The following is a 262,222-nucleotide window of genomic DNA, read 5'->3' as shown; positions in this document are numbered from 1 at the left end:
AGAGGGAGAGAGACATACAAAAAGAGGCAATCTTTGTTTCACCGAAAACAGTTTTCAGACATCTTCGGTAAATACAAATATGAGAAATAATGAGCAATTTCAGTGAGGCACGTTCCAAAAAAACACTTAGAATGTCACAACAAATAATTGGAAATAGGACAGTTTGGGAAGATGACTTTACACTGGACTTGGTGTGAAGCAACAGCACCACAGTGAGGATGGAAAGAGTTTAAAAATGCGGTCAACCTGTGGCTCTGTATTGACTTAGATATTGACCGGTACAATACATCCACCTCAGATTTGCTCACTTTTCACATCTCATCACCTCTTCAAGTTCACATGTCCCTACCTAAGTTAGAAGTAAAAGCTGATGGTAGTGTATCAGCAAAACTCTGGTCCCCATGTAAGAGCTGATTCCACCGCTCTGTGTCAGAGCCAAAGTCCTTGCTCAAGCATTTCTGTCACTCTACTCTATACTCCTGTCAGTCATTCCAGTCACTTATGAACAAAATGAGTGGAAGGAGGCTGCCAGCAAAAATAAGGCATTTACTATACAGGGAGGTTTTGCCTACATACCAATGTTCAGTCTTCCCTCTTCTTTAATATTTTCTTGTTATTTTCTTGTCATTTTCTCAAAAGGTTGAACCATTCCTTGGTTAAACATTTGTTCATGCATGGTTCAGCATTTTGAGAAATAAATGTATTTAGTTTCTTTTCAAGCTAGATGAATATTAATTAAAGCCACTCTCATACTGTACCATATCTGAAGTCATGCGAGCCTAGCTTGGGGTCATCACTATGTTCCCCGGGTCCTATGTTCCCTCCTTTCCCCGGGTCCTATGTTCCCCGAGGGAACATGCTCCCCCTAGCTTAGCATGAAGAATGCATTCAGGGGAAACAGCTAGCCTAGCTCTCATCAAAAATCTACAAGCACCTCTAATGCTTACTTAGCTAAGTCAAAAATTTAGCTAAGAATTTATTTCAGAAGTTATTTTCTCTAGCAGTGTATTTTGTGTATCACAGAGTCACATGTGAGACTACGAGAGTTTTAACCAAATAGTTTTATGACAAATGCATTCCTGGATGTGATGTGTTAGGCAAGCTTAGCAAAAAATGGAATACACTTAGCAAAAAGACCCCTATTTATATCATATTTAGTATCTTTACTATGATGACACTTCTAGAAGCTTTACAGTCCACTGCACCCAGCTGTTGTTTGCCAGGAAATACTTAAAGCACGTAATTCCCTCTATAACCACAACCATTTTTACATAATTTCTCAGGTAGAGGATAAACAAATGAGATATAATGTGTGAATTAGTCAGCTTTAGAGATGAAGGTATAGGTTTATTTTCTTCAATCAGTTTGGACAGAGCCAGGTTAGCTTTTCTCTCTTTAGCTTTTATGCTAAGCTGGGCTAACAACATTCTGACTCTAGTTCCATGTGTAAAGGGGCCGTAAGTTGTTTCGGTGTGAATTGCCCAGTGTTGGAGATATCGACCAGAGAGATGTCTAACTTCTGTCAAATATAATAGAACTAGAAGGCACTTGACTTCGCAAATCTCAACAGTAATATCACTTTCAATAAATCATGGCCATTTCACTCAAAATATTCTACAGCTCTCTCTGGTTTCGAGCCGTTTTATGTAGGATCTATTTTCTTTCAATCAAACTACACCCATCAGTGTGAATGGCATCCTCCTCAGCTGAGCTGTAATGCTAACTAGTGAGCTAGCAGTGTTTGTTAGTAATGAACTAATATTCACATGCTAGCAATGTTGGACCACAAGTCTGTTGTCCATGAGTGTGCTTTCTTCTGCACGGTGTAGTTTAGTAGGAAGAAAATAGTTCCAACATGAACTGCTCGCAAAAAGTCTGTGGATTATCTTGAGTAACCGGATCATAATTTCTGGATAGACACTTTGCTGTTGAGGGTTTTTTTGTTTGTTTGTTCGTTTTAGTGCTTTGAGCACTACAAGCGGAGTGCCATCTAGCAAAAGCTTACTTTGTTACCTTCCTTTTTGTATTAATCATAACTTATTTGCTAGGAAAAAGAACAAAAATCAAAGATACAGAGACAACAATGGGAACACATTCATTTTCAATTTTAGTCAGAACTATTTTGATCTTCACTTCTTTCTGAATCCCTCTCTACCTCTCTTTGTACTCTTTTCAGCTTTAAGTTTGTCTCTGTGTTTCTCTCTCCCAGCCTACATTGAGGACTTGGCTCGTAGCGTGGAGCAGAGCAGACGTTTGATTATCATTTTGACTCCAGAGTTTGTCGCCAAAAGAGGGTGGAGCATCTTCCAAATAGAGACGCGCCTCCACTCCATGCTGGTTACCGGGGAGATCAAGGTATGATGGTGGAAGTCAACAAGAAATACAAAAATCTGCGGAAAAGGCTTTGATTTTATTATTACATGTTGGAGGAAGTTGTGAAGTACTTTTAAGAGTTGCTCTGTTCTCCCTTTTTAAACACCTCTACTTCTGTGTCCAGGTGATCATGATCGAATGTGCAGACCTGAAGAATGTCATTAACTACCAAGAGGTGGAAGCACTCAAACATACAATCAAGGTATACAAACACATTCGAACTGGAGAAGACAAAAAAGGCAGGACAGCCGAAGAAGAATACAGAGAGAGGGATGAATAGAGGGAGGGAGGGAAGAATTTTGTGGTCCAAAGCATGCCATTAGAGACTAGAATCAATAAGCCAACTAAATAATCTCTTCTGCTCTACTCAGGTTTTATCCATCATCAAGTGGAGGGGATGTAAGAGCAATGAGCTGTCATCTAAGTTTTGGAAACAAGTGGTCTACGAGATGCCTGCTAAACGCAGAGAGACGTTGTCCAGGCGCCAGGTATACCGCCATTAATAACAGAATTATTTTTTTCACAATCATGTACACCCTGGTATAGTTTCTATGAGTAAAACTACAAAACCTTGACATTGGCTACCACATATTATACAAAAATGTAATATTACTTATTTTGCCAAACCCTGTAAACTGTGTCCATAAGTATAAAGAAGTTTGGGGAAAAAACAGTTGCACATCTTAAAGAATATGTACTGAAACCCTTCTTCTTCTACATGTAGTGTATAACTACAGGTGCAGAAAAGCACTGCAAACCATTGTTTTGCCATTGCATGTCCAGGAATCTAGAAAAAAAGTGGAAATGTAGTCTACACATTTACTTATGCTCCCCTGAGGCACATACACTCGCAACAAACAGATGGCCTTTGAAACGCTTGCTTAATACAGGTAATGTATGAAAATTGGAATCACAGTGGGGAAAAATGTGTACATGTTTAGCATGTGTGAACACCTCAGGTGGTGTATGCCCTGATTAGCAGAGATGTTCTCCTGCTGCTTGACACTGGAGAGTAATAACTGAGGAACAAATATAGAGTGGACTACAGTATATAAGTGGAACAGATGGGATAGTATCATTTTATTGTCCTTCAGTCAAAGGTTTAATGTTTACTAGTTTTTATCATAGGACAGCTGAGAACAGTGCCACTGTAACGTCCATAGATCCAAAAACCATCACACATAAAACAACCCCAACTTTCAGCTTTATGACTTTAAGTGGATAGACATTGGCATCTCATTATCTTCAGAGAATGTGGTATAACAAAATGTAGCCAAGAAAAGCAAAAGTGCTTATTCAATTTAAAGGCCAAGGAACAAATTTCGTAACTTGGATAACTAAGAAATGGGAGACCACAGTAAAGGATTTGAGCCATCCATCATGCTAGGCTACATACACCGAATGGCAATCAGCTGTTTTGAACACTAACCAACATCAAAACCTTGGAGAATGACATTTGATGGACTCCATGAATCCATGTGTCTTTTACCTGTCCTAGTTCACTTGAACTTGGACAACTAAACACATAAATTCCGCAAATGGAACTTTAGCCAAATATTTTCAGACCAAAGGAAACAAACAGGCTACAATTTCATCGTTTTTTGTTTTTTTTGTATATTCTAAACCTTAGGTTTTAAGGTCTAATTCCAGCGCAAGATCATCCCATGGTCTTTTTCGACACTTACATACATCAAATAAGCCATTGAGACCGGAGAAATCCGGTAGAGTCGCTAACAGCCGGACATGGCTAACACTGATTAGCTCAGGGCATTATGGTGAAGGCACCATAATGGCATTAAAGGCATTAAAACGTCTTTTTTAACCACTAATAATGCTCAAAATAACACCAAACCTCTGCAGCAGCATGAGAAGAATCCCTGCACATAAAACGAAGCACCAACATCATTGGTTCATTAAAAGAGTATTTTGTAAGATTTACCAACTGGCCCCTGTACCAGCTCCTCTTGTAGTAAAGTTCATTCAAGTCGATTACCAAATGCAATCCAAAATAAAGGAACCAATTGATGCTTTGCTTTATGTGTAGGGAAACTCATGTTACTGCAAACATTTGGTGTTATTTTGAGCAGTATTAGTGGTTAAAAAAGACGTTTTAATGCCTTGACCGTACTGCCCCGAGCTAATCAGTGTTAGCCACGTCCGGCTGTTAGCGACTCTCCGAGATTTCTCGGTTAACAGTTGTTACACCATGAAAAACCGTCTCAATGGCTTATTTGATGTATATAAGTGCCGGAAAAGACCATGGCATGATTTTATGCCAGAATTACACATTAATCAGTAATCATATAACTCTCAACATGATTTTCTATACACATGTGCTTTACATTATATGACCTGTACTGACATGAGGTGTACCATGATACATGTGGCAACTGTTGTTTCAAGAAACACTATACATTGCTATAAAATCCTAAAAAAAAACCTACCCCAAATAAACTTCTTCTACAGACTACATTTTTTATTGTCAGCAAATCCCAAAGGGAAAATGTGCCAGTCTGTCTCTTAATGGTTTCTGACATATTATAAGGCCCCAAGCCTTCACACCTACTTAAAAATATAAATCTTTATAAATGTAGTCCAAATAATTTCCTTAAACTTCCAGGCACTGTATTTTTTAGCAAATTATACTCATATAAGAGTAAACAGTTTTTTTGTCAGGAACTATTTCCAGCTGCAGATTAAGTGGATTAATGTGTGTTTAATGGTTTCAGAGGAATAACATGTATCAGATTTTAGTTACAAAGATAGCACTTAATGCTGATTAATTCATTGTTGGTTTTGGCCTTTTCATGGGGTTTGTTGTTATTGAGGAAAGTCTTATCTTTTAACATAACCCATGTATCTATCCCTGTGGTAATGTCTCCATTAAGATCAAATCTCCTTGACTACTCAATCATCAATTGTATAAATCTGAACAGCAAAAGCTATACCACTGTGTTTCTATGGTAACAGGTGATGGATTCCGGTGAACAGGGCCTCTTTGGTGACCTACAGACCACCGTCTCCACCATTGCCATGACAACCACCTCCGCCTCCTTAGCACCCCCTAATGACAGTCGTCATGGACATCATCAGGTAAGCTGTTGCATGTGCATAAGCTTGAACTGATGTTGTTACGTAAGCTTGGCGCTTCTAAAACGTACGTATGAGATGCGCACACAGCCATGCAAACACACACACACACACAAACACACAGCGATCTTAGATTTTTTAGGTCAGACTTCAACAGAAACATTCAAAAACAAAGGAATTCAAGACTTATGTACATAATTAATTGTAATATTAGAGCCCGACCCCCCACCCCACCCACCAAAAAGGTGTACTGACCTACTGTATACAAAATAAAAAGAAAAAATTCATATTGGACTGTGGAGTTTAACCAGTGGTTAAAGCTACCCTAATTATCCTGGACTGGATTCAACAATGAGTTTTTCTCACTTTAGATCATTGCTGAAAAAGAGGCAAAGAACCATCTTCATTTATTTTACCAGAACACAGAGTTCATGTTTTTATCATTGCTTGTTCTCACAGTTAATCCAGAAATGAAAGTGTTGGCATTAAGAAGGTCGAATTGCTTCTTGGAAAATACTTTAATTGATAAAAGTTAACAGAAAGTCAATTTATCTTACTACAGGTTGCCTTGGCGACAGAGATCCCTGACTACAACCAGATGACTTTGCCGCTGGGAGGTGGTCACACTGCAGCCCAGATGAGGCATTTCTGCCGCAGCTACGAGTTTCAGCTTCCTCCACAGCCTTCCTCCATGTCGCCTCCCCTCCCACCTCCGTCCACCGTGCAGTTCTCCACTCTGGGCCCTGGAGGGCGCCACGTCTATTGCAACATCCCTATGACACTGCTAAATGGACAGGTGGGAGAAGCACTAGATAGTTTCTAGCATCCAACATCTACACAGTGTATCCTTTCCTTGAATGTCCATACTGTTATTTATGTGCATGAACCCAGAGTTTTATCACATTAAAAATAAAACCCCTCTTTTCTCCCCAGGGGTTCAGAGCAGTTCACTGGGGAACAAGAGGTCTGTTTGGATAAAATAAAATGTAGAAAGAAAATTGTATCTTCATATAATCCAGCCTAAAATATGTATTAATTTTAGGAATAGAATAGACTGGGAAATAGCTGTCATATAGATAGAGTCTTTGAGACATGGTGCAATGCAGGCATGCAATAGTACTGTATACACTGTAGAATGCAGCCCCTGTTTTCTCTTTTTCAATGTATTGATGTTTTTTTTTGCTTGGAGTTTTGGGGGAAATTCCCGCTGATCACTGTTGTGCTGTGTTTTTCCCAGGTGCCTCAGAGCAGTACGCTTGGGAAGAAGCCAGAACTCCACCTGAACAGCACCTTTGTACCGCTCACCAGCAGAGAACTAAGCTCTGACATCTGGTAGAGGGACTGCTCAACGGGTACTGGAGTACAGTTCAGTTTCCTGCTTTTACACTGGCTTTGGAAATGGGGTAGACTGGTTGGTTGACTGGTTTTCAATGGGTGTACAGCCTTGGTTTGCGGGGGGGACTGCTTGTAGACTGCCTGAAGACTAGTTTTGGGCATTTTCATCCCACGCTGTGAACAAAGGACTGCTTACAGACCGTATAAGCCTTGGATTCACAATAGTTGGAAATACTGGCTGCAGACAGCTAACAGATGGATTCAGATTATAAAACTGACTATTTTGGACATACAAACTGGGACCAGACTGATACAAACTGGTATGTTTGCTGTGTAGCCATGACCATTGGAAAGGAGCACTATTATACAACAGGACTGGTTATACACATTTTATCAAGAGTGTGCACACAGGTACGGACATGTGGATGTAATGAACTGGAAAAGTCGAGGAAAATGTCCAGTATACTCAAATAATGAGTAGTATCATGTTAGTATCCACTAACAGGAGTGCTACCAAGTTGGACCCCAGAGCACAAAAGAAGGAAGTATCTAGAATTGTCGTCTGCTCACACACAAGCTATGTACCTGAAAAACAAGCTTGGAACTATCAGTTGACTTAAAAAAAAAGGAGAGTTACTTCGGAATGCCAGTCGACCTTCCACCTGGTTGGGTTTTCAGTATATCCATCTACCTGCTGATTAGGTGGCTTGTCAGTGAACGAGGCAGACTTCAGGCAATGATTTTGGAATACCAGTCCACCTTAAAACAACAAGTCAACCTCTTGAAATACAATTCCCGGCTGACTGGCTAGCTAGCTGTTTTGGTTCTTAGAAGCTAAAATGGTTGACTAAAAGGGAATGGATTCCAGCAAGAATATCAAGATAACAAGTGATGTGTAAAGCAGTTGTTCAACTTACTTCCGAGAGAGCACAATGAGCTGGTGTACATGGAAACATAGCTAGGTGTTAAGAAGAGCTGACTAAAAGGCTAGTTACTTCTTGAGCTAAAAGGCACCAAGAGCCTGCAAACCAGCCAGATCACCTTGTTGCCCAGCGATCAGCAACTAGTCAACTCCTCAAGAGGTGAACTGGCCAAGAGGTGACCTACCAACTTACCACCAAGCTAAAAGCATAAAGGACATGGCTTTTTCTATTTGCATGACCACCCATTTAGATTAAAAAAAACAACAAAAAAAATTGAATAAATCTATCTAAAAGAGTAAATGACGCAATCATTTATCGCTGCCTCTTTTAATATGGCGGAGAATAAAACGTCTTTTGTTGATACGTTATTTGTTTTCTGTCTGGCCATAAGGTAATGATAAGAACTGCTGATGGAAAAAAGGAGGTGGCCCTCCAAAAACATTTTTATTTTCTGTAGCTTTATTTAAGAATGTTATGCTTTGAGAAGCTTGGTGAGCATTTTAATCAGTCTTTGTTTTAATGTTTGTTACAATAATCTCTGTGTACAGTCTCCATAACTTATGCATAGACCTAATACATGACAGTGAGTTGGTTCCTACAATTTCTGTTGACTCATTGTGTGTGAGACCCAGAGCCTTTCTTTGCTTTCATGCTGTTCCTCTTTTCAGCAGTGGATGGATGGATGGATAGACAGATGGATGGATGGATGGATGGATGGATGGATGGATTCTCACAGCAGTACAACCCTGCTAACGGACTGACGTGTTGAACCTGTCACTCTGGAATCAAGACCATTACCAGTCAGCCAAAGGGGGCTTCACTGCATACAGAGCCGGACTCCAAGCTGAACAAGACCACATTCTTCTTTGTGAGCTTTAAGAAAACAAGATGATTACCATAATATTTAAGCAAAGTGAATAATGTTCTGAATCTACACAAAAGTACTGTCATTGTCTTATTAGAACCAATGAATTCTGGATATTTGAGATTGTTTGATACAATTATTCATTATTTGAGTTGTTATATTCGATGGCAATATACATTACAGTATAGTAGTTGTCTTTTGATTTCTGCTCATTTCTTTGACTATTCTTTGGATATATTGGTTGAAATAATTTAACTGAGAGCAAATAAAAATGATGAGTTGTTTTCTATATCTTGGATGCCTGTTGTCTGACACAAGTGTTCTTTCTTCTACTTCTTACCCACATTTTTCCCTTGTTATCATATAGCCTTTTTTGTTTGTTGCTTAAGCACACTCTCTGCAAGCTGTTTTCTCATTCTCAGTCTTGCTCCTCCCACACTTCTCTTTAGCATTTACTCTCAGCCCACTTTCCACAGTCATTTTGATTTATTAATAAACCTGCTTGTCATATTAATGACTCGGGGAAATAGACTCAGGCTCTTAGACACTACAACCAGTTTCCCACTCTGTCAGGCTAATCTGGGCTGAACTGAACTGAGATACAATGGAAGGAATAGGATATCTCAACAACTATTGTGTGGATTGCCCTGAAAATTTGTACAGACATTCATGTTTCCCAGTAGAGGATTCATACTGATTTAAGTGATGCTGCGACTTTTCCACTAGCTCGAGGTTTCTTTTATCCTCTGAAATATTTCAACAAAATGGATGTGGTTAAAAATTTGGTACAGACCATAAACGATACCAGTAACTCCTCTGACTTTCTCTCAACGGCTGTCATAAGGTGGACATTTGTGTAAAAAGAGAACAAAAGACAACCTTTAGATTGACAGCCATGGAATTTGGTACACAATCATGTCTGACAGTGAAAAAAAAAATGCCTGGCAGAACAACATATTAAGAACAGAAGCAATTGTTGCCTTATTTTTCTTTTATCCACCTTTTAAAGCAACACCAGGTTTTATGTTGAAGCTGATAGGTCATTCCTTTTGGCATTGGGCAAACTTCTATGATACTATGATTTCAAATGTTTATTTCAATGTTCACAGGAGGTGTTAATGCAAAAACATATTCTGCAAAACCTGCTTACTTGTCATTAGTTGAGCTAGGATGGTACATCATTTTTGGTAAATAAAAATGTTTGGAGTTATTTATTTCTGAAATATTTGTTCTGGATTTAATTTACTGTATACCTTATACAATTGTGGCCTTATGTACGTTAGCCCTGAAGTGCAAACCACAAAAGCAATTCATCACAGCACAACAGCATTGGTGAGACTGAAACAGTATGCGCATATTGGACACTGATCCTTGTCATTTACAATGCTTAACATAAAGTTTGGCAGTTTATCCATCTGCAGTCAAGGGGAAAGGCAGGCTTAAGGAAGTAAAACTGTGATTAAATTTTGAAATTAAAAGGCTAATATCTAGCACTGAATATTTGTGCATTGGAAATATGTATCTGAATGTTTTGAAGTAAAATACAATGTATAAAATAATATGTCATAAAGTAAAGTGAGTGAAAAAAATCAAAGTTAAACAATCTAACCGGAAACATTTAGCCGCAAAATTCAGTGTATAAAAAAATAGTGTTGACATTCGGGGAACCAAGGAAGAGCAATCAATTCCAGATACTACTTATCTATGATTCACCATGCTTTCATGCAGCAGATTGTGTTATTGGCTCTGACTCATCAGCGGGACCGAATTTAACAATTCATTTTTTAACCTTAAATTTATGAACATTGAAAAAAAGAGTTAAATTCAGAGTCAAAACATTCAGATACATATTCTCAATGCATACAGTTTAAGTGCTAGAAAATCAATAGCTTTTTGATTTCAAAATCACATGACAAAGATTTACTTCCATGGAGGCTACTGTGCAAAAAGAAACGTAAAACATACAGGCTTCAATATGTATTGTCCTCACTGCGGCAAGGAGTTATGTTCAAAATTATGGCCGAGATTTTGCAGTGGCTGTGGCAAGGGGTTCGGGGATATGCACATTCAGGTAAGGTCAAGTTGTTTACAATATCAACTTTTCTTTTCTATGTAATGCATTTTTATACCTTTATGATTGTGATAGCCACGCCGTTAAGGCCTTCTAGAGGTTGAGGATGGAGTTCTGTGTCCCGCATGTGTTAAGTTGCATCAAAGCCACACTATCGAGTAAGAATGACCCAAAATATGAGCTGGTAAAACCATTTCATTAAAAGATCTGCAGAAATAAAGTTACAATGAGGATGCAAATTTCGGCAGAGTTGTTGTTTACCCAATGTGGATCCACAAAACCCAACTTTTTAGCAATATCATCAGAAAAAGGCAGAATTTGGGGGAATGGGTTAAAAAAAAAAAAAAAAAAAGGAATGAACAGGTGAGTTAGGCCTTGTTTTGTGTCTCATTTAATTTTAAATCAAGTTCTTTTACTGTCTTTTACGTTTCTCTTTGCAGAGTAGCCTACTTCACCCCTACAAACTCCAAACTTTATAAGCATTGTAAATGACAGACAGTGCAACCAAAATGTGTATGTACCCTTTCCGTTTCAGTCGCATCATTGCTGTTGTGTTGTGATGAATTGCTGTTGCATTGTGATCAAGCCCCCACCACAGCAACTTCCTGGTTGAGCCAATACGGAAGTGCCAAAAACTGCAGTTCTCTGAGTGTCCACTACGAGTTTTCACAGCATAATTAAACCTGTTTAAGGCCTGGAACAAAAAAACATTTTAGTCTGTATGTTTAGCTCATATCTCCATGACAACACTGAGGGAGTGATTTTTTTTTTTATACCATTCTAGTTTTTTATTTTATTGCAGGTTAAAGTTTATTAATAATTAGGGGCGCAGCCTCTTGAGTGACAGCTAGCTGCTTGCCCTCACTTCTCCTCGGAGGCTAGTTGTCAGGATTAGCATGCTAACTCCGACATCTCGACCTGGAGTGTGGTGGTGTTACCATAAGTGACAAGATGGTTTGCTCTTCGATCGACTGTACCAACAGATGGTTTAGGAACACAACATGTTAGCTCTGTTATGCTAATTACGTAGCCACACTTTCACAATGACTTGCAATACAGCCTACTATCTATGACACATGCACTAGATGCTAGTCTGGAGCATCGGGAGGATTTGGGACATGAGGGTCTGTGCTTTACAGTCTATGAGCATGGTGCTATGTTGAATATCAGTTTAAATCATAGATCATTAATTTCGGGCTGCCTGTACGTGATTCCCAGAGCCGGTGTGTTTCCCACTAGACTGACACAGCAGTGCCTGCACTTGACTCTCAGAGTCGTGTGTAATATCCGCTACAGACAGGGGAAATTTTTAAAAAAAGACTCCCGTTCCCTCCCACATTTAAAATATGGACCAAAAGCAAATTTTGCCCTCAAACAACACAACTTGCACACAAGTGCATAAGCGCTCATTAGACAAGGGGCATCAAAATACAAAATTCATCTCTCAATGTGAATCAGTGCTGCATTACTGGTCAGCAGCTTACATATCAGTGCCAATTTGCTTTCTTGCAAAACATAGATCCAGAATCATATACAATGATTTTTCAAATTTTATTGAATGCAGTATCCATTTTTTTTTTTTGAGATTGTGGCTAAGAAATGAAATATTCCGACAGAAACCACATATATAGTATAAAAATCCATCACTGTGTAAGACATAAGGAAAATAAAAATAAAAATTCTGTACAATAAAGAAAAAAATCTCTTCTAGTCAATTCTCTCTTGACGAATGGGCCACATGGCCTCATCTACATCGCACTCAATATTTTCTCTTGCGATGCACCTAGGGAAAAATCTTCTTGCATGCCTGATCCAGCCTTGGCATGCCTCTGCATCTATATCTTGGGCAGCGGCGGTCATTGCATCGATCAAGGGCATCTGGTCATAGGGGCGATGATCGTAAACCTTCCATCTCCATGCACTGAAAAATTCCTCTATAGGATTTAAAAATGGAGAGTATGGAGGAAGCCTGCAGACTGATTGCAAATGGAAAGGTTTTTTGAAGCAGTGTCAAACAGGTGCTTCAGTGATTTCATACTCGTCAAGAAGTGTCAAAGAGATTGGAAAATATATGTTCTGTTTGGTTGCCACAGCTAAAGCAGTGGAGTTTGGACTGCTTGAATGACATCTGCGTTAACTGATTTGCAAAAGTCTGCGGGAAGTGTGTCAAAACAATGACAATGGATTAACTCATTTGCAAGAGGTGTCTTTTGCTCTGCTGAGAGTGTGATGATGAAGCCTGAGAGGTTACCAGTTTCTTCAACCAGGTCAAAGCAATCAAAAAAACTGTAAGTATATATCAGGTATACGTCAGCCAGATTGACGTATCTCCCTCCCCCCAACATCACATCAATGCCTTTTTTTGGTAAGAGGAAATGAGGCAGAGTCAAAGTCTGACAAGTTGGCCACTCCCAGAGGCGAATATGATTGGATAAAATTGAGAGAACGGACCTCGACGGAGGGGCTACGTCCATTTATCATACAGTCTTTGGTTGTGATGGATTGCTGTTGCGTTGTGATGAATTGCTGTTGTGTTATGTGATTTGCTGTTGTGATGATTTATTGTTGTGTTGTGTGATTTGCTGTTGTGATAATTTGTTGTTGCGTTGAGATGAATTGCTGTTGTGTTGTGTGATTTGCTGTTGTGTTGTGTGATTTGCTGTTGTGTTGTGTGATTTGCTGTTGAATTTTGATAAATTGCTGTTGCATTTTGATAAATTGCTGTTGCATTTTGATAAATTGCTGTTGTGGTGTGTGATTTGCTGTTGTGATGATTTGCTGTTGTGTTTGGTGATTTGCTGTTGTGTTGTGTGATTTGCTGTTGTGATGATTTGCTGCTGTGTGATATGCTGTTGTGTTGTGTGATTTGCTGTTGTGTTGTGATAAATTGCTGTTGCGTTTTGATTAATTGCTGTTGTGGTGTGCGATTTGCTGTTGTGTTGTGATGAATGCTGTTGTTTTGTGATGAATTGCTGTTGTGCTGTTTGAATTGCTGTTGTGTTGTTTGAATTGCTGTTGTGCTGTTTGAATTGCTGTTGTACTGTGTGATTTGCTGTTGTGATTATATGCTGTTGTGTGTTATGCTGTTGTGTTGTGTGATCTGTGGTTGTGTTATACATTGCTGTTGCGTTTTGATGAATTGCTTTTGTGGTGTGTGATTTGCTGTTGTGTTGTGATGAATTGCTGTTTTGTTGCGCTGAATAGCTGTTGTGCTGTTTGAATTGCTGTTGTGCTGTTTGAATTGCTGTTGTACTGTGTGATTTGCTGTTGTGATTATATGCTGTTGTGTGTTATGCTGTTGTGTTGTGTGATCTGTGGTTGTGTTATACATTGCTGTTGCGTTTTGATGAATTGCTTTTGTGGTGTGTGATTTGCTGTTGTGTTGTGATGAATTGCTGTTTTGTTGCGCTGAATAGCTGTTGTGCTGTTTGAATTGCTGTGGAATTTTGTGAATTACTGTTGTGGTTTTGCACTTTAGGGTTACTGTACCTGTCCCAATGAATTAAGTAGATTGAGTAGGTATATCATACTGAATCATATGTAATAAAAAATAAAAAATCATGTCTTTCCAAATTACTATAGAACTCAGCAAGAAAATGGTTGCTATTCAAATCTAACTAATGAGAAAGAAATGTATGTTGAAAAATCTAATTTCTAGCAGTGGGTGTTGTATTTCTGGACAACATATGTCATACGCTTGTCATACAAAAGCATTTTCAGGAAGTAACACCTTTACTCAACTCATCAGAGTTCAAAAGTTCATGCTGGCTGCTGACATACGTGGTGATTATAGCGTACATTCCCACATATGCTTGTAAATGTATCTTGTAGTTGATCGCTTTCCATTCTGCTTAATTTTCAAAGCCCATTAGCAGTTTCGGTTTGTATTCATACACATACACAAACGTATACTTCCAAAATAAGAACCACATTAAATACACAGTGCAATGATAAAACTATGTTCTCACTTAGAGTATTGAAGGCTGAATTGTATTTTGTGTAATACTCATCTCATGGAATATTTTACATACTGCCAACACGGTAATACAATATATATAGAGAGATGTATAATATATCTGTTTATCCTGCAGACCACACAACTTATCAATATTTTATTTTGTAATGCTGTGTTTATTGCTAAAAACAAACCCCACATTTCCTTTGTCTGTTTCACAATAAAAGCCTTCCGCCTGTTCAGGTGAAAAAAATCCCTTGCTTTTATTGTGAAACAATTGCAAGAAGTACGAAACATTGGTGTGCTGGCTAAATTAAAGTCGTTGGAATACTGAATACTGAATTTGCCATGTGACTTAATATTGAGGTGTTAGTGTTAATTACTGTTTAATCAGCTTTCAATTTAACCTGCAGTGCCTTTAGTCTCCCCCCTCTGGCTTCGAGAGTAATTACACAAACACTGTCATCACTTGCTTATGCACACAAATGCCTTCCACGCTCTCTTCAAGTCCCGTGCAAATAGGAGCAGAGGCAAAGAAAAGACCAAGTGATGGAGTCGTAAGATGAGATCATTATCGCGTCATCATTACTGAGTCCTCCGGTATGTTTCATCATTTGCGTGACATAAATTTCATCAGCTGAGGGGGGCCTAGCATTGGACGCTGTACTTGACTTCGTAAAAAGATCCCTTACAATCTGCATCTCTACAGTTCATCTTTAAAACAATACAAAGACAATTAATTGTGCAGCAATTAATAAACAACGAGTGGTGTACACGACCACTCAAGTTTCTTTTTCATATAGAGCAACCACTCTCCACTCTTTGATGCTTCTTAGGGTTTCCTGTCACAACTTCTGCCCCCCACTTCCTGTCCCCTTTAGCTCTGGCTGGTTGATGTGAAACACATCACCTCCAGTGCGCCTGTGCGAGAAAGTCGCCACAGACAAGAAACAGACAACAGACAACTCCGATATACTTTGTAGCTGTATCGTAGCTGCTATTGCCACTACTCATCATTGATCATGTTTGCCACCATAATTATTATCATTTTCATATTCTGTCACCTTAGCTGTGCTTGTTTCTACTATTCTGTTGTATTAACTGTCTTAACACATACCTTATATTCACATTACTATAAATATTATAGTTACTGTTAAGCTTTGCTTGCATCTCTGGAAGTGTGTCTGTCTGTCCCTCTCTGTCCATCTGTCTGTCTTTTCTCTCTTTCTCTCTCCTTTTCTTCCTCCCCAATCGGTGCAGACAGATGTCCGTCCTCCACAGAGCTGGGTCTGTCTGACGTTCCTGCCTGTTAAAGGGAAGGTTTTCGTTGCCGCCGTACTCTACAGAGGAATTGTTGGGTCTATGTAAATCATAAATAAGTCATTGAGTGTGGTCTTTACCTACTCTGTAAAGTGTCCTGAGATAACTTTTGTTATGATTAGACACTATAAATAAAATTGAATTGAATTAAATTAAATATACAAAGAGCTTTCCCTGGGGGCCATTAGGCTTAATCAGAATTGTGTGAACTCATTTGGAAAGGGCTTGAGTGTAAGTCCCACACTACAGCTTAAAGAGGTTTTGATTCCAAGTAAAAGTAAGGTAAAAGTTTGGAAATAGATTTTAATTTAAAATGTCTTTCAATACAGAAAACGTTTCAGTTGAGCTACATTTAATGCAACAGTAGAAAAATTGAGGTGACCATTTAAGAACCTTGTTGTTAACACAGAAAGAGTTTAAACAGGATAAAATGAGGGAGTGTTGTCATGCTTTCTGGTAAATGTAATGATGTCGCAACAACAACTCAATGTCATTAAGAAGCCTGTTGAGTCATGTTAACTGTCCTTCCACTTAAAACTGTTTGTGTTCAATTTAGTTGTCATGTATTTTTCCATAGTTGTGTGCTTTGTGCCTGCTCAGATAAGGCCCTGTGTGCTTGTCTGACACACACCATCACAAACCACAATGCTTCTGTACAGTTACACATCCACAGCAACATCCTCATTCGTACCGGCTGTCTGTCTGGTAGCGTGCTGTAGCTCTCACAACAGTCGGAAACCATTCTCTGCCTTTTCGAAAATGCTGGAGAGCTCTGTTTCCAAAGGGTAAGTCCAGATTTCTTAGTTGATTCAAAAGGTATTGAATTTAAAGGATCTCACAGTCAAGTCTGAGGCTTAATGTGCTTCTTAAATATGAAGGCTTTTAAAAGAAATCTTGTCTGGCTATTATAAAAAAAGAATCAGTCCAATTGATTGCAGCAGAGGCTACACTCCCCTCAAACATTAGAGCTAATGTCCAATGTACATCATTTATGACTCTGTGGATGTAAAGTTTTATCGAAATGTGAATCTAATTTTGTAACTGATAATATATATACCAACAAAATCATATTTGTCCTGGTTTCCAAGGCAGAGAAAAAACACATAAAACAACAAAAAGAGGTGTCCATACAGTACCATATCTGGATTTCTGAAGTGAATAAGATTGAAACTACAGGTATTTTTTATGAACATCCACTCTAGGGAAATGCACATAATTAAAGTTAAAAAAAGAGAGAGCTATATACGCCTTTCACTTATAGATAAGCGCATGATGGAAAACTGTACCATAAGTGTCATGTTAACATTGTGTGTAGCACTGTACAATAAAAATACAAAAACATATTACAATTATTGCACAGGATACAAGCAGGACATTGAACGGATAGAACAGATAGAAGTTGTTTTTTGTTTTTCTTGATTTTGTAACATTCATTCTTTCCTTTTTTTCAAGTGAAAATGCATTCCTACTCTAAAACTTTTTCCCCAGTTAAATTTGTATAATCATATGCCTTAGCAAACATGAACACATAGTTACAGGAAGTAATTTCCCCTAAATATGTGATAAAAGCATCTTTGGTATTTTCACAGTGACCTAAGCCTGATGTAAGACACTCGTGCAGCATGAGAACCCTTAGACAACAAATAAGAAAAAAAACATCCCTACATGAGAGACATGTAGACACAACCGTGAATATGGAATATGGAATATCTATATCCATATATGGGATGCAAACACATGGGGATTTTTTTACCAGTATATTTGAGCAAATTGTATTCATATTCATTCACATTTGCATGATGTATGCCTCAAAAATCTGTGTAAGATTTAACACTTCAACCTTTGATTAATGTGGAAGAGGAATGACTCTGCTGTTTGTATACTACAGACTATGTAAACCTGACTCTTGTATGTGCTGTTGAAAGACTCACCACTAATTTAGATAACCAACTAGAGTCATGTGACAGGAAATTAAGCATCCACGCTGGAGTGTTAATGACTATATTACTATCTTAAATATAATTACAATAATACACACACAACAGCCAACATGCCTGAACCAGCTATGAAAACAAACAGAGAAACTCTTCTTACAACACACAGAGAGGGAGAGTGATTTAATTATTTCCTCAGGACGCCATTATTCCATTATATCTTTACAAAGAAAATATTTGTTTGCTACTATATTAATGCTCTGAATGTTGAGTACAGCTCCTTTAGAGATGGACATTCATACCAATGTCAATACATGAAGACAGAGATGTGTAAACATTTTAAAACACAGGTTTGGCCGAGGTTTGTATCTTTCTTTTTAAAGGGTTTTGAGTATGATTACAGTATGTTTCCATCTGGAGCTAAATGCTGAGGGCTGTCAGGGTTTCACATTCAACTTGTCGGAAATGTGGTTTTGGAGCTTTCTGATTCTGTTGATTAAGTGATGTATGTTTCATGAAGACTACGTAGTATGTCCGTAGTCTATAGGGAAGCTTGTAAAGCATGTTCACACATCAATATGTGCGTGTACGTGTTAACATATATCTTACTCTTCTCAACAAATGTTGTTGTGCTTGCAGTAAGCCCATTACAGCTTGTGGTTGTGGTTTCTGATGGATGCAGATTTTAATTGAGACTCCTTCCTTTGCTCTAAACAGTTGCACATAATTCACAGCTAATGAGGAACGCCTACATCACTGGTCAAGCAAGAGACAATATTAGCAATATAAGTGCTTCCTTATTCAACTCCGGTAATGGATAGTAAAGGGCTTCTGATGTGCATTAAAAAGGCATTAAAGATATCAATTTTTTTGTCTTTTTGTCTTGGCAGTGAAAAGACTCCATGGACAAGAGCCAGAAGACAGTTGTGTTGTTTGATGCTAATACTCATCACAGGGACGTTAATGTTAACTTTCTACAATGCAAGCCCCAAAGCGTCATGGCCTTTGATCTTCTGGACGACAAGCTCATGGTCGAGCCAATCTCCCAACAATACGACCACTTCAGTTGACAGTGTAGGTATATTTAGTCATCTTGAAACAAATGCAGTTGACAAAATGACCAAGGCCAAATAAAAGTCATACACATGTTTTCTTCTGATCTGATAATAGGAAATGTCATTTAGATAAGTTATCAGCAGCAGGACCGCACATGCTGCTTTTTTATTTTTTGTTAGTGTCTTTTTCATCATACTTTTTAATCAACCCATCCTTAATGGTAGAGTAGAGTGATTGCCAATGACTCAAAAAATTGCATATGACCTTTGTATCTAGCGCTGTGATGGTTTTAAACATGTGACTGTGGTGTGACCGTTGTTTTTAACATTGTGAAATTAAACTACTTATGTTAAGGCAACAAAAGGCTTAAAAAATGTTCTATTAAAAATAGATTATGGATTTGCTATGAGTCGTAGACATACCTTTGTCATAGACAGAAGTTGTTTAACTTAAAAATTGTCACCACGTGTAAGTGCTTGTTTGACCCATCCATCACACCAACCTTACTCTTAATGTGGAGTTTGACTTTTATAACTACATCACCTGACTTTTTTCCCCCGCAATAATAACTACAGCCACTAGACGCTGCCGCCTAAAAAACGTAAATATGGGTCATTTGCCTATAGGTAGAGATGTCCCTACTAATTTTTCCTTCCCCTTACCAATTCTGATACCTTACTGTAACTTGCATATCAGCAAATATCGAGTACTGATCCAATATCAGTGCATTTAAAAAAAATAACATATATGGTATACTATTATTTTTTACTGCTATCATTGTAGTATGGCCTGGCTCAGGTTACACATAGAATGAAAGCTACAGAACTTTCTTTAATTATCTAGTTTAACAAGTCCATCGTAATGGAAAATTAACATGAATAAACTAATTTAAAGCAGTAGCAGAAAAATGGTGTCAAATTGGTGCATAGACTTGCATACTCACCGATACCAATACCAGTGTGTTCATGCAGAACGCAGAATGAATATAACAGCGCAATGGCATACAAGGTCAATGGAAAGACACAACTGGGTACAAATAGACATGATTTTGCGCTAGGATATGTGATTCGAACTTCTGAGACACGCACAGACACACTCCACACACGTGTATTGCTAGCTAGCTAAAGCTAAAATCTGTACAGTTGGTACATTGGCTGTTTTAGTCCACTAATAAAGGAAGGCAAGCATTAACTTTGCATCTTGCATCTTATCTTTTACACATTTTAATCGCTCTGTATTTTGTCTGTGTTAATATGAGGCTATAGTGTAGACAAGTTAGCAGGAAAAAATAAATAAATAAATTCTGTACTTTTGTGGTGCAACACTCAAAAAAACCCAACCTCCTCTGCTGGCACAGGTATTACCAGATGACCCTTCAGCATACTTTGTAGCATACCCACATCAGTACAGTTTCATACTGGACGAACCCCATAGGTGTCAGAAGGAAAGCCCATTCTTGGTTCTTATGGTCCCAGTCGCACCGCACAACAAAGAGGCCCGTAACACAATCCGCAACACATGGGGCAAAGAAACTACAGTGCTGGGCCGAGTGATCAGCCACTACTTCCTGCTGGGACTGTCCAAAGAAGAAGATGGAACAGAAACCCTCAAGGAGCAAGTGAGTTGATTCATTACAAGTTACTGAATTCTCTTTCTCTATCCCTTTCAACCTTCAAAAACATGACGTTATAACAAGAGAGGGGAAAAATATCCCAGGGGTTCATTCGGGGGAAATCCAAGCACGTTTCTGTTCTTGCTGTTTGCAAAATGAATAGTCAAACATGAATGAGCTACAGCAGATGCTTCAGAGAAAGTAAAACTCACGAGGTAATCAGAGCAGAAGGAAAGAAACTCAAGATAGCTGCAGCCAAACAAAATGAACCACAGAGTGCTACCAGGTTGAGTAAGATTTAGAGCTTGTTAAACTGTTTTTTGTTTATGCTGTGGCATGAGGACAATAAATTAGAGTTTGTTAAACTGCTTTCTGCACTCTCTTAAAGAAGCAGTGTGTGGGATTTAGTGGGGTCTAGCACAGAATGTATGATAAAAATGGATGTAGCTTCCAGGTCTGAAAATTAAAGTCTAATGTCCAGCAGGGGGCAACACCCTTGATCGCAAAAATAAGTCAGTTTGTATAGAAGTCAATGGGAACGACCCTACTTACACTTGATTTTTGTGTGGCTACTGTGTGATTGACAGGTCACTGTGCTAGTTACAGGGTAGAGGTTTAGACATACTTATCCAAAGCACTGTACACATTAAAATAGCTGTGAAATAATTGTGTTTTTCCTTCATCAGAGTTCATTGGAACATTGTGGTTGCATTAAAACGTCTTGAAATGTTTGGTTCTACCTTGCTGACAAAGCTAACGTTAGTTAGCTAGATTGCCAAGCATTAACTGGTAACTTAAGTGAAACTGAAGTTTTTCAACCAGCTCTGTGTCACGGCAGCAAGCAGCACCAGTCAATGGAGCTCCCATTTTATCCACCAGATGGATCACGTTAACCAGTTGAAAAGCCGGCAGTTTCCCTCTTTAGCATTTAGTTTAGCTTAGAGTCATTGAAATGACAGCCGAGCAAAGCCTGATGCTGCTTAGCGCTCCTCCCCAGCATTGCCTTCATGTCCAAATATGATCGTGTCTGGTTTCAAAAACCCAAGATGGCGCTGGCCAAAATGGCCAATACCTGCTCAACACCGAATGGCAGACACACAAGGTTACCGACTAGCTGTTGAATGTAGTGCAGCATTTAATGCTAATTTGCTAAGTTAGTTGAGACCAGACTAGAAGACCAAATTAAAATGAAAATTTGACTTACATTCACCAGGTCAACAGAAACATGACTTCAAATGAATACTAATGTTACTCTGTATCTGCTGGACATATAAATAAGCAACTGACTGCTAGCTAACAGCCTATTCACTACAGCTTTAAACTCACTCTCCTATCCTCCCCCCTCCTCAGGTGTTACAGGAAAGCCAGAGATATCATGATATTCTCCAGAGTGACTTCTTGGATAGCTACAATAACCTCACAATTAAAACCATGGTCATGTTTGAATGGCTCAGCTCCCACTGCCCCAACACCTCCTATGCGATGAAGGTCGACTCGGACATGTTCCTAAATGTTCACAAGCTTGTTGACATGCTCTTGAAAGCCCCCCAGAATCACTACATGACAGGAATGGTGGCAAGGGGTGCTCCTGTTCTTAGAGACCATAACTCAAAGTGGTGTCTGCCTGCTTCTGCCTTTCCTGAGTCAAGGTACCCACCGTATGCCCTGGGAATGGGCTATGTGTTCTCACTGGATTTACCCAAGAAGATACTGGAGGGGTCTGCACATGTTAAAGCTGTTTACATAGAAGATGTGTACGTGGGGCTGTGCATGAGGCACTTGGGAATAGCACTGACAGATCCTCCACGGGGTGATTGGTTTAGGACATTGATGCCTCACGAGACAAGCAACTGTTACTGGACCTCTGTCATTACAACGATACTGCAGAACTCCAACCAGCTTTCAGATGTGTGGGGAGAATATCAAACTCAAGCACAAAGTGATTGTTAACAATTCTGCCCATTCCTTAAAAAAACTAAGACAGTTACACCCTTTAACTGCATAGCTCTCACATCACAGTGGTTACCACACCACTCTCTTAATATCATCATAATATCAATAGGTACTGCCATGATGATATTTTTATCTTTAAAGTATGGACTTTTGATACCTAAACAACAGAAAGTGTGAGACACATGTGCATTTTGAGACTGAGCAAAATGTGTTTATATCTCAGGTGTTTGCAAAGATTGCACAAATGATTGTAACTATGTCAATGTCATGATTTCAGGATGGATATTTCTATTTATCTTTATTTTTAATTGCGCTTGTGTTCATGCAGCTTACATGTCCAACAGGAAGTTAGCAGGCTCAGTAGTTACCACACTGTCAAATGATAGATTTGTCTACACAAGAAGCCCCTACACATAGAATATTATTTGAATACTCTATTTACAAAGTAACTTTAATGCTATGAAGGAAAATTATGATTTATCAACCTCGATATGAATAGCATAAAATGAATCATGCATATTATTGCATGACTAACTTTCACCACAGAAACTTCACTTAAAAGAGGAAGAGACTACTAAGTGCATTGAAATGCACACAACCGCACACTTATGACATGTCACAGCAGACATCACAAAGTCTGCTGTGAAACAGTATTGTAGCTGTTACTACAACGCTGTGTACTGACAGGAATAGCAGAATATTCACCAGCAAAATAACTTATGTCATACATACTGTATGGTGGAACCCTCAGCTGTAAACCCAAGAACATGATAGCATCACTGAATATGATATGAGCAAGCATAATCTCATTCTTTTATTATTTGTTTTATTTTTCTCACATGGTGTGCAATAAAACCCTTTGGTTGTTCATTAAAGTTTCAGCTGTAGGCCTATGTATTTGTATAACTGTGGGAACTGCTAACTGTGTGCAGTATTTCTTTTTGATAATGCAGCAAAGAAGCAGTAGAGCAGTGGTGCAAGGAAGTAATACAATACATTTCAGATTTTTACACAGTTGTCCAGTATACGCAAATATATTATACTGAGGTTCATACAACAGAAGCTCTGAGAGGCATGTAAGAAAAAAACCCACTGGTAATCCATTTTCTAAGTCTCATCAAAACATTTTCTCTCCTGTATTTATGACTTAAGGACTTAAAAAAAGGTTCTGCGAGGATAATCTTTGTAAAAAGGAAAAATCTGTGAATCAGGTGGAGGAGGAAAATGCTCAGTGAAAAAAACATGTTTGCAGGGATCGTTTTTCTAGTCTTGGCTGTTTTGCTTTTGTAATACTCATTTTGGACACAAGAGGCTGAAGTGCACTTACCCCACATTCTAAATAGGATTAAACATTTTGCGCCAAAAGAAAGACACAAGAGTAATGTTACATAACTTGCTAACACAGCATACATGTACCTAATTAAAACTCACCTGGAATAAAGCATGAAAACCTTTAGTTATATTTAGAACAAGGAGGAGTGTTGCACTTCAGTCTCTTGTGGGTGAAATTATTATTACAACAAACACTTATATTCACAATGTCTGCGTTAATTCACTAGAGTTTGATTGCTTCAGTTGAAATTTTGCACGGATACGCAAATGACGGGAATTTTGTGTGTTCGTATCGCATCAGTGCGTTTACATGCACAGCAGTAACCGGAGTATGATCATACCAGTTAAGTGAAAAACCAAGTTATTGCAGTTCTCCTCATATACATGAACGGGGAAGAATGGGTAGAACATCGAGACTAACTCTACCTCCTTAGGTTGTAACTGCTCCTCTGCCAACGTAGAACTGGTGGTAATTCTTTTTTTCCCCTGGTTGACCTATGTCAAAATCACAAGAACTTGGAAAGAGGGTTGAAAATGGACAACTTTTCGACAGATTTACGACCGAAATGGGTCTTCTTGGAAGTCCTCAATCAGTTTAAAGGTATAGCTTGTGTTGTTGCTGGGGTTTTTTCCTCACCTTGTCAGCGCCATCCTGATCTATTCAATTTCCCAAAAACCACTGCAGCGGGGTGGAGTTGTTTATATGCATAAATACTCGGGTAACTGAAGGACTTATCTAGGTCTGCACTCTGGGGTTTAACGGCGTTTTAAGGCGTTTGTGAAACCGGAGTAGTGCCATAACCTGAATATAATCTGATTTTTAAACTGCATGTTTACGTACTGTAAAAGTGTTTTTCACCTGTTTTCATGGGGAAAAACATTTTTTTTAGAAAAATGATCCTGGCAAAATCTTTTTTCACCTGTGTTTTATTCACTTGACTCTCAATGCTGTCGATGTTGGTATTGTTTGTGCCTTGATGTGCTCAGGCAGAATCTCTTTAGCGTTGGTGTGTGTGTGTGTGTGTGTGTGTGTGTGTGTGTGTGTGTGTGTGTGTGTGTGTGTGTGTGTGTGTGTGTGTGTGTGTGTGTGTGTCTGTGTGTGTGTCATCATGGCAAAATATGGACGTGGAGACACCTACTGTAGCGGCGAGCAGCTACCACCGAGGACAGTTTGAATATTTTGCCAATGTCTGTCTGTCTGTCTGTGGACAGATGTTGTTGGCGCAATAGCATGCTAACAATGCAAGACACAGTCATAAAACTTTACTTGAGTAGTTGAGATAAACACACTTCACATTCATTCATTCATTTATTTATCTTCAACCGCTTGTCCCTATCGGGGTCGCAGGGGGTGCTGGAGCTGATCTCAGCTGACATTGGGCGTGAGGCAGGGTACACCCTGGACAGGACCCCAGTTTATCATTGGGCACATGGAGACAAACAGAGACAAACAACCATTCACACTCACATTCACACCTACAGGCAATTTAGGGTCATCAATCAACCTAAAACCCGCATGTCTGGACTGTGGGAGTCCCCGGAGAAAACCCATCAGACACAGGGAGAACATGCAAACTCCACACCGAAGGGCCCCAGCTGGGATTCGAACCTGGAACCCTCTTGCTGTGAGGCGACAGTGCTAACCACCGCAGGCCCGTGCCGCCCCCTCACACTTCACACCCCTGGCCCAAATACTGTGGACGATACTGTTGTGGTAATTTGGGATATTTGTAATTCATAATCATAGTTTTTGTTTGGCCTAAAGACATCACCCAACCAAGGCTATTCGTGTCCTGTCCCTCTCCCTAAAAGACTGTGCGATATTTGGCACATCGTCATTCCTACTAGACTCTAACTTTGTGAGGATGTAGGGATGAACGTATTTTTGTCTGCAGAGGAAAATGCTTTGGCAAAATAAACCACGGAGAAAAAGCTGATCCTGTTTGTTGATCTTTATTGAAGAATATATTTCCACAACAATTGGGCATCCCTGGGTGGGCACCCGGAGTGAGAGGCACAGGCTGGACAGGACTGAGGGTGAAACCTGTGCACAGTGGAGTGAAGCTCCAACCTCAACCTCGCCACAAATTCAGCTGAGAAGTGGGGGCCTAACGTCCAACAGCAGGCGTGTCCTCTCACTGCTGGTGCCTACTGAACTCGGTGGAGGATCTCTTCAATAATCTCCGGTGAGTTTCTTTTTGTTGTTGACATCTGGAGGACAGGGGCCTGTTTCACAAAGCAGGTTTAGTGAAAACTCTGAGTCTGTTAACCCTGAAATCCAACATTAACAACCAGTAATGCTCTCATATCACAGCAGATATTGTGTGTTGCGCTGCGTTTTTTTGCAAATGGGAGTTTTTTATACAACATATACAACAGCCACTTACAGTAATATTTACTTTACCATGTAAAACATGCTCAAAATGAGGCGTCACCATGAGATTGTGCCGATGTTTTACCTGTTTGAACAATGTTTTTATGTTTCATCTTAAGCTGCTGCCAAGTGCGCTTCTCCCCCGCGGGGTTGCACTTAAATGAAATAAACTAATAGACTACCACTCAAGCAGTTCCCCCTGTGATATTACTGTGATTGCAACAGGACTACATTTAAACTTACGCACCGACCCGAGCCGCAATGTCCTCCCGCACCGTCTCCCTCTCTTTTGCTGCTGCAGCGGTGTAAACCTTCTAAAACTCACTGTATGAGCGCATTAATATTTCCATTTCCAGTTGTAGCGTAGCCCTTCGCTTCCCTGTTGACATGGTGACTCGTCGAATCAGGGCTCCATTGATGCTGTCTTTTTTTACTTGTGGTGCACGCGCTTAACTCCAGGTCAAACTACTCTGAGTTGATCAACCTAACGCAAATCTGCTGTTCTGGAACCGAAAACTCAGAGTTTCCTATCTCAGAGTAGATCAACTCAGAGTTCAGGGTTAGACTCAGAGTTTTTTGAACCTGCTTTGTGAAACAGGCCACTGGGTGCAAGTCCCTGCTCCGCAAATAGTTCGAGTCCATTTGTTTGTTTGTTGACATCTAGAGGACGTCTGGAGGACGAGGGTGCCACTCCCTCTTCGCAAATGGTTCGAGTCCATTTGTTTGTTTGTTGACGTCCAGAGGACGTCTGGAGGACAAGGGTGCGAGTCCCTCTTCCGCAAATGGTTCGAGTCCATTTGTTTGTTTGTTGACGTCCAGAGGACGAGGGTGCCAGTCCCTCTTCTGCAAATGGTCCGGGTCCATTTGTGTGTTTGTTGACGTCCACTAGGGCCCTAGAAGACGAGTGTGCGGGACCCTCCTCTGCAGGAAGTTCGAGTCTTTCTGTTTTTTGACGTACAGTGAGAGTCTGTGCGAGGGCCGGCCAGCAGTTTGATCAGCTGCTCTCTTTTCAGTTCGAGTCTGATTAGTAGTACTGGTTAGTGAAAACGTTGTCCCACAGTTCGAGTCTGTTTGAGGTGAATTACAGCAACGTTTCTGGTTAGCTCATGAGCAAAGTAAGAGGTTATTCTGGATAGTATGGTAGATAGTTTGTTGTAAGTCTATATGTGCCTTGTTCCCATGTGCGTCTCTTTTTTCTCTTTCCCTCTCTACCCCATCTTTGTGTGTGTGCATGCATGTTTGACAGCTGTGGAAAGAGGAGAGTGTGTAAAGGCTTTGTTTTAGCTCAAGGTCACATCAACAGTACTATCCTCCCTTTCCTACGCGCTGAGGGAAGAGGGAGCATAAGATAATATAGGGAGAGATTGTTTTTAACAGCAATAAATAACTAGAAACAAAATAAAGTAATTCAGTCAGTAGGGTGAAAACTCCGCTTGTGAAAACTCCCACAGGAATATATATATATATATATATAATATATATACTCATAGAAACACTGCATGTACGATATGTAAAGCAACAACTAATAAGGTAACGTTACTGTCGAAAATAAATAAATATATAGATCTGTAAAAACCTATCTATAACCCATAAATATATATGTAGATCCATAAACTGGATTCTAGAAAATCTTTGAACAGGTAAAAACGGGTAAATCACTGACTGACCCACTTTTATCAAGGATGTTTGCATTGGAATGAATGTTGCGGGCCTGTGTGTGCGTGTGTGTGTGCGTATGTGTGTGCGTGCGTGTGAGACATGTTTTGACTGACCAGATGACCAGTTGAGATAATGTATGTGCCTTGGCAAATGCTATCAGCATGTTGAGCAGCTGGCTTTTATGGTTCTGAGTAAAAAAGGTTAATATGACTCTGCTGTGATCCAAATTGAAAAAAAAAAAGCAAAATAGAATTGTTACATACATGCTGTGAATCAAACAAATGACGTTATCATTTTGAAGGTTGAAATTCAAAAGTTGGGTGTGGCTATAAAGGTGAATCGCCATTTTGGAACAGTGGCGCAGAAGTAAATCGGAAGTAGGTGTGGTGGTGCTATCAATCGCCATTTTGTAGTTGGGGCGCAGTTGAAATTTAGGTATTGGGCGTGGCTTGGAGACCTGCCATTTTAGAACCTGGTCGGCATTTTGAATCAAACGTTGTGCAGTTTAAATTCTTGGTACACGTCACTTTTGCCAGGAGTGGTTTGGCAGACCGCCAGACAGTAGGGGGGTGCAACAGATAGCACCAGCTGATAGGGACGAGCAGTTAGCTATAGGCCCTAGTAGTATAGCTACCAGAAAGGCTAAGCTAAGTGTTAGCATTTACGATTGATTGCACCTATTACCATAGACTAGTTTAGCATAACTAGCATAGCTAATGCTAAGCTAATTAGCATTGAGCAAAAAAAAACCTAGCATATCAATTTAGACTTTGGGTTTTACCATAGACTAGCTTAGCATAACTAACATAGCTAATGCTAAGGTAATTAGCATTGAGGAAAATAGCATATCAAAATTAGACTGTGGGTATTGCCATAACCTAAGTTAGCATTACCAATATAGCTAAAGCTAAACTAGCTAGCATTAAAGCTAAAGAGTTAATGGTTCAATTGATTTCAATATCACTAAAGACAAGCTTAGCATAACCAAGGTAAGCTAGGCCCAAACTTACTACCAGTGAAACATAGAAATAGCATCCTCAGAGGAACAATGGAGCACATAATTGACACGCCAGTGCCACTCTAGACAGACCTAAACTAAGCGAGATGGGGCCAACTCAAAGCAAACGCAACGAAGGCGTAGCCCTAAGCCCAAATCTCCAGTACATGAACAAAACTACAATGAATCTTGCGTTGACCAATTAAAGTTTTGGGCCACTGTGTGCGGTTTTCCTAATACAGGCAGTTTTAGTCTCAGACAATTGGATTCTCAAAAGTAACCTTAGGCAGAAGGAGAAAGATGACAGGGAAAAGCAAAAGAGCAGGAGGGGCAGAAGAAAGGAGTCTTTCAAAGTTGATTGGGCCGATGAGATAGCTGGCTACAGGAAGCCAGGCTGAGAGACAGAAGGCAGCAGACAGGCAGGGAAAGGGTAACCTCTCCTCCCCCTCCTTCTTCTCTGTGTCTTAAACTAGATGGGACCCTCGACCTCGACTCGGCTCCTCCGACCAGGCTGGCTCCCCAACCAGCCAACCAGCAGCAGGCTCAGCAGGCTCAGCCCCAGATCCAAGAGGCTGCCCAGCCTGCACCACAACAGCACCAACCACTCTACCCCCTCGACGACCTGGCTGCACTGGGGAGGGGGAGAGGTGGCCAGCCGGCCACCACGACAGGCAGATCCAGAGGAAGAGGCAGAGGACTCGGCCCCCGGCGATCCCGATCATCTACACAACCCCCCCACCTACGTGCACGAGCTGGCTCCCACTACACCAGGAGCAAAAACCTGAACGGCGTGACGAAAATGAAAGGAATGCCGCCCTGTTCCCCAAGCTCAAGGATGGAGGACAGAAATATGCAGCGGAGCTCCTGACTTTTTGTCAGCATTTCCGACCTACCACGAAGAGACAATCACCACAGAGGTCGTGAAAAAGGCAGAGGGCGTGGCCGAGGGCCAAGGGGGCGAGAAGACAGCTGTTTCATCATGGAAAGCATGGACACTGCCGAAACGACTGCACAGAGCGTGAACAATGGTAGACCAACCGCCAGGGATTCCGACACAGGGGCGATTGACTGGCCGAAGGGCTGGGGAGAGTGAGGGGCGCATCTGGACCGGACACAGGCCATCCGAACGGAACATGTGAATACACCAACACATCCACACTCTCTCCACGATACAGTTTAAATTCCGTACTGCAGGCTATTGAATGCTTAGAAAACACACACACATCACAAAACTTGCAGGAATGTATGCTTCACTAAACTCTGCTGCCTATAAGAATCTACCCACACTAACACTCACTGTTGCAGACGTACCCCTCACATTCCTGGTAGATTCCGGAGCGACAGGATCTGTAATACAACACACCGATTTCAAACACCCAAAATGAGCAGGAGATGTGTTAGAGATCTTATGTTTGTGTTAGGCATAAACATTAACTCAGGTCCTAAAGGCCTAACCATAATTAAAAATGATTCATACACTAAAGTACATACACCTTTCTGACTTCTCTTGATAATGCGGCTACTTACCACTATCTATGGCTCCTCCCCCATTCGAGCCTCACTGCTGCGACAGCCACAAACACACACCCTGGTATTTTGTGTCACACTGACCTGCATTGTGCTGCACACATCTGCGTAGGGAAAGATATGTTATTTGAACAAACATGGTTTAAACAAAATACTCTGTGTGACAGTTTAGAACTGCAATGCCTGTATTGGGATAACACACGCTGTGCAATCTCTGTGTGCCTGCCTAATGTTTCTTTCCAAGTGCCCCAGTTCCCGTATGTTTCCCTGATAAAAACACAGGAGCCGCAAAATCTGGAACCTTGGTTGACAAAATGCATCAAGGCGACCGGATGGAATCAAACGACCGACCGACGCAACTGAGCATCATGAAGGTTTAAAGGTGCATCGAGTAACAATTCAAAAGGCAGTTGCTGCTCTTGTGAACGGTCGAGATTTAAACTTCAAAACCCAGAGGTATACTCTACATCACACTTTACTGCACCACACGGAAAGATAATGATTAATAATGTCCCTGACGTACCAGAACTGAAAGGAGTGCCACCGCAAGTGTGGGCACAACACCGGCACAATGTAGGTTTGCTTAAAAAATAAAAAAAACCTGTTGTAATCACCCCAAAATCCTTATAGGCCCTGCCAGCAATAGCATCCATTATGAAAAGAGGCTGTGGAGGGCATCAAATCGGTGGTTGAGGCCCTCCCCAGGGCAGGCATCATCGTCCCCTGTGAGAACTCACCAGTCCGCACGCCAATATGTCCGGTGAAAAAAAAAAAACGGCCTCCACATACGCCAGACGAGTGACGGGTTTGTCCAGGACTTGCAGGCGGTAAATGCAGCAATCCATGCACGTGCCCCTACAGTACCAAATCCTCATACAATTCTTTCACAAGTTCCACCTGAAAGTAAGTGGCTTTCTGTTATAGATTTGGCTAACGCTTTCTTGAGCGTACATACACATTCTGCTCGAACTGCCCAATATCACTGTACGCCGCTGCACCGTACTCAATATTGCCACGTTGCTCCCTACTTCTGAGAAACAGAAGCCCCATGACTGTGTGGCTATTATTAATGAAAACTGTTCCCCCAGACCTGATCTTCACGAAACACCACTCACCAACTCCGACATGGAGCTTTTTGTGGGCGGCTCAGCATCAAGGGACCCGGGAACAGGCCTTAACCAATCAGGTTTTGCAGTCACCATACACAAAACACTTTTGGCAGAACTTCTGCCGTCTAACTATTCAGCACAAGCCGCTGAGCTTGTGGCCATGACTGAAGCATGCAAATTGACTAGAGGTAAGACTGTCACTATTTCCACAGATAGCAGATATGCATGGGGGGGTTTGCCACTCGTTTGGACAAATTTGGGCAAATCGAGATTTTCTCACTGCATCTGGCAAACCCATCGCCCATCACAACTTGGTCGCTTCCCTCCTTGATGCTTTGCTGTTGCCACATCTTTTCCAGCCCGCTGTAACACCCTACGCAGACTTAAAAGAGCTGCAGAACAGAGCCACACCTAAATAGAAATGGGCGTGGAAGCAGGCTGGCAGTGTGATGAAACAAAACGTTTGGTATGGGCTTAATGACAAGCCCTGTTTGCCGGATTATTTGTTTCAGCATTACGCTAAATTGACGCATGGTCGAGACCATGCGTCAAAAGGGGGGATGACACGTGATATCCAAAGACATTGGATGACACGTGATATTTAAAGAAATTGGTTCACAAAAGGGTTTCTCACTATACAAAAAATGTGTGATCTCTGCAACAAACAATGCAGGCAGAGGCATTAGGGTCAAACAGAGTGCCCATCCCCCAGCAGCGAGACCTTTTTATCACTTACAAATGGACTTCATAGAACTAACACCAAGTGAAGGAAAGGAATTTTGCCTCGTCATGGTCGACAGGTTCTCAAAGTATGTAGAGGCTTTTCCCACTTCAAAGCAAGATGCATCAACAGTGGCAAACGCCTTACTAACACGGATACTTCCCAGATGGGGAGTCCCCTTACGAATATCAAGCGACAATGGGACCCCTTTTGTAAACGCCGCACTTCCGCGCAAATTCCCTGACACAGGGTGTTGTGAAGATGAGATGCTGCGATATTGTACACATCTAACCTCTGTTCTCTCTGATATTCACAAGCAGGTGAATAGCTGGATCCAGGTGACTGGGTAGCGGTTCAAGATCTGAGAAGGAAATCTTGGCGATCAAGAAGGTGGAACGGGCCCTACCAGGTGCTGCTCATCACAGAAACCGCAGTAATGGACGCAGAGAGGGCCACCTGGATCCACGCCTGCCACTGCAAAAGAGTCACGGAGCCATCAGACGACGCCCTCGTACAGACAGATCCGAAGGAACCAGATGGCATCGATCTTCCAAGGCCAGTCACTCCAGGGGGGTTGAGACGCCACCTGGACCTGTTGTCGGCTCAACACCTACTACTCCTGCTGCTGAACGAGTCCTACTCCAGCCTCGCAGATCGAAACGGACAGGAACTACACATCGTGGACATCGCCCAGGTCACCCGACCGGAGCAGAATGCCTGGTAACGAGCTGTGGCTCTAACCGCCAGGCTGATGACGAATGACAGTTGTTATGTCTGTGCCCAACATCCTCACGGTGTGGGCATGGCACTGCCTGCGGCCTCGCTCCCTGGTTGGGGGTTCTGAACATCAGTGTCGTCAACTACGAGGGATCGAAAGTCAGATTCAGAAACGTCACAACTACACTGAGTCAGGTGCATCATTCAGTGATGACGACAAACCCCACACGGTCTGTGCTGGACATCACTTGACCAAAATCTAGGCACGTCCTTTTGCAACTAGACAGTGCAACAGCGCATGGAACGTTGCCTACACCAACCCTGAGTGCAAGAATGCGGGCCCTTACCTGTGCAGACTGAACCTCACACACACCCACAGCCTGGCCTGGGGGGTGTGTGCCACATTATCGGGACAAAATGCTGCACCCATGTGCTTGCATTAGGTGTCAATTTGACTCATGTTGTCGCCCACTTGAATGAACTGTTGAGAGAAAGGCAAAACTCAGAAGCCCATGACGGCTGGGACCTTGGTCCTGGCTCACAATGGGGGGATGGAAAATCCACCGCTGTCAGATTACTACTCCCTGTGTTGATCGTGGTGGTGATAATGTTGTTGGTCATTTGTTGCGTGCTGCCTTGCTGAAGAGCTCTCGTGGTTTCCTTAGTGAGCTGGTGGTAGTACCCATGAATCACCATGACCCCAGATGAAGATCTGTGGTTACCACCGTTTTTGGATCCAGATATTGAGTCAAACTGATGTAAACACAAAATGTGAATGTTAGAGTGTGATTACACTACAACCACATGCGTGATGACAACAATAAAATTCTCACCCTTTTGTGCAAACCATGACATGTAATTTTGTGCAAACTGTCTCACTCAGGTCTGCCTGCTTGCCTGTCCGACCTTAGCTCCTTTACCCTCTACAGCTACTCTACAAAGGGGGGGGGGTGGGGATTGTTTAGATATCGTCTCAACCTGGTGAAGAGTGACAACAGACTTTGTCAAGGGGGCTGTAGAAATTAGAAAGTTGCTGAGCAGTGACGGTGAGTGGGGGCCCTGTGGTTAGAAGTTTGGCCAAATACATGTATGCTGTATCCACACCTTCTTTTTAATCATATTTTATCATTTTTCCCCTTCAGGGTGGATGTTTCAAGCCATCAGGTCAATTTCTGGCCTGTGGTAGTGAAAGAAAGAAAGGGGTTTATCTGTATTATGCTATTCATCGTTTGTTCCTTTTCCCCTCACTCATTTATTACATGATAATTACCTTTGTGACTATTTTTTAACCAAATTACCTTTATTCATCTATAATATAAAAAGCTTATTCTCCAGTTTTGCTGCATGCTATTTAAAACATTGCTAAAAATTGAAATATAGATAAATTACAAATTTCCTTTTGTAGTGAACATAAAATGTTCAAAGGGGGGACTGTTGTGGGAATTTTGGATATTTGTAATTCATAATCATAGTTTTGTCATGGATAATGCAAATAACTAACTCATGATGATATATTGGCATATTTGTGCATCTGTACCCTGTGTTAGAGACCTTGTGATGAGAGAGGTTCAGAATGTTCAGAATTGTAATGTCTAAGGCATGTTTTTGTTTGGTCTAAAGACGTCACCCAACCAAGGCTATTCGCGTCCTGTCCCTCTAACTAAAAGACTGTGCGAGATTTGGCACATTGTCATTGCTGCTAGACTCTAACTTTGTGAGGATGTAGGGATGAACGTATTTTTGTTGGCAAAATAAAGCACGGAGAAAAGGCTGATCCTGTTTGTTGATCTTTATTGAAGAATCTATTTCCATAACAATACAATCATGAAATACAGGTGTGCAATGGAAATCAAAAGGTCAAGTTCAAAGATGAGTGTGTTCTGAGCAAGCACACCAATAGATTTTTCCTCCTTTTAAAAATACAGTGTTGAGTACCTAAGAGTTCGAATGGATTTAGGTAAGCAGCGGGGGAGTACACTGCTGGATCTTTCCTGCTTTCCCACTTTTCTTGCACAAGAATCATTGTGTTCTATTTTACATGAACTCCCGTTAGTTGTTAAATGAGCCTCTTTTATGTGAAATGATAATAATCACGGCCAAATTCTTGTTACGGTAGATTTATAAGTTATTAAGTCGCCTCCTCCTTTTAAGTCTTTCTGCAGTGAGAATTTCAAATGTGTTGTCAATGTTCACAATGTGGTCCTTCTCATCTTTCTCAGTCATGACTCGAGCAGCACTGTGGCTGACTGACTACACCATGTCAGTTTATCGTTCAGATTCTGTCTCAGCAGACAGAATTATATGTGAATTCAGGGTCTCGTATCAGGTTACCAGGAGACGATCAAATATGGTGCTTGGAGAATTAAAAATCAAATTTCAATTCTTCAAATCTCTCCTCATCATAAAAGATACAGGATGCCATGTTCAGTCAGTCAGACTGAAGCATGAAGAGGAAGAAAAAACAAAGACTCAGCACCCAAAAAAGTTTCTCTAAAAGCCACTTCCTGATATGTCTGACTTCACAGAGATTTTAAAACCGCCCTGTCTTACACCTCTGGTGTGTTTGTCTCACATACATACAAATGTTATGTCAGACGTCATTTAGGTGACATGCAAACATGAGCAACAGTACTGAGGAAACAGGGGGGGGAAAAAAGAAAGTCTATGGTGTGGTATGAACAAGAGATTGTGAGTGAAACATTTTAAATACTGGCCGTCCAATAAAGAGTGTGGTTACAAAGTTTTAATAACTGTTAACAAAGAGTTTGGATCTTCTTTAATGCATCCACACGTTGACGTGTTCTTACTAAAAATGACTTAATGGTGCTAAATAGACAAATCAAGGGGATTTATCTGCTGGGGATCCATAAAGGTGTATCTTATCTGTGTGAAAGTTCATTCAGGAAGACTTTTATGCTTCTCGTACATTCTCTCTCTTTGTTTTACAATTTAAGCAGCTGACTATGGGCATTAACTCCTTCAGTTAAAGCAGATTTTTGCCAAAATTTTCGTGAGCCAATCAAATCAGCGCTGTTCAACTTTCAAACCGCTCTTCTCTCTGCTGGTGTCAGTTGTCATGTCATTGCAAAGTTGACCCTCTTCCGCCCCATTCACCACCTGTGTTCTCCGGGTCCTATGTATGTGACTGTGGAACATAGGACCCTTTTTAAAAAAAATAGTTCCAGGCTTTTCACAGAAAGGGTCCTATGTTCTGCTCTGTTATTTTTTCCACAATCAGTGCCGAATTCCATTGCAAATAGGCCTATGTAGACCCTAACCGTAAAATCAGAAAAGGCAGAGGCTTATGTGACAGGGGAACATAGGGATGACCCCTTTGGCACAAGTTCTCAACACATCCAGCGCCAAAGGGGTTTCAGTGTTTCATATTGTGTACCTATTCTTAAGCTGTGTGGAAAAGCTAAATGCTCTTCATGGTATGAGGGAGGTCAGGACCAGCACTGAGGATATAAATGTGTTATGAGCCCCCTGAACGGTTATATCGACTTCATTTGGGGAGCGGGTTATCTTTCATATTCTTTAAGGGGGACAAATCTACGTCTACTAAATATTATTTAATAAAGTTATTGGTGACACTTTAGGGTAATAAGTCACTTAAGCTTTAAGTTAATGCACATATTGACAAACATTTCTACATATCTGTAAATTAAGTACTTTCACATATTACTCTGTTCTAAGTCATAAGCATTTGATAAAATGTGTCATATATAAGCATTTCTAAATGCTTTGTTTACTCATGGTCTGACAAATGTGTTATAATTAATCCTTTAATAAAACGCCATAAGTCATTTATAAACCTTTAGCTAATAATGAACTAATCATCAAAACATGTAAGTAGTGAATGCATAGACATGTCGGTGCACAATCCACCTAAAGCTCTATTTTCTTTCCGGTGTAAGAGTCTGCACTAGATAATGCTTTCATTCAAATGTATTATCAGAATGAAAAGTAAAAGTAGGTTTTAATTATGCAGGAAGATGACGGTTGCGAGTCATGACTGACACTTAACTATACTTTTTATTATTGCGTTTTACTGTTGTAGCGCGTTCATAGCTGGAGATAGTCAGCGGAGATAACATCCTCCAAAGGGTTCATAATAAATCTGTAGGGTTATCAAATCAAGTCAAATCAACCTTTATTTATATGGCGCTTTTCCTACAGAAAAGTATCGCAAAGTGCCCTACAGAGATGTACAGAAAAAGAGAAACATCAAATAAAATCAGGAGAAGGAAGTTAAAAGAACCCAACCCTCCCACAGTAATGCACGGAGACATACACAAATATATACGTTCATACACACATTCACACAGCCACACACAGCCACGCTAACACACAGACACACACACTCACACCTACGCAAACACTAGCTGTCACTACAGAGACATGGCCGGGCAGCGAGACCTGAGGTACAGAGGAGTCTAGAGGAAGCTACCTTTGGGGGGCCAACCACACTGGGAGAGGTCCCAGTCTAAGGTCACAGGGAGCACCGCCACAGAGACCACCCCAACCCGAGCAGACAGGAGCCTCCGCACCAGAGTGCAGAGCCCTCTAGCCGCCCGGGCCGGAACCGTCCACGGGACAGCACCCCCCGCGGCCAGACCAGAGACAACTCCCAAACTGGCAGGCCCCCTGAGGAAACACTGGAGATTAAAAACGGTTGCCTAAAACATTAAAGGGTTAAAATATGGAGGCTAAAAACACGAGGGACTAAAACATAAAAGCATAAAACATAAAAGCATAAAAACATAGAGGCTAAAACATGAAATAGAAGAGCATACGACATGAGGCCATAAAAATAAATCAAAGCATGAAGGCTAAAACACAGAGATTAAAACAGTAAAAAAGGATAAAAAAGTGCTCTGATTAGCACTGCCTAAAAGAAATGAATTAACTAAAAGCCTGGTTAAAAAGAGTTATGTGATGTTTATGCCATAATCCCTACGGAAGGAAAGACGAAAAGTTCTGCTTCACACACATTTCTTTTTATTTTCTTTAAATATTTTTAAATCTTACTTGGGAATAAACTTTGACAGCCGCCCGCTCAGCGCGACCCGGGGTGCACAAAAATCCTACACTTTGACTGCGGCTCTTGAACGCAGCTCCGATCCAAAGTCAGCGCTGTGAACTTTGGACTAGTCACTCCACTGAAGCTCAGAAGTGAAGCCATGGCCGGGCCTCCTGTTGTCATATGGGAGCATGAAGTTGCGCGTCTGCTGCTTTACAGAGAGCTGCTGCCCCGTCTGGAGGAAGCTCTGGGGAAATTCTCCAGCCGAGACAGCGTAGAGGTGGTCCAGCCCTTGCGCAGCATACTGCCCCTGCAGAAACACAACGGGTAAGCCTGCTGCACTTTAGACCATATTTAAAGCAACATGTGGGAACTTTGGGATATTTACTTTTCATGTAGAAATATATTTTCAGTGTTAAATGCTCAATATTAAAGGTTGAATATGGACAATGAGCAGAACACCGCCATCTAGTTTCTCAAGATCGTAGTTGCAACAACAAAAGATAATTTCACCTCTCCGGTTGCCAGGTTGGTCAGACCCGGTCCAGTAGCCTACAGGAGACAGGAGTCTGTGTGAGTCAGTTTGAACCCATCCCCTCCGGCAAATCGCAGCATAAAAACAAGTGTTGTAGAGGAGTTCGACTGTTACCGTTGAAACATGAAAGTGGTCTTACCGATCAAGGAGAAACATTTCCATTTATATTGACTCTGGTTTTTGCCCGTCTCCGCTCACTCAGCTGCTGGGACAAATAAGCAGCTGCAGGATTGGCAAACTCCATTTCACCCAGTGCCAGCCTACAGTAGCTGCACCCAACAACAGACAACCCTGGCAACCAGCAACGGCCAACGCTATTGGCTGCTACAATGTAAACCTAACGTGACAGTAAGTCATTGTCAAATCCGTAAAAATTATTTAAATATTAATTCAGACTAAATATATATTTTTATGGAAAAGCAACACTTTCATTCTGTAACCCTCAAAACGTCCCGTGGGTGTATTTCTGTTGGTATATAGCTTTTAATTAAGATTCTACATATTCATCCTTTAAATCTAAATGCTAAATGTTAGTGGGACGAGGAGAAACACCAGTGTGGGGAAAAATAACACATTAGAATCGCTACATCAAGCTTTTATTTTGGTTCTACCGCTGACTTTCATTCATCTTCAACGGCTTGTCCCTGTCAGGGTCGCAGGGGCTGAAGCCGATCCCAGCTGACATCGGGCGTGAGGCAGGGTACACCCTGAACAGGACGCCAGTCTATCACAGGGCACATAGAGACGAACAGAGACAGACAACCATTCACACCTACAGGCAACTTAGAGTCATCAATTAAAATAACACATGCATGTCTTTGGACTGTGGGAGGAAGAACCCAGAGAAAACCCACGCAGACACAGGAAGAACATGCAAACTCCACACAGAAGGGCCCCAGCCGGGATTCGAACCAGGAACCCTCTCGCTGTCAGGCGACAGTGCTAACAAACCAGGAACCCTCTCGCTGTGAGGCGACAGTGCTAACCACCATACTACCGTGTTGTTGTTTCATTCGGGACATTTAGCATTTATCATTTAGTATTTCGATTTGATATTTAGATTTAACCTGATATTAAGATTTAACATTTAATATTTAGCATTTGAATTTAGATTTAATAGTTAGATTTAACATTGACATTATATTTCCACAAGAAAAGTAAATATTACAAAGTTCACAAATATTGCTGTAAATCTGGTCAAAAGTGGCTTAAGAAATTTGCATCACTTTTTTTTAACGTTGTGGCGGAAGGTTGCTGTTTTTATCAGCGTGTGCCACTTTACAATCAGCGTGCCAAATGCTTTAGACTATGGTGGTAGGCATATCAAAAACATTAACAAACTGTTGCGGGCTGACACTTCTCTTCCTTTATAGCTTCATGGGATTGATGCCTACATACATGGAGAATGATGGAGTCCTGTGCACAAAGTTATTGTGTTTCTACAAGAGGGGGGAGGATTCAACTTTGCCAGCTGTGCAAGCCACAGTGGTGCTGCTGGACCCAGAGTGTGGGAATGTAAAGGCTGTGAGTAACATAAATTCATGTATAAATGACTCTGATGCAAGAAGACACTGCAATACGCTAGCTTCAGTAGCGCTTCATAAAAACAACCAGCTGGCCTTATGGGTTTAAAGGGGTGATTCAGTATTTTTGAGGTGGAGTTGTATCAGGTTCTTATCCATATCAGTGTGTTACCTACAGTACATGGTAGCCAGTCCGCCCCCAGTTTGGAAAAAAATCTGAACTGTAGCTTATCAGGCTCATACAGTCCGGGCAGTCATAGCATGTTTCCAACCTGCAGGTCATTGATGGAGAGGTGATCACATGCATGAGGACAGCTGCAGTCTCTGCCATCTCTGCTAAGGTATTCCCACTTTTTTTTTAAATCCAGTCGTGCCTGTCCTCTAATCTCACACTGTTGTTCTAACTTTGGGTCTGTCCTGCTGTGCTTTTGTCACTGCAGCTGCTGATGCGTCCTGAGGCAGAGGTGTTGGCCATCTTGGGGACTGGCAAACAGGCCTTGAGTCATTACAATGTCTTCACAGAAGTGTTTTCATTTAAAGAGGTAGAATTACGACTGGATCTTGTACGTGTATGAATAGCAAGTCTGAACAGAAGTTTAGGGAAATAAATGTTTGATAAGTGGGATGCTAGTCCCAGCACAACATGTCATTGTTAGGAACGTAATTGATCTTTACTATATGCACATAGATGTATTTCTGCACTATTGATATTTTAATGTAAAACATGGTGTCCAGATTTATTTGCATGGGAAAGAAGGAAGTAAAGAAAAAAAAAGCCCAAAACACTTCCACAGTTAGAATAATAATTGTCTGGTAGGATTATTTTATATACATACACAGATAGTGGTATAAAAGTGCATTTCTAGCAATAAATCCTTAAACAGGACATTTAACTTCCATTTATTAGCAATAATATTGACAACTAACTCATAACTGTTGAAATTAGTTTGGTGATTTAGTAAAATATATGTACATAATGTTTGTTTTTTCGCAAACCGTCACACTTCGCTGGATCTTCACCCCAGGTACGTGTGTGGAGCCGCACACGACAGGGAACGGAGAGGTTTTGCCGCTCTGTCAGCGGTCCAGTGACGGTATGCGCCTCAGTGGAGGAGGCGGTGAGGGGAGCAGACGCCATAGTGACGGTAACCAGATGCACAGAGCCGGTGCTCCTTGGTCAGTGGGTCAAACCAGGAGCCCATGTGGCAGGTGAGGAGAAGTAATTAACACACAAACAAAATGAAAGAGTAAATACATGATGTATTTGAGTATTTCCCTCTGTTTCTCGTCTGTTGCTGAGCAGCGGTGGGAGCCTGCAGGCCAGACTGGAGGGAGCTGGACGACGTGTTGATGAAGGAGGCGGTGGTGTACGTTGACAGCAGGGACGGAGCAATGGCTGAGTCTGGTGACGTCATCCTCTCTGGGGTCAGTCTGCCATTTTGCTCGCCTCCATAACAGAACTGAAGTGTGTATCATTGGCTGCCTTTGTAGAATATGTGTAGAATCAAATCTGGTTGTGGATATCTTGTTTTAGGCTGAGGTGTTTGCGGAGCTCGGAGATGTTATTAATGGCATGAAACCCGCCCACAGAGAGAAGACAACTGTGTTCAAATCCCTTGGTAAGCAACACTTGATGTGTGCCATATTACGTAGAAAGTAGCCTATTTCATTTTTCCAATTCAACACACTAAAGACTTGTTTTGTTCTTTACAATAACAGGGATGGGGGTCCAAGATGCAGTTTCTGCTCAGCTGGTATTTGACCAATGGAAAGCTAAAGCCAGCCAACCATGAAGTGGACATGTTTCAATCCTGACCTCCCTGTTTGACCTTTATGGAACACAAGCTGCTCCATATCGAGGCAGTGTTACATTAAAATTACAACGTGTCAGTCCAAATAGATTTGAACCTACTTCAGTTTATTCATCCTGGAAAAAAAGCCACTGCACATATAACCTGATCAACCTTTTAAAATATTTAGCAATACAGATATTGCCATAGAGCTGTGTATTAAATGCAAAAATTGATTCATATAATTTATCACCAGAAATTTTAACTCTGAGTTTTAAGTCTGACAGAGGCATGGAAATAGGAAATTGAATTTAGCATGCTAATACTAAGCTGGTATACTATACCTATACAATGTTCACCATGCTATTTAAGCGTGTTAGCATGGTAACATTTACTTATTAGCCTAGGCAATACATTATGCAGTATATGTGGCATTGGTTCATGCTAATGTATGACTCTTGCATATTCAGGCCTATCTCTGTGACGTGTTCGTATTTCTTTAAACCAATCACAATCATCTTGGGCGGTGCTAAACAAACCCAATACCTGACATCTGGCCACGTGCTGGACTATACATCGAGTGTGTCAGACAGTTGCTACATAAAATACAAATAAACATTAAATAAAGACAATCATTTTCACATTTAAGAGTTGCCTTTTATTTGTGACCATCCTAAGGCGCAGCTGTGCAATAATCATGTTCGGTCTAATCAGCATCTTGACATGCCGCACCTGCCAAGTGGATGGATTATCTCAGCAAAGGAGAAGTGCTTGCAGATTATAGAATTTGTGAACATAGAATGAGAGGAATAGGCATTTTGTGTACATAGAAAAAAAAATTGTGTCGCGTTTATATATATATTTTTTTTATATATTTCAATGAATTTATTTGCTTAAAAACAAAAAATCAGCATACTACTATGTGAAAATGAAACCACATTCAGCAACAAAGTAAATCCAATCCTGTTGTGACAAAAAAAACCTGGAAAAACGGGGAAGAAAAATTCCAGATGGAAAATAATGACCGGCCCATTGAGTTAAAACTCTTCAGAATCAAGCATGTTCATGTGAAATCTCTAGGGAGTACAACCACTATATTTAACACTTGTTGTGTCTCTACATCTCACTCATGGTTGCTACAGTGTCACACTCACTCTCATTAATCCAGCCTACTGATTTTGTTTAGCCTCCTATCTTCATCTTATTATTTTGATTCAGTCGTTACATAACTTTCATGACCACAAATATAAAATGGCCAACGATTGAATTTGTTTTTTTGTTCATAAATTAATGTAGAATGGTCGAAGCAAAGCCTTATGGGAAATGGGAACTGCGTATCGCTCCAATGATCGCTCCGCGCTTGTCCAATGAACGAATGGGGATGAATGAGCGGCCATCAGACAGAGAGAAAGAGGCCAAGGTTGGAGTAGAGGATTTTCTTACAGAAAAGGAATCGGATTTGTGTGTTTGATTTGCTCAGTTACACCTGATGGAGGGCAAGAAGAGAAAGGAGAAGGAGGGGCTGAAAAGGCCAGAATGAAGAAGCAGATGCTGGAGGACAGTGCATCAAAATGGTCAAAAGTCAGGGATTTCTTCCGAAACAACCAGGCGTCAACTAGTGCTGCAGGTGAGTTGACAGGAAAACACTTAGCTCAAGCTTTGCCATTGTTGAGAATTAGCAAAACATTTGAGCTGAGTTCTTCATAGTTCCTCCTCACACACACACACACACACACAGAGACACCCCCCTGTCCTGGTGGAGGGGATGGGTTGGGCCCGTTGTGGGCCGGTGCAGTCAGAATTGTCCCAGTGGAATTTTGTGTCCCACTCCGCCCCAACCAAAGGGGGTCCTCCACCATCAGAAGCCCTGCTCCACATCACATCCATCCAGATCTTTAGGATTTACCCTTCATTTCTTCAACACCACCTTTGTCCAGACATCACGTTGGGCTCTAATCACTAATGACTTTTCCCATTTCTAAATTGTATTGTGCACTACCTTAACACATTTATTTTACTTTCAAGGGAGAACTGCACACTTAAATGTGTTTTCTTTTGAAAATATGATATGACTGTAGCTGTGATTAAATAGATCAATGTTGGTTTTAATATAGACATTTCCGGGGCGCCCCATGGCTCAGTTGTTAAAGCAGATGCCCCGAATTCAGAGGCTTAAAGTCCTCGCCGCAGCGGCCCGGTTTCGACGTGTGGCCCTTTATTGCATGTCACCCCCTCTTTCTCTCCCATTTCCTGTCAACCTCCAGCTGCTCAATCTAAATAAAGGCATGAAATGCCAAAAATTTAAATATTATGTTTTTTTCATCAAATTTATATAAATCAGCATTTCATGGGTTAAAAAAGGGCTCAACACGCCACCTACTGTCTTAAATCAGCCCTAACATTGCAAGGCCAATGCTGATGTAGAGTCGACCCGTTGGGGCGTCTTTATGTCATTTAGGTATTTACCTAAAACACCAACATCTGTGTTCAGGTTCAGGTCATGACCATTGTGCCTCATCCATGAAAAACAAACAGATAAAGAGACACTCAGAGGGAGGGAGAGAGAGAGAGACAAAGAGATGTGCTCAGCCAGAATCTCTTAAGCGTGTGTGTGTGTGTGTGTGTGTGTGTGTGTGTGTGTGTGTGTGTGTGTAGTGTGTGTGTGTGTGTGTGTGTGTGTGTGTGATTATTTTATACTTACAAGGGCTAAATATTGTCTTGTGGTTTATGAGTGACCTCATCCAATCTAAAAATGCCTGCCACAAGCTAGCCACTCTGTTACCCGCATGTCTCTGACAATTTCTGCTACTACTCTCTTCAAAAATACCATCCAAGACAGATTGGTCTGCTCTGAGATGGAAAACATTGTGGGCCGGGTTCTTTAGTCTGAGAATAAATGTAAGTTAGCCATGCCACGGCCAACTTTGTCTGAGTGTTACCATTCACAATCGAACTGTTGATTGTATCATTCATCATAAGTCTGGCAGCAGTCAAGCTACACAGTGTGCTGTGGCGCCAAGCCATTTAGGATAGAGTCTCTACGTCTCACCTCCACTTTCAGGCGGTCCCACAGAAGTTGCTCAGGTAGTGCAGCTCATCCAGGATGGCACATCAATGCGTGCTGTGGCAAGAAGGTTTGCTGTGTCTCCCAGCACAGTGTCAAGAGCATGGAGGAGTCAGGCCAGTACACCAGGACACATGGAGGAGGCGCAACCAAGCAGCAGGACCGCTATCTGCTCCTTTGTGCACGGAGGAATAGGAGGAGCACTGTCAGAGCCCTACAGAAGGACCTCCGGCAGGCTACTGGTGTGCATGTTTCTGCTCAAACGGTCAGAAACAGACTTAATGAGGGTGGGATGAGGGCCCAATGTCATCAAGTGGGGTCTGTGCTCACAGCCCAACACCGCTGGGCAATTAGCGGGATTGGCAGATTCGCCATTGGCGCCCTGTCCTCTTCACAGATGATAGCAGATTCACATTGAGCACATGTGACAGATGTGTAGAGAACGTTCTGCTGCCTGTAACATCTTCTAGCATGACCGGTTTGGCGGGGAGTCAGCGATGGTGTGGGGCGGCATACCTTGGAGGGATGCACAGACCTCCTCGTGCTAGCCAGAGGTACCCTGATTGCCATTAGGTACTGGGATGAGATCCTCAGACCCATTGTCAGACCATATGGACAAATGACTACTGCATGACAATGCTCTGCCCCATGTGGCTGGAGTGTGTCAGCAGTTCCTGCATGAAGAAGGCATTGATGCTACAGACTGGCCTCCCCTTTCCCCAGACCTGAATCCAACCGAGCACCTCTGGAACATCATCATGTCTTGTTCCATCCAGCGATGACACGTCGCACCACAGACTGTCCAGTAGTTGAGTTATGCCCTGGTCCAGGTCTGGGAGGAGATCCCTCATGAGAACATCTGTCCTCAACATTGTAGGTAGCGCATACAGGCTTGTGGAGAGCACACACACACTACTCCTGATCCTCATTTTGAATTGTCTTTAATTTTGTCTTTGAATTTGCTCAGAAGGGCATCAGCTTGTAATCGGATTTTTCCACTTTTATTTTGAGTATTATTCTGAATCAAGACCTCCATGAGTTAATGATTTTGATTGATCATTCTTTGTTCTCAACGCATCCCACTATGTAATGCATAAAAGAATTTCAACTGCAATATGTCATTCATTCTTGTTTAAGTGTTCCCTTTTGAGTGTTCCCTTTATTTATTTTTACCAGTGTATTTCAGTGAGTATTATTTAAGGTAACTATTTAAGTTAGGATACAGTTAGATGAATTAATAGAGTACAGTTTGCCTTGCCTAGCATAATAAGAACTGCCTTCTCTGTGTTTCTGAAGAACTGACACTGGTATCTTATCAATACTGTATACAGGTTTGTTCATGAATTCACATGTGTGTGTGTGTGTGTGTGTGTGTGTGTGTGTGTGTGTGTGTGTGTGTGTGTGTGTGTGTGTGTGTGTGTGTGTGTGTGTGTGTGTGTGTGTGTGTGTGTGTGTGTGTGTGTGTGTGTGTGTGTGTGTGTGTGTGTGTGTGTGTGTGTGTGTGCATGCATGAGGCAAAGAAAAGGTTTAGATGAGTGAAATGTCTACTCCCTCTGAATGCCTTATATTTACACACACACACACACACACACACACACACACACAGACACACAGAAATAAATGATGGTGAGAGACAGACAGACAGACTCTATCACGCTGGAATTTTCTTATTCAATTGTTTCTCAGAATGTTGTCTTGTTTAGGTTGGAAAGGAGTCCAGAAATGAGAGAGAGAGAGAGAGAGAGAGAGAGTATGTGTGTGTGTGTATGTGTGTTTGTGTGTGTGTGCATGTGTGTGTGTGTGTGTGTGTGTGTGTGTGTGTGTGTGTGTGTGTGTGTAGGCAGCTGACCCTGGTGTGAACAGGGCCACTGTGTGAGACCACAGAGAGACCATTCTTCCCTGCGACACAAACACACTCTCACACACACTCACAACCATCCTCTCTCCCCCCTCTCTCACTCTCAGTTCGTCACATTCACTTACACACACTAACACACATACAGAGGGTGCAAGAGAGTCACTTGCTATCGTTCTCTAATTCTCCTACACTCACACTGACACAGACAACTCTATAGTCTCCCTCTTTCTCTTTCTCTCCGACACACACACACACACACACACACACACACACACACACACACACACACACACACACACACACACACACACACACACAAACACACACACACACACACACGCTGTCCCACCACATAATGACCCTTATTTCACCATGCTGACTGTGACTCACTGGTTCGGTCAGGAGACTGGATTGTCAAGCTCCAACTCTTCAATATATTTTACACATCAAATTATAAGCACATAGGTAAAGATAAATATATAGTGTAAAGTAACAGGGAGATGGTGCGAATATACTGTAGGTAGGTATTTGAGCTGTGTTACAGGGACGCTGAAATATCTCAAATATTACACCTCCATGTCCACCTTTTATATCTCTTTCCTACGAGCATGTTTAAAAATGTATGGGTCAGCTTGGGAAAAGAGCTAACGTGTGTGCAGAGGTACGAGTAGAAATGGTATTTACTTTTTTAGTAACATATTTTTGCTTTCAAATCTGTGACTTTTTTTCTATGATGGAGGCTAAATATAAAGTGTTCTACACTAAGTTGTTAACTTAAATCTGTCACTCGGAAGTTTACATCACATCAGAAACAGACGTGTATTGTGAATATTAACCATTGTTTTCTCACATTAAATGTCATATTTACGGTCCATCCCAATTTTTCACAGCAGCATAGGAGCACACATCAGTCAAGGCTGGTTTATTATGATGCTGATCCTGTCTTAATCCTTATGCATCCCTTTAAAACATTGTTCTGATGTCCTCAGAAGACAAAAATGTGCTTCACAAACTGCCCTAAATTCATATTATTTCCCATTTTTACTGAGTTAAAACCTTTAAACAATGACATATTCTTTCATTTTTGAAAAGAAAGATTTTTACCATTTACATACCAGTTTGTTTATATAATGCGTTATTGTTATGAAAAAACAATTCTGTATACTAAATTCTAGAGCATTGTCTGGGACAGGCTATGCCAAAGATTTGCAGAAACATTTTTTGTGAGGTATTTTTATTTTCTGAGTTGAGTTTGAACCTCTAAAATAAAATAAAAAAATCAGAAAAAAACTCACACCCTTGCCAAAATCCATGCCATGTGCATTTACACAACCAAAATGTCCTAAGTAATGCACAAGAGTTAAGTAACAACATCAACCAACTAAAAGTGGTGTTAACTAGCTCTTGAAAGCAACTACAAAACCCCAATCTCAAAACCAAACTGTAGCAGAAGAACCTTTGTTTTTTGTCACACAGTATAACACAGTATAATGCTGTGTTCCAGTGCCGTGGGAGGGCAGAATTTTCGGACCTCCAACTCGGAAAAGTGCACTGAAATACTTGTTGAAGTGGAACCTCAAACTCTCGAACTCGGGGGAGCTCAACCAACCCCGACCTTACCAAGATAAGTCGGAGAACAATGGCAGCGCCCGTAGAGACACAATTTGTGAGCGATAAAACATCAAAGAATAGGCTATAAACGTTACTTCCCTGCGTGTAGTGTTATATTAGATACTGCAATCTTAACACAACTTGTGTTGAATATTCTGGCATGAAAATATGAGTTATAATCTCTTTGCATATATATATATATATATATATATATATATATATATATATATATATTATAGGCTACATTAGTTTGCAGACTCTTATGATTTACTATTACAGTATATCTTTTCTATACACATTAATGTTCCATTTTGATGAAATAAAAATCTCAATCTCAAGTGTCACAGCAAAACTGAAGGCCCTTTGTAATATTGTACCCAGTTCCATTTCATAGCGATATGCAGAGCTTTTACATATACGTCTCCAGATGAGCTAGAATATCGCTCTAATGTCAACCAATGTTACCCACTGCTGGACAATATGTTTTTAACGTATTTGATGGCGGTTGTCCATATTTTCTGTTTACGTTCGACTTAAGCGGTCTAAAATGCTTTGAAGTCAGAGCTTGTAAACTCCATGTAGGATAAGTCCCATGTTCCAGTGCTTAGGAATGCAGCATTAGACCATTAGTTAGGGATAGATAAATAAATAAACAGAAGAAATGGTGTAAATCATGGAGGTTGTGGTATCTTCACTTGAACTAACAGGGCAGGGTAATTAGCTCACTTAGCTAACGGCACTGGCGCACTGGTGATGAGCACTGTGTCAATCAATGTTTCCAACAGATTCGTCATGCAAAAACATGGCTGTTAGTGACAGTTGGTGGGGAAAGTGGCCGGCACAAGGCCACTCAAATAGAACACACGTGGTGTGAGCTAGGCTAGTACCCATCCCGCCTTTTTTAGCTAAACCCTGCTAGAAAGTCCTACCTCCACCTGCATGAAGTCTGGAAAAGCCTGGCACACCAAGCTGGGCCTGCACCAGGGCACTGCAGAAAGATGGGACACAGCAGGGGCTCTTATATTTAGCCAGAAGACTTCACACTTTTACTACATTGCAAGACACTCGACTTCCATGTCAACTTCCATCTCACTGGGGGTGGCAATAGCTCCGTCCGGAGGGTCGCCGGTTCAAGTCCCTGTGTGGACCATGAATGGAGCGTGGACTGGTGGCTGGAAAGGTGCCAGTTCATCTCCTGGGCACTGCCGAGGTGCTGTTGAGCAAGGCACAGAACCCCCAACTGCTCGGGTGCTGAGCCATTGGCAGCCCCCTCGCTCTGACATTTCTCCATTAATTGCATGTATAAAGGTCCTGTTTGTGCATGTGTGTATTTCGGGCCTGTGTGTGTGTAACATGAATAATAATAATAACAGAGTGAAAAAATTGAATTTCCCTTGCGGGATAAATAAAAGGAATTCTTCTTCTTTCTCTGATTTCTGTGCTCTGCTTGGCAAAACCAACACCGTCAGTCATTAATTTGTACTGTGATTACAATGGGAAAATCCCAGGTGTAATTAATAGCACGGTCGAAACTATGGCCCTGGGAGTGGGACACATAAACTGAATCCAGCAATAGTTTGTGCTATGTATTAGCATGTGAAAAAGTTCTATTACTACAGCTTGAAGCTACCTAACTGGGTGAACCTTGATGTTTTCAAAGCTTATGTTGAAAAGGTTCAAGAATAAGATAAAATAAAGAAAATAGACTCCCTCCAAACGAGATGAAAACAGTCAATAAGAAGTAAAATGTTGTACAACTTTAAAGGGATACTGGAACAGCAACGAGACAAGCACATGCAAAATACCCAGAAGGGCTGAATGTAGATGTGTACACTCCCTGTTCATTCACAATGAATGTGTGTGTGTGTGTGTTTGTGTGGCTGAGAGAGAGAGCTAGAGAGAGAGAGAGAGAGAGAGAGAGAGAGAGAGAGAGAGAGAGAGAGAGAGAGAAAGAGAGAGAGAGAGCATACATCTCTACATGAAGTCTTTCAGTTAGAATTATTTAAGGTAACTATTTAAGTGAGAATACAGTCAGAGTAAATAATAAAGTAATAAAGTTTGCCCTGCCTAGCATAATGACAACCGCATTATCTGTGTTCCTGAGGAATTTAATTGATTTTTTATTTAACTTTAGGACTAAATAATCATTTATTCATTTACCTTAGTGATTCATTCACTTGTCATTACAAGTGGCAAATTGTAAATCTCTGAGAATAACGTGAGGACTGTGAACTATACAAACACGCGCGCACGAGCACGGGCACACGGAGATACACGTGGAGATGTTGTGTAACGTTACTACATTTGTTAAACTGTTTTGAGTCAGCTGCACAGTTTACTTTATAAAAAGGTTGTCTCTAAAGCAGAAGGTTACGGTTTTTACAGTTTGCTCACGGCGTGACAAGTTCTCCGAGTCGCTTTAACAAACGTAAAGAAATCAGGAAAACTCAGTGGCGTCAAGTCAGACGACGTGAATGCAGCCACAGACAGGATGGGGCTAATTTCACAATTAAGCACTAATGTCATTGTAAGAAGTGGGTCCGAGGCAGGGTTAAAACTAGTCGTGTATTTGCATAAACAGTAACTTTAGGTTGTATGCATGTTGTGAAAAGGTAAGTGCAACTTCCATAAATTTAGATTTTTTTTCTACTTACATTACAGCCATCAAGCCTGTTCTGATAAACGTACTGGATATGTAATAAGTATGTAATATTCAGTAATATAATATAATATGTAACGACTTTGTATTATAGTTCCGATGTTATATATCATGTTTCACCTCGTCTTTTCGTTAAAGTAGACACGCATCGAGTATAAGCTCTGCTAGGGAGGACAATTATTTTGAAAGGTGTGTCCGGAAGTGGTGTGTGCGCGCGTGTGTGTGTGTGACGCCGCTGGTTAAACTTCAGAATGAATCCGAGCAGAGGAGGAAAACCCGTTATTTTGTTTTAGGAGAAACCGTAACCGTCCATGTCTTGAACACAAGTACCAACCCGCTGACAAAAGCCCCTGACAGCGATGTCGAGAGAAAACACCACACGAAGTTTGGACAGTATAGACCTCGCTTCTTTGAGAGTAAGTTTGAAAGTGTTGTCTTGCTTTTTTTAAATGAAATGTTTGAGTAAACACTGGAGGATGCGGTGGGTGTTGCTTGAAACCCAAACTGAGTACTCAAGGATTTTGTTTCCCCTCGCCTAACGGTCGACTCTCGCTTTTTATGTACTTTTACAGAAGCGCAAGTCGGTTTGTAAGTTAATGTGTAGACATGTTTAACCCTTTAACATTAGCATGATGCTGTCTGCTCTGTGTCCTGTTACAGCAAATAACTTTACAAGCTACTGTTTACACTCGGGGTGTTTATTTTGCTGCCAAGTGAGAAAGTCGACATGCAACAAGTGAAATTAACCTTTGTGTAATTGTTGACTAAAACTAGAGACGTGCAACTTTGTAGTAATTGCTTTAACACAATACACATCGTTATAAAACTTAATAGCTATTGTTTTTATGCAAGTTTATGGAAAAGTCTTTGTCTTCTTTCGTTGGTCAGTACTACAAGATTTGGGTGATAGTATTGGTTTCCCTGTATGGGATGACAGTGTGCATGTATGACTGTTGAGTATGTTTATTGTCATGTAATGTGATCTAATATATCTTCAAGTGATATTATTACTATAGTCACTGAAGCCGAGACACATTAGATGAAATATTCAGTGATTTTCAAGCAGCTTTCCTTCCTTCTCACAATATTATCCACATTTGCAGGCCAACTTTCTCAGTCTCCATCCCGGGATAACACTGCATTGCTCTTCTCCACTTAAAAAAAGCTGTTTGTCACAGTAGTTTTGTTTGGCATTTAAACCTGCTGCGTTAGGACTCTGCTGAAATGTAGCCTACCCCTTTCTATACTGTTAGTGCACTGTTATGTTTACCTGTAGTGCTGTCTGCTCAATGTATTTGTCTCGGCCCTGCTACTCAATGCTTAACATGATTCATTTTTTCTTTCTTTCTAGGATCCAGCAGGTATCTTTGAGTTGGTGGAGGTGGTTGGCAATGGAACTTACGGTCAGGTGTACAAGGTGAGTACTCCTGTGATGCTTTTCTGTTCATCTTTGCCATTATATGGGTGTTTGTTGCATGCATGGAAGAACATAAACACTGCTGCAAACTTTGATACTGACACAAACACGTACGTCATGTCCTGTTTCCATTTAAACATTGTTCACATGTCTGTAACTAAGACTATAAAGGATTGCTTGTTAAAATAAACACGCCTCACAAGCTGTCCCACAGTAAGCCTCCAGGAGCCGTGACCCATGCAGACACACAGTATATCTCAGTATCTGACATGTCACTTCTGGTAAACTTACTACTAGCTACTTCCAGTTAGTTAGGAGGAAAGCGAAGAAATTCTCAGCTGACTGAAATATCCTGTAGCTCTAGCGCACACGCACACACACACAAACACACACACACACACACAGCATCTGCAGCATCTTTTAAAGGGCCTGGGTGGGGCTCACTTCCTTATCGCAATATCTGTTTGTGTATGAGTGGTTTGTGGTTACAGGAGGTGTTTAGCCTTATTTAGGTCTGTGCAGATGGTTGTGCGAGGCATGTTTACGTGCTTCTGCAACACCACAAACCCTGTGTTACTATACGTATGTGAGATGCTTTTAGTTTTGAGCATTAAAAACTAGATTCGGACAAATGATGATTGTGCAAAGGAAGGTTCATATCCTTTGTGAGTGGTCCATTTTAGACGTTTGTTACAGTTTTAATCAGCTGAAAATACTACAATTGTTTGTACTGTCATCAGAGATTTAATACTTGGTGACTTTTGGGCTGCCATAGTAAGATGTACCCGCCTAGCTGCCATATTGCAAAGAAAATACATGTTTATAGGCTTAAGAAGATGATGTCAAATTGATTTAATCCAAAATGAATTATGCAAGAGGAATAATGTTGTATAGGGAGACATGTAGGAGCAAATTCAGGCCAGGTTAAGGTCAGCTTTAAACACACATTGCTTTGTGGCTGATCAGTATGTAATAGACAGAAGGTGTGTGTGTGTGTGTGTGTGTGTGTGTGTGTGTGTGTGTGTGTGTGTGTGTGTGTGTGTGTGTGTGTGTGTGTGTGTGTGTGTGTGTGTGTGTGTGTGTGTGTGTGTGTGTGTGTGTGTGTGTGTGTGTGTGTGTGTGTGTGTGTGTGTGTGTGTGTGTGTGTGTGTGTGTGTGTGTGTGTGTGTGTGTGTGTGTGTGTGTGTGTGTGTGTGTGTGTGTGCCATGATTGCCACTTGATTTCCTGAAAGAGGAAATGTTGCAAGAGATGCACAGGACAGTGAGGCCTCTGTTGGCTTTTACACAGGGTGATTTTACAGAGGAGTAAGGGGGCGAACACTGATTCTAATCGCCTTCGTGTGGGACATACCCAAAAACATATATCACACTTGATACATGTAGCCTATCATTTTAAAGAGGAATTTGTAAATATGAAAGGCCGTTGTATTTACGAATCAAGACTCAATAGTCTAACAAGTGCTGACAAAATAAAATCTAAATTAAATTGAATTAGCTGATGTGTTTCTTCATGTCCACATAGAGAAACTTTCTAAGTGTGTTTGTTTTCAGCCATACAGTGAGTCCCACCATGGAAACACAGGACATCTATAGGGTCTTTAGAACAGTAACACACACACACACACACACACACACACACACACACACACACACACACACACACATACACACACACACACACACACACACACACACACACACACACACACACACACACACACACACACACACACACACACAGAGAGAGAGAACTCACAGTCCCTTAAGAAAACACTTAGTCTTGGATTGATGTGAGTGCAGAAGATGCTGACAAAGCATCTGGGCTTTTCTTCAGTTTATTTATTTATTTTTTTGCATTTTTATTACATTGCATTTTTAGCATTTAGCATGTAACATAAACAGGAAATCCAGCAACAGCTGCTCAGATCTTAATTCAGAGTGTAAACCTCTGTATTACCGTTATGTATCAAGTTACACAATAAGCAAAGAAAGAAAATGTATTTATTTTAAGGTTGTCACTCACGATTACAGAATTTTATACTATGTATCACACAAAACTAGTTAAAAAAAATACTCAATAATACCTAAAAAATACCCTTAACTTATAGCCTACATATAAGGTATGTCTGTGGTGGATGATTGCACTAATACAGGATAACATCTATACAACCAATGTTATAATTATTAGAGCAGAATTTTCGTCTTGATTTTGCTGTCACTGTGCACCAGATCAATGCATTTAATTTGTACAAAATCATCTTCAGGGTGGAAATTCATATGTTTATAAATAAAGTATATTTCTGTGTGTAATGCTGCTGTTTCAGGAAAAAAAATTGCCATGACAGGTTTTTCCAATATTGTGCAGCCCTTGACACACAACAGATGATGTTTTTTTCTTTAAATAAAAACAAAACATCCTTCCCACAGTGCTGGACTTGTAGAAAAAGTCACTGAACACATACCAACATACAGTTGACTTATTCCCCCGTCGTTTCCTCTGTAATCTGTTCGTAAATCTGCTTTTTTTTATATAGCTTCAGGACTCTCGGTACTCTCAATACCATCAAATGTGGATATCGTATCATTGTTATCGCATTGCTACTTCCGATTACGTCTGAGTATTAAGTGAGACAATAACTTGCAGAGCAGCATCAGTTCAACTGAAAACTGACCAATAGGTTGCCGATTGGTGATCAGATTATATACTGACTATTAAAGTGAAGATCCATGCTTGTTTTTCGTTAATCTGCACGAGTGACTCTGCTGTCTCTGCTGTCTCTTTTCCATGGATCTGACACTAAGGATCTCTGTTCTCCATGTGTCGTTGCTCTGCGCTCCATAAGAATAGAAAATAGTATGGATATGATTGGGATATTAAAGATAAAATTATAATGTTATCACACGATGCTGCGATATTGTCGCACCAAACACAGATACGGAGATACACATACTTTTAAAAGAGAGCTGTTGTTTGAATAGAGGATTTATAAAATAGAAGTTCAAATATTTTCAATAAATGATTCACATTTTTACAAACGTTTATTGATGTAACTAACTGTATTGCTTGCAACAACCTTAAATTTGATTATTTCAAAGCTCTATCAGAGGCTGAGCAACGACACCCGCCTCCTGTCGATCAGATCACCTATTGGCGATTGGATGACATTAAAATAGAAATGATGGCCCAACCCTAAGCCCTACTATACTGTGATTAGATGGTCAAAAGACTACAAATCCCAAAGACGGTGCTACATAAAATACACATAGTATAGTGTGTATTTGTTCTTTCGTGTTGTATGAATGCTGGCAACAGTAAGCAAGAACAGTCTTGCAGTTAACAACAGGCAGGGTTAGGTAAGGTCAGCCATGTCGCGCAAACAAATCTGATAGGGCAGGCAGCAAAGGCAAAAGGCTCAGGTAAGAAGGAATAGCTGCAACACCATGGCATCGTAGCAGCTTTGATCCTCTGGAAAAGTTGTAGGAAAAAGCTGTCCTCTATGTATTCTATTAATTCAAAACAAGCAGGAAGGTGAACTGTAAGGGGGCGAAACTAAGTAAAGACAGAGGGCAGGGGAACCATGACAGCATGTGGAAAATTAAAAAAGAAAACACAGTAGGAAAGAGAGAGTTTAAGGATGAAGAGACAGAGGAGGGAGATGGAGCAAGATGTTTGTTGTAGTCTCTGTTGTAAACCGCACTGTTCCTCTGTCTGTTGTTTGGTGAAATGGTTTGTAGTTCAGCCTAAAGTCATGTTGCCAATTAGTTCTGCTCTAAATTGAAGCCTTCCAGCTGACCTGCGTCTAGAATCAGGAGTTGATTGTAGTGATCGATACATTTTACCATGACTCACGTTTGATCCACTAATTGCCAGTTAGTAGTCAGATATTATGTCAACCAAACCCCGGTGTCAGCAGGAATGACCCTGGAGGAAAGTGAGCCCCATTAACCTCATTTTAATCCAGCAGAACGGCCTCCTGGTCAGCCGACTGGATTTTCTGTCATGCTAAGTCAGGCACAATTAGAAGTCGTAGAGTGTCAGATGGAGAGTAGAGGCGGATGGTGAAAACAGTCAGGCCTTTTCAGCCAAGCAGCCCCAGAAACTGAAAAATCAGAAACCGAATGAACCTTCAGACCACTTGTCTTGGCGTTTCCAATGCATCTTAAAAAGCCATAACAGATTTAAAAGCCAACGTGTAGATTGAGACATGAAACAAGACAACACAACACAGAGTCATCACTGTGGCATGTGAATGATGTCTGAATAGAAAAGTGCAGGGAGGTTTGAAGAAGAAACGCAAGATCCAAAGGGGAGAGGATATAATCAGAGTTTTGTTCCAGTTATTTGTGTGCTATAGTATCAGTAATGAAACTTGTGTTTGCCCTGTCCGTGACATTTAGTGCTACAAACTCCACACGTATAGTTTTAGCAGGCTGGAGAGCAGTACCGTGGTAGCAGGGAGGTTTTAAGGACAACAACTAAAACTGGATTCAAGACTTTGCAGTATTGTATTTTATGAAATTTGTTTTACATTTGAAGCTTCTATTGAGCCTTTTGAATCAAGCCTCGAATGTACTGTATGTTGTCATATTTTATGATGTCATCACCCTTAAAAATGCAAACGAACCACGAAGCCTACCTGTCAGCTGTGTATTTTTATATTGTGATATTAACTGGAAATTACACACAATATAGCCCAGAGCAAGTAGGTTGTTTTTAGCGACGGTGATTTGCCTTGATTACCATAAACGATCTCCCTGCAGCCAGCTGACACCTTATGTAGGCTTCTGTAGTGAAATGAGGTGTTGTATAAGTAACTCATCATTTCAATTTCGAGAATCAGGCGATCCTCGTCCATTACCAAGCGAGCAAAAGTATGCATAGAAACAGTATTTCCGATAAAAGTTCAGCTCAGGCCAACAGAAAGCAGGCAGTTAATGCATTCAGTTAGGACATGTAGGTAGGCTCATGGCATTATTATGCTTGATCTGCGTCTGCGCAGAAACACCATGTTTAAACTGTAATTGTAATTCAGTATATACGAGTGTCCCAACCCTGCAAAATGACTAGTGTTAATAGAATTTGTTTCATTCGGTCTGATAACATTTGCAGGGTCCGCACGGGTGCTTGAAATCCTTGAAAATGCTTGAATTTTGGATAAAGTGCTTGAAAATGCTTGATATTGTATCTCTATTGCATTTCTTCTTTCACAACAAATAGTTATAGAATAGGAATTTAATTAAATCTCTCATCCTTCTGGTATTACAAAACACCATTTTAGTATTTTATAGCATATCATTCTTAGACATATGTAATTTATCACAGTCCTAAGGTGCTGGAAAAACTTGAAAATGGACCTTAAAAGTGCTTGAAAGTGCTTGAGTCTGACCTTGGAAAAGGTGTACGAACCCTGCATTTAGCAAGTTTAAATAACTGCATCCCCATTCCAGTTAGCCAGAGCACTGCGGGAGGCGGCCTTCTTGTAGTCTGTAGTGCGCCTGCTCTACCATAATGGCATGGAATAAACAGGGCCCTGCCTCGAATACTGTATCCAGTTCTGTTTATACATCCATGGCTTAAACAGAATGAACAAACCTGCACAGCATTCAAATGTTGATTTAGAAATTGGTTGCCAATGTTATGAATGAAGCTTTGAACTATTTGGCATAGCCCTTCTGTAAATGCAGGAAAAGTTCCCTAGTCCTTTAAAAAGTTCCCATGGTCAAATAGGAAGTGGTCTGGCCTCGACAAGACATACACAGTCACCGTTTTCCTCCTCTGATCTCTACTCTTCTCCACTTTTATAACATTACTACCACTAACTCGGTCCTCAGTCTCCTCTCTCCTGTATTGTTTGTCTTTTGCTTTCCTTTGAACGTCTGTATCATGCACAGATTTCACTTCATGTTAACTTCCAACTTTCTGGTGTCCTTAACATGTGCACACAAGGACAAAATAATTTGTGTCCAACCGATGCAGAACACACACACACACACACACACACACACATACACACATGCACATTAAAGGGTGTATTATGTGCAGTAGAAGTCACATGGGAGGAGTACTCCTGCAAGAGTTTTGTGGCCCCACGACAAAGAAATCACTGACAATCAGTCTCGTGGCTTTTTTTAGGGGAAAGCGAGTAAATAACTTCACAGGAATGTATTTGTTTTTTTTTTGTTCTGTCATGAATTATTGATAGTTTACTCTGCCCACATTTAAAAAAGGCGCTTATGTTTCTTTTGAACTGAACAGTAAAGAGTGGCTTTTGGGGACTGACAGTAGTAATTTTAGCTGTTAAACGTTTCAAAGAAACATAAAGCCATTGAGTGAGTTTCTTTATTGGACATTCTCAGAACTGCATCAATCACCATGAGACGTACACTGTGCATGCTCCGCTCACTCACCATATAGTCATCACACAGACACACACACAGGGCGTTTCCCTGTTTGCAGAAGGAACTTCCCTTCCCTGTAAGCCATTGCTGTAGAGTCGTGTGTGTGTGTGTGTGTGTGTGTGTGTGTGTGTGTGTGTGTGTGTGTGTGTGATGCAACACTGGGCTGCTCTGAGTTAAGCTGAAGTGACTGGTTTCAGAACAAAATTGTCTAAAAGGTCACTATGAATGAATTCAACTAAACTTGAAGCGTTTTGACCGTGCACAGTGTTCATGTTCATAGCATGTAGGAAGCATATCAAAACATATCTGTAACGTTATTGTGTTGGTGAAAGGTAAACCCTGGTGACACCATGTCGAAACATCGTGGACTGTGGTGCACGGCCATAAAACAGCTGGCTGCAATACCATTCCCAGAGTGAATCACTTACACTTCCTCAAATCTTTCTGGTTTCAGTAGCGTCACTTCTCTTCTGTGACCCACATATCATAATTCATGTCTTACTCATGTTCACTGATCTGCTGACCAAAGTGTAAAAAATGTCCAAGTGTAGATTTAAAGCCAAACTCCCCCGCTCCCACTGGATGGGTTGTATTTTTTAAAAACACTTGCCCAACCTTACATAAACTAGACGGTTTCTTTGTGTTAAAAAATATTCTGTTTCTTCTCATTTGTGCAAAGTACTATATTATTACAAATCATTAAAAACCTGATACCTTGAGATGAATAATATCTTCTTTTGAAATAAAAGTCTTTGTTCCAAAGCTAAGCAATGTTGTGCGTGGGTTTGAGCCAAGGGAGAAAGATGAGACACAGGAAACATCCTCCAACATACTGAAGAGATGTAGAGCTGTGTTTGTGCTGGAGGTGAAAGAAAAAGCAAGTGGGAGAGAGACAAAAAGGGGGGCGGGGGGTGAGAGAGGAAAGTGAGAGAGGGCAAAAGGAAGGAAGGCAGAGGTGAAAGGCAGAGGGACAGAAAGGAGGGGAGGAAGGAAGAGGGAGAGAGTCCGATGAAAATGAGAGAGGGAAGAGGAAAGTAGTCCCCCATGAGGTTTGGAGCTATGCTTTGTGCTGATTACCCGTGTGTGTTTTTCTGTGTGACCCAGAGCAGTGAGAATATAAGTCTACTACTTAGGATATTCTCAGAAGTGATTTCCCTTCTTACTGTATACTTTCTAAATGTCAAAACTATAATTAAAAGTATGCCAGAGATTCAGTATTGCTCTAACATGAAGTTGGGGGAACTGAAGAACTCCGATGAAAGAACAGAATGATCAAAAATCAGTGCAGCAGAGGCTAAGTTTTCAAGACTGTTAAGGCCGTTGTACACCACGTCCATCATTAAAGTTTCTGGAACAGTTTCAGTTGTTTACGATTTTTTGCATCCGTCAAAAGTCGTTTGGCCATTCAGAGACACAGCACATAAAAAGCTCAACGAAGATATGCAGAATTTTAAGTATAATCTCGTTGCAAAATGCAAGATGCGGGCCGAGAGCGGTGACGGCCGGGTTCCTCCAGGGGAGAGGCGCAAGGGAGGAAATGATAAAGAAGAGACAGATCGACAGCATTTTTTCTTGTATTGCAAATTTTTTATGGATTTTAAGAAACACATATGAAAAATCAGGACTTTATGTGCACAGGCCTTTACTCCCTGGTATGGGTGAAGTTATGAAATTGCTGAATCCAAGAATTAACATAATGCCAATCCCATTCCTACCGGCCTCCTCGATGCCCTTCCTTGTCTTTCAAACTCCACACTCCAAGTTTGTAGTGCAGGAGTGAAAAGCTGCACTCATTTATATTTTTATGTTAACAATGAACACAGGCCACAGCAGACATTATGGTGACATTGATAACATTAACAATGTCTCACTTTCAAGGCCTAGAATCATTAATGTTCCTTTTCCTACTATCACATGTTATAATGTCTGCTGTGAGAAAGGTCTATAGAATAGATGTAGATGACTATTCGTAATGTGAAATGTCCATTGCGAGGAGCCCAATAAAAATCCTGACTAAATTTATACTATGTCATTTCGAAATTATTGTTCATTTTATTCTGGCTGCTATCTGAATATTCAGGCATTTTCTTTACAAACACATGAGCACATTTGAAAAACTACCTTACTGCTCTTTTGTAAACAAACAAATTCAAGTTCTTTTCTGCCAACAAATCCACTGAAACTAGTATATCTACATAAGCTAATATTAGCCGAAATATAACATTTTTGTGACTCGTGCAAAAATAATGTTCACAGACGAGTTACTTTATTAAAGTTTAGTAACGTGAGCTAACGTAGCATTAGCTTGCTTACTTATAATTAGATGAGTCGGCTACCCATACAGCTAACAGTGGTGGCTGGCATTAGCCGCTTGGCAAAGTAGGACATTGTGATAAAATAGTGACAGTTACAAGGCAAAAAGAAGCAAAAATACGATACGTTGGAGGGATTATGTCCAAATCAAGTACTTGAGTCCTCACTTCATTACGCACTTCATTTTCTCAATTCTTTTCATATGGCAGTTCGACAGTTTAGTTGTCACTGAGCTCATAGCAGCATCATACTTAATATAATAAAACCGATCCAGCTCTTTCGACCCCGTAGTGCCAGCCAGGGAAGGTTCCATGTGAATGGGATGGGAAAAATTTGTTGTTTCCCTAGCAAAATGCACACATGCAAACGCACACACACACACACACACACACACACACACACACACACACACACACAGATATGAAGCCTTTAAATGGCACCATTTCTCCAAGCGGTTACGAGAGGAGGGCTGATCAGTCATGCAGTCCATCCAAGCACAAAGTACACATACTGTATGTAGGCCCTAAATACAGTAACAGATTGTTCTGTAGGGGACAGATAAAGACACAGGAGAGGGAGTTGGAACAGGGAGACAGAAAGATGGAGGATGCTACACAGAGAGAGGGGTGAGACAGAACGATGGAGGATGCTACACAGAGAGAGGGGTGAGACAGAACGATGGAGGATGCTACACAGAGAGAGGGGTGAGACAGAAAGAGAGATACAATAACAGCGTGTCTCTCATTTGTCCCCTTGCTGCCTGCATTATAAATGTCTCTTGTATCTAATAAGCATATGCATGGATATATGATAGTAACCTTTATACTGACAATATTTGTGGTGCTCACTTAATTTCCGGCTGTGTATGTCTGTGTGTGTGTGTCAGGGAACAAGCGACAGACAGAAATGGGGAGGGCCTTTGTATCAGGATTTATTTGTGTATGCGTTTCCATTCCTGGCACTTCACATTGTATAATGTGTGTGTACATGAGCCTGTGCGTGTGTGTGTGTGTGTGATTCATTGGACCTCAATATCAAAAAGTGCTCAAGCTTTCTCCAATTAACTCTGGCAGAGAGCAGACAGCCTTGTGTACGTGTGTTGTGTCAGAGCTGCATATTGTTAATAAGAAGCTCAGTTGAGAGTGGAACATTTCACATTTGTAGGCAGCGGTGGCAGCACAGCCAGCAGACACCATCGAGTCTGAAGGGACAGGAAGACCATTTCCTTATTTATCACAGTCAGGCCAGTGGCTGCTGCTTGAATGCCACAATTCTTTGCAATTATGGAGACAATGTCTTCTGCTTGGGGACAGAATCAAGCCCAGAATGAAGGGAGGTCAGTGAGCCTGACACAGTACATCTCACATCCAATAAAAAAGCGTAATAAACATGAGAATAATATCAGCTAGATTGTTATCTGACAAGGAGTCTCTTTCACGACTGCTGGATCAGCAACATTTTCAATAAACTTTATTGTTACGCATGTCAAAACATTCCGCTGGTTTTATTAAATGTGCTCTCCTCACATTTTATTTTCAAATGAACGTAAATGCATGTTGAGTCCACGATCTACGGTGGCTAAGAGCCGCCTGCTATGATCCAGTGGTGCAGCGACAGGGTACGGGTGCTGTTCATCTGCATTTACTCTGCACCTTCTGGTGAAAGCCTGCGCTCTAAAATGGTCAAAACGGTGGTGGCAGCGACTATAACAACCGCGTATTGAGGAAGTGAATCATCTAGCTGTTGTGCCAATTCATTCTGAGAGAGCAACGATCAATGGGGAAACTCCGATTTGACCAATAAATGGATGTCATCACTCACTCACTCACTCACTCACTCACTCACTCACTCACTCACTCACTCACTCACTCACTCACTCACTAACTCAGTGAGTTTTGCGTTTAAGGCCCTGGTAAAACCAAAAATAGTAATTAGTACAGAAAGGTGCTGTTTTTAAATTTGATATGAGGCAAGATTAAAATGCATGTATTCTAATCTCTACCATGTGCCAATGTGAGTAAAGAAAAAGCATACTATTGCTATTATCGATGCATTTATATGTAACAGAGTGTATTTTAGTGAGAGAAATGGAAACTAAACAAAGTGAATGAAAATCAAATGGGATTAGGATATTGGCCTACACTGGTAAATATGAATCTTTTGTTTGTTTTTCAAAATCCCAGGGGCAGTTTCTGCCCCTCGATCACATAGGTCCATTCTGAGATAACTATATTGATTAGTTAACTTAGTTAGCATAACCTTGCTGGCTAAATGCTTAAGCCTATATTTTCAAGAGTTTACACAGGGTTCTGAAACCGTATGCAGTGTAGTATAGAGAGCAATGCTTATGACATCTAGTCAGCTCACTCCAGTGTCAGTCAGACTTACTGTGAAAGTTGACCACATCACACAGTGCTACATCAGGATAATAACAATAACACATAGAGACAAACACATGTGTCTGAAGTGCTGACTTTAATTCATGGAAAGTCCTGAAGACTTCTCTGATGCAGCCATACTCAACACCCTGCTATCCTCCATGGCCTACTTTATAATGCAGAAAATGGTCCTGTGTCTGAGTTATAGTTATTCCCAAGAGAAGTTAAGCCAATATTCCATGCTAACATGCGATTTAGTAGGCTAAAACAGTATGCAAGACTTTTAAGTTTGTACCAATATTATCCTATTGTATTATAATTGCATACTATTTTCAGTGAAGTATTACAGTATACAAAAACCAAGCTGGCATAAATATCCCACAATGCAATGAGGTTGACTGCAACGTTCATAACAGACAGAGAGCGACCCCAGCAGCTCTGTAAAGCTTCAATTTACATTCAGTCTGCATAAAAATCAGTGATTTTGTCCCCTTTTCCAGTCATTTAAGCATTATGTGGTGATGCCAGTAGAGCTGAAGTTGGCACAGGTTGCCTCTCAGGAAGTGATGGGGAAATTACATTTAAGATACATAATTAAAAAAAGTATGTTAGACAATAGTATACTTGTTTAGTATGTTGCGCATAGTATGGGATTTTGTTCACATCCATAGAGAGAGTGTCTTAGAATCAACTGCAAAAAAAGCAAAACACAAATAGGCAAATGTAGTTTTTGTTTTCTCCATCCATCTTTGTTTCACAGTTTTCTCTGATTCTCTGTTTTCTCTGTACCTGGATATTAGCTGACTGATTGAGTATAGTGGGATTTGTCATGCCCTCTGGTCTGTTTCATACACGCACACACTCAGAGCCCTGTCAAACATCACAGCTTAAAGGCTTATAAAGTAGCTACTATAGTATCTTGTCAGGTTTCTGACTCATGACAAGGTTTTCAATTTTCCTCTTTTCATCTGACTGCACTTTACAGCTCCGGCTCCCTGTTCTGGGCTGCCCCCTCTCATCTTGACTCCTGTCGTGTTGTTCTGCCTCTCATGAGAAAATGAAATTATGTAGACATAGCCGTGTCCAAATGATATCATAATCCCAGTATTCACCCAGAAGAGGTGTTGTTATGTGTGTGGTGTGCATGTGTACAGTACAGCTGTGATTTTAAAATCAACAATCGGACCAAGTTTGACCAAAAGTGAGTTTGGAACACCAAAGTTAGGTGTTTCTAAATAATAATATTTTACATTTTCACCTGCCCTTTCACTTTTTTCACTCTTGTTTTGATCACTTTTATCAATACTTATTACCATGTTTGATTTGTATAATCAGGAACCAGGAACATTTGTATGTAATGTCGTTCATTGAAGCCTGCTTCAGTACAGAACCACAGGTCAGTTCCTTCTGCAGAGTTTAGTCCACAATTTTGACCAAATCGGCGTTTTTCTCCTCTGTTCTTTTTTTGTTTGTGTGTAATTTGCCGTTTGCATGCAAAATGCAACATAAACTCATTTATTAAAATGCCTTTGGTAGATGAAAATGCGGGGGTGTTGCTTACTGACACGACTCTTATCTCAGTACACAGCACTGAACCGTGTTATTCATCAAATAGTTATTTTTTCTTCTACATGTTTTTGATCTGCTGGGATCTAAACTTTTCCCTCATGTATTTCACCAGGGTCGTCATGTCAAGACAGGCCAACTGGCAGCTATCAAAGTCATGGAAGTCACAGAGGTAAAAGAGCATTGCATTCTATTACACACTCATTTTTTTCTCTCTATCTCTACCCACCATTTCTTCCTTCTGCTTCTCCTCCTCCTCTTTCTAATTGAATGTGAATATGTAAATGTAAATGTCTAACACCAAGTGTAATTGATCTCAATGTCAATGGTACACAACACCTTTTTTACACATGGGATCCACATAGGGGAATATTAGACCTGGTTTTATTTAATGTACGAGAAAAAACACATATCCTTGTACAAAGGTTTTTCCTACGGGTTTTAACCTTCAAACAGAGCATCCATGGGTCCTCAAATGTCTAAAAAAAGGTATTCCACTGATTTTACACATAAAGGACAGTTAATTCATCATGAAGGGAACAGCTGAGCCCAGTCTGTGGCTCTGGAGATAGCGTCCCGAAGTCTGAAAAATATAATCCTGATGATGTTATCTAGAACTGTGCTTGAGGCTCACAATACAGTATATAATAGTATGTAAGAAAACTGAAGCTGTTGCATTGAATAATGGAAACGGTAGTGTCATGTGTTTTTTGAGTTTGACCAATTGAAGGGACTAAAAGTCAAGCTATTTCAGCCTCTGCTGCAATCGATTTTGACCCTTCTTTTTAACCGTCCCTTAAAAGTCCTTTAAGGAAGTTCAATACCAAATAGAATAGTCCTTTAAATCTGTCGTTACTCTTAATCACTTCTCCTGTATCCTCTCTTTGCTGGAAAATACAATCAACCAAAAAGGACCAATTAGTACTATATCTTTTGGCCTTTGTCGGCATCTTCTCAACATGTTGTTTGTTACCTATCTGTGAAGGAGACAGACAAATCAAGCATACCAGCTGATGTCGTTTGGTTTTAAGGGCGCACTCACACTGCCCTTCCGCACCGTGCCCCGTGCTTTTGGGTTCTTGTCCCCCCTCCCTCTTCCCCCGCGCCCCAGGCCCGTTTGTACTCACACTGCCTGGGCCTCGCAAAAAATGCATCTTGCTGTCTATACGTCATCACGCCGTAACATGTCACACGTCACACGTCACACGCATTGATTGACGTCATCGCGATGCGTCGCTTTGTTTACAAATCTTTCCATGGACCTCAGAGTTTTTGTGCGTCTTGTCGACTGTTTTTGAATATTTTCATCCGACCAAAATCTTCAGTAAACACTCCACCTCCGCATCACACCACCGTGAACCTTTCGCCACCATTGTTGTTGTTGTTAAATGTCCGCGCATGGTCCGTCGTTCTAATTTCTATGTCCAAACAGGTGCACATGAAGCACGTCAGAACCGCCGTAGGCCTCGTGCTCGTGCTCGTACACGGGCTCTACAAAAGCCCAACTCTCTCAGGCGGGCCGTGGACGGCCCACTGTCCGCAGTTATGCGCGGAGCGGGTGCACTCACACTGCTCAAACGCACTAGGCTTTAGCTGAAAAAACGGTTTTGGCCCGGCGCGGAAGGACAGTGTGAGTACGCCCTAAGATTAGGATAGGTTTGAGGAAGTAGTAATTCCAAAACCAATGAATCTACAGTTCTTTTATAATCTTTCACATTACCTCAATTATGTTTTCCTTTGCTGGCTCAGTGTTGCAGTATGCATGTAGCAAAAATGAAGGGAGGGGAATCCATAAAATATCAGGTGAAATGAGTGGGAGGAGAGAGAGAGAGAGAGAGAGAGAGAGAGAGAGCGAGATTGTTAAGAACTGTCTTTAACAGAGCTGTTTAAAAGCTTCCTTTCTATGTCTCTTTCTGTTTTTTTTCTGCCAGATGACATTACCCCCAAAAAAAGGACCGAACAAAAGAAGTTATTTGATATCAAATAATTTGCCTTCGTAACAAATGAAACAATATCATTGCATTTGCAGGTGGTGAACTAAAAAAACAAAACATTATTAGACTAAAACAAGACGTTTTTTGCAGTGTCTCTCTTTTGTCTTTTCCCAATTCAATTATCTCTCCACTCATGCAGGTAATTGAAGTGATGGAACTTTTACAATCCATTTGACAACCTCTCCTCCCCAAAGAGCAGACAGAGACGAGGATCCAACATAAATCCTCCTTTAATATACCGCTAGCCTGGCCAAATTCAATTACATGAAACAGTCTCTTCTTTCTTACAAATACCTGAGTCCTACCAATATTTCTGTTTTGACACAGAAGTAGTTTTTTATTAGATTCTTGGGGAATGTCCTTGATATTAATGTTATGTTAACTTTTGAAACCACAACCTCGGATAGTTCTGTTGATTAATGATAATGAAAACAAATTATACGATGAATCAATATGAGATGAAATAATCTCTAACGATGTTGCCACTAATTCCAGCGATGGGTCCGCCTTACAGTTATATATGGATTATGGATTACACCTTTAACTCTTGGTGTGGATCTAGTTGAGAGAGTTGACTCTGTGTTCTGCCTTGTGGTCTTACAGCTGTACAAGGGGACAAACAGAAGAGGTGTGGAGGTTTCGTTAAATATTATTAGTGGCTTACAGATGTAGCTGTTGAGCATCAGTGCCAGAAGAATGGGGCTACATGTGGGCTAAAGAAAGCATGTTGCAGCAAGTTGTAAGGTATGCTGGTCATAGTGTCGCAAAGCAGTGTTTGACCATATGGTTTCTAGTGTGGCCAGTTCTGTGTAAGAGGAATGTGCTTACAGATGTAGTAAAGCTTTCTCCTTTTGCGTAAATTGCAGAGGTATATCCGTTTGTTGATTAAGTGACTACTTGATTGGTAGAAAATAATTATTTCTTTCATTCAACTAACAATTTTGTCAATGGATTAATCTTTTCAGTTTTAGGGAACTCTTTTGGCATGTTTCTAGGATAGGCAATGTTGGGCTGACAGCCGTGGGTTGCTCAATCCACCACTTATAGTCCACACTGAAATTCCTCGCAAGAATAGGATGAATATCTGTGAAATTCTGTACAGCCATTCATGGTTCTTCTAGCCACCAGCATGTTAAAGTTTTCTTGATCCTGTGAAATATCTCAACATCCATGGTTCCAAAACAAATTGAATTGTAATAACTTAGTTTGACCCCATAGGGCTAGATAAAGAGTTATGGAGTCACCATCCTATCTAGCATTATCCGGTCAAACTTTTAACTCGTCCAAATCTTTGGTTTATGACTTAATATCTGCAAAATGAATGATATTCCAACAACCTCAGCTATTATTTTGCAAACGAAGATACATTAGCATGCTAATGTGGTACGCTTAAATGGTGACCATTATAAACATTATACCTGCTAAACATGAGCATGTTAGCAGTGTCATTGGGAGGATGTTAGCTTGCTGATGTTAGCTTTTAGCTCAAGTTCAGCCTCACAGAGGAGCTAGCTTCACTGTAGACTCTTTTGTTGCTGTTGTGCCAAACACTGCCACTGCTTTTCAGTTGGTAAGATGTTCCACTTTTATTTGTTTTATGTGATAAGAAACAAAATATCTTTGAGTTTTGGACTGCTGTGGACAAAGCAAGCAATTTAAAGATGGCATGTTGAGCATTTAAGAAGTTGAGATGGTCTTTTTTCGCAATTTCTTAAATTTTAAAGATTAATGTAATTCATTGATTAAACAACACCAGTTTAAATACATTCTGTGCTATTGTGTGAGGAAACAGGTATTACATACGGGTCCGACTTTATGCTTCTTTTCCACTTTATACTTCTGACTACAAATCTGCTTATTGCAGAACTGGGCACACTGGTTTCTTTCCTGTTGATGGGGTTTTTGGGTCTTCTGTGTTTCAGAAAAACTTTTTAGCAGGAAATGCTTGGCTAGTATCTCTCTTACACACACACACACACACACACACACACACACACACACACACACACACGCACACGCACACACTGCAGACACAGGCACAGGCAGGAGGCTTTGTGTTTCGGATGGAGGTGAAAGTTCACTCTCCCCCCTGTCTTGTGGAGATTGGAAGGAGGTCAGTGACTGAGAGAAGCTCTCTGTTGTTTCCTCTTTTCTGATTAGCAGCTACATCCAGCTATTCCAGCTCCACTCTCCTTTCTCTACCTCTCCTCTTCTCCTCCACTTCTCCTCCAGTTGGTGTAGATTTAGGGGTTCAGTGAATTGGAAAAGTCACAAGTAATTTCCATAATTCATCACGAGAAAACAAGAACTGACGCACTCTGTTTCCTTTCCTCTGCTCGCTTTTTTTGACTATTGCGTCTCTTAACACTTACCACTATTTACCACTTTTGCTGATAAACAGCAGTAATTTAATTAATATCAAACTGCTGGGTGAAAGGTAACTCAAAGGTTACACAACAGTCTGATTGGAGAAGCTATCTGTCTAGATGTGTGTGTCTTTGTGTTGTATGAACTCTATGGAAATAGAAATAAAAAGGGAAAGGTTAACAAAGTGCCTTTTAACATTTCATATTTCTAGTTGATAGGGGTGTTAATGTTCTTAATCGATAATCGATCGAAATAAGCTTTCAATTGCAATCAACAAAATGAAAAGCAGGATCAGCGATTCTCTCTCCTCCACCGCTTACTAGTGCACATCCATAGAAAAAAAAAATAACAACACACATAGACGCCACAGCGTAGTTTACCAGCCGGTAGCATGCAGCGAAAGACACAGCTTAAAGTTAGCTAGTAGCCTGCAGCTGCACTATTCCAGACACCATGGCCACTGCCAGAGTCAGAGATGACAGAGAAAACGCCTTCTTCCCTGAAGTCACCGGTATGGAAACATTTTTGCTTTCCCTGTGAGTTCTGTAAACAAATCGACGGTACAGCATATGGGCTCCGACGGAACTCCATGGAGCATTCAGGTGCCCCTTGTAGACTCTGAGAAACTCAAACTGTTGTTGTAATACTCTTCTGTCATCCAGGGCCTCTTATTAGTGGCATAGCCGACAGTGCTGAAAAAAAAGATTCGATCAAATTGAATGGTGAGCTTAAAATTGTAAGACAAATCTAACCGTGGAAGAAAAAGCAGGAAGTGATAGAGTTACTCTCAAAGCAGAAGTATGACAGTTAGTACTAATCTATCTAGAACTATCAAAATCATGTATATGGTGTACTGTGTGATATACTCGGGTATATTTAAGCTGTTTATAGGAGTTATAGAGTTATCCAAACAGAGAAACATATCTTCCTTCTGCCAAGCATAACTACTTTAAATGCCCATGTTTCAATCACCCACATATCCTGTCGATTGATTTCTCCTGTATCTGTTGTTTAGGAGGAAGAAGAAGAGATAAAACTGGAGATCAACATGCTGAAGAGTTATTCCCACCATAGAAACATTGCTACTTATTATGGAGCTTTTATTAGGAAAGGTCCTGCTGGACAGGACCACCAACTCTGGGTTTGTAATCTTTTATTGCCATTGAATTGTATTGAATAATGGCTGCGACCCTTCTGGGTTTATTCTGAAATGACGATCTGTTTTTGTCTTATGTGTATTCTTTTATGATCATTCTCACAGTGATCAAAGTTGTTTTGGCTGTTGTGCCTTACATTTCTGTATGTGTCCATCTAGTTGGTGATGGAGTACTGTGGAGCCGGCTCTGTGACAGACTTGGTGAAGAAGACGAAGGGGAACTGTCTGAAGGAGGATTGGATAGCTTACATCTGCCGAGAGGTGCTCAGGGTAAGGAAAAACATACAGTACATACAGTACATACAAACTATACGGCTGTACTCGTATAACAGACCCAACAAGGGAACTTTGTTTCTGAGGTGTTGTTATGGTTCAGGCCCTTTTCAGTGCTGGTTAAAACACAGGTAGTAATTTGCGTGTGGATGCAAACTAAAGGCTGAATGAGTTAAGGCTGTTGTATAAGAAACATGAAGCTACTTTAAGTGTTGGATTCCTTTCCCAAACATCAAAAGGAGGAAGTCAAACTGACAGCGATACTTCTTTATGTTCAGGGATCAGTATCTCATGTTTTTCCCACTGTGAGTCGGAAAGAATAATGTATTTATTATTTCATTCATATACTTCAACTGCCACACTTCTGTGAGATGTTATGGTTATCATTATGCGAGATCACAAGGTCCTGAGAAAGAATGTTTGCACTGCTTTCTGCGTTGTGTATTTGTGGCTCGAGCAACAAACCTATACATACACAAACAGTACGCCAATTTGTCTCAACTCCAACACAGAAAGTGAGATGATATTTTTATAGTAAAGAACTTGAGAGACAAAGGGCTCTGGACTGCCGCCAGTGTTTTCCCTGCTGCTGTCAGCCATGCTGTCTCTTCTTTGTTCCAACTACACACACACACAGACACTCGGAAGAGCATGGTGAAGTCATTGTCTGAAAAAAGACTCACTTCCTCTGTTTATTTAACCTCTTTTGAAGAAGCGAGAGTGCAAACACACACACAAACACACATATTTCTAACTGTGCCACTGATTAGTAGCCTGTGCTACCGGGATACTCCGCTACCTAAAGCAAAGGTTATTTAGGATTTTCCTGTAAGGAAAAAAGCAGGGAAACAAACTTGAAATAAATTCTGCTCGTTGTTCAGCATTCCTTCAAATTAACACATAATGCTTCTACTCTTTAAAGGCAGTGTTTGCGACTATATATTTATAGTGGTAGTGGTCATCTGACTGCCTGTATCTGTGTGTTATGTGTATGTATTTGTCTTTCAGGGTCTTTCCCATCTTCACTCCCATCATGTGATTCACAGAGACATTAAGGGACAAAATGTTTTGCTCACGGAGAATGCTGAAGTCAAACTGGGTATGAGACATCGACACATGCACTGTGGTTTTCTCAAGCACATCTGCATGCCTCCAGACAAAACTGTGGAACAATCACGCAGTCAGACATTCATATATACATAAACCAACCAACCGCAAAAACACATCATAAAGAAGCAACAGCCGTGGCTGTTTTGATAAGTGAAATTTACCCACATTTTTATGTTTCAGTTGACTTTGGAGTGTCTGCACAGCTGGATAAGACGATCGGTCGAAGGAACACCTTCATCGGTACTCCCTATTGGATGGCTCCGGAAGTCATTGCCTGTGACGAGAACCCTGAGGCCACATATGACTACAGGGTACTAAATTACACAGGAATACTTGTGCTTCCAATCAACTTCAAGCACTTTTTCATCATCATCTTCTTTTTCATGAATGTATGAGTAAGGTATCCAACGGGAAAATGGAACATTCAAAAGTGAAAGTTTTTGTTTATTTCCTACTGTGGATGTTGTCTGAAGCTGAAAACTGAGAAATATGGATGGTAATATATTCACCAACCGCGACAGCAATGCTAGAACGGAGTGTGTGAGAGTGTCATCGTGGCAAATGTGGTCCTGGATTTGAGTTTGAGTATTTTGCCAGGTATTTATATTTGTCTGTGGACAGATTTTGTCAAAGCAATAGCATCCCAACCATGCAAGATACAGTCAGGAAAGGTTGCAGGTATGTAGTTTAGCTCAAAATGAAGGTCAAGTTTGAAAATCAGTGTGATCGGAGCGAGGGTGCCAGAAATAGTGAAGGGTCCTTGGTCCCCCCACTAAACACCACTGGCCTAATAACTATACAAGTCACAAAACTAGGGGTATAGGAAGTAGTGAAGTGGACATTTGCCCAAATAAAAAGCTATATTACAGAATTTCTGCATATATTCTGTAAAAAAGTTTTTTTTCATATTTTCATATATCAAACAGCATGTACAGCAATATCAATATATACTGAAATGTGTGACAGGACACTATCGGCCGATACCATGGGCCGCCCAATATGTATCAGAAGACTAGCAGCAGGTGTAAGACAGAGTCATAAAGTGTCATTCTGGTGCAAAATCATCCCATGGTCTTTTGGCACTTACATACAACAAATAAGCCGTTGAGACAGTTTCTTTTGTGAATGAACAATTAACGGAAAAATTCCAGCTCCCTCTATTAGGATTGCCTTTGGTAATCGACTTGAATGGACTTAAGTACGAGAGGAGCTGGTACCTGGGCCAGTCTTTTAATAAACTCCGGGTTCACTAATTACTTTGTTGGTGATTTGTTTTCTGTGTAGGGACTCTTATCATGCTACTGCAGAGGTTTGGTGTAATTTTGAGCAGTATTAGTGGTTAAAAAAGCCGTTTTAATGTGTTCACCGGCTCCCCCGAGCTAATCAGTGTTAGCCACGCCCGGCTGTAAGCGACATGCCCGGATATCTCCGTTTATCGTTTATATATGAAATACCTGTCTCTATGGATTATTTGATGTATGCAAGTGCTGAAAAAGACCCTGGGATGATTTTACGCTGGTGTTACACTTTATTTACAATTTTATACTCTGATTAAACTCAGATGTGACTGAAAACACTTCAGTAGCCTCGGTCTTGACGCAGGTTATGCTCAAGATGCGTTCAGGCACAGTGCGGCGTGTACTGTAAGTCACCAGCCTTTTGGCTTTGCTCAGAGCCCGCTGTATGGGTGCACTTGAAACTGAAGAACATAGACTACCTAAAAAAACAACTGCAAAATTGAAAGACAATGAAGAAGAGAGCCAAAGTGAGCACACGGGCCGGCTATTAGCCTGGAAGTTCCCAGGTAAACTACATCAGCTGACCACTCTCCCATGTCAGCCAGTTTCCTGCTGAGGTTTGCTGGCCTCTGAGACAGCAGCAGGGACATCACACGTCCTGTGCAGACGAGATGTTAGCTACATACATGCAATCACAAACCCGATTGCAATCCCTCTTGGTTTTCCAGGCTATATGCAAATGAGGTTGGTCCGACTCTAGTCTAAAGAGTTGTGGTAATGCACCTAAAGCTGTTTGAAAAAAAGCCAGAGGAAGAAAGATGCACGCACTGCAGCAGTGTAGTTACAGCAGTAACAGTTTATCACTAGCTTGCGTACTATCCACAAACACGAGTCATGTGCAAGTGAAAGAAAGGTCTTGCTCGTCTTTCTTCCTGTTGTTTTAATGACAGGAAGAGAATGTCGGCTGGTTTAAGTATAACTTTAGTTGACATTAGGACAGACACTACAGTGGCTGCACAGAGCGCTTACCCACACAGTTACATGTGGGAGGAGGAGAGATTACGTCTGTAATTAGATTTCGCTCCATCTCAAATGCTTCTTGGACGCATTTACGTTTACTTTGTAAAAAAAAATCTCTCTTAGCTCTCTGCCCTGTTCAAGATGCATTACGTGTTAATGGGCCTCTACATCACATAGTAATAAACATCAAAGTGTCCTTTACTTTTCAAAACACTATTTCATTATTGACAAAAGTCTTTTAAGCAAGCCCACATCTCTTTTATGATGGTGGGGAAACATTTTGGTTTTCATTCACACTTACTGATTAGATACACAGTAGTTTACAGAGAGATCCTTAAATGCCCCTCAGCTTTTTTATGCGCGTTCCTGGAAGTGATTAGGTATTGCTGTTTGAAATCCAGTACATCATTTAAGGGAATCCACTGATTCTTTGATTATTTTGTTAAATGCCAGAAGTTTGGCCCAGAGTCTTGGAAATTTTTTCTGGAATTCTTGGATCTGTGCTTTCACACTATACACAGAGTAATTTACTGTGTGAATTTACTGAGTGAATTTAAAGAGGAAGTCCAGAGTTTACAGGAAATGAACAGAGCTCGAGTGAAGCTCTCTGTATTTGTACCAGCCTTAACCTTTTCCTGTCTCTCTCGTTCTCAGAGTGACCTCTGGTCTTTAGGTATCACTGCTTTAGAGATGGCTGAAGGAGCCCCTCGTAAGTTAGAAATGCACACACACACACACACACACACACACACACACACACACACATTGTTTATCGCTGAACAGTGTGTCTGTATGTATAGATCCACTCCATTCATTTTCCCCTCCCTTTCTTGTCCCCATCTGGTAATTTCTCTGTCTCTCTTTCTCTCTCTCTCTCTCTCTCTCTCTCTCTCTTTCTCTCTCTATCTTTCCCCCTCCCTTACTCTCTATCTTTGTTTGTAGCTCTGTGTGACATGCATCCAATGAGAGCGCTGTTTTTGATTCCACGAAACCCTCCACCCAAACTTAAATCAAAGAAATGGTAAGCCTGTGAAAACACGCTCACACACACAAGCATACATACACACAGCAGGAAGTAGAGGGCAGTGTTTTGGTTTTCTCCTCTGAAAACAGGGCTTGAAAGTGGTCTTTGTTGTGGGTTTCATGCATCAGACAAAAGTTATCCCAACACTTTCTTCTCCAAGATGAAACTGAAAGCTCAAAGTCACTGGCATCTTTAGCAGGCAACGCGATCTGTAATACATTTGGCTGACTTTATTAGAATGGACAAAATGTTGTTATTGCCATTTCTAATCTCAATCAATTCACTTTCCTCTCTTCTCTTCTCCTCTCCTGTCATCCTGTCTCTGCCATATATAATGAATAATCTCTTCAGATTGAACTGGTGGTTGAACTCATGCTGTCTTTCATTCAGTATTAATGTCATCAGAAACTCTAGTTCATAGGACAGCTTTTAATAGCTCAGTCTGGGCTACGCAGTCAGTGTTCTCCAGTACTTTCACCTCAGGGCCTCCTGAAGGCAACAACAAAGACTAAGCAGCAACACTTATGCCTTCCTTTTTTGTATGTTCAGAAAACGGGAAACACACAACAGGACGACAGTGTTTCAGAATGCAGATATTACCTAAGTAAAAGTTTTTTGACAGGATTTTCCTTGATAGCATTTCAACAACTAGCTTGCATACTGTAGGTGAGTTTAAGCAAATCTGAAAGAACTAAGCTGCATGTTTTAGAGGCTGTGATTGATTATTATACATGTGACTAACACACATATTGGTGTGGTACATTTCACTGTCTTTGCATGCTATTTTGACTGCATATTGATTTACACGTTATCTTAGTTTGCTCCATTTAGATTTTTTTACAAAGAGCATGTACATTATATACAACAAGCATAAAGAGGAGCATGATTTAAAAACAACAATCATGCTCCTTTTTATGCTTGTTGTATGTAATGTACATGCTCTTTGTATTATTGTTCATCTGTCCGGGGACTGGGACTTAAAAATGTTCCCCTAATAAAGACACTATTTAACTGAAAGGGACCGATCTTCTTAAATAAATGTTTAAGAACAAGGTATAATTTTTCAACAATCTCATGATACGGACTCTAGTCAAATAAAAATGCATCAACCTATTTATTGTAGCACATGTATGGGTATCATATCATACTTGTATCATACTTGCCAACACAAGTTTATTTATCTACTTATTTATCTACTTATTTTAAAGCTTATTTTTTGGCTTTTTATACCTTTATTTGAGAGTAAAGCTGAAGATTAAGAGGAAATAGGGAAAAGAGAGAGAGGGCGCAACATGCAGCAAAAGACAGCAGTTCGGAGTCAAACCAGGACTTAGCCTCAGTTTATGGGGCGCCCACTCTACCAGGTGAGTGACTGGGCACCCTCATGTTTATTTATAGATTTCTTTAAGCAGGCCATTTTACCAGAGTGCAGTTACAGATGGCATTTAGCAAAAAGACCTGAACAAACATGATAATAAAATATTAGTAAAAAATGAAAATGCAAACTGCAGCTTAAAGTTAAGCACTGGCAGTTAAGAATACTTCAGATTTAAGGACTGAGACCAATTTTTTTCTATTTTCATGCTAACATTTTTATTTCCCCTTCCCTTCACCCTCTTTCTTTGGCTGCCTCTCTTTCTTTCATTCTTTCACAGGTCAAAGCGTTTCTTGTCGTTTGCTGATAGCTGTTTGGTGAAGAACCATCTGCATCGGCCCACCACTGACACCCTGCTGAGACACGCTTTCATCCGAGATCTGGCTAATGAAAGACAAGTTCGCATCATGCTCAAAGATCACCTGGACAGAACCAGGAAGAAAAGAGAGAAAGGTGAGGAGAACCAGACATACTTTTAACAGATGTGTGAAAGGCTAAAGTATGGAAGGAAACCTGTGTCATCAGATTTTTAAATTAAAAGGCGAATTATTTTCTAGCACTGAATATTTATACATTCAAATTATTTATCTGAATGTTTTGAATTTAACTCTTTATTTTTCATTGTTCAACGTTAAAGAATTCAAGGTTAAAAAGTTCGAGGCTAAAAAATTCCATGTTAAAAAATGTCAATATACAAAACTCAAATGCAAAATATAATGTATACAATTCAAAGTTTAAAATTTAACAGGCCAAATTCAGCTGCAAAAATTAAATGTCAAAAATTCAGCATTGACATCTGGGTATGTCAATGCTACTACTCAGAGAGCTGTGACCAGAGTGGCTGCTATTTGGCTAAATCCATCACATACTATGGATATATAAACAGAATAATGTATGATCCACCACGCTCAACCACATAAACCTGAACCACTATTTAGAAGCGATTGCTCTGCCTTGGTTCCCCGGGTGTCAACACTGAATTTTATACATTGAATTTTGCAGCTGAATTTGGCCTGTTGAATTTCTTAACGTTGAATATTTCATGTTGAATTAAATAACTTTGAATTTTTAACATTTAATTGTATACATTGTATTTTGCATCTGAATTTGGTATTTTTAAAAATATTTTAACACTCAATTTTTGAACATTGAATTCTTAAATGTTTAATTCGTGAACATTCAAGACGACAGGGTGTATTCAGAGTCATCAGAATCATTTCAATGCATAAATATTCAGTGCTAGAAATTCAATGGCTTTTTACTAAAGACATGACGTAGAGATGGATGGAAGGATGGCTAGAGGGACTAACGGTACAGTAGACGGATCAATGCACTGAATATTAACTGCTTTATAGCTGCTGTTTTAGTTTAATGTGGTCCAAAACCTGAACTGGGGCCAGAAGTTCTGAAAACTTCACAGCAGCAAAACTCACACACTTAAATTGATTTCAGTGAGTCAGTAATAATTCATTTCTTGTACTTAAAGCTGAATTATTCAGCTCATGTACTTATATGGGATGACTTACAGTGATGATGATGGAGTCCATGTGCTAGTGTCCTGATAGAGAACTTAAGCTGATATTATTTTATTTATTTCATGCTGTCGTTCAAATTATTTAGTGTTTGAGAGCTGATTCTCAGACAGTCACAGTCATGGAATTTGATACATTCTTTAGAGAACCAATGCATTTTCAGAGCGTTTTACAATAAGGCCTCTTCACAGAATAGGTTTCCATGATGTCTCACTAATTCACGGCATTAAGGTGGGTTTCAGGCCGCTTGTCGTGGAATAAGCGCTAACACAATTAAGCTGAGAGAGTTCACCAGCTGCATCAAGGGCACAGCAGCTGCTTCTCTCAGGCTGTTAGAAACACTGCATTTCTGCTCATTTATAGCATACTGTTTATGGAAATTTTTCATTAGGTTGCTAGTGTTACCCACAATTTACACAAGTTTGTTTGCATGTATTTATACTTTGTTCATTTTGCTGAGGTTAACCCAGCTTACACCTAAACCCGTCCACCATTAATGCAATGCAGTGAAAACAAAAGATAAATGTTGATATATGCATATGACTACACCTCTAAAAATGCACATCATACATTTCTAATGGCTGGACAACAGGTTTGTGCCAATTTGAACTGTCCCAGATATGCCAGATATTTTAATTGAGTTAAATACAGAGGAGTGGCGACAGAGAGATGGCATGACAAAATGAGCGAGAGAGCAAAAGAGGGATGTTGGGTCGGGCCAAAACAAAAAGGCTGTGCATGGCTGACCTTTCCTTTCCCTTGAGAACATGTTTTACAGACGCAGACATGGAGAAGGAGGAAGAAGAGAGAAAGAAGGAGGGATGTAGAGACAAAGAAACAAGAGGCGCAAGGAATATGGGGAGGGAGGGGGAGGAGAATTTTATCCCCATCCTGTTCTAAAAATGAATTACACTTTGGATGAGTTGCATGGGCTGAATATGTGATGGCAGTCAAACTGTGAGAAAACGAGTTAGGGGAGGGGCAGAAAAGACAGATATTTACGACTCTGCTCCTCTTTGGTTTCCACGTTGATATTCAAGCAGCATAAAAAATGCTTGTATTGCCCATTAGGTTTTATTCATCTTCATATGGGAAACTATAAGACAGGCAGGGCAAAGGGACGAGGGACAGAAAGAGACAGTGATAACTACAGTGAGAAAGAGAGAGAGACACAAAGAAACAGAGCAGAGAGAGAGAAGCTGAGAGGGGAAGGAAGGAGGAAACAGAATGGCCATCTGGTTCCAATCTTCTGTTAGCTTATAAAAACACACTAATGACTGGTAGACTTTCTGCATGTGTGTGTGTGTCTGTGTGTGCGTGTGTGTGTGTTTGTGTGTGTGTGCGTGTGTGTGCCCCTATGCCCCTCCAGAGTAATGAAATGCTGGTAGTCAAAGCGTGTATGGGAAAAAGTCACTGCTGCAGAAGAAAAAAAAAAATCAATACTCCGGACATGATTTAAAAACATGTTGTGTCATTTTCAACATACGCAAGAGAGTAGTTTGGGCAAAGATGGTTTGTGTTTTAGAAGATGAATCACTTATGAAGAAAAAGAGGCCACTTCTCAGTGAGCATAAGTGGCATTAACCCTTAAATTTCTCTCCTCTCTCGACCTGAGCCAGAACCTTCAGACATGACATCACAACAACAGACCAGAGATTTCCTCTGTCCATTGCAAAAGCAAAATGTCAGTCCACCTCTTTCTTTCTTTCTTTCTCTCTTTCTGGCTTCAACAAACACACCTTTCAGTGCGTTAACGGCAACATATGGCATGTCAAGTAAATGTTCGAAGTTAACCGGAGCTACTTTCACACCATATGTTGGCCAAATGTTGTTATGCTAAGCTGGCTGGCCCATCTTTCCTGGCCTTTGGACAATAAGGCCCCTGGGACAGTGTTGGCCTGTGCAGTGATTTTGATGTAGAAAGAATGTCAGAAACACTTTATAATTTTCCAATCCATGCTATAAGGTTGAATATACATTTAAAAAGCAGTTGTACTGAAACGATACTTCCATAACAATGACGTGTGTGGGCAGGGAAAGACGCTAATTCACATGGTCCCGTGGTAGGAGGGGCATGTAAAATAAGCAGTAGGAGATGATTCAGCAGTACTGTTTTGAAGCCACGCTGTACAGTAACAACTCTGTCCCATATGCCTTCAACTAAACAAGACTCTCATTTACTTTCTTGTTGCCCAAGATTGCCCACACTGTACTTTTGTGTGGCTTTGATAATGACAAAATTGCTACTGGCAGTAGACGATGAAGGAATGAGACAGCGGCCATGGAGGAATTTTTAATGAAACAGTGGCTGGTTCACAAAGCCAGAGACGCAGTACTGTACGCCAGAAAATAATACCCACACCAGTGAAAACACATCAGAGGCCTTCATTCCAAGCACCACCCATGACCATACCTTATTTCTGACAAACACTGAACGCATCATTTTACAGTAGAGAACCTGACATGAGGCTGTTGTTGATAGAGGCACCGCATCAAGTTATGTTCAATATTATATTAATGTTCAAATGGTATTTTATGGATGAGTATTTAGAGAGTATAGTAGGCTATCATGTTTTAGAAACGCTGTAAACTTACTTTTTTTTAATTATATTATTCTATGATCCGTTTGTAATACTTTCTAAGTGTGTAAGAGATGATTTCATAGATAAGATAGCTATAGACTGCACATCTTCAAAATGATTTCTAGAAAAGAGTGAGAAAAAAACAGCTAAGAAAAGCAGAAAATCCTCATATTTTCTACGCTGCGAGCAGAGGATGCAGAGAATGGATGGTGCTTTTGTTTGAAAAAACTAGTGCAGTGCCCGTTAAAAATGTGTGTTTGGAACAGGCTGATTGCTCGGCCTCCAGCATTGCTGCTCGCAGCTTTCTCTTGAACCGCTCATCCAAGCAACTTCAATACTCCACACTGTGCTTCCTTGAGCAATACATCGGCCATGACATAGCTGCATCCCCTAGCAATTGTAAAACTGTAGTATATGACTTAGACTTAGACTTCTCTTTATTGATCCTTTGGGATGAACTCCCGCAAGGAAAATGAGATTCCAGCAGCTTACAAAAAACACAAGGGAGGTATAAAAAAAATACAGGATAAGATAACCAATAAACTCTTATTTATATATGCGTCATTTGCTAACTGCTAACTATTTGGGACCATGCTTGAAATGTTTGAGTTTGCTACAGTGTAGATCTCAGGAGCTCACACTCAACACTGCACTTCCTTGGGTCTTCAGCAACACACACACCAAGTGTGAATTTGATCAGATGAACGGTTGTCGGGAAAATCAAAAGACAGACAGACAGTGGTCTCTATAAACACATTCTGCATAGGAATGTAGGATCTGATTTATTTCTGTTTATAGAGATGGGTCTCTCATCTCCAATTCAATTCTTGTGTCTCAAGTTGCTAATCGTATCGTAAACAATGACTTCAGCTCAGAAGAGGAAGTGTTTGCCCGGATATCCACTGGCTACACGGGAAAGTCTGAAATACTTGCCATTGCCCCAGAGGCTAAATTGTTGACAGACAAATACCTGATGGGACAGAGACTCCACTTCAGCTAGATGACCTAAATGATTAATTATAATACAATGCCATGAAAAAGTATTGGCCCCCTTACAGATTTCTTCTGTTCCTAGGATTTGTCACACTTACATGTTTCAGATCATCAAACAAATTTTAATATCAAACAAAGATAACTTGTATAATAAAAAATATAAAATGCAATTTTTAAATGATGATTTAATTTCTCATGGGGAAAAGGCTTTCCAAACCTACCTGGCCGTATGTAAAAATGTAAATCATGAATTAACTGTGGTAAACAAAGTAATCTAGTCTGGAAAGGGTTACAACGCCATTTCTAAGGCCATGGGACTCCAGAGAACCACAGTGAGAGCCTTTATCCACAAATGGAGAAAACATGGAACAGTGGTGAACCTTCCCAGAAGTGGCCGGCCAACCAAAATTTCTCCAAGAGTGCAATGACAACTCATCCAGAAGTCACAAAAGAACCTAGAACAACATCTAAAGCACTGCAGCTCTCACTTGCCTCGTTTAAGGTCAAAAATGGCTGGAGAGCTCCAAGGCGAAAACCACTGCTGACCAAAAAGAACACAACGGCCGTCTCACATTTGCCAAAAAACATCTTAATGATCCCCAAGACTTTTGGGAAAATATTCAAAAGTGGTACTATTACATCTGGCGTAAAACTAACGCAGCATTTCAGAAAGAGAACATCATACCAGCTGTCAAACATGGTAGTGTGATGCTCCTGGGCTGCTTTGCTGCTTCAGGACCTGGACGACTTGCCGTAATTGATGGAACCATGAATTCTGCTCTCTACCAGAAAATCCTGAAGGAGAATCTCCAGATATCAGTTTGTGAGCTTAAGCTCAAGCGCACTCCACAGGGATGTGAAAGACTCATTGCCAGTTATTGCAAACGCTTGATTGCAGTTGTTGCCACCAAGGGTGGCCCAACCAATCATTAGGTTTAGGGGGCATTTACTTTTTCACATAGGGCCAGGTTGGTTTGGATAGCTTGTTATCCTTAATAGAGGAAATTCTTATTTAAAAATTGCATTTTATATTTACTCAGGTTATCTTTGTCTGATATTAAACATCTGAAAAAAAGCAAGAACAGAAGAAATCTGTAAGGGGGTAATACTTTTTCACAGCACAGTATATTAATCATTAATCATGATTAATCATTTTAGCTGTAATAGTTAGTTCAATAATATAAGTAAATTATTAAATTTCCTTCTACATTGATCTCTGCACGGACACATTGTTTTTTTGTTTGTTTTAATGACATTAACCAATACAGTTATAATATTCTCTCTCTCTCTCTCTCTCTCTCTCTCTCTCTCTCTCTCTCTCTCTACCTCTCTCAGAGGGTCCAGAGTATGAGTACAGTGGCAGTGAAGAAGAGGATGATGAGGTGACAGAGGAGGAAGGAGAACCCAGGTAAAAAGCCTTTTCACGCCAGTCATGAACATTGTTGACGATAGTGATCGGGGGTTATTTGTGATGAAAGACTGCACACTTGTGCAGCAAAGAGAATATTTAGCTGCTGCACATTTCCACACGTGGAAATGATACAGTATCAACCACACACAGTCAACAGATGGTGGTAAATATGCAAACAATGTCTCAAAGATTTGTGAAATCATTACCAGTGATTATTGGTTGATTAACACTCGTGTCATTATGAACTCTCCCTCTGCTTAAGTGCTCCTCACATACACAGCTTGCGTGTGTGTGTGTGTGTGTGTGTGTGTGTGTGTGTGTGTGTGTGTGTGTGTGTGTGTGTGTGTGTGTGTGTGTGTGTGTGTGTGTGTGTGTGTGTGTGTGTGTGTGTGTGTGTGTGTGTGTGTGTGTGTGTGTGTGTGTGTGTGTGTGTGTGTGTGTGTGTGTGTGTGTGTGTGTGTGTGTGTGTGTGTGTGTACAGATGCACTAGCTTCTCTGTGCCTGTCCCTTGATGTCAAACGGCAGATGGCACTAGGAGCTGAGCACTCTCTCCTAGGATGAGTTTTAAGTGTGTATGTGTGTAACTGTGCCGGAACCATCTCATTGGTTAATTAGCATTGAGTTTATTTCTCTTCATCCCCAAGTGCACTTCAGTCAGCCTCTTACACTGTTCTGCTCCCTGTCTCTCAGCTCCATAGTGAATGTTCCTGGTGAATGGACGTTAAGACGGGAGTTTCTTCGTTTACAGACAGAGGATCGTGACGGGGGCAGAGAGGGAGGCCACGGGGGAGGTGGGGGTCAACAAAGACAACAGGTAGGTGTTGAGTTCATGAGCAACCTTTCCGATACAGATTGCAGTAATCCAACTACAAGGAAAGGATTCCGTGTCTGTCTGTCTGTCTGTCTCTCCGTCCGTCCGTCCTTCAATTTTCTGACATGAAGTGCAGTGTGGAATGTGAGCTCCTGAGATCTACATATTTATTAGTCATGCGTTATGTGCACACTGTGTTGTGTATTGAGAGGGGACACCTATTAACTGTTATACCACCAAACAGCATGCTAGGTACGGTTTGCTTTCCATTGTACACTCACTATGGTAGATGCAGAGAAGTTTTAGAAGCGAGACAGTTCAGCCAACTGACATTTGCGAACGCCTCAGATAACTACTTTTTGTGATGCTACATATAGTTGTGTAAATATCTAATGTTAGCCAAAGAAAATTTAAATAATATATGCAAATTTTCATCCGTCCCCATGAACTTCACTACACTTTCAAACGAGGCCGCCCCCACTTAGGAGACAGGAAGTGTATAACATTTAATTCCGGTAGTGCAGCTTGAAATGAGAATCTTTGGTACGCTCAAGAAGGGGTGAAGAAAGTATCTACCAAATTATGCATATACTCTAACATTGCAAGGGGACCCAGCTATGTCATGACTGGTGTATTTCTGCACAGTGTGGAGTGTGAAGTTGAACGAGTGCTTCTCAAGGACAAGAAATCGTCCCATTCCGAACAGACACGTTATCAACAGGCGCTGCACTAGTATACAGTAAATTACAATGATGCCATCAGTGCTCATTTAAAACTGAATTTAGCACATTGAATTTAGTCAAGTGTCTTTATCTGTGTTTTTAGCATAACTGATCAATCATTTTTCAATTGCAAGGATTTACTACTAGTAAATATTTAAATCAAATACAACTGATGAATGTAACTAAATTAGACAATAATTGGCAGATTGAGCAATAATGATCATAAAAATTCGCAACCGCAGCCCTGATTATTACTGTTGGTTGAAGCAATGGAGTAATGCTGTAATAGTTACATGATGTGCTTTCAGTACAGCAAGTCTAAGTTCACTTATTTCCTTCACTTATTTCAGCCTTTTATCACAAGAGACATTTACAAATCAACTCAAATGGAAAAAGTCTTCATAATAGTTAGAAAAGCAGAGTTGAATCTCAGCTCTAATCCTATTTCACACTCAGGAATTAACCCTTTATGTTGTTCAGATCTGTTGTTTTTTGTATATTGTTTTTATTGTGTTTAGTTTAGACTGTGCCTGTTGTTTGTTTGTCTTTCTGTACGAGCAATGATGTGAGAGGTATTACCTCAATTTTATTTTGTTGTACCTTTGAAATAACAAATAAAGATATTCTCCTTTTATTCTGATTCTTCATGCTTTAGTTCATATCACAGTTCATTTGACCCTGAATCAATGTCAAAACATTCAGTTTTGGGTCTAATAGTGCAGAGTCAAGTAACTTGATTTATCTCTCCTTTAAATCAAACCATACTGTATATTTTTGTCCTACGTTTATTTGAACCATGATCATGTAATAATTCCTGTTCAGGCATTACAGCAGCACAGGCAGCAGTTGGCGGAGCAGGAACGATACAAGCAGCAGTTATTGGCTGACAGACAGAAGAGGATCCAACAGCAACATGAGCAGCGGCAAAAGTTAGAGGATGTAAGTACTGCTCTGCTTATTCAACTCTTTCTTCTGTATTCACTCAGCATTTTTAGGTCAGTATAACATTTGGTAGGAAGAGAAGATTAGTTGGAATCCACCAGCTTTTATCAACCGCATCTTTACAAGAAGCATTTTAGTGTCACCTTCCACCTGCTGAGTCACATCCTTCTTCTGCCCACTCACTGCGAACGCCTCTGACCTCGGAAGCTTTTATATGTGTATCATGGGACCCCACAATAACTGCAACTATTGCAACTGTGTGTCATGCTGATGATCTGACAGCTGTTTTACTGTAGGTTGTATTACTTAAGAATGTCAGCTGAATACTATGCTATTATTAGAAAATCCATACATTGCAACCAAGTTAACAAAAAACAAAACCGTTCACACTTGCCATTTTTATTTAATATTCGAAAATAATTTAGGCTTGACTGTTTACCGACTGTTTACCGATTACCGTACCGTTGCTGTTTCCAGCAGCAGAGGCGGCAGCTGGCAGACTGCGCCTTTCAGTGGGCGGAGCTTCAAGAGGTCTTCCTTGGAGAGGAGTCTGATCTCCATGACAACAGAATCCGATTGGACGAGAGAAACAGAAGAAGTGATGGGAGACAGGTAAAGATGAACTTCTAGTTTTGTACTCGTCAGTAGAGACTTCAGTGTGATGAATTAGAAGTGTAGTACCTGTTACTTTGTTGATCTGTGCTAGTTTTTAAAAAGGCGGTAGTTTATGAGTGGTGGTTGGTTTCCTCCCATTTGGGACCTGTACCTTGCATTGCTCAAGCTGCCATCCTGAGAGTTTTGAATTAAATTAGCTAAATTAAATTACAAAAAAAAAAAAAAACAGCGTGAGGGTTGGGTACCAAGCTCTGTATACTTTTAAGTGTACAGTGCCAACCAAATTAAACCGATACCACCCAGTACTGACTCATGTTAACTCAGGCACAAGCTTCTCTGTCTTCCCCGCTGCATGTTTGACAGAGAGCTGGGATCAGCTTCGACACAAGCGGAGTGAGTCAGGGCAATGGCGGGCAGAACGCAGTCCCACTCGAAACTCCACTGCTGCAATATAGCATAATATGATAACAAGATAAAAGTGGTTACATGTTGTGGTTACACTTTGCTGATCGCTGACATTTCACTGCTACCATCAGTCACTCAGAATCTCCAGTTGTTTAGTATTTTAGGTCATTAGGATACTGGAAATAGGTAGCATGCTAAACATAATGTAAAAGTGCCCCAAAAAAATCTTTTGTTTGCGTTTTTTCACATAAAAAGAATTACTGATTGTTAGGTAAACCGTGGCTATTTTTAAAGCAATAATGTGTCTTTGTCTTCGCGTAAACCTTAATTGATTTTTGGACCACTTGGGGACAGTGAAACACATTCACTACTGTCTCTGTAGCTGCTAAATGCTCCACTACGTTCACCAGCTCGCCGCTAACTTTGTCTGTCTGCTATTCGGAAACACCAATGAGAGCAGTAAGAATGATCCACACCTCTACAGTTGCGGGTTGTAAAACCAACACAGTCATAATAGTTATTTTGTCCATTGTTCAAATAAAAATATTTCTTAGTGCAGCTTTAACGCATTACATTACATCTCTATGACATTTCTGTGTTGCATGTCCTTAATCTCGGTTCCTTAGACCCTATAAAAGATTTCATAAGAATTAAAACAGTATGTCAAGTATGACTGATAGGAAGGCGGTCTGAATGTGTAAAGGGCTAAATTTGACCTTTGTGCCACAACTGGCCTGTCCACAAATGGATACGATTTAATAAAACAATTTTCAATGGTTTAGGATGAGGAGTTGAAGACTAACATTACATAACGTCTGTTTCTACTAAATAAAAATAAGTTAACTGTTAAATACCTTGTGGCAGGTGAGTGTGTGAAACACTTGGGCTGCATGGGTCTTTGTATGTTTTAGGCTCTATGTATATTTGATGAACATATGAATTTGTTTTGCTCAGAAACTCCGTAACTGTAAGCTCGAGGTGTGTTTGATGCCCGGTGCACTAATGCAGCTGTTGTACCCGTCAGCTTTTGTCACCCAGGTGATAAAAATATATTTTCCTTGACGCAGCGAGCCAGAAGAGAGTTTTTAAGGGCAGATTTTGTCATATTATAATATAATAATTATGAACTGTGGAAGACAAAGGTTTATGAGATTCAGCGGTTTTCATGTGTTTCCAATCCACTGTAGCGGGTTGCCTGAATGTTCTTTTCTTAGCATGCCAGTCGGTGTTTAATCAGACAATTTAATGGTTAGGTTTGTATTGAAAGGTCAATCTCCACATGGATAAATTAATCAGTGTTAAAAGATGTTGAAAATCACCAGACAGATGGATCACAATTATACAGCATTAATCAGAGCCACAATGCAAACTCAGTTTAAATCAGTGTATTGCACAATGAGCTTCACTCAGCATCAGAAAATGTATTTTAAATAATTGTCCAAAGGGTCCAAATAATGTTACTCAACAGAAACAGTCCAAAGCTAAATCAAAAATCACTTTTCAGTTTCAAGCACAACAAAATAAAGAAATAATTTCAGTTGTTGATTTCTGTTTTAGTTTTTTTTTTTTTTTGTAGGAGTGAATCATCTTCTCAAACTAAATAATAAAGTCTGATAAGTTTCAGTTTCGTTCTTCACGTTTTTCCCTCTTCCCAAACCATTTAACTTACAATTTATTTAAATACAATTAAATTAAATTAACTTGACGTTCAAGGGGGATTGGAAGTGACCTTTTGGACACATTTCACATCAACTTTAATGCAGGAAACAGGAGCTTTCTTCTGTCTTCACAGGGCAGTATGCAGGTGCTGCTTAAATTAAATCTTAAGGAGTTAAAGTTTTACTTTCATCTATTTAAGTGTCTTTTAAGTTACTGTCTATCAAAGAGTGAGTTAAAACAGCGGCGCTTGATCATATGACCCAGTAATGATGCACTTCTACTTGCATTTTTGCTGAGTATTGTAGCCTAGATGTAAATACGCCACCATATTAGTGAAGCTGCTGACAGCGGTTGGTCTCCTAGCCCAGATCGTCACCAACGGTCATGCTGCTTTCACTTGTAATCAGGAACTTCTAACTTCTGAGTCGGGCTTGTAGTAAGGACAGAAGTGTAATAGGAACGTGTGTCAAACAGTCAACACACATAGTGACCGTGAACATGTCAAGATGGAGGCTCTGAAAGAACAGGCTCGCCTGCAATTACATCCTACCACCAAAGAGGCCGCTAGAAACAAGGTATCTCAAATCTTATGGAGTACAACTTTAAATATAGAGTATAGATAAAGGGGGTCCAAATATAGTAATAATTAAATACATTTTGTTTCTTCTGTTCTGCAGTTTCCTGTTTAAAGAAGGTGTTTCACTTCTATAATAATGTATTTTACCTTGTGATAACTTAATTTATGTCACACAAAAATGTGGGGAATGAAAAATCCCCTTTACTTTGAGAAACTTTGCCTCTGTGTCTCTGCCAATTCCCGTCATTTTAAAGAAGGACATAGCTCTCTCTACTATACCAGAGATTCATCTTTTAGTCATTAATTTTAACACGTGCGTAATGAATCCATCCCACACACCAGTGACTTTCAATAGGTGTACATTAACACCAAGGAGCAGCTTAGAAACTGTGACTACTTCATGTAGAAGACACTGTATTCTAATGCTATTAATGTCTGTCTAGTTGTATTATATGTCTATTTGGTGTGCTTATGTGTGTGTGGCAAAGAGCTATCTGTACGTGTTAGATTCTGATTACACAGATTGCCTCCAAGTCATTAAGTTCAGCATGTTTAATGGATCTATCTGATGCTTCATTAAGTTTTAATGCATCTGCATTTAATTATGTGACAGGTTCAGTGAGTGTGTGATGTGATGTCTGGTGTTTTGTCAGATAAAGAACTTGTCTTGGCGCAGCGGTTCCAATCACTTCATACATTGATTGATTTGGCGAGCAATACAAATTGTATTTAAGTGGTGTGCTTGCGGCTTAAAGGTGAGAAAAGTGTCCAGGTGTCAACTGTGTTGAAAAACAAAAACCCAGCTCCCTCAACACTTGAACCTGCAGTGCTGTCAAACCAACTTTTCCCACAAACTTTTTTACCTTCCTGTTGCAGAGAGGGTTGTGTGACATCTTTGATTATTGTTTGTTTGTTGCATACAAGCTGGCATGCATTTAGTGGTTTGTAGAAAAACTGTTGCTAGATTGAACTTCTGTGTGCATGCTGACCTTGGATTATACACTCACCGGCCACTTTATAAGGTGCACCTTGTGCTTAATAAAGTGTCAGTGTGGTCTTCTGCTGATGTTCCCTCTCTGTAGAAAGTAGGTGGTGTTGTGTGTTCACAGATGCTCTCCTGCATTCCTCTGTTGGAACCAGTGGATATTTGAGTTACTGTTGCATTTCTATGTGCTCCAACCAGTCTGGCCATTCTCTTCTGACCTCTGGCTAAAACAAGGCATTTGCACCCACAGAACTGCCGCTCACTGTATCTTTTCTCTTTTTGGGACCATTCTCTGTAAACCCTAGAGATGGTTGTGCGTGAAAATCCCAGTAGATCAGCAGTTTGTGAAATACTCAGACCAGCACCAACAACCACGCCACGTTCAAAGTCACTTCAATCACCTTTCTTCCCTGTTCTGATGCTCGCTTTGAACTGCAGCACATCGTCTTCACCAAGTCTACATGCCTAAATGCATGTGGTTGCTGCCATGTGATTTGCTGATTAGAAATTTGCGTTAAGGAGCAGTTGGACAGGTGCACCTAATAAAGTGGCCGGTGAGTGCAGCTCGCATGTTATTATCATTATTTTGTACAAAGTTCACCATTGGAAGTTTTGTCCTCCAGGTGAGCTGCCGTTTCAGTTTAAGCTCTGTTGAATGTGACCCTTCAGATTCGAACCAGATAAACACAATATAAAGGCATTGGTGCAGCCAATGCAAATATTTAAAGTAGATTAAACATGGTTGAACCAGTCGGGAGTAATTGGACATACAAGGATTTTCCAGAAGAAATTTAAAAAACGGTCGTAATGAAATATTTAGACTTGAGGGGGCTTTTGCTAAAAGCTCCATGCCATCTTGCACACTCTGAATATTTTATTTCCCACCTTTTAGAATTCTGCTCAAGACCTTAGCATACCCTAATTAATGTGTGTGTGTGTGTGTGTGCGTGCGTGCGTGCGTGCGTGCGTGCGTGCGTGCGTGTGTGCGTGTGTGTGTGCGTGCGTGTTGTGCTATAAGTGTGAGGGCCTTGCAATTATTTGCTACTAATGCGTAATAAGAAGGTTTTAGAATTTGAATTACGGTCAAAATAAGTTATTAGGGCTCATCAAAAAGTACTCAAAGTCATGGAACATACTGGCAAATATCTGAAGTCAACCATGTGGTTATCTGTGCGTGTGTGCGTGTGCGTATGTGTGTGTGTGTTTGTGTGTGTGTGTGTGTGTGTGTGTGTGTGTGTGTGTGTGTGTGTGTGTGTGTATGTATGTGTGTTCAACAGGACCAGGCAGGCAGACAGCGAAGTGCCGATGTGTCAGTAAGGCCTTTGGACTCCACCGCAGAGCAGGTAAAAAAAACCTTCACTATATCTTTGACTTTCTACATTATATTTTTTCATTTTTCATATGAGTGAGGGCAGGTGGATTTTTTTTAATAACTATTCTGAATGTGGGCTGATTCTTAATGCTGCTGATGGTTTTGGTCAGTATTGCACATCGCGCGGGAGTCTACAGTGTGAACTCTTGTGTGCAAACCCTTCAGGTGCACGTCATTTCTTTTTACGTTTCATGGAAGGTTTCTGTCTCATGTGATTGTCTCATTTTTGGTTTATTTTATTTTCATGTCTTCCAACATTTGTGCTTTTCATATTTGCCCTGATTCCCTACTAGTTGCATGCTTTACCTGTTAATACGGACTTAACAAGGAACAGTGTGTGCTTGTGTGTAGAGAACGATGTAATGCTATTGCCGCAAACGATGTGATAATAATTATTTAAACGATTCATTAGTTAAACAATAGATAAGTCCATCGACAGAAAATGTATCTGCAACAATTTCATAATTATTTAATCGTTTAAGGCGTTTCCAAGCAAAAATGCCAAACATTCTCTTGTTCTACCTTCTTAATTGTGAGAATTAGCTGCTTTTCTTTTGCTTTTGTGATGATAAATTCAATATTATGGGGGTTTTGGACTGTGGGTCAGACAAAACAAGACTAGTTTGACATTTATCATGACATTTTTACATCATTGGCAGCTGTATCGATGAAAAAAGAGGTGTTGTCTTCTGAAGGAGTGCTACTCTCACTTTGATAATATGAGATATAATACATAGTATTTAATAATATTTTAAAGGTGAAAAGAGAATATGATTTGATCCAAAGACTAAAATCTAAGAGGAATTGTTTGTGTAAGCAAGAGAAAGGGAGATAGATGGAGACTACTTTACAGCTGGTTGTGTTACTGAACCCTAGAAAGGATTGAACGAGTGAGGACTGGATGATACGGCCAAAATCTTCTATCCCAATAAAGGTCATTTCATGTCTCAATAACGATACATATCAAGTTATAGCATATTCTCTGGTAATGTGATAAATAAATAGATAGTCTATATGAAATAACCACATGGGGAAGCCTATTTTTGTATACGTCTGTGTGAATTAAATACACGACAAATGAAAAAGACTGTAGTGCTTTAGTGCAAAATGAAAATAACGTGCAAAAATCTGAATGTAAATTATCATCCCATGATGTAAATATTGCCATAATGCAGTTCAGCCGCTGTTTTTTTGACAACTTCACAGAAACTGCACAGAAAAATATGTATGATAGGCATTTCTATATAATTTTGATGATATAAATCACGTTCCATATATCAGGAAATCTGGGTTATGTTATGTAAAGTTGGATTTTAACACTAAAACTGCAATTTTCAAATAATATTCCCTCAGGTATTTCACATAACATTTTCTGAGATGCTTGAGTAAATGTGCTTGTTATTGTCAGTTTAGGTAACGTTATTGTGTATCACGAAATCTGAATTCGATTTTTTTCACCATATGGGTGGATATGGATGTTGAACTATCGCCCAGCCCTAGAGTGAGGTTAGACCAAGAGGAAAGGATTATAACACATTGCAATGATGCAGGGAAGATAACACAAAAGGGGCAAAGCCAAATAAGTTGTCTCTGAGTGTCTCTATACTCCACGTGTTAACAGAGAAAGGCGGTGTGTTTGAGTCATGCTCTGGATGCCTGACTTCCCTGGTGGGGCTGGAAACGTTCATCATTTTAAAGTTGTCATTCACAGAGGCAGTTAAGAATTTTGGTTTTTAATTCTCAATGTGTCTGGAATTCAGAGAGACAACAGTGACACACGCTTTACTGTACCAGCAGCGACAGATCTTGACGAGGTTCTAAGCCAGTGCTCATCACAGCATGCCATCACTTTTATTTCAAAGCCTTCCCTCTCAGTCTACGTCTCTCTCCCTCTCTCTCTCTCTCTCTCTGTGTGTTGATCCCAGCATGCGTTCTCTCTCCTTTCCTCACTTGTTCCTTCTTTCATCTCTCCCTCCATTCACAGCGTGTAACCCCTTTCATATCTAGCATCTCTTTCTCGGCTCATTTTGTCTTCCAAAATGCGACTTATCGCAGTTGGAGTTTCAGAATTACAAATCCACCAAACATGCCTCTTTTGTTTCTCAAACACTTTCTCACATCCCCAAGTCTGTCATCTTTCTGTTCTTCTCTTCTGTCTGACCTGTGGTGCCCTGATGTTGTTATGATTGTGTGGTATAATAAGAGTTGTTTGATTATTACTCATTCATAACATTGAAGAAATAGTATATCATCAACTCACTAAGTGGTGAAGGAAGATTTATTTGATGGCGTCCGCCCTCTGCAACCTTTTACAGATGGATACATGGATATATTATGTTGCTGTTGCAAACAAACTGTCAGGGATTTATTTTAAACATCTTTTCATTCGGTTGAATTTATATCTCTAATAGGAAATAGTTCTTGTCAACTTCTGTAACTTATAGATGCTGTTTCTCCTTAATGTGTTAATGTCTTTTTTCATACTTACCACCCTTATTCACAGAGAGTTAATATACCTTGGTGAGATAGGCTTACAGCAAAAGACACAAGCAACTTTTTCTTTTCTTAAAGGGATTCGACTAATGACTACTTTCATTGCCGATTAATCTGCCAGTTATTTTCTCTATGAATTGTTTGGTCTTTAAAACATCAGGAAATTAGTGATAGACCGATACATCGGCCGATATTATCGACACTGCAGTTCCCTTGCAGACCACGCATAGCCCCAGTTTAAGTTAGCTGAAATATTGCCATACACTTTGAAAGTGGAAACACGGATGCCAAATGCTTGAGCAAAAGTTTGTGGGTCCAAATGGTAAAAGAGAATGCCCAATGCCTCGTCTGTAGAACTGCTTGCCATTGTGGCTATATGTATTCATACGGTAGCTGTTACGGACACTGGTTATAGGATTGGGTAATGCCGATGTTGTTCCACGGTGCTGTAGGAGTTTTGTTTAGCAATCACCTGGCTGGAAGTTTGGACGTGTGTGTGTTTCTCTCCTACTTGGAGCAGGGTGGAGTTCCATTTCCATCGCTGTGATATTATCGTCCAACTCCCCCTCAAGAAGATCTTTAATGATGAGAGATCATTTTTATATGTAGTTGAATACTTATTAATAATTAACATTTATCATGTACCAGATAATATAGGCTCAAGATATTAGGCTAAGGCTAGGGCTGATGAAAGAAAATCGGCATCTGCCCTAAAAAATCCATATCGGTTTATCCTCACAGGAAATACTGAAAAATGTCCATCCCAGTCTCTCGCAGTCCAAGGTTACGTCTTTAAATGTCTGGTTTTGTCAGTCCAAAGCACAAATACATTCAATTCAATATGATATAAAACAGAGAGAAGCAGGAATATTCATATTTAACAGGCTGCAAACAGCCCTGTGCATATCTTATGTGCGGTGGCACGTGTGTTTCTTTCCTTTCTAGTGGTTTCAGAGGAACTGTATGGCTTGTTAAAGTACTTTTCAGGTTTACTGTAGCAGAAGTGATGAACTTGAACTTGTATATGCTTCTCTATGAACTTCCTGGATGAGTGTATAAATGCTATTTATATATATAGTGTACACTACTATATACTGTATATATATATATATATATATATATATATATATATATGTAGTAGTGTACACACTCAACACTCCTTCAAAGACTTTGCCTCTGTTGCTCTGTAGAAAACACTGAGATACAGTGCCTTGCATTTATACATTTTAATTTTCATGTGGCTGGCCTCAGTACAAATCAAAACAAAAGGACTCCTGTGTAACTTAACATTTGCTGGGTTGTTTGGAGCTCAATCTCTGTGCTGATTCACGCAAACATACAATCATTTTATGACCAATATATATAAATGCAACGTCTATGAAAAATCTGTCAGCCTTTATTTTTTTTAATGGATATTGGTTCTGTAGCTGTAACCCCAAGACAGTCAGAGCTGTGAAATGTAGATGACAGTAGTGGTTCTTTATTTGTGCTTTTATTGCGTTTCCTCTGGGAGAAAGTTGTGCTTGCAAATCAGATTCTCCAGCCAGAGAACCAGCTGCTGCTGTGTGTCCAAACTGCATTGCCGGTGCTTCACTGATTGCTATTTTATGAGTGTTTTCTGTTGGTCTATGTTTTACAAGTCTTACCTCTCATCCTTGAAAGTGACACAACAAGCTTTGTGATACTGTATGTTTTACGACGTTGTCTTGTTGTTTCTACTGAACCTGGGAGTGTTCATTGCACCTAACACCATTCAATTGATTTGCACTAAACTTATGAATAGTTTTGTGTTCATTCATTAACGTATTTGAAGAGTAAGCCATACATCAACCGCCAAAATATCATTCCTCCAATCTGCATATTCACCATAGAAGTATTAGCTCTTATTGTAGTTAGTTAGAACATCTTGACTCTGGAAGCTGAAACGCCATAATATTCTTATTGTTTCTTGTGATTTGTATCTAAAGTGATTATTTTTCCTTCTGAAGTAAATTTGAGTACACCAATCTACCTCTATCAGTTTGTGTACTGTTTGAGAATATTGTCATTCTCACTCGGGATTTATGACCTGTATTGTTATAAAAGAGTTGTCGACGGGTGCTGAAATCCTTGAAAACAATTGAATTTAAATGCGGTGTTTTGCAAGATTTGAAAAGTTCTTGGATATTGAATAAAGTGTTTGAAATGTAGGTTATGAAACACGCCAAGTAAAATTCTAAACAGATGACACATTTTGAAACACAAAACTTTGCTGTGTTTTCATTTGACACCTCACAATACAGTAGACATGTACTGTCTGTTATTTCGCATAGACACTCCCAGGCTCTGTCAGTTTCTATGTGTGCTTTTCATGTTTGCTACATAGAGAGCCGTGGCTCCAAACCAGCTGCTTCAGCATAAGGCCCAGCTCTCCCAGCCTCAGCTACAGCCGCAAGCCAAGCCCCAGCCTCTGGCTCAGCATCAGCAGCCCTCAGCGGGCAGGAGATCCCACCGCACCCTGCCCAAGGACCAAACCCAGCTCCTGTCGCTGCAGCACGACCACAGACACAGGGAGAGAGAGAGGCAGAGGCAGAGAGAAAAGCCTGTGGCGGCTGTCCAGAAGCTAACAGCTAATAGTGGGAGCACAGCTGCTGCTGCTGCTGCTGTTGCTGCTGCTTCCTCGCCCAGCCGCCCTGAAAACAGCCAGCGCTCAGTGGTAAAACTCTGCCTTCCTCAGCTTTCTAGCACCCTTTATCCCCTCTATACCCCACATGTCTCACACTATGTCTCTGTCCCTCACTTTCATTGAGTTTGATGATTTATTTCCTCATTTTGTTTTGCTTTGTTTTATTGTGTTTGGTCTCTCCTCCCAATACTTTTCTTCTGCCTTTGGTTTATCACATCATCCTGATCCTAGTTGACAGGCCACGTTCACCCAGAGGTCTCAAAGGTGTGGCAAATGTTAGCCGAGTGTTCAAATGTGGTTACGTTAGGTAGACAAAGTTCAGACCAAGACCCTGTTGCTGGTGCTCGTCCTTGTGACCATGAAGCCAGAATGCAGCCGATGTTATAGCTCCAAGAGCTTAGTTGAAAGCATTCATTTTTTGCAATGAAGCTACAATTTTATCAACCTCGCATATGTATATGCACGGTGGCACTTGCAGACTGTTGGTGTAGGGAGATGACATGTGGTTCATACCCTCTATTCTTAGCAGACTAACTAAACCACACATGTTGCTACAGGAAAAGAGACCAAAGGTGTCATTTCTAAAAGAAGGTTTTGTAAACAGCAGTGAAAAAGTCTTTTTTAAATAAGGTTTTATTCATTTATTACTTAAGCCAGAACTCTGTCAGGGCTGTGGCTACTCTTCCATCCTAAGCTCTCAGATAATCAGCAACAAAGTAAAATGGCGAGGAGGATGTTGATGATTGATTTTGCATCAAATCTAGAATCAGAGTGCATCTAGAATCTGGAACTTCTAAGAAAAACTCAGCACTGTAATATTTGATATGTAAGAACAATAAGTGGTACTCTTTTCATGTCAGGGCCAGTTTGTATAAAACTTTTTGGAAGTGGTCTTTAGAACCCTCCTAAACTTCGACCTGCAGAAGTCAAAACATTGCAGTAAAAGTAAGCATGAGAAGCTTCATATGAAGTAGTTGAAAATAACTTTAACACAGTTAAGGTGTAAGTCTAAAGTGCTGACTGCAGTGTTTTGAAATACAGACATGTGTACCCACAATGCCCTCCTTAAAGCACTGAATCTGCATCACATCAGTGATCTCAGTGTGACTCCCTGATGAAATCTTTATATGATTCTCTACACATGTTTTAGATGGACTTCCAAGATTCAAACCTAGCCAGGCTGCTTTTGGCTGCTGGTCTTCCCAGCCAGATGCACTCTAGGCTGGGCTCTGGGAGCAGCTCTAGCCCTTGTACTCCAGCCATGCAGAGAGCTCACCTCAACCAGGTATACACGATTATATTACATAAGACGTTTAATGTATTGTCCTGCTCTCCTCTTTCATTTATACTATTACCACTCAAACTACTACAGGTGTATCTCTATTTTTGGCTTAACAATTTACAGTACCAAATGACCATGGGTGTACATTTTGTTTTCCCAGAATGCCAATCTGCGCTCTAGTCGCGACGCCCCTCACAGCTGCTCTATGTCAGATATGGCCATCTTCCCGTTGTCCCCATTTTCTCCCCTGCCCCCAACTGATGATGTCTTCTGGGACTCTGGGATGCCACCTAAGGTGAGCAACGACCGTCCTGTTAGCTGCTGGATGACACATTAGGTCACATACCAGCAGGTTAGATGACCTACATAAACAAGGCATACAAGTGATCGAAAGAGGAAGCTGTTAAAGTCATGCCAGGCGCAGGATGTAGCCTCTGTCACATGAGGTTGTTAGTGCGTGTTAATCATTCTGTATTCTGGTCATACCAAGCTAAGGAAGTGGTGCACACAGCACAAGGTTGGCACAGTGTGAGTGTGTGTTTGTTTTGGGGAAAATGTGTGTTACCCTATGGGGGGACGGTTGTGTCTTAAAGGTCACATAATGTAATTGATGTTTCCGTGTTTTTTTGTTTTTTTTCTATTGAGCAGGTCAATGTGCTGTATAAATACTGTGAAAGTATTAAAATGCTCAACACACAGAGAAATGCACACAGCCTGTATTCAGAAACTGTCTTTAAATGGGCCGTCAGGACTTCTGTACTATATAGAGTTAGAAAGTGCTGTTACTGTCATTCCCTGGCTGCAATGATGGTGCAGAAATGCAGAGAGAGCAGATGCGGAAGACCTGGAGATGCTGACCAATCAGAGCAGACTGGGCTTTTTCAGGTTGGGGTTTTAAAGAGACAGGCGGTAAAACAGAGCGTTTCAGACAGAAGGGTGAATACAGGTATATTCAGACACACAGGATGAGAAAAATAATGTGTTTTTGAACATTAAAGCATGAAAACATGTATTTTGGGTTTCTACTATAATAAGTATGAACCTGAAAATAAGAAGAATTGGTGGCCTTTAAGTCTTGTTATGAAGTGCCTTTAAGGGCGCACTCACACTGTCCGCCCGTACCGTGCCCCGGGCTTTAGGGTACTTGTCCCCCCCTCCCTCTCCCCCCGCTGGCCAGCCCGTTTGTACTCATACTGCCTGGGCCTCGCGCAAATGCTTCTTGCCAGTCCATACGTCATCACTTGTAACACTTCACACGCATTGATTATCGACATCGCGATGTGTCGCCTGGTTTACAAATCTTCAGCGTCTTGTCGACTGTTTTTGAATATTTTCATCTGCCCAAATCTGCAGTAAACACTCCACCTCCGCATCATACCAACGTGAACCTTTCGCCGCCATTGTTGTTGTTAAATGTTCGCGCATGGTCTGTGTTTTTTTTTTTTTGTATGTCCAAACAGGCGCACATAAAATGACGTCAGAGCCGCAGTAGGCCTCCTGCTTGTGCTCTACTCGTACACGTGCGCACGCTCGTGCTCGTATATGTGCAAACACGCTCTACAAAAGCCCACCTCTCTCAAACGGGCCGTGGACGGCCAGCTGGCCGCAGCTAGGCACGGAGTGGTTGCACTCACACTGGTCAAACAAACTAGGCTTTACCCGAAAAACCTGTTTGGGCACGGTACGGAAGGACAGTGTGAGTGCCCCCTAATTAAAAGCATCTCTGTAATAAACACACCTTGCTTACTAACAAACACAACTCTCTCTATCTCTATCTCTCTCTCTCTCTCTCTCTCTCCATTGCTTTCTGTCAAATATCACTGCTCCCCCGCTAGGTGTTTTACAAACAGAATATGCTGTTAGGTGTATTTACTAACAGAACACCATATGGAGTTGATAGAACAACTAATAACTCCTACAGAGAGAGGAGGAGAGCCTAATAAAGCTGTCTGTTTGCTTTGTTATGTTGTTGAGCTAACAGGCAGCCATATGGACTCTTTAGAGCAGTTAATAACTGTGCTCTATTCAGTGACTGCGGTGTGGTGGCTGGAGCTAAAAAGTTGCAATACTAGTGCTTGTACAGGTACCCTTAAAGTAATACTGATACCAATAACGTACACACACATTTAATTGAAGAACACTTGCAAAGCCAGTCCTTCAGTGATGTTTTACAACTGTCTGAATTTCAAATAATCTTAAAAAAATAACATAAGCTTAAATATTCTAAAACCCATGCTGCAGTTGATGCTGTTTGATGATTCAGACTAAAGGGTTTGTACTGCTCAATAAGATCTAATGTGTGTGCCACTGTGGTAGACAGGAAACAGACACCGAGTTTGAAGAGTGTGTGTGTGTGTGTGTGTGTGTGTGTGTGTGTGTGTGTGTGTGTGTGTGTGTGTGTGTGTGTGTGTGTGTGTGTGTGTGTGTGTGTGTGTGTGTGTGTGTGTGTGTGTGTGTGTGTGTGTGTGTGTGTGTGTGTGTGTGTGTGTGTGTGTGTGTGTGTGTGTGTGTGTGTGTGTGTGTGTGTGTGTGTGTGTGTGGAAAGTGAGGACAATTTGGATCGTTTCAAAGGCCTGTTTCGGAGTTAAGACTTTTTAAGGTTCAAGTTTGAATAAGATTCAGGTTTGGGTAAGGGTCGGGGTTAGTCATTTAGTTGTCGTGGTTAAGGTTAGGGTATTATGTCATTATTATTATTATTATTATTATTATTATGCATTTTGTGTCCTCTCAAAGATAGATGTGCAAGAATTTGTGTGCGGTGGTTCAGAGGAGCCAGATGCAGGATGCGGGCAACTTGTCAGAAAGATGATTGGTATTCCCACAGTTCACTTCCTGCTCTGCTGGGTGTGTCTTCCTCTTTGTAACTAGGCCATGCGACTCAGGAGACGAGAGGTCAAAAAGTCACCAGCTGGTTGGTGCGACTGAGAGTTTGAGAAGAATGACATGTTGAAAGATCCCGTTTAAAACAAAGGGCTTGTAACACTTGATTTGGTATTGACTTCACAGTGCTGTTCTTGTCATATCGAGAATGCAACACTATTGAAAAAGGTGAAGAAATATCCCTGAGTCAGATAATATTGCCACACCACATGTGAGATTTGGACACGGCTTTGGGGAGTTTAAAGGAGCAACATTGAAATGTTAAGAAATAGCAAAGCCAAATGGTCTCATTATATTCTCCCTAATAAATATCTCCCAGTGGGTTATTAAAGATTTTATTGCACTCTGCTCTAAACCCTTTCAGGGACTTTGGAGGTTGTTGTATATAAAGGTTCCATAACTGCAGAAACCTTTCTATAATTAGCTGAAATCCTGCTTGGCTAGACATGAGATCCTTGTAAAGAGCCCTCTCAAACTTATGAGAAGTGAAACAAGCAATCAGGACCACCAGGAGACTGCCATCTTTGCGTATTCACTAACTTTATGTTCTGTGAAGTCAGTTCAATTGATTCTTTCTTTGTTCTCTGTATTGTTTAAATCTCAGGTCCCAGAACGCACTACCTCAAAGTTCTACTGTCGAGAGCTGGTGATGGGACACAAGAGGGCCGCTTCAAGGTAGTCTCCACTGCATGCACTATAATCCAAATCAATGACTTTATGTCACTTTTTGTCATGAGCTTTGAAGTCAAAAAATCAATATTTTATATTGACAATGGATCAAAGTGAATTTTCACCCGGCTGTTGCATCTTGTGATTTTGGTTCATTCTCAGTGCTCACATCAGCTGTTTCTTAGAAAAAAACTCTAAAAACTGGGGCTGTACAATAAATCTTGGTTTATCATCAACAATAAAACTCAGTGGAAACAGTGACACGTTGCGAAAGACACTCACACTTTTTTGAGTTGGTCGAAAGTCAGTAGAAAACTCCACTTAAATATGTAACTGTCATTACTTTTTAATGGTGTCTTTTGTGCTCAGAATAAAAAAAATGTTGGAAATCATGGCCTTTCAGTTTTTGTAACTCAACAAGCAATTTGTTTTAATCTAGCAGGAAACTGAAAGCAGCAGATTGTATATTTTCCTCATATCACTGTGAAGATTTTAGTAGCTAAAGAGCCATATATTTGCCTCAGGAGTTGGAGCGCAAAACAGAGCAAAAAGCAAAGTGATGCGACATTTGTAAGGTGGTCAGAAACGCCGACAACCGTCAAATGACGCCATTCAGTGATTTCACTAACCACATTCTACATATTGGGCACCTTAGACACGTGCGTTTTTGCTGTTTTAAATTAACTGTAAATGGACAGAATCAATCTAGCTCAATTTAAATCATGACAAATGAATGAATGACAAAATTAGTCAGTTTCAGACGAACTACTTAGTTTTACTTACAAAAATGTTGAACATTGAGATAACAATTTGAATGAAAAGGCCACACTGTACTCTTACATCCCACCTTGTATGTTATTAAGGCAGTGCGTCCACTGGCTTATATTATATACTTATAATAGTGAGGTGTATCTTGACTTGAAGTACCATCTAAGCTGGTTGCCTTAAGCAGCAAATATATGGGCATTGCTTAGCAGCATAAAGATACAATGCCTGTCTGTCATTGAACTGGAAAACAAGAGAAGCCCAAATAACATTACTCTTAAATTGATTGTGATTAAACATTCTTTATTTGTAATCTTTGGTATTTTAGCCATGCTATGAGCAGGGTAGCTCTGAACCACAAACTTATTATTTCAGCTAGAGGAAACTTTATTTATTTTGACGGTTCATATCACACTACAATTCACTGGCATACATGATTAGAGAGCAATCGGTCACGGGTACCTCACATTAGTTTAGCTCGGATGATTATCTTCGATTAGATGAAACTAATGGTGAGGAAATCGGGTCATTGCAGTAGCAGCGTGAAGGATATACTCAGGATTAAAACATAAAGAAGTGTGTAATGTTGATCACAAGTCTCTCTCCATCTGTGTCACTGCATGTGTCTCTTTCTCCATCTAGTGGTAGTCCAGTGTCTGTAGCAGATAAGAGTGGACGGTGTGGGCCTCATGGAGTCTCCTCTAACAGCAGCAACCACCCAGGTCTGTGCCACCTTACCTCAATCATTCAAGGGTTCATCAACTCTGGTCATAGATATAAAATGGGTGGTTCTGTCACCTCTGGCAGTGTCTGAAAGTACGTAGTTTGTTTTAATGAAAATGATTCCTTTATCTGGGCTCCTAAATATGGACAGTGTCAGGGGAAGCATGTCCAGAGATAGTCCGGAGTTTCTCTTTCACACAAGCAGCACACAACCGGAGATTCTCAGTGTCAGACGTGTTCTCACTTACTGGAATTGTTTGGTGAGGGCGAGGGGAGGTGCCTCAGTAGAACGTGCAAAGGGGAGGACATCGCGCATATTTCAGCGTACTGACAGAGCCGCTTTGTCATTTGCACTCTTGCCGCTCTTTGAATCTGTCTGATGATTTTGAAGTCGATCCTTACTGACAGATGCTCCTAAATCTACTGTAGTCGTCTCTCCAGTTAGCCATTTTGTTGACATCTATGTGTAAGTCACCCTACTTCTTCACCATATGAGGACTGTAAACGTCAAAGTGACACCCCATTTGACTCCATGGATACACAGGCGAAAAAAGAGCTGTATTCACACATTGCCGCACTTGGAGAATACTCGGTCTTTGTACTAGGGAGCTGGCAGCCTAAGCTCTGTTTGATTTCCAGTCTAACTGAATCAGATATTTGTGTTCAAACAAACAGCCCCGTCGATTAATGCCTAGATAATTTCAGGTTTGCTGTGCGTGTCCAAGTGGCTTTAGAGACTACATTGTTTTGACTTCAGAATTATACTCTTAAAGGTCCTATAGTACACTCATTTGTTACTTTTATTTTAGGGTTTCTACTAGAACATGCTTTCATGGATTGAGTGTTTTGCAGTTTCACAGAATTTATATAGCACCTCAACCAGCTACAGTTTTATCTAAGCTTAGCGTTGCTGTCACACAGATGTGGCAGTGAACTAATGCTGGGCTCGTCTGTGTGCAACACTAAGTCCCATTTTCTCAGCTAAGCCCACGCCGCCAAAACACACATATGCCAAGCCAGTTCACATGCACATGCCCACCCTAAACAATACCCTCATAAACAGACACACCAAGCCCACCACAGAAAGTACAAACACTTACTATAGAGCAGCGAGAGAGCACAACACGGAGTTATGAGTTCAAAGCTTGCCCTCTCTGCAGTACCTGTGTGTCTAGACCGAAAGAACAAAGAAAGAAACAACTCATGTCTTTCAAAGCTCTGCTCTCTGTATCATGGCATCAAGGAAACTCTAGTTGTGACTGTAAGAGGTAGAAAGAAGAGAGGAAGATGGGGAGAATATGTTTCGTATCTTTCAAAGTTACCCTCTGTGTGTAGTTGGGAGCGAACAGCCTCCCACTCAGTTTGGCTGCGGGCTTCATCCTTCTTTGTTTGGAGCCACAGATCAGAGACTCATACAGTTTTAGTGTGGTAACAAACTTTTTATCTGCTGATGATGTAACAGAGAAAAAGCTGTTTTTAAACTCTGCTGTTGTTGGAATGGGTATTTGTTGCATTGGTATATATCATTTACAACTTAATTACGACACCTTGATTTGATGCCAAAAAAACAGTGATAATGCAGTTGGTAGAGGGACAAGGAATTGAAAGGTTGTTTGCGAAAATGAAGACTGTAATTCCCATGAACCTCTTTGATTTATGAAACCAGGGAAGCTGTTGCTTCTTTTCATTATTGTCCAGAAACTCTTGCTATGTAGTGGAAGGACAGTGGCCATCATGTTTGTGCGGCAAAGACCGTACTTCTGTACCATTTAGTGGTTGACTAGCATTTACAGCAAGAAGGTCCTGTGTTCGATCCCCGGTCAGGGCGGGGCCTTTCTGTATGGAAAGCTGAACATGACAGTTTTTGGATAATGCTATGTTTTGGAAGTTAGGTTCAATTAGAGTGTTCCTGCTCCAACAAAGTGCCATAATTCCAGTGTTTTTCTGTAAAGCTATCCAGCATTGTGTTATACAATGTAAGGTCCCATGAAGAGGCCAGAAAAGGCAGCCATGTTTTTTGACAATGGCCTCATTTGTCTCATGGTAATTACACCTTTCACCACCCTGCTGCTATTTTCACTTTTCACACTGCATAACTGCTACTAATGTAATGTGTGTGTGTGTGTGTGTGTGTGTGTGTGTGTGTGTGTGCGTGTGTGCGTGTGTGCGTGTGTGTGTGTGTGTGTGTGTGTGCGGTAGGCTACTTCAAGCTGGAGAGTCCTCTTCTACAGCAGCACAGGAGGACACAAGAAAACGTAACCAGTGGACATACACAAGTAAATTAAGGGCTACAGCTATGACCAAATTGTTCTGTTCTGCCACACATTGTACACATACACACCTGCTTACTCTCACGTGTGTGAGCTGACATGACAAAATCAGCATAGCTACATTGATCTTGATTCACAAAGGGGAGCATGACATCCCAAAAAACACACAAAATTCCCCTTCTGTATTACATTTAAAATGAAAAGTCCCTCTCCTCTAGATATAGAAGTAGTTGTGTGTAATCCTCTTTATCTGTACAACATGATATGTCTTCTCCCTCTGCTCTTGATCTCTGAACTCACTTGAACCTTGTTTACTCATATTGTTTCTCGCCTCCACCGTGCAGGGTGTAAGAGCTGCTCTGGGTCGGCTCAACAAGGCCACTGAATACTCCTCTTCCAGTGACGAGGTGGGCAGCAGTGATGAGGAAGAGAGGAGCAGGTGAGATCGGCATCATCAGTATAGATGATATAATTGTATTCTGCTTATTATATTTTTAGACGTTCCTGGTTTAAGTGCACCGTGTATTTCAGACCGTCTTTTCTATATATCCAAAAGAAAATGAAAATATGATTGGCAGGGTCTGCCAAATGTGACAAAGAATTGAGTCAGTGTGTTTCCAAACAACACAATTATGAAACACGACCTGTTGCAAAATGTAATGTACCATTGCGAAACCAATGTTAAGAATCAGATCCATCAGTTTGAGAAAGAAGAGGCGATGTTTCCTCAGAACTCTGCTGCATCTACAGAGAAATGTGGAAATGTTTCTGCTGACTGTCGAGGCGCAGTTTAACACCAAACACTCATTTAAGGCACAACAGGTGAATAGGGTACACATTTTAACTAAAAGATATCCGCACGAAACTTCGCAAAGTTGATCACTTACATTAAGACATTTTTTTTTTTGTTACAAGTTTTCTGAACTTTAGGTTTAAATATGCAAATGAGGTATTATCTAATTAAATATTTGCTCATCTGCATATAACAGAAATATAAACGTTCAGTAAAGCAAATTCTCATTTTGTTGACGTATTGAACACAAAGTTTTTCATAGAGGTTATCTTGGATATCTCTTTTTTATCTTCCCAAAAATCTGAATAAGATGTCATATTTATCAGCCTTTGAATTATATATTACCAAACCCTGCAGGATAAAGATAGGAATAAAACTGGACGGACCCTTAGGACACAAAGAAAGAAATAGTTTTAAAATAAACACCTAAATGGTGTCTGGTTGTTTTCTTTTCACAGGTATGAAAGAAGATGTTGTGGAGGCAAAAAAGCCCCGAATCTCAAAATTTTCTAGTGCACAAAAAAAACAATGTTTTTGTAGTTTCACGCCTTAAATGACAAATTTAAAATACTTTACACATTCAAATGCAGGACCGGGATCCTATCTCTTCCCACAAATGTGCCATTAAAGTGAACTGTATTGTTAATGGGAAAAAAATGTATGTTTGTTTATGGTAAGAGGAAATATATTAGTGTTTATTATTTTATACGTGAATTATTTCTCTTCTGGTTTCACTTTTGATCCCTGGAAATTCATGAGCCTGGTTTTCGTTGCTATTGATCTTGAGGATATTGATCATGTTTCTGTAATCTCGACCTGTCTGTGTGTATATTTCAAGGTCTGACCTGTCCAATGGAAAGGGGAAATACTTCAGAGGAATACCCGATGGCATTGTACTGCAACCTCACCGCAATCTTAACCAGGTCCCCCTACACATACACTCAAAAACTGGTGGAATGATAAACTCGACATTCAGTATACTCCACTGACTGACTTTCACAGCCCACTTAATTCACACTTTGTCTCCTACTGTGTCCTACAGATTTCTCGGATAGGTTCAGATGATACTTACATGCTACCAGATCTTCTGCAGAAAACCTCGTCCTCCAGCCCTACCCACAATGCACCAGGCCAGCAGCAGCGAACACGTGAACTCAACTACTCGCAGTCACCCACAGCCACTCGATCCCCCACGCACCCGGACCTACATGTGAGTTTATCTGGAGGAATGTGACAGAATCAGACAGAGTCACAGGTAGACAAACATATTATAGTTAATCAGCACATCCAAAAGGTCCAATACCATCGAGTATTGTTTTGACAAAGGTTCAAACAGTAGAAGCAAATCTCTCTGTGAAATGATCAGGAATCTTGTTTGAGAACGCCTCTCTTAAAAAAATACAGAATAAAGAAATAGAATACGATAACATTAGGAGTGCTGCTCCTGATAAATGGAAAAGCATTACAAAGAGAAAAACTTTGTAGTCGACAACACACGTTCAAAGTAAATTAAATAAGTCCAAGGAAGAGTGTGTATTGCATATTACTATAAGTAAACACTTCACAGGTATGAACGTAGTTTTTGCACTGAAATAAATGAAAATACTCTTGTCTTCACATTATCAAGACATAAAATATTGATTATAACAGACAGTATAACCTAAACAGAGTAGAGAAAACCCTTAATGTATGTTTACAGGCATTGTTTATGAGCTTTTGAAAAGCATATCCAAGGGTGATTTACTAAGGAAATACTGTATGTGACTAGTTGCAGCAGTTACATTTGTCCACCAGAGAGAGGTGTTTAGTTGCACAGGTATGAGCAGTGAAACATTCTGTCCTAATAGTCCTGTAGAAGTAGGATAGATCTTCAGCTAACATATGTGCTTACTTGGCCAACCATGCAATTCATATTTCCTTATGTAAACTTCGAAACAAGATTGCATTTGTATTAATAATGTTTAGAGAGAGAAAGGACACCCAAGAGTTAGTGGGGATGTTGCAGAGTTGTTGTCACTGATCTACAACGGTGTTAAAATAATAAAACTTAATAACAAAAATCGTAATGGTGTGGAATAATGTTTTTTTTCTGCGGTACATTATTAGGCCGTCAGCAGTCCAACTGGTAAAAACACCTCCTCATCTTCCTCTTCCTCATTCCTGTCCTTCATCGATCCAAGACTGATCCCCATATCATCGCCACCACAGAGCCCTAGTGAGTACCTTTACACACATATATACACTCACACATACAATACACTAACATACAGTACTGCATGCATACTTACATAATTATCTCTGAGTTAAGGTACTCGTGTGCAATTAATTAATTATTCTCTGCTCCACTTTATTTTGTATTTATTTAAGTATTTTAAGTGAGAGAACACAGCTTCCTACACCCTGCATTGTTAACATTGTGTATTTGTCCGCATGTAGTTGGCATTAAGGGTGAGCCAATCAAGAGAGAGAACCACAGGAAGGGCTCTGTGGTGAATGTGAACCCAACCAACATTCGACCGCAGAGCGATACTCCAGAGATCCGCAAGTACAAAAAGAAATTCAACACTGAGGTTCTCTGCGCTGGACTATGGGGTTTGTAGTTTGATATTGTATGTTTTTTTACTTTAAAATATAGTGTGTGTGTGTGTGTGTGTGTGTGTGTGTGTGTGTGTGTGTGTGTGTGTGTGTGTGTGTGTGTGTGTGTGTGTGTGTGTGTGTGTGTGTGTGTGTGTGTGTGTGTGTTTAGGCAATACTCTCTATTATTAATTATTTTTATTTATTTAAGTGTACTATTTAAACAATTTAAAGTGCTGCATACAATTCTACTACTCAAACAGGTTTCAAAGATAAATACATTTATTTAGAAAATGAATGAATGATAGATATTATCAGGAAAAGCGACTCGCTCTCTTCCAGTTCACTGTAACAACAAGCAACGTACAGAACGCCACTGACACATTTCCTCAAACAAAACTATAAAGACTGATCAGGTAGGTGACGTTATGTTTAACATTCATGAAAAACTAAACATAGAGGCATTCACGAGGACAGCTTAGCATTCTCTTCCTGTTTTTAACAACTGCAGTCACTACGGCAACCACAGACACACCCGCCAGTTAACGGGTCACTCGTGGCGGCAGCGCTCTGTGAAGTGAAACAACGGGGTGCTTTCGGCTCAGATGCTGAATCATCAAGGACATTGTTGGCTTCTTTTTAGGTGTGAAATGATCAGAAACTTTGGACATTATCTGCCTTTTTCGGGCTGTTTCTTCACCCTCCGTTACTGCGGCAACTGAAATCCGGATCTAGTGGTGTGCATCTGCAAAAACGGTCCGTGTGGAACAATGATCCCTGCTCTGAGCATGTCTCGCAATGTGCAAGATAGGAATTAAACAAATCCTCGAGGCAGAGATGTTGCCTCGAGAATTTTTTGTAATCGAGTAACTCGAGTTAGGTGTAAGGTTGGTGTCTGTTGTGTTCTGCAGGTGTGAATCTGTTGGTGGGGACAGAGAATGGTCTGTGGCTGCTGGATCGAAGTGGTCAGGGGAAAGTCTACTCCCTCATCAGCAGACGAAGGTTTCAGCAGATGGATGTGTTGGAAGGACTCAATGTACTGATCACTATATCAGGTACATGTACTGTGCTTTATGTTTCTTTCAGGTTTGACGCCCTTAATTCACTGGCTTTGCTAAGGCTAATGTTTGCTGAACCGGCAGAATGTCATCTTAGATTCTTAATGTTGAGCTAGCAGTTGACAAATTCAACTTCAGCGGCATAAGTGCATACTGTCAGCCCCAACCCAGGGGTGGATCTACACAAGACGCTGAAGATAGATAGATAGATAGATAGATAGATAGATAGATAGATAGATAGATAGATAGATAGATAGATAGATAGATAGATAGATAGTTAACTTTATTTATACCTGAGGGGAAATTAGTTCATCGTAGCAGCGGTACAATACAATCAGAAATGCAAAATAGCACCGTCAGTTGATGTTATGATACTGAATGGAACTGGATGGATGGGGAGAAGGACATGTTCGGCATGTTTACTGTGAAGTTTCATCTAAACAGACTTCACCTTCACCCTCTCTCCATCTCTCTCCGTGCGTCTGTAGGTAAGAAGAACAAGCTCCGTCTGTACTACCTGTCCTGGTTAAGGAATAAAATTCTTCACAACGACCCAGAGGTTGAGAAGAGACAGGGTTGGACCTCAGTAGGTGACCTGGAAGGCTGTGTCCACTATAAAGTGGGTAAGTACACACAGCAAAGGGCACATTCAATGGTACAATTTTACCAATTAACGTATTGTTTCAATAGACGTTTTTGAGCGCCACGCGTACAGAGTAATAGGGTATCTACTTCTAAAGGTCTCTTTGTCCATCTTGTTTTTCAGTGCGCTATGATAAGATCAAGTTCTTAGTGATTGCTTTGAAGAATGCTGTGGAGGTGTACGCCTGGGCCCCCAAACCCTACCACAAATTCATGGCCTTCAAGGTTGGTAATATCCCGGTAAAATGGAAAATGTGTCTTTTGTGTTGTCAATGTGAAAGAAGAGTTAGGACCACCAATGAATGACACATATGCTATTTAAGCCCTGCAGTTAACTTCCACCGTAGTATTCACAGTATGTCATTTTCTGCCACTAATAAAATTCTTATGAAGCATCTGGAGTTACTTACAAAAATAGTATCCTAATTCCTTCAGTTTCATCCTTGAGTAGTTAAATGTCCTTACCAGATTTTACACATTTAGGACAAAACATTTACAGACATGAAGCAAAAAAAAAATCTGATAGTCACTTGCACAGCCAGACACCTGCACATACACATAGACATTACACATCCAGGCTATGAGAGTCATGCACACAGATTCTCAGCAGAGCTGTGTCCCATTTCTTTGCATCCTTCGTGGCCTGAGCTACTTTTTCTGTGATGTCGTTTAACCCTCTGTACTAAAGGACAGAAATATACCACCTTGTGGAAGTAATAGCATGAATATCTGTCTTATCTGTACTAAACTTATCTACAACTTATCTTTAAATAGTCACTTGCTGATTACTTATTTATGCAGCAGTTGTAAAATGTATCATTAAAGGTAATGAGTGAAGTGTGCAGATTATCCCTCCTAAGTTGTTTTGTGTGTTTGTTTGTTTGTTTGTATGTATGTGTTTCTCTCCAGTCGTTCAGGTCTCTGCCTCAGAGACCGCTGTCTGTTGACCTGACAGTGGAGGAGGGTCAGAGGTTAAAGGTCATATACGGCTCCTTGTCTGGTTTCCACGCAATTGACGTCGACTCTGGAACACCTTATGACCTCTACTTGCCTACACATGTAAGAGTCCCCGTAATATTCCTTATGCTTCATACTTGTTTGTTGGTCTGACAAATAGGTTTCTAGGTTATTTTTAAAAAGGTCAAAGTTCTCGTACTTTCTTGTTTTCAAAAGGCTAATAATATATTGGCGACACTTCACCAACAGAACTATTACATTAAGAAATCTACAGCATAGAGTACATGATATAGATACTATTCTCACTGTAGCTGTAGGTTTTTATTACACCTGACTTTCGCTTTATCTTTCTATCATCAGCTGTTAGCTCTCTATTCACATCACCTCCCCCCTCTCAGTCTCTCGGGATGCACTTCTCCTCCTCTTCCACCCACTCAGTCTGTAGATGTCAGTCACTGCACTACTTTATTTCTCCTGTTTTCCTCTTTCCACTCTCCTCCCACTCAGGCCATAGCTGTCAAACACTTTTCTCTTCCTCTTTCATTCTTCTCTTATATCCCTCCCACTCTGTCAGCCAATGTGCCATTGCTCATTTTCTCCTCATTTTTATCTTCTCTTTCGCTTCATTTACCAAACTATCATCGCTCTCTCTCCCCCTCTCTCTCTCTCTCTCTCTGTCCGTAGGTAGGTAAGCTGACGACAGGATGTTGTGACTCATGTTCACATTTCCATTCAGGCATTGGCTTTTTTTACCCCAAATGTAACGTTTGAATTTTCTGTTAAAACTGTAGAGATTTATCAAGGGAAGCCTGGGTCCAACGATGCTTTTGTGTGCATTATGGTCGTCAGGAGATATTGATCATCGTAGGTTAAGTATATCTTGATTTTGAATATGATGTGATGTTGGACTAGTTACTGTAATCAACATGTGTGAGTGACACAACACATTCTTAAGACTTACTTCGTATTGACTTTCTGTAGACAAGCACATCAAACTTAACAATAACACAAAGACATAATGTTGTTTGTTTATATTCTTAGCCACTTTAGCGATTGTAATGTCGGTTGGTCGTTCCACCACTTCTTTCCAGATTAAAATATCTCAGAAACCGCTGGCTGGATTGCCATTGAACTTGCCGTGGGACTTCCCGAGACTTTTTAAGACCTTATGACTTTGGTGACATTTCCTTTAGCGCCATCATCAAATAAAATGTTTAGCATGTCCAGTACTTTGGTTTATGACTAAATACTTGCAAAAAGGAATGACATTCTTTCAGCTTCTGTTGTACTTACACTGTACACTAAGATGGTTAGATGGTAAAACAGCATGTTAGCATAGTCATTATGAGCATGTTAGTATGCTAACTTGAGCATGCAAATGTCTGAATGCGATGTACAGCTTAAAGGTGTTTTCAAACCAAACACGAAGCAAACTTGTGCGAATACAGAGCAACTTGTGAGTATTTTGCCCTTACGTTGGTTACCGTACGACGTCAGGGCTAGCTTGATTCGTAGTGAAGTACAACCGATACCTAGAATCAAGTAACAAATATATATTTTTAGAACGTACCATGAAGTCCAATGGCTTCACTTACTTTTCTCCTCTCCTTTTTTGCTCCGTCTCTGAAGTTGAGTTGTAGAGCTCCAGGTGCCCACGGACGGCAACACTAAGTTTTCAGGAGAATCGCAATGCTTTCATGTCATGAGCATTTAACGCTCAGGTATTTGGGTCAATTTGTGTCAATTTGCACTTATTCACGTCTTTGCATTGACTACGCAAAAAATTGCTTTGCGTTTGGCTAGTGTGTCTGTACACTCTCTCCTGTTCATTTCAGCATTTCTGAATCAGTTTGGCATGGCAGTTCATAGTTACAGCCAATTAAAATCATCAAAAGCAGCGTACTGTCCGATGTCACATATAGTTTTAAGATGCAGAGGAGACTCCAGGCAGACATCTAAATATTATATGAAGTCCAGAGTTGTGAAAAATGAACATGCAGCAGCCTAATATGAATTACAGACCATATACTAGTCTGAGATTTTTCATCCATCATTATAGCTGCAGTATCTTTCACAGGGATGCACAGTAAATACCAATGTGCTTCATACAAGAGCTGGCAACATCAGTCTATAATTATATTTTAATTTATTGGTACTCATTTCGGTATATCTTTTCAATTTCTAGTTGATCCTCAGAAATAATAAGCAAGTTCTTGGTTGCATTTGTTGGCCAGCATTTCCGCAGCCTTACGATATGTGTTGAGTGTCTTGAGTTTTAATGACTTATATGAGTCAGTGCAGCCTTTTCCATCTCCAGAGCGGTTGATGCAAATTAATTTGTGTCTTTAAATGTGAGACAATCGCCCACTGCTGCTACAAGAGCAGGTCTTTTTTTTCACTCCCCTTCTGTATGTGGGCATATGATTCTGCTGTAGCCGCTTATGAGTCACATTCTGACAAGTCTGCTTAAATATGTTTTCGAAAAGAAATGTTCAGGATATAACAACTTAAGATTCGAAACACTTTACTTTAGCCTTTTGCGTTCAGTATAAAGTGTCTTCAGCATTTCCAAGGTTGTCAGTGATGAAAATACCGGTTCTTTTAAAGATCCCATATTGTTCTCATTTTCAGGTTCATACTTGTATTTAGTTTCTACTAGAACATGTTTAGACACCTCCTATGTCAGCTGGGATCGGCTCCAGCCCCCCCGCAACCCCGATAGGGACAAGCGGATGAAGATGGATGGATGCATGGATAGAACATATTTTCATGTTTCAATGTTCAAAACACATTAATTTTCTCATACTGCCTGTCTGAATATACCTGTATTCACCCTTTGTCTGAAACGCTCTGTTTAAGACCTGTTAAGCTCTGTCTCTTTAAGACCCCTTCCTGAACAAGCCCATTCTGCTCTGATTGGTTCGTGTTATCAGGGTCTTCCACATACGGCTGGTAAGTCCTGCCCCTTTAATACGGCTTCCGGTAGACCCCATTGGACCTCAGCTTCCGAAAAATGTACATTGGTGTCTATTGAAATGAAACAATTATCACTGGTCCCAGTCATTATCTGTCCTGGATTACACATATGATATTTGCGGAATTCAATGATCGTCCTGACGGATGCAGTTTCTGAGTACAGGCTTCTTCTCTGTGTACTTAGCCTTTTGATACTTTGATATTTTACCAGTATTTATATAGCATCTCCAACTGCTTTATAATCAAAAAAGACATGAATATTTCTCTTTTTACAAAATATGACCTTTAAGTACCCCGTATTGTTCACCCGCCACTCGCCATCCGACTTATGAGCGACTCTTTTGATTCCTCTACAGAGTCTGAATGAGAGTCAGCAGAAATTATTCTGGCTGTTATGCACGACTGCCTATAACTTATTACTGTTGAAGAGGCATCCAAAAAGATTGATTCGTTCAAGTTTTGACATCACTAGAAGTTGTCAGTTATTTGTTGTGTTGGTCCGTATACTGTCTGTGCCCTACACCAGATAGTGTTGTGCATACATATGGGATGAGTGGGTGGCATCAGCAGGGAACACGGTTCCTCTGGTTTCTATGGTTTTTATAAGATTTTTCCTCATCTTTTAGTCTTTTTCTGATCATGTGTCGATCTCATATTTTTTTTTACCTTTACCATATTTCACAAATGCAGTACATAGACCACAGAACTAGGAAATGTTTCTCCAGCTTTCAGTCGTTTTTGCTTTGTGTAAGGGTTCCAGCCAGAGTTGTACTGCCCTCTCTGTCTCCCATTCATATTCTCAAACCCTTTCCCTCACTCATTCTCTCTCTCTCTCTCTCTCTCTCTCTTTCACACACACACACACTGCCCCAGCCACCCTGGCTGTGTGCTACTTTCTATAAGCATGTGGAATTGGAGCAAGGAGAGGCAGAGCGAGGGACATACAAAAAGAGAGTTAGGTTCTAAAAATACATCCTTTCTGTCCTCCTTCTCTCACGATCATTAACTGTGTATCCTGACATGTTTTTGCTCCTGTTGAGTTATTTTTTTCCTCACTGCTCCTCTGGTATATTAAGCCAGTGAGCCCACAGCTCCTTACTACACTGGTGCCTTATACCGCTGCTGCTGCTGCTGCTGCTGCTGCTGCTGCTGCGATAGCATTTCAGCTCTCCAGCCTTGCTTCTTCTCTCTTTTTTACTTTTTTCTCTTACGTATAGAGTCAAGCTTTCAACACTCTTTCTTACACACACACATACACACACACACTCCGCTACAGAGCGCTTTAAACCCACTCACATACACTCAGACATCCTCAGAGTTCACTTTCTGTGAGGACCCTTGAGGACTCTTCACACTCCCGGAGCTGTCTTTGCGGCTGTTTATCCGTACTCTGAGACACACACACACACACACACACACACACACACACACCTCTTATATGTGCATCTTTCCACACACACACACACCTGCACAAACATTAAAACGTATTCTCAGCACTGATTTCTTCTTCTTTATCACTGCTAAAAGCGATTCACAAACACAAGCCTGAGCCACACATATTCACTTACACACAATGCACCACTCACCTTCTTAAAGAAACACACACACACACACACACAGGCATCGTCCATTGTTGCTTACAAACTATGTAACAATGTTGATTCCAAGGCAGAGGATTAAGATTGCGTTGCGTCTGTGGATGCCAGTTCTGATGCTCAGGATTGTGGTGGCTCAGACTCTGGTAATGTATGGAGCACGCTGGCATGAACTTTATTTGCTAACTTTATTCTTATTTTTCCTGGAGGAGTGTTGTTGCTGCAGTGATCCATTGTTTGTTGTTGATAGAGAAATGTTTCTCTTGTTAGAGAAATTTCAGCTTGGTGGTTTCTGGATGGTAGATGTTAGATTAGTGTTGCAGAAGCGTTAACCTCACTATTTGGTTCTGCAGCTGAAAGAGACTGTCGGATAAACTTCTGAATAACATAAGAGATAAAGTCAACTCTCACACAGCTGACAGGAGGCTGTTGTATGTCAAAGTTGATTTTTTATAGTTGCCTTCATGTCTCCACAAAGTGTCCAATCATTGAAAGACACTCAACTGTTTGTGTTTGTATTCATTTGAGTCCTGTTGTTTGTTACCTTTTAAATGAACCCTGTTAAATGTGTGTGTTGGTTTCGTAGATCCAGGGCTCCATACGCCCCCATGCCATCATCATTTTGCCAAACAGCGCTGGAACAGAGGTTCTGGTTTGCTATGAAGACGAGGGCGTCTACATCGACACCTACGGACGCATCACCAAGGATACGGTGCTGCAGTGGGGGGAGATGCCTGCGTCCGTCGGTAAGTTACTGATTCTAGATCAGCAGCTTTATTGCACTGAAAACTGACCCTGAACCAGATTCTGAAGAGACAGATTCGGGACAGGGTGAGCTAAAATAAGGTGGTTGTGTGTCTGTGTGTGTGTGTGTGTGTGTGTGCGTATGCGTGTGCGTGTTCGTGTTCGTGTGTGTGTGTTACAATGAAGTTACAATTCAATATATTGCAATATATCTCAGATATATATCTATATATACTCTATATATAGATATATATATTTATATACCCCCCCCCCTCCCCCCATCTAATTTTAGGATAGCTGTCATATTTTCAAGAACACATTACCATATGCACCATGGCTATACACCAAACACACCATTTAAAATAAGCAATAAAACTGCATTTTTTAATGAGCTTTTTATGGGCGTGTGTGCAAAGGTGGGAGTCGTGGGTACCCATAGAAGCTATTTTCATTCAGATATCTTGATGTCAGAGGGTAAAGCACCAATTTGAAAATGGTCATACCAGTTCTTCCCTCGCCAAAATTTTGCCGTAACTTTAAACTTTAAAATCAAACCTGCTACAGCCTCTTCAAGACGATAATGTCGGCCATGGTAGCAAGCGCCCCCTGCTGGTCTCAGAGGGTTCATTAAAAATCAATAGTGTTTTTGAAATTTGATACAGTATGAAAAAACATGATATTGCTATACTGAAGTGTATCCATATTTGCTTATCCCTCTTATTGGTCCAGTAGCCTTCATTATAGCAGGTAGGGGATATATTAACTCATAAACACACACAATTCTCCTATTTCCTTGAGTTTGTTATAGCTGTCTTTCTTTTGTTTCTGTCGCCTCATATCCCCGCATCTCTTTGTCTCCAGCCTACCTTCAGTCCAACCAGGTGATGGGTTGGGGAGAAAAGGCCATAGAGCTGAGGTCAGCCAACACAGGGAACCTGGAGGGAGTTTTCATGCACAAAAAGGCCCAGAAACTCAAGTTCCTCTGCGAAAGGAATGACAAGGTAGGACTTAAGTCTATTTAGATCCACTTTTAAGTATCTGGTTGAACGTGCAACAAAGTAAGATGTATTTGTGAAGATATTGTTAACTTGTAATATAATTCCTAAGTCTGTGTCTCTCTCCTTGCAGGTCTTCTTTGCCTCGGTGCAGTCAGGAGGCAGTAGTCAGATTTACTTCATGACTCTTGGACAGAACTCGCTGTTCAACTGGTAAACTACTGGACCTTTTTCTCTGGGATCAACTGGTGGCGTCTGCCTTCATTATTCTGGGTTTTGCCTGGTGATGCCTCTTTGGATTTGTGCCAACTGATGTTCATCTCCATGGATAGATCAACTAAATATTCCTGGAGCCATCACTCTGTCTTGTCTAGTGTTCATGTCAGTTCACATGGGTCCACAGCTCAATCGGTCATAACACCGGCTGTAGCAGAAATAAAACTGCTTGAATCCATCACTCCACCCTTGAATGCCAGAATCAGCCCTCCTTCAGCTGCAGCCAGACAAACATCTAGACCTGAAATACAGTGAAAAGGCGCTTTAGTTCACTGCCAACTCACCCATCCACGGGAGTGCCAAAAGGTACAATGAGCAGTGTCAGCATCTATAACGTGAAGAGCAGTCAGAGCATGCTCTCATGTCTGAACTCCACAGTAACCCGGAGTCTATCTCAGGCCGCAAACCATCACTGCACCAGTGTGGCAGAAACCAAGACTCCTTTTGTGTCCATTAATATTTTTTGCATAACTGATGTCGATGGTGTTACGACGTCTAACACCAGATCATCAGCGAACATCTGGCCTCAAGATCCCGTCCCTCCTCAGGGGTCAGCAGTTGTTCCACGTTCAGCTCATCTCTCCTGGATCACTTAACGCTTTTTGTTGTTTCTCTAAAGAACTCCTTCGTATCAGTTACTCAGCTAGTTATGTGTTTATCAGTTATTCACTCGTACTTGCTTTGACAACGCCCGACTGTGGTGTGTTACTGGATAAACCTGATGAAGTCAAGTCTTGGGTAATTATTCTCCTTCTCTGTTGTTCAGCTGTTGTCTGCTTTGTCTTCATGCAAGCAGAATGCGTTAAGGGTAGTGCAACTAGAAGAACAGAAGTCCTTCATTCACTCCGTGGACATCATCAGGATATTTCAAAGAGCAAAATGTGGACTAAGTAGGACAACTATTGTATGCCATTCCACATTTTGTCCTCACTGCCTGCCATTTTCCCCCTGATGATTTCCTTTAATCAATGTCCAGATCCATGAAGCACATGTGTGTCCAACACCTGAGCAGTGTTATTTATGAAGTTCTTCAGTAGTGTTTTCTTCTTCACTGCTATAAGGAGGACCCAAACAAATCAGTCAGTTACTGTACTGAATCCTCATTCTGTTCATTCTGTATTATTAGGCAGTGTTGTATTATGCACTATCAAATTTCTCACTGAAAAATGAGTTTCCTTTTCTCTTGTCTGAAGTGACAGTAAGTCAGTATACTGTGGCATCCAACACAGCATAGATCCAATCAGTTCTGTTTAACTGTATCGTTAGCTGTAAATATACTGTCCATGCGAACAATTATAATGAGGCAAATTGTCAAAATTGATTTTCTGGCGTGGAGACATAGTTCAGTGAGTTACTATTCATTAGGTTATTCCTTATTATCAGCTTTAAGTCCAATTTGCTCTCTTTCTAGCCTGAAATCAGTTGCCAATTAAGTAAAGATTGTCTCTTGTGATACTTGCTGCATTGCACACTTTGCATAAAAATGATTTAAGTATGGTTTTTTTCCTGACACGGTCATTATACGGTACCACTCTTGTCCTCTTAGTTTCGAGTTTGCATTCCCTCCACCACAGATCTGGACCATATCATTTTAGTCTTATTATTCCGTCATTGTAAACAACAACTCCACAGTAACAGGCTTAGAATTAACTGCATCTGTTTTGTACAGCTTAGGATGTACATATTCTTGTAAGACGCACTGTTTTCTAAATATTTTGTAATTGAAAAGCCATCTTTATGTATGTGTACAGAATTATAGGCTCGTGAATGTGAAATTCAATCCCAGAACAGAGTTCACATACATTTGATTGTTTCCATGATCCTCGAAAGTCAGTGTTTGGGAAAATGAGCTACCAACAGTGAACCTGAAGGCTCCCGGTCAAAGCGTTAAAATCAAATAATGTATCAGGTGAATTCTGTTTTGTGGTTGATTTTCTACTAACCTGTAGAAGTCAGGCTCTTTGCACAATGGCCACCTTGTACATGTTTCCTGTAATATATCCTCTTTTGAATTGTTTCAAAGCGGAACCGTTTAAGCCATTCAGTAGTCAGTGTATTGAAGTTATAAGTGATAGCCTTTGGCTTTGGATCAGTATTTCTTACACTAGCCAACATGTTTTTTGAAGGGTCACTTTTTTGTTGAGCCTGGATGCGATGAGATGCAATGAGCTGGGCCTGTCGTTACTGTATTTGCTCTGTTTTTCATGATACTTTCACAATGATCTTCAAAGCAAGAAACCAAAGAGTAATGCTTTGATATATTGGCTTCATTGTATTTAGATGTGTAAAAGAATTAACATCACGACTGACATTTGATTTGGAAAGATCATGTATATTTTCAAAACATAGATGTTGAACATATTATACACTGTAAAAAGATGCCACCTTGACCAACCCATTAGACACCTGAAAATGATCCCAGGAATAATGCATCTTGCAACAAAATATATGCAATTTAATGTTGCAAGTGTTCATTTTAATATCTTACATGTATGCTTCAGACAGAGCTGCAGGGAGGAAAGCATTAGTTTTACCTTCAAATGTGAATTTTCAATTTGTCCATTTTCATTAGTTCTAGCCTACCATCATGTCCTTCATCAGATTCTGTGTTATATAATCCTCTGCACAGTAGGTCTATTACTATTGAATGTTGAGGCTGTCAAAATTTGTGCCAAATGTTTTATATTCAGTGATACATTGAGTTTTTATTATGGACTTGATATAAAGATTGCAGCTGGTTCTGTGAGAATGTGTTAAACTGGAAAATGAACTTTCTGATAATGACTGTTGTTGTTACCAAATTTCTTACAGCGTTTGTTTCAGTGGGAAACTAAGATAGCAGACAATACAGGGCATGGAAGAACTAATCTTTACAGGCTAATAAACGCAGACTTGCTAGCTAGGAAAAGCGTTTTTAAACATTTTTAGCTAACGGGCTACAGTGAATTTCTGAACAAAGGGAGCTAGCTTATTTTCTAGCTTACATAGCTAGCTAACATATGGCTAAAATAGTACAGAGGTTTGGCTAGCAGCAACAAAATATGTCACTTTTTCTCATGGTACACAGTTGCTTAGCTGTGTACAGTTTCCACATAAAATAAAAAAACAATGGCACAACTATATTTCACACACTGTAATTCAGAATATGTTGTCAAAAGACATTAATTCAAAAGATAAAGACACCGGAAACACATTCATTCCTGTGCCGCTGACAACAACTGCAAAATAATGTGAAAAACACATTTTTGGCACTCAATAGACACGTTGAATGAATGTCAAAAAAGACACAAATGTTGAGTTTTGTTTTTATTTTCAAAACCTGACATGACTTCAGATGTCCAGTCTATGTGGTACATGTCATAGCTAGAATCAGACACTGTGCTAGCTTGTGGTCAGCTGTGGTCAGTGGTTAAATGTTTGGCCAAGTTCCTGACCAAGATCCTGGCCATTAGAGTCCAGAGGAGTGAGGAGACCAGACCAAAACTAGCCCTAAACTACTACAGTGGTTCCATCGTGTGTTCAGCTCCACCTTACATTTACACAGACGATGCACAGTAACAACGCCTGTATGTGCTGCACTCCACTATCCAACATGCAACAGTACATGTGATGCTACTGTAGTGAGCACAGGTTACCAAATGAATCCCCCCATTAATCAGCCCTGTAATTTAACTCTTTAATTCTTTGTGAGAATGTCGTGACAGTTTGATTTCGTTCACGTCCCAACTTTTTAAAGCAATAATGTAAATGTTTGAGCACCAGTGGTTTATCGTTGTCATGTCATGGGGGACAGTGATACATGGAAGGATCTCCGCTTTGTCGTTTGATGTGGCAAAGCGTTTTTTATCTGTTTGTTCTTCATCCTGCTTTGAGAAGCAACATAGGAGTCAATTCTGCTACAAGCTATCCAGAGCCAGAGTCACACCCAATCATATATATGGGTTAATCCATTTGCTATCTAAAGCCACACATTAAAGACAAGACAAGACAAGACAGTCTTCTCCTGCACTGTCTTCCTTTGCTGAACATTTGAGTCTAGCTCCACTAATGAGAGAGAGAGATCAGTGCATTTCTGCCTACACCTTCCACTGGTTAAGATGATAGATTCTGTTTCAAGCCTGTGGTGACTCACATCTCTAACTCTCCCACTAACTCTTTTCCTCTCTTCTTTATCAACGCTGCCTTCTATTCCTTCCGCGTCTTGTGCTCAACTCTCTCCTTTACCATCTCTCTCCTGATGTCTTAGTCCTTCTGTAGCTTTCATTGTCTCTCTTTCTCGTGTCAAGTGTCACTACCAGAGTCTTGATAATTGGCCCAACCCTTGTTTTTGGTGAAGTGGGATGAAACACGATGCAGAAAAACGTTAATACAAAGCAACTCAAATGTGTTTAACAATGTTTGCTATGATCTGTTAAAGCATAACTTTGTACATTTTGCTGGCTACAAGACAACCTGTTGTCATCCCAACGCTTCACACATAGTACGCCCGCTTTGTCAGGACCCCTTGGTGTCACTTCTGTCAACTCACTGGGTAGCCCTGTGCGTCAAAATGTGATGTGCCACTGCGGTGGCTGGTTTAAACATGGGGATTGAGCGGAAATTTGAACATTAACTAGCAATTTGGCTGGGGGACAAAAAAGTTAATATTTCCCTCTGCGTGGTTAACGCAACAAATCACACCTGACCCAACCATCACCTTGACCTTGTTCTTACTTCGGGAGAACCTGCTCTGGGTCCAATATTGACGCAGATGGGTTTACAGCTGCGTTTCCTACAGACGCTTAAGGGTGCCTTGTGCACCCGTATCCAATGTAGAGGGTCTTGACAAAATGGCGGTATTTGACACCCTGGGGATGAGAATAAGCTGGACAAACCTAGCGTAACAGTACAAGTAGAAAAGACTTATGAAGTCAATGACCTGACTGTAATGTCAGTTACACAGCAATATAAATCTAAAGTTTCCAGTATCCACCGTAAGCCGTAGAGACGAAACACCTGAGGATATTGAAGGGATCAAGGCTGCGTATTATTGATTATTAATTAGAGGAAGAGTGTGTTATTTCTGATTTCAAAGATGGCACTGTTTTTGGGCTACAGCTGATATTTTGCAGCCTGTGTATGAGCAAAATTCTGTATGAGCTGTGCAGTTCTAAAGAAAGTGTGTATTTGTGTGGGAGGGTGTGATGTAGATGGGAACAGGTGTTCAGTAAGTCAGTCTGCAATGGTAGAACGGGTAGAGTTAGAGGAGATGGTTGGAGGCTTGAGTCAGGTGTCGGCTACTAGAAGGAATATGGATGGATTTTTTTTTGCAGTAGCCTACAATGATCCTTAAGAAAATGGTGGAAATAAGTAGTTTAAAGAAAAGAAAGTTATTTAACATGCTAATGGGGTCAACATTTCAACAGAGGGGGCCAAACTGCACATATGGATTGATTTATAGATACTAATGGTTATAATGAGGAGACGGAAGAAGAGGAAGTCAGGATGTGAAGGAGAGAGACGGTGATTCTAAACTGTTCAGGCGTAGATTTCTACCTTTCTTTAATGATATAAATGCTAGACTTATAACTGGTAAAGTTAAGATTTAACCATGAGATTATAATTACTGACAGCATAATGTGGATGCACTTACAAAGTTACCCAACTCTCAAAAAAAAGAACCTGCTTTCTTGCAATATGTGTTTTCTTATACGTTGTAAATTCTAAAGATACCAAATATTATATAGATATATATTTAAGAATCTATATTCCCTTAACCAATTCATTTCTTTCCCATTATAAAGTTGATACTATGTTGTATTCTTTGCACTGGACCTATGTTTGATGCATCATATACTGTAACGCTCCTGCTTCCAGATGAACACGCACCAACTTGTTTTCATGTAAAAAGGTAAAAGACAGTGAGACAACAATAAAAATTTTAAGTGGCGTGTTGTTGTTTACTGTTGTTTATCCGCCTACTGCTGCATTTCAACAATGACTCATCAGAAACTTCACTTGGACAACACTGACTCACAGTTCTGTCTGCTGAACCCACTGCATCTGTCATTGTGACAAAAGACTGTCCTTGTTGGTACAACACCGTCAGCAGGAGTATTTGCTTTTTATTTCCTTATGAATCTACAGCTGATGCTTTTGTCTTTTAAGGTCAAATGATCTATTCAAAGCCATGGTTATCATTCTAGCAGTACAAATAATTACGGCATTACCCACCACCCAACTTGACCGGATTTTATGCTCTCAGACAGCTTTTGGAGCTCCCTGACAAAAGCCTAACGTCGGAGGCAAATCGGGGTTGGCCCCCAGACACACTCCAGATATCTAACAGGCTGAAGAACATCTAACAGCCAATGAGAGCACAAGACAGGGCTGAGGGGAAACCAGGGGAGTGGGCTCCTGCTGCAATTGCAACTTCAATATATGTGCAGCCGCAGACAGACTCTGAGACACTATAGATCAGGCGTCTCCAATCCTGCTCCTGGAGGGCCGCTGCCTTGCATGTTTTAGGTCTCTCTCTGCAGAAACACACCGGAGTCTAATGATTTTCAAACCTGTGATGAGCTTCAACTGTTTGATAATGAACATGAGAATTAGATTCAGGCGTGTTGGTGCAGGGAGCAACCTAAAACACGCAGGGCAGCGGCCCTCCAGGAGCAGGGTTGGAGATGCCTGCTTTAAAAAAGGTAGATAGATATATGTTAGATAGATAGATAAATAGATATATGTTAGATAGATAGATGTTAGATAGATAAATAGATATATGTTAGATAGATAAATAGATATATGTTAGATAGATAGATGTTAGATAGATAGATATATTTATGTTAGATAGATAGTTAAATAGATATATGTTAGATAGATAGATACATATATATATGTTAGATAGATAGATGTTAGATAGATAGTTAAATAGATATATGTTAGATAGATAGATGTTAGATAGATGTTAGATAGATAGTTAAATATATATATGTTAGATAGATAGATGTTAGATAGATAGTTAAATAGATAGATGTTAGATAGATAGATGTTAGATAGATAGCACAAGGCACCCTTGAAGATTGAATTCAAACACATTGAGTTTTCAACTGTATTAAAAAATCCAGTTTGGAGACTAGACACACATTGGGGATTCCTCCTGGTGAAAGATCTCGCCATCAGTGCTAGTAGTGTGAAAAAAACACAAAACCCTCAATACTTCAGACACAAGACAGAAAGTTGTGCAGTTAGACCAGCGCACTTAAGTCTTGTAGTGGGAACTTAGCATTAGAAAAACTACATATCATTCAGCTATTCCTCTTGGTGTTAATACCCTTTTGCATTTGTATGTAGGGAATTGTAGTTTTTTTCAATGTCTTTGGTCAGAGATGGCCATCCAGTGGAAGGTCAGACTTTGTATCTAGTCAGTCATTTGGCAGCCATCACCTCCAAACTGGTGGCTGACTAGTGACGGCTTCTCCGATGGTTCTGTGTAACAAACTGTTAGAAAAACTTGTGACTTGAGGACCAGTTTGGAACCAGAATCAAGTTATAATAAAAACTACCGTATTGTTTGGATTATAAGTCGCAGTTTTTTTCAGTTTGGCCGGGGGTGCGACTTATACTCTGGAGCGACTTATGTGTGAAATTATTAACACATTACCGTAAAATATCAAATAATAGCCCGGGCTATTATTTATCTCAGTCACGTAAGAGACTAGGCGTATATCAGCAATCGTCACACACATACGTCAACCAATCAAAATTCGGCGGGGGCGGGTCATGGCAGAAGTGCATTGTGAAAAAAAAGATGCTACCTGCTAATGCTTGAGTCTACCTTTGGAGTTGGCGGAGTTGTTCAGAAGTGACAGCGAGGAAGAAGAGTTCATTAGATGTAGTGATTAGGAGTGACAGATTGTTTGGTAAACGTAGAGCATGTTCTATACGTTATAGTTATTTGAATGACTCTTACCGTAATATGTTACCTTAACATACCAGGCACGTTCTCAGTTCGTTGTTTATGCGTCATATAACGTACACTTATTCGGCCTGTTGTTCTCTATTCTATTTTTATTTTAAATTGCCTTTCAAGATGAAATGTCCTTTCTTGGTGTTGGATTTTATCAAATAAATTTCCCCAAAAAATGCGACTTATACTCGAGTGCGACTTATATATTTTTTTTTCCTTCTTTATTCTGCATTTTCGGCTGGTGAGACTTATACTCCGGAGAGATACGGTACATTTATTCTTGTACAAGAGAGCATAGAGTACACTTAACACCAGTGTCTCGACATGCTCTGAGGGAAGTCGAGCCAAGTCATTTAAACATGCAGTTGAACAGTTACAGTGGTCATGGTGATGTATTTAGAAAACACAGTAAGTCATTTCGGCTCTTCCCATAGCATTCACCGACTCTCCTGCCTACTCCTCAACACGCTCTGTTTACACAGTGAAACACAAAACAATGAATAGAGCCAGAGTTCTCACATAGAACTAATAATAACATGGCAACATTTTTCCATCACAAACAATCTGACGAGTCAGGTTAGACAGAGTAAGTGGATTGGAGTAAGAGCTCCACGAAGATACCAACAACGTGTCTTTTCATCATCAACCATGGCGGGAATAACCAGTTAGCTGCTTTGTACCTTTTAATCCCAGGTACGATAGAAATCCAGGTTCACGATATCAGCGGGATGTGCACAGAGCTCTGTGAATAACACTAACCGCAGATGTTTCCCTCACATTCAGCAATAAATATGGTGATAGGCTTTCAAATGGAGAGAATTTTGCCAATCATTCGCATCACCCGACGCAAATGTGTGTCTATTAGCGCCTTTACGCCGGATGTGATCGCACCGCGCTTCTAATTATTTCCGCATTTAACGTGAACATGGAGTGAGGCGTCTGCAACTTCTTTTCAGGAAATGCATTTTCAAGTTGTGTCTTCAATTTTGTCATGCGTGTTCTACAGGAATGCACAAGTGTGTGAATTGATTACACTGCGGCTGCGTTCAGCACTAACTAAATTAGTTTCTGTCCTAATTGGGGTTAGGTTAAGGTGTGGGTCAGGGGAAGGCATGCAGCAGTTAAGAGAAGGACGTAGTGCTCAATAACTTGCTAGCTAATCACTTGATAAGACTGAATATGCTATCAACACTACTACTTTCCACTGCATGCTCATAGTTCTGTTTGTGTGGTTGTCTGTGTTTAAGTTTGGATTTTAAAGAAAGTCTCTTTCAGTCTCTCTCTCTCTCTCTCTGCCTCTCTCATTTCCAGAGCTCTCATCTCATGTGTCCCCTGAAGACTCACTGGCACCAGTCACAGGTTTCCTGGCTCCTGTCTCTTGGACACTCTTTGTGATTCCTAAAGGATTGCCACGTGCAATAGTGATCTCTCGAACAGCTACACTTACCCCCGGTTGGTTTAGATTGGCGTTAGCTGCTAATGTTACCTGACAAAGAGACGAATGAAGCCCCTGTTTGACCAGATTTGAGCTTCACTGTTGCCTTTGACCTGGAGCTCTGCCCTGCAATGAGTCTGTCACTGTTGACGAACACTATACTCCGCTCTAAATTTGCCCCTTTAGTACCTCTCCAGCTGAACCCCTCCTGCCCTCCTCTCATCCCCCTCACCAGCCTCAGATTCCCTCCTAACCTCATTCCACCACCACAACCCCCCTCAACACACACACACAAGCCCCAGTCTGTGTGTTTGTGTGTAAAAGTGTGTGTCAGCTCGCCCAGAGTAGGGAGCGTCCAGCGACCAAGCCATGACTGGCAGCCACACAGTCACATAGCAGTTTAGGATTTGGATCATTCAAACTTCCTGTTGGATCAATACATGTGTTGTTCTATATAGTCTGCTGGGAAAAGGCCAGGCAGGTAAGGAAGGGAATATTTTGGTTTAAGTTTTCTACAGTTGGGATAAAGCTGTGTGTTGAGGGTGCAGCTGGGCCTGTTCGGCATGTGCATGGTTGGATCAACACTAGAATTGCAACATAACTATGAGATACTGTCACACCGAGATCCTTTCACTGCAGGGCGGAGGCACACATCTGATTCAGCTCACACACCAGATATTGAGCATTTTCTTGCACATATCTGGAGTACACACTCCAAATTCTGACAGGAGTGAAAAATAGGTAAAGGAACGTTCTGTGTCACGGTTCCTACATAGCTCTCTGCTCTGGTAATCAGATAATCAAATGTTGTAATTCACTTGGTCAAGAGCCATAAGGTTCCTGATACTGCATGTTATTAATACTGCAGGCAGCCGATGTGGTGTTGAATGTGGTGAATGAGTTTGCAGTCAGAAAGAAGAAAACAGGTGGGATGATCTGTCTGGAGCTAAATTTATATGCTGTGTCATGTGTCAATATGCCTGACTATATATCTATGATGGGCATTTTAAGTCATTTCCATACTTGCATTCAATTATTATACTGTAGAGTACTCACAAAGTGTCCAAAATGAGTTCTTCCTGACGTCTTGAAGTAACCAGGGGTCATGGGAGATGTTGTCTTTGTTCAACAATAATCATCACAAATGAAAATCTGATGTGACTCAGGCTGAAAGGATGTTTAAGGATGAGTTAATGTACATAATTAAAGTATAATTCACAACACTTATAGTCACTTTTATTCATAGTATATCATTTCATTTAAATGGAATGGCTGCATGTAAAGTTAGCGTTAGACATAATGTTAACTATCAAGAATGGGCATTCTAAGTAATTTCCATACTGGCATTAAGTTATTTTAGAGTGCAGAACGGACCAGTTAATGTATTTAAGTTTAATTTACAGTACTTAAGGCACATCTATTCACATTCTGTCATTTTAATGTTTCATGTTAGCTTACATTAAAATGACACAAAATTGAATTAGTTAACTTGCTAACTTCCCATTAGATGAGTCGACTACCTGTACAGCTAACATACTGTGTGGCTAATTCAGTTGGGTAGCCCGGCGCTGTTATCTTGTTCAAAATGATCATAGTAAAAATAACTTTGGCCTACTAAGTGTGTTGAACTTTGTAAGGTTATAACGATACTGTATGCATTAGCTTGGTGACTGACTTATCATCTATCTATCTATCTATCTATCTATCTATCTATCTATCTATCTATCTATCTATCTATCTATCTATCTATCTATCTATCTATCTATCTATCTATCTATCTATCTATCTATCGAGGATGGGCATTTTAAAGAGGTCTTATTATAGGCTACTCTTTTTCAGTTTCCTAAATGTATTTTGCGTTTTTACTAGAATATACAGTATTTACATGCTTTAATGTTCTGCCGATAAGCACTTCCTGGACTCCTCCCCCGCTGTTCCATATTACTACATATTGCATGTAGCTAGTGTCGTTAGCATGGGCTGTTGGCAGATACAGCACTGATTCCTACCGTCAGAATCACAATTAACGCTTTAAAAACCAAACACAACACAACCGGACATCCAGCCACGTGCTCTCATTTAGGGAGTAATAAACAACGCAAGCAACAAATATTACAGCTTTCTTCGCTGCTAGCGTGCAGCCTCATATAAAAAATAACAGCAAGTTGTACCGGCACTGTGTGTAGCTGTACTTCGTGGTCGTGGCCGGCATGCCATGACTGGAACAGATAACCTTATTTGAAAATCCTTCAGAAAAAACAGTTTGAATGACGGTGTTGACAGCAGTCTAAGCACATTTGCCCATTAAATGGTTACCCATAAATACGTTTACCTCGTTATTCAAAACTTTGGTCATGTTTAGCATGAACATCCAACATTATAACAAGATATATGACAGAAACTAAGGAAAAGCATAATAGGTCCACGTTAAGTAATTTCCATACTCACAGTACTTTAGTTTAGTCACGTTTATTCACAGTATGTTATCTTATTTTAATGCAATAGCTGCAAGTAATGTTACCTAACGTAACGTCAACTTGCTAACTTACCATTAGACGAGTTGATTACTCATACAGCTAACATACTGTAGCTAACGTTATGTAGCTAATTCAATTGAATAGGGCCATCTGTGTTTAAACTATCATAGCAAATATAACATAGGCCTACTGAGTGTGTTGAACGTTGTATGATTGTAACTTCACTGTGCGCATTAGCTTGGTGTATGTCTATCTATCTATCTATCTATCTATATATCTATCTATCTATCTATCTATCTATCTATCTATCTGTCAATCTGTTACATCCGTTTGGGAGTTTGAAGGGTAGAAGTGAAAAAGTGTCAGTTATACAGCCAGCAGGGTGAGGCAACACAAGGCATACCAGCCAAAGCTGAGTGGGTGTCAGAGTGGGGTTTCAGTGCAAGCCTGGCATGCTTATGTGACGCAGTGTTGAGCCTCTGAGCCGCGGTTGGAGGATAGAAGGATCAGGTGATCCAGTCCGGGCTAAATTGGTCCCCCAACAGGCAAGTAGAGGAGAGGAGAATCAGAGAGATGAACATGGAGGGTGAAGAGCTTATTCAGGATGATGCAACTCTTGAATTCTCCTCTTTACTTCCTAGTATACCTTTGAAATCACATTACAACCAAAAAATGAAGGCTGCAGTAGGCAATATTCTTAGGGGGTCATACAGAAATTTGAATCCTAAAGTGGGGCCAGTACAGTGAGGGTTGAAGTTTAGTGTCGGTATGCACAGAAAATCTATCCAAAGATCAGATTAAAGTTACCAACTGGAACTGATGTTTTCCTATTCTCCTCTTTTCAGCCATGCTAGTTGGTCTGTCTGAAAGTCAGTTCATCACTTTGGTCCAGACTAAAGCATCTCATCAACTATTGAATGGATTGCCCTTTGTAGAGGCATGCATAGTACCCAGAGTAGGAACCCCCAAAAAAACGATAATCCCCTGATTTTTCATCTAGCATCACCAACAGGTTGGCATTTTTGCTTTTTTAGTGACATACTGTTATAAAAATCAGATGGATTTCCATGTAATCTGGTACACATATCCTTTGTACTGAGTGTCAGTCTTCGTGAGTTTGGCGATTCCCTATCTTTTCTTGTGGAGCCACCACCAGGTCAAAGTTTTCACATATCAAATAAAGTAGCTCAACATCTACCCAATCAATTGGCACACACTCTTGTAAAGACCTTCATGGTTCCCAGACAATGAATCCGAATGACTTTGGTGATCCCATGGCTTCACCCTCTCATCAGGTAAAACTTGTAATCCGTCCAATAGTTTGTTTCTCAGATGTGTGCTATTATTGTTGACATCAGCTTGTTAGCATTTTCATTGCCCTCTACGGTAGCATAGCTGAAGGAGTATTATAGTTTGTTATTTCTGTCAATCCTGAATAATGAAGCACTTAAATGAAGTTCTCATCTCCCACTGCTACTTGGAAGAGCCAGTGTGCAAAGCTGCCTTTTATAACTAACTTTAACAGTACATACTATACAGACCCGTCATAAAGCTTACGTTCTAACACAACGTTACTGCATTTTAAACAAGGGAAATTTATTTCCTCCTGGATTATGTTGGTTTTTGATGTATCACAGATGTGTTTCCAAGTGAAGTTCTTGCAGGGAGGAGGTTGGGGTGGATGGATGGGTCAAACAAACATGTGGGACTTTATCCTAGGAGGCTGCTATCCACGGCCTCTGTTAAACCAGATTAACACTGAGTCATTTCAACTAAGCTACTTAAGTTTTAAATTGTTTTGGTCCGCAATTTTGAAATTATGAAATAAGAGACGTTTCAATTAATGCTCTTCAAATTAATTTGTTACAACTATTCCAATTAAGTGTAACCCAGAGATTTACATAGTGAGTGAACAGCAGGTCGTCTGACAAAATAAATGAATAAATATTACTTTTCTTTGAAGGAAATTCCTATTTTAACTGGTACTAAATTGAATAATTCTTTCCGGGAAACTAAAATGATTATTATATGAGCTATATTAAATAAAGAACTGCATAATAAAAAAAGTGTATATGCACAATAAGCTGAAGAATGTGATCTGTTTGCATTTGATTTTCTTCCCCATCATTCACTCATACCAGGCTCATTGTTGTGGTTCTGCTACAGCTGTGTTTCTCTTATGATTCACAGTTATATGCACGCATGCAGGGTGTCCAGTTTCACACTGTGCATGTGTATAAATATTTCTTTTGGTTGTTGTTTGGCCACTAGATGTAAGCCTCCTGTATTGTCTGATTTTATTGTTTCATAGATTCCGATGTCCTGTCGATCAAAGAAGACTTATGTAATGCTTGCTCACTGGTACATTTCAACACTCATCCAGCTCTGCTGCTGGACTAAATCTGTCCATTGCTGAGAGCCGCTGGGCGTTGGAGGATGCATGGTGTTGGATGAAGTACTAGAATTACACAGTTGGTGGTTTGTTTAAATTTAACAAGGTGGATTGTGGGTAGGTGTTGGTTTCCTCCTCTTTTCTCCTGGAAGCTCGACTTCTTCAACCAGGATCAAAATCTGTCAGTAGAATTCAGGACAGTCCATTTTCTTAAATGAATAATAACACTACATCTGACTGTCTTAATATACTCTATACACTGTATGCTGTTACGTAATGTATGGTATTGATTATACAAGCCAAAGTTATGCACGCAAGAGGAAATTTCTATGGCAACAGCTGACACATAAATCACCTTGCAGTAGTTTCGGTACTGCCGGATTCTGAACACTTTACAGTGTGTATCGGAAACTGCATGACCAAGGTCCCCAACATGACTCATCCTGAATGTCGAACTCTCTCGTCTGGTGAGAACAGGTGTCTCTGTCCTCAGAAACACAGTAATACACAACTCTGACTGTCAGAGAAAGTGCAACCACCTGCAGCAGAACAGGTGGGGCATCCCAGGACGATACGCAGTGTTCAAAATACCAGCCATTATTCTTCATTGACACATAAACTCCAGGGTTGTGTGCCATAGGTCAAAACACTCCACTGCAATAGCAGAACATCTGCTTGTTGTGTTATGTTGTGTATTTGCAGATAGGTATGTTGGGAGCTATTTGTGGTGTGAATTTGTTTGTACAATATGTTTCTTAAATTTTAGATTAAGAGCCAAAAGCAGCTTCACACATGACTCAAGGACACCGGTTGAGTTTATTAGGTCAGTCAGGGACTACAGTACACTCACAATGGGTCCCACAGGAGCAGAGTGGGCGTGGATCGATGCATTTATATGTGGATATATAATAATACTGGTGTTATCAGACTGTGAGATCTGGTTCAGCTAATATCCACCGCTTAACATTATTTCTATGGTAACGTTGCATTAGATTCCACACATGCATGAGATCATGTGAAAGAGGTTGTGTTGGATTTTGTCATAAACATCATCAGAACTGTGTATGTTTAATATAGGGTATGTGTCGGGAGCCCCTCGCATTGCTACAAAATGATGGATATTGTAAGTACATCACCAAACTGAAATTTCAGCATCAATAGCTGCTATCAAATTTTATTAATTTAAACCCATAGATTGTTTTTTTTAAAGCTGTTTTGATGGAGAAGCTTTTTGTGGGGTCCTTTCCTAAGTTTAAAGAAAATAGCCCTGATGATGTCATCATGATGTCATCTGGTATGTCTCGGCTAAGAACCATGGACCGTATAAAACATGGACGTAGTCTCATTGATGTCACCCATAGGTTTCTGAAGAGTGCCTGACGCCGCTAACACCTATCACCTAACACCCAGCTATCCAAAAGTGGGTGGAGCAGCCAGCCTTTAATCATGCTTAACTTTATGCGTTAACATAATTTAAACGGGTGACTTATATAAACATTCGCCCTTGTACAGTTTTCATGAACAGAGAAATTAATTAGCTGTAACCATGTTTGGTTGGGGTAAAGTTGGGGCTCTAAGGTGAATGACTCGCTTCTGGAGTCGGCCTCAAGTGTTCGTTGGAGGAACTGCATTTTTTCGGCACTTTTGCGTCGGCTTCATCTTTCAACCTTGAAGGTTGCAGCTTGGACAGAATGACTGTGTTAGAACACATGTAAAACACATGGGTGTTTATCAGGTAGGGAGGGTCTATTGAAAGGCACTTTCAAGTTACATTATGGGAAATGTAAGATCCAGTGTTTTTTCATACAAAAGTTTGAGTAACTCCGTAACTGGAGCACATACAATGCTTGTTTGAACTTGTCAACCACTTCCTGCATGTCTCTATCCATCTAGTGCTTGCAAGGCAACAGATTAGAGGTGATGTTTGAATGCAGATTGTTGCCGCTGCTATAAATCCTTTGGTTATGTAACCGACAGGAGGGGTTCAGCAGCAGCTGTTGTTTTATCAACAGGAGGCTTTAACCAAAGTACACACAGACACACAAACACCCCGGCTGTGATTATGTGAGGGGAAACTGGGCATACACACGGGTGTTGTGTGCTGCGGAAAGACCGACGGATAGAAAGGAGAAACTAAACTGAAGGGGTTTTAAAGGAAGAGCAGGGGCAAATATCTAGTGTGGAGGAGACTTTTACCCTCGTTACCAGAGGCACAGAGATTTATCTCAGGTCAGAGAGTCTCTGCTGTGCTCAGGAGGTGGCAGAGTTTAATTTAGCCTGGAAACCTGAACCTCAGCCTCCCCTGTCAACTCCTTCTCTGGGTCCAGGTTGGGCAGCGAGCTGGGATCGGTGGCGGTCTTTTTTGGATGTAAAATAACTGATCAGCTGTAATACCCCATACTATTGCTAAACAAAATGAGACCATGATGGAAACAGTTAGTTATCTGGTACATGGGAAGCGATGCATTTGTTGGCCTGCCAGTGAAAGTACTAAATGACTCTCACCAGGCAGTACAGTTTCAGTTTCATAGACAGGATCTGTTAGGTTGTCTGACAGACTTGCAGATTGTAGATTAAGATTGGTATGTTCCCTTTCTGACCTGGAAGTTGCACCCGTTTCTATTATGACTCCATTGATTGGTTTGTTATCAGTGGTTATCAGCCTCATAGATATGGATGAGCAGGGGCATGCTACACCTACCAGGACGTTCAGCGGGTCGTGACCTATTTGCAGGGTAAAGATCGCCGCTAACTTGGTCAGGATCACTTGGCGTCACTTTTTAATGCTCTTGGATTCTCGTTGTGCGTTCAAACAAAACAAGCGTTACTTGATTAGGTTTGGGTTAAAATACTAATGTTAGTTAAGAACGTGGCAGAAGGAAGGTTACATAAGAAAGCTAACTTACGTGCATAACTAAGAAAAACTGACTGACTTTTGGTTTCACTCAGGACACAAGCATAAGTCTCCTTATGTAGAGTCCTTTATTTGTTTCTTTGATCCATCCACTACCCAAACCTTCCTTGATACGTCTTTATACTACTCCCTAATATGGACGTGTTACCAACAGTGGTGTAGTGTCTGACGGTTTAGAATGTACCCTAGCCTGGAAACCAGACAAATCTGCTCAATTACTCTGGCAGGTCAGGCTGTCTTCGTTTACAATTCGTACACATAACTATGGAAAGTAATGCCCTGTAGTTTATATGTTATTCACATATTTATTACTGTACAAATTAGGTCCGGATCAAAGATGGAAAGGTGACAGGTGACAGCGTGTCAACATCCACATTGGACAGGGCGGCTGATGAGTCCCAAAACACAGGCCTTTCACCCTTGGTGACTGAACTTTACATAAACTTAATCAGTTACTTAACTGCAATTTTGTTGCCAAAATTTAACCGTCACGTGACCCTCTAGCAGCCATTTAAAGATATAAACCGTAAGATTTTCATCTATTTAGTTGTCTGTTTAGTTACTACCTTTATCTATCAAAGAGTGAGTTAAACGATTGAACATATGACCCACTAATGAAAGCACTTGTTGCCTATTTGTTGAGTATTTAAATCTCTGTGTCAGTGGAGACACCCACTCCATAGATGTTAATGCGCCGCCATGTTAGTGATGCTAACTCAGTCAACAGCGGTTGGTCTGCCCAGGAGGTGCTCGTCACTGCCGGTTATGCTGCGTTCACTTGTAATCGGAAATTGGGAACTTCCAACTTCAGGCCTGTAGTAAAGGCAGAAGTGTAATAGGAATGTGTGTGTGTGTGCGTGTGCATCTGTGTGTGTGTGTGCGTATGGATTTAAGAGGATAACATGTAGGGGGAATACTGGAAGTAGAGAGGTGAATGTGTTTCAATAAAGTTTACAAAGGAGAAAAAAAAAGTCAACACACATAGCGACCGCAAATGTGCCAAGATGGAGGCTCACTGGAATTATGTCTTGCTGCCAAGGAGGGCGCTGGAAACGACCTATCTCAAATCTTACTCCTGTTTCACATAGTTATATAAACTGTAGAACGTCCACTGTAAGATATACAAACCCATTGATGAGAATACGTTGGGCAGCTGTCAATCAGCACTACAAAGTTTCATTGCTCTGATTGGTTGGAGGTCTATCCAACTGCAATTACCCACCTATTAAAACGCCATTGGAATATAGGAGAGTATACCCAAGGAAATGTTTTTAGCACTGAATATATTTTTGTTTGCTCAATAATAATTCATGTGCTTTCAAAAGATCCTGTTCTGTGCGTTACAAATCTAAATCTGTAGATGTAGACACCTAGTAACCTTAGCAACCAAATACAGCCGTCCTGCAATAAATTAGACCTTTTTGAATTTTTACTTGTTGATGATTCAACTCGATGGCCCTTTTCAAGGCTGTGATGTGGTGGTGTTATACTGGACTGCTTCACTACTGCAGAGTTCTTCCCATGCAGCTCATGTATGCTCTTTTACAGGGTCTACATGAAGCTATAGCTGTTGGCAGTTACACACGGGTTTCCATGACACTGTGATAACAACATGTCTGACACTCTGCTTCTGTCTTTGTAGAGAGTAAAACAACCTCGGTCACTGCCTCCTGGAGCGCCGGAAACATGGCTCAGTAAGTTAGACCTGCACACACACACACACACACACACACACACACACACACACACACGCATACGTGTTTTTATTACCTCGTGGGGACGTGAAAAACCTCCTGCCTGGGAGGCTGCCCATGGGGACGCAAATTTTGTAATGGAATAAAGGCAAAATTTTATGCCACAGTTATTTGTTGATTTTTTTTATCCCCAAAAATCTACTTTAATATTAAAAATTCTCAAATTTAGAAAGTTAAAATTTGTCTGATTTTTCTATTCTGGTGGGGACGCTCCTATAGTGTGTTACCAAAGACCACCACCAGGTGACACTATTACGCATTTTCCATAGACAGTATTTTTATATACACTTACAAGACTGTATTTGGAAAGGAATATAAGTTTTATAGAACAAATTAAGATCTTTTGAAAGAATGTTTGAATATAATTGTTAGTTATTTTTTATTGCATCTCTATAGACACTATTAATACTTGTATCTGTATATTGACTAACAAATTGGATTCCACTCATCAGAAATGTTTGAGGAGGTTAAGTTACAAAAAGAGTTATTTTTCATGTATAATATTATATGTATATACAGTATGTGTTTAAAAAAAACATACTCGGTGGTGAACTGTCAATATGCTCATTTACTCTCTGCATGTTATAAGTCAGTTAACAACAATAACAGGTATGAACCCATCAAACTTAAAAGAAAGACAGGTGGTGCGACATTGGCCATGTTAAAAGCACAGGATATGAAAGAATTTAACTTCCTTGACATATGCATCAGTGAAATAGCAGTAAAATTAATCAAAATACAAAACGACAGAAAAATAGACCCAAAACAGCTAAAAATAAGTGCAAAAATTACAATAAATAGATGCAAATGACTACAAAAAATAGACGCAAAACAGCTAAAACAAGTGCAAAATCACAAAACATAGATGTAAAACCACTGAAGTAGATGCAAACCACTGAGGTAGATGTAAAACTACTGAGGTAGATGTAAAACCACTGAGGTAGATGTAAAACCACTGAGGTAGATGCTAAACCACTGAGGTAGATGTAAAACCACTGAAGTAGATGTAAAAACCACTGAAGTAGATGTAAAAACCACTGAGGTAGATGTAAAACCACTGAGGTAGATGTAAAACCACTGAAGTAGATGCAAACCACTGAAGTAGATGCAAAACCACTGAAGTAGATGCAAACCACTGAAGTAGATGCAAACCACTGAAGTAGATGCAAAACTACAGAAGTAGATGCAAAACTACAGAAGTAGATGCAAACCACTGAAGTAGATGCAAACCACTGAAGTAGATGCAAACCACTGAAGTAGATGCAAACCACTGAAGTAGATGCAAACCACTGAAGTAGATGCAAACCACTGAAGTAGATGCAAACCACTGAAGTAGATGCAAAACTACTGAAGTAGATGCAAAACCACTAAAGTAGATGCAAAACCACTGAAGTAGATGCAAACCACTGAAGTAGATGCAAAACCACTAAAGTAGATGCAAACCACTGAAGTAGATGCAAAACTACAGAAGTAGATACAAACCACTGAAGTAGATGCAAACCACTGAAGTAGATGCAAACCACTGAAGTAGATGCAAAACTACAGAAGTAGATACAAACCACTGAAGTAGATGCAAACCACTGAAGTAGATGCAAAACTACAGAAGTAGATGCAAAACTACAGAAGTAGATGCAAAACTACAGAAGTAGATGCAAACTACTGAAGTAGATGCAAAACAACTGAAGTAGATGCAAAACTACAGAAGTAGATGCAAACCACAGAAGTAGATGCAAACCACTGAAGTAGATGCAAACCACTGAAGTAGATGCAAACCACTGAAGTAGATGCAAACCACTGAAGTAGATGCAAACCACTGAAGTAGATGCAAACCTACTGAAGTAGATGCAAAACTACAGAAGTAGATACAAACCACTGAAGTAGATGCAAAACTACAGAAGTAGATACAAACCAATGAAGTAGATGCAAAACTACAGAAGTAGATACAAACCAATGAAGTAGATGCAAAACCACTGAAGTAGATGCAAACCACTGAAGTAGATGCAAACCACAGAAGTAGATGCAAACCACAGAAGTAGATGCAAAACCACAGAAGTAGATGCAAAACCACAGAAGTAGATGCAAACCACTGAAGTAGATGCTAAACCAATGAAGTAGATGTAAACCAATGAAGTAGATGCAAACCAATGAAGTAGATGCAGAACCACTAAACATATTTTTGAACCACTACTGCTGCTGGAAATAACAGCTAACCTCTGCAGCAGCATGATGAGTCCATACACACAAAACAAAGAAGATCACACAAAAATACAGGTTTGAGCTTCTCCGCTGCAGATACTGTTGAACCATCTGCTATCTGACTGCACAACTCAGCACAAATCAGTCAACGCTTACCTTTTACGCTTAGACGCATCTATACGGTTTTTGACATAAAATTTTACTGCCTCCCAACTCCTGTCTCTAAGGTCTTTTGGTGACGTCTCAATGCATTTCAAACATTGGGCTTTCCCAGGAACCTTTGCAGAGTTGATGTTGTCCATGAGTGTTTTCTCTACAGCATGGATTTCTTTTTTGGCCCACTTTCGTCTCTTGGTTTGCGATGACCCTGAAGAAAAAGTGACAGTAACTTAATAGTCTTCAAAAAGGAGTAACAAAGTTTTCATGTGGTAAGACATGACAACTCAACACAGAATAAGTGCAAACAATAATAAAAGTTCTAGTGGAACAACTTGTAGAAGCACTAGCACAAGTATTTGTTATACTAAAATGAAATATGGGTGGTAGACTAGTATCAGTTTTCAGATTTAATAGCAGTACTTGTAATAAGCAACCACCTTGAACATCTATGACCCAGTTTCCATTTAGCAGCAACATCCGATCTGAGTGATCCAAACACAGCAGAGTGGACAGCTCTAACTTCAAGGAAAAACACTCAGGATGCCAAAAACCATACAACATTTTAGCCTGTAGCTGAGTATTTTAGCGCTTTTTTCTTTTAAGTGCTGGTGCTAACCTTAGCCAACTATGTTTGTGAACTTTCTTCCATGTTTTTGTCAGTGTGTCTCATTCTTGGGACTATTTTTGCCGACCACGTCTTCAGCGGGGGGTCCATTGTTTACACACACACAGGTGAACAGCTGTTGTCGCTAACACCAATGGCGCTAATGCGGGAGAGGCCTGAAATCCCCACAGAACTGAGGAGAAAGTACAGGGGATGTAAGGCTGGACGTAAACACCGGGATAAGAAGAGGAGATATAAACCATCTCTCCCTTCCATCACCATGGGGAACGTAAGCTCGCTGGCTAATGAGATGGACGAGCTGGCGGGCCTGGTGAAGACTCAGTGGAGGTATCGTGTAAGCAGTGTGCTGTGTTTCACGGAGACGTGGCTCCACGAGGACATCCCGGACTCGAACGTAACTGTGGACGGCTTTCAGACTGTTCGGGCGGACAGGAGTCACCGTGAGAGTGGCAAGAGGAAAGGTGGGGGACTTGCTATTCTTATTAACAACAAGTGGTGTCATCCTGGACACGTTACTGTAAAGGAGCGTGTGTGTAGCCGGACATTGAGCTGCTTGCCGTGAGTCTGCGGCCATATTATCTGCCGAGGGAGTTTTCACACGTGATTGTCCTGGTTGTTTACATTACTCCAACTGCGACTGCGGCGCTCGCGAGTGACGTCATCCACACCGTCATCTTTAGACACGTCACCCAGACACATTCATTGCAATATCTGGAGACTTGAACCACATAACTCTGGCTGCAACACTGCCCACTTTCAAGCAGTTTGTGGACTGTCCCACCAGGGAAAACAAGACACTGGACCTGCTGTATGCTAATGTTAAGGAGGCTTACAGTTCCACTGCCCTTCCTCCTCTTGGAAGATCAGACCACAACCTCCTTCCTGTGACCACCAGGACTGTGAGGAGATGGTCACAGCCCTGATGAAGCTTTACAGGGCTGCTTTGAACTAACAGACTGGGATTTGCTCTGTGATTCACATGGAGAGGATCTGGATGATCTCACGGACTGCATAACAGGGTACATTCATTTCTGTGTGGACAGCGTTGTTCCTACAGTGACTGTACGCTGTTTCCCAAATAATAAGCCGTGGGTCACCAGAGACATCAAGGTCCTGCTGAATGAGAAGAAGAGGGCCTTCAGAGAAGGGGACAGAGAGCAGATGAGGCAGGTCCAGAGGGAGCTGAAGGAGAGGATCCAACAGGGCAAAGACACCTACAGGAGGAAGCTGGAGCACAAACTCCAGCAGAACAACTTAAAGGACGTGTGGAGCGGCATGAGGAGCATCACTGGCTACAAACCATCTGGTAGCCAGACAGTAGGAGGTGGACTGAATATGCTAGCTGAATCTGTTTAACAGATTTGATGAAAGGGACCCTCTCTCCCAAACCTCCAGCCCTGCGGACAGCCCCCCCCACTCCCTTTCAAGACAGCCCTTCACTGCAGAGCAGGTGAGGAAGGAGCTGTGCAAACTCCGCCCAGGCAAGGCAGCAGGTCCCGACGGGGTCAGCCCGAGGGTCCTCAAAGCATGTGCGGCCCAGCTGAGTGGAGTCCTGCAGTACATCTTCAACCTCAGCCTGAGTCTTGAGAAGGTCCCTGTGCTGTGGTAGACATCCTGCCTGGTACCAGTACCAAAGAAGGTGCGTCCAAGCACCTCCGAAGACTACAGACCGGTGGCGCTGACCTCGCACCTGATTAAGTCCCTGGAGAGGCTGGTCCTGTCACTTCTTCTGCCCTTGGTCAGCTCATCACTGGACCCGCTACAGTTTGCCTACCAGTCAGGACTAGGTCTGGAGGACGCCATCATCTCTTCCTGCTCCACCGTGCCTACCGCCTGGACAAACCGGGAACCACTGTGAGATTCTTGTTCATGGATTTCTCCAGTGCGTTCAACACCATCCGGCCTGCTCTGCTGGGACGTAAGCTGACGGAGATGCAGGTGGACCCTCCCCTGGTTTCCTGGATTACAGATTACTTGATGGGTCGACCACAGTACGTCAGACTGCAGGACGGAGTGTCTGACACTGTGGTCAGCAGCACTGGAGCTCCACAGGGAACTGTTCTTCGATTTGATTTGCGCAGGAGTAAATCTGCCCCCACACCCATCTCCATCAACGGCGTGACTGTGGATGTTGTCCAGGATTACAAATACCTTGGAGTAAACCTGGACAACAAACTGGACTTTTCCAAGAAAACTGAGGCTGTTTACAAGAAGGGCCAGAGTCGTCTCTATTTCCTGAGGAGGCTCCGGTCATTCAATGTTTGTAACATCGTGCTGAGGATGTTCTATTAGTCGGTGGTAGCCAGTGCCATCTTCTTTGCTGTTGTGTGCTGGGGCAGCAGGCTGAGGGTAGCAGACCCCAAGAGGATCGGTGAGATCATCAGGAAGGCTGGCTCCGTCCTGGGGGTAAAACTGGACTCTTTGGTGGCGGTGTCTGAGAGGAGGAGGCTGTCTAAACTGCACAGCAAGTATTTTCTTCATCAAACTCTTTAATTCATCTCCCCCCGGTCAGGTAAGGAACAGTGGAGACGCAGAGTCCTGAGCAAATGTCACTTTATATCATCAATGCAACTTAGTTCTGTAGGAAATGCTGCTACACTTTAACACTGTTATCACTTATCACCCCTTAAGACTTATTTAGTTTGTACTTATTTTATTTAATCTGCTGCTAAACTGCACGCTGCATGTTGTTGTATATTGAATAAACCTGTGTTTAACCACAGTGTCTGTTGCACAGTCACATTTAGTTATTGCTTGATTATTTTATGTTAGCTTTCTTTTGATTTGATTCATGTTTATGCTTATTGTTACTCTGATCCTTTCATCTTTGTGTTGAAACTGGTGCACAACAATTTTCCGCGGGATTAATAAAGCTTCTTGAATGTTGTTACAGATATTCCTGTTATTTCTTTGTAACATCAGCCGCTGATATTGAAATGGATAAACACGTTTATTTCCTATAAGTTCTTCACAATAAAAGAGCTCTGTTACTCACTTATGACACTGGTGGAGAGGCTTTATCCTGCAGGTGAGAACAAAGAGACTGAGAGCTGTCCACTTGTGACCGGATCACTAAGATTGGATGTTTTTACCACGTGGGAAAAGCCCCTAGGTCTTAAGCTTCCATTCCCCTGTTCTATTAAGAACAATTCAAACCAATGATTCGAAACGTGAAAAAACTGTTTTGAACATTGTAGGTGATGATATCCAGCTCCAAAAAAAGTCTGAAATGTCGGGATTAGAGCAGAAGTACAGAGAGTTGTTGCTTGTCTCACTGGTGTGAAACTGAACGATTCAGAATGTTGCAGACCTAAACTTTGCTTGCCCGTTCATAAGATACAAGAAAAAGTTTACCTTTTGTTGTGTGTATTTGGCCAGAGACCTCCCAGACCAGCGGCATCATCTCATCCGACATGCCTGTTAGAACACATGATCAAAACTGACAGGGACTTTCTATATATTGCAATGTATCAACCAAATTAGTCTCTTCTTTCTCTTGGTGCCAACATAATAAACTTTGCCATGGTATTTTAACGAAACTTTAAATGAAAGTAAAAGACATGAAAATAAAAAAGGCATTGGCACTAGAAAGTGTGGGATCTCTTTCAGAGTTAAAAAATATATATATTCCCATAATGCTTTCATTTTGTATCTAATCATGTTTTAGGTTTCTCTGCTCCAACACACCTGAATCTAATGATGTTATCAAGCAGCTGAAGCTTGTCATAGGTTTGTAAATTTTTAGACTCAGGTGTGTTAGAGCAGGCGGAAACCTAAAACATGCAGGACAGTGGCCCTCCAGGAGCATGATTGGGCAGCCCTGCACTACACATATTATTACCTTTGGCTGAATGTGGATCATTGTTTTCTTGAACTTTAGGGGATTTCTTCAGCAAAGCAACACTCTTACACACTGCTCCAAACAAGCTTCTTTACTAATGATTGCTGAGGTTAAAACATAATTATTAACATGCATACAGTATCTAAATGGGAGTTCAAAACCAGAAGAGGTATAACCCCAATGACTCTGTGGCGGTTTATTATTTGTCGTCTTATGTTGCTGCTCAAATTGTCATGAGCTGAATGAGCTAAAAGCATGAAACTTGGCCCACATTGCAAAATAAACAAATGTCCTGTACTGAATATTCAGTCTTTCACCCAACGATAATCACCCACATACCTGATGAAGGTGAAGAAGGTGCAGCATCCTTGACAGTCATGTCAGCCTCCTCTCCAGTGTCTGATGAATCACTGTCCTCAGCGATTGTCTCTGTAAAAAAAACATCAACAATATCGGCAAGCTATTAAGTGACACATAGACCAATTAAAGAGAACAGCATTACATGAAACTCTACGCCTTATAATCCGGTGTACTATATATATATATATATATGATAAAAAAATAGACCATTCATTGACAGTGTGCCTCATAATCCAGCGCACCCTATAGTGCAGAAAAAAATACAGTAAATGTAAGCCTATGTAGTAACTTAAATATTGGTTATTGCCTGTGGATTTACAATAACAAGTACATCAGTCTTCATCATGATTGTAGGTGCCATTAGGAGCTGGTAATCATACATCATCTGCTGGTTGTATTAATACATTGGTTCAAACTACTGGTAGTATTAGAATTTTAGCAGTTCATACAATCCCCAAAAATCTCTGCGAAAGGTTAATTGTGTGTGTTGAGTAATTTACAGAGGCCTCATTTACCTTTTGGATTAATGTTGATCTCATCAAGATTCCTTCCTTTAAATTTAGACAGCTGTCCTCGTTCCAGGGCCTGGACTCCTTTGACTTTCTTGTTTAGGTGGATTCCCTGCATGTCCCTCCATAGTGACCTCCTCTTGAGGTAGGCCTCCCAGTTTGCAGAGTGCATGTAATCATTGGCTTTTACAGCATCAGCTTTCTTCTTCAGCATCATGACTTCCACGTCATTTGCAGATTGAGAGCTGGAACTTGCTTTCTCTACCTTTCTCTTCTTTCTCTTGTGCCGTTTGACTTTTGTCTCTGAGTCGCTGTCTCTTTCAGACTGAGATGGAGGAACAATTTCTTTGCTGAACTCAGAACTAGTTTCATCTGTGTGTCCGACTTTATTCTTTTGAGTCCTGACTGTAGTACGGTCATGTCCACCGCAGGAACTGGAACTTGCTTTCTCTACCTTTCTCTTCTTTCTCTTGTGCCGTTTGACTTTTGTCTCTGAGTCGCTGTCTCTTTCAGACTGAGATGGAGGAGCAAACTCCCCCTCACTGAACTCAGTACTAGAGTCATCTGTGTGTCCACTGACTTTATTCTTTTGAGTCCTGACTGTAGTACGGTCATGTCCACCGCAGGAACTGGAACTTGCTTTCTCTACCTTTCTCTTCTTTCTCTTGTGCCGTTTGACTTTTGTCTCTGAGTCGCTGTCTCTTTCAGACTGAGATGGAGGAGCAAACTCCCCTTCACTGAACTCAGTACTAGAGTCATCTGTGTGTCCACTGACTTTATTCTTTTGAGTCCTGACTGTAGTACGGTCATGTTCACCGCAGGAACTGGAACTTGCTTTCTCTACCTTTCTCTTCTTTCTCTTGTGCCGTTTGACTTCTGTCTCTGAGTCGCTGTCTCTTTCAGACTGAGATGGAGGAACAATTTCTTTGCGGAACTCGGCAAAAGGGTCATCTGGTTGGTGTCCAAGCATTTGTCCGCTTAGCTTAAAAGAGAACCGAGAAGAGTTACATTACGGGTATTTTGTTAAATCCATAACATTTTAACATCAGAAATGTCATGACCAAACAAAAGGATTAAGAATTAATTAAAAAATTTGAGTGCTTGTCTAAGTGAATCATTCGCACTGTGCATGCCTTTGCCATGCTGTGCGTGCTACTGTGTCTGAGGGCGTGATCACACTGTCCTTTTGGCCGTGGCCAAAACCGGTTTTTCAGCTAAAGCCTAGTACCTTTAAGCAGTGTGAGTGCACCCGCTCCACGCTCAACTGCGGCCAGCGGACCGTCCACGGCCCGCTTGAAAGAGGTGGGCTTTAGCGGAGCCGTTTGCACATGTACGAGCACGAGCGTGCGCACGTGTACGAGCACGAGCCCTACGGCAGTAGCGTTATGTCCGCCTGTTCGGACATGTAAATAGAAGGACGGACCATGCGCGGACATTTAACAACAACAACAATGGTGGTGAAAGGTTCACGTTGGTGTGGTGCGGAGGTGGAGTGTTTACTGCAGATTTGGTCGATGAAAAGATTCAAAAGCAGTCGACAAGACGCACAAAAACTCTGAGGTCTGTGGAAAGATTTGTAAACAAAGCCACACACACGCGATCAATGCGTGTGACGTGTTACGGCGTGATGGCGTATGGACAGCAAGAAGCATTGGCCGAGGCCCTGGCAGTGTGAGTACAAACGGGGCTGGGGCGTGGGGGGGAGAGGGAGGGGGGACAAGTACCCTAAAGTCCGTGTCGCGGTGCGGAAGGACAGTGTGAGCAGACCCTTAGAGGGGTTCCTGGTGGTTTTTGGTAGTTGCTAGACAGTAGGCTTAACCAATGCACACTTCACATGTTTTTACTGCTCATACAAATTCAAAGTGAAACATATTTTATTATCATTAGTCTAAATCAGTGTTTCTGTTATCAAGTGATTAACTTTTTTATGCAGTAAATCTTTTACAGTACAATATACACGCCATGTCGCCAAATATACTTTTGCATCTGATCGCAGTTTATATTGATTCGTGCATTGAAAGTCTCGTCTATGTTGAGCACCAAACTGATCCATTATTTTTACTGAGCAGTGCCAACTATGTGACGTTTTGCAAAGAGACTTACAGTTACACTGTCTGTTCTTCTGAGTTCAGGTACACTTGTGTCCTTGTAAACATCAACTGGGAGGAGCACCAGGATAAAAGTATCGTCACTGTCACTGGAACACTCCTGTTCTTTCTGAAAAATAACATCAGAAAATCAAGATCAGTATAAGAGCTTCCAACCTATGTGAAGCCTGACAAAGAGTAATGTGTACCGTATTTTTTGCACTATAAGAGGCGCACTTAAAAGTCTTTACTTTTCTCAAAAAATGACAGTGCGCCTTAGAGCGTACTCACACTGTCCTTCCGCACCGCGACCCGGGCTTTAGGGTACTTGTCCCCCCCCCCTCTCCCCCCACGCCCCAGCCCCGTTTGTACTCACACTGCCAGGGCCGGCCAATGCTTCTTGCTGTCCATACATCATCACGCCGTAACACGTCACACGCATTGATCGCGTGTGTGTGGCTTTGTTTACAAATCTTTCCACAGACCTCAGAGTTTTTGTGCGTCTTGTCGACTGTTTTTGAATCTTTTCATCGACCAAATCTGCAGTAAACACTCCACCTCCGCATCACACCAACGTGAACCTTTCACCGCCATTGTTGTTGTTGTTAAATGTCCGCGCATGGTCCGTCCTTCTACTTACATGTCCGAACAGGTGGACATAACGCTACTGCCGTAGGGCTCGTGCTCGCACACGTGCGCACGCTCGTGCTCGTACATGTGCAAACGGCTCCGCTAAAGCCCACCTCTTTCAAGCGTGGACGGCCCGCTGGCAGCAGTTATGCGCGGAACGGGTGCACTCACATTGCTTAAAGGTACTAGGCTTTAGCTGAAAAAACGGTTTTGGCCCCGGCCAGGACAGTGTGAGTACGCCCTCATAACTGATGCAACTTATGGAGTCATTCTGGTTGTGCTTACTGACCTCTAAGCAATTTTGTGTGGTACATGGCGCTCACGGCGCCAAGTAAAACATGTTTTAGTACGACTTAAAACTACAAAGCCGCACCACTTGCAGCTTTATGGCTACTGTAGCCAGGAGCGTCAGGCAGTAATGGATGCCGTTATCGCCAAACTGGAATAAACTGAAAAAGTGAGTTTATTGTGTTGTATTTTACTTGTTATAACTGAACAAGGTTGGGAGTTATTGTGAACGCGTTTGATAAAGTTTAACTGACTAACTTATCTGACTGTTTTGTTTCGCTTCATGCGCCATATAGCCCGGTATGTATGTATATATATATATATATATATATATATATAAATATGTGTGTAAATATATAAAAATTATAAAAAAATAGACCATTCATTGACAGTGTGCCTCATAATCCAGTGCGCCCTATAGTGCAGAAAAAAATACAGTAAATGTAAGCCTATGTAGTAACTTAAATATTGGTTATTGCCTGTGGATTTACAATAACAAGTACATCAGTCTTCATCATGATTGTAGGTGCCATTAGGAGCTGGTAAAAAGTTAGTCTATAACTGGTTTGATTTTAACTCGGGCCCTTTAAATATTAGAATATTTGCAAACAAAGTCTATATTATAATACTTATAGATGCTACATATATTAACTACTGATGTTTTTACTAATGAGACCGGTAAAAGCACCAAATGCCAGGAGACACTTCTCTATACTGTCATTCTTATGAACATTATAAAAATGTGTGGTAAAACTGACCGTTGTATTCAGTCTACCATGTAAAAGCAAAGTCCTCTCCCTCTCGTCATTTAACCTCTCTGTGTGGGCCTTCTGGTAGCAGTTCTCACACATATCGTGATGTGTCCTGAGTTTCTGGAGGCGATGAAAGTGACGACTTTGAGCCTGCACAGACAACTAAGCTTAAAACTGTGAATTTATTTATGCTTGCTTAGATAGGACACTAGCGGTGTGATGAGACCTACCCCAGATAAGACAAACAATATGTGAGCATTGAGCACAAAGTGTTTGTGTCTTATCTTTCACTCTGTTGCTGTTTATCCACTAATAAATAAATATATATATATATATATATATATATATATATATATATATATATATATATATTGCGAGACAACTTTTCAACTCAACGAGAAATATGGACACATTTTTTTAAATCGCAGGATCTCATGAGATGAGATCTCGCCACACCCCTATAGGACACTGGAGAAACAGAAAGGAAAGAGAAGATAGAAGGTACAACATGCAGCAAATGGTATTGGATACAAAGGAAACCAGGGCCACTCTCACCAAAAACAGACTTTTTGGTGAGAGTAGGAGAGGAGGCAGCAACAGGAAGGCAGAGCCGCGGCACAGGGCTCCCTGCAAACCCACAAGGGCTGTGTGGATGGCTAGTGACTAGAGAACAAACTTCGTGCTGAACGACAACATGAAACCGGAGCTTGCAGACACCCCTGTCATTCATATTCCAGGTTTGGGATAACTTTGAACTCCAGATTTATTATGAACATGCGCACACGTTTAAAAAGGCACCATCCAGGTGAAGCTAAGGAAGTTGAGTTTTCTTTTTTCTGGTGACCTCTCTTTTTCAAACAGGCAAACTACGTAGAATTGAGTCTTATTCAGTTTTCAAACATCTAGTCTGTTGCCCAGTTTCAGATATTCTAGTTGGTGTGAAACAAACCAAGCTGTGCAAACCCGGCCCCTTACACCATTTTAACAACCCCTACCTGGGAATTCAGAACGGACAAATGACAAAGTTAATGCCGCAGTTGTAATTATTTAAGAAGGATTTGACAAATTGGAGAATTGCAGCAATATTTTTTTTAGATGTGTTTTTATTTGTGTTTCATACTGACAGTGAAAACTGTTTAACTATTTAATTTTTTTTTACCACTTAAACTTGTGTTTGTGCTGACAAACATGCAGTTTTTTCATTTCCCCCTTAACTATGAACCGTACCGTGACTTTAAAAACAAGGTACGTACCAAACTGTGACTTTGGTGTACCGCTACACCCCGAATCATAACTGTGATAAACTTCATAAATAAGAAATTTTCATCTCCAAGTAAACGCACTCACTGTTGGAAAGGAATTGAAATGCAAGAATGAAGACTGTAGCTTCCTTCTGATGAGCTCCCTCTAAAGGAAGATCATTTTCCTTGTTTAAAATCTAATATATTTTGCATCCCTATTTTCAAAGTTGTTAAAACGTGTCCTCAAAGGGGTCACTGTGGTCACAAACAAATATTTAAACTAAAGGTGAAGCATGCAGGGAAGGCCTAGTGTTAAACATTATTATTTTGATTCTTATCTAACTACTCAGTCATGCATGTACACAACTCAACTGTCAAATTTAAGATCCAAAAAAGATAAATACACTATCCTACCTCTTTCTTTTGTTCAGGGTGAAAGTCGTCTGTCACTTCAGCAGCATCTGCAAATTAGAAATGAAAGAGTTAATTGGTAGAAAATTAACTAACAAGGAGGACACACATGAAGCCACAATAAAAGCTTTAAAGACAGAAAAAGGTGCAACCATTTACCAAACAAGTCTCATTCACATTAACTTTATTGTTTTTTCATGAATTTTTTGTTTTAACTTTCTTAATTGGTGTCTCCTAATGCCTTTGGACACACCATCCCTGTCCATTTGTACCGTGGCCATCACAGCCAAAGTCTAGTTCGTCTGACCAGTGTGAGTACGACTGTTACACGCCCAGGCATGGCACGCTTGCCAGCCTTGGCCAAGAGATGTGGATTTTCGTAAGGCACAGATACACATGTATGAGCAGGAGCATAGGCAAGTGTACGAGCGCAAGCACGAGCATTGGTGGGGGTCCTGAGACTATTTTTTTAAGTTTGTTCCCTGCGATGGACATTTAAAAAGATGCTTCCTAACAGTTTGCAGTGGTCTGATGCGGAGGAGTGTTTACTGCAGATTTGATCATATGAAATATTCAAAGACAGTCAGACAAAACTAAATCTCAGAGCTGTGCAGACGAATAAGCACAAAGCAAATGAGTCAAGGCTCGGTACTTTGAAGTAATGTAAGTGTGAGCGAATCTGTCTGTGGAGGAAGAGGAGATGCTAAAGCACGGCACGGATCATGGTGTGAGTGTGCACTTAAATTACACAGAGCTGCAATAATTAAATAATAAGTAAATCACATCCAAATGGTCCTTAAGGGCGCCCTCCCACTGTGCCTCCGTCCCGTGCCCCGTGCTTTAGGGTCCTTGTCCCCCCCTCCAGGCCCGTTTGTACTCACACTACCTGGGCCTCGGAGAATGCTTCTTGCTGCCTATACGTCATCACGCCGTAACACGTCACACGCATTGATGACGTCATGGCGATGCGTCGCTTTGTTTCCAGATCTTTCCGTAGACCTCGGAGTTTTTGTGCGTCTTGTCGACTGTTTTTGAATCTTTTCATCGACCAAATCTGCAGTAAACACTCCACCTCCGCATCACACCAACGTGAACCTTTCACCGCCATTGTTTGAAAAGTCTGCGCATGGTCCCTCCTTCTTTTTTCTACGTCCCAACAGGCGCACAGGAAGTGCTGTTGCACTCACACTGGTCAAACGCACTAGGCTTGACCCTGAAAACCTGTTTTTGCCTGGTGCGGAAGGACAGTCTGAGTGCGCCCTAAGAGAGGCCCCTTACTGTTTTGTTTTTCGTTTTTTTGCCCCATGATGCACTTCACCTTGAGAGGGGGGGCATTAAAAGAGAGAGGAAACAGGAAGGGGTCTACATGGCATATTTTCTCTGCTTTAGTGTGACATTTAAAAAGAAAACTGGCTAATTTTACAAAAGTTACACAACACTTAACACTGTTACATAATATCAAACATACTTCTTTTATACAAGCCTCATTATTCTAGCATCTCATTACACCTCCCCTGTCTCACCTGTACATCCAGAGCTGCCACCAGTGGCTCCCAGACTCAGGCTTTCCTCCTCCTGTCGGCACAAGTGACACAGTCAGTCCAACACATCATATAACACTGAATATCTGCATTTATTGCAACAACACTCTGGACCTAACCATATTAACCTCAGTGCAGTTTGTAGAGCACACAAACCAAATACACAATTTTATGATAACATGTATGATTTTGACATGATTTCAAAAACTACTACTACTAATAAATATTGCAGTGAATACTATAATCCGTCTAGGAAGATATATAGCATTGATATATAATTGATCTATAAGCCATGTGAATATTTAAGCAAACTATTTGATAACACTTGTGCATGCCAGGGGTATTTTTAAAAATCGCCTTGGATGAAAGAAAAGCTTGCCACTGTATCCGCATTATTTAGAGTTGTGCTCCACCTGCTCTATCTCTCTCCGTCACACACACGGCACCGCGGACCGATCCTGTCTGACCGTCTGACCGTCTCACCCTCACTACTTCACTTTTAGTTAAACAGCCCGCGGTATATTTGGGTGGACGGCTGCATTAATGTGGTTTACACACACACACACACACAGATAACTGCATTAATGTGGTTCACAGACAGCGCTGCCGCGGCTTACTTCCCTGGCTGTCGGTGTAAAAGCTCCACACGGAGCAGGAAGACGAGTCCTGAGCACGTTCATGGTCATGTAAAACGTTTGCTTCAACAGAAACGAGCCGCAGCAGAGGCCGCTTTATCGCTGCCCCGTTTCCAGGCGGTGTGTGTCGGTGCGGACCCTTTAACTGCGTCACACCGGCCCACACCCGTTATAACGCTACGGACCGGAGCTCGTTAAAACCACAGGTTCAGTGTGAAAACACCATCCCCAGTCTTTTTATCACGTCAACAATAAGAAATAAACTTTAGTGTTTAATGTGCAGATAAAACACGCCACGAGGTTAGCATCCCAGCTAGCGTGTTGGCATACTAAGTTTAGCTAACGTCAGCTAACATTACATTACTAAAGTTAGCTAACATTAGCATACTAACGTTAGCTAAACTTAGCTTACTCTAGCATGCATAAAAACAAACGTTTACAAACGCGGTGAGCGCGGTGCAGCCTTTTGCAGTGTAGTCATTTAAGTCGCGGTAAACAGTATGAAATTAAAGTAAACAGTTATATTCAGAGTTTAGTAACATAAACTTACCATTTCCTTCAACATTTGCAGAGCTCGGCCATGACCTCGTGTGTGCAGGTGCCGTCTGTCTGTGTGTCTGTAGCACAGCCGCAGTGAGAGCAGGTGTCCGAAAAAAAAAAAAAGAAGTTGCGCTGGATATGTGACCCGGCGCACCCCGCGGACCTCCCGCAGACCTCCCGCAGACGGTGCTGCGCTCAGAAAGAGCCGGCGGGACAGCCCGGTGCGCAAACACAGTGCAAGTTCAGTCGGCCAGAGGGCACGCGGCCACAGCCAGCGAGTGAAGAGGGAAACTGTAACTGAGGACTTTTACTCACGACTCTATTTAAAGACACATTTGACACACTTGTAAATTATTTGTATCATAATTTCATTATTTAAAGTGAGCTCCAATTTTACCAGTTGCATTGATAAACACATTAATGCATCAATAATTATAATACAACTGAAATATAATCTTATATTATATACCTGTTTACATAGTGTAGCACTTGTTGCACACATCAGCATAAATATATATATATATATATATATATTTTTTTTTTTTTTTTAATTATTATTATTTTTTCTAAATGTATTCTGAAACAGACACTCTCAATTATGAGTTATTTTGTTCTCCAAGGCAGGACCTTTACTGTAAAAAAAAGTGTCACAGGTTACAATCTGTGTAATCTGCTGCACTCACATAGTATTTAACGTCGGAGGAAGAACCTTGATAGCCAGCATTAACAAGATGGCAGACATGCCCAAACTACAGATTTGCACCAGGGTGGGGGATGGGCGAGGTCAAGTTGGGGACTTTAAATATCTGGATCTGTGTAACATACGTATATATATAAAGTTATAACTGAACGTGGGTGGAAGGACTATGAAATACCTGCTGAAGTGGAAATGTTAAATACTCAACTGAAATTTCATCTGAAAAACTTCATTACATTTAAATGATGAGTGTAGCTGTAACTAGACATTTGAATGAAGTTTAAAATGACAAATAGTGGAGCAGATTATTTACATAAACGGCTCCAGATCAGTTGATGAAGATGTTTTAGCTGAATACCGCTGTAGTGTCAACCAATGTGATCCATTGCTGGACAATATGTTTATTAACATAGTATTTGATGGTGGCTTATCATGTTTTCTGTTTACATTTGACTTCAATTGTCTGGAAACGCTATGAAGTCGGAGCTTATTACTCCATGTAGGAGAAGTCCCACGTCCCAGGGCTTAGGAATACAGCATTAGACTTAATAAACCATTTTGCTTGGGATACAAGCATGAAAATTGCCATGAGCTGTCTCAAAGGGTCATTGGCAAGGAACCACCCACATCCACTTAAAATTGCAAAATGGCAGCCATTTTTCAGGATGACTGCCCCCACCATGTGGATACAGAGAGGTTATTTGACCACTCTGTCTGACTCCTTGCCCATGCCTAGCTTGGAGCCCCTCTGTGGGGTGGTGGGGCTGGGTGGAGGTCCTGGAGGTGTGTGGGAGACTTAGCCTGGCTCAGCCTAGCTTGGAGCCCCTCTGTGGGGTGGTGGGGCTGGGTGGAGGTCCTGGAGGTGTGTGGGAGACTTAGCCTGGCTCAGCCTAGCTTGGAGCCCCTCTGTGGGGTGGTGGGGCTGGGTAGAGGTCCTGGAGGTGTGTGGGAGACTTAGCCTGACTCAGCCTAGCTTGGAGCCCCTCTGTGGGGTGGTGGGGCTGGGTAGAGGTCCTGGAGGTGTGTAGAGACTTAGCCTGGCTCAGCCTAGCTTGGAGCCCCTCTGTGGGGTGGTGGGGCTGGGTAGAGGTCCTGGAGGTGTGTGGGAGACTTAGCCTGGCTCAGCCTAGCTTGGAGCCCCTCTGTGGGGTGATGGGGCTGGGAAGAGGTCCTGGAGGTGTGTAGAGACTTAGCCTGGCTCAGCCTAGCTTGGAGCCCCTCTGTGGGGTTAGGGTTAGGGTTAGGGTTAGATGGTAGAGGTCCTGGAGGTGTGTAGAGACTTAGCCTGGCTCAGCCTAGCTTGGAGCCCCTCTCTGGGGTGGTGGGGCTGGGTAGAGGTCCTGGAGGTGTGTGGGAGACTTAGCCTGACTCAGCCTAGCTTGGAGCCCCTCTGTGGGGTGATGGGGCTGGGAAGAGGTCCTGGAGGTGTGTAGAGACTTAGCCTGGCTCAGCCTAGCTTGGAGCCCCTCTGTGGGGTTAGGGTTAGGGTTAGGGTTAGATGGTAGAGGTCCTGGAGGTGTGTGGGAGACTTAGCCTGGCTCAGCCTAGCTTGGAGCCACTCTGTGGGGTGCTGGTGCCTGTGTGGAGGCCCTATTTTTGACTCCTTCAACCACTACAATCAATTATGAATATAATTTCTGTCGTAACTATTGTTACAACACAATTGTTACAACTTCAACTCTTTCTAATACAACTTAATTGTGCATAGCATTAACTCAGGCAGGCCATAAGGTCAAGGTCAGCCCAGCCTGCTACAGTTAGTAGTTAGTTACAATTGCCAGCTGATCTTCAGCCAGCCCATCAATTGACCCTAAATTAATTTCAAGCAGGCCCCGTCAGCTGATGACTTGATGTCTCCCTCCTACGAATTCAATTGGAAAATCTCTCGCTGCTTTCAATTTAAGCCAATGCACTGATACACCTCTACCCATCTCCTCCTTTACAATGCATTTCTGACTATCAGTTTCATTGTTCATGCCATTGTTGCCCGTTCTGTTCACCATGGGTGGCTTATCACAACTGCTCTTCCGGCCTTTGGCTCTCTCTGCTTTTTTAAGAGTAGGATTGTCCCAACACCGAGCCATGCTACCAAATACATATCTGCCTAATGGCAATAAAGTTTTTTTATTTTAATAGAGATGGTCCTGAATTACCTACTGTTACTGCTACAGTAGACAAAGGCTGTTTCTTGAGCCTGTATCCATGTTGTTATTTTCAAGATTATAAAAAAAGTGTCACAGGTTACAATCTGTGTAATCTGCTGCACTCACATAGTATTTAACGTCGGAGGAAGAACCTTGATAGCCAGCATTAACAAGATGGCATACATGCCCAAACTACAGATTTGCACCAGGGTGGGGGATGGGCGAGGTCAAGGTGGGGACTTTAAATATCTGGATCTGTGTAACATACATATATATATATATATAAAGTTATAACTGAACGTGGGTGGAAGGACTTTGAAATACCTGCTGAAGTGCAGGTATTTCAAAGGTGACAGGGTTCACTAAGGTACACAAGCTCCCTTACCACGGGAGTCATTATATTTTCAAGATTTTTTATAATCTTGAAAATAACAACATAAATACTTAGTATGTTGAATAAAGATGGAAAAAGCTTTCTTTAATTCATTTATTAAACCTTTTTTTTAATCAGGTGAATCATTAAGAACAAATTCTTATCTACCTTATCAACAGAAAGCCACTACACTTGCACCACCATCAAACATTATATATGTTATATGTGGCATAGATTTCTCTGCATTGTCATGTTCTGTCACCTTAGCTGTGCTTGTTTCTACTATTCTGGTCTAACATATGAGTCATATTCACATTAATATAGATATTATTATAGTTACTGGAAGTGTGTCTGTCTCTGTCTTTGTCTCTCTCTGTCCATCTGTCCATCTTTTCTCGCTCTCTCTCCGGTGCAGACAGATGTGCGTCCTCCACAGAGCTGGGTCTGTCTGACGTTCCTGTCTGTTATAGTGAAGGTTTTCAACGCCACCGTACTCTACGGGGGAATTGTTGGGTCTATGTAAATCATAAATAAGTCATAGAGTGTGGTCTTTACCTACTCTGCAGGTTTGCCACGGAGCTGACCGAAAACAGCCTGAAAAAGCGACATGGCACCTCCCTCCTCTCCATTCACTCGCAGGAGGAACCACTTGGGTCGGGTGCACTGCTGCACGGGGGGGGGGGGGGGGGGCAGTGAATGTGAGGGGCCTCGAGGGTCCAGACCTGGGCAGCAGAGGCTCTGGGGACGTGGAGCGTCTCCTCTCTGTGGGGGAAGGAGCCGGAGCTTGTGAGGGAGGTGGAGCTACCAGTTAGATCTGGGGGGGCTCACCTCCACACACAGTCTGGATCTGGACCCGTACTCCTGGATAGGGGCTGGACCCTATTCTTCTCTGGAGGGGCCCAGGGTGTGAGGGGCCGGGCGGGTGTGGGGAGACTCTCAAACCCCCGGCTGAGTGCCGCGGTGTTGGAGTTCACCCCGCTGGACCAGAGGGTGGCCTCCTTACGCCTGCAGGTGGGGGGGGGGGGACTTTGGCGGTTGGAGACCCTGAATGGAGTCCTGCATGGGGCTCCAGTAGGGGACTCCAGAGTTCTGCTGGGAGACTTCAACGCCCACGTGGGCAACGATGGAGACACCTGGAGAGGCTGATTGGGAGGAACGGCCTCCCTGATCTAAACCTCAGCGTCTGGTGTTAGACTTGTGTGCTGGTCCTGGATCCTCTTTAACAAACACCATGTTGGAACAGAAGGAGGCTCAGAAGTGGACCTGGTTCCAGAGCACACTAGGCCAAAGGTCCAGGATCCAGTCTGTGATGGTCTCATCTGATCTGAGGCCGGATATTCTGGACACTCGAGTGAAGAGAAGGGCAAAGCTGTCAGCTGATCACCATCTTGGGATGAGTTGGTCAGAGGATGGGAAAGATCCTGGACAGACCAGGTAAACCCAAACCAGTAGTGCGGGTGAACTGGGAACGTCTGGAGGAGGCCCCTGTCCCAGAGACCTTCAACTCACACCTCCGGAGGAGCTTTTCTGGCGTCCCTGTGGAGGTTGGGGGCATCGAACCGGAGTGGGCGATGTTCAAAGCTTCCACTGCTGAAGCTGCAGCGGTGAGCTGTGGCCTCAAGGTCTTAGGTGCCTCAAGGGGCGGTAACTCTCCAACACCGTGGTGGACACTGGTGGTCAGGGAAGCTGTCAGATTGAAGGGGACCTCCCGGGATATGTTATCCCAGAAGACTCTGGAGGCAGTGGCAAGGTACCAACAGGTCTGAAGGGCTGCAGCCTCTGCTGTGTCAGAGGCAAAGCAGCGGGTGTGGGAGGAGTTCAGAGAAGTCCTGGAGAAGGACTTTGGGGGGCACCGAGCTTCTGGAAAACCATTCCGCACCTCAGGAGGGGGACACGGGGAACCGTCCAAGCTGTTTACAGTAAGGACGGGACGCTGGTGACCTCAGCTGATGAGGTCATGGGGCGGTGGAAGGACTCTGAGGAAGTCCTGAATGGGCCCAACACGCCCTCTTTTGTAGAGGCAGAGCTGGAGGCTGATGGGGATCATCGTCAACATCTCTGACAGAAGTCACTGAGGAAGGAAACAAGTCCACAGAGGCAAAGCCCCAGGGATCCATGAGCTGCATCCACACATGCTGAAAGCTTTGGGTCTGGAGGGGCCGTCCTGGTCCTGGTCCTGGTCCTGGTCCTGGTCCACACGTCTCTGACACACTGGTGGAAGTCTGGGACAGTGCCAAGTGAGTGGCAGACTGGGGTGGTGGTTCCCCTATTTAAAAAGGGTAACCAAAGAGATACTGTGGGAGGTTCTGCGGGAGTATGGGGTGAGGGGGTCACTTCTAAGGGCCTTCCAATCTCTGAACACCCAAAGAGAAAGCTGTGTCTGGATCCTCGGCAGTAAGTTGGATCGTTCCCGGTGGGGGTCGGCCTCCTCCAGGGGTGTACTTTGTCCCCAATCCTGTTTGTGATTTTCATGGACAGGATATCGTGGTGTAGTCGTGGTGGGGAGGGGTTGCAGTTTGGTGGGCTGAGGGTCTGGTTTCTGTTTTTTGCAGATGACGTGGTCCTGATGGCGTCGTCGGTCAGTGACCTTCAGCACTCACTGGATCGATTCCCAGCCGAGTGTGAAACGACCTCTAAATCTGAGGCCGTGGCTCTCAGCGGGCAACCGGTGGATTGTTACTCCGGGTCGGGTATGAGTCCTGACCCCAAGTGAAGGAGTTCAAGGACCTCGGGATCTGGTTCACAAGTGAGGGGACGATGGAGCGTGAGTTTGGCCGGAGAATCGGAGCAGCGGGGGCGGTGCTGCAGTCGCTCTACCGCACCGTTGTGATGAACAGAGAGCTGAGGAAGGCAAAGCTCTGGATCTACCGCTCAGTCCTGGTTCCTACCCTCACCTGTGGTCCTGAAAGCTGGGTCAGGACCCAAAGAACAAGGTCGCGGGTACAAGCGGCCGAAAGGGTTTCCTCAGGAGGAGGGCTGGAGTCTCCCTTAGAGAGAGGGGGAGAAGTTCAGCATCCGTGAGGAACTCGGAGTAGAGCCGCTGCTCCTTTGCGTTGAAAGGAGCCAGTTGAGGTGGTTCAGGATCATCTGGTAAGGATGAACCCTGGGCGCCTCCCTAGGGAGGTGTTCCAGGCACGTCCAGCTGGGAGGAGGCCTCGGGGAAGACCCAGGACCAGGTGGAGAGATTAGATCTCCACACTGGCCTGGGAACGCCTCAGGATCCCCCAGTTAGAGCTGGTTAATGTGGCCCGGGAAAGGGAAGTTTGGGGTCAACTGCTGAAGCTGTTGCCCCTGCGATCCGACTCCGGATAAGCGGTTGAAGATGAGATGAGATTAATTGAAATTCAGATTAGGCCAATAATGCAGTGATTAAAAAAATAAAAACAAGCCCTAGATCAAAGGCCCGGCCAAACCTGGTGGGATATAAAGAGAGGCAGAGAATCTAAACTCTACTCCAGACTAACTTGTTACCCCCATCATCCCCAGTTTGTAGGTAGCTCTGGGGTATGTTTAATACTAACATTACTATTGTGTAACTCCATAGGCCAAGTCCAAAATGTACTCAGTACATTTATTCACTATACTTGTTGTGTTTATAAAACAGCTGTTCACTGTTAAATGCTTCATGTTGTGTACAGTAAGCTGTATTAGCCATGAGCTCTGTTAACTCCATTCTCTATAAACTCTGTTTCTGTTAGCTCCATTAGCTGTATGCTCTGTGTGCAAAATACATCACAGGATAGCTAGCCCCCAGCTGCAAACAGCGTCCTACTTTAGCTCTCCTGCTGATTTTAACACAGATTTGTTGTTGCACAGTGTAGCATTAAAAATGTGTTTAATGAAAAAAAATAAAATGAGCCAATAAAGTTGGGAAAGTTAAATCAAAAGTAAAAATTCATATCAATACTAGTTTAACATTTCACCAAGATAATTCATGCTTTAAACAGGTAATGTATTTTGGCTGGTTATTGTGGTAATTTTATAGCCAAAATAAATAATTATTTTATAAATTATTATGCCTAATAATATTCAAATACAAAAAGTACACTTTTATTAATTCATTCAGGCCTATCTTTTGAAATAACTTAAAACAAGGACAAAACATTAAAATATAGACATTAACTGTAATACTACTTTTGACCAATAGAGGGCACACGAGAGTGGACAAACTGCGACGCACACTTCCAACACACCTACCTCATAGGGACTGCAATCCCACTGTGTGACCACTAGGGTCGCATACACACCTAGACACACATTAATTTGTCTGAAAATGCTTCTTGTGGGGACTTTTTACAAAAACTGAGATATTGCATAGGCCATGTCTACAGACTGTTTTGAAGCGATTGGAGGGGTTTTGCCCGTGGGGACCTGATTTTTGGTCCCCACGGTGAAATGAGTCCCCATGGGTCCGTGTGCAGTTATAGTAACGTCCTCACCGGAATAGAAAAACACACCCACGCACACACACACACACACACACACACACACACACACACACACACACACACACACACACAGAGTGGCAGATTGGTTAGTGGAAGCGAAGTAAGGAAGGAGAGCAACAAACATAAGCCGATATAATAATTTCCTAATTGCTGATGTGTATGCTAATATGTGACATGTGTAGCGTCCAGCGGGTGCAGAAGAAGACCAGCACCATGTCCCTGACCATCTCTTCTTCCTCCTCTCGAGAGCTGTCCTCCTGCTCCTCCTCCTCCACCGTCCTCGCTCAGAGACACTCCAGCCTGGTGCAGCCGCTGTGTGTCAGCCCTCAGAGGGTAACTACCACTACCACCTGATTTTGTACACATGATAGTGTATACATTTAACTTGGAAATGTAACAGTGCCTGTACATGCGATCTACTAACGCTTATTTAGTCTTAAGTTACTCTTTAAGAAATAAGCAAACAGAAAAGGTGATTATTACACAAATTAAATGAAATATATTATTTTCTTTTTCCAGACTCAGAGTCCCAACTACAATCAGCAGTATACAGGGAATGGTGTGGCCCCTACTTTCGTGAAGGTAAAACACACTTATTCTTCTTACACATATGTATATACTATAAGAAACAAGTTCAAGGAAGTCATACTGTCTGAATAAAACTGTATTCACTCAGTTTTAGCGCCTGTCTCTTTAAGCATCCGTCTGAAAGACCATAGATAACTGTTAAAGTGTATTACCGGCGCAAAATCACCCCATGGTCTTTTTCGGCACTTACGTGCATCAAATAAGCCATCGAGACCGTTTTTTTTTTGTGTAACAACTATTAACTGAGAAATCTGGTAGAGTCGCTAACAGCCGGACGTGGCTAACACTGATTAGCTCGGGGCAGTACGGTCAAGGCATTAAAAAGGCAAATCTCTGCCTCCATGATTCCTTTAATTCCTAACTTGCGCGTTATGCGGCCTGTTTAGTGACCATTGTTTTACACGGACCGTTTTTGTGGATGCTCTTGGATGAGAGGTGAAACGTCTTCCTAGACAAATAACCAAGTCCAGTTGCTTTTGACTGAAATTGCTTTGGGGATAACGATGACCTGGACAAATGAGAACATTCACAGGCTTGATGTATATAAGTGCCGAAAAAACCATGGGATGATTTTGCGCCTGAATTACACTTTCAAGACCACCAATGAAACATGTTGACGTTAGGATAACGCTGTCTTTAACACATTTTTGATTTGTCGATTCAAAATGTTGCATTAGTTACCCTGCAGAGGAAAAGAGATTTGAGATTTGCTTAACGTAAAAGTGCAGGTTAATTAATTATAGATCCTGCTGTGGTAAAACATACAATCAGGTGTGACTTAAATGAAAGTTTACCGATAATAATAGACTGTATTTTCTCTTCCTCTATCATCTTTCCATTCCTCCGTCTCTACATCCATCATCACGGTCACCTCTGCAGGGCCTCCATGATGTGTCCACAGTGAACGGTCAGCTGGTGGTCCTGGAGTGCAGACTGAGGGGAACTCCTCCTCTGCAGGTGATGTGGTACAGAGAGGACGAGCAAGTGCTGGACTCTGATGATTTCAGGATACTTCGCAAGAGTGAGTGTGTGCGTGTGCGTTTGTGGCAGTTGGCTCGGGTCATATGACTTGGATGTGAGTCATGGATTTGACTTTATGGTACAGGACACAAAGTCTTTTTGAAGCTGCATTTACTCTGTACTGTACTCTAGTACACATTCAAGGTACTTTACTTGAGTATTTCCCTTTTATGCAAATTTATTCTTCCAGTCTACTACATCTCAGAGGCAAATATTGTACTTTTTTACTCCACTTTTATTTGACAGCTTTTCAGAATAAAGTTTTTCATCCCCTTCCTGTCCAGTATATCTCCAGAATTCCTCTAAATGTGCTATTCCTTAAGCTAAATAAGCCTCTTGGATCAGATGGAAAATTCTGAAAAAAGGGTTGTTTTTCTGATACCATTAAAAGAGGACTATTTAGAGATACAAAAACAAAACATCATATGTATTAGGGAAACACTGACAGAGAACATTTTACCGCACAATTACTGTACTTTTAAAACTTTAAAGGTTCCATATTAGGCTCATTTTATGGTTCATCGTTGTATTTTGGGTTCTACTAGAACATGTTTACATGCTTTAACTGACTAACTCCATCTGAATATACCTGTATTCACCCTCTGTCTAAAATGCTCTACTTTAGGGCCTGTCTCTTTAAGACCCCCTCCTGAAAAAGCCCAGTCTGCTCTGATTGGTCAGAGTTTCCTGGTCTTCAGTATTTGTACTCTCTGCGTCTTTGTACCGTCATTGCAGTCGGGGAATGACTATAATAACACTGCAGCAGCACTTTCTGCCTATCTAACTGTACAGAAGTCCTGACGGCTCGTTTAAAGGCACACTTTCTGAATACGGGCTGTGTGTGTTTCTCTTTGGACTGAGCATATTTTCACAGTATTTATCCAGCTCCTCAACCTGCTTAAAAAAAACAACATGGGGATCTCACTTTTTACAATATGGGACCTTTAAGTGCATTCTGCTGATAATAGGATACATACTTTAACTGGAGTAAGGTTTAGAATACTTTACCTGTAGTTGAGTATTTTCACAGTGTGGTGGTATTTGTACTTTTAAGTAAAGCTTCTGGATATTTCCTCCTCTGAGCAACTAAGTGATTCAGTTCAGATGTATGCAGCTTGGATTTATATAAGGTGATGAGTTCAATCACAAAGTAATGGTTTTTCTCTCTTCTTGTTTTCCCAGAGGCCAGCTCTGCACCAGTGCCAGGTAAGAATATTGGTTATGCAATAACAGGTCAAATACAGATCTTACTTCAACTTTAGTTTTGTTGTTGTGAAATTCTTGACATCCTACACGAGACAACAACTCATGTCCAGACTAAAGCCATGCCTGTGACGGGGGTTTGGATATTGCTTAATTTTAAGGCGTCACAAGCCAAAGAGGTTGGAAAACCCCTGGTACAAAGCTCTTGGACTGGTTTATGGTTTCATATTCCACATCATATTTGAAGTTTAGTGCTCATAACTGCTATCCCTGGGGGGATGAAAAATGGCTGACTGAAGTCACTGTTTTACAAGTTTTACAATACATGTATCTTTTATGTAACAAACATATTCCTGAACAACCTAATTCTACCAATATTAAGTGTAATGCTGCAAAGAAATCTTCCCTAACTGTTTAATATTACATATTATATTTATAGAATTACATAAAAAAAACATTTAGTCATAGAATATGATATATTATTGATATTGAGAACTACCACTGCCATGTAGAAGCGAGACGGAACAGCGTTAAAATAGTTAAACCGTCATGCAATCATGTAAGATTTCCTAAGTGAGTCTGAGCGTATGAAGGAATAAATTATAATTTTAATCATTGGTACATATCGTCCATTGCTTTCTCTTTGGTTTTTGAGCTTAAACTCTGTGTGGAGATGACACTTTTTATTCAATGAAAATCTGCATTTATTGCTGTGGTGTGACCCTCTGCAGAGGAGCTGTGCACGCTGGTGATCACAGAGGCCTTTCCAGAAGACTCCGGCCTGTTTAAATGTGTGGCCATCAACTCCTTCGGCACGGTCTCCTGCTCAGCAATCCTGGAAGTGTACAATGGTTAGATAGTCCATTTATAATTTATCCATTACAAGCTTGCCTGTTGAAGTGTACTATGGCTTTCAGTGTCACTCATCTCCTGGTCTGCTCCCCTCCATGCAGACCTGGAGGAGCAGCTGGAGATAGAGGCCGTGCGTCAGCAGAAAGCAGTTCCTCTACGACAGGGAGAGGAGGCGGTGTTCCAACAGGAGACTTCCTCCTTCACAAAGAGCAGCCAGGACTTTCTGTCTGAGCTGCCTGACTCCATGAACCTCCCCCCTCCTGAGTGGCCTGACAGCCCTCTAGAGGATGACATCCCTGTTGCAGAGTGAGTAGATGGCACACACACACACACACACACACACAAACAAAACACACACATTATATAACACGGATCCCAAGAAGTCACAGTCTATTAAAGAGTGAATTAAAAAACAATGTTGACTGATCATATGACCCACTAATGAAAGCATTTGTTGCCTTTTTGCTGAGTATTCCAATATGTGTGTCTGTGGAGACATTCCCTCCATAGATGTAAATGTGTCGCCATGTTAGTGACGCTGCTGACACTGGTTGGTCTGCTAGTGGAGCTCCTCACTGCCCGTTATGCTGCATTCACTTGTAATCAGAAATCAGGAACCTCCAATTTCATGAAATCGTCATTATCACAGAAGTAGTGCACTATATAGTGTGTTCAACATTTTCTACTGGTGTTCGAATTCTCAGTGGTTAATTTAATTCACTATGTGGGCCACTATAAAATACCCACAATGCACAAGTAATTTGAATGTACATACGACGAACACCATATTGTATTCCCGTATACCGCAATGCAATGCGGTCATGTTTTACCGGAGGAGAAGGTGCTAATGGTAGCCAGAGAGCTAACCTCAGTTCCCAACAACCATCACTCGTGAGCTGACTAGTCCCTCGCAAGCGTACTACTGTTACTCGCTCGTGAAATAAACTAGCCATGGGCTATTACAGCTCGCGATCAGGACACACAACCAGTGTTAACAAGACCACACTTTAACACCATTAAAAAATCAACAGTTTTTCTGAGATATTAACAAGCAACATCAACACAACCTTTGACCGTCCTCCTGAGTGCCTGGGTTGTGTTATAAACAGACTGTAAAACGATATTACAGCTCTGTTTGTTTACTAGATGCTGAACGCACCAGCTTCCATCACACATATATCCGGCACATCTATTGACGCAACGATTTGTTCGAAAATTCCAGTGTAGTGTCCGAAATCCTGTTTGGTCATCACCTATATAGTGCACTATTTAATAAACACTATATAGGGAATAGTGAGTGAGTGAATGAGGGAACGATGTGGAGCAGAGCTAATGTGTGTCAATAAAGTTTACAAAAGAGCAAAAAGAAAGGTTTGCCGTGGCCACCTGAGATGGTATCGGCGGTAGAAACCGGACGCTTCCACTTAATTCCAGAGGAAGATAGAAAGGGTTTCCTGTGTGATCTGGGACAGGTTGGAAATAAAATGCACTTTTTGGTTCTACGTCACAATCTCAGACACAGGGTTTTCTTCAAAAATGTCTGAAGAATGTCCCTGTTTGTTTTCTCTGTCAGATGACAGTATCAGACATCAGTACCGCTTTATAGACAGTGTTTCATCTCGCTCAGTTTGTGTTAAATGCCACCAACAGCGTGGGAGGGTGCTTTAAGCTTGATGTGTTAAAGGCACAGTCTGTGAGTCAGATTTGTTTAATAGCATGAGGAGTGGGATTGTGTTTACATCTACTCGGACATGGTCTGGTTTTTGTTTGACATGGGGTGTATGATATTTGTCCTTTGGTTCTCATTATTTTATTTCCCTTTTTTCTTTCTTTTTTTGTAGTGTCTTGTAAACCCACGCAGGCTGGGCACCTTTTGCCGTATTGTACTTTGAAAAATAAATTAATCACTCACTCACTTTTGTTGTGACAATGTAGCGGGCAGTTCGTTTAACCCTTGTACAGTCTTTACATTTGTGACCCTCTGGTATACCTGGGGTCAAATTGACCCCGGGACATATTTGGGGTTTTAAAAACAAGTCTGGAATAAAATTTTACTTCATAAACCAGTAAATTAGATTGCCTTTATCTTATCTTAATGTCAAACAATAGAGAAAACATATACAGTATGTTTAATAATTGAAAGCAGTACTAGAACATAACTAACAAAGATAGTGTTATTCATTTTTTGTGGTGGTGGTGGTGGAGGCAGGGTTAGTAATAATGTCCCATTATCTCTGTGTGTGTTTGAGTGTGTGTGTGTGTGTGTGTGTGTGTGTGTGTGTGTGTGTGTGTGTGTGTGTGTGTGTGTGTGTGTGTGTGTGTGTGTGTGTGTGTGTGTGCGTGCGTGCGTGCGTGTGTGTGTGTGTGTGGGCATTTTTCTGTGTCTGTGGGTCAAACTGACCTGAAGACCACATGAAGGATGTAAATGTGTGTGGAACATACAGGTAGCATGTGTTTTTCATGTGTACATATTCAGCACATAAAATAAGCTAAGGCCATCTAGTTTCAGGTAGAAAAAAAAAATAGTTGTACGAAACAGGTCAATTTGACCCAAATACCATACAAGTGTTAGGTAAATAGTTCAGGAGCACACATTTCAAAGCAATGAACCGCTGCAGTTCCTCTTTAAATCCAGATGAGGCTGCTGTTGTATATTGTCAAGTTCACCTCTTTCATGAGACTTGCCTAATGGGACAAAAATACCTGAAATGGTTCAAAATTGAACAAATGTATTTTCAGACTTCAGATTCTTCTAAAAACAAATGATGGAAATGGTGTGAAAAATAATGTCTGACAAATATATATTCTACCTCTACATTCCACCTCTGCAATGCAAATGAATGGGTTGACCCTTCAAATGATGATTAACTAATATAGCAGTTGTGTAAGCAGTGATACGCTCTGTTGGCTGTTCAGGAAAGGTGAGAACAGTCAATGGTTGAATGAATGAATTAATGTTTTATTTCAAACATGTGACAAATATATTACACTTGAAGCACTAGTCATTCAAACCCTTTGTATGTTTGAAAGGAGCAGGAAGAAGCATTGGCTTATTAATTCCTACCCCTTCTCCACTTAGTATCTAGTACTATAGGTTTTCTTACTTCCTGTGTATCCTTTTTTTTTGTTTGTTTTTTTATACGCTCAACAAAACAAACAATAACCAACAAACAACACAATAACCGAGCTCCTCCGCTAGTCTGTTCCACAGTTTCACTCCACATATTGAAATGCAAAAGGCTTTTAAAGGTGAGCGTGCATACAGATTCCCTGTGCACTACTTTTTGAATGATAAGGCGAGCCTCTATGAAGTTGTGATTTATGGTGGCATGGTATGAGTTGCATACGGGCAAAAAAAAAACAATTAAAAAAAATTTCTTTTGTGCCCCCTCATCCTGACATCGGAGCTGCACCCCTAATGCGACCAATTGGTAGTGCATTTATTAAGCCTATTAATAAGAACAAAAAATGCAGCTTAAAACACTCACCTAATGTAAAACACATTGAATAACGAAACAATAACGTGTTTTTAAAAGGGTACCGCCGCTCAGAGCCCCTCTGACCCTGAGGGTGAGCAGCGGGGCCGTGTGTAGGAGAGATGCGGTGGTGATGACGACGCCGAGCGTTTGGCAAATTGAACCAATCAGCGAGATCCGCGCGACCCCGTCTCTCCCCTCGTGAGCGCGCGGTGTCACCTGTTGCGGTCCAGCCTCCCGCTTCAAACGGGAGTTTAGATTCCCACAGATTCACTCAGGGAAAGTGCAATTTCATTTAACCAGGAGGGAAGTTTAAGGAGAGCGGAGCAGACACTTAACCAGGTAAGAAATATCACCGCTGGCCTGCTTCTGGGCATCCCTTTGAACCTGCCGACACTTGAGCTAATTGGAGGAGTTTATCTCTGTTTTTCTACGTTGACGCTATTTAAGCTAATTTCCCGTCCTTGTTTAACATTATATCATGGGAACGTAATATTCTATGTTCTCCCCGGAAAGGTCAAACTATGTTTAGAGCACTTGGAAAGTGGACTTTAGTCTATTTTTGGGGCTTTGTGTCATCTGGCTCGGTGCTCTTCCTAACAGGCCAGGGGGAGATAGCTGTCGGATAGTTTAAAAGAGGATACCCACGACGATATTCCTCGCTATTCTTTCTTCTCCGTGAACGTGTCTTCATTGTGCTGTTGAGTTGTGTTTGAGCGTGTCACACAGGATACTTTAGCCCAGTGGCACCTCAGTAACAGGCTTTTCTTCGGACTTAAGGTAAAAACAGTTGCCTAATGTTGCTTTGACCCTTTACCAGCAGCCATACACAAGAGCGCATATTGTTGGACATATGTCGCACTCACCAGGATGTTTTTTGTATGTGAGGAGTCTGAAGTGACTGGCTAACAAGGCTGCTGGGACGGTGCGTTCAAGTGCAATCATATAATCAGATGTGTGGATACAAAGCTGTTTTGCAGTGTTTTGATAATGCGCCATAAATAAAGTATCAACCTTTGTCAAATATTGGATAATATATCGCCAAAAGTGCAGTAACTTCACAGCATATGACAAATCCCACTGTTGCTACTTATGAAGTCCTATTTGATCTGTTTTTGTATCTTTGGTGTTTGATTGAGTTCAGTGTGTCTTTAATGTTGACTTGATACTTTGGTTCATATTCAGATCCAGTGAGTGTTTAACGGTGTGAAGTATGTGTGGCTGAGTGTAATGTGTCCGCTCTATATCAGTGCGTCCAGGGCCATGATCTCATCTGTAATGTGAAGTTCAGAGACATGGCGTCTGTGTCCTTCAGAAACCCCCCTCTCCTCAGTGCTGCAGTGCACACAACACCAGTTGTTCAGAAACTGTTGGCAGCAGTCTGGCTTTTAAGGTCACGTTGAGGTTCTCTGGTCAACTTGAAGTGCATCTGATTGTTGTTTTGGTTTGATGAGGAAGATTAATTGGATTGTCTGTAGTGTGGGGCGCTTTTGTTGGTTTGGACTTTTTCCCTTTAGTAACAATAATGATTATGATGCTGCTAAAGATTACTTTCAACATTTAAAATTATTCAATTTGATTGATCAGTGCATTTTTGTAACTTACCGCAGTTGATGTATAACCTTGTTGCAGTTCATCGGTACTACTGTAAAAAAGGTCTAACACAGGGATGAGATGCTAAATTTAGAATGAACCCAGTTTTGTCTCCGATCATCAGATAGGCAGAAACATGGACAGATTAATGAATAAATGAAGAAAATTATGCTTATTAACATCCTTCAGTCAGTGAAAAATGTAGATAATGTATCTCACTATATTGTTAAAGTATTTTCAGAATCCAACAGAGAATTTTATTTCCCAAAAGTTTAATAGATTCTGTTAATATTGTTATCGCCAGACATACAGAGGACTTAGGACAGCTTAGCATTCCCCCACCCACAATACTGTGTGTGTGTGTGTGTAGTGTGTGTGTGTAGTGTGTGTGTGTAGTGTGTGTGTGTAGCGTGTGCGTGTGTGAGCATCTGCACCTGCCAGCTGATGTCTGAATTCCAAGACCAATATAGCATTGCCCGCTTAATCACACAAATACACATACTGTATACCATAACAGTACTAAATCACACACACACACACACACACACACACACACACACACACACACACACACACACACAAACTTAATCACCGTCACACAGAAAGTACAACACATGCTGATGAACACACTAGAACAGAGGAATTGTTAATGTCATCAGAAACACCTGTGTGCTTTCTGCTATGAATCATTACCAGATGTACAGTGCTCGGTTAAAGCATTCTCCTCTCCACCATCTTAAACACAGACAGCACTAAATTAGCAATGCCTAAGAAGACTGTGATTGGTTTATAGAAATACAAACAAGCCAGAGCGCCCCCCCCCCCCCCCCTCCCAGAATGCTAACTCATGCAGCCAGACCATTACTCCAGCGCTGTCGGGATCTGAGTTTGCATAATAGTTTGATTTTGTCATCAAAACTTGTGCAATATAGCATCCCAATTCTTATTTTCTAGACTACCTGGTGTCCATCCATAAATGTAATTTTCAACGACACAAATTCTCTGCTACTTAAATGCACTCCTCTTTTTTCGGTATACAGGATTGTCCATCCCTCTATTTCAGACCCCATAGGTCAGCTGATGCTGGCTGAACAAAACTGTTTTGTTCCCTCGGAACTAGGAGTGTGTTTAAGTAAATGAATGTGTGAGTGAGAGCGAAGAGAGAGACTGCTTTTGTCATTATGCTCCTGCGTAGCCCAGACTACGTGGTAGTCATGGGAACAACATTCTTTCCTAGAATAAAAGTGGAGGACGACAGGAAGAAAAGTACTGAGCGGGCTGAAATGGGAGCAGAACCATTGATATCTGTTGCTCTCATTAGACAGCTCTCAGTAGTACCATGGCAGCTGCACTGGGTAGTTCTGCAGTTAAAGATACTGTTAAATGTTGCTCACCAGTCGGCGTATTGATCTTGATGGTGAAGATCTCACAGCGACTGATAGTACGTTAAGGATCAAATGTGTCCGCTGAAATTATATCATGGTGATGATATAATTCGTTCAGAATGTTGACGATGATGTTGTTTGGATTGATGAGGCTGCCAACATGTTAACCACAGAAAAATGAATGAGATTACATGACATTACATTTTATTGTTTAGCTTGTGTCAACCTTGTTCAAAACAACTGAACAGGAACTGCAGTTATTCAGAGTTCCTAAAAGTATCGATGTACTGCCTCGTTAGAGCCAGACTTATATCAGACAGTCTTATGTATTTATTCTTTTTTTTTCAGTATTCATTTCTAGACTTGGTTTACAAGCCTACATAATGTAAAATAATATTCCTTAATAGTCTTTATTTAATATTAATATTCCATAACAAAGAATGCCTGAATATCTTTAGGTAGTGCAAAATTGGTGCACAATCTAATCTAAAAAAAAATGACTGTCCCTCCAGCCTACAACCAAATGGTCGCATTTGGCGACCAAAATTTGACAGTGTGCAACAGGTTATACCTTACCCCTGTGAGTATCGTAGGCGTGCACCGCGGCTAACACAAGTACTATGCAGCATCAGCACAGCAGCCCCTGTAAAGAAAATACTGAAATTTTAAAATAGTGTTAAAATCTCGTTGTGTCTCGTGAGCTGAGGGTCTCGTCAAACCCCTTGAATGTATGGTATATTTTTTAATATTGTACTGTCATGACAGCTTTACGTTGAATCTTCAAAAGTGCACAATAAAAGTTTTGACATTGAATTTAAAACAGCGCATTGTAATTTCTGCATCCATTATTGATTTACGGTGTGTGCTCCTAACATTTCTGGTTGCACCCCTAAAATTTTCAGTCGGGAGCCACAGTGCTCCTAGTGAAAAAAGTTAGTCTGTAGATCTGGTGTATGTTGGTTATTATAGCACGGCTGTGATGTGTCAGATCGTCACAGATAAAATCACTTTTAGCTTTAGGAACTTTTGGGGATTTTCATCACAACTATTTCTGTATCTTGCCTAGGGCTGCAATATTGTGGGAAAAATTCAAGGTGGAAACTTTACATAAGAATTAACAGGAATTTATGGAAAATGATGCAAATAAAATAAAAATATATTTGTTGTTTTTGCTAAGGCTGTACCATGTCATACGAGAGAAATAAGTCTATTTTTAAAAAGAAGAAATAGAAAATAAACAAATCAGCAATTTAATTGAGTTGAACTCTTAATTAAATGAGTTGACTAAATGACCCCCCTCCCTCTAGAAAAAGATTTCCCTTTCATGCATTCATATCAACAAAATTTCCAAAAGTCTAGAGCTTAGTTCTCTTGAAAAATTTCTGGAAACGTGCCAACCTTGTGCAACCCTCAGCTCATCCGTCAGCTTCCCTGACTCTGCTGTCATGAAAACATTCAAATCTTGACTTGCATGTCTGTTTTTGTCCGTCAGTTTTCCAGAGCCTCAGCCGGCCAACTACTCCTCTGAAGAACCTTTTGGTCGCAGCGAGGAGGAAAGTGCCCTGAGCTCAGAGGACCAAAGGTCACCAGAGGTCATCGTCCGAACCTGTACGCCCAGTCCTCCCCCTCCACCCTCACCACCATCGCCAACTCAAGTCAGGGAGAAAACCCAAACACCAAAGCTTTTCACCCCAAGCAAGCTCAATTTCACTGTAAGAACATTTCTTACACAACGTTATTCTCTCTCAGAAGCTTTTTGCTATCATGCTACTACTGTCTTGTGTGACTTCATATAGATAGATGGATAGATAATTACTTTATTCATGCATGCAATATATGATATAATATATGGTATGTATGGGATATGTAGTATGGGTATAATATACATACTGATACTAAAAAAATACTATACTATGAATATGTGGACAGAGAATGTGCAAGAATTTACGGATCTGATTTAGTCAGGTGGGTGATTGAGGCTCTGACGGAGGTATATGCCGCGGGTAGGAACGAACGAATATGTCAAGTTTAGAAGGTTAAATTGGAAATCTGATTTTACACAGAGCTTCAGAGAGAAAACACCAGACGATAAATAAGAAGATGATTAATAATTGCATACTGTATGCAGCCAAGATAGCCTGAGATCCTTAATCCTCTCTTGCCTTTACTTGAATTGTATAATATTTTTCATTATAATATTTCACAGAGCATGTCTTATTTTACATTTTTACTCCACCTTGAATATTTTTTTCAATGTGTTCTCTAAATTAGTAACATTTGGTGTTCAAGAAGCATGTTAATTAGCTTCATCCCACAGCGAATGGAAATTAGACAGGTCCCGAATGTCTCTTCTTCACTGCGGGCGCACTCACACTGTCCACTCGTACCTTGCCCCCGCGCAGACCCGCTTGTACTCACACTACTTGAAATGATCTGGGCCGTGGCTCGTTTGCTTCTTGCTTATAGTTCATCACCCCTCGAAGACTTAGTTTTGTCTGACTGTTTTTGAACATTTTATCTGATCAAATCTGCAGCAAACACTCCACCTTCGCATCACACCACCACACACAGTTCGCCGTCAATGCTTGCGCTCGTGCCCGTATATGTCTGTATATCTGTGCTTTACTAAAGCCCACCTCTCTCAACCGGGCCGTGCCTGGGCGTGGAACAGTTGTAGGGCGCACTCACACTGTCCATCCATACCGTGCCCAAGCACGTTTCACGGCTAAAGTCTAGTTTGTTTGACCAGTGTGAGTGAAACCTAGGCGCGGTAAGCTTGCCGACCACGGCCGGTTTTGGAGAGGTGGGCTTTTGTAAAGCGTGTTTGCACATGTACGAACACGAGCGTGCGCACGTGTACGAGCACGAGGCCTACGGCAGTTCTGACATAATTTTATGTGCGCCTGTTCGGACATAGAAAAAAGAAGGACGAACAATGCGTTGACATTTAAAACAATGCGTTGACATTTAAAACAATGGCGGTGAAAGGTTCAGGTTGGTGTGATGCGGAGGTGGAGTGTTTACTGCAGATTTGGTCGGATGAAAAGATTCAAAAACAGTCAACAAGATGCACAAAAACTCCGAGGTCTATGGAAAGATTTGTAAACAAAGCAACGCATCGCGATGACGTCGATCAATGCGTGTGACGTGTTACGGCGTGATGACGTATAGGCAGCAAGAAGCATTCGCGCAAGGCCCAGGTAGTGTACAAACGGGCCTGGCCCACGGGGGGGGGGCGACAAGTACCCTTAAGCACGGGGCACGGTACTGACGGACAGTGTGAGTGCGCCTGTAATCACACTGGTCAAACGAACTAGACTTTAGCTGTGAAGTGTGCTTGGGCACGTTACGAATGGACAGTGTGAGTGTGCCCTTAAGTTCTCTGTTACTATCACATAAGAGTCTTTGGGTTCCTGAAAAGCATTATTGAAAATAAATGTATTATTATTATTATTATTATTTTTAAGTGTGTGTGTCTTCTCCCTTCCAGTCCTCCCAGTCAGGAGGCAACAACATGAACCTGTCAGATCTGCCTACCTTCACTCCCAACGTTTTCCCTCCCAGTGCCTTTAACTATGAGCGACCAAGGCATTTTATCCAATCACAGCCAGCCTTTCAGGCACCCAGCTATGAAAGCGTTCTGAAAGAAGCCCAGGAGCACCAAAATAACTCTCAACAGCACCTCAGCGGTTCCCAAAATAGTCCAATTGTTACGGAGACGCAAAGTCAAGCTAAAATGAAGTCCACACAAAGCCAGTCCTTTTCTCAGTCACACACAGTTTCCAAGTCCATGTCACAGACCCAGTCACAGTTTCAGTCACTAAGCCTCAGTCAGAACCAAGCCCAGTCTGTTGCCCAGACCCAGATCCAGACCCAGGCCAACGGCATGAGCAAGTCTTCTGCCTCTTCATCAAGTGTCAGCTCTCCTGTTTCAACCCCGGCCTCCTCCGCAGCACCTCCTCATCCCTCCACTGCCCCTTTGCTCAGTCCCTCTGTCACCTCCTCCTCTTCCGCCTCCTCACCTTTCCCGGCCTCCACGCCTTTCCCGGCCTCCACGTCCTCTGTCCCCCGCACCACCATGCGTTCCACCATCACCCTCACCCCCAGTATCCCCAGTGCCACAGGCCTTGGAAGCGCCACCCTGCCAGCCAATCAGGATACCATGTCAGCACCTGCCGCTTTCCTCTGCTCTGTGCTGCCCTCCCAGTCCGCCTTCTCCCCTTTTTCTTCCTCCAAGCTATCTCCCAGCTCCAACCTTCCCCGCCCCTCCACCTCCCCCTCTCGCTCTCCCCTCGCCCCCTCCAGCCCTCTCCTTCCCATGCGGGCCTCTTCTTCCACCCTCCCTCAGCAGCCTCTCCCAGTGTCACCCTCCTTCCCTTGCTCCCCTCTCTCTCCCTCCCCCGCCTCCCTCCCACAGCCCAACACTCCTAACAGTCAGAACAGAGTACCGCCTGCTGTGGTCTCCTTGCCCGCCAGCTACAAGGGAGCACCAAGCATGTGAGTCAAAATATACATCAATTTGGCACATGATTACAGACAAGTGGACATTTCCCAAACTTAAAAAAAAATTGCTTTGAGGAGGAAAATGTTTTTATATTTAACAGATCGAACTGTAAACAAGTTGTGCCTTCTCTGTTCAGGAAGAGTATCTTCAATTATTTAACCGTAACACTGGTGGACATGGTCACTTCCTGGGAATAAGTACTAATATCACCACTCATTGAAGAAGTTTTTCAGATAAATGGCAGAATGTCTAAAACTAGAACTAGAATAAATATGCATTAAATGCATTTTTACCACCCGGATGAGTGAGAAGAGGAATAAAAAAATCTGTTTTCCTTCACTGAAAGCTAAAAAATCCCAGAAGTGACTTTTACTTAGTTATATTTATGGACAATCCATGGTATTTTACATCAAGTCCATGGAGTGAACTCTGTTATTTAAAGCATAGAGCAAGCATTGCCTTCAGTTTTTTGCAGTCTCTGCATTAATGCATTCAATAGCATCTATTAGTAACAAATGTCCAGCCTGTAGTGCTTCTTCTTTTGTAATATTGTATCTAGATTACGATATATATCATGATGTAATGACGACATGGTTATTTCTCACGTTGGATAAAGGTTTAAGCTTCTTGTTCTCTAATGTAACTTCTGTTCGTCCTTCCTTTTCTCTCTCCCTCTCTCTTCATCCCCAGCCTTCCCAAGCCCATTCTGAAGAAGTCTGTAGCTCCTCGACCTTCTTCTTCTCGCTCCACAGATGAAGACATCCAGGGCTCCAAAGACGCCCTCATCCAGGACCTGGAAAAGAAGCTGCGCTCAAAGGAGGCCAGGAGGAGAAATAGCCAGGTATGTGTGTGTGTGTGTTTGTCATGCAAAGTGTGTAGGAAGTCAAGTGCAAGAATCAACAACAACAAAAATCAACACGAACACTCCAGCCCATTACGTTTAAACGAAGAAAAAAACCCACAATTGCAGTAGTTTAGCTAAACAAATCACAGCACACTCTCCATGTGCGTGAAAAATTACAATGTAACAGTATAAAGCTTCATTTTTGAACAGAAACTGTCGTATGAGGAGCGTATGGCTCGTAGGCTGCTGGGTCCAGACAACGCCAACTCCGTGTTTGACCAAGACAGTCTCTCAGACTCACAACTCGACCAGGTACGACAACAGACTTTTATCTAGTCATAATTCTAACAATCGATCCTTTAATCTCACCATTTCTAACAGTGTGTTTCAGATTGTATTGATGTGTGCGTTGCAGAGCTGACTGCTGCAAACAGATTTATGTTGGCTCTGGTCCAAAACCCATTAGCTTTAATTTTGCTATTAAGGGAGGACCACACATTATTACAGTCATTTGGGTTCTAATGGCTGCACAGGAGCCAGTTTCGCCAAGGCGTGTGTGTGTGTGTGTGTGTGTGTGTGTGTGTGTGTGTGTGTGTGTGTGTGTGTGTGTGTGTGTGTGTGTGTGTGTGTGTGTGTGTGTGTGTGTGTGTGTGTGTGTGTGTGTGTGTGTGTGTGTGTGTGTGTGTGTGTGTGTGTGTGTGTGTGTGTGTGTGTGTGTGTGTGTGTGTGTGTGTGTGTGTGTGTGTGTGTGTGTGCGTGCGCGTGCGCGTGCGTGCGTGCGTGCGTGCGTGCGTGTGTCAAGGCTTTGCACCGTCTATTCTCTGTCTCATGCACACACAACACATGCATGTACACACACACAGACACATATTTGTCAGCGGCTATTTCTTGCCTGCTTTCTGAGAACGGGGCCCTTTCACTGGTGACAACAGGACTATTGTGTCAGAACGCACACACACACACTGACACACACAGTTACCCTCCTGGCATTTTGTCAAACTAAAACGGTTGTTTTTCAAAGTTCAAACCTGTGATTACCTCTGCTTGTGTTGGTCTGTTTTCTGTTACAGCCAGATTCACCAGAAGGAAAACACACAGGAGGACTATGGTAAATAAAAACATTGCCTGTATCGATATTACTCATAATTATTAACTCAGGAGTCCAGTCAACTTTAAACATGGGATTTCCCCTTGAGATTCCTGTCTAGCATGGCAGTGTTGACTCACTCAGTGCAGTTGCAAAACAAGACGAATAAAGTGTGATTAGGTGGATTATTGGTCCTTTTGTTCTCCTGATTTGTCCAGCTCATAAAGATTTGACACTTGTGTTTCTGTATTTTTGCATTATTCTGTTGCTTTGTGCAGTCATGCATGCTACTTTGCAGGTTACATCACAGAAGCATGTAAACAGTGATTTAATACTTTAGTTAAAACTGTATGTGTGATATGTGGAAAAGGAGATCTTCCATTGGGCTTAGATAGATTTACTTGTGTCCAAATTGAGCTTTTGAATTACTTAGTTCTCAAATATGTATTACTTTACTTTCTCAAGAGTTCTTGAAACGGTGAAATGTTACACTATTTCGATGGGGTTCAGAGGTAGAAATAGAAGGATTTTATATAGAGGAATCAGCATTTTCAAGTATTTAGATCCCTTATTATCCTTTGTTTACTTAATCTACACATTGTGTTTTGCCATAAATACTCTTATTGTCCTATACTTTCAGCTGTCTGTCAGAAGAGATAGAAATGGCCCCCTCTCAAGTCCATCTTTGAGTGGCATGAGGACAGAAACAGCAGGAAGCAGCATTTATACGGTTGTCTGTGTGTGTCATTGAAAGTGAGGTAAAGTGAGGCTATTAATAAAAAATGTCTCTCTCTCTGCAGGGGGAGGCGCCACTCGGGGACAGATGGGAGGGGAAATGAGGGCTCAGCTATCCAGGAGAAATGTTATGCTCCTCGCTTCCTGCAGATCCCTTCGGACCTCACTGTAGAGGAGGGCCGCTTCTGTAGGATTGACTTCAAGGTGAATCACACGCACATGCATGCATTGACGTTATAAATACAATCAAGCCCGTATTATTACAAGGTCAGAGGATACCTCTTATTACTAATACACAAAATCAATGCTATAATGGTGGTCATGAACAGTAAATAAAGGAGGAATGAAATCACAACTTCTCTTTTTTTCTCAATCCAGATGGGAGGCCTCCCTACTCCAGACGTCTGCTGGTACCTGGACAGTAAAGCCATCCGTCCTGACGACTACCATAAGATGTTGGTGTGTGAGAAAGGGATGCACTCATTCATCATAGAGATCGTCACAGTGCACCATGCCGGCGTTTATGAGTGTGTGGCCAGGAACCGAGCAGGGGAGAGCAGATTCAGCCTGAGGCTAGATGTATTAGGTAAAAATGTAATGTAAACACTACATCCTGTTTTTTGGCTGGAAGTCTCTTATCAATAGAATAATAGATTGATTTATTAATTCATACCAGTCCTACTTTGTGAAGTTCTTGTTCAGGGTTGGAGAGAATTTAATTACCTTTGCTGTGCAACCTCCTCTCTGCAGCCCAGGAGGCTCTCCGTCCTCCCACCTTTGTGCAGAAGATGTTGAACTCCAGAGCTCTAGAGGGCGACACTGTCAGGTTAGAGTGTAAAGTGGACGCTTCCCCTCCGCCACAGCTCTTCTGGAAGAAAGATAAAGACATGCTGCGTATTGACCCAAGCAGAATGAGGTGGGTCAACTAAAGCGCTTCATTATACCCAAACTCCTCCTTAGCTGCACTCCACTGCTGTACATCACACCAATCAAGTATTTTACAACACATTTTTTTTTCTTCCTCAGTCCTGTTGTTGAAGCATATTTATGTTTACTCAAGAGTATGACTCATTATTTTTTTTAATAGAATCAAAGTAACCTTTTTGAGATAGTGTGTGCAGCGGCATTTTGGGGTTCTCCTTGTATGTGAAACGGCTCACTCACAGCGCCCTGATAACCAAATGGTGACAGCACATAACCGCACAGCCGATCTTCTCATTTTGCATGTCTCTCTTGTGTCCTGTCTGCCTCTTCACTGTCGACTTCAAATAAAGGTAAAAATGCACAAAGAAGTCTTTCAAAACCAACAGAAAGGGGTTGCCCGTAGTTATGAACCAACAGAAAATGAGCGCCCAATTCTGCGGTTCTCCTGAGCGCTGAAGAGATTTACAGCGACCTTTGAATTATTGTTTCATGTATACTTTACTGTTTGATTCACTCTCAACACTATCATCAACCTCTTTTTTCGGCCACAGAAGGCTGTTAGCAATACAGGTAGCAACTAGCTGGCATATTGGAGCAGAGCCAGAGAAAAGAGAGTGGATTCATTAGATTGGCTGAAACACATATCAAACTAAAAGAACATGTTAGTGTTGTGCCGACTATTTAGGTGGGACCTGAGAAGTAATCTCCGTGGATGGGTACAGGTCCACAGGTAAAGTGATGTGCACTTTTCATAGAAAATTGTCCAAAAAATAGGCCTAAAAATAAATGATAGTATAGTATGTTGAAAAATATAATATGTCCAAATACAGCTTAAATCAGTCATAGGATAGCGTGTCTAAAACAGACATGGCATAATTTGTTGGATGGAAAAGTGTGTCCAAAAAATTTTAAAAAAGTCATAGTATGTCTAAAAAAAGTAAATAAGTTGAAATATAGCATTTCCAAAAAATGCTTGAATCAGTCATAGGATAGGCTGTCTAAAACAGTCATGGCATAATCTTTTGAAAAAAGTCAAGAAAAATCATAGAAAAGTCTGTCCAAAAAGTCATAGTATAGTACAGTATGTCTAAAAAAAAAAAAAAGTAAAAATAACTCGAAATATAGCATGTCCAAAAATGCTGAATAGGATAGACCGCCCCATGCTGTCATGGCATGATCTTTTAAAATCAAAGAAATATAGTAGAAAAGTGTGTCCAAAATATACAGTAAGCCCAAAAAGTCATAGATTAGTATGTCAAAAAAGGTCAAACTATAATATGTCCAAAAACTGCTTGAATCAGTCATAGGATAGGCTGTCTAAAACATCGTGGCATAATCTGTTGAAAAAAGTAAATGTTTACATGTTTGAGAATGACGAGGTCGATTTGTGTATGTGTGATTCTTGATAAACTGCACCTAGACACACACTTTATCCTGGAGTTCCTACTGGACAATATGCACATTGAGTTGAAACAAATGATGTGACCATGTGATAATAATAAGAAATAAACATTGGAATCTCTCTCTTTGTTTCTCCACAGTCTGTATGAGGACGGTTCAGGACGGCAGTGCTTGTTGATAGAGAGGGTGCTGAAGTCCGATGCTGGTTGGTACACTCTCTCTGCCATCAATGAAGCCGGCATGTCCACATGCAACGCCAGGCTGGATATAGGCAGTAAGTCCACTTTTTGTTTGTCTGTCTATGCTTAGGGCCTATCTCTGCTATCTCTTGTATGAGATGTCCCAGTGGTTTCCATAGTAGCCAGGCTGTAAAATCAAACAGCAGATGGAGAATGTTGTGCGCTCTACGCTACAGTGAATCCAGCTCTACAGACCGGAACACGCCAAACAAATGCCGTGTCATGTGACCGAGCGGAAACTCGATGAATGTATGAGGTGTAGAGCTGCTCCGCTCTCCTAAAGAATACTGCATAAGCAGTGAGTCAGTGATAAGTGTGGAGTTCATCCACTGATCCAACACAGGTATTGGGTTTCCGCTCGATCACATAACACGGCATCTGCTCTGTGGACAGGGAGCTGAGTGAGAGGACTGACAAAGAAAAGTACCTGACCCTCTGTCACACATGAGCTGGACTCTATACCTTACTAAAACCTGAAGCGCAGTGTGTTTTACAGTGTGTGCAGGGGTTCATTACTAAACTTTCATCAAGCATCAGCAGGATAAGAAGCCATACAGTACAAAGTTGTGTGTCTGTGTCTGTTAGTGTGTGAGTACAGGTGATTTACGTAGGCTGGCTCTGAAAACATTCTCACTGTTGTGGTATTAGAACAAAAAGCTTGATGGAGCTCATCACTATTGAGTTTATTTTCATAACCACAACAGGTTCCTACATAGTTACACGTCCCACTTAATTAGCATACAGAATAATAAACAACATACTATACCAGAGAGGGACCTTCTTTTTGTGGCAATGTGGATCTTTCGGATCAATTTGAAAACTGTTTTACGAATACAAATTGTAGATAGGGAATATAATTTGGTCTGAAGGGTGAAATACGTAGAGCTGTGGACTGGATTGTGAGTTGGGTCCATATCTGGCTTCGAGCCATGCCTTGCTGTCCCGGGCTATGGCGTGCAGGGTAGAAGAGTTATTTTCAGACACCTGGCATGAAAGGAATGTTTAGCCACTGCCAGTCATCCTCCAGTAAAATCTGTTGCTGCTGTTGGTGACGCCAGTGGTGTCATTCCTATTATTGATATAAATAAGCAAGGAATGCGCAGGTCTGTAAAGAAATAAGTCTTTTTCAGCATGTGGCGAGAGGTTACTGAGCATTACAGCTCCACTCTCCAGTAGATACAACTATTGTATGTACGGAAAATAAACTTGACATTATATATGTAGTGTCCTGCATAAGAGTCATATCTGAGATTTAAAACTTGAAAAACTAATGGATCACAACTTTAGGCATTGCTTCTGAATTACACTACAGACAGGCAGGACATACTGCAATAAAACAATGTTTGAAGGTCCCATATTGTAAAAAGTGAGATGCCATGTCTTTTTTTATTATAAAAAGCAGGTGGAGGTTCTATATAAATACTATCAAAGTATCAAAACGCTCAATCCACAGAGAAATGCACACAGCCTGTTTTCAGAAACTGTGTCTTTAAACGAGCCGTCAGGATTTCTGTACAGTTGGGATGTCAACAACTATACTATATAAAGGTAGAACGTGACGCTACAGTCATTCCCCGGCTGCAGTGATGGTGCAGAGACACTGGGAACGCAGATGCAGAAGACCTAGAAACACTGACCAATCAGAGCAGACTGGGCTTTTTCAGGAGGAGGTCTTAAAGAGACAGGTGCTAAAACGGAGCGTTTCAGACAGAAGGTGAATACAGGTAACCTGACTCCGCCAGATGGACTGATTCGCACAATTCACATTTGCTCTGCATATCCATCTGGGAACTCTCGGTTGGAGATCTTTTGGAAAGAGGCGGGAATACTGGTCGCTGATTGGATAAATCATCCGTCTATCACCAACATAGGTGGTGATAGACAGATGGATCCAAGAGAAAAAAGCATTAGCATAGCCTTAGCAACCATAGCTGCGCTGATCTCATCCGCGGAAGCCTCCATGTTGTTTACACTGAACATTCGCTTCCCGTTGCGTCACACTTCGAGCCGCCTCAAAAGCAATGCCGATTGATTTGGTCGCTTGGCTAACTTCTCCAAATTTTCTCTGCTGCAAATTACCAGACTGATCTGTGAATAAAGTACAATGGAGCTTGAGTACAGGTATATTCAGACAGACAGGATGAGAAAGATAATGTGTCTTTTTAACATTAAGGCATGAAAACATGTTGAACTTGAAAATGAGACCTTTAAAACTGGTGTTTATGAAACAACACAACAATCCCTTATGAGTTCATGTGTCATTGATTAGTAACGTTACATTTGAACTCATCACTCCCCTCCTCTCTGCCCCTCGCAGCTCGCACAACCCCGGCCATGAAAACGGCGCCCCCTGGCTCGAAGACGTTGAAGCTGCTGTCCTCCCTGAGCCATGTGCCGGCTCTGACTGTGGAGAGCCCCGCGCAGCACACTGCCCCTCTGTACGAGAGTGAAGAGCTGTAGACCCAGCACCAAACCCAGTCACATCCTCAGAAAACAATCACACATCTCAGAACTGTAAAACTGGACCGGAGCCTGTGTTCACTGTCATTTCAAGGCAGATGTGCTACTAACCAAGCTTTGGTTCAGATTAACAGCATCGCAGCAGACCTGGACACAGAACACTTTAAGGCCAACCCAGGTCAGGTTAATTTAACAACATATTTGGATTGCATTGTGTTTTCACTGTATTATTGTACAAGGCCGATAAACTGGTTTAATTTCAAATTATCTTGAACAAATTAGGTTGTACGTTTGCCAAATTTTCAAGATTACAGCACAATAACGGACATTTTTTTTTAAAAACTGTTATGGTATCTGAGAAGTCAAAACAAGTTTTTCAAACAAGCTCTAAAAAACAAGAGGAGCACTTTGCTCCTTTAAGAAATGTTTCCTTAGTCAAGTGCCTTCAGAGTTAAAATAACCACACCTCATACTGTCCATCTGCTGCTGTTTGTCACCTCCGTGCCTGTCCTTCCTGACTGTTTGTTGTTTAAGGCCGCAGAGCCGATGCCCGTAAGCCTCTCTTCATCTGCCTGTCCGTTCCGCTCTCCGCAAAATGGTGCGTCTAGGTCATGGAGGTATTAATAGACGTGGATATGGTGTGGCAGAGTCAGACCTGCTGCCAGTTTTCCAGCTATGACACTGCGACTTGAAACCCCCCATGGTCCAGAAACCATTTTCCCCATAAAAAACAGATGACAGAACATTTCAAACAGTACACACAGTCTAGTACATTACTAGTTTTGGACTTTGCAGGTGTATTGGCCGCTTTCTTGCTCGTCTTGGATAGAAAACAGGAAGCCGTACCCACAATCCAATACTGCAAACATCATCAGTGCACTATAATCCTGACAACTGTCTGCCGGTCGCCCCCTTTCATCCAGCAGGTCGCCCCCTTTCATCCAGCACCTGTTTTCCTTCCTCCGGCTTGTAGCTGAATGATAGAATGGTAGACGATTTTGTGTTCTTGTCCCTGATGTACAGCTGCTGTCGCTTCTGACGATGTGTGTCTGGAAAGCTCAATTAACTGAAGAGGAAGTCTGATCGTTCAGACTCTGCTGTGTTATAAAGTCAGTCTAATGTGTTTTTAAAGTTATTTCTAATATACAGTGTATGAAGCTATTTATTTGAACTGAAGTTATTAGTTATCAGTATTGGGACTTGAAGTTGCCCCTCTGTAGCCCTGAGCCAAAGGTGTACCGTATCAGTGAGTTGGACGAAGAGCAACAGGCTGCTCCTCTGATACCCAGCCTCTACAACTGAACACAATCTGCACTCAAAACACTCAGAAATAAGTTTACAGTTGATCAGTGTCTGCAGTGCAGATAAGACATGTTATTACACTTGACGCAAATGAGAAAATCGGTTTGTCCTCCTTCACTGCATCGATTGTAGTTGTTCAGTTAAACCACAGGTATCAGCGTGTCAGCCTCTGGCCACATTTTCAAAACCATCTAGTTCTGACCAGAGCCTTAGCTAAACAGATCCATCAAAAAGAGGCTGGATTTGCCCACTTTACTTGGAACTGCTCGGTGTTCCTGTCAGCAGCAAAAACGTGGTATTTTTGGCTGCATCTGCATGCAAACAGAAAATCTGGTGTTTAGCCCTGTGTCATCACGGTTCACTCTGCCCTGTAAAGACGCCTGAGATTGAGCTCACAAGATGAAAACTGCATTTTCAAATACGGCACTGAGCATGAACATGTAAAGTGCCTTTCACTCAGTATTTCTGCAGCTTGTCATGCTTGGATCAAACCGGGTTAAACACTGGATTTGCTTAAAGCTCCAGAATAGTTTGGTCAGTTAGGCTCTTTCTGTTGAGATTTGAAACTGCTGGTAATAGTGTGTATTCTCCCTAAGTATTGTTTGTTGTGTAAGTTCTCCATATTACTGAATGAATGAGGAATAAAGTTATGTGACCTTGGCTTTGACTCCTATTGCTTTTTTAAAGTTCACCACTGTGGTCAAGTCCAGCACCCATGAGCAAGATCTCAAACCTCGCTTTCATTATTATTGGCATCAGGTCGCCCTCTGGTGGTAGTGTTCAGAACCTGCTGATGTACTTAAAACACTTTCATATTACATTCATTGATTCAATGCGTTCTGATTATTTTTTTTAATTAAAAACACAAGTAAACAACAATATCAAAAGTCACATAAAAGCTGTTTCTGACTAAAAGAGGACTGGAGGTGGCAGACGGTAGAACGTGTTTCACCTGTGGCTCCAAACTGTTGCCACCTACACACTCACATTTACACGTATATATATATATATATATATATACACAGTAATGAACAGAGAATCCAGGAGAAAAGAGAAAGGAATGGACAGAAGAACAGTTCCTGTCGGGCTCAGCTCAAGTCCAGCTGCCTCATTCAGATGTTCAATTGTAGAAATCAATGTGGAGTTAAAGGGGAGTTGATGTGAAAGTGCCCAGCTCTGTGCAAATGCTTCACTTTTCAGAGCTGCAAGGCACACGAATGATACTAGGATTAAAAAAAAAAACAATCTTACAGCTACACAGGACTGTAAAATAAGAACGGTTACAACAATTTGTACCTTTGAGATTCTGTCCAAAACAGTTTTAAACACCTGAACAGCTTCTTGCTCTCATTGGTTGAGATTGAAGCGTTGTTCTTTAGGCCACTTTATAGGGGGGGGGGTCCATCCATTCAGCTGATTAAAATACATGTTCCTCTTTTAAAAGTCAAATTGCACAACTAAGATAACATGAACAAGGTTAAAAGAAGAAAAAATGTAAAGAGAAAAATTATCTTAATTATTATTATTATCAAAATCTACATTTGACCGTTTATGTGCACGTACAGAAAATATGTTTGTAAATCCAACACAGGGGAGGAACCGCGAATCCTGCGACATCCAAGTCTGTGTAATTCGGGCTCGACCTGTATGTCAACATAACTGAAAACCCCAAATAGAAAAACTGCTGTGTGACATAATATACAGGGTTGATGACTGATGACTGACAACCAGGATGTCAGTGTGTAGGACGGCTGATGAAGGAAAGTGAACCTTACGGAGCATAAGACTACGGCGTCCAGAGTCTTTTTCAGTCCTTCCGGAAAGGTTTCTGTTAGATCTGCTGTGTTGACGTGATGTTTGCAGACTGATGCTGATGCCACGGAATGCTTTGAGGAAAAGCTCTGCTCCTTTCATCCGTATAGGTCAAATTTCCACGTCACTCTCTTTGTCGTTGTCGTGGTCACCGTCGTAGAACTCGTTCGCTGCCTCCGGCCTGAAAAAGTGACGTTATTAACAGCCGGTTATGTACAGGAAGTTTTAGAGCTTTGAAACGTCCCATATTCTGCTCATTTAGGTTTCTACCAGAACATGTTTTCATGCTTTAATGTTCAAAAACACTTTATTCTTCTCATCCTGTCTGTCTGAATATACCTGTATTCACCCTCTGTCTGAAACGCGCCTGTCTCTTTAAGAGCCCCTCCTGAAAAAGCCCAGTCTGCTCTGATTGGTCAGCATCATTTAGCCTTCTGTGTCTGCGCTCTGTGTGTCTCTGCTTCATTATTACAGTCGGGGAATGACTGTAACAGCACCGCAGCAGCACTTTCTACCTATATACAGAATAGTTATGACATCACAACTGTACAGGAGTCCTGACGGCTCGTTTAAAGACAGTTTCTGAAAACAGGCTGTGTGCGTATAAATGTTTAAATGTGGATTGAACATTTCACAGAATTCATATAGCGCCTCAACTTGCTTTCAGGGTTCCTACACATTTTCCATTTCAAAATGCTATACTTTTAAAAAAAAATTTACACGTAAAAAAAATGGTTTTAAGATCTAATCCAGTCCTCTATGTGAGCATGTGTACATTTTAGTTCAGATGCTGTGATTCTGTCATCTTGTTTTGAAAGTAAGACGCACTTATCTTTCGTGCCAAATAAAAGTGATGCTGATTGTGAAGAAGGCAAGACGGAGCTCAGATGCAGCAGTAAGCTTGTTTTTATTGGTATATATTAATATGTTTAATTTTAGAAAGTGGGATAATAGTCTGGAAACAACACAAACACTTTTCCATACTCTTTTCCCCTTTTCCAAACTTATCCAGACCTGGAAATTACTAAAAGACATAAAAATCTCCCTTTTTACAACATGGATTCTTTAATACATGTGCTGCACTCATCTTAGCCCCTGTAGGTGTACTGACCTGGTGTAGTTTTCCTCGCCTCCCCTCTCGTCTGGGTCAGGCTCGTCGGTGCGTTCGTAGCTCAGCATGTCGGAGGGAACGTCGTGGATCTGGACGCTGGGCGCGTGGTTCAACATCTTCAAGTTCTCGAACACCGTCTGACGGATCTGCTCCAAGTACTGCAACAATACGTACCCAGTTAGAGACTGCGCAATGGATTTATGCTCATCTTGGGATTTATTATCTTTATGTCCTCATCAAACAACCTTAATACCTGGAAGACAGTGATTGACAGGCTGTCTTGAGCATTGTTAAGACTTTAAACACAGGTAATGCATCTCAAATCTTCCTCCGGTCCTGTACCATTATAACAGAGTGTGGGATGATGTTTCACCTGTCTGGAGTTCTGGTTTTCTATCCTGGTGCTGACGTCAGGATGCAGCGTGAAGTCTGGAGCGAAGTACTCAAAATACTCTGCAGAAGACAGAAACGGGAGCAAAGGACACAATTCAGGGAGGTGTTCTGTTTCAGTTGTTTGTGAAAAGGGATTTCCACTCCTTCAAAAAGCATTTACTCCGCTTAGAATGACCAGACCTCGACAAACCGCATGTGAGACAGAATATTTGAGTATGGGACGATGTGGGACACGTTACCAACGCTAAGTGGTAGGCTACAATTTTCATATACTGTACATACGTATCCAAAGAGACTTCCATTCACACCCATGCATAGCACAGGGGTTTCAGTGTCTTGCCCAAGGACACTTGGACATGTGGACCAGAGGAGCCAGGGAAGGTGGGGCTCAAACAGCTGATCTTTGGTTTGGGGAATACCCACTCTACCCCTGAGCCACAGCCGCCCCATATAATGTCTATGCATTTTTCTGCCCCTTATTTTGTAACATATCTATGGTTTGCCCTCTGGTTGATTCAGGAGCACACAACAGGCTAGGCAGGATGCAGGTTAGGACTTAAATATACAGTATTTTATAACATCAAACAGTTTTACCCTGTGTGTTATTGAAAAAGAACTCAGACATTTTGCAAAAGACTCTCTGAGAATCTTCTTCCACCAGTATTGTAGCAGTATTCAGATATCAAAGTAAAAAATTAGTAAAAATAAGAAAAAAAAAATTTCAGGCCAAACTATATTCCCTGTCTACAACTTGTATTTGTAAAACTGCTTTCAAATTGATCCAAAGATTCAAATGACCACAAAACACCCACAAAAAAGAGAGAGAGAGAGAAAAAAAGTTATAAATGGTAAATGGATGGCTTCTGACTTCTCAAGGCTCTTTCACACTACTTGTCACGTTCACCCATTCACACAGATGGCAGTGGACATCTACATACCATCTAATGTAACCATTCACACACTCATGCGCAGCACGGGGAGCAATTCGGGGTTCAGTGTCTTGCCCGGGGGCACTTTGACATGCAGACCAGATCGAACCACCGATCTTTCGAATGGAAGATGACCTGCTCTGTCTCTGAGCCACACCCGATATAGAGTAGTATGCTTTCTTCTCAACCACTGGATAAAAACGAGCCAATCAAAATACAGGACATTATCTTAATGTGTGAGACAAAGGATAAAAGTGCTGGGACACCTGCTCACCTAACTGAGATGCAACCTCAAAATTGCTCTTTCAACAGGTGGTGCTGAAGATTAACAGTGCTCAATATTTATCTCTCAGCAGGACACTGATTCTCTCAGATTCTGAAGCCATTTTGAGCAACAAGAGAACAAAATGACATCGGGGCTCAGTACAGGTGCATAATCATAATAATATTTAGCATATACAAGTACAACTCACCGCTGTAAGGCAGCTCATCACTGATGGATTCATCCAGTAACAGAGACGTCTCAAAGGTCCTATAACAGAACAAAGCAGAAACAAAACCTCAGCTCACAACGCGTGATCTCCATGACAACACATTTTATATTTCAAATTCCATACTTCTCCAGGCGTCTCAGGATTACTAGGTCCCTCTTAAACATCTGAATACTAATAGTTAGATGTTTATTATGTAAAAAAAAAGGTTTTGAAATCTAACTTTTAACAAGTATGAATGGATGCTTTTGCCCCTGCATGTGGCTAAAAAATTGCCGCCTCCCACATGTTGGAGATGTCGAAAGGTATCAAGCATAGATTGCATCTTTATTTTACACTTGGTTTCCTTCATCAACCATCAGATATATTTATCTTCATGAAGCCCTCGGAAAACTTGCATCGGCCCTTGACACCCTCGCTACCGGAAATACAATAGGTGGCTGGCTCGAAGACACGTAAATGAGGATCGCAGTCGCACGGCGAACGGTAACCACGGTAACCCGACAACATTCTACAGACAGTTTGATTAGTTTCACATCATCTACAGGTCGGCAATGATGCAGGACTAAGCGTGTTTTGATTTGAATATATTAATTAATAAAGATTAATATTATATAAGGTAATATTATATTTAATTGTAGAAAGTGAGATAATAGTTTGGAAACAACACAATCATTTTTCCCAAATTAAATTCGATACTGTGTAGGAACCCTGATAACACCACGTGTAGAGAACCAAACTCACCAGCAGCGAGCCACGTTCCTCACAGTGTATCCACCTCCTCCCAGCACCAACAGAGGAATCTTAAAGCTCTTTACAAACTCCACACACTCACTGAAAGACAGAGCAAAGCAAACACACATGAACATACACAAGTTTATCATTGATCAGGGATCAGTTTCTCATCATCATCATTTTTACTTTCAGCATGAGCTAAACGCCTGCTAACAACCCCCCTTCTGACTGGCTATACAGTATTGTTACCATCTGCGACGTTAACATTGGTACTGTCTTACCATACAACTTCACAGCCCCGGCCCTTTTAAACGTGAACATACAGTCATGAAACTTTACAGTTTGTAAATGAGATCAAAATGAAGGCCAAGTTCAAAGATGGGTGCGGTCTGAGCAAGGGAGATGGAATTAGAAGGGTAGCAAGTAGGGAACTTTAAGGCCCCTGGCATGATTTGGCGTGACAGCTGGTGTGATACCATCACAAGATGTTCTTTTTTTGCTGTTCCTTTGACCCAGTTTCCCCACAATGTACATCACCATTTCATCTCGTTTCATTTCCACATTGTGATACAGGCCCCTGATAAAAAGCATCAGTTGGTTGATAGTGTTTCCCAATGGGAAACTTCGACTTAACAAGGAACAACAGTTTATAGAAGTCGTCCTCACCCATGTCCTCGTATACTGAGATTGAAGCAGCCCAGTCTGTCGCAGCCCAGAGAATCTGCTCCACACTGGAAAGAGAATAATAATTATGTGTCATCAATCATCCTCTGGCCCTGATCACACTGAAACATCTGTCATGTTCACACACACACACACACACACACACACACACACTAAATGACCCACGGTCCATTAGCTAAGATGACAAGTGTTTAATAAACAGATGAATCCTGCATCAGAGACTCAGAGTTACACACTGACCTGCAGGACGATGCAGGTCGGCTGGTAGAAATCCACCACCTGTTTAATAACCGGCTGGAACAGCTGCCTGTAGCCTGAAACACACACACACACACACAGATGTTGGCGGTGGCTTTTTTGGCGAGGATGTTCACAGCAGTATGAATCTTCTCAGCTCTATGTGTTATTTTATTCAGTACGTTTCACATTTCAATAATGAAACGTGTGCAGGAAGTGGACTCACTCTGGTCATCGATGCCGTCTCTGAGAGGAACATTGAGGCAGTAGTACCGGCCACTCTCTGCTCCGACCTCATACATGTCACCTGCAAACACACACACATGCACACACAATACTGTATTGAAGCAATTCAGATTACACAGTTTGTTTTACAGAAATTTCCGTAGTACATTGTTTCCCATTCATTGCTAATCTGAGCATGTCATGAAAAAAAATTGTTATTGGCGGGCACAACCGATGGTGACAGTGCTGCGCCGTCAAAATCGGCTAGATACATGACCTTGTTCATTGCTCTGATGGGTCGTAATCAGTCGTAGTGCTATGTGAAGTGCCTGCGTTGGTGCCTCCCCTTGAGTTGAGACGGTCTATTGCTATTGACCCTACGTCTGGATAGACGTGGGTCTGGGTTTCCAGGCTATGTGTGAAATGCTTAAAAAATGCTAAAATTGTACCTGTTCCTGGAAAAAAGTAGTTCCCGTATTTGTGGAAGGACACAGTCATCACGCGGTCAGTCAGGTAAAAGGCTTCCTGTACGCCGTCGCCATGGTGAATGTCTATGTCGATGTACAGAACCCTAGGGTGGTATCTGTAACACAAACACAAACACACGGTTGTAAAAAGAGACAAAGACACATACACACTTGATGATTGTTATCCAGAGGAGTGTGTCCTGCTCTTACTTGAGTAGCTCCAGAATACTGATGACGATGTCATTGACGTAACAAAACCCAGACGCCTGTGAACACAGAAAAAACATTTTAGTCCTTTAACCCTTCACAGCAAAATGATTTCAACAGGAATGACAGCAACACACAGCACTTTGTTCTGACCTCAAATTTCTTGGCATGATGCAGTCCTCCGGCCCAGTTGATGGCGATGTCACAGATCTGGAAAACAAAGAAGAATCACTATTAATTAAAGGTCACACAATCACCATGACTCTGGAGTCCCGCCCAGTCCACCAGCAGTCAAGTGTAAACATTTACTGAGCGATGTCCAGTGACTTTGGCTTCTTCTGCTAAACAAGGACAGGACGTGAACTTGGCTGCAACTGAAATAATAACAGAACTCTACTTAATCAGTGCCTGTGATGCTTGTGTATGGGGAACTGCTTAAACGCCACAGACCGTTGATTTCCACTGTGGCAATACTGACTTCAGTTGGGGCAGGTGTGTGTCTGCATGTGTGCCGTACCTTGTGGTTGAGCTGTGTAGCTCCTTGTAACGAGGCTCCTGTGTATCTAGAGCAAAACTCAAAAAGACCTGGAAACACAGGACTGAAAGAGAAACACACAGGCACGTGTTTTAGTTATGGATTCATCAGTCCTCTGAAAACAGTGACAGTCAATCTGGCTATTAGTAAAGAGTCAGGCATTTAAGATGTTGACTGATCACTAATGTGGCACAGTAGTTAGAGCGGCCACTCCGAGGCAGCAGCTGCGGGTTCAACTCTGACCTGCGGCCCTTAACTGGATGTGCCCCCCCCCTCTCTCTCTCTTACTCCATTTCCTGTCCTATCTAATAAAAGGCTTGAAAAACTGCCAAAAATATAAAATAAAAATATTCTGCGTCCATTCACATTTTCTGGCCTTTCATTGCAGTCAAAGAACTGTTTCTCCCACACAGAAAGGGAGGCACGACTCTGTATTAACGGGGCAGTGTAGCAGCAATCTAACAGCATCATAAATTACATTTAATCTATTTTGGCTCTAACACTATTAAAGTAAAGTACTCAAGTCATCACAAAACAAGATCATTTTGATTTAGTCAAAAAACAAAGTTATTTAATCCCGTAAATAGCTTTATTCAAATTGAAAAATATTCAAGGTGATGTCACAAAATTTGACCACAACATTTAACGCTTCATTTGACAGGAGCTCCAAATGTATATAAAGTGGTTACAATGGAAATGAAACAAACAAAACCTAATATTTGATGAATATGAACCCACAGGATTTTGCATGCTATGGCAACAAACGGTGTCAAGATATTTAACAACTTTAGGCATTAAGAATGTCTCAAACAAACCCTTTTAAGAGGAAGAGTACCACTCACCAGTCGTCTCCAACATTGAATGTGTTGAGGCTCTTTGTGAAGCCCTGCATGTTATTGGGGCTGACCTTCTGCAGGAAGTCTATGTAGTCTTCAGAGTGGAACCGACACATGTCGTGCTGAGATGCTTTGTATGGCTTGAACACCTAATGAAAAAAAATAAAAATGCAATAAAGTACAGTCTGAAATGTTGTATTAGATTATACTGCTGAGCACGATGTTGTGCATTAGCAGGATCTGAATCTGTAACACCACTGCTCTGTACTGCTCACCATCATTTTCTTGTAGAGTCCATAGTGTAACACCAGACTGTGAGTCAAAGACAGACGGTGAGGCTTCATGGGGTGGCCAGCACCTAACAGAGACAGACATGTCAAACATTATATACATTATAGTGCAAGTACACTCACCTGTCCAACTGCTCGTTAACGCACATTTCTAATCAGCCAATCACATGCAATTAGGCATGTAGACATGGTGAAGACGATCTGCTGCAGTTCAAAGCAGCATCAGAACGGGGAAGAAAGGTGATTGAAGTGACTTTGAACGTGGCGTGGTTGTTAGTGCTGGTCTGAGGATTTCACAAACTGCTGATCTACTGGGATTTTCACGCACAACGATCTCTAGGGTTTACAGAGAATAGTCCCAAAAAGAGAAAATATCCAGTGTGCAGCAGTTCTTTGGGCGCAGATGCCTTGTTTTAGCCAGAGGAGAATGGCCAGACTGGTTGGAGCTGATAGAAAGGAAAAAGTAACTCAAATCTCCACTGGTTCCAACAGAGGAACGCAGGAGAGCATCTGTGAACACACAACACCACCTACTTTCTACAGAGAGGGAACAGCAGCAGAAGACCACACTGACACTTTATTAAACACCAGGTGTGCCTAATAAAGTGACCGGTGAGTGTATTTCACTGATGCATATAGAGTGACTTCCATGACCCCAAATATCGAAAATTGACAAGCCATCTGGGCAGAATGTATGTCCTGGTCATATTTGTTACAAATACAAAAAAATGAAAATAAAATACACTAAACATCTACATTTAGGTGTTGCTTCTGTTATTTTGCTATCCCCTTTGTCGCTGTAACAAATGACCCGCTGTGGGACATTTTATGCTTGAGTGTGCAGTTATACAAGTTATGATCATTTCTCATTTTAAAAACAATAAATATGAAGTGAATGTGCATTAACGAAATCAAGTAGGCTAGATCGTTTGTGCATGCTGTTTCCATATATTTCAAGTAAATCTTCAGCTCTCGTTTTATGTATATTTATTAAACCCTATTAGCATTTAAGCATTGCATTTTAAGTTCGAAGCAGGTCTCATAATTTACAATGCATCCCGGTGCGATATTATTATGCTGTCTGTCTACTGCACACAGTGATGCTTATTGTTACCCAACCTGTTATTACTACAAAATGACCAAAGCGTTACGGGTACTATAGGAACTCGCTGGAGACACCTCAGGCAGATCATAGAGTCCCACACGATGGGACATTTCCATTATGACGGATCATTTGTAACCTAAAATGATATGAAAACCCATCCCTGAAGAGATTAGCATGTAGCTAACTTGCATTAGCACCGTGTCCCTCTGCGGGCCTGCGCACTCCGATAACCAAACTCACCATAATGAAAGTTTCCCACGTCTGGGTCATAAAAATACGATGTTCTATTGTTCATTGTGAAAGTCAAATCTTCTGGCTTTTTTCCCCTCAAAACTCTGACTTGGTCTCGCAGCTATAAATCCCACATTTCTCTTTCAATTAGCAGATAGCCGCCATGGTAAACACCGACTCGACTACGTCATCAGACAGGGACAGTCGTGAGGGAGAGGGGAGGGGGCGGAAACGATGCGGCCCAAAAAAATAAAACTCCCGTTTTCTGAACTGATTTGATATAAAATAACTTCAAAATAATGCTGTTATTAACTTAGTATGATCAGAAACTACTTTTCAACTGTCAATATGATCAACCAGCATTTGTAAAGCCAATGTCTACTAGTTGTTATCATACAGAACATTATAATTTAGCGCATGACACAACACATGTGGTTCCAATAAAAGCTCCAGTATAATGAAAATGGAAGAAACTGATAATTGCAAATATTTATCTACTTTTGGGAAATAGTGCAGTAGGCTATAGTCTAAGTCCTTGAGTAAGCCTAATACCTCTTGCTTATATATTTTTATATATAGTCATGTATATTTCATGTGTGAAAGCAGCCTACATCAGCCCCTATTGTGGTGATTTCACCAGCAGTTACAGCAGGGTTTTTATAACTTCACCTTGCCTACTTCCAAGTTGCACGGAGAAGGGAAAGGGGTCTGAAAGGGTAAAACTCCAACAGCACTTGAAGTAGCCACAATAATAGACCAATGTAGCCTATGGCCATAGTCACTGAAGAAAGTTATTTTACAGCCTGCAGTTTTACCTCACTGATGAAGCCTACAAAAGGAGCGTACCTATGTTCCCTGCTTTGTATGTGACCAGGGAACATAGGACCCTTTTTTTTTTAAAAAAAAAGCTCCTTTGTTCCCCGCTTAAAAAAAAAAAGTCTGATGTTCCCTGCTTTGTTTGTGACCCATTTTAAAAAACAAAAAAAAGTCAGATATGTACCGCTTGTCACAGAAAGGGTCCTATGTGTTATTTTCTTCACAATCAGCGCCGAATTCCGGCCAATAGGCCTACCACCTAACCCTACCCCTCAACGTAACCCTAACTGCTACCTCTAGCCGTACCAAAATGCTGAATTAAATTCGCGAAGGCAGAGGTTTATGTGACCGGGGAACATAGGACCCTGTTGGGGAAAAAACGTCCCGGGGAACATAGGTCTCAGGGAACATCGGGATGACCCCCCTACAAACAAGCTATGGCTATATGACCAACGCATATGGGTATGAGAGACACCCTCATTGTTGTATACTCTATTTAGTCAAGTTATTTTTTATGGGTAGGTCGGCTACACTTGCTCACATAAAACACAGAAATGGCCTCGGCTTGGCTTTCCAAAACACCTTCAGAGTCAAATCTGCTGACGCCTTCATAGCCAAGATGGGTTTACTCTGAAATGCTTTTACAGAAGCCTTGATTCAGTCCAGAGCCCTGGAGATAAAAACTCTTTGTACAGCTTTGATTCAATCTTTTCATTGGTATCCAAATGTTGGAAAACAAATCGCTAGTCTTTATCTGATTGACAGCAACAAAAACAAAGGCGCAGGATCAGAATGTGATTTGTGCTGGCAGTGTCCACTCATGGATTAACTGTCAATGTTATTATCAAAGGACTAGTGTGTTAAATGGGTTGATTCTGACAGCATCTATGACAGGCAGAATAACACGTCTCTGCAGGCTCAGTTTAAAAAAAACAACAACTGAACACGTATTCAATAAAAAAGAGTTCCTGTATGTTTATTTTGAACTTCTGTTCACAGACCTGTGTACAGGTGATTGAGGGATAGGGCAGGGCGATATGATAATATATAGGCTATCGTCATGTTATATAAAACGTCTTTCATATATATTTTTACATATTTTTTACGATAATGTGGGTAAAACTAGCGTCCAAACCCTGTTGGTAGTGTGGTGGTTAGCGCTGTCGCCTCACAGCGAGAGGGTTGCTAGTTCGAAGCCCTTCTGTATGGAGTTTGCATGTTCTCCCTGTGTCTGAATGGGTTGTTTCCCGGTTTTTCGGCTTCCTCCCACAGTCCAAAGACATGCGGGTGTTAGGTTCATTGATTACTCTAAGTTGCCCGTAGGTGTGAATGGTTGTCTGTCTCTGTTTGTCTCTATGTTGCCGTGTGAAAGACTGGCGTCCTGTCCAGGGTGTAACCTGCCTCACGCCCGATGTCAGCTGAGATCGACTCCAGCCCCCCCTGCGACCCCAATAAGGACAAGCGGTTGAAGATGAATGAATGAATGCATAAAACACATTAAACCCTATATATTTGAGAAGGTGACCATTAAATGTTATTATTACATTACACATCCCCAAAGCAATTTCAGACAAAAGCAACTGGACTTGATTATTTGTCTAGGAAGACGTTTCACCTCTCATCCAAGAGGCTTCATCAGTTCATGTACACATCTGACCAGACTAGGACTGGTCCAACTAACTGGTGTGAGATCCAGGTATTTAACCTCTCACAAGGCTGATGAAATTGCTTTGGGGATAACGATGACCTGGACAAATGAGAACATTCTCAGGATTATTATTATTATACACACATATTATTATTACATTACACAAATTATTGACATGTTGTTTTCATCAATGTGAAGTACCTTTATTTGGCCGATATTTTATCTGGTGTAGGCTACTACAGACATTCATCAGATTATATGTTGATACTGTGATATAAATTTCATACCGTGACAGAGGATTTTATTCATACACTCCTATTGTGGGAGACCAGATAGTAGTTACGTAAATCTCTCTTGTATTGGTAGTGCATAGAATAGATAATGAAAACATTATCTGAACTAAATAAATTACTTACAACATCAACACAAAAAAGTAGAGAGAGAGAGAGAGAGAGAGAGAGAGAGAGAGAGAGAGGTCTGATGAGTGTGATGGAGATGCTGGCATAAATAATCTCAGCACTGCCTCGCCTTCATTCTACAGAATGTGTGTTGGCTTGTCGGCTGTTTTGGTTGGAATGTCTGATGTACATTCTCTCTCTCTTTCTCTCTCTCTCTCTCTCTCTCTCTCCCTCTCTCTTTCTCTCTCTCTTTCTCTCTCTCTCTCTCTCTCTCTGCTCCTTGTTACTCTGCCTGCAGCTAAATGGCAGATCTTACTTGGTTTGAATAGTTTATATGTATTCCTGATGTTACAGGTCCAACAGGTGAGCTTTAGGCACGTATTGTGTGTGTGTGTGTGTGTGTGTGTGTGTGTGTGTGTGTGTGTGTGTGTGTGTGTGTGTGTGTGAAGACAAGATTTGAACCTGGAATCCCCCTCATTTGTGCTTAATGTATTCTGGGTTTTGAAATCTTCTGTGGCTATCAGATAACACTCTTATTTAAATTTCACGCAGCCTAAACCAAAAAAACATGCCCCCTGATACTAAAGCTAAGCACGCTGCTTGTTCTCCATCAGTTTCACTTTGTCTTTGAGCCTTAACCACTAAATGTGGTGCTAGAGCATAGTCAATATTAAAGGAGCAGTATATAGGATTTTGGGAGCTCTGTTGACAGAAATGGAGTACAATATATATAAGTATGTTTTCAATGTTTTTAAAATCACCTGAAAATAGGAATCCTTGCCATTAGTCTAGGGAGTGATTCTCTTGATAATCATAAAGAAATGCTCACAGTTTTTCAAATGGCACTACAACACACTGGAATCATCTTATTAACACAATTTTTATTGCATCGCAATAAGAGCACACTTTTTTAGTGGACATCCTTTTTTAGTGGAAAATCAATCGAGCTACCGTAAACAAGGTAATTATTAATAATAATTTAATCTTTAATTAAGTCCCCTTGATTCATGATTCACTACTAGCAGCAAGCAGTACTAACATGAATAAATACATAATATAATAAAGTGATTTTATCTTTCACTCAAATTCTTTGATTCCCTTTATTGAATTTTAAACAACAAATTAATAACAATTTTAACCAATTCCACAAAGGCTAAATTGTGCTACGAATACGTTGTTTCGGATATTTTTAATTAAAACAATAACAGTATATCCCAACCCATTATTGATCCTGTAGACTTTCAAAAACCTTCCTGCACTTTTTAAACTTTAACAGTGAAACATGCTCGATGAAGAGCGCTGTTAGAGGTCGGTCAAGGTCCACATTTGCATAGCTACAGTATAAAATCAGTCTGTGCATGTGTGTGTGTGTGTGTGTGTGTGTGTGTGTGTGTGTGTGTGTGTGTGTGTGTGTGTGTGTGTGTGTGTGGGTGTGGGTGTGGGTGTGGGTGTGGGTGTGTCTGTGTGTGTTTGTGAGCTTCATCCTTAGCTGGCTTGTTTTTAGCCCTGGGGTCCAAATCTGTTCTGTCAAGCATTTGTCTCTGCCTGTTAGTTGAAACACACTTACTCTGTTTCACACACACACACACACACACACACACACACACACACACACACACACACACACACACACACACAGGCTGTTTTTGTCTTGATTCCAGTGGAGAATCAATTCAAAGTCTACCAATATAGACTTGATTCCAGTCTGTCTATAATCTATTTTTGTTCATCTGTTTTTCCATCAAAATGCAAGATGTACGGGGTGTCTAGTGGCTCAGTGGTTCGAGCGAGCATCCCATGTAATGACGCTAAAAGTCCTCGATGCAGTGGCCGGGGTTCGATACCCACCTGCAGCCCTTTGCTGCATGTCGCCCCCCTCTCTCTCGTGCCTTTATACTATAGTTTTTGGCAAAGTGGTGTTACAGGTTTGAAGTTTATGCATCACCTCCACAGACCCGGAGCATGTTCACAACGGTGAACCAAAACTCCAGATTTCAGAGTTGGCCTGAAAATGTTTAAAAGATGAGTGAAACTTCACATCCAGTACTGCCGATTATATAACACTTTTTCCTATATTACATTTTTTAAAAATCCATTGTTACAACATAATATGATTTAGGACTGGTGCTCCTGCAATAGGAAACATAACCCACGCCCAGGTATAGTCAGGTCGTGTCACACAAAGCGTAGATCTGCCCCTTTGGACTTCCTGTCAAATTTAGTAGCATTTCAACTTGCCAAACACACATTTACACAGCATGAATCAATCAATCAATCAATCAATCAATCAATCAATCAATCAACCAACCAATCACCCAAATCATCACCTTTTAGCCGTTTTACCACTTTGAAGCTTTCTTACCTTAACTTACTTGTTTCTTAAATGTAGTCTACTTGTTTTTATTGCATTCACTTGTAGCCTGCTTGTTGTTTAAATGTATTGTATGTATTTATACAAATAAAATGTATTACTATCGTTAAATAAACAGGACATAATCATGCAATATTCCTGCAGGTACTCAGCTCCCAGCAGTCCTACCAGGTCTTATGCAGTGCTCCACTGTGTTCCACTGACTTCATTTGGCTGCAGTATATAGGAGCAGCTCATCATCCATGACCTCACCTGCTGCATGACAGATGTGGAGAATCGCAACACATGTGATCCAGACTTAAAGAATCAATCACTGTCCACTGCCTCAAAGAATAAACATCACATCTCATTTTTTTAGGATGAAGTGCAGGAGACAGTCAAGGAGGAAGTACCCACATCAAGTAAAAGTACTCAATGTAGAAAAATGCCCCCTGTGACTGTTGTACTAGTATTATGCATATTTATTATGAGATTATTATTACCCAAGCATTCATTTGAAAGCAGGATTTTACTGTTGTACTGTAATTGGTTAAGATGGGGCTCATTTTAAACTATTTTCTATACAACCCCATTTCCAAAAAGAGCTGCCTGCATTAAAAACAGACAGGATTCTGTAGTGGACATCACTGCATGGGCTTAGGAACACTTAAAAAACATGCATTAGTACACATGACATTAGTCACCTGCACATTTGTGAAGGCCCCATTAATGCTGAACTATATGTACAGGTTTTGGAGAAACATATGCTGCCAAGTAGACAACGTCTTTTTCAGGGAAAGCCTGGCTTATTTCAGCAAGACAATGTGAACCCAAATTCTGCACGTACTCCAACAGCAAAGCTCCGTAGTAAAAGAGTCCAGGTGCTAAACAGTCCAGATTTGTCACCCATTGAAACTGTTTTGCATATTATGAAACGTCAAATACAACAAAGGAGACCGTGAACTGTTTAGCAAGAATAGGCAAACATTCCACTTTAAAATTGACAGCAATTGGTCTCCTCAGTTCCCAAACGCTTAAAGAGTGTTGTTAAAAGAAGAGGTGATGCAACAGCGTGGGAAACATGACCCTGTCCCAATTGTTTCTAAATGTTTTGCTGGCATCAAATTCTAAATTAGGATATCATTTTCAAAAGTAATTAAATGTTTCTGATTCAACATTTCAAATGTTGTCTGAAAAGTTTTTTTTTTTTTTTTTGAAGTTTTCAAGCCTTTATTTTATTGGACAGACAGGAAACTGGTTGAGAGAGGGCCGCCCCCTTTATACTGTTTTCTATTACATATAGGGGTTTCCATGTTTTGCAAAGCATTGCATGCTAGCTATTTCTGTTTACATTTTGCATAGCATCCCAACTCTTTTGGAAACAGGTTTGTGGGACAACAACTAATGATTTTTTCCACTCTGGATTGTTTGGTTTGTAAGAATTTGGAAAACAAAACATTTACCCAGACACCTTCACAATGTTTGTTGTGTCAAACCATCACTACAAACCTGAAAATCGTAAAAATATAAATCAATTCAATAATAAATAAAAGACAGTAAAAATAACTGCATCCTCACACTTGAGAAGATGGAACCATGAAATGTGTTTTCATGAAAAAAGACTGAAACGCTCATCCAAATAGCTGCCAAATCATTTTCTGTCAATTAACTGACCAATCAATAAATCGACTAATCATTTCAGCTGTTCTTGAATATACTGTTAGGTAGTTAAATTTATGTCAAAGCATCATATTTTACAAGAAAAAAATCTCAATTTGTAAAAATCTCTAGGAACTAAGGCTGTCAGATAATTCATTATTATTAATTAATAATTACAATTATAATGTATAATATTTCCCTCTGGATGATAGTGGACTGGAAGCAGAAAGTGGCATGGGAAGAAATTACCCAAGTCAAACGTTTCAGTACCTGAAATTTGTACTTGAGTAAATGAACTTAGTCACATTCCGCCACTGGCAACTGAGGCCTGAAAGAGGGGTGTTGATGGATGTGTGCAGGCATTTTATTTACAACGGTTAAGAAGCCAGGAGGGTCAAAACAGGCTAAGAACGAAAACACACTGAATGAAAAGCAGTTCATTCACAAGATGTTTGTGCATCAGGTGTGTTTGCTACTTAAACCCCAGTATGACGGGCATCAATTGATCCAACGCAGTTACTAAATGCCTCACGGGCAGCTGAGTTTGCAAAGCTCTGCCCTGTTGAGCGCTGCGAGGGGATGATGAATGGAAGCTGTATCACTTCATGGTGCTCGTGATGATGACAAGAAATGTCATTTACAGCTCAGTACAGAAACGTCTGGCTTGGATGATAAAAGAAAATGGCCTATGCAATCACTGAACCCTTGCTGAGATGAGTATATAATACTCATCTCAATAGAAATAGATTAATATAAAGAGGTGCCTATTTTAAATAAGAGCTTGTGTAGCAACGACGCGCAGGGGAATCTGTTGTTCACCATGAGGAAAGCAATCTTCACAGCAAAGAGCAGATCATCCTTGTCCTTCAGGGCTCATAAAGATACAATGAGGAATGACTTGTGACTGTAGATCATCTTTTTCTCTATATTCTCCTCTCAAAGTTTACAATAAGTCAACTCCAAATGTTAACCAGTTCCACAAGGCCCTCCTGTCAATACGCCAAGCTCCAACGTATTATTACTATCCCCATACTGTCCACTTCATGCCTGCTCCATTGAATGCTTATCAACTTAACTTTTCTAACATAACATGCGAACACATGAATGGCATCAAAACATGATTTAAACTTGACAGCTGTTTTTTATCGAAGCATGCTGAGACAGTACAACTTGCAATGCTCCTGTGCACAATTTACAGTTTAATATCAAACTATACATATATTGCACAAAGACTCTAAATGATACAGGTTCGTTTTACCTTAAAATGATAGTTGATAACATTGCTGATTGCACCAATTCAAACCTATATCCAGTCCATGAAGATTTTTAGCCACACTAGTCACATGGCTCTATGGATGAATATCAGTATATCTGTCCTCCACTGTTGTCCAAACAAAATCTCAACAACTCTTGGATGGATTTCCATGAAAGTTGTGCAGACATTTGTGGTTCCCAGAGGATGAATCTTGATGACCTCGGTGATCCTCTGACTTTAACGCTAGCGCTACCATGAGGGTGACACTTGTCACAACTATCGGTTAGACAGTTGTGAAATATAGTGCAGATGTTCATGTCCTCTGACTTTTCATCTAGCGCCATCATCAGGTCCAAAGGGTGGGGTACACCCTGGACAGACTATCACAGGGCTGACACATCAAGGCAGATAACCATATACGTTCACATTCACACCTACGGGCGTTAAGATTAAATAACAGACCTATCCTGCTTGTTTTTTGGAGTGTGGGAGGAATCTGGAAGAAACACACGCTAATGTGGGAAAAACATGCAAATTCCACACAGAATGGCCTAGTTTGAACCAGGGACCCTCTTGCTGTGAGGGGGACAGTGCTGACCACTACACCAACCTGCTGTCCACTCTTTGAACAGAAAGTGATAATTTAATGTATGTTTCTAATTAATGCAGAAGAAACACACCTCAGTAAATCAAACAATCAATTATCCTTTAATTTTTTTTACCAAAGAGGGTAGGAAAGGTGTACATCACATGAGGGTGGAATAAAAAAATTAAAAAAAACAGTCCCCACACACTCCCCACAAAAATAGAAAACCCGAAACAGCACTAAACACAAAGTACAACTGAGAAGGTGCGGCAATTTAGTTAGAAACCAAACTATTGGGCTCATTAAAATTTTGACCTGATGATGATGCTGGATTGAAATTAGGGAATCAAAGCTCTTATATCCATCCAATAAGAAAGAAAGAAAACCTAAACATTATACATTATCATTTGCTTGCCCAGTGTAAAAGTCATCCCTCTTTTAAATCCGAGTGGACACTGGCAATAAAACCTACCTCATACTGTAACAGTACAACACACAGATGTATGTATGTTGATAAATGAACCGTGAAATCCTGACACTGTTGCCAAGCAAACAAATGCCAAAAAACATCAAATTGCAGATGTGTACATGGTTTTTTTTACGGCTGTGTGTGAAGTAATCTGGCTGGGTTTGAGATGTAAAGCAAGACAGAAGTGATTTAGAGCTGTTTAATAAAGTGGATTTATGCGATGTGGATTGACTGGAAGCTCAATCTGTCCACAGAAAGTTTTTGCTAAATAAATTGATGATAATCTTGTGTTATCGTGAGAATTCACCTGCAGAGGAACGCCTTCTCCAGGAACCGTGTCTGGATGACTGCCACTCCTGCAGCGCTATAAACCCAAACCCAAAACCTATTTAAGTCATTTGTGTCGCTGCCTGACGCAAATTTGCATCTAAGCAGTGACTTCTTATGTAATCGCACCATATTTTTTTTCACAATGATCTCCAGATCTTTCTCTTGTTGCTTCTAAACGTATGTGAGAGTTGTCTATTTGATGGTCTTCATTCTGTCATTTGAGATATGCAAATGTTTCTCTCCACTTACTCCAAAATGGACCATAAAAGGGCATCACAGAAGAACCATAAAATTGGACTGTAATAGCTTTGCTCTGCAAGAAATACACTTATCTATGTCTTATCCAGTGAAATGAGCAGAGGTTGAAATAAAAAAAGCAAGTCGTGACCCTTAAAACTATGGATTGGTTCGGTTTGTCAGGATCCCGGTCCTGTCAGGCTCTTCCCTCTTCCTTTCGTGTAAGTTTGTCTCCCACTGTCTGTTTCTCCTGCTCGTGTCTTTCCCTTTGTGTTTGTATGTCGTTGCCGGTGAGCATGGTCCCGCCCAGCTGTGGATCATCGACTCGTCAGCGCTGGAGGAATAAAAGGCCAGATGTGGCTCACCTTCAGCGCCAGACCACTGTTGCATTTACGTGGTATCGTGTCTTTCTTGGTTGGCAACCAGTACCTATTATCGTGTTCTCTTTCCATGTTACGCTGTTCCTTGTTAATTGTTTCTTTGTTTCTTTTGTTTTAGTTTCCTGAGTTCCTGTTTTGCGACCACCCGTTCGTGTTTGTCTCCTGATCCCCGCGTTGGTTTTTCCTCGTCTTCACCCGAACCCTGTACCTGTTTTCCCCGTTCCCTGGATCCTGTTTGTTTCTAGTTTCCTCATGAAATATTTATTTAAATCTTTCTCTGTGTTCTTGTGTGCATTTGGGTCCCGCTCCTCGGAGTTATTCCCCGTACCGTTCATGACACCCTCTTTAGAACCAGTGCTTTTTTTCTTTGTTCTCAATTTTTTCTCATTAAAAGGTTCCTCAGATATTGTAGGGGACGGCAGTAGCTCAGTCCGTAGGTGACTCAGCTGGGAACTGGAGGGTTGCCGCTTTCAAGTCCCTGTGTGGACCATGAATGGAGCGTGGACTGGTGGCTGGAGAGGTGCCAGTTTATCTCCTTCGCACTGCCAATGTGCTGTTGAGCAAGGCACCGAACCCCCAACTGCTCGGGGCGCTGAGCCATTGGCAGCCCCCTCGCTCTGACATCTCTCCATTAATTGCATGTATATAGATCCTGTGTGTGGTGCATGTGTGTATTTCGGGCCTGTGTGTGTGTGTAACGTGTATAATAATAATAACAGAGTGAAAAAAATTGAATTTTCCATGCGGGATAAATACAAGGAATTCTTCTTCTTCATCTACTTAGAAAAAGTTCTGTGCAAAAATTCATATGATATTTTATGAAAGGGCCAATGGAAGTCGACGACGAAACGGCAATTAAAAACAATGTTGTAGTTTGGCTTAGTACGTCCGGCCCTGAGCAAAAATGTAAAAGTCCATGGAAAAGGACCCACACTCCATATGCAGATACAAACATATCATTCTAAAGTAATGAAAGCACGACAATCTTATTTTTAAAGTGGTTATAAACTAAAGAACACTTACTTATTAATAATATATTCCATTTCTGCCAATAAATCCCTGTTAATCCCACAAACTGGACCTTTAAATTGTGGGCCGTGAACACATAAAATAGGCTTTCTGTGATTCTAGGGAGGAATTAAATTGACTGAAGAAAACTGCCAATACTTTAAGGAATACCAGGAGCATGAGTAATATCAAGCTTCATGAGACAAAGAGCAACCTGTTGAAGCAGGCAGGGTGAAAGATATTTTGAAGTGCTCACAAATCTAGAGAAACTTGGCTGTCAAGAGGTTTTTATGAAGAAAAAAAACGACCTTGCCTTTATGTAATTGCTTGTTATTTGTTATATTTTTATGATACCTGATCATCTTACAAACAAGCGTTTTGCCCCATCGTATGAACTCTTCTCAGATTGGACCCCTGTTTACAGGTATGTTGGAGAAGAATTGACATATTGATCAAAGATATCTGTTAATGGTGATGGATGTACAATGAACTGTGTCAGTAATATTCCACACAGTGAGTAAACTCTCATTGCTCGTGTCTCATTATGACATTAAGATGATAATCAGACACTGATAGATTTAGATTTTCATCGCCAAATATCTAAAATGTTTTAACCTTCGTAAGATCAGTCGATGGTCCGATGATAAAGTTGTCTTTAGGCACATGGGTGGGTTCATTTTACAGCTGATTCATGGAATTTTCCCTATTGCCTTTTCAAAAACTTGTTTGACCCTGACTTGATTTTCAGTCAGAGTATTGTTGCGCACGTGAATTTAATATTTCAGTGATATGTTAGTTAATGATGACAGCAGTTTTGTGGGACCAACCAAAAGCAAGCCACTTCAGCAAAGACTATTTGAACACAACAGCGTGAGTTTTTAGGGGGGGGAAATCTTAACTGACTCCACTTATTAGCCCTTTCCGGAGCTTTCAATCCCATCTCACGACTGCCGACAGTGGTCTCGACTGCCACTGACTGGGAGCCATTGGACAGCCGCAGAAATATCGAGGCCATTCACATCCGACTGCAGAGACAGAGGTAACGGTCTTACCTCCAATATACAACTGCTAGCATGTGACCGCAGTTCCATAGAAGACAAGATCTAGTTTTGGCTGATCTCCAGTGGTTTAACTTCTCACATTGCTTCAGTTATGTAGAAGTGTACTCCAGGGTGTCCCAGTGCACTGTGACTGGTGACATGGTTACAGGTGCAACATACCGCTGTAATGACTACAGTGACAACATTTTCAACCAGAGCAGGGAGGACATTGTCATCCCATCCTGGCAGTCCTTCCCTTTTCCTTTTGTTCTTGTGTTTGTCTCCCTCTGTCTGTGTTTCCCTGTATGTGTCTCCCCGCTCTGTGTTTGTCTGTTGGAGACGGAAGGCGTGGTTACAGACAAGCTGATTCCAATTCCACTAATCACCCCCCTACCAGTATAAGAAGCCAGATGTGAGAAGCATTTGGCGCCAGATCGTTTCATCATCAATGTGGTATCGTGTTTTGATCGTTGGCTCCCCTTTGTTCCTTGAGATTATTATTCATTCCGTGTTTCGATGTTCATTGTTTCTTTCTTTCTTTTTGCTTTAGTTGCCTGTGATCCTGTTCCCCTGTTTGCCTGCCAGTCTGCCTGCCTACCACCCGCTTGTGTTTTTTCCCCGCGATCGCTCCGCTGTTGTTTGCTACCTCACCTACACTGGACTTGCTCAGGAGAGCAGCACATCATTTGGACCATACTCCTTTTTCCCTTACTCACTGGATGCTGTTGTATATAGTTTTCATTAAAGACTCGTTAAACCTGACTCTGTTTCCGTGTCTGCATTGGGGTCCCAGTTCTCCTTGTTTTTCCCAGTGCCGTTCATGACAGACATATTGTTAAGTTGCTCTTTAAAGAAATAAATGTAGACAGACTGACTTCTTAAATTGCTCAAAAAAGTTTTCATGTTCACTTGAGGTGGTTTTTATCTTTGCCGAAAAAGAACCAATCCGATGACTGATTCAGCTGATTCTGATCATTCGTGATCATAATCTGATGCCTTTGTCTCCTTGACATGTTGAAGCATGGCCAATACTAGCTAACATGAAAGAACAATTAAAACGTATCCGACTGAAACAAATTCCCACCGTAGATGGTGAAAGGCCAAGGTGAATGGTTTTGTTTCCGTTTAGCAACCTCTACTTCAACTCTATTTATTGGTGGATTACAGCCATGTGTGGCCTATAGTGCTTAACTGGCTGCAGTCTAGTGTTTTTGCTCCAAACCAGTTGATGGGAACACGATGATCTGCCATGCATTTCATTTTTGCAACATTTCAAAAGTTTGCTTAAAATTAGCTTGAATGGATACACGGCTTATCATAAACGTTGATATTTACATTTGTCTGGTTTCTGTAACTTCTTTTAGTGTCGAATCATAGGCATGAAAATAAAAGCAGACTGTGAGCTTCCTGCAGATCTCTTACTGCGAAGGAAGGTGTTGTAAAAGAACATTTTGGCAGTAGTTCTTTAATGGGCTTCACCTGCAGGGAGGCTGCACACGCACACTCATGTGCATCTTCCTCACTGTGCATTGACCCCAAATTTTATATTTGACATGATAGAGTAACAGAGTTAACAGTCATCTTTTAAAAATGTAGTTCTGGTTTCCTTTAGAAAGTATAAACTTGAGCTTGTGGAAACATAATAGTGGATAGTGCAGCACATTTCCAATGAAGCGCATTAATGTTTTATGGTGCATCATTTGATGGAATCTTGGCTTGGTGAAGGAGTGAGTGAAGGAGAGAAGACAGAAAGTGCGTGACAAAAGCTGGAGAGATAATTCTGAAGAGCATACAGGTGCTTCAGGTCTCACTGCTGACAAATGGACACAGCTGGGCTGGATAATGCAGTGAGAGTACTGGAGTGAGAGTGGACATAAGAGGTACCATAAAAGACAAGGGTAAAGGAGGAAACCTCCTGAGAACACAAACACAAAGTCATGTATCACTCTAAAATCTCTGGACTGACGCATATTCAGTGGAAGCTTTAAAGTAAAGATGAAGCATCACAAGGTTGCAGCTTTCTCAGGAAATCATAGAGCTCTGAAATTAGATGTATCTGATTTATGTCCACAGATGTTGTAGCTTTATATAATAATAATAATAATAATAATAATAATAATAATAATTATTATTATTATTATTATAATTATAATTATAATAATAATAATAAAGACTAAAATAGGAGTCTCTGTTTGTCTGTCTGTCTGTTTGTTTGTCTGTCCTTCAATTTTCTCAACTTCCAATCAACTTCACACTTGGAGGGTGTATTGCTAAGGACACAAGAAAGTGCAGTGATGAGTGCAAGCTCTTGAGATCTACAGGATATATTTATTAGTGGGGTTTTTAAACCGCAGAATGGCATTCTGGGTACAGCTCACTCTCTGTCGCTCTCTGCAGTACATTCAAGGACAGATGAAGAAAGAGGTTTTCTTTCGAAGCAAACTCAGAATAAACAGTTTTGTTTCCAGAAGCCAGGTCCCAAATAGCTAGCTGTTAGAAAATGACATATACTCTAGCATTGCCAGGGGACGCAACGTGGCAGGTGTACTCAGGACTCAAGGAAGCGCAGTGTCTAGTTTGAGTCAACATGTGATCAGATGCACGTTGCATGCATGTACTAAGCATGAGTGTTTCATCCTGGTTAAACCTTTGTCTTTAACCTCTTTTGAGCGGTACAAAAGTCCAGTGAAAGAGAGATGATGTAGGAGGTCTAAACATCTTCATTGTATGCTGATTTAGGTCAGCAATGGTCATTCAGTGCATTTTTTAGCTCAAGACACAACCACTGTTGTTACCCATGTTAAACAGAAGAAACTTACTGTTTCATTAATTTGTATGATTTTAATGATTCATACTCTCAATTTCATTCAGTTGAATTCTCACAGCTTAAAGTTGTTCTCCATAACAATTGAAATATGTTGTTTCAGTAAGACGTAACTATTTTCTTTTTTTTTTTGCTCTTTTGTAAACTTCATTGAAACACATTTACCTCTCTACTTCCAGTCCGTCCCCAATATGTAACCCTCTTAAATCCACTCACACACACACACACACACACACACACACACACACACACACACACACACACACACACACACACACACACACACACACATGTTCCTATTACTACAAGCCTCAGAAGTTAAGGTTTCCGATTACAAGTGAACGCAGAATAACTGTTGGTGACGATCTGGGCCGACAGACCAACTGCTGTCAGCACCGTTACTAACATGGCGGCTTATTTACATCTAGAGAGGGAATGTCGCCACAGACACTCAGATTGTAATACTCGGAAAAACGACAAGTAGAAATGCTTTCATTAGTGGATCATATGATCAACCATTCTTTTAACTCTTAACATTTGATAGATGGTAATTGAAAAGACAATTAAATAGATAAAAATCTTACAACAGTACAACTATAACTTATTTTTTAGGGGTGTTTCTGTCTTCCACAGGAGAGGCAGAGTAAGTTGACAGACAACACAGGTTTAGCTGTAACATCAGAGTGCCAGCTGAGTCAATAAATCTTTCTACAGTCTAATCCACTGGCTAATATTAGGAAAGGAGCCTCTCCTGCACTAAAGCCACTCCAAATAAACTAGAGAGTTCCTTTTGAACGAGATGAGCTATGAAATCTCACGTCAGCCTACAGGACTGTAAGTGAGGGTAAAGAAACAAAGAGAGCAGGCAGATTATAGAAATATGGAAGAGGAGAGATTAAGCAGAGAGAATTGAGACCAACGGTGAGAGATTTCAAAGGCGTCTGGGAACTGAGGAGACAGGTTAAGACAGAATAATATACCATACGCTGAACTTTTAGCTGAGGGTCACAATAAACAAAGAAAATGACTGTAAGCAATGATAAAAACTTCCCTGACCACCTCCAGAAGAGGTTAAAGTAATGAGATTTATGTCTTTTAAGTCCTCTTTTTGTGAACTTTTCTTTTTTATGACAGGAAGTTTATGGAATTTCAAATATTCAGCAGCACACAACCCAGAGAAAAAAAACCCAGTAAACTAAAGTTAATCCAAGTAACATTAATAGCCTTACATGACCCGTGTAGCTGCTTTGATTGGATGTAATACACACACACAGAGTTTCACTGCTCTGTTTTTTGCATAATGTCTGACCTGCTGTGTTTTTTACCTGTTTGCCCAGAACCATTTCATAGGCTTGCAGTTTGGCACAGAAGCAACTAACAGAGAGAGAGCAGAAGAGTTTAATCTCTAAAATGGATGAGCTGTATAAATGTTTTGCCCTGAAATGCACACGCACGCTCACACACACACACAACAAAAAACATTACAGGAGGGGAGAAAAGAAGCCTGTGAAAACAGGATGTAAAGTATGTCATCACCTATATGACCCACTGGTGTGTGTGTGTGTGTGTGTGTGTGTGTGTGTGTGTGTGTGTGTGTGTGTGTGTGTGTGTGTGTGTGTGTGTGTGTGTGTGTGTGTGTGTGTGTGTGTGTGTGTGTGTGTGTGTGTGTGTGTGTGTGTGTGTGTTAGAAAAAGATGTGGCACAAGAATGCCAGTGAGATTTGGCACATGGAACTGGCACCAGACACGATCATCATCATGAGCTGACGACTGAAGTGTGTGTGTGTGTGTGTGTGTGTGTGTGTGTGTGTGTGTGTGTGTGTGTGTGTGTGTGTGTGTGTGTGTGATGTTGCATACCAGAAAAGTGCAGAGAGAAAGTGCTGAGTGAAGTAAAAGTATACACTATCTGTCTCCTGTTTGAGACACCGGATGACTAGAAAAGAATGAATGAATTCATGTAGTAAAACTGGCACATATCTGATGATACACATCACTGAATATCATTTTTTTTCATCCAATGTAGCGAGCCCTCCTTTGGTATGAATGCCTTCCCTATGCTGTTTGTCAATCTTACATTTTGATGCTATATTCAGTCTGACCTTGTGTTCATGTGCCATTAACACACCTAATTACAGAGATAGTTGTGTGTACAGATGAGTCTGAATCTCAACTATGCTTGTCGCCATTTTCATGGCATTATCTATCATGCTTAAAGCTGTCTAAATCTCTAAAGGTTTAATTTGCTCTGTAGTTTTTACACTGCAGCTACTGTAGCCACTGAGACTAACACAGGAATAAATGATATCTGACCCCCCTTAATGATGCCACGGCATTCACGCAGAGAGCTCAGGCCAAATGCAAGGGGAAACATCTGTACAACCAGGAAAGCAGCAGTCAATGACCAAATCTTTTTGAATCGCTGAAAAAATGACAGACCTGGGCAGAGATTCCCAAGTCTGGAAGCAGCCAATCATGACAGATGGATTAGCTTGAAAATGTGTCATTCAGATGGTGGACATTTTTGACATAGCTCTTCAGCCGCTGAGATTCACTGACTCACCTATTTTGCTATCTACTGCCAGCGACGCGGTTTCGACTAAAATTCAGATATGAGTGAAAAAAAGTCAAATGAAGGCAGAATTTAAACTAGAACATGGAGAATAACCCACATGCTGAACAATTTAAAGCTGTTGTTAAAGCTGCACTGAAAACATTACTTGCACAGATCACCATGATACATTTGCAGTTAGAAAAGCCCCTTTCACACATGCAATCTTTTCCGAACATTTCTTGCATGGGGTCACGTGTCCCACAACACCTTGTAGGATTGTGTGGTGTTGTGATTGTAAACATCTGTCTGACAAAAGAAGCTTTCACATGGAGCGAGCAAAAATCAAAAGACTCAGCTGACAACATATTTGAAGCCACGACTTTTTTATGATTTAGCATATACGCAAACGCTTTCACAGTTACCTGTCTTGCAAACTTGTATACAATAAATAATACTTGTATTATAATATTAGACACATTACAAGAACAGCTGCTTGCCCGCCATAATCCTGAAAATAATAAGAGACACGTTCATCTGCTTCTGAGTTTTATGGCCGTTGGCATCCTTAAGTGTTGCATTACTGCCATCTGCAGGACTGTCCCTTGCCCCAGCTATTCGGTCTTTAAGGGCGCACTCAAACTGTACATCCGTACCGTGCCCTGTGCTTTAGGGTACTTGTCCCCCCCTCCCTCTCCCTCTCCCCCCGTGGCCCAGGCCCGTACTCACACTACCTGGGCCTCGCACGAATGCTTCTTGCCTGCCTATACGTCATCACGCCGTACCACGTCACACGCATTGATTGACGTCATCGCGATGCGTCGCTTTGTTTATAAATCTTTCCATAGACCTCTGAGTTTTTGTGCGTCTTGTCGACTGTTTTTGAATCTTTTCATCCGCCCAAATCTGCAGTAAACACTCAACCTCCGCATCACACCAACGTGAACCTTTCGCTGCCATTGTTTTAAATTTCCGCGCATGGTCCCTCCTTCTTTTTTCTATGTCCCAACAGGCGCACATAAAATGACGTCAGAACTGCTGTAGGCCTCGTGCTTGTACACGTGCGCACGCTCGTGCTCCTACATGTGCAAACGTGCTTAACAAAACCCCACCTCTCCCAAACGGGCCGTGGCCAGCAAGCGTACCGCGCCTTTCACTCACACTGGTCAAACGAACAAGACTTTAGCTGTGAAACGTGCTTGGGCACGGTACAGATGGACAGTGTGAATGCGCCCTATATCTGACGTAACACCCTTTGAAAATACTATTTCCTGGTCCAAATGCTCCGTCGAACAAAACAACAATGGCAGACCCTGTGAACCTTTTTTTACGATCACTTCTTTCTTCTTTTCATCGATAGGAAAGTGGTAAAATGACAATTCCATCGTTTATTTTTGCCTTTTCTTAACGCAGATCTATTCAAACAATAGGGAACACACGACTGCTGCATTTTCCTCAACAAGAGTAAACATCGTTGTGAACAAACCGATGGAGCCCCCAACCCACCCTTCAAAATAACCCTGCTCCAACAGTATACTAAACAGATTGTTGCTAGATGTTTAAAAAGCTTTGGCTTGTATTACACACAGAAAAAGCTTCATGTCTTTCTTCTCAAACTGAAGTAAACAAAATAGAAGTGGCCACATTAACAAAAGAGTTCTGATACAAAAGACCTATTCATATACATTTGTTTAGAGCTTGACTCTGGCAACAAATGAGCAGGTCAGTGACTTAAGTGTTTCCAAATGTTAGCAACAAGATCAAACCTCGTATTTAGCCAGCCCATGCCACCAGTCATGTTATGAAAAGCCAAGACTTTACATTTCTACACGACCAAAACAGTCTTCAATCCTGGAAATGACTGTGTCAACACAGACCAGGAATGGAGCCACGATGTTTCAACACTACAGGTATAACTTACAGTATCTGGGCTTAAAGGACAATGTTAAAACCTACCCATCCTGTTGGATTCACTGTAAATTGTATCCAGGCAGCTTGCATGAATGATACTGACTGCCTGCCAACTTCTGCACAGTACGTGTCAGTCTGTGTAGCTGCCGGCACAGGATCTGTATCTATAGACGGATTATTATAATTGGCTAATCTGTATTCAAAAGCTAAAATGTATCTCAAGGGAAGAAAGGGGAGGAAGTGGGAGGTAGATGGCTGGAAAGGTAAAAGCATGTGAAGAGAAAAACAGACCGAGCAGGGAAAGAGAAAGAAACGCAGAGATAGAGAGAGGAGGTGGAAAAGAAAAGACACACAGGAGTGAGATAACAGTGGAAGGAAAGTGATAATGTTTCCGCCAGGATTGTCTGCGTGAAATGGAAATCAAGAGACTCAGAGAGGGAGAACGAAGGAGAGTTAAAGCAAAGAGAGGTAGAGGAGATGAATGGAGGAGTGAAAGAAGGAGCGTAGGTGTAGGAGGGGATGGAGAAGCAGCATTCCTGACCGCACAGTTACAGAACGGGACGAGAAAGAGGGAAAGAAGTTAATCTGAAATCCAGATGCCTTAAAGACCAACAGAGGGTCAAACTGATCTACACACACACACACACACACACACACACACACACACACACACACACACACACACACACACACACACACACACACACACACACACACACACACACACACACACACACACACACACACACACACACGCTGCATCCCCTTTCTCTCTCTCACAGACCTCAGGACCTCGGCTTTACAAGTCAGCAAACATCCACAGGACTAAAACATCAACTGGATACTTTTTAACGTCTGTTTTCCTTGTAAAACTCAAGACTTTCCAGCCTGCAGTGAAAATCAAAGGACGTGTTTGGGCTCTATTTTGTACTTCAACTGTTTATTCTTCCCTCGTCTGGAGGAATTTACAGGTGAGTCTCTTGTGGTTTTTATAATGGGAACTTGTTAAATGCTCCCAGATGTAAGTAACTTTAACAGAGGTTTTTGTTTGTGTCAACTTTTGATAGTTTTCTGTGCAGATCTCTGGTTTTAATACGGAGATGCTCAATTCACTGTTCTCCTCTGGAGTTGATGCAATAGCCTGAACGTTTGCATGGATGAAGTCATTTTCAACAGTTAGCTGACAGAAGTTGACATATGGCTGATGACTAATTGTGCTAATTTGAAAGTGTCAGTTGTCTTTGCAACATCAAGGGTGTTTGAAACCTGATTTCATACCGACTGTCAAGTAGTGATGGATGTGGTTGGTGTCACAGTAACTCATATAATGATTGACTTGTGTTAAGAAAGATTAGCAGGAGAACAGTCGAGGGCTGTTTATTTTTATTGTGCTGAGCAACTCTTTGTCCACAACTGTTGGGAAAACCGTGAACAAAAGATTTCATCTTCAAATTCTATTGCACTTTGTTAACCTCTATTTAACCCGTTTTGCTTACCACCCACCACAAAAAGGCTGCACAAGATCCCCATCTGATTATGTTCAAAGAGCATCTGAAATTACTTATGCTTGATATACTGTGTGCAAGACACAGAAATCTGTCACACACAGCCTGTTGCTGGGAATGTTTGTTTACTACGACCAGCTTTGGTTAAGTCCATTTCAATCACATCACTACCAATGATCACTTCAGGCAAACAGACGCTCTGGATAAATGTATTAGTTACTCGCAGCTTTGTTTTATTGACTAAAGAGGGACAGCTTTCAGTAATTATAGGCAACAGACAAAAGAAAGCTTGCTAGACTTCAGGCAGCGTCTCTCCGTGCCACCACAGCAAGATTTACAGCCAATACTTGGAAAGGAATTCTCAAAGGAATCTGCCCATTAAATAGCGATCAATTAACATCCAGTCACAGAATTTTGTTTCCCATCCCATTTACTCAGTGTGAGTGAGAACTTTACTTTGTGGCAGAAAAAATGGACATTTGTTCCATATTTTTACCCTTACACCTTTTGCGTGCATGCATAAATAAAATAGACTTCTAAAATCAAAGTGGACTCAGTGGACATTCATCCAAGTCAAGAATATGAAATAGTCATGTCACAACGTAATAAATTAAGATAAATTACCATAAACCAGGTGTGATGTAGTGACTAAGACTATCATGTATATATATACATACTGTATATATATATATATATATATATATATGTTCAATTTTTTGTCAGTCATAAAACAAAACTGTCCAACTTGGTAAATAACCGCCTGGAGACAAGGTTTGTATCCGATAGCAACCCTCCACACATTGTGTTGAAAGAGATTTCTGAATGGGTGTATATGGGCAGCACATGATATTAAAAACCTGCATGAAAACATGTGGCAATCCTATTGTATCCTCTCTTGACATGTGTTATCTTGAAAAGAGCAGCTGGGACTTGGCTGGCAGTCGTAATGCTTTTGACATAAAGATATTGGCCTCACTCAGACATTCTTAAAGGAATACTCCATGTATTAAATGACTGGTTGGGCTTTTGATCTGTCTTAACTGATTAAATATAGACCAATGAGTGGTTGGTAGATTTCTGAGCGGTGGTGCTGCATGCTAGCTTTAGCCAGAGAGAGCTGTGTTCGAAACCGTTCCCTCGTTCACTCACTTACTATGTTGGGATTGACCAAACAAGATTTTGGACAATGTACTTGATCTTCTCCTCCGGGAAAACGCGACCGCATTGCATTATGGTATACAGTAGTAAAATGAAGGGTACATCGTATGTACACTGAAATTAGCGGTGCATTGTGGGTATTTTATAGAAAACTATAATGAAATAACCACTAAACAATGGAACACCACTACAAGATGGCGAACACACTATATAGTGCACTATTTCCATGATTGGGAACCGTTTCGAACACAGCCATGGTAATGTTTTTCCCCACTGCAACTATTATTCCAGTTAATGCGTTTTAGGCTGTAAAATATAGTTTGCCTTGATTAGGAATGTGTGTAGCTGACTTATGTGCCAGCATTAGCAATTTAAAACAGCAAGATGAAGGCAGTCAAACCTATACAAAGCTATGAATCTGTTACATCAAAGCTCCATGTTGTCATCAACAAAACTTGTGCTTGTTTCCTGCTATGAAATGTCATAATGTCTGCCAAGAAAAGGCCTATGCAAAAGATATGGCATAGACTATTACTACTACAGCCTTTGCTCAAACTTTAACATTTTTTAAATTTAAGTCACTAAGAAAGCTCCTCCAACAGTGTGAGGCGCTGTGTTGGCCAGTAAAAAGGTTATGTGCCCAAGTGCTAGCATACATAATAGCCTAGCCATTTATTCTCAGTGTTAGTGGTAACACTTCTACAGAAACTATTGCTGAACAGGAAAAGTACGCTCTATGTGCTGCAGTTCAGCATACACTGTGTGGTTGGATAATGATGCTCCAACGTAACAACTTCCAGGACTTCCAGAAACAATGATAGGTGTATACTGTGGGTTCTAGTGGTAGCTCGTCTACATCTGCTGGTAAAGTAGCTTTTGGTTGCTCACTAACACAGGCAAAGTTACCATGATGATGTCACATGCTAATGTACATATAAAAGAAGTATTTCACTGGTTATTAAAGTGAAACTGGCATTTAAGCTATTTCTTATTGCTGTAGTTTGGCTAGTATAACCAAGGGTTAGCCAAACCATCCTACTAAATGATTACTGTAGACACTGTCGGCATGAACACAGCACTGGAAAACAGCCTCAACAATGAGGCCAGGAAAACACAAGTTAGCTTCCCAGGCAATCCCCATGTTAAACCCAGGACCTCAGAACTTTATTTAGCTGAAACATTTTTTTCATGGAAATTAACAAAACATAACTTAACAAAACACAGGTGGTCAATGCATCAAATGTCATTTCTTGTAATGGTTCATGTGTTTGGGTTTGTTTTCTCTGATGTTAAACCTCCAAATCCAAAATACAGAGTTTAATTTTAGAACAAATGATAAACACACAACGGTTCACGACAAAGATATCCATCTTATTTTGTTTTTGCTACACGTAGCCTTTTTGCTTTCTTCCAGTATCTTTGCGACAGCATGACTTTAACTCCTTGCATAGTTCAGCCACTGATAATGTTTAGTACACCACAGAAGAAGTGAATGATCATTAGATAGAAAGAAGGGAAAAAAGGAACAAATGAGTGAAGGATGTGCCTGTGAGCATATGATATTGATAAGCAGAAGGTCAGACAGTGTACTACTCTGGCTCATTCACTGGAAGTACTTTATGTCTGTGAGTCTGGGAGGGGTACTAAGTGATTTCATCAGACGAGGGCACCCTTTTTTTTTTACTTCTCATCTGTTTTCTCTTTCCCGGCTTTCTATTCTGCTGTCCTCTCCTCATCTATCATACCTCCCTTCCCTTCCTATACTTTTCCTTTCCCCTCTGCTTGGTTTTTACCCTCTCATTTCTTTCCTGTCCTCTCACTGTCTCCAAAGTGCTAACACAGGAGAGCTGGTAAAGCCATTAGTGGACAGCAGGAGCAGAGGAACAGCGTATACCTGTGATCATTATAACCCTCGATACTTGAGACTGACTGAATGGACAACTTTATTGCTCTGTAAAGTCAAGGTAGGAGCTGTTGGAGCAACAGGTTTCACTTTTACCTGAGGCGTCTTATAAATGAGGGTCACTGTACAGCTGTGAGTAACACCTAATAAAATGCATCCAATATTCATTCAACATGTCATTTAAATTATAGAACTGAACAAAACTAATTTACACAGACATTCATTGTGAGCCATAGCTAGGCCTATAATATACAAGATCAATGTCAGATACTGGCTTTTTAACAATGTTGCATGGAATTTTATGACATTGGACACAAGGTGGCAAAGTCATTACAGACCTGTGATGCAAAGCATCCCTCCTGCTGCTGGAGGATCCTTAACCATATCAATGAGCCTGTGTTCTGTAGTTGACCCTGACCCTATGACCTCCCCATCGAGGTTGCAAGAGGAGAGGATTTCCCTCTGTCGATCAATAAATAATAATTATTATTATTATCATGGTTGTGATGCACATATAGTATATCAACGGCAAATGTTTTTTTTAATTTTTTTATTTGAGTGTGAAAACTCATTCTTGACCTTATAAACAGAAGTTTAACAAAGTAATCTTTATTTTATCACAGATCTTCAACAGGGGGCCTGTAAAATTATGTTAACTTATTGGTTGATCATTTTTGGATTTTTTTGTTTATTAAAACTTCTGAAAATATACCTTAACATGAATTATTAGTAAAAATGAATCAGCCTATGCATACATTTGTTTAACTAATTTACATAACATTGTCCTTTCCACATATGTGTGTTTAACATTAAAGCGTTAAAGCATGTCAATACTTAGTATTTACCATAAAAAAATTTGTGGGCTTAAGCAACTCATTTTATAAATTATATGTAGGGGGTCCCTGCTCCATGTCTCTTTCAGCTACTCTACAGGGGAATTATTGGGTCTATGTAAATCATAAATAAGTCATAGAGTGTGGTCTATACCTACTCTGTAAAGTGTCCTGAGATAACTTTTGTTATGATTCGGCACTATAAATAAAATTGAATTGAATAGAAGATGCCTGTTTTAGATGAACAGTATTTCAAATGACTAAGTGTTTGTGAAAGGTGTTGCTTGTAGTGACAAATCAATAGAGAATTATCACCTGACTATGCAGTTCCTCTCAGCGCTACCAACGTTTTTAGTGTCTCAGGAGTTGGTGGAGACCAAAAACAGAATAAAGTGATAAGATATCAATATTATGTTTTCAATTAATGTAGATTAGCTTTTCTCGTCTATTTTAAGTGCATATCATGGTCATCTGCTAATGAAGAATATGAGCTATGGTTAAAAAGCTGCTGAAAAAGTAAGTGGACCTTGAGTTAAAGGTGCTGTACACAAAAAATTGAGAAAAAAAAGCAAGCTGGGATTGCCTCTACATGGCTCTCATCCTAGTACTGCCAGGTGTGTGTCCGTGTTAGTGCATGTGGCTGTGAAAAAACTCACAGCCACATGCACAAACATGGACACACAGCCCGACCATCTATCACAACAGAGAAGCTCGGATTTCAGCACACACAGAGAGAGTGTGACTTCATTCTCTGCTCTGATCGGCATTACTCCACTATGTTATGCTATATAACAACCATTGCTATATGCTGCTTTACTAATGCACTGAATGTCAAGTACAGATTTTAGGAATTTTAGCAATGATAATCTCACTTGGTTGGTCACCTACGATCCAAATTGAAATATCGAAGCCAAAGTTAGCATAATGCTTGAAGCATTGCTGTTCGCTCTGACATCATGGCTTCCACCTTGTGGACCCTCATTCGTTAAAGAAACATGATGCACTGAGAATGTTATTCTTCTCACCAGCTGTTTCGTGTTCCAAAAATATATTGTAATTTTTCCTTTTGTGTGATCTGAACCGTCACCAAAGAAATCCAGTGTGAGCCATGACCTCTATGTAGTTAATGTGTTTGTCAGATCAGGAAGTGCAAGCTGGTGTGTGTGTGTGTGTGTGTATTTCTGAGAGAGAGAGCTGAGAGAGAGAGAGAGAGAGAGAGAGAGAGAGAGAGAGAGAGAGAGAGAGGGGGGGGGGGGGGGAGAGAGAGAGCATACACATCAATAGCATATCATGATCCAGGTCAAACATCAGTGCAATTTCCTGTCTTCTTGTCACAAATGTCTTATATATACACAAACACACACACACACACACACACACACACACACACACACACACACACACACACACACACACACACACACACACACACACACACACACACACACACACACACACACACACACACACAGCTGTTAGGTGAATTAGCCTCCTTGTAGACAGAACACAAAGATAGAAGTGGAAACCAGAAACCCTTAGCTGGCCTCTAATGACTTCAAAATATGTATGTGTGTTGTTTGGTTTTACCTGTGAAGGCTTCTCTTTCTCTCCCTAGACCCATTATCTCTCCACTTCCTCTCCTCTCTCCAGTTTGTTAACTATCCGACTGTGTGTGTGTGTGTGTGTGTGTGTGTGTGTGTGTGTGTGTGTGTGTGTGTGTGTGTGTGTGTGTGTGTGTGTGTGTGTGTGTGTGTGTGTGTGTGTTTGTGTGGTTGAATGTAATTAGTTTGTTATTCCCTCAAATGATCATGTTAACATTTAAACCAACATAGGGATGCCAAACCACCTGGCACCGTAGCAAACCACAACTGTGTTAAGTAGTCATTTTCCACTCAGGGGTGCAGATTTGATGTAAGGACAGGGACACAAAAGTGATTTATTTATTTTTGCTCGTATGCAACTCATACCATTCCACCACAAATCACAACTCCGTAGAGGCCTTATCATTCAAAAAGTATTGCACAGGGAATCATCGACTGTTCTCACCTTTCCTGAACAGCCAACAGAGCGTATCACTTCTACATAACTGTCATATTAGTAAATCATAATTTTAAGGGTCGCAGGCATGTAATGTGAAGTCTGAAATTACTTTGTTAAATTTTGAATAATTAAGTATTCTTATTGAGGGGTGAGATTCGTCCCCCCCGGGATCTGCACCCATGTTTCCATTCTAGTGTCTATTGTATGGTACAGTATTTGTTTGAGCTATGTTGAGGTTTATTTATTTGTGTATGATTATCTGAGTTTATTTTGTAGCAGAAACTTGTTTCAAAATGATTCAATTAGGTGATCAAACCAAAATATAATACATACCTTAACCTTTAACCTATAATGTCAAATTTGGAAACCAAAAAAAGTGTACTGAAGGTGTTTTCACGGACAAGAGACCAGAGTGAATGAACAGTGTGTGTGCAGCTAGACCAGAGCACACAATGCTGATCGACAAATCATGCATAAGTTATATACATATATAAATTGTTGGTGGAAAAAAAAAACACATGGCCAGCAGGATAACAAAATCCTTACACAGGCACAAAAAAAGAGCTGACAAAAAAGAAATGTTGCCTCCTGACACCTGCACGAAGCAATATCATTGGTAGATGGGAGTAGTTGGAAAAATATAAATAAGAGGAACACAGCGTATACATTTTAGTGTGTTTGCTTGATCAACGAAAGGCTCATTGGTTTATTAGATAAAATCTTGATGATTTCTGAATAAATCTCTCTTCGCACCAGAACTTCTTGGATTACATTGTTTTCTTTACTTCAGGAGTATGATTTTTTACAATAAACGGAACAAAGTAGTGGGAGGCTTGATTTCTGAGCCTGGATGATTTAGCCACAACATTTGATGTTCCAGCATCAGGAGTGACGGAAGATCCCTGAAGCCTGCATGGGGTTGCCTGCAATTCAGACCGTCAGAGGCGTCAAAACTTGAGGTAAGCAGACCTTTTTTTCTGCTATAAGCTGACTGCGTCTAAATGCTAGCACTCCACAAAGGTTTAAAGGGAGTATCTCGTCTCCAAAGAACCAAGGAAAAACAATAATCTTACCAATGAACTTGAATATAATTATTAAAATTTGGCCCACAAATCTAGAATAATTGGATAAAATACTCAACTGAAAAAAATAACAAATCGTGAATCATTAAATAAGCACTACTACTAATCTTATGTGATTCACTGTGAGATTTTAACCATGGAGCGAATGAGCTAATAACTAACACAGAGTCTGAATGAGTGTCTGTTTAATGTTGTCATTGTGGCTTACCGCTTATCGTCTACTAAATCCCTCCCTTGGCACATCAGAAGGATTTGCCACACCAAAAGAAGGAGAGCTACAAACAAATAAAAAACAGATCAACAACTGCACATCACCATCCATCCTTGGAAAGTTAAATGGAAAAACAATAAAGTGGGGCGACCGAAATAACGATCCAGAAAAGAACAGATCAGAAAAAGAACCATAATAATTGAAAGCAGGTGTCACAAGGAAGTTCCCAGCCCAGAAGGACATAATACAACAATGCTTCATAGGGGCTAAACAAGGAAAAAACATAGGCTCAGCGGACCAATGTTCCTCTGTTAGTGATGCAAGCCAAATCCAAAAAACAAAAGTATATTAAAAAATGTATGAAAAAGTGGCCCAAGATAACAACTGGAGATCAACAATGGCCAAAATAGGAGGGCACTTTCAATGAGCAATCTCTTTGAGATGTGGAAAAAACTATCAGACACCACAAGGCTGAAGACAAGAGTGACAAAAGAGAAGGAAAAAGAGTGAAAGAAGTTCTAGGTTGGTACTGATATGCACGATGGAACCATGATCTGAAACACAACAAGTTAAAAGGAAAAGGAAAAGAAAAAAGTTATGCGGTCAGAAGGAGAAAAAGAGTAGAAGAGAGCAGAAGACCCTCATCCACTATTCCAAAATGAAAGATTGATCCCCCTCCTTAAAGAAACCCAATAAAAGGTTTCACCTACAAGAGGATGGCTGGAGACAATACCAGGAAAATATGACAAACAGAGACAAGCAGACCCCTGATGTCAAACCTAAAGAACACACCAAGGAAAGTTTAAGGAGACAGGGTTGCCATTATACTGCGCTCTCCTTTATGATGACAATCAAAACCACACTGACTATGACATCTACTGGAGAGGGTTACTCAACCAGAAACCACTTTCTATTTTCACCAATGACGTTTATGCAGTGACACTTCCACCGACACAAATGCTGAAAACCTCGGAACAAAAGACTGGACCAAGAACCATCTCACGTATGATCAAAACACAAAACTGAGTTGGGTCGTCAAATCGTCAGATTTTCGCATAGAAAACAAGCCAGAAGCCATATTATCATGCAAGAATCAATATCCTCTCAAGCCACATGCCGTCGTAGGGATAAAGCCCACCTTCGAAGGCCTGGTAGCTGATGTCCTGGTAAAGATCCGGAGTCCCTGCAACACCCCAATTTTTCCTATCAGGAAGCCATACTCTCCTGATTATCAATCAGTGAAGGATTGAAGGGCTGTCTATACCATAGTTGATGCAGAGACACCTGTCGTCCCTGTCTCACACACACGACTAACTAAATTAATTTGGGGCACATGCTGACTTTCCTGGGAGTGACCAGATATGTAATTCCAGACAGCACAAGACATGCTAGGCACCAAACAGAGGTTTGGTCTTGTCTACTATCCAAAGTCTCAAGGGTCTGTCGAACAACTAACAGAATCTCACACCTAACCCTTCATGTATGCTTAAACGGGCTGGCCAACGCAATTTCCTTATATTAGAGGTCCCTGAAAGGCAACAAGCCAATTCAACAGGAAGTCAGATGTCAGAGGGCCAGAATAGACAGGCCACAAGCAGTCAGGGCAGGGAGACCACAAGCTCAGACAGCCAGAGAAATAACACAGTCAGTCAGGCGGGGGTGGCTGATGCATGGGGAAGAAGAGTCAGAAGAAGGGTACATAAGCAAAATTTTAGGGGTTTAATGGAAATGGGACCAGTTGGTGTGGTAGCAATGGTACTGACGTTTCCAACAACCAACACAGAGAAAGTCACGACAAAAAAGCTCAAACCTTAAAAATGTATCAGGAAGACCTAGGCAAATTGAGAACTTTTCAAGGTAAATCCAACATACCGTATATCACTATCTATAACTGGATGGAGTTCTCAGGCAAAGTAAGAAAGACTGTATTAAGTAAGAGAACATTGACAGGAAGCAGATTAGACAATGGTGAAATAGTAAGGAACCTAATTGAAGAATGTAAATTCTATAATAACCTCACTTACCCTCAGTCACAAGAGAGCCTCCATCCATGAACACCAGACCATGCGCCACATGGCCCCAATTAGTTCCATAAGATAACCACAATTATCAAGCATGCAATTTAGACTTATGATACAAGGAAATGTATGTACCATTACAATCTTCAACAAAGCATGATCTAACCAAAAAACTACATTATAATGATGCATCTAATTCTGATAATGTGTTTCCAGGTAACCATGGCCCAAGGGAAGTACAATCGGATGGACGGCGAGGAGTATTATGAGGGCCTCACAAGCCCCACCGGATTCGCCTCCAAACCCCCAATGAAGCAGAAGACAACTACACTTTATCAACTCATCAGTCCACCAACAGAGGACTCAGATGACTATGAACCAGTAGTATCAACAGAAGACCGGACCACACCACCACACACAGAGCCATCCCCTCAAAGCCCAGAGCCTGTAGACCCGGCTCCTGAGCCACAACCAGTTGAGCCAGAATCAGCAGAACAACCGGAGAAGGGGTCTCCCCAGACCCATTGATGATCGTGTTCAACTGCCCCCTGATACATCCAAGGACGTCTTTGCTATAATGCAAATGCTGTCAACACGCTCAACTGAAAACATGAGATGTGAAAGACAGAAAAGCCTGAATCAAGCCAACAGCGGAAGACGACAGGACCTCCTTAGAAGCACCGCCCTCATTGAAAAGGAGAATATGAATCTCCAAGCTTGTATCAAGAAAATGTCCCTGGTCCAGAGGATATTCACTCAGGTTAATGTGGAAGCAGCGAACTGGCCCAAAAAGAAGACTGCCTACATTGAACAAGTGGCAACCGTGTGAAGGTTGTCCCCTATTACTGAAACAGGGAGACCACTCCCTGCTGAAGACCATCTATGATGCGCAAATGGTCATGTTTCACTAATAAGAGACTTATATGCATCGGTCTCCAAGCAAAGACAAAGACACCATCATAAGGGACTATATACTCACCACTATACACTGACTGTATACCTGTGATTTCCGGGGTAACAACTCTCGCCATGTCAGATATTAATGTAATTTTACAATATAACTGGAATCCAATGAACATGTACTATTGGTTTGAAAGTGTGACATGCTTGCTAATTTGTGTTTATCACCAAAAACAGCATATTCTGCAATATTTTGCAGCCTTAAGCTGCCTTCATAATATGTTTGAAAGACATTTATTTGAAGTAGTAATACTTAGTATCACTGAGTGTTACACATCATGTTATAAGACTACTGCAAGTGAAACTTTTGACTACTAAACTACTTAAGAAGAAGTTTATCGGACCAGTCCGACCATAACTGGTGGATGAACCCCTCTGGATGAAGGTCCACTTGTGACCATCCATGTATAACTGGATCACTTGCTCAGTTGGGATGGACCTATGTCAACCACTGTCTTCTTGATGTGGGAACGGGGCAATGTTGGGGTTTATTTGTTTATGAAGATCTGAGTTTATAATGTAGCAGAAACCTGTTTCAAAATTCTATGAATTTACTATGTAGCAAAACTGTTTGACCAGTCTATTATGCTTGTATCTGTGTTACGACCTCACTGTTTTATAAATCAGGTGATCAAACCAAAATATAATACTGTATCATAACCTGTAATGCAATCTAATGGAATCCAAAAAAATGGTACTGAAAGTGTTTTTACAGAGAAGAGACCACAGTACACGAACTGTGTGTGTGTGTGTGCAGCTAGACCAGAGCACACGACACTGATCAACAGATCATGAGTTCTGGGTGGAAGTAGGTGCGAGTGCATTATAAGTTCAAGTGGAAAAAACTGCCAGATGGCCAGCAAGATAATGAAATGCTTACATAGGAACAAAAAAGAGCTAACCCCAAAAAAGGTTACTTGTGACACATGCACAAAGCAATATCATTGGTGGATGGGAGAAGTTGGAAAAATATAAATATGAGGTACACAACGGATACATTTTAGTCTGTTCGCTTGACCAACAAAAGGCTCATTGATATATTGAATGCAATCTTGATTTCTAAATAAATCTCTCTTCACATCTGAACTTCTTGGATTTCAGCGTTTTCTTCAGAATTGCTTTTCATCACTCAGGACTCCAGGAGTATCATTTGTACAATAAACAGAACAAATTGGTGGGAGGCTTGGTTGTCCGAGCCTGGATGATTTAGCCACGACAGCTACCAGAGTATGACTTTGGTCCATTAATCCACAATACTGACAGATGTGTGTCTTCCAATATAGACGTATGCCTAGTTTTAAACAAGATTATGTTGGATAAAAGAGAATTTACACTCTGCTAATTCCCTCAAGGAAAGGTGTAGTGAAGACAGGCAGGGTGTAATCGAGCGTTCAAACCTCTTTGACATATTTTATCAACCTTGAGGCGAATAGTTTGGTATTAGGAGAGCTGCTACAGTTGTCAACTTACTATTCAACCATGAGAGATTTTTCTCACCACTATCACCTTTCTCTCTCAGTCCTGCTACTGCTATCACATGATTTTTCTTTCTTTCTTTCTTTTTTTCTTTCTTTCTTCCTTTCTTTCTTTCTTTCTTTCTTTCTTTCTTTCTAGCTTTCTGCATTTCGCAAGTCATTATGTATATTTTCTTTTCTTTCATCATGTCTAGCTGAAGCTAAAAAATAATACATTTGAATTATTGCGTTTTCAAGAACTCATCGGTGTCAAAAGTCAAAAGATGAAATTATTAGATAAATTATTAGATAAATATGTTTAAGTGTGTGTGTGTATGTGTGTGTGTGTGTGTGTGTGTGTGTGTGTGTGTGTGTGTGTGTGTGTGTGTGTGTGTGTGTGTGTGTGTGTGTGTGTGTGTGTGTGTGTGTGTGTGTGTGTGTGTCCATGCATTAAAAGCGTGTGTGTATACTTTTAGGGCCATGTGCTTGTGAATGTGGCTTGTATTTGTTGCTAATAGCTAAGGAATAGCTATCTAAAGATGTTTATCTAAATAGTAACAGAAACATAATTAACAATGTATTAGGTGAAAGGTGTCACTAGTACTGATAAACACACACGTAATTAAATGTATCACCTAAGTCCCTCAACTAAGCCTGGCCTCTGGTATAGCCGCTTGCAGCTTTCTTGAGAACCAATCAAACAACTTCAGAGCTAACTATTTTATACCAGGCTTTTTCTACGAACAAAATAGTTCATTGCAAAAGTTGCATTGCTGATGCTTGAAATGTTTGAGTTTGCGACTATGTAATATCTACCATTCAACAGTGTAAAAGTTATTGTGTTAGGATTCCCTTTTCATTACCCTACACAGTGTGTACATAATGGACTACTAATGAATATGTCCCGTGAATCAACACTGCACTTCCTTGGGCCCTCAGCAATACACCCGCGAAATGTGAGGTAGATTGGATGAACGATTTTAGAGGAAATGGATGGACAGACAGACAAAGACTCCTTCCTGTTTAGTAAGATTGTTTTGGTTTTTAAAACCCTCAACCTTACTATTTTGTTTCACAGCTAGCAGCTAGCTGATGATTGTAGTGGAGCATTTAGCAGTTGACAGACAGTTCCCCCTTTTCTCCATATCTGCTGGATGTGTAAATTAAATTCTAATTCTTCATATTGTTCAATCCATCTATCCATTCTATAAAATGCTGGAGTGCTGGAGTCCATCCCATTATGCAAAAGACAGGGATAGTAGAGTAGACCATGCATAGGTTGCTAGTGGGCCACTTGCTGTACCATCATCAGCTACAGTGAATCTGTGGATCTAAATCACTTCGTCCCCTCCTGCAGGTGTTTAAATGACGTGAGCGTGCAGAAATCCAGTCATGGCGCTGTGGTGGTGCGCCAGCATCTTCTGCAGGTTGGCTGCAGCGTGGTTTCCCCTGCTCTTCTCATCACTGTTATGGCAAATGGTAATGTATATATTAATTTCCTAAAACTAGAGTTTTTCTAAGGAAATCTTGAATTTATCTTGACAGAATATTGCAAAGGAGGGCGCGTTGTTAATACACCTGGTCTATTTTATTTCTTCTACTGAGTATTGATTTCTTTCCAAACTGTCAGTGCCTACGCAAGTCTGAACTCATCTGTTTCCTTCTCCTTATCTCACCTTTTCTGAATTTGCCTGTGCTGCTGACGGCTTCCTCATACCGCCTTTCTAAAACTTTCACCCATTTATCTCCTCTCTCTTCTTTTTTATTCCTAACCTTCTCCATATGTGTGATTTCTGTTGTTAACTTTTTCTCTCATCCTATCAACCCTTTTTTTCACCCTTTATCCTCTGCAGATCTCCCCCATACACGCCATCACATCCTGCCCGCAGAGTTGTAGCTGTCCGGGCGTTAAAGAGGTCCACTGTACGTTCAGGCACCTCGTGACCATACCAAAAACCTTCCCGAAAGACACAGAGAGGCTCAACCTTGGGTAAGACTCAATCACTATGCATAACCACACATGCAAACAGAAGCACTGAGACGCTGTCATCAATGGGTAGCCTTGGGGAAGAAAACTAAACACTCTACAGGAAGTAGTGTGGAATGTGGAGAAGGTTATTTGTCAGAGAAGTGTTTTCTTTGGCCAACAAATGATCAACATCGCTTCTAAAAACTCACAAAGCAAAATGCTGAGGCAAGTTCTCCATGGTTGTCGTGACGATTCTTCTTTTTTTATGCCAGTGGACTTACTCTCTTGCCTTAGGGTGGGATTATGAAAACATATTGCTGCTTGCCATTGATGTATCATATGTCACCCTTCCTTAAGAACAAAAGCCAGTCTTACACCAAAGAGAGCCGTTTCACCAATGAGATAATCAGTACATAGCTATGGTGCCTTTCATTTGACAACATCTGCATTAAACCCAGAAGATAAGGGCTTAGCACCAGCATGTGGTACTGAACAGAGTCCGGAGGGGATAAATCTCCTAATCACTTCCATGTGGACGGAGCTTTCCCTGCCCTCCAGCATAGCGAAGAAATAGCCCAGCCACTGTTTTGTAAATAACAAACTGCCTTGTCTAATAATTGGCTCTGAACAATGCATTCACATGGCAAACTACTTGGCAGGCAGCAGCCAGAGCTACACTATTTTTCAGAGGCAGCATTCCATTTACATTTATATGTGGATCTCTATTGTGGTAAGAGCTATAACTGCATTTCAGGTGCAATACATCTGTGCTTAGAGTAGTTCTCCAGCTCTTCACGATTGGATATAATTCTATGATGTGCTGAACCATTTTTCCTTGGTAAACGGTCACAAAAGCTACAAAGAAGTGCCTAGTTACAGTCTACAGGAGTTAAACTGCCTCCATATGCACTACAGTGGGAACAACACTGTGGGAGCTATCAGTGAATTCCAGATAACCTTGGTCTTGAACCAAAACAGAATTATATAGCCAGCATTACACTGCTGGGACTACATTAGGAAAGGTTTGGCAACAGCACACATTATATTTATACTAAATTTCTGTGCCCCCTTCAGGTGAAATTGGATAAAGTTACATATTCCTTCAAGAGCATTTGTGCCTTTGTTTTATGGATCTGATCTAACCATTGTACCATTCTTTGCAGTGTGAAAACACATGCACCTAACATAAACAGACACATGGAATATATTATAACTGCACCACATAACAATGAAAAAGTTACAAAAATGGATACTACATGATTTCCACATGGCAGCAACTAATAGACTCCTCTCCTGAACAGTGAGTGTCTCAGTACATTAGGCCCATATCTCTTCGGAGGTCTCTACTCTAAAGCAGTGTGGGGTAAAGGTAAGACTATTCGACTATATTAAAAGTATGGGGGATGGTGTCTTTTTTGAGCCAGTCAAAAACCAAAACCAGAAGAGCAAAAGTGTAAGGAATGGATTTTGTTTGTGTTTGTATGCCCTTATGTACGCCGCAAACATTAGCATGTCCAGCTAACTAACTTACAGTATAATGACCTAACACAGTGTTACTCCCCAGGCCAAGGAGCATTTCATGGTATACTATTATGTGGAGTTATGTTCAAGAAAACCCTTAATGGGTTTCCCTGCTGTTTAGGAGCCAGTTCTGGGTCCTACTATATCAGAGTGTACATCAATGTTAGCCTCTCTGTTTTTATCTCTAAACCATAGTCAAACTTCTTACATCGCACTAGATTCACCAAAAATATTTACAGTAGACGTAAGCCTTTTCTCTTGTATAATTAGACCCATATACTATTTTATAATTAAAAATTTGTTTTTCATACGAGTCCGCTAGCAAATATTAAACAGTCAGACAAAGCTTTGAACCAACTTGTGTAGCTAACATTAGCTTATTTAGCTACAGTAGCTAGCTCCAAATACCAGTGACTTCATGCAGCAAACAGCAGTTAGATGGCTGCATTTGTATATGTTTGTCTGAAATGAAGGACCCAGTGTTTCAAAAATAACAAAAAAAATTCAGTCACCATCATCACAGCATGTGTCCCATTTGAGAACAAAGACAGTTTGGCAGGAAACAATTGCAAAACTGAACACAATGTTGTCAGTTTACCACTTATGCTAATGGTTTCGCTGTAGAGAAGTGTTTGATGTTGCACTTTTGAATGCTTTATTTCTGATTCCCTATTGATTCCTGATGGTTTGTTCTTGAGCAGTCTTAAAATAGGAATAAAGGGAATTTCTCAAGGACACTTCAGCAGAGCAGATATTTGGAAGGGGACAAAACCTTTAGGGGAGCTAACCAGCTTGAACTTTCTAAACATTAGACCACCCCGCTACAGTTACTGGGGCGCAGACCTGGAGGATTTGGTCTCTAATACAAAACTGTTGGTATGTGTTCACACTAGGCTTTTTGGAGTGTTTTATTTATAGTCTGGGGCCTGTTTTCCTTTAGTTTAAATGCAGGCAGACTCTTTTAAAAGAACTTTTGTGCCGAATGCTCAGTGAGTGTCATGGAGGACGATATGGACCACCTACAGTAAGCGCCTGGCATAGTGACAGTGAAGCTTAGGATTCAACTATGGAAAACAGCACATATACAAGTCTGCCATGATTAAAGCTGTACTCAAGTTAACTTCCCCCAGGGATCTTGAATCACAAGTTCTGACGCATTTGGAGTGCATGTAATATTTGGTTGCAAGTGTAGTTCACTTGGAAATAAGCTCTGCTGAAGTTTAAAATTTAAACTTCAAGCAGAGTGCTTTTGCATCCTCCCCCCCCCACACACACACACACACACACACACACACACCTTCCCCACCGCCTCTGACTTGCTGTACTACGTCCAACAATTAGTTCAACTTTCTGTAAAAACAATCCAAAAAACATGGCCACTTTGGGCCTTGATTTGCCAGGTGTAAAGTGGTCGCACGCAGCCTACACAACACCATAATGGGAGCACTATAGATCCTTTTTTTCCATCGTTTACGTGTTCATCTGTCAAGCACCAAGTATTTATTGTCTAGATTTGCAAGCTTTTGTAAACCTTTTTACAATCGAGTGTACCACAACGAGTGCCTTCGTGAGAGATTGTCCAAACGTGTGAGCCATTACCCCATTTGTACAGTAAATTGTGACAGCCTGTTCTCATTCCCAGGACATCAAATAATGCCTTTTTTCAAATACGCCCTCTGCGTTTGACACTGACGCACAAGGCAGCCTTGAACGTCTGTTTAAAATGCACCAGGCATTCAACTGTTAACCCATCCACTGCAATATTGGATACTCAGATCAAGTGCTCTAGGATTGAGCACAATAAAGTCTGTGTAGGGAGGAAGTCAGGGTAGATGGACAAAGCGGATTTACAAGAGACTGCGGATCATGTCCTGTGCGCCAATGTAGTTACATTACAAACTCACTTGTTTTTGCCCCACCCACAATCTTTTCCTAACCTTAACCAAGTGTTTTTTTGTCTAAACCTTACTACATAGGGTGAATTCACAATGTTAACCACATGTTCCCCATGTTTAAAACGACGGCCGTAGTGGTGCATCAAGGTTTATGACGTGCAGGGCTACCCAGTGCATTAACAAGTGACACCAAAGGGTCCTGACAAAATGGGCGTATGTGATGGACTGGAATGAGAATGGGTTGGTAGAGACTGCAAAGATATGCAAAAGACATAGACAGTTATCTGAGGTGCCTGAGCATGAAAAATGGCTACAGAGTCAGCTTGAAATTCCAGTATTTCATCCCTCTACATCTAATAAAGACAGAAAAAAGCAGTTAACTAGGTTCTATTTATCAGCTCAAACCACTGATGCTAACAAAGGTGACTTAGTCTTGCAAGGCACAATTGCATGCCTCACTGCATATAGCTTGACAACCATAGACTGTATAAAAAATGGACGTAGCCTCTCCGTTGAAGTCCATTCTCTCAACTTGATCCAATCGTCCTCGCCTACGGGAGTCGCCATCTTGTCAGACTTTGACTCCATCTCATTTCCTCTTACCAAAAAAGGGCATGTATGTGACATTGGGGGGAGGGAGATACGTCCGTCTGGCTGACGTTTACCTCCGAGGAGAAGTGAGGGCCAGTGGCTAGCTGTCACTCAAGAGGCCGCACCCTAATTATTCATAAACTGCCCACCCACCTCAGTGTTGTCATGGAGATATACCCTAAACATACAGGCTAGTATAGTTTTGTGTACCAGGCCTTAAATAGGTTTAATTATGTTGTGAAAACGGTCTGTTTAACATGGGGGTCATTGAGAAACTGCTCTATTATGAAACCTGCCCTTATTGGACACTCAGAGAACTGCAATTTTGCCGCTTCCATATTGGATCAACCAGGGAGTCGCTATGGTTGGGGCTTGCTGACAAAGCTCATCAAAAATTAAAAGTGTCTTTAATGAGATGACCCTAAACTATTAGCCCAGCTTTAGTGAGCCATGAAATGTATTTTGAGTCTGCTTGTAGCTCCTGTATGATATGACTTGTGTTTATTAGGACCTAAGTGCAGACACAAAAGGGTAAGTGGTAATTTGGTTTTAATCAAAAAAGGGTGAAAAGGGATGAAGGCATGCTGTTGAGTGTGATAAATCCGGCTAGTCACTGAAGCAGAAAGCTTGAGATGGAGAGGATCATGTGTCGTAGCTAGAAATCTAGGCACTAGGAAAAACTGGTTAGAATTTGCATGAGAAAAAGAGAGAAACAATAACTATACTGAGCAGCCAAGAGCGCATTTACCGCTGAGCAACCTGGTGATGAGTGTAAGGAGAGCTGGGGTACTTAAACTGTGAGTTGATGAGTAGATTGCAGACAGGTGTGGTGATGAGCCAGGTGCCAGATCAGGTAGGTGCACCCATAAAACACACAGACACATCCAGACAGACAAGAAAGGAGGAGACACAGGAAAAAAAAACACCAGAGACAAGACTGGACCCTTGACACTGTGTACTGAAGGAATGCAGGAACAGATTTCATTATGGTATAAAAGGGAGAAAAAGCCAGGGTTCGAAGTCCAGCTCCCAATGGGGAAACCTACTCTAAAAATATATTAAAGACACTCTGGATGAAAGTGACCACTAGATGATATATTGTGAGCTGGCTGTTTTATTGATGGCAGTGGAAAAACGCAGACGCTCCCATATGTGTTCAATTGGGTAGGCATAACTGCACCCAGGGAATGCTGTGTGTTTTACAGTTTAGGAACTCACTACAGGAGAGATAATACTGTGCTGATTCCTGTTGTTGGAAGGCCTGGCTCACTCCCATACACTGAAAAACAACATGCTGTGTTCCTTTGATGAATAATGTCTTGGCTCTGGCATCTACTGTTCTATACTGTACTTGGCGATCGGTTTGACTCTTTGACAGATGTCTTCTTTAATGTGCTGAAACTTGCAGACCCCAAGGAAGGTTCTTTAATAGTTTATTTTGATAAACTGATATGGCAGGACCTTGTGCACAGAAAACCCTGCTGCTTTAAAGTGTTGTGTTGATGTTGTTTATGAGACGGAGAAACTAATATTAAAAAACTGAATTTCTAAACGTATGCCGAGCCCGATTCTACTGAATAGTTGTGAACTCGATCTGTGCGTATGCTTCCTCGGACGAATGATAAAATAACTGCAGGTCAAAGGTCGACTGAGGTCTCTCTGTGATCACTCTTCCCTTCTTTACACCCATTCTTTCCAGCTATCTTTCCATCATTTGAAAGGTCACATTGCCCAAACAAACATTCACTGATATTTGTTTCCTACCCCTCTGAACCCCCGTATGACCCTTTACTCTTTCATCCCAGTAACTGGTCCTGTTTCTTTTCTCTCTCTAACAGTTATAACAGCCTGACGGAGGTGGAGGGGTCAGAATTCAGGTCACTACGGCAACTGGAAATGCTCATGTTGCATGGAAATGACATTAGCACAGTCCACCCTGGGGCGTTTTACAGCCTGAGATCACTACAGGTAGAGTGTGTGTGTGTGTGTGTGTGTGTGTGTGTGTGTGTGTGTGTGTGTGTGTGTGTGTGTGTGTGTGTGTGTGTGTGTGTGTGTGTGTGTGTGTGTGTGTGTGTGTGTGTGTGTGTGTGTGTGTGCGCGCGCGCGTGTGCGCGCTTATCTGTCCTGGTATTTTATAATTAACTTTTTTATTGATTCCATTCAGCATTGTCCCATTAGCATTTAACATCTCATGTACATGTTTTGTACAGAGCATACAAATATTTCACAGAAGGGATTAAACACCAAAATAGACAGACATTCACAATTACAGTATACACAAAACTCAGTAGATTTGAAATTACATTTTTCACTACAGTCCACATTTGAATGCTCCTGTGGCTAACACCGTTCTTTCCTGGTGAAGGATAATGCCGAACAAAACCAAATGAACAATTGAACAATCAAAATTTGTTGCAGGAACCAAAGGGATCCATAAGATACATTGTTTTTACCAAATAATGTCTGTCACTCCAGAAATTCTTAAATGTATCTTATTCTAGTCTAACTAAGAAAGTCAGATTTGCCATCCTGTAAATGTTATACATTACTTCTATCCAGTCCTTAATTTTCCTGGTGATGGCTTTTTTACCTGCCACTTGCATCACTCTGAATAAGTATTTGTCAATTTGACTAAATACAATTCGAGAAATGTAAATGGAAGTTTAATTTTAAAATGATTTTCCAAGCATTTATTTTATTTGAGCCAATAAGGTACAATAGAGGGGCAGTATCCTGTTTTTTTAACTATAGTATGAATAGCCTACTTAACTTCTCTAAACGTGTCTTGAAAATAGGACAGACTTCTTATTCTTTACCAGTTTATATGCATAAAGAGCGATTTCAAATATAACCTTTGAGCTCATCAGCCCAAGTGAACCTACAGCTAGGACTGAAATATCAAACGTAATTATTAATCGTGGCTCATCATTAAGAATTAAGTCCCATAATCACAATCACAACAACTATAAAACCAAAAACGTAACACTTCACATCAGACTATAAAAGATTAAAAAGAACTTCCCACCAATTATATTGTAAAGTGCAGAGGCAATGGGTCATAAAGGGCTTAAGCAACAGATGATTTGCTTATGGCAAGTGGATTTTAAATGCAGTGATCAGGTCTAGTGGTTCCAACAGATCCAAGTCAAGCTAAGTGGTTAAATACTTTGATTTGTGTCAAACCCTCTCGAGTGTTTGCATCTGTTGCCTTATCCCTATTTGGCTCTAAATTATAGCTAAAGCAGTTCGTAGCAAAATCATGTAAAAGTATTGAACCACGCTGGCTGTGTTGGGTTGCGTTGTTGTGTTGAGTCATCAAGCTTTTGGAGAAACAAAGGTCATCAAAGGGGATGACCTTATGGGGATGGGATTCTCTTTTTTAATGTTACAGAGTTTCTAGATGGAAATCTCTCCTAAATGAAAAAGCAAAGACATAAAATTGGTGGGCTTCACATGTTGTCACTGATCACATGATCTGCCATCAAAATGCCTATTTTGTGTAGTTTACGGGTGCTCCAATCCCAAGAAAAGTACCAAAGATTGTCATTCACAAAGGTGAGAAATGTAAAAAAGCCCAGCGCTGTAAAAAGTGGATTTTAAAGCTACATCTGCAGTCAGGAAGAGCAGAGACAGTTTATTCCTGTGTCTGCAGTGACCACTTCGTCATTGCAATGACATTTCCATCCTACTTCACAATAATCCAAGTCTTCAGCAGTGTTTAGTTTGCTGTCTGAGAGTGGTTTACCTTATATAAACGACTGTCCGGCTAACATCATCCTTGAGATGTGTTGCATGTTTGTTGACATTACATGTATAACCGTTACTGCTAGCTGCAAGCATCTTAACACATCAAATAATATAAGAACAACAATATAAATCACCTTGGCAGTTTGGTATGGAGGTTGTGGACACACCCGCTGACAAAAAAATTGCAAACCTCCATACTTTTATAGGCCTTCATCTTCTGTTTTGTATAGTATGATGTCTGAAGGACCAGGTAGTTGGTGATTTCCACAGCCTCGATTGTCGCAAATCCTTATGACATCCTTTTCCTTCCAAAAACTCACCCATCTTCATAATATATGGGTCAGCCCAATATATTTACTAACTAATTGTTTGTATCTTTGTCTAGCAACTGGCTCTAAATCCTTACAATACGGACTCTCTGGAACAGTTTCCTCTGTAGACATACTCGCCATTTTTTACTTCTGGCCAGCCATGTGAAAATCGCGCCCACTTCACACGTCATCGTAATCAAGTGTTTGAAACCCAGCTAATAAAAAAAGTAGCTGAATATAATTTAAAGCATCTCTTCTAAAGATGACAGTCTTTTTCATCAGGAGTTAGTGGACTTACCCAGAGCTAGAAGTTTGCTTAATGTAGATTTATATTGGTTATGTCCCTCCTGTCCCCTTGATAATTGCTTAGTATAGTTTAAATGTTCAATACATTTCAGTATAACACTAACTCTTTCTTTTCTCTCCAGATCTTGAAGTTGAGTTACAACAAGCTAACATCGCTGAGTCCTGGTCTGTTAGAGGGCCTTACTGGTTTGATCCGTCTCCACCTGGACCACAACCTCATTGATTTTATAGAGCCCTACTCCTTCTCTGGTCTGACCTCCCTAAAACTACTGCAGCTGGAGGGGAACCTTCTCAAAGAGATCCACCCTCATACCTTCATAACGGTGTCACTACTAGGAAGCTTTTGGACTTCTGGACTCAAGTGAGAAATAACAAGACAGTGGATATTTCTCTTGTTCTAGCTTATATTTGTTGGGGGATAAATATATCTTGAAAATAATGTGAAGGGTATTTTTGAAATCACTGAGCTAAAGAAGAAGTGTCTTTGCTTACAACAATCTTGTTTAAATTTAATTAAATTATTTTGAATGTTCTTAACAAGCGTTATTTAAAGTCAGTGTATTTGTTTCCCTGCATTCTGCACGTTGCATGCAAGAATATAGGCATCAACCCAGTGTAACAGTAAGTAAAGGAAATTATATAATGTCTTTTCTCTCAGACACTTACATCTGTCAGACAATCTGTTGGAGCAGCTCCCTGCCGCAGCACTGAAGACAGCTCCCAGGCTTGAACTCCTCTCTCTGCATGGTAATCCCTGGACGTGTGACTGTCAGCTTCAGTGGCTAATAGAATGGAGCTCCACACACGAAGGTAAGGCTGCATGAATAATTACTCCAACTTTATTTTCTGACATTAGAACACTGTTCCATGTTTCTTCACTTCTGCGGTCACAAACAGTTTCACCCTAACCAGATGACAAATGACCAAACAACTATTCAAGGTGACAGGAGGCCAGGGGCAAGTAGCTTAACTTCTGTTTGGGTGTCCGGGGCTTCACTTATTTTATATATATAAAATGTGCTGAGTAGGTAGTGTACAGTGGGTTTTTAAAGCTTTTTCATCAACAACTTTATTAGAGCAGTGAGAGTCAACCACAACACCAGAGTAACAGGTCGTATGGCTAAACAATGAGCTGAAACTCTTTAAAGCTCAGTAAAACCAAGGGGGGTTGTTGATTCAGGTGATAATTCTATGTAGGTTCAAAACTTAAAGCGGGCCCTTTCACATTGGCACACTGATACATTGTTATTGTTAAGAATATACTGTATAATAATAGCCACTTGAAAAAACAGCAATGGAGATTTAGATGAAGACACTGAGCCACATGTCTGATTAACTCCAGAAAAAGCCAAAGCAAACAATACAGAAGCAGAGCAAAGTGCTAGCAGAAGATAATTTGATCCATATAGTCTAGAAATTCCATTTCATTTTTTTCTTTTTCTTTATCTGTCCTTCTCATTCAGTATTTGCATGTACTCTGTCTCATTTGTTACATTTACATTTACATTTGTTTGCATTGTTACATTTTTGCAAATCACCTTTAACTAGTTCCATATGTTAGCTGTTTGTATCAACAGAAGAGTTGATAATATATCATTGTGTTTACAGCGTGCTTCATCTGAAAATAAGGGTTTGTGACTGCCAGAACTTTAATAGTGGAAGCATTAACCTTCACTGAACTCAAACTCTTGAAGAGATGAAATTGCCTCTGCAGTTTTCCAAACCCCTATAATTCTAGGTTAATGTTGTTTTTTCACCTTTCCCCCACTTCTTGATTAATTCCTTACTTTTCCCTTACTATGTCTTTGTAAACATCTCCCTAACTTCCCTCTCCCTCTTAACCTTTCTACTTCTTTTTCTTTCCTTCCAATTCCTTGAATTGTTTCCATCATTCTTTCTCTTCCTGCCTTTTCATCTCTCTCTCCCCCTCTTTCTTCCAGGCGTAATAAAGTGCAAGAAGGAACGTGGCTCCAGTGACACTTGCCCGCAGTGCTCGTCTCCTCAACCCATGATCGAGAGCCTTTTTCTAGAACTGACTCCAGACAAGCTTACCTGTGAAAGGCCAGCTCTTCGCTCCTCACTCAAACAGTGGGACAATCCTGTGTGGACTGAATCTGAAGCAGAGCCTGACCTCCCTTACACCCGTGACTTTGAGAAGCCTTTAGGCCATCTGACCTTTGTTCTCTCCGACAGCCATGGGAACAGTGCTCACGTGGCATGTGATGTGCGACACCCTGGCGACAGTTCACCCATGACTTGGACAGTAAATCCACGTTCACCCGGGGAGTTGATTGTCAACGTGTCACTGGTGACTGTCCTGGAGTGTGAGATTGATCGGGAGACTTTGCAAAATCTATGGCAATTGGTCGCATATTACTATGAAAGCCCTGCAATCTTGGAGAGAGGTCAACAGAAAGGAAACTCGAGCAGAGTAACCTACCAATATGTCCAAGCCGTAAATGAGAATTCCCCATATTTCACAGAATTAAAAGGGTATTTGGTAGCAGAACCCTCATGGCTGCTTCAACCCAGAGTTACTTTGAGGCTCAACAGACAGCAGACAACAACCAAGAAACTGGTGATGGATTTCACTACTTTAATTACCAAGCACATTAAGAGCCATAGAGCTGATGACAATGACCTCACTCTGTCCTGGGCTCTAATTCACAGAGGGACAGCAGGTCGGGTTCGGACTGCTCTCGAGGGTTCCAAGGTTAACTTGGAGTGCAGTGTTGTCACTTCAGATTCAGAGGTGAAAGTGGAGTGGGTGCTTCCAGATTTGTCTATTGTGGAAGATGCAACTGATAAAATCGAAATTTCTGAAAAAGGAGAACTTGTGATTTTAAATGCCACAGTGTCTGACTCAGGCCTTTACCACTGTATGGTCCGAACCAAAGCTGGTGTGGACTTGATGCCTCTGAGGCTCACCATCAAAGAACTCTCACTCAGCCCCACCGCTTTCAATGGTCAGAAAATTGTAGTGGAAAAGGGACACTCTTTTTCTCTCCCTTGTGAGGTGACCTCAGTCCAGCCCAGTCAAACTATGTGGTACCTACCCAAAAACCAAATTATTCTCCCCACACAACAGACAAGACGGGCAGAGGTGATGGGAAATGGGACTTTGGTGGTAAGGAGGTTGACAGAAGAGGATGCAGGGGAATACACCTGCTTGACCTCCAATCTGTATGGAGTTGACATGCTATCACACATGGTGGAAGTCACAACAGAAAAGGAAACAGATAGGTCCAAAGTACAGACTACAAAAGAGCAGCCAATCTTGCCAGTTGGCGTGGAGGAAGGAGAGGGTTCAGGGGGAGATTACCAGGAAATTATACGTCCTTCGGCTACGCAGTTCCCCAAGAAGGTTGGGACACAACAAAGGAATCCTAATGGGTTTTTAAAAAGGGTAAGAATCAAAGATTCAAAGAGAAAACCCAATAAATCTGTGAAGGAATTAGATCCAAATCGTTGGGCAGAGATACTCGCTAAAGCTAATGCTAAACCAAGTGTTGTCCTACCCACAGAGCAGCCACCACAAAAGCCCAGTACTGTAACTGCCCAAACAAGTGCGTCCAAACGTGCTACTACAATTGCAACTACTGCTAACAACTTACCCGCTGCTACTACCCCTCCTGATATAAGAATAGAGCCAACAAATCTCCCAATTAGCACAGAGGCTAAATCTGAGGCCTATTCTACAGATAAGAAGGGGGATAGATCTGTAACATCAGAAGGTCTGCCACAGGTTTTACAACCTCCACCTCCCAGAAGTATAGAACCAACATCACACTATGTTGGTGTGAATGCAGAAGCTGTCATAGATCCCCCTGCTGTAGGAACTCCTCAGCCAGTCGATCAGTTAGACAGTAAGCCATCTGGAGAGGGGAGAAGGAACCACAACCTCGTTCCAGGTCAGTCAAACAGGAGAAGACCGCCTTATAGACGTAGAAAACCTCCAATGAGAAGAATCCGTCCGCAAGGACACCCCTTCTACCATTCATCAAACAAGCCCCAAACAACTGTTCTCCCAACAACAACCAACACACTAACAACAACAATGACCACAACAACTGCTGTTACAACTACTACTGCTATGACAATAACACCTGCTCCAACCACAGTGGAAACCTTATCTGTTGAATATAAGACAGAGGAAGATAAAGGTGAATACTATGAAGAATATATTGACAAGGATAGTGGTAGCTTGGATGCCAAGGTAGATTTAAACAGTGAAACCCCTTATAGCACTCATGATCTTGACAGTAGCCTTACAACATTTCCATCAGCAAACAAAAAGAATATAGGTAGCTCTCCACCTAACCCAGAGACGTTTGTCACTTCAATGCTATATAGCACCCCTCATGCAACAGAAATGACTGTCAAAGACAAGGACACAGAGGATGTAAACCTAATGGAATCTGAGAGAAAGAGGGTGGAGATCAGAACACAAGCTGAAGTAAAGGGCAGAGACTATAAAGATCTTGCAGGAGAGAATGAGAGGGAGGTAATAACAGCAACGGAAAGGCAAGAAACACAGAAAATAGACACAGAAGGTAGAGAGAAAGATACAGAAAAATCTAAAAAGGAGTGGGTTACACAGAGCTACAGTACGCGGGATGGCATCCGGTTAACCACACAAAATAGGCCGAGACCTGACAACCGGCCTTCATCCGAACTAAATACACCAACCCAAAGAAGAACTTCGTCTTCCAAGATCATAAACTCACATTCAACAAGAGGCAAAACAAGAGAAGGAGTCTCACAGAAAGAGGATAAAGAGCCAAAAGTGAAACCTGAGAACCACAGTTTCCTAATGGAGCCAGTTCACCCTTGGCTCCATCCGAACAAACAGGAAGTTGGACAAACTACTACTCCCAGGGTGACACACACAAACCAAGACAGAAATACAGGAAGACAAGGGGAAGTGAATCCAGGCAGGCATTCCCAGCCTCCAAGAGTCCCCCCAACATCCCACTGGCCTTCACATCATCACTATCATTACAACCCCCTCTACCCTTCCTGGCCAGGTCAAAGATCATTTCCTCATCCTAGGCAAGGTAAATAAAACTGCTCTGTAATCATTTCTTTTTAAAACATGTTGTTTCATTTAGGTGTGATAACCAAATGTGATTGATCAAGAAGTATAAGAGATAAAGGATAAGGAATCAGATGATTATATTGACTTGACCAGCCAAAATACTTGAAAAAGGAAATATTGTCTTGGCTTATGATATGTCACTCTAAGACTGGTTGGAATACAGGGATCTATACATATTTGATCAAATATATGTCCGTAGGTCCTGGGTCATACCCTGTGCCCACTCACAGACCTTGGCCTTTCCCCCACCCCTGGGCTAAAAGCCCGCTTGTCACCAACCGACCAGAGATGACTGCTGAAACAGTGAAGCCTACACCTACAGTACCTGGAACAACAGGAAACTCCAAGTTTACACTCTCAAATCCTCATCTGTCACAGTATCATCAACAAAATCATCACGTGGATAGCAGGACCCAAACCAGAGACCAACTGTTTCTATCAAGGCTGAGGAACAGATACAGACAGGTATGATGACGGGTGATTTTGTGAGTGTGCAGAAGATGATCGATCTTATTATGTCCAAATGTTCATAAAGTGAGTGAGAAGCATTTGGCTTTGTTGGCAACACAATTTCTATTGATGGGACTGATGATAAATCAGCCCTTAGAGATGGGATTTAATTTTTAGTAGTCAAGAGTTAATGCTATAATTACTGATCATTTTGATATGGATTTTTCCAGGCGCAGCTTGATCGCATTGCTCAGCTAGGGAGGATGGTGACACTCAAACCTCGTATTAGCTACCACAATCCTCCATCCAACATTACACCTAAACCAAACCCTTCATCTCCACATAGACCATACAACCCTAGACCAGCAGCACCTACTGCTTCTTACAATTCTAAACAACCTCTAAACCCAGCTAAACCTTCTTCATCATCATTCTCTGGTTTCATCCCAACCGCTCGTCCCTACCACCACACCACCCCTGGAGTTCTGTATGGAGGTCGGTGGCCTGCTGGAGGTAGCTACACTATTAAAAACATATATACTTTGTATTTAGAAAATTATATTATTTATAATTATATATTAGAAATATATTTCATTTATTTAAATTTTTTGTGTCTTTGTAGCGGGACGAATTAGCTCTCGGCGACCCACAGCTGCACCTCCTTTCCCATGGGTATTGGAAGCTGGAAGTGGTGGACTGAAGCCTCGTATTATCACGGTGACCGCAGCTAGTATGTCAGTGCTGGCGGAAAGTGATGTGTTCTTGCCCTGCAAAGCTACTGGGAATCCTGAACCAAACATTGCATGGACCAAGGTCTCAACAGGTAAGAGGAAGAGAAATTTTAAAAGAAAAAGAGAAAGACAGGAATGGAATAAGAAAAAATCTCATTAGAGAATGTAGAGAACTGAGACAATCCCAGGGAAAACTGACTCAGTCATGTGTTGCTTTCTGCTCATTCATGTTATTCGCCCTGGGTCAGATCTGCCTGCTTTCTATGTCTATTTTGATGCTATCACTGGGGAAAACCAATGACGGACACTGTTAAATGTGGCATTTTCAGTCATGAGAATCTAGGGCTTCCCCCTTTTAGTCTAATCAAGCATTTTGTTCTCTAATCAAGCATTTTGAGTCGTTCTTTAGTCAATTAGTCATTTTTTATACTTATTTCGTGCTGAATTACCTTTTTCCAAGAAACATATGAGAGCATATCTGGTAAACACATGATTTAAAGTGATGCTTTTGTATGATTCTTTGCGGAGAAACTCTGTTTTTCAGATCTGTCTATTAGACAAAATGGTATGACTCTTTGTCAACCAAAATTTCTTTAATCGAGGAGAGCCAAATTTCTCCCACCTCATAGTCTCTTTATCCTTTCTGTTCCCCTCCCAGGTGCCACCATCCCAGCCAACACGAAGCATGGTCCCCGTTTTGAAGTCTTCAAAAATGGAACTTTTGTTATTAAAAACATCCAGCTTCAGGATAGAGGCCAGTACCTCTGCACAGCCCAGAACAGCTTTGGATCAGACCGCATGGTCATCACCTTAGCTGTGCAGACTGAGGCACCCAAGATCCAGCCTCCCAAGTCCACAGATAAAGCAGTCTACTTAGGAAAAAGTGTGACTCTTGACTGTCTCGCTACGGGAAAACCACCAGCCCAAATCTCCTGGATTCTTCCTGACAGGACTTTTGTACGTGAAGTCGGGTCTGTTCGCACTCACGTTTCTCAAATGTCTCTGCTTCAAAATGGAACCCTTCAAATTCGGTCTCTCGATTTCTCCAGCAAAGGGGATTATAAATGTATTGCAAGCAACGCAGCAGGTGCGGATACGATCACTTATCATCTTCATGTAGCAGCTCTGCCTCCAAGCATCAGCGAAGGAGCAGTGGATACTGTGATCATTCAGCCAGGTATAGTAGAGAACTTTAACATGATTCTTCCCATGACAGAAAGTCTTCCTCATGTTATGCTTTTTGCAACGTCACAATGACTAATTTAAATGAATAAATCACATTTAACCAGGCAGGAGTGTGTATGTCCACTGCTCTGTGAAGGGTGAACCAGTGCCTGCTCTGAAATGGACGCTCCCGGCAGGCGTCCATGTTAAGCCATCACAGTTTCTTGGACGCACGCTGTTTGTCTTTCCCAATGGAACGCTGTATGTGAAGAATGTTTCACCAGCTGATGCTGGGAGGTATAAGAGTTTCCTTGTCATTTTTCATGAGTCTTTCTCTCTATGCACCTGTCAAAATGTTCTGGTTTTAGTTGATCTAGCTAGCTAAATCAGAATGTGTTCACTTAACCTATTGAAATAGTCCTCTCAATTGGGTTTGATTTTATTCTGAAGCTTTATGGATTGTGGTTAGTCCAATACTTGGGTTTTTGACCAAATACCTTATAAACTAACGGCATTCTATCATAATCATTAAAAAGTTGCATATGGGGATCTACTAACTGTCCATTTCTGAATAAACTTCTGACTTTCAAAAGCAATAGAGGTGATATTCACTGCATTTAAAGTCAGAAGTTGTGTACCTTCAGGCAAAGCACAGCATTCCTTTCCCAGGCAATACAAATGCATAATGTAACTCAAAGTTATCAGGCTGATTAAAATATTCTTGATCTAAGCCCTTGAGCTGTGAGTTTAAAAAAAGTCACCAGACTGATGTCAATTCTTTCAGGTACGAGTGCTTGGCCACTAATGCTGTGGGCTTTGCCAAAAGAACTGTCCAACTGGAGGTGAAGGCAGATTCCCCCTCCTTTTCCCACCAGCCTTATCCTCCTCTCCCCATCCCTCCGATCCAACGCCATGGTGTGCCATCCCGACAGCATTCTGTCTCAGCTATGTACAGTTCTGCTGTCTACCTCCACTGTCCAGAGTCTACCGGATCCACAAGAGGGACCATCTGGCAGCTACCCTCCAAGACAATCATGGAACATCAGTATAGGTAATTTACTTCTATACTTCTGTACAATAACATTATAAATACATTAGAAGGTTTTATTTTCCATTAAACTTCACTGACCGCTCAACCTCTTTTCTCTCCTCCATCTGCCTACAGTCCAGAGAGACCAATTAAAGTTTTCCGTAATGGGACTCTGAGGATACTTCAGTTAACAGAGCTTGATGGTGGAAATTATCTGTGTGTCTTCCAGCGGCCCAATGGGGAGGACATGGAGCTCTTCCAGGTATGCACAGGACTTATAACGAAATGAGGCAGGTTCAAATTGCTGCCAACACTTTGTTTTATTTCACCTTATAACACTTTTTGTTCATTAAGAATACATGCCTTGTAAATGAGTGTCAAGATCACCTTCAAGACTCAAAGATGTAGGATTTTAATTCTGGCTGGTAAAATCTATAGCAGCAGGTTAATCAGTGATCAATACTTGACTGTCTCTGTATTTTCCAAGCTTTTACTGAAACGTTTTTTTTTTTAATGAATTTTTCCTTTTCAGCTGGAGGTGTTAATGACCCCTCCCAGAATCGAACATGTGAGGACCACACAGACCAGGGTCACCTTTGGAGAAAATTTCCAGGTAGATTTGGAGAGCTAGCTCAAAGTTTATCAAAAATAATTCAATATTCATTCTCCTTTCAGCTATGTAATGGTCTCAATCAACTTCAAACTTTTCCACTGTTTGGTCCTGGGCAGGCAGTACACAATGGATTTATCAGAGCTTTTTCACTGAAAACAGCTGCCTGCTATGGCTTGAAACAAGGCTGAGCTGAAGTGAACTGCAGATATGGGTTATAACAATTTAGGGGTTTAACCAATTGTTAATAAAAAAATATGTATTTGTGCAGCTTTAAAATGAATACAGAGTAATTTAAAAAAATAAAATTAATAAGATATGTGTTCTCTTTGGAGCTTAGACTCATCCTTACACTTATTTTTCTACACCATCCAGTCATTCTCTTTCCTTTGTTTCCTTTTTAGGTGGACTGTGTTGCAACAGGCCTCCCTGATCCGGAAGTTACCTGGAGTCTGCCAGATGGAACTTTAATCAACAACGCCCTACAATCAGACGACAGTGGCCTTCGCAACCGCCGCTATGTTATTTTTGGAAATGGAACTTTACTTCTCCAGCAAATGGGCAAAAGAGACGAGGGTGACTACACCTGCTATGCTAAGAACAAGCTGGGCAAGGACGAAAGAAAAGTTAGCGTCCAAGTGGGACCAAATGCTCCAAAAATTAGATCAAAATTCCAATCACTGGTTACAGTAAAATTAGGAGAATCCGCTAAATTGAGTTGTCAGGCAACAGGTGAACCTACACCAAAAATCATGTGGATCTCACCAAGAAATGATGTGATATCTTTGTCATCAGACAAATTTCAGATCATGGACGATGGGATGTTAGTGGTGAAAAAAGTAATACTCTCTGACGAAGGGAAATATGCATGTGTGGCTCGAAATTCTGCTGGTGACGATGTTAAAAACATGAAACTTGAAGCTGAACTCCAGGAACCCTTTATCAATGGCATGAAAGGGAGGAGCACCTCAAAGGTTTTGGCTGTTTTCTACCAAACAGCGCTCTTGGATTGCAGAGTGGAAGGGAAACCTGAACCAAGAGTTTGGTGGGTTACTCCTTACAGTCAATCGCTCCCAACACCCTACCTGGGCGGTCGCTTCCAAGTCCACCGGAATGGGAGCTTGGAGCTGAGAGGGGTGAGGAAAACAGATGAAGGGAGGTACATGTGTCTGGCTAAAAACAATCTGGGTGAAGCCTCACTTTTGGTTGAATTAGATGTGGCATCAATAGCTGAGAAACCAAGTTTTGCTGTTCCTAATATTGAAATCATACCAATAAAGCAAGACGGTGTGGCATTAATCCTGGAGTGCCCTGCTCGGGGTAAGCCAAATCCAGAGTTTGCATGGGTTCTACCCAACGGGACAATGTTAACGCCTGGCGTTAGACTCCAACGCTTCACACATCATCTGGGGAATGGAAATCTACAGATCTCTCAACCAGTTGCAAGTGATAAGGGAGTGTACCGGTGCCTAGCCAAAAATGTTGCAGGACAAGCGGAGAAACGTTATGCACTGGAGGCGGGAAGAAAGCCAGTAATCAGAGGATCTACAGGTACATTTGTTTCATGGTAGAAGTAGAAGTCTCCTTAGCTTGTCAATAAAGAGACTAGAGGAATTGTCAAACCTATAGTTTGTTTGCTCTGGTCCAAATCACTGAAAGGCTTTGTAAACTTAGTCAACAAAACACATTACTAAAAGTCACGTGAAAACATTCACTCTGTTTGATGATTCGATGAGTCTTGGGTGAGAGTGAGAAGGTCCTGAAGAAGGTCGTCTTGACAAATTACCATCACACAACAAACCGATCTAGAATTATTTTGTCACGGGGCCGAGAACACTACCTCTAAAGGGTCTCGGTGTGGTTGTTTTGGTCCGAACTCAAGGATGATTTCTGTGTTCAGAACATAGACTAATGACGGACGAAGTGTCGCCACTTCCTCCCGCTGGACAGAAATGAAGCCAACATTAACCAGATATGAGCGCTGCCATGATGTAATTTTGTCTGTGCAGTAGTGATCGATTGGTATTGGAGTCCCTCCCATCATTTACAGCTGTCAATCATGACATTTCATCATGTTTTATAGCACCAAATAATTAATAAAAATGAAATTTATCAGAAAAATGAACACTTGAACAAACATCATCATGATAAGAACTACCTTAAGTGAAAGAAACCATCTTTGGAAAAAAAGTAATTTGACCATGTCCCATTTATTAACATGGAGGGCAGGGTTTATGACCAATACTACAACCATCCCATTGGTCATAAACCGTGATTGAGATGTTTTGGCTTCACCTTCAGGGAGCAGTCAAGCAGTCCATCTTTATTTACAGTACATATTTCAGATCGTACCAAGGGAGAAATCAAACCAATTTGAGTCCAATTCAACCAGAATAAACAACACAGGTTTGAAAACATTCTAAGAGCATGTGAAAAATCAATTGGAAATCTAGTCATATTGCCTCACTAGTATTTCACTTTATTACTTTATTTTCATTGTATCAATCATTTTGCAGGGAAATGTACTTACTGTTGAAGTTTTACTTTTTCCAGGTGGGATGAAGATCACTTATGGACTCAATCTCAACTTGCCATGCACTGTGGATGGCTGGCCACAGGCGTCACTCACATGGACCCTTCCTAATGGTCTTGTTTTGGATAAACCTCAAACCATTGGCCGGGTAACTTTCCTTGCCAATGGAACCCTCCAACTCAGGCAGGTTGCCACCTTTGACAAAGGAACATACATCTGTAAAGCCTCCAACTCTTTTGGCTCGTCAACACTATCCTACCCAGTTGCAGTGATGGTTTTCCCACCACGTATCACCAATACGCTGACCTCAATTACAAGAGTCAACCGGGGATCCCCAGTGAAGTTAAATTGTGTTGCAGCTGGTATTCCCAAGCCGGATATCTCATGGACATTGCCTGGACGCACAACGTTGCTTCCACATAACCGATTCACAGTGCAGGGAGGGATTCACATGACAGAGGAGGGCAGCCTAGTCATACAGAACCCTGTGCTCATGAACTCTGGCATTTACAAATGCAATGCTAAAAACGCACTCGGAACAGACTTTAAATCTACTTACCTACAAGTGGTCTGAGTGACAGTTACAATTATTCTATTGGGAAAATATCACAGCATATTTAAGACTGGATTAGGAATTTTCCATCAGGATTTAGATTTTTTTCTTAGTAAAGATACTCTGGAGAGAGACTTAAAACTTCCTGACTGGAAGGTTGGCTTGAAACAACTTGGAAAGCAGTTTCCACTGAGCAATGACGTTTCAAATGTGGACTTCATGGGGAAACATTTTTTGATTTGTATGTGCATTTTTTTTGTTTGTTTTTGCTTTATGGTGGAAATGTTGAAGTCTTTTATTACTACATATCTGACCTTAAAATGTATTTTCACCTTGCCGTTTTAACTGACTTCTCAAAGTTTTTTCCCCGGCCTATCCCTGGATATATAATTCCACATTCCCATATAACATTATAATTTGTAAAATTTTACCTCCCAGTACAATTTTACATTAACACGATAATGCTTGTTTTCCAACTGAAATAACTGATGGAACTTTTCTCTTTGGATTGACGTATCTTAATGTAAGTATACCGCTTGTATGATTAGTATATGTGCTGGTAGAATTACAATTTACATGACAAATATTAATTTGCTCACATAGCAAAATAGATACTTTTGCAAACACCTAAGAAACTTTTCCCTGTGAACTTTACAGCGAAGTTTTCAGCAATATGTTACCTTACAATTCATCTACAAGCAGTAATGAGTGTCATAATTCCTGAACGTTGGTTTATCATCAACTATTCTACTCGTGCTTATAAACCTCAACTTTTAGTGAGCAGTGACTCTTTTTATGAGGATACAAATACCACCTGTTAATGCTCCACAGTGCTGTTTGTGTATCAGCAAATGCATTACTGTATCAGTGTCATTTATTCATGGTCATAATGGTGGGAAATTAAAAGCTTATAATATCTTTGTTGTGAGCTTACAGTAGCTATAGTTGAGGGGCACCAATACAAAACGAAGATGCACATAACAAATACTGTATGTATAAAAATAAAACATACCTACAGGTATTTACTGTTGTCGTCAGTTTAAACAATATAGCCTTATTCCACTTGACATGAGTATTCACAAATTTACATTAAGCTTCCTTTAAAGTCAGCTGCTCACACCAGTATTTAAAATAAAAAATCCTGGTGAAATCAACGACAGGGCCCACAAATTTGGACAGTTGACTAATAGCAAGCCGCCCTGACAGTACTGGCCTTTGAGGGAATGGAGAGCTGGAGAATCAAAAATGGTGGAAGCAGTATCCCGCTGTAGTGCACTGACTCTAAAATCAAACATTTCATGGAGACGAACAGGTTAATTTCATTCTGCCACTTTCTGGTGATTTGTTAAGTGAAATCATGGCATCCCTTTTTTATTGGAGCCTAATGCATATTCTGCTTTCAGTCTTAAGGTCATGTTATGTAAGGACATAAATAATCACAAGTAGGCCTACGTAAGTTTTTCCTACATCTGAATGCTGTGTGGTTTTTGTCTGTCACAAGTCCATAGCACCTAATTAACAAACTATTTTTGTTATTTTGCTTCTTTAATTTAATTTCCCTTACTCATGAGCAATGTGATATATCTGTCTGTGTCTGAGGTGTTGGACTATGATTGTTAAAAAAAACCCAACTTAAATTAACAAACATGTAATATTGCTCTTACTGAAGTACAACACACATACGATTTCTCGTGTTATCAATTCATATTCCTCTTCTTTGGCAGCTGCTCTCAAGTCAACAAAGGAGATCCCAAATTTGAAAAAAGAATTACAATGATGAGCGATTTCAGTTGTAGCCCCATGCTCTATATAACACATGTTCATACTAAAGTGTGAAACCACAACATTGTTTTGATGTGTAAGCTACAGATGCATCCAGTGTGTAAATGGATGCTATATTTCACTGTCCTTTTGTGTTCACCACAATGTGAATATCCCACTTGCTTTCAGACAAACAGATCTTTGACTGAGGAAGAAGGGAGCTTTGTCAAACACAAGCATTGGGACTGTTTGACACAGTGTGAGTGTGTGTGTGTGCGCGTGTTTGTTGTGCGTGTGTGAGAAAGAGATTTTGTGTCTCTTTGAGAGACAGTGTGTATGTCCAACGCGTCTGTGAGGAAGAGATTGTGTCTGTGTGTGAGGGATTGTTCAACACAGCGAGTGGCTTGCCTGTCTGTGTGTATATGTTTGTGTGTGTGTGTGTGTGTGTGTGTGTGTAAGAGAGACATTGACTTAGAGAGGGAAAACAGGACAAGTGTTTGGTATTTCTGTCTGCATTTCAGTCTGATATCAACAGACAGTATGTGACTTCTGTATATGTGCACAAGTGTGTGTGCGTTGTGTTGTCTGTTTTGCTGTTGTTGTTGTTGTTGTTGTCAAAATGGAAGTGAAGCAGCTCTAATGCATGACAGCACTTTGCACAGCTATATTTTATAAGGTGAGTGACACTGATTTCATTTATTCCTTTTCAGGCGACCAAAATCAGCTTTTCAAACATGAGACATTTGAGATATCTCCCATAATCAAATATGGACATAATGCATGGAATCTGCATCACTGAAAGAGTGGAAGCTAACTGTAAGCATGCTATTCAGATACTGATGAAATGGAGAAACATGCTACTGGTGAGACGGGGGAGGAAGCTGTCAAACCTGATACGGTTGTAATATTATTTTTAGCCACGCTTGCAACGTGGCTCTTGGGATGGCAGCTTCAGTTGGTTGGTGAACAACTGTTGTCCATGGGGATCCTTGCATTTTTCTTCTAGTCAGGAGAGCCTGACATTTTAGTTTTTCAGTCTCAATACAGAATGGATATCAGTGACATTTGGTGCAGAGCTACAGCAACACCATGGGGTCAACATTTTCTATTAGTCCAATATTTGGGGTTATGACCAAATATCTGCGAGATGGAATTACTCTGTTGCTTTTATAAATAATAATATCTCCTAAATTAGAGGTTTTACTCATTTGCAAATATGACACAAATCTTTTTTTGTGTAAATTCATCTAAAAAACTACCAAATGGCAAATATTCTCGGACATGATCTACATATTGGGATGTCAGTTTTATTCAAGGTTCAGCTGTAATTTCTCCTTCTTTTAAACCTGCTCAGCACAACCACATGTCAGATGTTTGTAAGATTATGTGTTAGCCCTGTGCTGTCTGACCTCTGTAGCTCCTGTTAGCCTTCACCCAGCAGCCCTCTCTGTAGCCAGGAAGGCGAGCTGGTATCGATTCTCCATCACAACTGGTTTGGCTTGGTCTGAAAAAAAAACTAAAAAAACAAGAATGGACAAAAACAAATCATGTCAAGGCTGTATGAGAAAACCACCAGCTGTGACTGCAGGACTATAAAACCAGCATTATGCATTTTCCATTGACTTAAAGAGGTATTATTGTCTTTTGAACTGTTTCATTTAAAGACAAATAATTTGCATTGATTCAAATCCTGCTATTTTTGTTACTCTTTGTACCGTGATGTATAAACTAAGGAGGTCTCCTGGTGACACTACAATCCTGCATTACGGCCATGTTGGTTTATGGAATGTGATAATAAGACCAGCTGATCAGATCACATGACAAGATAGTGTGAGAAAATCTGTGTCACTTTCTCTCTCTGTTAAAACACCCAGGCACAGCCACAATCCCATGTGCCAATCTCATTATCAGTAAATTTAGAACTCAGTTTTTTGGATGAAATTATTCTTTTAACATGATCTTGAATCAGAATCTCCTAATGGCGTGTGCTTTTAAAGGTTCAGGAGCATCAGTTCTGTCAGTAACTATCTTTTGGGGCTGTTGTATGGGTGGAAAAAACTGACAGCTCTTAAAACAAATGACTTTTTGCAACTTGTGGTAGTCAATACTAGCCCTATTGCACTTTACCAACTCCTCTGTCAACACTATAAAAGTTATTTAGTCTGTGACTCTAAATAGTGTGCTTAGAGCCATATGTAAATCTTTATAGTGTTTTTAATCATCTTGCATCACTATAATGTGCCATTGGGAACAGGAGTGTGAATTCCTGCTTTCACAATCTACATTATTATTATTATTACTAAGTATTATTATCAAAATACCTACTGTGATTGTTTCCACAGAAAGATGATCCTTCTATCTATATATTAATAAAACTGATGCATCAGTGTGTAAGCAGTGTTTTACAGTTAGCTGGTTGAGGTGGAGTGGTCTGGGAAATGATAACGAGGCAGGATATATACACACAGTTCTGCTACACAAATGTGTATTCATTTTTGGATGGGGGACTTAGAAGTGCTCAAAAGGTGACCTTATGGAGTTCTTATAGTTAAAAAAAAAAAGAGGAAATATCTATATTTCTATAGAGGTGTATGTACCTGGATGGGTCACTGATGAGTTGCCTTTTAATTTAATTCCTAGTTTAATGCCCCTAATAGTATCATTATTTTTGATAGTGTTGATAAAATAATAATCGATTATAGGCTGATAATAATAAGTATGCATTGTTTTCATATTGTATTCATTCAGCACCTTACAATAAATGTTATTGAACGCTAGCCTATATAAACTCTGATTTTCTTTTCCAATGCTTTTCCCTTTAAGGCCGCGCTCAGCTAAAGGGGAGCTTCGTTGGTATTGTTGCATCTCTGGTCTCCTCCTTCCTAACTCCTCCTTTCCCCTCCCTTCACTCATCCATCCATCCATCCATCCACCCGTCCACCCTCTCTCCTCTCTACACACGCACACCGATTTGCGCATCGTCTCCTCCGGCACAATGACCAACGATTCCCCGGAGGAGGAGACCCGAGCTCCGGGCGGCGGTGGAAAGGGAATCCCACGAAGAAACCGAGCGGACGACAATGTCACCATCCTGACATCCTCCATGGATTTCCACAGAGCCGGCCGGAGCCGAGCCAGCAGCAGCAACGATGCCGCCCAGAGCATCACATCCTCCGTGGATCTGAGCACCTCCTCCCTGGAGCTTAGCATCCAGACGCGGATCTTTAAGATCATCGTCATCGGGGACTCCAACGTGGGGAAGACCTGCCTCACCTTCCGCTTCACCGGTGGAAGCTTTCCCGACAAGACCGAGGCCACCATCGGCGTGGATTTCAGGGAGAAGGCGGTGGAGATTGAAGGGGAGACTATCAAGGTAAAAGCAACAGAGAGGGGCTGGATGTTGATCAGTGGTGTGTGTCTCCCCCTCCTCTTTTCTTTTTGTTGATCAGCTGCAGCTCAAAGTCTGCCAGTGGATCACACACGTCCTATTCTTTCATTTTATCATAACAAAACAACAACAGACTACATTTCACACAACATGTTTCAATTCAAAAATTCAAAAACATGTTGGAGAAATGTAACACGTTGTGACAGCACAGTCTTTGCCTGTCCTTGTATGAAAAAGACAAAACAATGAATGTCATTTACAGCCCAGTAAATATTCGGGGGGCATATTGAACATAGTTCTAGTTAATCAATTGTGAGGCTTTTCTGGATATTTTTTTTTATTACTATTATTGGACAGTAAACTGAATATCTTGCTGGTTGGACAATAAAAGCAACTTAAAGACATCACCTTGGTAATTTTCCAACAAATCCTCATACCTAAACAACAGACAAGTTAATCTGTCCATGTATCCCAAAATGACATGTATGTATTCAAATGTGGTGAAACAGTTACAGTTTTAAACTGTTCTAAATGGGGTTAACGCTGTGAAATGGAACTACTTATTGTTGGTTAAGATTGGGAAAATATCATGGTTTGGCTGAAAATATACTACGTTACTTGACTTACTCCTTTGCTACCACCATAAATATTAAAGCCACTCGAAGTCGCAGCCTAGCCTGGTTTACTGGATCTACAGTGCGGGTGTTACGTCTGACATCTCCACTATCTATTGTGCAACGGCCCAGTTGCTGCACTGGGGGCTTAGTGCCACCCAAGACAGTTGTGATTGGTTTAAATAAAATCAGCCATCAATTGTTGGAATAAGGCGTATCACATATCGTATCAGTCACAACTAATTGTACACAAGTACAACCAACAGCATTAGAAATGTAGGCCATAGTATAGTCATGGTATTCTGGTAATTGCTGAATTAAGATTTAATGATTTCCAACACCCTTAGCAGTGATGCTTATTGGAAGCAAAATTGATTTAAGTACAAAATATATATAATAATAATAAAAGGGTAGTCGATGAAACATGATGCATAAGATTGGTAAGGATTTTAGTTTTTATGTGTAAAATCTTTATTCATTCATATGAATAACCTATGACTAAATAATGGGCTATGTATTGAAGTATTTTACGGTATTGTGTAATGTACACCTTCACTCTCCTCACTTGGCTGGTGAGTGTGTGTGCTCCCTTCCCCCCTTTCTGTCTCATTAGAACAGTCTGTCTGCAACCTCCAGATGCCCCCTAATGCCGACTCACAAACACTGCACGCTACACCTCTATAAGGTCAGCATGTTGTTTGGGTTATTTATGGTCCCCAAAGGACGATCCTCATGTTTGGGTGACCTCATAATCAAGCGTTAACGCAGGACACAATTCCACTAAGAATTATCAGGAATGGACACTGTCAGTCCAATTGTCATGTTTACCTGTCCTTTAAATAGTATGATCCTAGAAGTTTGCTTTCAGCACTGCTCTCAGGAAAATTTAACACTTTGGCATGAATCTTGAGAGTAGCAGAGCTACCAGAGTGTTGGTTATTCTGTTCAAACATTTATGTTGTAGGAAGTAATGAATACTGCAGCCTAGTGCAGGCTTACTGTAGCCTATGTATTAAGAGATACTAGTGCAGTGCCTGTTCAAAATGTGTCTGTTTGGCCTCTGGTCTTGCTGCCTGCAGCTTTCTCTTCAAACTAGACGCTGTGCTTCCCTCAGCAATACACCTAAATAGTTGTGTCTCCTAGCAATGCTAGAGTACGCTAGACATGTCATTTGCTAACGGCTAGCTATTTAAGGACAAGCTGTTTACGAGAACAAAAGTGTTCACTCCGAAAGTTAAATGATGCTTGAAATGTTTACCAGCTGCAACAGCAACGCTGGTATTGTTTCAACCTTGTGAGTCTGTAGTCCTTTTCACACAAGACATTCCACAACACCAGCTTTTTGTTAATCCACACAAATGCTGAGCAAGGCAAGGTGCAGGAGGCACTTACTGAAGCGGTTTTGAGTATTTTGCCAGCTGTTTATTTTGTCCCCAACTTAGCATCACCATCATGCAACATGCAGTCTTTACTTTACAGGTGTGTAGTTGACATCAAAATGAAGGCATAGTTTAAAAAAGGATATGTTCCGAGCAAGGGGGCCGGAGTACACAGTAGGAAAGGGGCCGTTGCCCCACCACTTTACGCCCCTGGCTCAATTTGACCATCACAAGATTGGTCCAATGTAACATCTCTGGTCTCTCTTTTTTACACATTTTCTTGGATATAGCGAGCGATGGAGAGCAAGTTGTACAACAGTTAATAGAGATCGCCTCTCAACACTACGCAATGTCTACATAACGCATTACTAATACATAAGTGTAGTGGATCTCAAGAGCACACAACAATGCGCTACCTTGGGTCCTCAACAATACATCTGCCAAGTGTGAAGTATGTGGGATGAGTGGTTGTCAAGGAAATCGAAGAGCAGACAGACAGAGACTCCTTTAATTTTAGTTATGACACTTGTGAGTAAAGGATCTATATGATATTTCATAAAATTTGTGTTAGCACTGGAGATTTTATTGTGAGAACTGAAGGCTTAGATCCAGCAGGCTCCATTTATTGCCACAGCTGAGAAACAAAGCTAAACACGTTTGTATTAATACGTGTCTCCAGATGGTGATTTCAGGGCCTATACAGTGCACTCACCAAACTGGGTGACTCTTTTTCCTCTCCAGTCCTCCAGGTGAATAAAAGTAGCACACATATTGGCAACAGCCGATGCGATAAGCTGCAGAGGACTAAAATTAGAACAGCAGATACTAAGTATAGATTACAGAGTAAGGTGTCCAAATAACAGTAATGACTCAAGTTTGATATTCATGGCTATTGACAGGCAGAATGCTGTCCACTTGCAGACATTTCACAATCATTTTGACTAAATATGTCTTAATTTTTCCTTACTCTGCCACATATATCTAAGCATATAGCTGGTTTTGAAAAACACATTTAAGCTGTTACCAAGCAAACATTATAAATAATAAAACACTGATTTAAAGCGACACATTGGTTTAAAAAGACATTCACCCTGACAAGAGGTATATTAAGCATATAGAAAGTCTTATTATCATCTCTATGAGGTCTATTTTGTGCATTATCAATTTTCTCAACTTGCTGTTAAATTATGGGGCACACAGTGTTCAACAAAGACCCAGCTTTGATGCAATGAGCTGCATTCATCATCTAATGCTAAATAGCTGGGCTTGTCCTTTCAAATGGTAATAGCAGTTAACTCACTCTGGTCCTTTTTCACAACAGCTGAGTGTTGGGAGACATCCATGTTGATACACAAAAGTACAACTGTATTACCTAGAGACATTTACCAAGCTTTCAATTGGAGCACAATACACACAGCATTGGATATATGACCCAGCATGAGCCATACATCATTTTAACTCTGTCTGCATTCTGACATAGCTGAATTTTATTTGAGGTGAAATCAATATCAGTGCTTCTCTTGTGCAGGGTGGGGGAAATAAAGCTCACTTCCTCTTTGGCCTTGTGGTTCTGAACCATCAAATGCTGCAATCAGGGAAGTAGAGTAGCTCCACATGCTGCACAGGTGTGCTGGCTGGGGAATAAGACTAAACTCTGACAATAAAATGCCGGCTGAACAATACTGGAAGCAAACACAAATATTTAGCTCTATGAGTGACCTTGTGTGAGTCATTGTGGAAACTGACTCACAAGTATGAAGTCAGTGGAGTCAGATATTTGACAATGTTGACCAGGCAGTCAATAACAAGGTATGTTTTATTTTGGTTTTATACCCACCACTGCGTGTGTCACTACATTTAATTCTGGCATACATCAAATACTTGGGCTACACAGTGGTGTAGTGGTTAGCACTGTCGCCTCACAGCAAGAAGGTTCCAGGTTCGCATCCCGGCCTGGGCCTTTCTGTGTGGAGTTTGCATGTTCTCCCTGTGTATGCGTGGGTTTTCTCCGGGTTCGCCACAGTCCAAAGACATGCACGTGTTAGGTTAATTGGTGTCTCTGAAAATTGCCCGTAGGTGTGAATGGTTGTCTGTCTCTGTCCGTCTCTATGTGCCCTGCGATAGACTGGCGTCCTGTCCAGGGTGTACCCCGCCTCACGCCCGATGTCAGCTGGGATCGGCTCCAGCCCCCCTGCGACCCCGACCCCGGGATAAGCGGTTGAAGATGAATGAATGATCAAATACTTTATAGAGCACAGAGTAGACCTGCCTGAGGCCTTCGTAAATGATTAAGCACAAACGCCCATTGTGTTATAGAGCAGTGCTCCCATGAGACCCTACAGCCAGCAATATCTTAGCACTCTTTCCTATTGACATGGTGCAGTGCCATGTATTGGTTCTTGTAAGCCCTTTTAGGCCTAGACGAGTCATTGTAGTCACATTCTTATTTGTATTTTATCTTCTAATATACTGAGATTTTTACAAGTAATAAGCTAGGGTGTCTAGATTATGTCACTCTAGATGCTGTGATATGTCATGTTTAGCCTGGATAACCTAACAACCACAAACATTAAACTACGACATCATCCATCATCTTCAACCGCTTGTCCCTAACAGGGTCGTGGGGGGCTGTAGCCGATTCCAGCTGACATTGGGTGTGAGGTGGGGTACACCCTGGACAGGACGCTTGTCACTTTTTCTGCAGCAATATCAACATGAAGTCTCGCCTTGTTTATCTCCGTAGGTGCAGGTATGGGACACAGCAGGCCAGGAGCGCTTCCGGAAATCCATGGTGGAACACTACTACCGCAATGTCCATGCAGTGGTCTTTGTGTATGACGTGACCAAGATGACTTCCTTCCGCAACCTACAGACATGGATAGAGGTTGGTAACTGGCTCAGTACATTACAAAACGATTCTGGGCATGGCTGGATGTTGGTAACCTTGCAGAGCAGCTGAATTGTTGCAATCACACAAGAATCACATTCAAGTCACATGAAAATCCATTTTGTCAGGCTCCAAGTAATGCATTTGTGCTTCAGCCAAGAATTCTGCCGACCAATCAGCATCCTCTGAGGAGCTACTGGCAGCTGAGGGAGGAGGGGGGATGTGGGTGATGACAACACAAGAGGCGACTGCTCGTTCAAAACGACAATGGTGGTATCTATAGAGGTTAGCTTAGATGCTGCAATAGCATCAGTTTTATGGAGAGTCTGAGTTATAGAGTATGGCGTTTTACTGGAGAGTTTTTATTAATTGAAAAAAGAGGCTTTTCACAATGGAAATGTTTTTTTTCACTCTTCTCCTGTTTGACTCTGGCGAGAGTTTGATAGAATGATGGTTCATCCAATCACCTGCCCTGTATGTTTTGAAAGCACCTGCCTTTTCTCATTCAGTTTGTAATGATGCCTTCTCAGATGGTTCTGTGTAAACCATCTGATGGGCATTGTCGGCTTAGTTTACCAGCTTAGTTAGTTCTGCCCAAGATGATTTTGATCGATAAATACAAACAAGCCAGTGCAATCGTTTCCCCTGTGCTAGAATGATAATCGATGTAGTCAGACCATACATGGTGGATTATGGTCCACCACAAAACAACTGAGCTAATGTCCTTTTGAGCAGCCTCAGCATCCATCCTGTCTCCAGTGCTCCCTCTGTTTCATCCCAAAAACGACTTTTTAGCTGTGGACACTATGACACTATGATTTTCCATCACAACGCGTGGTTTGCATCTCTAATACTGCGACAAATCTAACCACTGCTGTGAGCAAGCCAACAAAGAGGTGCACTGTCTCTTCACTTAGAAAATGAATTATTCAAAGTGGTTTGTGTAGTGGTGTCTGTAGGAAAAAAAATCTCAATAATGTGTCTACCATGATCTCTACTGGCACAGTGGCTACTATTGCTTAAAAAAATAATTACAATAGTTAATTTTAGTTACTACAAGTTGCATCAGCAGTAGTAATCACTTTAAAATGAACTGACTACTAGTTGTTTTAGTAAGGTACACATACTTGTAGTAGCAAGTAGTTGAATTAGGTGGTGGTAGCAGCAGTATCAGTAGTGGTATAAAAGTAAGTGGTAGTTACAGCAGTAGTGAAATAACAGCAGCTGCAGCAGTAATTAACTTTTGAATGAAAGGCAAGTACAGAAGCACAGTTTATAATGCTAAATAACAGCTGAATTCCATTTGTTTTTTTCTGTTTCCTGTGCATGTGGCCTACTATGACTTACTCAGACATTTAAATGGAAGTGAGTGATAATTAATGTTACTAGTTAAACCTGTGCTTTTCCTACTATGATAAGTCAAATAGTCTGATGAGAAAGTAGTAGTAATGGTAGGACTACTTGCAGAATGAGTTGTAATTTTAGTGTGTTTGTGGTGACAAACTAATAACTAATACTAGCACTAGCACTACTGCTACAACAAGCAGTTGTAGCAGTAGTGCTAGTGCTAGTATTAGTTATAGTTAGTTAAATATTAGTTGTACGTTAGAAAAAAACGAATTTGAATAATTGAGAGCAAACACATAATTAGTCAAATAATTAGTTTGAAGTCATTTCAACATAATGTTAAAATAAACAAAAAAGCGTAAATTTGATGTAGTTTTGTTAGCCTACGCTTGAATCGAGAGCTAACCGGTGACTGGTATGATTTGTTGTTGTGGTAATGCTACTGTGAGGCAGTTACATTTTACAGAGCGCAAATGGCCTCACATTTATCCAAGAGAATTCCTTATGATGTGATTACAAAGTGTTTCCACACACTACTTAGATTGACGACGCAGCTCCACTTCCTCCCAGTGTGCAGAAGCAAAGCCAAAATATTCTCCATGGTGCAGCCATGTTGTAATTTTACAACCGGAGTCTGCGCAGTAGGGATCGAGTTTCACAGCGCTTCTAAAGCATCAAATAATTAATTAGAAACAAATGTACAAGAAAAACAAAGACTTGGACAAACATCAGCATGATAGGTAGGTAGTTACCAAAGTTAAAGAAAGCCAAAGTTTGAGAGGATTAAGGGTGCCAAATTGGAAGGAGTATGGATATGTAAGTTAGTTAACAAACATTCTTATTTCAAACCAAACGACAATCTTTTCCTTAACCTGACCAAGTAGTTTGTTGCCTAAACTTAACCCTACCCTGCACATTGACACAAACTTACGCCAAAGGGTAAAAAAAAAAGACGCCAAGTTGTGAGTGTGAATGTGTTGACACGGCCAAAGTTTATAAAGATCTGAAAGCTGTATTTTGTTGTGTTTCAGGAGTGTAATGGCCACCGGGTCTCAGCATCAGTACCTCGAGTCCTGGTGGGAAATAAGTGTGACCTTGTGGACCAAATACAAGTGAGTGTACCAAAGCAAAGAACCACAGCACAATATAATATTGTATTAGGCTTCTTAGATTGAATCGGGGCGAACAAAAACATTTGTGCTTTGCCAGGTACCCTCCAACATGGCGCTGAAGTTTGCTGACTCCCACAACATGCTGCTGTTTGAGACGTCAGCCAAGGACCCGAGGGAGAGTCAGAACGTCGACTCCATCTTCATGTCACTGGCCTGCCGCCTCAAGGCCCAGAAATCCTTGCTGTACAGAGACGTGGAGAGGGAGGACGGGAGAGTCCGACTCACACAAGAGACTGAAACAAAGAGTAATTGTCCTTGTTGAGTAAAAGGAGGAGTGGGAGGCATAATGGAAGGGGAAGAGAGAAGAGTACCATATCAAGGAAGAGAAGGAGAGGGATGATAAAACAAGTCTTTTAAATTAAGTGCAACGTTTCTGGTTTAGGAGGAAAAATGGGAGGTAGAGGCTGACACTAAGAGCAATGTGTATCAAGGAAGAGAACTGGGTAGAAATGGCAACGCTTGTGTACTTGAGGGTGAGGATGGGGAGGAGAGAGGGTGGTGAAGATAGAGAGAAAAGAGAACAAAGGGAGATGATGTTGCCTTTTAGACTACAGCAAAGTGTAGAAATCCTTCCATTTATTCAAACAAAGACAGAAGCGGAGTGAATATATTTTCGGTGTGCCCAGTGCACAGGGAAACACAACACAAGAGATGAGTTATTTTGGG

The 262,222-nt window shown here is 41.1% G+C and overlaps 8 protein-coding genes across 10 annotated transcripts in view; 7 read left to right on the top strand and 1 right to left on the bottom strand.

The window, feature by feature from the left end:
• The window catches only part of il1rapl2 (interleukin 1 receptor accessory protein-like 2), a gene marked incomplete at both ends in the record, with an annotated part of 379,427 nt that extends 372,638 nt beyond the window's left edge, over window positions 1-6,789 (top strand). Inside the window, 7 exons of the mRNA XM_083915266.1 lie at window positions 2,210-2,355; window positions 2,498-2,575; window positions 2,745-2,861; window positions 5,344-5,466; window positions 6,026-6,259; window positions 6,397-6,427; window positions 6,701-6,789. Coding sequence (XP_083771392.1) covers window positions 2,210-2,355; window positions 2,498-2,575; window positions 2,745-2,861; window positions 5,344-5,466; window positions 6,026-6,259; window positions 6,397-6,427; window positions 6,701-6,789 — 818 coding nt within the window. The remainder of the gene's footprint in view (window positions 1-2,209; window positions 2,356-2,497; window positions 2,576-2,744; window positions 2,862-5,343; window positions 5,467-6,025; window positions 6,260-6,396; window positions 6,428-6,700) is intronic.
• A 12,027-nt stretch (window positions 6,790-18,816) lies between these two features.
• LOC310947869 (beta-1,3-galactosyltransferase 2-like) lies at window positions 18,817-22,484 on the top strand (the record flags this gene model as incomplete). Its single annotated transcript, XM_083914842.1, has 3 exons — window positions 18,817-18,940; window positions 20,280-20,540; window positions 21,885-22,484. Exons 1-3 carry the CDS (start codon window positions 18,830-18,832, stop codon window positions 22,482-22,484), a joined length of 972 nt encoding a protein of 323 aa, XP_083770968.1. The 5' UTR covers window positions 18,817-18,829.
• A 15,616-nt stretch (window positions 22,485-38,100) lies between these two features.
• Window positions 38,101-42,335, top strand: LOC310948034 (ketimine reductase mu-crystallin-like). Its single transcript, XM_083915034.1, has 8 exons — window positions 38,101-38,273; window positions 39,855-40,005; window positions 40,283-40,345; window positions 40,445-40,546; window positions 41,030-41,213; window positions 41,308-41,429; window positions 41,539-41,623; window positions 41,724-42,335. Exons 1-8 carry the CDS (start codon window positions 38,107-38,109, stop codon window positions 41,795-41,797), a joined length of 948 nt encoding a protein of 315 aa, XP_083771160.1. The 5' UTR covers window positions 38,101-38,106; the 3' UTR covers window positions 41,798-42,335.
• An 8,946-nt stretch (window positions 42,336-51,281) lies between these two features.
• Window positions 51,282-123,495, top strand: LOC310948270 (mitogen-activated protein kinase kinase kinase kinase 4). 3 transcript variants are annotated; one of them, XM_083915335.1, is made up of 33 exons: window positions 51,282-51,402; window positions 52,338-52,403; window positions 65,175-65,231; window positions 70,436-70,561; window positions 70,736-70,846; window positions 71,858-71,948; window positions 72,140-72,270; window positions 74,872-74,926; window positions 75,160-75,238; window positions 76,897-77,069; window positions 83,059-83,131; window positions 83,825-83,948; window positions 85,490-85,606; window positions 86,090-86,221; window positions 91,128-91,193; window positions 96,081-96,410; window positions 97,531-97,665; window positions 97,823-97,957; window positions 101,147-101,217; window positions 102,619-102,698; window positions 104,899-104,975; window positions 105,314-105,408; window positions 106,601-106,685; window positions 106,805-106,972; window positions 107,869-107,977; window positions 108,199-108,354; window positions 109,248-109,391; window positions 109,883-110,017; window positions 110,161-110,261; window positions 110,946-111,095; window positions 116,151-116,310; window positions 117,170-117,309; window positions 117,437-123,495. In XM_083915335.1, exons 1-33 carry the CDS (start codon window positions 51,346-51,348, stop codon window positions 117,518-117,520), a joined length of 3,813 nt encoding a protein of 1,270 aa, XP_083771461.1. In that variant the 5' UTR covers window positions 51,282-51,345; the 3' UTR covers window positions 117,521-123,495. The 3 variants fall into 3 exon arrangements, with proteins under 3 accessions (XP_083771461.1, XP_083771460.1, XP_083771462.1); XM_083915334.1 differs by having other exon boundaries at window positions 86,087-86,221; XM_083915336.1 differs by lacking the exon at window positions 96,081-96,410 and having other exon boundaries at window positions 86,087-86,221.
• A 3,812-nt stretch (window positions 123,496-127,307) lies between these two features.
• myot (myotilin) lies at window positions 127,308-184,242 on the top strand. The gene is made up of 18 exons (XM_083915022.1): window positions 127,308-127,443; window positions 136,388-136,439; window positions 160,159-160,309; window positions 160,496-160,558; window positions 161,444-161,585; window positions 162,767-162,790; window positions 163,519-163,638; window positions 163,741-163,945; window positions 171,586-171,805; window positions 173,584-174,590; window positions 175,288-175,438; window positions 175,652-175,753; window positions 176,512-176,549; window positions 177,329-177,467; window positions 177,642-177,849; window positions 178,014-178,179; window positions 179,729-179,862; window positions 182,145-184,242. Exons 2-18 carry the CDS (start codon window positions 136,432-136,434, stop codon window positions 182,285-182,287), a joined length of 3,021 nt encoding a protein of 1,006 aa, XP_083771148.1. The 5' UTR covers window positions 127,308-127,443; window positions 136,388-136,431; the 3' UTR covers window positions 182,288-184,242.
• Window positions 184,243-184,521: 279 nt separating this feature from the next.
• On the bottom strand, window positions 184,522-194,034 carry hdac3 (histone deacetylase 3). Its single transcript, XM_083915848.1, has 15 exons — window positions 193,887-194,034; window positions 192,527-192,609; window positions 192,258-192,400; window positions 191,398-191,479; window positions 191,034-191,090; window positions 190,884-190,939; window positions 190,656-190,789; window positions 190,208-190,288; window positions 189,985-190,058; window positions 189,727-189,791; window positions 189,070-189,159; window positions 188,308-188,366; window positions 186,886-186,965; window positions 186,513-186,670; window positions 184,522-185,582 (listed from the first exon to the last, which is right to left on the bottom strand). The coding sequence occupies exons 1-15, from the start codon at window positions 193,939-193,941 to the stop codon at window positions 185,513-185,515; spliced, it is 1,287 nt and encodes a 428-aa protein (XP_083771974.1). The 5' UTR covers window positions 193,942-194,034; the 3' UTR covers window positions 184,522-185,512.
• Window positions 194,035-214,074: 20,040 nt separating this feature from the next.
• On the top strand, window positions 214,075-250,112 carry LOC310948156 (matrix-remodeling-associated protein 5). Its single transcript, XM_083915187.1, has 17 exons — window positions 214,075-214,306; window positions 227,857-227,978; window positions 228,353-228,489; window positions 234,314-234,443; window positions 236,962-237,200; window positions 237,498-237,649; window positions 238,780-241,896; window positions 242,137-242,402; window positions 242,618-242,900; window positions 243,010-243,210; window positions 243,777-244,295; window positions 244,408-244,579; window positions 245,067-245,333; window positions 245,448-245,574; window positions 245,845-245,925; window positions 246,327-247,473; window positions 248,476-250,112. Exons 2-17 carry the CDS (start codon window positions 227,892-227,894, stop codon window positions 249,027-249,029), a joined length of 7,479 nt encoding a protein of 2,492 aa, XP_083771313.1. The 5' UTR covers window positions 214,075-214,306; window positions 227,857-227,891; the 3' UTR covers window positions 249,030-250,112.
• Window positions 250,113-253,613: 3,501 nt separating this feature from the next.
• On the top strand, window positions 253,614-261,823 carry rab33a (RAB33A, member RAS oncogene family). The gene is made up of 4 exons (XM_083915750.1): window positions 253,614-254,142; window positions 258,894-259,034; window positions 261,416-261,496; window positions 261,594-261,823. The coding sequence occupies exons 1-4, from the start codon at window positions 253,765-253,767 to the stop codon at window positions 261,816-261,818; spliced, it is 825 nt and encodes a 274-aa protein (XP_083771876.1). The 5' UTR covers window positions 253,614-253,764; the 3' UTR covers window positions 261,819-261,823.
• The last annotated feature ends 399 nt before the right edge of the window (window positions 261,824-262,222 follow it).

This window comes from Echiichthys vipera (assembly GCF_963691815.1).
Source record: "Echiichthys vipera genome assembly, chromosome: 6".
Lineage (NCBI taxonomy): Eukaryota > Metazoa > Chordata > Actinopteri > Perciformes > Trachinidae > Echiichthys > Echiichthys vipera.
This window is presented reverse-complemented; position numbering and strand designations above follow the sequence as displayed.

Coding starts and splice junctions, on each gene's coding strand:
- LOC310948034 (XM_083915034.1), top strand. CDS start 38,107: ATGGCCGGGCCTCCTGTTGTCATATGGGAGCATGAAGTTGCGCGTCTG. Junction 38,274..39,854: donor CCCCTGCAGAAACACAACGG/GTAAGCCTGCTG, acceptor CTTCCTTTATAG/CTTCATGGGATTGATGCCTA. Junction 40,346..40,444: donor TCTCTGCCATCTCTGCTAAG/GTATTCCCACTT, acceptor TTGTCACTGCAG/CTGCTGATGCGTCCTGAGGC.
- LOC310948270 (XM_083915334.1), top strand. CDS start 51,346: ATGTCGAGAGAAAACACCACACGAAGTTTGGACAGTATAGACCTCGCT. Junction 85,607..86,086: donor AGCGGCAAAAGTTAGAGGAT/GTAAGTACTGCT, acceptor TGCTGTTTCCAG/CAGCAGAGGCGGCAGCTGGC. Junction 104,976..105,313: donor TAACCAGTGGACATACACAA/GTAAATTAAGGG, acceptor TCCACCGTGCAG/GGTGTAAGAGCTGCTCTGGG.
- myot (XM_083915022.1), top strand. Junction 160,310..160,495: donor TGTGTGTCAGCCCTCAGAGG/GTAACTACCACT, acceptor TTCTTTTTCCAG/ACTCAGAGTCCCAACTACAA. Junction 176,550..177,328: donor AAACACACAGGAGGACTATG/GTAAATAAAAAC, acceptor CTCTCTCTGCAG/GGGGAGGCGCCACTCGGGGA.
- hdac3 (XM_083915848.1), bottom strand. CDS start 193,941: ATGAACAATAGAACATCGTATTTTTATGACCCAGACGTGGGAAACTTT. Junction 190,790..190,883: donor AGTATTCTGGAGCTACTCAA/GTAAGAGCAGGA, acceptor TTTGTGTTACAG/ATACCACCCTAGGGTTCTGT. Junction 190,059..190,207: donor AGACGGCATCGATGACCAGA/GTGAGTCCACTT, acceptor TGTGTGTTTCAG/GCTACAGGCAGCTGTTCCAG.
- LOC310948156 (XM_083915187.1), top strand. CDS start 227,892: ATGGCGCTGTGGTGGTGCGCCAGCATCTTCTGCAGGTTGGCTGCAGCG. Junction 237,650..238,779: donor ATGGAGCTCCACACACGAAG/GTAAGGCTGCAT, acceptor TCTTTCTTCCAG/GCGTAATAAAGTGCAAGAAG. Junction 244,296..244,407: donor TACTGTGATCATTCAGCCAG/GTATAGTAGAGA, acceptor ACATTTAACCAG/GCAGGAGTGTGTATGTCCAC.
- rab33a (XM_083915750.1), top strand. CDS start 253,765: ATGACCAACGATTCCCCGGAGGAGGAGACCCGAGCTCCGGGCGGCGGT. Junction 254,143..258,893: donor TTGAAGGGGAGACTATCAAG/GTAAAAGCAACA, acceptor TTATCTCCGTAG/GTGCAGGTATGGGACACAGC. Junction 261,497..261,593: donor ACCTTGTGGACCAAATACAA/GTGAGTGTACCA, acceptor GTGCTTTGCCAG/GTACCCTCCAACATGGCGCT.